This window comes from Perca fluviatilis, chromosome 11 (genome assembly GCF_010015445.1).
Source record: "Perca fluviatilis chromosome 11, GENO_Pfluv_1.0, whole genome shotgun sequence".
In the NCBI taxonomy this organism is placed as follows: domain Eukaryota; kingdom Metazoa; phylum Chordata; class Actinopteri; order Perciformes; family Percidae; genus Perca; species Perca fluviatilis.
In genome coordinates, this window is record NC_053122.1 from 11453219 (window position 1) to 11714463 (window position 261245).

At 41.5% G+C, this 261245-nt stretch overlaps 6 protein-coding genes and 1 long non-coding RNA gene across 8 annotated transcripts in view; 3 read left to right on the top strand and 4 right to left on the bottom strand.

The window, feature by feature from the left end:
• The window catches only part of zswim5 (zinc finger, SWIM-type containing 5), a 71729-nt gene extending 62335 nt beyond the window's left edge, over positions 1–9394 (bottom strand). Inside the window, exon 1 of one of the 2 annotated variants that reach the window (XM_039815056.1) lies at positions 8794–9394. In XM_039815056.1, the coding sequence (XP_039670990.1) occupies positions 8794–9319 (526 nt within the window). In that variant the 5' untranslated portion in view covers positions 9320–9394. The remainder of the gene's footprint in view (positions 1–8793) is intronic. The other variant, XM_039815055.1, reaches the window with a different exon arrangement.
• Positions 9395–47145: 37751 nt separating this feature from the next.
• On the bottom strand, positions 47146–48520 carry LOC120568667 (gastrotropin-like). The gene is made up of 4 exons (XM_039816321.1): positions 48369–48520; positions 48061–48236; positions 47799–47888; positions 47146–47281 (listed from the first exon to the last, which is right to left on the bottom strand). Exons 1-4 carry the CDS (start codon positions 48433–48435, stop codon positions 47231–47233), a joined length of 384 nt encoding a protein of 127 aa, XP_039672255.1. The 5' UTR covers positions 48436–48520; the 3' UTR covers positions 47146–47230.
• Positions 48521–66250: 17730 nt separating this feature from the next.
• Positions 66251–71619, bottom strand: selenop2 (selenoprotein P2). The gene is made up of 5 exons (XM_039815499.1): positions 71536–71619; positions 70366–70621; positions 68757–68969; positions 67707–67815; positions 66251–67453 (listed from the first exon to the last, which is right to left on the bottom strand). Exons 1-5 carry the CDS (start codon positions 71564–71566, stop codon positions 67148–67150), a joined length of 915 nt encoding a protein of 304 aa, XP_039671433.1. The 5' UTR covers positions 71567–71619; the 3' UTR covers positions 66251–67147.
• Positions 71620–74624: 3005 nt separating this feature from the next.
• si:ch73-382f3.1 (uncharacterized protein LOC100151273 homolog) lies at positions 74625–77587 on the bottom strand. Its single transcript, XM_039815501.1, has 4 exons — positions 77187–77587; positions 76690–76849; positions 76330–76493; positions 74625–75140 (listed from the first exon to the last, which is right to left on the bottom strand). The coding sequence occupies exons 1-4, from the start codon at positions 77334–77336 to the stop codon at positions 74754–74756; spliced, it is 861 nt and encodes a 286-aa protein (XP_039671435.1). The 5' UTR covers positions 77337–77587; the 3' UTR covers positions 74625–74753.
• A 32-nt stretch (positions 77588–77619) lies between these two features.
• toe1 (target of EGR1, exonuclease) lies at positions 77620–83969 on the top strand. The gene is made up of 8 exons (XM_039815500.1): positions 77620–78269; positions 79395–79435; positions 79631–79727; positions 79916–80074; positions 80897–81010; positions 81780–81928; positions 82355–82517; positions 82762–83969. Exons 1-8 carry the CDS (start codon positions 78156–78158, stop codon positions 83533–83535), a joined length of 1611 nt encoding a protein of 536 aa, XP_039671434.1. The 5' UTR covers positions 77620–78155; the 3' UTR covers positions 83536–83969.
• An 866-nt stretch (positions 83970–84835) lies between these two features.
• Positions 84836–87044, top strand: tmem53 (transmembrane protein 53). The gene is made up of 3 exons (XM_039817009.1): positions 84836–85101; positions 85302–85405; positions 85539–87044. The coding sequence occupies exons 1-3, from the start codon at positions 85047–85049 to the stop codon at positions 86238–86240; spliced, it is 861 nt and encodes a 286-aa protein (XP_039672943.1). The 5' UTR covers positions 84836–85046; the 3' UTR covers positions 86241–87044.
• A 42641-nt stretch (positions 87045–129685) lies between these two features.
• Positions 129686–241032, top strand: LOC120568871. The gene is made up of 3 exons (XR_005640798.1): positions 129686–129716; positions 129954–130184; positions 240772–241032. It is a non-coding gene; the product is annotated as an uncharacterized LOC120568871 (long non-coding RNA).
• Positions 241033–261245: the final 20213 nt, after the last annotated feature.

Genomic DNA, 261245 nt, shown 5'->3' on the forward strand with positions numbered 1-261245 from the left:
GTTGAAGAGCAAAGCATAAAGGCTGTTTTATGCTTCTGTGTCAACTCCACGCCGTCGCTCCTACCCTTTCAGACACTTTTCCTCCAAGGCAATCATCTGAACGCGCACACAAAAACTGATACAAGTACAAGAATGAAAAAAATGCAGCTTGAGAGAGGTTCAAACCCTGCTTTATTTCTCACATCCACACACCTGGCTAATGACTACATTGCCAAGAAATCGTCAGACGTCAAACTCTTGTCACACGCTAAAGTTTTGCTGACAGCGAACGCAGCTACTTGGAGATGCCGCACAGACCATGCTGCTTCAAACAGTCATTTCTATTATAACGTGGCAGTTTTGATGTGCTGTGTCGACGACAGATCATGTGTGAACAGCAGGAGCGCATGGACGCTCGAAACACATCCGAAGATCACAGCTCTGGTTTAATTAACGAGGCTAGAGCAACAAGACTGAGACAATGGAAAAGTCTATGGATTAGGCGCTTTACGATTCCTCTTTTTGTGTCTCATGTGTAACATCCAAATGGTCGCTTTGCTGTCTGGTGGAGGAAGCCGTCAAACAACAACCTCTGATTAATGATTTTAGATAATCAGCCCTCATGCCCTCTCACACATGCGTGCGTACAGGTGCCTCTTCCTTTGATGAATACAACAACAGAGCATCTTCCTAATGGCCTCATCTTCCACGAGCCTCTCCAAGAGCTAAAAAGAGTGCGGGGACAATTTGTTTTACCGATTTTCTCTTCTCGAGTGTGGCTGGCATGGAATTAATTACACTGATTAAATATTGTCTGTCTGTATTGTGCACTGGGAAAGGGTTGAAGACGGACTGTGTGTGTGTGTGTGTGTTTGTGTGTGTGTGTGTGTGTGCGCTAAGTGGCTTAAGTTGTGGCTCAGACGTGGCTCTGCTGTGAATATACATGGATAAATAGATACAAAAAGAAATGCACTTACCACCGCGCTGAAGGTTAAAGCACTTACAAGTTGAAAATGTACCATTTCTTAAAATCAAAGTGATGATGAGCGTTTAAATAATATAAAGCACTTTTCTAGTTACAAAGGGCTTTACAACAAAAACAGCAAGACACAAGTATTAAATTACAATGAAATACATCAACAGGATCATAGATCATGTAAAGCATACAGGAAAAGGCAAATATTTGGCAATTTCACTTGATAAATGACTCAAAAGCTTTAATCGACTATCAAAATTACTGCGGTTTCATTTTACGTAATTTTCAAGATCATCCATTATTTTATATCAAAAAATTGATGACAACTGCTTTAGAATTAAATATGAACACGAGCAACCCTTAAATTTGAATAAAAATGCCAGATATGGAAAAGTACACATTTTGTTTCCAGTCTATAGACTAGATCAAAGAGCAAACAGTAAACAGGACCAATCAAACCGATCAACACATACGTATATTAGGCCTACCTCCTCCTGTATACACATACACCATCAGCTAATGCCGACCTTACACCTAAGGACTGTCGCAGACTCATTTCCAAAATCGGAATGAAATCATGAGTCATGCTAGAGTTGGATCATTTGGTGTAAGGTGGACATGAAACTCTGTCCAATTCAGTCTTTTTCCCGTCTTGACAAAATCGAACGGGTTTGATATTCTCATAAGTTTTAAGTCGTTGTAGTGAAGTTAAAATACAGCTTCCAAACAGGAAGCAGCAAACGGCTAGAGCTAGTGTTGTTTATATATGCTATGGCGCTAAGCTGAATGCTTAAGTTGCTGATTTTCAACCAATGGGAGTTTTAAGGCCCTGACACACCAACCCGATTATCTGCCGTCGGACAGTCTGGTGAGGTCGGTGACTCGAGTCTGTTCGGTGTGTTCTGTGCCGTCGTCAGTCGGAGTAGCCGTCAGCGTTCATTTGGGGCGATTTGACAGGTTGAATCAGAAGAGGCGGGCAGTCGGACTCAATGACCACTCCGATTGGTGGAGCGCTAACCCGGAAATGACGAGCGGGATGAGTGTGACTAGTCTCTCAAAATCTGACCTTTGTCGATCTGAAATGAAGACAGATTCAGCAACTGCGCGGCCTATTTATCACTTAAAATGTTTTCAGAAACACGTTTCGGTGAACTACTTCATAAACTATGAGATCGTATTCCAAACGAGCCGCCATGATGGTCTGGCTTTGAAATTCCTGAAAAGCCAGACCCACAAGACACGTTCGTCCAATCAGCTGCCAGTTTTAATTTTTTGGGCGACCATACAGATTAGCGCCACCTGCTGTTATGGAGACGTATTACGTCACGCGCAGAGTGTACGCTCAAGTCGGCGTCACTTCGGTGTGTTCCGAGGCACTTTTTTGACCAACTCGGGGAGGCAGTCAGTCCCACTGCCTTTTCTGCCGACGGCCAGCCGTCGGGTTGGTGTGTCGGAGCCTTTGCGCTGACCTCCAGGTAATGCCGCCATTCATCCAGATGTACGGCAGAACAGAAAATCGCAAAAGCAAACTTTACCTTAAGTTACCAGCCAATGCCAGCGGTAGCTAGCTAGCTAGCTTGGTTAATTAATTCAAAATGAATCTAGCCGTAGGCATGCAATTTGAGACCCTGCAAGATCCCAAGTCTTTAACGTCAGATGTGAGATGGCGGTCTTTAAGGCCGGGACACATCAGGCCGATTATCGGCCGTGGGACAGTCTGGCGAGGTCAGTGACTCAAATCTGTTCGGTGTGTCCCGTGCCGTCGTCCGTCTGGGGGGCTGTCGGCGTTCATTTTGGCCGACCTGACATGTTCGATCAGATGCAGCAACTGCATGGCCTATTTCTCGCTTAAAATGTTTTCAGAAACACGTTTTGGTGAACTATTTTAGTACAATATGAGATCGGCCGCCATGACAGTCTGGCTCTGAATTTCCGGAGAAAACAAACCCATGTGACGCGTTCGTCCAATCAGCTGCCGGTTTTCATTTCTTGGGCAACATTACAGATTAGCGCCGCCTGCTGTTATAGAGATGTATTACGTCTCGTCTCCTCTCGTCTTTTTGGTCTGTTCTGTGGCACTTTTTTGGACCTCGGGGACGCGACTGATCATACATCGACGGGGTTTTCTGTCAACGGTCGCCCGTCGGCTATATGTGTCTACACCATTAGACATGAGATGGTGTCAGACTTGAGTCTTTTTAAAGTCTGTATAAAGTCTTCTAGTGTATGGCAGCCACAAGTCATATGGGGGTCTGACCTCTGCTAAGGTACTCATGGTTTCTCAGAAGAACATGAGCCAACATCCCGACAGTGTGGAAACACTGCAAAGGCGCATGTCCAGACTGTTCTTGTCAACTCTCTGACCTCTTTCTCACTCAACAGAGTCATGACCGACTCTTTCCAGCTTCCCCCAGTCGTCCTGTCAAAACCACCAACACTTCCTCAAGCAGCAGCAGCCAAAACAGTTGAGGAGACGGAAGGAATAAAGCAAAGAAGAAAAAAAAAACCTTTAAGATCTGGCCGACTAACAGCCCTTTACTATGCAGGAGCCAACAGACAGAATATGATTAAAGCGCGAGTCATCTTTTCCTGATGCAAGTTACAGAAACGAAGAGGGAGGGTGTGTGAAGAACATAAAAGAGCATGAAAGACAAGAGCTGAGTGAAACGCACATCAAGAAATTTGAAAAGAAAACAGAAAGATTAAAAAACGGAGCTGCGTCAGTGGACTCGGTCCTGAGAGTCGAGTCAGGAAGAAAGATTGGAGATGAGGTAAGCGAGGATGAGCTCACGCCTCCTTCTGTCTTTAATCGCAACACTCTTGAGCAACCAATGAGCGGCTTTACACCAGAGGCTCACGAGCTTTCCCACAACAAGGAGCCCCGCAGCCGTTTTGCAAGGGAGTTACATCTGAGGAAATACTGGCAAGAACCAACCCCCGACACCTCACTCCACACACACATTCAGCAAACTCAAATCTAAAAATCATACATGAACTGACACTAACTAAAGACAGAGATAACAAGTAGGAACTCCACACTAAAAAAGTAACTTACTTTCTAAGTGATGTGGAATTAAAAAAAACTAAATAGCTGCTCTTTTACATACTTCAATGTGGAGTTTATCATAGTGGTGTTTTCCCAGGCTATCTCGATTGCTCACGTTACCAATCACTTAATTCAATCGCATTCCTCAAAATGTGCAATATGTGGCATGTAGTAGTGCTAACATAAATCATCGCTAACAATTTTTGCTACTTGATTCATCATTTAATTGATATATAAAGCACAGTGCCAAACATTAATAGTTTCCAGCCTCTAGAATTTGAGGATGTGCTGCTTTCCCGTTTTGAAAAGTGAATTTTTTTTATTTTATTTTTTTTAACTGTCGTTTGGTCAAACCAGCAATTTAGAGACGTCATCTTGGACTCCGGGAGGCAACTGCTTTCCCATCAAAGTATGAAACTGATATTTCATATGGCAACTTTTGGTACCTGACTCAGTCGGTACCAAAGTAATGCTGCTGTTTTGATACCCAGTCCTATTTAAAAAGGACCGGTTTTAGGAGCTTTTAGACATTTCAGGACCTGAAACGTGTGGAGTTAAGAAGCCCCCACGGTGTTTTCAGCCCACTGACTGACTCTCCCATACAGTTTAATCCTGTTTCAACTTTGCTGCCTTGCCTTGTCAGAGTCACCGGTGCTTCAAAAGGCGTCAGGGACCCATTACAGCTTTATGTAACGTTGCAGAGACAGGGAGGTGCGCACACACATATACCCCCCCCACCCCTTCTGTGAACAAGGGGCTTTTCTACAGCTGGGTAACAAAGCATGACCCAATAATCCCAAAGCTTGACTCAAAGCTTAAGAACCCCCCCCCTCCTTCCCTCCCTCCTTTTATATCCCTTCCTCCCGCTCTCTGAGGACTTTATAAGGCTCTGGTAAGGGGGTTTCTGGGCGCACATGTGTGTGTTTGTGTCGTGAATGATGGGGGTTTTACAAATACAAGCACGCTTAGCTTTGATTATTCTAATTATGACTTGGAGCGAGGAGTAGATTATTATGAACACATGGGCCGATGAGTTGTTGATGAGCTCACGTCTCTTCAATCAGTTGGTATTACGGTTAAAAGAAGCCGACAGACAAAGACCTTTCCACGTAATGTATGGGGGTGGAGGGCATCCGAAGGGACATACCAGTCATCTCATTGTTTAACGGTAAACACAATTCCTGCTCAAAATGATTCTTTTCCAAAACCATGCCATTATTACTCAGCTTGCTGGAGAAGCCGTTACGCAAACTTTTAGGGGGAAAAGATCAGTAGCCAGATTCACACAAGCAGTAAGACACCATGATGGATATAAAAATCTAAATTGTGAAAAATAATACGATACCACTCACACAGCTCCCCGTCTCATTACGAAAATGAGATTTGGTGCTGCTTTCAATGTTTCATTGTGGTAACAGCAAGCAACAGTTGTCCTCTTTTCACACATTCCTAGTCTGGTCTTAAACTTTCCGTGACCCGGACAGTAGAAAAGCAAATCACAGATTTCCCCCCCCCCTCCCTAGCACCAGAACCCATTAGTAATTAACTGAAAAAACACGAGCAATTCCAGATCTGGCTTTAGGCACACCGATTCTGAGAAACCGGGAGATAAACAAGTCTAAAGACGAGAATGAGTTTATAGGACCAGGAGCTCTTGCTGTGCTTGTGATAGCTGTGAGGAATAACCAAGAAAATGAATAAATCTCATGATAGCCTAGCTTGTGAGCTTATCACTTCAGTGTTCCTGGTTGTGTACTACTTGGTGGATGTCTTAAAACCTTTAAGACGCCAGTGGTAAACAGCTCCCCTTAAGTCACAAACACAGCATCATCCACCTCAGCTTGGGATTGTTGCAGACGGCACAGGAGTTTCCCCAGTGTGGGGATTAATAAAGTTTAGCTTATCTTATTTATGACTTTGTCTTGATATAAAGCATACTAAACTAGGGCTGGGCAATATGGAGAAAATCAAATATCACTATTTTTTGACCAAATACCTCGATATCAATATTGTAGTTTGACTATTGGTGCTTTCATAAAATATTTACACAATGAGATTTTTGATAAATAATCATCAGTAATGTGGATATAATGACTAAGTGGGTAAAGTCAAATAATAGAACAGTTACAACAGTCTGGTAAGTTCAGAAAATGACATCACTATACTGTAATGCACCCTTTAAAACCAGGAAAAGACAACACTTACTATGACATATTACGATATCCAAAATATATGACGATATTTAGTCTCATATCACGATATCGATATAATATCGATATATTGCCCAGCACTATACTAAACTCAATAAAAAGGTAAAAAGTATTTTGTTTTGGTGTATGAATGTAGCTTGCAGCCCAATCTAAACAATTAATATGCATAACTTGTGATTCCAAAGTTGAATACCACTTTTCCATGCTGCAAGTCCCGGAGATGCCATTTGTTTTAAACCATACACCAACGTGCATGTGTCTGCATGCAGCCTTGTCTCATTCCTAATCACTCCCCGGTGTTCCCATTACAAAGTGCATGGCACGTCCATCTCACTTTCTCAAAAAACAAGTACTGCCACTGTTTTAAGTGGCGATTATATTATGCCATGTCAGGTGAAAGCAATCTTAAGACTGTCATTTACAGGTGTGTTACATGATCCTTAATGAGGGCATTGTGTGCGTAAGCGTGCTAGGTTGTCCAACCTATCTTAATCCAGCTGTGAACAAAACAATTGTTCGACTGTTAAGTCAGTCAGTAAACCTTCCACAATGACTGGTTCCCATGGTCTACAAAGTGAAGAACAAGCCACATCTTATCTTGATGTCACACAGCTATTTAGCCCGTCTTGTGTTTTGTTGACAGAAAGACAAAACCATGTGCCGGCCTGCTATGACTGACCTTGGATGGGATTGGAAAAGATTTGCCGTTTAAGCCGGTAAGACTGGAAGTGTTTGCTTACGGCTGTATGCTTTGTTTTGATCATGTACATTCCAACTGAAGTTCATAACCAATGGGATAAAGTTTACATTTTGGCCTTAAGTGCTACAAACTTTATAAATATTGTTAATGGAATTCTGTACACACACACACACACACACACACACCAGAATTATCAGGTGAAGCACCTAGTTCTGCTCTCACACACATGGCTTCACCTGTGTGGGTGTACCAGGTTGATGTCTGTAATGACAGGAAGTGTTAAAAGTAGGTCAACACTTCTAACTTGCTCAAGCAGCCTTTCACTAAAGTTAGGGTTTACAAACAATCCATGCGTATAGTACACGCCTTGAGGCTTTCAACAGAACTAAAAGCCAGAACAAATCTGACTTCAATCACTATATATGAACTTTCTCAGGCAGACTCAGGCTTGCAAAAACTTATCAAGCCAGACGGCAACAAATCTTACTTTCATATTCATGTCTCAGATTTCATTTAATTATAGGTTGGAATCGATGAGCATATATAAAATGCAATTAGATACAGCAGTCACAGAGAAACGCAGCAGGGCACAGTTTGCAGCTCCCCCCCACCCCCTCCAGATACCTTGGAGCAACATGAAACCCCAGACAAGCTCCAGTGGCTCTCATGCCATATGGCCTTAGAAAAATCCTACCGGTAACCATAAAACGCTGTTTTTTCTTGTTGTTGTTATTATTATTATTATTTTTTTTAAATGTGTCGGCTTCATCTCGTCAATTTCCCTGATGTCTGAGCTCATTTGGTGTCTGTGTAGAGCCGGGGGTATGAAGCTAATGAGAGGAGATGCAGCTTTGCGGAATGGCCCTTTGTTTGGACTCAGTCTCTCTGCAGCGCTGGAAATGCGAGACGCTTATCGATCATTTCAACTGGAAGCCTTTTGTGTTGCAAGCGACTGAAAGGCTTCGGGCAAACGCACTAATAAAGGCAGTTTAACGTTATACACTGCTACCAAGGGGTTCACTTTAATAATAAGAAACAACACAAACACTCCCAGCATGTATTTTTCCACGTTGGTGGCGACTGCGCTCTTTGTCCGGTCCGACCAGCAGCGGCAAATAAACAAAAAGCTGTGGGGGGATTTTTTCGGATTACCGTTGGATTAATCATACTAAGAAACCCAATAACCGCCTTTGTTCCTTGCCTAATCTCCCCCCCCCCTCAACGATGGTGAGTTGAGGGGGAAAAAAACGACTTTTGCAACGAAGAAATCGCACAAACAAAAATAAAGCCCCGACGCTATAACGTTTTTGTATCCGCGACTGTCAGCCCTCCTCCTCCGCGCCTCCCCCTGCCTCCCTGCCGGGGTTTCGGCTCCAGCCAGCTCCAACTGTCGACGAGGAGCCCCAGAGAGGAAGAAAAAGTGCTGATAGTTGCCGAAACACGGCTTCTCTTGTTCGAAAAGACATATATACAGCGAGACTATGCTTCAACGCGAAGTCAAAGCTGGGCAAAGACGCAGTAGCCAGCGGTAGAGCTACAGAGTAGTGAAAAGCCACAATAGGAAGCCCTTTAATTTTTTAACAGCTCTGGTCGGCTAAGCTAAGCTAGCAAGCGACCGTACCTTCGCTTCCCTTTTCACGGAGAGGCTGATGAAAGCTAAAAATTTAACAAATGTTTTCTTGTAAGCCTAATAAACTAAACACGCCGAGACCAATGTGGGGTCATAAATGCGAGGAAAAGAGACACTCATACTTTCCACGATAGCAGGGGAAAACTTCCATCAATCATCTCCAGTAAAGATCCAGCAGCAGAGACTTGGAAACGGTCCACAATGTTTGTGCCAAAAAGCTTCGCCTCGGTTATACTGAAATATTCCACTTACCAACTTGCAAAACGTTTTCCACACAGCCGGTCTCTAGCAGCCTGATACCCCGGCGGAAAGGCAGTCCGTCTCCCGTTCCCACTGGTCCGGCTGCCCCCACGGTAGCCGTCGTACCGGTAGATCCTCCGCCGCCACCGGCGGTGGTAGCTCCGGACCCAGAACCCCCAGTCCCGCCGGTTGCCGCCGACGGACCCTCCTCGCCGGCGACTCGGCACTGAAACGAAGAGTACATGCATATTTCCTTTTCGTTGCGAGGAAAAGACCAGTAGACGATGCGGCGCTGGACGGGCTCCGGGATCCGCTCGAAGCGCTCCTCTACTCTCTCGAAGGCCCACTTTTCCGCTACTGCCTTGGCGGCGCAGTCCAGAAGGGACTCCGGGGAACGATACCGGGAGCTGGGCAACCCGCTGCCGTGGCCGGGCCCCGGGCCGGGACCTCGGGGAGCAGGGCGCAGGCAGGGTCGCTTGCTGGCCGGTGGCAAGGAGAGGAGAGGATGGGGCGGCTGTTCTCTACGTCGTTCCGCCATGGCGAGCCGATCAACACTGACGAGACGGAGGGTGTGTGGACACCGAGCAGCAGCAGGAAGCCGAGTACACACAAACTCTCAAACACACACACACTGAGCAGAGTGTCAAACCAGACAGGATCTCAGACAACACTTCCGACCACAACTTTCAAAATAAAATAATCTATTTACAAATTGGCACAGAAAAAAAGTGTGCTAGTTGTGAAAGGGATAAATCAGGTTCAAACTTCTAGCGAGGGTCGTTTGTATGGTGTAGTTTATTGTTTCATTGCACGCACAGTACTGCTCTAGTTTATATTGTTCTACACCCTTAAAAGTACACTTAGCATATCTGCGACTGATGCATTAAACATTGGTTATGTTGCTTTAATGTTACTTCAGATATCAACTTACTTTGCTATACGCTACTTTAAGGTATATTCTCAATATCTTTTTTTCAATGTCACTTAGACCAATCTATAAACCTTCACCGTCACTTTTACTGCACTTCTAAATATCTGATTTGTGATCCATTTTTTTTATGTTTTGAACCCATTCTATCACCCCCTCTATATTTCAGAATGTAATTGGCCCGTAGATCAAATTAGTATTCCAACATAAAGCAAGTGAATATTGTTACTTAGTTATCTTATTGCATGCATTTAGCAGCTGTTACATTGTTGGCTTTGAATTTTTTTTTTCTTCATAGGATCCTAATCAGAATAGGCTGGAGCAGAGGGGAGTTGTCCAGCTGCAAACAGAGGTCTTCCTGAAGTTCCCTTCTAGCCTAATATAAACACACGTGGGAAGACCACTTTATTAAATGACAATATTTCCTTAAATATAAATGTAGGTGATGATGCTGGAAATTAATTCAAGCCACAATTAGTAACTAAATGAGTAGAACAGAAATATCAAAAAGTCTGCAAAACAAGTATATAAATGGCATGGAACACTTTCCTGCTTCTTTATAGGATATTTACAACTATAGAAATGTGACTATTCTCTATATTTTTTATTTGTTATACTCTCTTATCTGACCCTATCTCAACATCCACTCATTAGATGATTACAATATCAGCAAGTCATTAAAGGAGAACAACAGTTGTTCAGACCTATATAATTATTATTATTATTTTAACCTTTATTCATCCATGACAGGCTTACTGTGTTTATCCTGTGATTTTTCCAGGTTGTGAAGTCAACAATTTCCAGCCACTTTAGGTCATGAACACTTCAATCAATTATTTCAGATACATTCATTGTAATTATGTAAGTAGTCAGTATTAACCCTTGTCTTCCCGTCGACCATGCAAGTTTTAGTTTTTCTGGGTCAAAATTAAAAACTTTATGGTCGTCTTTTTCAACGCTTTTGTCGCTTTTCCCCAATGTTTTTGAAGCTTTTTCCGACATTTTTGTCACTTTTATCCACGTTTTATTGTCACTTTTTTCTGTTGTTCTTGACGATTTTTTTTTCTGCGCCATTGACGTCTTTGTGGGGGTTTTCCAACGTTTTTGAAGCATTTTTTACGAATTTTTTGTCAATTTTTCAACGTTCTTTTATCATTTTTTTTTTTAAAATGCTATATAGTATTTTTTCCATCATTCATTTTTAACTTTAAGTCAATTGGTTGCCTTTCCATTTTGGGTTTTCTCTATTCTTCTGTTGCAGAAATGTGTTCTAAATGCTAACAAATTAGAAAATCAGGTTTTGGAAATGATGTGGGTTGAAAAGCCAACAACAAGGTCTGACTCAGGTGCGTCTTTTGATCCTTTTCAGCTTCTGTGGCTACTTTGGGCCTTAAGGATATAGGCTAAAAATTGTTCTACCGAGGCCTGTAAGCTCACCACTGGTGCAGCCATTTCCTCATCCTATATAGTGTAGAGTGCTCTGGCTCGTGATCTTCTGGCTTCATCTTCTTGCGTCCCCACAGCTGCAGACACTACAGTGTAGCTGCCATTATGTCATGCAATTTCTTTGTTGAATATAAGTCCTTTGATAATATTGAGTCTTTTATTTTAAAAACCCAATCTCTTAATTTCCTGTCTCTTAAGCTATATGTCTGTGTGACTTGATGCAGTTGAGCAGGCAGAAGGTGTAAGTAGATGATGGGGGTGGAGAATGTTACATGCCACTAACCAACACAATAACAAAACACTCCAGTTTCCTATGTTGCATGCCAGCTACAGCTCACAGAGCTACTCTCTTATATTCAAATGTACTTTATTATTTATATGAATGGGTGTAAGCCATTTATGCAAAAGCAAGCATCTGACACAATGTAAACAACATACCTTAAACTAAACACCAGTTAACCAAATAAATAATCAATTCAAAATAAATAACATACACATACATACCATATCCAAATTGATTTAAATGATCACTAATTTCACTTATCACACCTGCACTCTTCCGCTGACATGACAGTCAAGTGCCTGACATGGGAGCAGATAACGATCCCAACTTCTCCTCATGAATGACAAAGTCACTGTTTTGCAAATTAAATTCACACTATTATGTGTCCTATACATATCAATGACCTCATGCCAGCGGATACACATTCATTTGAATGGGTGCAGCACGCAGTTCTGTTGCTGTTTCCCCACATGCGGGACACAGAAGGTTTGGTGCCATCTTTAAGACTTTCAAAGCAATGAGGCAATATTGTGCCTACAAAAAGGCATACAATACAGTGTTATTTGCACACAGTCAACAGTAACGTTAACAATCTTTATGATATTTTTTTGTAACTACCACAATATTGTGAAAATATGGCAAAGGGTTGCGTATACTCAAAAGTGACCTCATTTTATTATAATTTGTTAGGTAAATTTGGATGTGTATTGTGAGAATGTTTAGCTGTTTAGGGCTAACTAAGTACCTTTGTGGAGCTCAGAGTTGTGTTTGTGGGTTTGCCTGTGTATGTATGTATCTATGTACTGTATGTATGTGAATGTGGCTGTCTGCTGGTGATAATAGACAGAACAGTGACGGGCTGACAAACGGTTGTGAAGCAGACAACACCTGCCAGTGTGTCTTTATTGGTGCGTGTGTTTATACAGACCAAATTCTTCTTTGCTAACCCTCTGTACCCACTGTAAATTAGCCTACATTCGCTCAACTAAATACAAATGTTCTTTGCCTCTAACTTAAAGGTCCCATGGCATGAAAATTTCACTTTACAAGTTTTTTTTAACATTAATATGCGTTCCCCCAGCCTGCCTATGGTCCCCCAGTGGCTAGAAATGGTGATAGGTGTAAACCGAGCCCTGGGTATCCTGCTCTGCCTTTGAGAAAATGAAAGCTCAGATGGGCCGATCTGGAATCTTCTCCTTATGAGGTCATAAGGAGCAAGGTTACCTCCCCTTTCTCTGCTTTGCCCGCCAGAGAATTTGGCCCACCCATGAGAGAGAGACATCATGGCTTCAAACGAGCAAAGTGGCAGTTGGTCAAGGCCACACCCCCACTCTCCACCTCCCCCCTCAATAGCTACAGGCACAGAAATGGCACATCCTCAGGAAAGCTCATTGTGGGACTGGCTCTAGTGGCTGTAATTCTGCACCAAGGCTGAATTTCGGGAAAGAGACTTCAGATACAATATTAGGGGACCACTAAGGTCTATATAAAAGAGACTTCAGATACAGCATTAGGGGACGACTGAGGTCTATATAAAAGCATCCCAAGAGCACCATGTCATGGGAACTTTAAAGAATACATTTTTTGTAAGACTACCAAATTGGTCAACGTTTAGCTAAACACATTACACACATTATGTATGAACGAAAATGAACAAATCTGATAATAATTGGCCCTGAGCTTAAAATATTTTTTTTTTTAGACAGATTCAGAAGGCGGGCTAATTTACAGTTTAACTTTTTTTTAACAGACTCTGTACTACTCTGCCAGCCCATGGGCTGCAGATCATTGTAAACAATGGTCTGCAGAGTGTTTCAGTGTTCGTACGGACACCTGATTATAGTTTTTACAGACTTGAGAAAGTGTGAACCTATTCTTTAATTTTGATACCAAAAGATCAGTACTTTGGACTATACTCTTTTGATCATTTGGCATATGATCAAGTGTTCACATTAAGAGAAAAAAAACTCAGTAATCTACTTGGAAAGCCTAATTATATTACCTCAGAGGCTGGGTGGGGTTTGAGCTAAAAAAAAGGGTTCTTTGGTAATTATGTGAAACAACGGAGAGACTCGAGGCACTCTAAAAATGTGTGTTTATTGACTTGCAATTCCGACTGACCAAATAAAATAGAACCACCTTAATAGATGTTTGAAGAGCGTTGGTTCCCATTCATATTCATAACAAATGCATATCGTTTTGTTCTTCACCGACCTTTTATGGGCTGCTATAGTTTCTTGTTTTCACAATAATTGACAGCTGTGCGGGCAAGGAAGCTGTTTCATCAGCCTGGGATGCAGCCAATCTTCACATTATGGCTAATAAAAATGTCTAATGAATGGACGGCATGGTTGAAATTAAGCAGACTATCTCCTCTGAAGTGAACTCTTTGGAGACGTGGGAGAGACATTTAGTCGCTGAACACACAGACGCGGCCCAGTTCGGTGTCTCTGTGTATCGCTTTCCCTCTTCTAAAGACTGCTTTTTGGCCTGCAATTATATTGAACAATAGGCCAAAGCCAACGGAGGACGCAACCTGTTACCATGGCAATGATTATGATGGATTTGTGGATAGACACAGCAGGTAATTGGAAAAAGATTGATGGGTGACAGGGCGAAAGAGAGAGATAGCAAAGGATGGAAAGAGAGGGATAAATTACCAAAGCAGCTGTGGGAGGAGGGTTAAGCCCTATTACACCCTATCTTTCTTGGATTTACAATTACAGTCTCTCTCATCAAGTCAATAGGCAATCACTCTTTCTGGCTCTTACAGTCACACCCTGTTCTCCCTTTCCTACCTCTGTATTCGACCTTCTTGTTCCCCATATCCTGTTTTCTCCCTGTCTCCCTTTCTCTCTCCTGCCTCCAAAGAGAAAAGTGGTTCCATTGTGTATATTTCCTCTCATTATCACTCAGTGCAGGGAGGGTAAAGGGTAGAGAGACCCCTGTGTGAAGCACACATACATTTACGCATGCAGGCAGTGTCCAGGGGATGTAAACATGTGTGGTGTCTGTATTGTCATGTTCTCCGGTTGTGGAGGAGCCTTGAGGGTAGAGAGGCTGGTTTATGATTGGAAGGTCACTGGTGGGGATCCACAGACCAGATTACAAATTCTTGGTGAGGAGGCAAAAAAAAAATAATGTGATTCTCTTCTTCAACTGCTGCTATCAACCTGCCCTTGAGCAGCGCAATGGACTCCCAGGTGCAGCAGTGAGTCAGCCCAGTGGGCAAAAATTGTACACTGTGTTTTTTGTTGAGCAGCTCACAGAGGAAACGAGGAGAAACAATTGAATGTGAAAAACATGGCAGTGCTGCTCTAAATGTCAATTTTAGATGAGCCTATTTGTATACTCAACCAATATTCCTGTTAACAAGAAGCATCTTGCATTCAGTGACATTCCGTCTCTGTCAGTAATGATACCTGACGTCACCGGTTCTTGGAAGAAACTGATTTATGGACTAAGTTCATCTACAACCCAATGAGAATTAGACAAGAAGCGGCAACAAAATGGCAGAGATAAACTACGAAAACATGCAGGCAGCTAGGCAGTTAGGTCAGTTAGGCTAACGTGACTTTATCAAGTGATGTGGATGTAATGTTAAAGCAACACTATGTAACTTTTAGCCCTACAGGTTGTCTCATTGGAACTACAACTCGCGCCACCCGACGCGAGTTGTAGTTCCAATGAGACAACCTGTAGGGGGACGGTCCCCCTACAGGTTGTCTCATTGGAACTACAACTGCAGCTAAAAGTTACATAGTGTTGCTTTAACGCTACTTTCAGTCAGCTATCTTTTATGTTGCTTTTGGAAGGAGTGAGTAAATTCCTGGATTAACGTTGACGGTTAACCACCTAAATTTTCCTCTAGATGTTCACTAAAGAATCACGTTTCACCTTCTCCTCTCAAGCTAAGCTCAGACAGTGGACAGTATTTTAGCAAACAGAGGAATGTATTATCTTCTGAATGATTTGCAGCGTTTGAGGCGGAGCCCCGTTCATCCTATGAGAGTGGCTCAGTGGCGCATGAAGCCGTCATGTAGCCTAAAATTACCCAAATGATCGGCACTGCTTGCGCACTTTGCGGCCCATAGAGCAGGCGCACTAGAGACCCCCGTCCAGCCAAGTCAGTGGTATCTTTGATTAGTATATTGTTAAGAGTATGATATGTAGGGTGTTTCTAAACACACAGCATTCAAAGTTGGCTCATCCTTCCTGGCTCAAAGACCCAGAGACACAGAGATAGCAGCGGTTGCCGAACGAGCTAGAGAGTGAATGAAGAGAGGGAGCGCCGATCAATACAGTGAATCAGAGAAATAAAATGTCATTTTCTTATTGTTTCAAGGCGGTTACGTTCTAAAGCACAAATAAACACCCACCTGTCTGTGGGAAGGTGCCACCTTGTTTGGTTTTGTTTGAATGCAAAGCTTAATCTTGTCTGGGTGTGTGTCGGTATACTTTGGTGCGTCGGTATGAGATGCCGAGGGGAGTGACAATGGGGGGACTTGGGACTGAGAACGGGCTGCACAACATGCACGCTGTTATTGGCTGGGGGTTACACACCCACGTGGGGCCCAACGACTCTTTGCTGATGCCCATAAAAGTAACATGACACACACAGAAAAATAAGCAGGAAAGAGAAAATACAGGCAGAGGGCAGAGTCTCTGCAAATACAGACACGGCTACACACTTCTAGTGGGTCGGAAGTGATGAATAGGAGGGATTCTTTTTGAATTGGTCTATACCATTGTCTAAATCTAGTATGTTGGAGAATGTAAAGCACAAAAATGGGTCCATGTTCCATTACAGAAGATGGTTATTGTCTGGCTGAGTCTACTGTGTGCGACCAGAGCTGGGTGTTGTGTGATTTCTTTTTTTTCTTTTTTTTGGGATAGATTTGACAGTGTGTTAAACAGATGTTTAAAAAAATGTACATATCCAAGCACCACTCACACACATTCCCACCCACATTCCATGCACACACACATTCAGCAATCCAACCACCCACACAGATATGCAGACATGTTCTCAATTATATCATAGTCTCAAATAGCATGCAGGCATGCTGTTGATTTTATACACAATTCCAACAGTTGTCAGCTGCTCTGAGGCCAACGTAGCTTACTATGAGACCAAACACACACACACACACACACACACACACACACACACACTCATGTCATGTTGTCCTGAAGAGTGAGAGAAAAATAGAAATAGATGTCTGTGTAGCGGTGACAGTAGTGAGGAAAACAGCTTCACCACAGTGTGAAGACATTCAACAGACATACAGTGTTTGTATGTGTTTGTTGGCCTTGAAAACACAACCCCATGTGCACAAATCTTTTGTCTCCCAAAATCTTGCTAACCAACGGGCTGACAGCTATGGAACACGCTTTCCCAACCATAAACACTCCACTTGAGCACTTCATCACTGGGGGACAATAGAGCAAAAATATCCACCTTTCTCTTTCTCCCTCTGTCCCTCTTTTCTCTTTCTTTTTCTCTCTGCATTGGTCGTTTCAGTGTATTTCCTACTGCAGTTTTGTCCGTCTGCGCTCCACTGTTTATTGTTCACTGACATAGAGGCTGCGACTGAAGAGGCAGGAGGGAGAATGGATCTGTGTCTGCATGTTACTGTGTTTGGTCACATGCAAGGTCTCATAAACTATTTACCTCATTTAAAATTAAAGCTCAGTGAATGGCAGACCACACTATTGAAGGCTGGATTTAGACCTGCATCAAAACAATTACCAGAGATTGTGAACAATGCCATTATTACTCTTTTTTTTTTTTTAGTATGAATCACATTATGCACACTGTATAGACCAATTATCACATGCACTGCAAACAGTCTTTATCCTGCCAGCTCCCTAGTACAAAGTCTGTGTAACTCGGATTGGGCCTGACGTGGGAGAATTGACAGCAAGCGAATGGGCATGTTGATGGTGTTTCTATCGACTCACGCAAAACCGGAAGAAAACAAACGTCAAAAAGGCACTGGCAAAAGAAGAACTAGAGTTGGGCCCAGGACGCTTCGGCTGCCCACTGCAATTGTATAGGATGGGTTAAATGCAGAGGACATATTTCATTTCTATGTATGTAATTATAAATGGCAAAAAGGCACTTTTAGGGGCTGACGCCGAAATTTTTCAAGGAATCTGTTGTTTATGACAAAATTACAAACTGGCTCAGTGGCGCGGTGTAATCCACGCCATGTCCTGCGTCGCTCTACCCAGCGCCACCCATCGCCTAAACCAAACAGAGTATTTCCAGTAAGTGAGAACCCGTCGGAGACATCTCTTGTTGTCGGCTTCATGTGTGACAGGGCAACTTGATTCCGTGGACATTGTCCCGGAGTTCATATGACAAAACGGCTTATATTAAGGTTCAGATGAGAGAGATCCTTGATGGCAGTGCAGAAAATCCAGTCAAGTTTCCAAGAGTAGACAGTTCTTACAGGTAGGTAGGTATAAGCCCAGCTCATAAAAGTAGCAAATTCTGCATTCCATTAAAATCCCTTTTCGTCTCTCTTGTAGGAAATGAATTCTGCTTCAAGACACTCAAATTGGAGCCAAACTGACCTTGGGATTGTCAATATGCTGACAAGACTGTGACTGTGTGTACATGCACACAAGAAACCAGATTACTGGTACACTCTGGAATTTAGTTATTTTGGACACAAGGATAGGGCCACAACAACTGTTCATTCCTGTCTTCCTGCACCGCTGCCACATTCCCTCAGGTGAATCCTTGAAATGGAGCCTGACAGCTATCACAGGTAAACACTGACCAATTCTTACTGTAAAATGACTTCACTTGTTCCATTGCAGTAGGACCTTATATGCAAGAACCATAACCGAATCAATCTGTCAGATATGTACAAGTATAAAGGATATCTAAAGGATAACACAAACGTTGTTCCTTACAGCCAAATTCCAAACTATTTCCTCATACCTCAGTCTAAAAGCAAAACAAAACAAATAAGTTCCCAGAGCCCAAGATATAATCTTCCAGTTTCTTGTTTTGTCTGAACTGAACTGAACTCAAAGCTGTAAAAAGCTCACATCAGACAATTTTGGAGCAAATGTTGCAGTTTCTGTTTGATATAAAGGGACCAAAATCCACGTTCTGATATTAACAATGGGTCAAAGGACATGATGATGTGTTAATTGGGGTTTGAAGTGATTTAAGTAGATTTGAGTAGACAACATGGGCAAATAACCTGGTTTCTCCAGCAGAAATCTGTTAATCAGGGTTTTCTTAATCCCTCCCTTAACCTTGTTAAGGAAACCAGGTTTCTAATTTACACATCTCAGGAATGAGGCGACTGCCGAAACCTGAGAATAATCTGATCTCCTAAGTGCATGTAAACGCAGCGAGTGTGTGACAGATCCGAGCAGAACATTTTGTCAGCCTGACACAGAGGTGATGATTAAGTCTGAGGTGTCAGGCTGTGGATTGGCCAGACTCTCTCTCTGTGTGTGTGTGTGTGTGTGTGTGTGTGTGTGTGTGTGTGTGTGTGTGTGTGTGTGTGTGTGTGTGTGTGTGTGTGTGTGTGTGTGTGTGTATGTGTGTGTGTGTGTGTGTGTGTGTGTGTGTGTGTGTGTGTGTGTGTGTGTGTGTCCAAGCGTGCGTGCGTGCGCCAAGGATGAGGGGAAGTGTGCAATCACCTAACTTATGGCGAACTCATGAGTGCGCTGTTTACACCTGAAGACACTTCCTCTCCAAATTGCACCACACACACACACACACACACACACACACACACACACACACACACACACACACACATTAAGCTGATGAGATGTTTTCTAAAGGGCTCCTCCTCAGCAGAGGTGGCATAAGCCTTTTAGCAGCTACTTATGACCCTCCATCTCCTACAATACACACTCACACACAGGCTCCAGGCAACCAACTCTCCCTCCCTCTTCATTCAAAGCTTGATTTCTTTCATCAACTCTGTCTTTTTCCCTTTTCTCATCTCCACCTTTCTACTCTGTTGGATACTCTTGTTTGTGTCAAACCCAATCCCTCCGTCCCTCCCGGCCTCTCTCTCTCTCTCTCTCTCCCTCTCTCTCTCTCTCTCTCTCTCTCTGCTCCTATTTGCATCTTTGTCTTCTTTCCATTATCCTCTCTCCTGCCTCTTTTCTCCTCCTCTTGTTCTACCTCTTTCACCACTGACTATCTTCCTCTCCCGCTTTTATTTGCCTTCTTTTCTCGCTATCCTTCTCCTTAAGTCTTCCCCTTGCTCTTTCTCTGTGCTCTATTCTCTGCTCTCTTTGCAGCTCTCTTCTGTGCTCGCTCTCTTCTTCTTTTTTCGTCTTCTTCTCTTTTCCTCTACGACCTCTCACCCTCTATTTTCCCCCTCGCCTTTCTCACTCCCCTTTTCTCTTTTTGCTGCCCTTTTCTCCTTCACTCTGGGTGTCGGGCCTTTGTGGAGGCTCTCAGCCCCCAGTGGGACATCCAGCGGGAGAAAGAGCTGAAAAGCAAACTGTGGGGGCATGGGAGGGAGGGGAGAAGAAGGGAAGGAAAGAAATAAAGGAGGAAAAGTGAGAAGGATGGTGGAAGAAAAGACGGATGGGAGAGCTATGTGAAGGAGATAGATCAAATGCCCGTGTTCTCATGTTAAGCAATAAAGTTGGCCCCGCAGGCTGTTGCTGGGCCCTCACTTACAGTTTTTGCTGATTGTTTAGACACTGAAATCAGAATCAGAATAAGCTTTATTGGCCAGGTTTGCGTAGACAAACAAGGAATTTGACTCCGGTAATCTTTGCTCTCAAAGTACAACACTTAACATAAAATCAAAAGTATTACACAATTATCAAAACCTTACACTCAAGGAGAAAAACATTGGCCCAGATGTGCACCACCATAAGCACAATGTCAGCCTCAAACACAAACACAAACACAGTGATTTGCAAAATACTAAACACACTTGTATACATTAGACACAGAAGTATATCATAATTATTATTATTATTATTATTATTATTATTATTATTATTATTATTATTATTATTATTATTATTATTGTTATTATTATAGTGATGGTTCGGAGTAATTTCACCCTAGGGTCCTTTGCACCATGACTTCGAGCCAAACACCCCCCCAGAAGCTTTTTTCACCTGGGTCTAACATTGGGAGAGTTAGCGTAGAGTAGCGTTATCAGCTGAATAGCTTAGCGCAGGGGCTAATGGATCCAGTGATGTATCTCGTAAATGACCCCACTAATAATGCCCGAAATGATACAAAACTTCTACACTAGTACATATAGGTTATGTACTCATAAAATGATGGATTGGAAAGTTTGTAAGTACACCAGAAGTGTATGTAAATAACACTTGCCTGCTGGCTTCTGCTCTCTGTTGTTGTTGTTGTTGTTGTTGCTGTTGCCGGCAGTAAGACGAGTGCTTAGGGCCGTCTACAAATTACTACACCGAAAAGAGATGCAACAAAAACATGTATTAATTTAATGATTAAATAAGGTAATGTCTCCAAACTTACCTCAATAATAACTTGTATCCTGCTAGTTATACTACAGCACTTACTTAAAAAATAAAGTTAAATTAATAAAGTGTTTTTAGCAGTGTGGAACTGAATTAAGTCATATGGAATGTGTGTGTTTCATATGGTAACAAAATATGTTTTTTTTTTTATAAATTAGTGTATAGTTTTTGCAAAAGTGTTTTATTTTGCAAAGGGTCTGAGGTGTGTGGTTGTGCTGACTGTGTTTAGTGTTTTGAAAAACCGGTCCCTGTTTTTAAAATGGTGCTTAAGCAATCGAAAAAAAACTGTTATCTCTTTTGAGCATTGTCGTGAAAGAAATGTGATTATTTCTTTTTTTATTATTGACTTCAGGGCATCATTTAGTTTCAGTACCCCCTCATTGCATTTTGCCTGATTATTTGCTTGACAATTGGCCTCATTTATAAACTTGATTAGTTTCCAATAAGCTATTGGTGATTAGCCCAATTTAATGCAGCGGACCCTTTGGCTGAAATTTCCTTTGCCCACAAGAAACCCATTAGAGGCCCATATAGTCAGCATACATCTATATGCCATGTGGGACCCATTGGGCCCATATGGACACCACACTGTGAATCCAGTTTAAGCCCGTTCCTAGCCTCATTTACCCCTTATAGGGCCCAACATGTTACCAGAAAATGTGCCAAGTGTGAACACAATTGGTTTGGTTTTTACGCCTGCAACAGCAATTTCTTTCTTTCCAGCAGTGACTAATCAAGTGATATCATAGATAGAAGAGGCCAAAATGCTTGTTGCTAAGATGATGAGAAGACAGAAAGCGGCAGGTAATTATTTAATGATTGACACACTAAAGCCTGTATCGTGGTGTCAACTCACTAGATAATATCGTGGAGACTTAAGTTCCAAAACAGAATAAGAAATAAAACACCAAGCATGTTTTTACCTCAGATTTCAGCCCTCCACTCGGCTCCTTTCACTCCAACTGAATGGACGCCCATCAAATGAGTAATATTTAAAATTGCGGCCATTACTTCAAAGCCAAAGAAATCAGTGTGTCTTATATCCTGTCTTCCTTTCTCCCAACCCCCCAATTCTCTCTTTTCTGGCCATTTCTCTCTCTGTATGGGCTCACTGGGCCCTGATTGGAGTGTGTGTGTGTGTGTGTGTTTCTGTGATGTCTCTAATGGTGATAGGGAATGAATTGAAGTGTGTGTGTGTGTGTGTGTGTGTGTGTGTGTGTGTGTGTGTGTGTGTGTGTGTGTGTGTGTGTGTGTGTGTGTGTGTGTGTGTGTGTGTGTGTGTGTGTGTGTGTGGGGTGTGTTTTACGGTCTCATCAGCCATATCAGCCAAATGGCTTGTGTGAGTCAGAGAAATTGCTCGCCTGGTGTGTTGTGTGTGTGTGTGTGTGTGTGTGTGTGTGTGTGTGTGTGTGTGTGTGTGTTTGCTAGGGTGCTTACATTAGCTGACGCGGTACTTGCTTGAATGCATCCTTCTGTTTGTGTTTGTGATTGTTTGTAGATGTGTGTGTGTTCCTCAGTCCCTCATTTGCATGTTCAAACAGGATTAAGTGTATTGAGAGAATCAGCAATAAACAGTTCTTTGACAGGAGACAAATACGGCAGATTAGCATTGCAGATCAGATAACGCCAATAGGGGAAGCTAGCTCTCACTCTGTTGATGTCTTTGTTGTGTGTCTGTGTGTGTGTGTGTGTGTGTGTGTGTGTGTGTGTGTTTGTGTGTGTGTGTGTGTGTGTGTGTGTGTGTGTGTGTGTGTGTGTGTGTGTGTGTGTGTGTGTGTGTGTGTGTGTGTGTGTGGGGCTATGAAGAGGACCGGAGGTGAATCACCTCCAAAATGTGTCTACAGTTTGCAACTAAAGTACCAGAAACCACCTGAACTGTGATTGGCCAGCATGAGCTTCCACAGTTTTCACTTGATAGTGAAGACAACAATGAGAAAGTTGAAGAGATGCTTAAAGCTTTAGTGCGAAACTTTTTGATAATAATAAATGTAAGCAAGTCCAAGTTGTCTTCGCGGTGCGTCGTGCACCTTCGCTACTCGTCGGCTTCTTTTCCGGCAGACTCTTTGAATCGGCGTGGGAGACATCGGTGAAAGGAATCCTTCTGATTGGCTATTCAGCTTAAGCGAATCAGTGCACAAGAAGATAATCGGTAGTGAGGAAAGCAAGCAAACCGATTTCGAGAGGGCACACACACTGAAGGCTCTTCGAATCTTCATCTCATTTGATCAAATACTAAGTCTAAAATGCTGGTATTGGTATCGGTGGATTAGCTTTTAAAATATACTTTTAAGCACGTAGTTTATTTATGTTCCTTTTCCTTTTTGACTGACTGTCAAAGTAGATAATGAAAGAAAGTGCTATGGCATTCATTCTGTATTTGTTCATGTTTTACAACGGGTTTAACCATCGGCGTCGCCAGTTCATTTTTCCGGGGCATCAGCCCCGAATGAACACACTGCACAACTGCTTTCACAGGCTGAGTGGCACCCCTACATGACACGTAAAATCGGTTGAGTGCTTCTTTTTTTTAAAATCATTCTTAGCCATGACTATGAAAGTAGCAGAAGACATTGTGGCATCTTATTGCTGGCCAGTCTATAAACCACTCTGCCACAAGATAATGGGGGCTTTCTCAAGACAGACAAATGACCATATACAAACAAAGAGTAATTAACCAATCTGAGCTGTGAAAGAATTTTTCTCCATTTGCTCATCTGGAAAATTAAATCTGACAAGCAGTGAATTTGTGCGTGTGTGCTTCCGTGTGTACCGTATATACTCGGATACATGGCTAGTTGCCTCTGCTTGCATGAGAGGACATCCACGTGTGTGTGTATGCAAATGTCTCAAGTGTTTGAGTGCTTACATTTGGGAGTTCTCTCAGGTCCACCTGAGCTGGTGTTTCATCATCCTGGAGCCCTGCTTTAAATAATTAAATATTAATACTCATCATTTATTAACACAACAGGCTATTATGATTCTGTTGTGGTCTCTTTGTGTTTGTTTTAACTGTGGACTTTATAGTGCCTGGAGCACTAGACCAAACACATTTCCCTGTGTGGGATAATACATTTGATCTGAACCGGAGGTTCATACACCTTATAACTTTCTCTTTACTTGCTTTAATACAACCCCCCACCACCCCCCTCCCTCCATGTTCTTACAAAAAAATAAGTTTCAATATTGAATGGTTGACAGAACACTAGTGAACACTTCCTCTCCCATGACTTCATTCCCTATTAAAACCATTTAGATAATAATTCCATTAAACCTACAGCCAAAATGCAGGCATGTTTTCTTCATAATGATTAAAGCATGGCCTGTATAGCATTTTAAAGCAACACAAGAAGTTGAAATATCTGTAATCCACACTCAAAAAAAAAGAAAAGAAAAGCCAAACCAATTTTAATATAAAACCATTTGTACACATTTTTTCATACACTTTTGTAACCTTTTGCATGGATGTAACATTTACCTCATCAAATTCAAACTAAGCATTTTCAATAATGATCCATGACACACGTACGGACTCAAAAACTGGGAATGCGACCGAGCGTGGTAGCCCAGCGCCTCCCGTTGAGCTACAGAGAATTAAAAGGCGCTCAGTGGCACTACACGGGGAAAAAAGCTCAACTTTATGCAAAATTCCTCTGATGTAAAGCGAGCGATAACCAGGCGAGAACCAATCAAGCTCCTTGTGATTGCCACAGAAACGGAAGGATGTTGTTCACTACTCGAATGGGATTGCTTCCAGCGCGGATGCAATCTATTGTGTGCTCGGGACACAAACTGTGCAAGGGTGCCTTTAGCGTCGTATCTGACGCTGAGAGCCGGACTGCGCAAGCGTCCGTTCTTTACAAGCGTCCGTTCTTTACAAGCGTCCGTTCTTTACAAGCGTCCGTTCTTTACAAGTTGGGAGTGACAGCGGGTTGGCAGTGGGCGGGACCAACAAACAGTTGTTATTAAAAGTTATGTTATCTCAACCGTTGAGTTTTCATTTTTTATGTTGATTACGTAACTTAATTTACGTAACTAACATCCTTACTTTAACCCAAAGCACAATGTTTTTCCTAAACTTAACTACCTCGTTTTGTTGCCTAAACCCTTGTATTGTCCTTTGTGTCATGGGGACTTGGTTAGTTTATTTACATTTTGTATTAGCCTGTCCAAACGCGTTCGATTGCAGCACGCCCCTCCGTGCCAGTTCACGTGAAATGATATCACATAGTACGCAAGGGTCACCGGGGGAAAAAATTGACGTCAAGAGGTCTTGAAAGTGTTAAACCACCTGTTAATAGGCTCCAGGATACAGGAAATTACATCTGCTCTACACCCAGACCTCCACACCTCCCTCTGAAAAGAGAGAGCCTGTTAGCTTAGCTTCAAGATGGCTGACACTCGACTCGCATCGGGTAGTGACAGTCCCACCCCCTATGGGCGGGGATGAAAACATGCAGAACTAGCTGTCTGTAGTCCATAGTCTCTGGGCAAAAATGCCTACGATGACGCAAAACGACGATTTTTGCGTCATCAGAGTTTTTTTTTCCAGACACGCAGATACAGACAACTCTTGTCTCAGGGGACATGAAGGAGGGAAGCACGGTCATTCGAAAATACTATCTGGTTTCTACTGATACAAAGCTTAATGCTAATCGCTGAAGTATGTCTTTAACGCTATGTTCACCATCTAATCGATAAATTGTCTGTCTGCCAACTGCGGCTGGGCAGGTGTACAGGCGTATAAGAGTTTTTTCACTGAAAAACAGCTGCCCAGTGCAGCTGGAAAACAAGGCTGAGAGTTGAGAGTGGAGTTTGCGAGCTGGAAAAGCAAAAGAATGAGCTGAAAGATAATACAAAACTTTGTAGATCTGAGGAGACCAGTCCATTAGTCCATTAATGACGATTTTCTGTGGGTTCGTGACAACAAGTGACGCCATTCACATTCCACGAAGTCATTTGATCCATCGTTGATAAAAATATATTGATCAGTGCAGCTTTTAATACACCATTGGAAATATCCCTGGGGTAGGTTGTCCTGTTCTGCTGGATTGTTGTTTGTGTCCACAGCTGTCACTTACAGGATTTTTCAGATTGATTTTTATTTTCTCTTTTCACATAGATGGGTCCACTTGCGTACCCCGAAAGAAGATTATTATAGGTTTAAGGATTCAAAGCCTAAAATGTCCTCCAAAAATAAAAAGCTTTGTTTATTTTACTGGTGAAAACCAGCGCCAACATCTTTTTACTGTTATAATGCTCTGTATGAGCCTGACATTAGACTGTGACTTTTTACGAATAGGAAACTAAACGTCAGCCGTACACAAATCACATATCTAATGAGAATGCACCCCATATGAAATGTGAAATAATGTTGGCAAGAAACAAACTGTAGCACTACATTCAAAAATCTGTTTACTACTTTCCGTGTTCCCACGTTTAGGAGTTTTTCAGTGAGTAAGTCATCACGAGCAACAGGAAGCAATAAAATGAAATGATTTTAGCTGGTGGAACGCAGCTCACGTTTTTGAGGTTACCAAGCATATCATTAGGGGGGGGTGAACTGAAGAAAATCCAGCTTTTAACTCCGTATTGTCGCCTTGTCGCACTCTTCGACTCAGCAACCACTTTCTTCTTTATTGCCCTGAGCCATCATTTTACCCTGAGTCAATCTCCTCTCCCTGCTCCATCTCACCACTGCACTCTATCATCTCCACCCATCGTCCTCCCATCCACCTCCCACTCCCCTCACCATCCTCTTAACGCAGCTAACCATAACACACTCCAAAAGGGATCTTGAGTTGTTGTCCCAGGAGAGAGTTTGTGTGTGTGTGTGTGTGTGTGTGTGTGTGTGTGTGTGTGTGTGTGTGTGTGTGTGTGTGTGTGTGTGTGTGTGTGTGTGTGTGTGTGTGTGTCTGTAGGTGTTTTGTGTGCACGTGCCTGCGTGCGTTGTGTGCGTGCGTGGACATACAGCAGTGTCACCACACAAAAAATGAGTGGTGTGCTGCAAAGCATAGCTTTCGGGTGTTACTGTGTTAGCTGGCAATGATTGGAACGCACAAAGAAATGTTGGATGTTTCTTTGGGTTGAAAGGTAGCATCGAAAGACAAAAAATGCTTTTAGTGAGGGACACAATGGGTGCGTTCAAAAGGAAAATGCCACCAGACTGAAATATCTTAACAACTATTGGATGGATTGCCATGAACTTCTGTACAGGCGCTGCGTCTGATTTCTGTCTTCTGTCTTTCTGTCAGTGGCTTTAAATAGCAGGCTACTTATGTTTTGGTACAGATGGTTTTTACACCTGACGCAAACCATGCCAGAGTACACATGAACAGTGTTCACACTAATCAGACAAACTGGTCTTTGGTGTCAAGTGTACTTGAATTGGGTATGTCATGGCATTGATGTTAAGTTATTTTCAATGTAAACAAATATTATATTCTCTATATAATAGTAAAGAAAGCATTGCATGTTATTAAATCAATGGATCTGTATCCTCTGCCCACACTGGTGTTCTTCCACATGAGCTGGGCTCCAGACTGGTTGGTTTGGACCTGTTTTGTTGTTGTTGTGTACAGCTCAGGGCTCAGGTCGAGTTCAGGGATGGGTATTTTTAAATGTCATTTATTCCGAAATTGCTCTCTTTCTCTCTCAATCATATTTTTTCACCAACTCAAATTCAATTTCCAAACCTAATTTGAAAAGCTAAAATTACAGAAAATAAATATGTTATCTCTTATGTACCCTTTCTTCCAGTGTTATGTTCATAACAAGAAAATCCGGTCTGATTGTATAAACACACTGATGTCACGATCTCCATTAATGCTTTTTACATTACAATACTGTATTACAGTATATGTTCCACTTGAGGAAATTAGATGTAGGATGACCATTTGTCATCTGTCTGTTTTGCCAACAACCTCTTTCAATCCCCAGTTTATTCTGAAGACTTGGCTTTCATTGATAGTTTTAATTGTGACATGTTATACCAGTTGGAATGCTCTGAGGGACACTTGATGTTGTAATACCTGTTCTGCTTAAAATATCATTGCTTTTACATTTTGCAAGTCTATATCCACGATGTTCCACTCCTGGGATTGCTCCGGTGCTGCTGGAAATTCCCCCAGATGTCCCTCTTTTCGGCCGGATGTTTCTTACCTTCCACTTTCTTTGAGTTGTAATTTTAAACTCCGGTGGATTTCTGAGGACTATGGTTAACTGCTCCTCAGATCTCTGCAGGGTAAATCCAGACAGCTAGCTAGACTATCTGTCCATTCTGAGTTTTCTGTTGCACGACTAAAACAACCTTTGAACGTACACAAGTTTTCACCTAAACAAGTTCCTTCCCGAGGCTATTTCGCGGCGCCACCGTGGCTCTATCTGGTCGCTTAGCGCCGCCCATGAAGATTGTGATTGGTTTAAAGACATGCCAAAATTACAGAAAATAAATATCTTATCTCTTATGTACCCTTTCTTCCAGTGTTATGTTCATTTGTGCAGTGTGCTGCACTTATATAAATGATATAGTGTTTTGCAGGTGGTGGAGTATGAATGAGAAAAAGAGTTCATGGATTTTGGTGAATGTGGTCATTGAATGCATTTTGTGTGAAAGCAACGAAAAGTGATTCACAGTTTGGTCCACGTAGATTTATGTTCTGCTGACTGTGGGAAGAGTTTTGACAATGTGACTCCAGTTTTACCATCGCAATAACTGAAAATGCTGTGTCAACTCTTTCCTGCACTATGGAGATCATGTGTGATGCTGTGAGAAAGCAGCTGATGGGGGAACCTACCAGCAGGTCTTACATGCCTTTATGGTGGCCCTGGGTAGGTGGAGTTGAGGGGTAGATAGGGGTTGTCTGTGGTGATGAATTCCATCCTATGTGAAGTGTATGATCTGTCACCCTCTACCACCATAACGATTGCTTATTGTTCTCCAGCACACTCATTTGTCCTACCATAGTGAGAGACATTTTATATTTTCAAAGTGTATCTCTGTGTTTTGGTGCTCAAAGAGCATATTAGAAGAAGAAAAGGTGTTTTGCTGTGACCTGATAGATGTACCTCTTTTATACCAATATAAAGTCAAATTATGCCCAAATAATGGTTCCCCAATACATCATAATTACACATTTTCTTTGTAATGTGTTTTTAATAGCATACTATCAACTCACAGCCTCACAAGTTGTGATTCAAATTTTAAGCAAATCTCAAACATTTGTCAATCGTGAATCAGAGCATTTTTCCATCAACCACTGTACCTTTATATATTCAAAAGGGGATGGAGATTACACAAGTCTGATACATCATGACATTTGAATTGCTGCTTCCCACCCAAGATAGCATGTTTTTGAATGAATGAATTTGTCCCTTTTGATCACTGATTTTAACAGTTACTATGGTGATGGAAAGGATAGTGGCATGCAATCCGAGCCCCATGTACAAAGCATCGCAAATGATTCCATGAGCCTTTATTTCAAGTTCAGATTTTCAAGAAGCCAGCTTTTCCATCTCAAACGCGGCAAAAGCACGTTCAACGTCACAAACGCGCCAGGAGTCTGGTGGCATTTTCCTTTTGAACACACCCATTTGTGTGTTCCAATCATTCCCAGCTAACACAGTAACACACGAAAGCTATGCTTTGCTGCACACCACTCATTTTGTGTGTGGTGACACTGCTGTACTGTATGTCCACGCACGCACACAACGCACGCAGGCACGCGCACACAAAAACACCTATAGACAGACACACACACACACACACACACACACACAAACACTAGAAAGCAGCATGGAAGCCAGTGAAAATGTGACGTCTGTAACTTTTTTTATCTGTTAATTATTCCACGAAGACGGACGGAATTTGTGGTTGAGATGACAAATAGTCGCAGAAGTTACCGATGGAGGCAACGTCACCTCATGACTTCTGCTGGAAAAAGGGAGAAAATCTGCGTTCCCACCTGTGTGGTTATCAGCTGGAGCCGATACATACCTGTGACTGCAGAGTCATTTGTCCCCGGAATGAATGTGGATTGTAACCTTTCCCACTAAAGACAAAAGCCAGATGTTAGTAGGTGTGAGTGGGGTTTTTGTCCAGTGGGAAAGGGGCTTAATAGGCAGATTGCTCCAAAAAAGGAAGGAACTAGGGAACAAATATATTATATATAACTACCGTATATGTGCAGATACACTTTAGTTTAAGCTTGACTCTGTGTTTACAGCCATGATATGCAAAACCAAACTAATAAACAAACAATATCCAATCAGGCCCAGCTGTGAAATTGGGTTTAAATGTGACCCTTTCTCTTGTCAACAATGGATGAATGAATTAAATTGACAGGCATGAATGATTTTTGTGTGTGTGTGTGTGTGTGTGTGTGTGTGTGTGTGTGTGTGTGTGTGTGGTGTGTGTGTATTTGTGCAACTCATAATGCTCTATACTCTCACTGATAACATGAAAAGTGCAAGGTGTCAGCTCCAATCGCTCAATGCAATTATCGGATTGGTTCACACACGCGCGCAGACGTGTGCATGTGCATCGATAGTATTGACATATGATCACATCATTATGTATGTACATGCGTAATTGCACATATACAGTGGCATGTTTTATATTATCGTCGCTGTCGGCAGAAACCTTGTATCTCCATATTTCTAGCCTGACAAGCCAGACCCACATCAAGATGTTGGGTCTGGGAACTCCCCATTGGCAGGGCTCAATCCGAGGGGCGGGATAAACGGTTGTCTTTTAAATTCCCTCTTCACTCATAGCCAACCAGAGCAGCGCTAGTTGATAGATTAAACTTTTGCCATATCCGGTCTGCAAAACTCCAAACACATCTTCCTTTTTTAAGAATGACTTCAGTGCTTAACTCCAAGACTTCCAGAGTCGCGGCCAAAGCCGATTGGAAAGACCGCTGTTCGCCAGCAGCAGCAGCCATCTTCTTTGTTTTCAAGTAGCAGGGAATTCACGCGGAACCGTCGCAACTCTGCCGTCCTTATGTTAAGCCCGCCCACCGACTCTATACACGATGTGATTGGCCTGACCAGAATTTGTTTTTTACAGCTCGCAAGCCAACAGACAGTTGCTAGACGACCTTGGCTGCAAATTACATTTGCTGCTGTTAGGGTGCGTCTAGATTTCTAGGCTACCATATTTCGCCATTTAAATTTTTATTTCATGAATTAATGGTATAGGTCACCCTTTACGTCTGTTGGTTTAACAAATATTTAAATAATGACGAGATGATTTAGTCTGACTTCTTCCATGGCCAGACTCTGTGTATGTGTGTGCATTTTTGTATTTCTGTCTATATATTGAAAATGTCATATCTATAGGAACATTTTAATGAGGTATTTGTGATCTATTGTGCACGGGTTGCACCTTCAAAGGCCAGAGCCGGTGTCCACTGACCCAGTAGCAAATATTTGTTGTTTGTGTTGTCTCCTCATGTCCTCCTCCACTGCACCTCGCTATAACCTTGGCTCTTTTATTCTGCTGAGGATCTCTGCTGTTGCAATAATTTGATCACTCATTCAACAGGACTTAATCAGGACCCGTGCAGGTATTTATTATTATTTGGACAAGTTAGGTAAGTCAACAAGTGAGAGAGGATAATTACAGAGCCAAGGCAAGTTCAACAATAAAAAGAAGAAAAACAGCAGGATGATAGGCTAACAATGTATGTGTGTTGCTGTGCTATTTCATAGATGAGATCAGCTGATGAGATCAGCTGATGTGACCAGCTGATGAGAACAGCTGCTATCATGATTGACAGCCCCAAAATGGAATGCAAAGAAATAGCAAGCGAGCATGCGGGAGGAGAGAATGGCAGGATGGCGGACCAATGGCGCTGTTTTACTGAAAGTGTGATGCGTTACAACAGCTTTGAAAGTGTCTCAGCCAATCAAAATCGAGGACGGTGACTATCCATTTCATAAGAATGCATTTACTGGCTCTATTGACTCAGTTGTCAGCCCACACAAACAACACTTTTATTTGGAACTCTCTGATACACACACTCTTAATAGAACATGATCATGCTGCTGGTTTCCAACCTTATTTTATTACTCTTTCTATATTCTATCATTCCCTTTTCCCTAATCCCTCTACATTATTAGGTGTGTGGGTGACAGACAGATGTGTGTATAGTATAGATCCATGTTCATATGTGGAAATGTATAGTGTTTATAGGTTCATGTGCTTGCGTGTGTTTGCCCACTTTCGAATATTACTGATACTGTGTGTGTGTGTGTGTGTGTGTGTGTGTGTGTGTGTGTGTGTGTGTGTGTGTGTGTGTGTGTGTGTGTGTGTGTGTGTGTGTGATTTCCCATGCTGTTGTTCTAGGTATTAGAATGAAATGAAGTGTGAAATAAGCTTTTCTTTCTCTGGAGTGTAGCTGTGGGTAGTCTCCCCCTCATCACATCACACATGTTTACCACCTATCCCTCCATCTGTACACCCTCCCACCTTGCCCATTAGGCCTCCACTAAAGCTAACATTTGATAGTGACAAGGTGGGCAAACTGCTGCTAAATAGGCACACTAAAGTGGACGAGGGGGTATTATAGAGTTCATAACCCCTCTCATTTTTGATGGTAATCTGCTTTTAAGGCAAAACAGTAGGAGGACTAACTTGGATTGAATACTATAAAAAAAAAAAAGCAGTGTGGATGTGGACTCCTGGTATACTGAAGTGCTGCAGGGCTGATGAGAGAATGAGATGCAGGTGGGTGAGGAAGGCCAGGTAACTGCAGGGCTGATGAGGGAAGTGGGAACAGGTGTGTAGATGGCCAGGGCAATCAGTTGATGGGGAAAGGAAGGAAAGTCCGAGGGCATCTCGTGGATGGATGGACAATGCCAATTCAATCAGGAGAGACTTGTTTGCAGATATGCAAAAGGTTTTAATGTACAATAGCATTTAATGTACAGTGTATTGGAGATTGAACTCCATCGTTATTAATACATTTCATATATTAATAAATTTAATGTAGGGGTAGGGAACCAAGATGTAACCCCCCGATGGAATCCAGACACCGGTGGTTGCGGAGAAAGCCAGAAAGCCAGACCGAGAAGGCATCGGAGCGACAGCCGGAGAAACCCCTAGGACGGGAGGCGGAAGGGGAGGAGGAGGGATGACGTCTTCCTGAAATGACAGCTGATAGCACAGGGAGAGAAGCAGCTTTTTAAAACAGGGATGTAACGCTGTGATTGGCCTATGGGATCCATGGCCGTTCCTGATTGGATTATCAGAAGGTGAACGCCTCCAGCGCTGATTCGCTTTAGGAGGGACTGATCACTTGTTAGGTCTTCCTGAAAGAATTTGCGCTGAGCTACATTAGGCTTGTTCGAGATGAGCCAGGCCTGCGCAGAACCGATCACCGGGGAGTGCCACCCAATGCGTGCCGGTTAGATTTATGTCCGACTTGATCCCGACTTGCTCTGACGTGACAGGCAGACGTAGGCAACGTTAACCTCACGAGATCAAGGCGGCCGCAGTTTCACGAGGCAGGCGGCGCAGTTGCTCTGCACCGACTGCAAGACCCAGGCAGGACCCAGGGCATGACGGGAAACGCCGGGCTCTCAGCTGATCTAACAGCTGATTGGTTCAGAATTGCCTCAACATGATGACGTTTTATATAAACTTTTTATCGTTTTTGAATTGCAATGATTTTAATTGCTATTTGTTAGATTTAAAAGGCTTATTTTGTACAGAACACATGTTGTGTGGCTGATAGCGACATTTAGAAGTCAGATTACGGATTATGGATCATCTGCAGTCTGTTTTTTGTTAGTCTATATCCTTGATGTTGCACTTCCGGGATTGCTCTGGTGTCACAGGAAATTCTGCCAGATGCATGTATTTTCGCCGATGTCCGTTTCCTTTCGCTTTCCTTGTGTTGGAATTTTAAACTCCTGTGGATTTATGAGGACTATGTGTGACTGCTCCTCAGATCTCTGCAGGGTAAAATGAGACAGCTATAGACTGTCCATTCTGTCCAATCTGAGTTCTCTCTCGCACCACTGTTTTGCAGCGGCTCCCTGGCGGAGCTTAGCGCCGCCCATGACGATTGTGATTGGTTTAAAGAAATGCCAATAAACCAGAGCACTTTTTGCTCCCATCCTGGAATGCTGTGTGGACTAGCCAGACCCTCCTCCGCGCCGCAGCGCGTTGACGGTCTGGCAATGCGAGACTAGTTGTTTATTAACATCAGCAACACATTGCATGTAGAGCATTTTGACAGCTACTCTGTCATAATAAAAACTGGAGACTGTGTACAAGCTGATATATGGGTCTGATAACATTTTATTAAATTGGAATCAAACCTAACAGGATATGACTGTTTCTGTGACTTCCTGTTTAGACTGAAAGCAGCTGGAAAAGGCTGGAAAATCACTGACTTGACCGCGGCTTTTTGTCACCGCTCCTGGCTGCCGCCGCCTGCTCTCGTCCACTTTACAGGCGAGGCGCAGTTTATCTCGAACGAGCCTATTGATGGTGCCTGGGGAGTAGGGAATGTGAAAATGGAGAGGAGGGACAGAGAGACAATGCAGGGGGCTGGGCAACAGAGTGTGTGGCTGAAGGGAGGGACAGAAGCAGACTTTGTGACAGCCATCATTTTATAAGGTCCAGCTTGTTGTAAAGTTCTGCCCCAGATCCTTAGTTCCCACTGCAGGACTTTAGCCCAAGTTTTTCCAAACACTGATCTGGGGCTTTTGTCGAGGAGATCGGCAGAAAATCAGCGTTCAAGCACGATTCAAAAACTCAAGATGCAAGACAGAGTCCAGATATCTAGCAGTCTAAATATCTGGACCTGTAGGGAAGTCCTAGAGCCAATGAGAGCGCAAGACACAGACTGAGGAGAGACCTGGGGAAGGGTTCACCTGTAACAATAGGAACTCCACTGTATGTGTTGCATTTGCAACAGGGACCAAAGTTGTTCTTGCACCTAGAGAAATAAATAGTAAAAGTGTGCATGGAAACAGGCTATTTTCTGAACATGTGTGCGAAGAACAACATCAACATTCAACAAGCATACTATACCCATCTTCTTTTCTTTTTCTTGTGTGTTTTATTGCTGCAAATCAGCACACAAACAGCTTGGAGCGATTGTTTCTGGGCGGACATCCATTTTTGGAAAACAAAATCCCGTCTGGCACACGGTATTCAGTCATGTCACGTGTCACTTCTCGCGTGTGTTTTTGTGACAAAACGTATAGTTTGGAGGCCAGACATATGCATCGGGGATTCCTTCTGGTGAAAGATCTTGTAGTGTGAACCCCTGTCGCTGGTCAGTCATGTAGTGTGAAATCCACAACAACTTCAGACTACAACTACAAGACAGCAAGTAGTGTAGTGTGAACAGTACAGCCATCTGACGACTTTGAAAGTCTTGTAGTGGAAACTTCAAGTAGTAAAAAAAAGATGAACATTCCTTTGAGTTGTTATTGTCATTTATTTTCTTTATTGTGAGTTGTGTTAAACAGAAGTGAACACTGACTACAATCCCTCAACATTTTAGAGGAGATTGTAGGTTTTGTCTATAGCATGACTCACCTGGAAAATGACATGCTGCTTTTTGGATGCTTTTATATAGGCCTTAGTGGTCCCCTAATGCTGTATCTGAAGTCTCTTTCCCGAAATTCAGCCTTGGTGCAGAATTACAGCCACTAGAGCCAGTTCCATAATGAGCTTTACTTAGGATGTGCCATTTCTGTGTTTGTAGCTTTAAATGCTATTGAGGAGGAGAGAGGTGGAGGGTGGGGGTGTGGCCTTGACCAACTGCCATGCTTTGCTTGTTTGCAAGCCATGATTTCTCTTTCTTTCTCATGGGTGGGCCAAATTCTCTGGGCGGGCAAAGCAGAGAAAGGGGAGGTAACCTTTCCCCTTATGACATCATAAAGGGGAAAAAAAGATTTCAGATCGGCCCATCTGAGCTTTCATTTTCTCAAAGGCAGAGCAGGATACCCAGGGCTCGGTTTACACCTATCACCATTTCTAGCCACTGGGGGGACCATAGGCAGGCTGGGGGAACTCATATTAATGTTAACCTCATAAAGTGAAATTTTCATGCCATGGGACCTTTAAACTCTGCCTGTAATGCCAAATTGAGTTGACTGTCTATTGCTTGCTTTGCATTTGCCACTTGCGCTGAATAAGATCTGCTGTAACTCTGATTTATTTTCAAGTAGCTACAGAGCCTGTTGTGATACTTAGGGGTTTAGTGACTGTGTGTGTTTAGTCACACCAGAGATGTAAAAGTGTACTAAAATGTGGCACTCCAATGAAAGTAGATGAGATGGAGAATAAGATAGCAAAATGAAGGGGTAGTAAAAGTACAGAACTAATAATACTAATAATAATACATTTAATTTATATAGCGCTTTAAAGGGTACTCAAAGGCACTTTACAAGGTAAAGACAAAGAAAAACAATAACAAGATCAGTTTAACAACAACAATAACAACTAGAGATTAAAGCTGCAAGCAGCGTTGGACAGGCCTTCGCGCCTCTGTGCGCATCAGGGTTACTGGCGGACGCCGCTCCTTGCGACCGTGCATTTGCGCGGCACTCAGACGCTGCAAATTGTCAGCAATGAAAAGGGAACTCTCTGCTGAGGTCAATGATACCTCACACAAGACTCTACGTCATACAGTCCATTAGCTGTGAAAGGGGGCGTGGCCAAAGCATAGGGGTCGGGGCAAACCTTTACCAATAAAAAAGGAAGTCTCTGCTGAGTTCTTTGATACCTCACATAACACTCTACCTTAAACGTCACCAGTTATGAAAGGGGGCGTGGCTTAAGCATAGGGGGCGGGCCAAAAGGGAAGTCTCTGCTGAGTTCTTTGATACCTCACATAAGACTCTACCTTAAACGGGTAACCAGTTATGAAAGGGGGCGTGGCTTAAGCATAGGGGGCGGGCCAAACCATCAACAATGAAGAAGGAACTCTCTGCTGAGTTCAATGACACCTCACACAAGACTCTACCTTAAACGGTTAAAATGTTATAAAAGGGGCGTAGCCTGAGTAAGTGGGCGTGGTTAAAGTATAGGGGGCGGCTCAGTATCACAAGTAGACCACACATTCTAAGTTTCATGTAAATTGGATGATGTTTGTCATATAAGGCTGATTTCCTGTTGCCAGCGGGGGGCGCTATGACCAAAAGTCAATATTGGCCTGTAGGTGTCCTCAGGCCCGGACCCTTGATAATTGTGGGAAATGTCAAGCAGATATGACACTGTACACTGTAGTTACAGTCACTTTCTCGTTCATCGCTTAACACTCAAAATGGCCGCCATGCCACGGCCACACCGTTTGACAAAAAGTTTTTCTTTTAATAACTTTTCATCGTTAAGGTGTTGGGATGTTACAGACCAAATTTGAAGTCCATCGGATGAAATCTCTAGGAGGAGTTCGTTAAAGTATAGCACCTTGACTTTTAGGCCTACTTCCTGGACTTCCTGTTGGGTATAGGATAAGGCTCCGATGAACTTTTTTGTACATCTTGACATGTTACATATGTGTACCAAGTTTCATGAGTCTACGTTAAACGTACTGCAGGGGCTCAATTCTTTTGTAGGGGGCGCTAGCGAGCCATTTTTGTGCGCCTATTCCCAAAACCCTTAAAATACGTAAATTTTCACCAGACTTGATGCGGCCGCCAATTTTGGTGAGTTTTTGAATATGTAAAGCCACTCAAAAAGGCAATTAATTTGCCGTAATAATAATAATTCCTTCAGTTTCAACAGGGTCTTGGGCCCTAATAAATATTAAAAAAGGTGCAGTAAAACAGCATAGAAACAGGATAAAAAAAACTACAAAAAACAAATGGAAAACAGCTCATTTGGTTACAAATTGAAAGTAGCTTTAAAGAAATGGGTTTTGAGTGTGGTTTTGAAGTGAGCAAGTGTTGTGAAAAGTCTGAGGTGTTGGGGGAGAGAGTTCCAGAGGGAGGGGGCGGCAACGGAGATGGCCCTGTCCCCCCTCCTCCCCCCCCCCAGGTTCGGTGGGGTTATGACGGTGCAGGAGGTCAGCGAGGTAGGAGGGGGCGAGGTTATTGAGAGCTTTGTAGGTGATAAGGAGTAAATATTTTGAACTGGATTCTGTGTTGGATGGGGAGCCAGTGGAGGACTGGAGCGATGTGGTCTCTGCTTGGAGTGAGTGAGTAGACGGGCCACTTACACCCCAGATTGCAATTTGCAGGCTGCACGTGGTAATGTGCGCAGTGGATTACATTTTAATCCCCAACCGTGCCCCCGAGGGCCGGCCCTCCAACCCAACAGTGGATCTCCATTAGTTAAAACCTCCAGAGGAACGTCATGGCCTCACCTTGCCCCAAGGCTTTGCTCCAGTTTTCATTTATTGGCAGAGGACAGACAAAGACACTTGTCAGCATCCGCATTCACCCACGTTACAGAGCCATTCAAGACACACACACACACACACACACACACACACACACACACACACACACACACACACACACACACACACACACACACACACACACACACACACAGCCTGACAAATGGATGGTGGATGTTGTTTTTAAGATTATATTTTGGGCTTTTCCACCTTTATTTGATAGGACAGCTAGGTGAGAAAGAGGGGGAAGACATGCAGGAAACCGTCACAGGTCAGATTCGAAACCCTGGCCCTCTGCGTTGAGGCATAAACCTCTTAGTATACGTGCACCTGCTCTACCCACTGATCCAACCCGGCCACTTACTGTATGTTTTTAAAAACCCTGAAACAAAAAAAGCACTGCCTTTCACTTATTCTCTGTGTATTTGTTTTTTAAATAATAATAATATCAATGATGCCGCAGGGAGAATGTTACCTTCCAACAATTTGGATGGTTACCAACACAGTGTGCCGATGGGAGGTGACAGGCTCGAAAATCATTAATTTCTACTGTAATGCACAATATCTGCCGCTGATAAATTTATCAACATCAGACACAACAAATTTAAATTCCCGGTGACTCACACTTTTCTTCCATGTCTTTGTTTCCTCTCCTCCATTGGACCCCCCTCCCTCCTCCTCCTCCTCCTCTCCAGCTGTTAAACCAATTAAATGTTCACAGAGGGTAGACTGCCCACTCTCCTGTTGAGAAAAATACATGCAATAAAAGCCTTCTCTGTGCAGAACCATTGTGTGACGACAAGGACGCCATCTTTAATTATGGCCTACGCCCCCACCCGTCTCCTCACTGAATAGAAGTGGGCTGTAGGTACAGACAGCCACTGGCGCTGGATCAGGTTTTTTTGTGTTTTGTGTTGAGCGAGCGAGGAAAATAAGGTGAGCTGGATGGTGCTGAGGTTGCATTACAGCACTGTTTGGAAAGCTGACTTCAGGTTGAAAACTTTTTGTTAGGTATTAGAATGTTTTAGAGCAAGAGAAAAAGTTTAACGGGTCAGAGAGAATTAGGGGATTTATATATTTATAACTATAGGTATGATATCTATGTATATTTTTGATACTGTACATAGGCATTCTGATTATAGCAAACCAACAAAACTGAATAAGGGAGGAGAGGATTTTGAGAAAAGAAGAGTGATACAGAGTGTGTGGGAGTGGAGGAGAGAGAAGGGGATGTAAGGGATTCACAGAGGAGAGACAAGGTTGTTAACTGTCAGATTTATGGCTTAGTGAAAAAAAGGCGAGCAAGAAAGGGCATCAGTAAAAGCTTAGGGCTGGAGAGAGAAAGCCTTCAGAAAAAGAGAGATGTGGTCGTGGTGGTTGTGTAAAGGGATGTGGGGGGGGGGGGTTGTTTCCAAGAGCGATAATATCAGATAGAGAATGGAAAATGGGGGCGTAGAGAGGCCCGTGGCCCTCCCAGGGCCCTGTGCCTTGAGGGGGGACCCAGGGCAGGGCTGGGGAATGTGAGGCATGAGGGGGGCAACAAAGCCGACTACTGTCCCCCAGAGAGAGGCCTTGTTCTGGGCCAGGGGGGTACAAGAAGTCAGCCGCTCAAATGTATGAATGGCTGGATGGCTGACCGGCTGTCTGGATGGATGCTGGTTCCCCGGCTGGCAGGCTGGCTGGCCTGCTTGCCCACAGAGCAGGCATGTAAGGGAACCAGGGCAGGTCTGGGGAATGTGAGGCCTGATAGGGGAACAAAGCCGGCTACTGTCCCCCTGGAGAGAGGCCCTCTCCTGGGCTACAGGGCACGAGGAGTCAGCCTCTCTGGATGGATGGACAGATGAATGAATAGATGATCGGCTAGCTTGCTGTCTGACAAGAAATAAGACCAGCAGTTTGAGGGAATACCATGTGCACACCAGGGTCTCTTCTACTCAAATCTTGCAGAATCTTATTCATAAATGAATCCATATTTTTAATGAATCTGCACAGAACGATACATGTGCTCAAATCAGAAACAGGGTTTGATCCAGAGTCGTCACTGCAACAGTGACCCCTTTAAAAACCAAAACTGTTCTGTCTATGGGACCTCTTTGTACCCAAATGTCCCCATAAATCAATGGTGTTTTGGATTTTATTAGCGTTAATTACATAAGTTAGCTACAAAATAAAACTGTTAAAGTCAGTGTCATGGCCAAAGATGAACTGTTACGGAACACATCATCTTCATAATAAAAAGGATTGTTGATTGATTTTTTTTAATCGATACTCTACTAGACTACTGTTTCAAAAGAACTGTCAAATGCATTTTATAACATTCAATAAAGAAATGTATTGTGCATACCCAACTAAACAGAAATGTCGAAGTGTCGAAAGTTCCAACACTGTTTACTGCGACTGCTCCCTCCTTGTCTCTAACTCCCCCCTGTCCACGCTGTGTGACGGACTGAATGCAGGACTGTAAGCAAGGACTGACTGTAGGAGTGACTGTAGGAATGAAAGCCTGAGTGGATGTAAAACTCAATGTATGGTTGAATAATGTAGAAGTGAATGAAGGACTGAATTGTACATCTTTGACAGTACACTTCTTTATTCCAGAAGCACCCTCCACGTCTTCTGCCAACCCAATGTTCTTGACCACAGGTCGTAATCCATTTGTCCGTTCATTCACTAAAATGCTTAACCCTTGTATTGTCCTTCGTGTCACGGGGACTTGTTTAGTTCATTTACATTTTGTGTTAGCCTGGCGTTGTGCTTCGGGGTCCCCGGGGCCTTTTTCATTTCATGTCAACTGCCGAGAGACCCCGGAGGAAGAGATGAGGCGATTGGTCACCGGGGACCCGAAGCTCAACGCCAGACCAATACAAAACTGAACAGGTCCCTGTGACCCGAAGGACAACACTGTTCAGGGTTGCAGTGAGCTAGCTGGATCTTATCTAATGCACTGGGTTAAAGGCGGGCTACAGTCTGCACAGGTCATCAAATCCATCATTAGACTAAGTCACATGAAGCCATTTTATTTATATGCTATCGCATCACTTTTTATTTAGGAAAAGTAACGTTTCGGTCCCTCCGGACATCCATCAAGAGTATTTCAAATAAGTCCAGTGACACGTGTTGATTGAGAGACACTGCCATTGATAAGTGATTATCTATTGTCCCACATCTGGGGGGACACAGAATGGGAGGGGCGAAATGTATTTAAGCCCGGTTGTGTTTGTTATTTGAAATACTGTTGATGAAGGTCCGGATGGGCGAAACTTAAGTTTTTCTAAATAAAAGGTGATGCTATAGCAAGAGCAGAATGCGGGATTTGTTCCTTTGTTTCTAAGCTGATGTTATCATCCAACGCACATGGACAGAAGAATTTTTGGATTGGCAAATTGTTTCTTCAAAAACTTAAAATGCAATTAAAAGCAAACACAAGCAGACTAAAGTGCTTTACCAATTACCAAGGAAAGGTTAGATTACGTTGAGCAAGAGCAGGCATCAAAGATATAGAAGACACAATGGGACATATAGGAGGAAATTGTAGAGCTCCAAAAGCTAAGATTTAAAAAAACTAAATGACTTTGAGTAGGCATTATTGGGGGGGAGGGGGAGGGGGGTCCAGGGGCCAAGATAGCAAAGGCTCCTTGCTGCCAACAGCTTAGGGTCAGATCACCTCAGACATGTGGAGAAGCCTTGGAGTTAAATGCAGTGGTGTAGAGGTTGGGAGGCTTGTACTGACCCATGTTCATCATAATGTCTAAACTTTCAAAAAGGCATATTTTTTCCACTTTGGCCTTCCTTCTACACCAGCTGAAATGGATCTTTTTTTTTAAATACTCTCCGATGTGGGTATACTTGAAATGAGGTTTGTGCAAATTCCTTTGACGAGCAGGTGATGATTCAAGTTACGATTCTCTCTGACGCCCTCATATACGTACATTTGCAAACGTAGCGTTATCAGCGCCATGGCCAACGCGCAGAGAGCGCACGCTGTGATACTTCAGCTTACGTCGTATTTACCAAACCTGCAGTTCATCGGGTAATCAGCGCCTTTCTCCGCCCACTATACCGTAAATTGCGCTGTAGCAAAGCGTTAAGTACTGGTGCTACGATACGGCTGAGTGCAGACTGCGATATTCCCACTGCTGATCCTATGACTGTTTAAGAAATGATCCTGATGCCAATATTTGTAATGTAACGAGGAGTGAATGCTGAGTCGGAGATTCAATGTCATCTTTGATTTCTTCCAGTAACTGTAATATTGCATGGATGGCTGCTTAATCTGTAACGCTTAATGAGTTCGTGTTCACTCAACTGAAAAAGTGTGATCCTTGTGGCAAAAATCTTTTCAGCTCGTCTCCTTGGCCTATGTCTCCGTCTTGTCTCGGATTACTGCTGCCATTTCACCAGGAGGCATATGCGAGGAAACCCGCTTGCGGCTGGTTTACACCTGCTTTTAAGAGGCGGACAATTTTCACCACAAAATAGAGGCGCGCTAGCTGTCACGGGAGGTTTTTGTACATACCGCGGAATACATAATTAGGCGCACTTTACTCTTCCCCTCCCATCTCTATATGGGAAACTCCCACTTTCCCCTTGACCTTCCCGTGAATGCATATGCATGACACGGAAAAGCGCAATTTGCCATTTTCAGTTCCCGCGACAGGCAGTCTGCGCTTTTACCTCAGTGCGGCCTGTTTGTACATACCTCTCCATGCTTTTACGCGCACGTTGCTTAACAAATACGCCTGAAGTGGGCGCAAAAGCGTTAATACAGCTGGCCCTGAGTGTTTTAACTCCATGTTTTAGTATCGGCTCAGTCCCCTTGGAACATTGGACCGAGCTGATACCAAAATAACACTGCAGAACAGAAAACAGACAGATAATCATTTACTGTTGCAATCCCACCTGTGGGCAATTTAGTCTCCAATTAACCGTTGGGAGGAAAGCGGACATCCTGAGGAAACCCAGCAAGCAGAGACAGACGCTCGATGGATTTGACCCAGCTAAGGTGCTGTGAGTGACAGCACTAACTACTACACCCTTAACACCCTTAAATTAGAGAGTAGTGTTTGACAATTGGCAGGTTTACTCAGGTTTACTTTCAGTGAAATTACTGACAAATATGCTGGTGCTTTTGTACACTAAGTTGTCAAAGTAGCTGGACTATAAAAACATACTGTAACTTAAAGGTCCCATGGCATGAAAATTTCACTTTATGAGGTTTTTTAACATCAATATGCGTTCCCCCAGCCTGCCTATGGTCCCCCAGTGGCTAGAAATGGCGATAGGTGTAAACCGAGCCCTGGGTATCCTGCTCTGCCTTTGAGAAAATGAAAGCTCAGATGGGCCGATCTGGAATCTTGTTACCTCTGAATCTGGTTACCTCCCCCTTTCTCTGCTTTGCCCGCCCAGAGAATTTGGCCAACCCATGAGAGAGAGACATCATGGCTTTCAAATGAGCAAAGTGGCAGTTGGTCAAGGCCACACCCCCACCCTCCACCCCCCCCCCCTCCTCCTCAATAACTACAGACACAAGCTTTTTCCATACTAAGGAAAGCTCATTGTGGGACTGGCTCTAGTGGCTGTAATTCTGCACCAAGGCTGAATATCGGGAAAGAGACTTCAGATACAGTATTAGGGGACCACTAAGGTCTATATAAAAGCATCCAAAGAGCACCATGTCATGGGACCTTTAACTTGTTTCTGGGGAATTCAAGTTCATATTGTGGCTTGGCTCCAAGCGTGCTTGACGGTACAAAAACAAAAACCGAAAGAGAAACGCAACATGGAGATGTTAACAAGCCAATTTCCTCCACTTCTGGTTGCCTAGATGGAGGCCAATCAGAAAGAGGCAGAATGGCCAATCAGAAACAGTAGCCTTGAAAATAGCCAATTAGGCCTGTTTGTCTGTGAGGACAAAGGAAGTGATATTGCAGAGTGATTGCACCAGCATCGAGCTACACAAACATACTCACATGACACCTTGCTTGTTGCCTTCCAACCCTAATTTTCAAGACGTGTAAGATCTTGATTACATCGGTGCTGGCAAGAGGGGCCTTCTCATTATTGCACCAAAACAATCGCCACCTTAGAGGCAAAAAACAGAGATTTTGTTTTCATTAGGGAGCTATTGAGTCACCAGCTCTTCAGTCAAGGCCAGCACACACACATACACACTCATGCACTGAGGCTCTAGTCTGGCAATTTTATTAGAAAGATTTGTACCTTACTCCAGTCCACTCAATGAAGCTGTAAATTTAGAGACATGAGAGCCTTTGCAGTGCTCCTCTGAGAGCTGCTACAAAGATCCTGGGACTGAGCTGGTTAATTAACTGATTATTTGCTTGGCTGGAAGCCACAGAGAAATAGGGTAGACGTGGAGAGAGACAAGAAGGAGAGGACATGAGGGGAGAGGACAGAAGAGAATTGGAGAATAGAAGCAAGAAAAGGAAAATAGACCATAGATGAGGAACATTGGGTAGGGAAATGAAAAGCAGATGAGAGACAGGGGAGAGGAGGATGAGGACATGAATAGAAAGGATAACCGAAAAATGACGAAGAGTAGGAGAATAGATGAGTGGAAATAGAGAAGTTATATGACTGTCAAGAGGAGAAGATTAGTTAGAACGACTTGGCAAAGATCAGGAATCAACATGTCTCAGTAATCTCTGGTATTGGTGTAATATATCTTCCATCCACCAGCGGCAGCACTGAGTGAACTGCAGCAGAGCAGCTCTCCGATTGACGAATACATCATGTGCATGTTTTACATCAGTGTTTCTCAAATGGGGGTACGTGTACCCCTAGGGGTACTTTGGATTACTGCATGGAGTACGTGAATTCTTTGCAAAAATGCTAATTTAAAAATATGCCATGAATAATTCCTAAAATAATTATACTATAATAATGAATGAATTAAGTGATGGATTCTACACAATTGAAATGTAGCATTTAAATTTTTGTTTAAATAAGGTTGTAGTTCAGTGAATCTATCACTGCCGGCGCTGTATTGTACCTCTTCATAGAGACTTTCTTTTCTATCAAAAATGTTTTGCGCTGGTTAGGGGGTACCTGGCTTAAAAAAGCTATTCAAAGGGGGTACAATATTCAAAAAAGTTTGAGAAACACTGTTTTACATAGTTTCTTTTGACTTTGATGGGAGTAAATCATGAGTGAATCACCCATATGGCAACACTTCCCCCACCTGAAAGAAACTATATTCCAGAGGTACAGATAAATACAGTGCAATTAATTAATAATTTGGTCTTACATTGAACAATGTGTAGTATGTGTATAATTATTGTTTATAGGTAAATATATGAATTTCCATTAATTACAATTTTCTTATCTCTGTTGACTTATTATTATAACATTATTATTATATTATATTAGTAGTATAACACATTTAATAGGAAAGAAAGGGTATAAAGGGGTAGGAGTACATAAGTTTTATTTTTTTAACTGTTCTTTTTTTACATTACTATTTTCTTTGGATGTTGTATTGTATTTACATGTTCAAAATTTAAAAGCTATAAATAAATAAATAAACCTGTAAAGTTGCTAAGAAGAACGAGTTTGTATTTTTCAACTTTCTTCCTGTAACCGTATTAAATAAAATCCCATAGTCTCTGAGATGTCCGGGGTCTTTGAGAAGGCCGTTCTGCATTGACACAGAAAGCAGAGGTGTTGAGAAGGCTGCAGCACCCCCTAAAATCCGGTATTTTAAAAACCATCAGTTGATTCAAAAGTTGGAACATATAATGCTTTCCCTCTTTTTTACTGGGATCTATGTGTGTAGAACTGAGAGTGTGGCGTGGAAGAGGTTTATCTGTTAATTATCAAACTGTGTAGCTAAACGCATCCTGTGTCGACACAGACGGAGCACTGGAGCTGCTGCTGCTGCTCTTCTGACGCGCTGTAATACTTCCTGCAAAGTTTATGTGACTCGCAGCAGGTCGGGGCTTTTCTATTGAACACAGTGAGGTTGTTTTAGAAGGTTTTTAGAGTGTTGTACTGAATCAAATTAAGGAATGATGTTTGAGCACCGATCACCCTGTCAGACAGACCCCTGAAGATAGTTCAACCCAGGCAGCTATTGTACAATATGTTACTGCCGCTGAGAAGTGACACAGTACAATATGTGATTTTTATGAGAGAGAGAGAGAGAGAGAGAGAGAGAGAACAAGAGAGAGAGAGACTTTCTGCGATCATGAAGCCGGATGTAACTTTATAATTGCCAGGTTTAAAAGTGTATGAACTAAACTGCAGGCTGGAGTCTTCGTTAACAGTGACAAACAGTGTCCCGTATGAATGTGTCCAATGCAGGTTGCGTGACCATCGATATGTTATGTATATATGTATATATGTATGTATATGTATGTAGCGTTAGGACAGTTAGCAAAAACGTTGAAGTTTACTGAAGCAGCTGATTACAGCACAGCCCAATCGTCACTAAACGGCCGTTGCTATTTCTAATTTGTGAACAGAGACCGTGTACATTTTGGTGCAAATGAGGCCTAAATAGTGTCCAGGGAACCGTTGCGACCCTATTCACTGGGCTCACATGCTAACTCATTTGAGTTAAGCATATTCCTAAGAGTCAAAACCATTTTAAGTCTAATGATGCTACTTCTGTTGCCAATCCCTGCAAAGCTGGATCCATTGACTCCCTTTAAGCTGTAGCATTAATCAAAAGCCTTTCACTGACTCTTGCATCAACCCTTATATTTCAAAAGAAGAAGTGGCTGAACCTTTTCATGTCTATAAAATCACACGTTATGTTATAAAAGTATGATACTATACGATAGAATGCACACACTCTGGAAAGTATAGACGGAAACACAGGTCATATTTTTGATTTATTATTCGCAGTAGTAGCTGAGGTCTCCATTGTAACTGTTTAAGAGGTCAAAGGCCAGTCAGCAGTTAGATCTTCTTGCTGGTTCTCTTCAGCACTACAGAGCCGGCTTTGGAGGTCTTGAGAGAGACAGAAAAAGTGGAAAATTATTAAAACAAGGGGTTTGTTATTGCATTGTCTCGTTATACTTCAACATATGTCATCAGAAGAGATTGATTTTTTTTTTTTTTTAGATTGATGCTCCAAAATGGGAATGGTGACTGTGATAGTTCCCAGAACAATTTCACTTGTAATAACTATATGCATTTTAGTTTGCGTCATATTGTTCCCATTTTTGAAAAGTTCTTGGAAAAGCAGAAATTGGAATGGAAACGCATGGAGCTGCAAATAGGTAGCATTCGGAAACAAATTGGAGAGTTATCTCCCGCTGACTCAGGTTCTACATGTTAAATGTGGGACAGAATCGCTTGTTAAGATGCACTCATTTGCACGACACAGCGTTAGCAAATGCCTATCCCCGGCTGCAGAAATATAACATTAATGACTCTAATGATCCCTGCGGGGTGTTGAGTATAATAACTGCTGTCACCACCACGCTAGGTTCTCAGCACTAAAAGCCTCAGCAAATGTGTTTACCTCGATGAGCTTGCCTCCACTGATCTCAGAGGTGTGGTGGTAGTTGGGGAAGGTCACGCTCAGCTTGCCTCCCTCCATGTGCACTGTGGCCTGGAAACACAGAGGTTATAATCAGTCAGGGGACCAGCGTACAGTCATCCTCCCCTTCCCTTTCTGCTGGGCTTAGAATCACCTCCATGCTTGCATACGTCTATCCCTGCACAGCTGGAACTTTAAGACTGAATAAGATTAAAGAAAAAGCTCTGGATTCTTCGCCTCCTACCTTGAATTTCTTTCCTCCGATGGTCTCCATGTCGCACTCCTTGCCAGTGGTGAACGTGTTGGTGACCTTGGCGTTTGTGGGGTAGATCTGGGTCCAGGAGAAGTTATCGCCGTCCTGGGTGACTTCTGTGATCAGCTTGTAGTCGCGGCCCTTCTCAATGACATCATCCGGGATACCTAGAGTGGGGAAACAAGTGTGAGGTGTGAGGTTATAGCCCAAGTTAGTCCAGACGATCGGAGAGGACAGAAGTGGGGAAGTAAAGTGAAGGTGATGTTTGGCCGAGGAGTTTTAGATTCGGTCTATCTCACCAAGCAGCTTGCAGAAAGCGTCATATCCCTCCTGGGCCTCAGTTTCCCATTTTCCAGCGAAGGCCATTTTGGTGGTGTTGGTGTGTGGAGGCGTGAGAGCAGAGATGCTGAGGCAAGCTGAGGGAAAAGCAAGGTACTGAGACCAGGACTGTTCCCTGTTTTATATACTGTACACCTCTCGCCACCTCCCTCATCTGCATGTGATGACACAGGCTGAATATGATGACTACAATAGGCTACGAGGGAGAGGGCAATAACCTGCATAAAATGGGCGTTTATGGAGTTCCCAAGCAGTGAGTAAAATGCTGACTGCTCATCAGCGTGAGCTTGTAGCTCACCTCCAGGTCAATGAACTCTCCTGCAATGGCTTTATGATCACCCCCCCCTCCACTTTTACTGCTGCAGACAGTCTAAAATCAAATAAAAATCTTTGTTTGAAAATATAATCCCTTTATTTCAAGTAGTTTATTATCTTACATTACTTACTTACGTCTGATCTGTAAAAAGATCATCATGTACTCCTTCAAGGTCTTTATTTATAGGCTGGCATTGATAAAACTCCAGAATATAATGAAACGTGATATGAGTCATTTCAGTACTTTATAATGCACTTTTGTTTAATGAGAAAAAATTATTTTGTTGCTATAAAGAGTGAATCCAAGGCTGTTTTCTTTTTTTTTTTTTTTACTTTATCAATTGCAAATCTCAAGTCCAAATTTGCACCATTAAAGCGCAATATCAACTTCTGCATTATAATTTAATCTTGTTGCCCTGTGTGTCAGAGGGGCCTGCTGATACAATCTAGTTTCAAAAACTTAATTATTTAAGTGTGTTGTGCTCAGATGGTATGTAATCCTAAATAAAATTGTGTTTAAAGGATAAGGCTGGTTATATTCTATATTTCTATATTTTAATTTTCACCAAATACCACAACAAAGACCAAAACCACCAATGCCTTTTTTACACTCACTCTAAATTCTGTCTGACTTATCCTGTCTGTGGCACTCAGCCCCTTGCCCATTTGTTCCTACCAAAGACATAAATCTTTAAATATATACTTTCATTTTGCTGTCCCAAAACAGCTGGGCATTGCAGCTTTTAGTCAACGTTTCTCAAACAGGAATAAGTAGTGCATTTGTTGAGGACTATTTGTAGCACATTCGACTCACTTATAAGTATTTAGGGCACCAAGACGCCGTATGTGGAATAGACTTAGAATGAACTACAGTGCCCACGTTCATCACGGTAAAGGAACATGTCGCCTAGTGCAACGATGTGGCCTCTAACTGTGTTTTTAGCTCTTGGGCACAGAGGAATAAGATAAATCAGGCTTTGGCTATACAGTCGATATGTGTTATAGGATCCATTTATTGTTGGTTTTGGTCTTTTCATGGGATTTATTAACACGTATAATGAAGCTGCCTTTTATACTGCACTGTGTACTCGGTATTAGGGATGGATACAAATAACATATTAGGCAGTGGTGGCATGATGGTTAGAGACGCGAGCTTGTGACCGGGCGGTCGTCAGTTCAATCCCCAGACCGACAGGATAGAATCTGGGTGGGGAAAGTGAAAGAACAGCGCTTGTCCCTCCCTCATTACCACCACTGAGGTGCCCTTGAGCAAGGCCCTTAACCCCAACTGCTCCAGTGGAGCTGCTCGATGGCCAGCAGATCAGACTGTGGTTGTACTGGGCATCTTCCAGGTATGAATGTGGAACTGTGTGAATATGATCAGAAGCTGCCTCTCAGTGAACCTTCCCTAAATAAATAAAGGTTAAAAAATAGATACTATCATTCTTTTTTCCTATTCAATGTTTTTTCCTATGAATTGTGAGCACACACGTGCATATGGAAAATTGTGGGGTGCCACACGGCCAAGACAGCCTTCTAAAGATAGCACATTGGCCCAAATATAAGACAACATTTTATTCTGGAAATGACATCTAAAAAAAGGAAGTTGTTGAAGACTTGACAATTATGTTTTATTTACAACATCACACATTTGTTCTGAATAGAGTGTCTCCTACAGAGTGTTGCATTATGGGTTGTTTGTAGCCTGTAATGTTGCTAGGCTAGCGAGTGTCTTCAAGTCTGTGTTTAGTGTGTCTTGTAGAGTTAGTCTGCTCCTAAAAGTGTTTAGTTAGTCCAGTTCAACCTGCAGGAGCCTCTGAAGGCTCACGTGATATATTTTACTGCTACAGAGTGACAAATGAAATTAAGATTGATTGATTTTTTTGTTTTTTTGTTTAATGCATGAGTGAAGCAGCTAATGCCAATCAACTAATGCAAATGCAGCCTCAGTGCTCTGCTGTAACAAATATGGTATACCAGCCATGATTAGTGAATGTGTTTATATACTACAACATTTATGTTAATTTTGTGATATTAAACTGATATTTATGTTTTTGATTTCATATTTTGATTCCCTTTATCTAATAGCCATATTTTTAATTTACATTCAAATTTGTGCCAGTCTGTGTGAACAATACAAGATGTCATAACAGGTGTATTGCTCGGAACCCAAGGAAGCGCAGTGTTGAATGTAAAGATGCTTCCATAAGCGGTTCTGGAGAAAGCCGCAAGCAACAATACCACGGGCCAAGCAATCTGCCTGTTCAGAACAGGCATGTTTTGAACAGACACTGTACTAGTTGAATAATAACAGCAAACTAGAGACAAAAAGCAAGCCCTTTTTTAATCTTCCTTTAAAGAAAAACACAGCACATGGTGGTCTGTGAAAATAGCTGTTTTGTGTGAGATCGAAGTTAAGTGCAGCATCAATAGCTTTTACCTATTTACACTTTGTCACACAGAATTCAAAGCCAGACGTGTTTCAGTCAAGTAGACACCTTAATGGACAGTTTTCTGCCGCTATTGTGTTCAAGCAACATTATCCTGTATTTCTGTTAACAGTGTCTCTAAACCATGGAAAGTCAACATGGCCTTGGAGCTCTTTATGGATACATAAAACATCATACTGGCCAACATCCTATAAAAGACACCCACTATCTCTCTTTTTACTGTCTCATTCTCACTTACACAAGAGGTCAGTGTGCTGAAGTGCACAAATGCAGTTTAAAAATCCCACTTCTCATCACATTTAATATGCTATCTCCCCCCCAACTGCAGCATCTTTATATTTTTTAAAGCTGGCTGAACTGTGTTCTGCAACATGACATGACATTGGGCTCAGGTTGGCCTTTAACATGCTTTGACCTTCCAGAATATTCTTCATGATGCGACATTTTCAGCATAATTCATTTTTCAAGCTGCTGTATGAATTTTTAAGGCACATTTCTTCTTTGTTGGCGCTTCCACGGTTGATGTTCTATTACATTTTCCTTTCGCTTGTCCCTGGTTGAAAAATAATAGTTGAATCAACTTTCATAACAATAAACACAGCATCTACAGTATGTTGACTCTGAAGTATAGTAGGAAGTGGTGGAATGTGAACTAAGTGCAGTTAATCAAGTACTGTACTTAAGTCAAATCTTGACTTACTTGTATTTTACTTTTCTGCTTCTTTTTACTTCTATTCCACTACACTTTAGAGGCAAGAATATAGTGTGCTTTTTGCTTAAATACATTTATTTGAGATCTTCAGTTACTTTGCAGATTAATTTAATACAAAATATAATCAACTTATACATTCTGATGTATTATTGTAGATTAAACTTCCTGACAGTACATAAAGTAGTCAACATTAGTCCCTTTACCCACTGCAACATTAATGATGCTTACACACTAATAATAACAATAATAATAATAATACATTTTATTTATATAGCGCTTTACATGGTACTCAAAGACATCAGCACATATAGCACATTAAAAAACACATAAGCAATAAAACCAACACATAAAACAAGCATATTAAAAGCAATTAAAAACAATAAAACCAGTAACTATCAGGTGAGAAATGTAAGACTATTGTACTATACAGTGCTGCTCATGAGTATAGGAACCCCTGCTAAAGTTGACTAAAAAGAGGAATAAAAAAATCATCTTTTGGAAATTGATCTTAATGCCTTAATTGAAAAGATTAGGAAAAATCCTTTGAGAACACCAATTTTCTTTGTGAATGAATAATGTATCGTTAATAAATAAATGTTCTTCCTTAAAATACAGGGGGCATAAGTAAGTACACCCCTATGTTAAATTCCCATTAAGGCAGGCAGATTTTTATTTTTAAAGGCCAGTTATTTCATGGATCCAGAATACTATGCATCCTGATAAAGTTACCTTGGCCTTTGGAATTAAAATAGCCCCCCCCCCACATCATCACATACCCTTCACCATACCTAGAGATTGGCATGGGGTACTTTACATAAAATCATCTCTCAATGCAAATCAAACCAGCTATTAGGCTAACTGAAATAAAACCATGCCAATCTCTCTATTGCACGACTAAAACAACTTTTAAACTTATTCATGTTCCACCAAAACAAGTTCCTTCCTTCTTAGCACCGCCCAAGACGATTGTGATTGGTTTAAAGAAATGCCAATAAGTCAGAGGACGTTTTCCTCCCATCCCCGAAATGCTATGTGGAGTAGCCAGACCCTCCTCCAGCGCGTTTTGGAGGAGGGTCTGGCAAAGCGACACTACTTACACACTAATGCATATAATAATATGGTATATATTATTCTGGCCATTCTGCATAATGTGTACTATGTTTTGATGCTAATACTGTATTGTACTGTACTTTTACATGACTCGTGTGTTGAGTATGCATGACTATTTTTGCTCATTTTAATTAAGTAAATTTTGCCTATTTTTGGATTAGCCGACGCCAGGCATTGCCAAGATGGCGACGGCCAGAGCCACTGAGAGCTGCCCACTTTGAGCTTTATTTTGTCAAGGTAAATAGAAAGGTTAAGTGTGATCAGATCTAGTGATAGGCTATGTCTTAGCATTAACCAAACGTCAAAAATAATGATGCAATTGTTGAGGAACTTGTTTCTCCTGCCACCAGAATTAGATTTTACGCAGAATGTCCTGGACTAAAGAAATTATTATTTTTTTGTGTCTCAAGGTCAAACCAAGGTATAACCATTCACAGCAGTGAAATGTGAGCAAAGTACAGTTGTTGAAGTTTATTGCCAATGTTGTAACGTTGTGGTTACACTTTAATTGTAGGCTGTAATTGACTCTTTTGATGAAACATTCTCTATTTTTCTGATCTCCTAGTTCCGTGGGTGTGAATCCTACTGGACAATAAGTAACCAGAATTGCTGGCCATTACCTGTTAGCCAATCACACCTCAATGAAGTCATGCTTTACTCTTGCCTCTCTTCTTGTTTTATGATCGGCATTTTTCGATATATGTTAAGAAGGAAAGACATAAAGACGACTAAGCAGGGCTGACGATGACTGTAAAAAAAAAGACAAGAAAAAAACAAGAATATGAACAAATGGACAAGGAGTTTATGAAGAACAAAAAAGGGGAAGAGGGGGAAGGAAGAAAAGATTCTAAAGAAAGATACATATAGATAGATTCCTTTTATCTACAGCTATAAAGAGGGGATTTGCGATGGAGGAATTAAAAGAGGGGAGGCCTTGATATGCAAATGAAGCTGCTGCTAATCAAAGCAATAAGATTAGCCTTCCAAATTGAGATGAAGAAAGGCTCCATTATCTGGGCCGAGTGTCATGTTTAATAACGCGGAACGGCATGGTAATTCACTAGTTGTGTGTGTGTGTGTGTGTGTGTGTGTGTGTGTGTGTGTGTGTGTGTGTGTGTGTGTGTGTGTGTGTGTGTGTGTGTGTGTGTGTGTGTGTGTGTGTGTGTGTGTGGTAAACAAAATTATAGAGAATTATAAATGTGAAAGACAAATTGTAACCCTTTTTTTTTTTTTTTTGTGTGGTGTGTGTGTGTAAAGAGAGATGTGAAAGGCGGCACAAAAAGCAGGTTCCCATGGGAAAGTTGTGTGTTTTTTTTTTGTGTGTGTGTGTGTGTGTGTGTGTGTGTGTGTGTGTGTGTGTGTGTGTGTGTGTGTGTGTGTGTGTGTGTGTGTGTGTGTGTGTTGGCTTTGATAAAGTTGTGTGCTATGTATAACATACATATACAATTCAGCCTCACCCGGTTTGATTAGGTATCAAATGAGCTACTTAAAGAGTGAGATAGAGATGGAAAGGGGTGTAGGTGACACAAGGACTGCAACACATACAGGTGCTTTAACAAGCACACATTCCAACACATGATAGAGAGAGTTAATTAACCAAACTGTGCAAGTATGATGAAATGCAATTTGATGTGGTGTGATTTTCAGTTTTTTAGTTGTCTTGAACAAGTTTTTAAAAATGTTGCCGTTGTTCAACTAGCTACTTTTTGCTGCTTTTGGTAAACTGAAGCATTTCTTTTTGTTTTAGCAGCTAAAGAGCCAGATATTTGTACCCAGTTGTTGGAGGCTAAAGGAGATAAAAGAAAATATTGGACTTACCATGTGTCAGGTTGTCAGAAATATGACTCAAAATGAATGCTAATGTTGCTCTGGGTCTGCTGGATAATGGGCTGTGGTTTGCTAATATCTTCACCACAACAACCTTTTAAGGTAAATGCCAATATTGTGTTTAGAGAAGTCAAAGTTGACCTTTTTTTCTTTTTTTTACTAAACTAACCCTAAGTGAAAATACATCATGTACTTAACTTGCGTATGTGACTTTCTTATTTGTCACCTAGTAGACCACTGTGTGTGTCCCGTTTGAAACCAAAAGTCAATGTTGACTTGTTTTTAACTTACGTACCACCACGCAATGCGGTCTTAAGAGTTTGTTGTTATGTTACGCATTTCTGTGAGATCAGGTTGGTTTAGTATATAAAATGTGTATGTGCTCAGTAACAAGTAATATATCTCTCAAATGTAAAGGAGTAAAAAGTTAAAATACTTCCTTCTGAAATGTAGTGGTGTGGAAATATGTAGCATTAAATTGACATATTGAAGTTCTTCAAAGTAATACTTGAGTACAGTCCAGTACTACATGTACTTTTAGTTACTTTGCCTTTGGATTTTTGTGCTCACTTATAACAGACCTGTGTGATGATTAAAAAAAAAAATGAATGAAAACTTTAGCACATGCAGTAGTAGTACATTGTCTTTGCAGCAAAGTGGTTAATGGCAAATATGATACAGCTAACTAGAAGAAGCACTGGTGTGCAAGAGAGGCTACCAATTGTTTATGGTAATTATACCAGTCTATCACAACTAATTTGAGCATGACTGTTGATGGTTGAAAAATGCTTCACATAAGCAACTTTAACTTTGAAGAGCCTGACAGGGAGAGCTGCCTCAGTAACTCTGGCAATGAGCCAATATAACCATTAAACACAGAGACAGAAATAGGCCACGGTAGCCACCAACAGTAAGCATTCTGTTGTTGTTATCTTTACTGTTTCTCAATCCATCCTGACAGCCTTACCATCCTTTGGGGAAGGAAATGGCAGTCACTGGTGATTAGAAAGCCCCCACCTCATCCAGGGAGCCAAATTATGCCTTCATTAATATTTCATATTACACAGGACTTGCAGAGAAACCACATGTGTACTCAGCCCTTTGTCTTCATGTCAAATGAAATGTGCTCGGCAATCATCAGAGGGTGCAGGGTTGGTGAGAGGAGGGGCGATGTCAGGAGGGGAGGAGGAGAAAAGAAGGGGTGGAGGGAGATGAGAGGAAATGATGGCGGGAAGGAGGCGAGGGAGGGAAAAGGAGGATAAGAAGTAAAGCCAGGAAAAGAGTTGAGAGTTGAGGGGGGGAAGAAGAAGAAGAAGAAGAAGAAGAAGAAGAAGAAGAAGAAGAAGAAGAAGAAGAAGAAGAAGAAAGACCAGGTGGGATGAATAAAGGGACGTAAGAGAATATACGAGTGAAAGGAGAGATGAGGCAAGAAGAGGAGAGGAGATATGAAAGCTGAGGAAAGTAAAGTGATAACATATCAGCAGAGTAGATGAATGCAACTAGATCAAAGGAAAAACTAAAGGGGAAGAGGAGAAGGGAGGAGAAGAAAGGGGAGTGGAGAAATACCTTGGTGCTTTAAATAATGTAAAGAGGTGAAGGCGTACGCTGGGCTGAACAGAGGACAAAGAGGTTTGTAATACACGTGAGAGCAAGCCAGTGAACAGAAGTTGTAATATTTTTAGTTAGCTTTGAATTATCAGCTTATCTACATAATATATCATCAAGAGACGATGTATTACCGCCAGATAGAAACACAGTTTCAGGTGCTCAGTGTACAAGAGTAAAAGAGCTCCCACTAAATAAAGAAGAAAGACAACCACAATATCGTAGCTTTAGAAAGACCAACGACAACATCCTATGAGAAAACCCATGAGTTAACGAAACAGAGACTAGCTAGCTAGAAGAGCAAGTGGGACTTTGGCTTTCCATAGCTCTGATGCATAGGCTAACTCTGTGCTAATATGACGACTTTTAAATTGTTAAAGGACAATTTCAATTTAGCTAGGCTAGCTGTTTTCCCCTTCTGCCAATGTTTGTTCTAAGCTAGGCTAAACACATGTTGAATTTATGCCTCATGATATTGATGTTAAACATTTTTTCTTCATTTCTCTCCCTTTGTCTGCATGGAAGTCTAAACTAGCAGTGCATTATAACTGGAATCGACTAACACACTAAATGTTCCTATGGAATAGGGGGAATGCAAACATTTTGGAGGGAAACACGAAAAATATAGAAAACGGACATTCCTATTCAATATATTTTATGTGCACCGTTGCCATTGCAAAGAACTGTGACCGCTGACTAATTTTTGCATAAACTACCATATAAACCAACTTGCGGAAAGTTGTGTACTTGCAAGATGAGCTTTTGCGACAAACGAGCAGTGGAATAGTAGCACGAACCATGGCGAGGTGTCTTTTGTGCACTGTTCATTGCCTTGCTGCTAGAGAGGAATTGAGGATTGCTACAACAATGATCATCAACATAAGACAGAAAAATTTGTTTTAATGGAAGGCCTCAAACTAGTGTGTGAGACACTTTACTTTATGCCCCACTGATGTGTGTTGTCACCATTACAACTATTAACAATCACCATTTTCTCTTGAACTAGTCAAATGACCACAGAAATTGTATTTCAGTTTCATGTGAGGTGAAGCAAAATGTATTGTAAGGGAACACAGAAGTGGTTCAGAAAAATAAATTTCCACCGTGATCCTACAGGGGTTCCATATTCTCCTTCCTCGCGTCCTTGTCCTTGACAAGTCTAATGTCCCTTCCAGTCTGTCTGGGACAATTTCTGTATTTTGGACTTGGTCAATGTGACCTGCCAAGTCTCACTAAAGACTGAGGACAAGATGGTCTGCGAATACCACTGTTGCACCAGAGACAAGGGGAAAAGGGGTCATGCAGTTGTCATACTGACCTAAAAGGGGCCTTAATGTCTTTAAAGCTCACACTTAAGGCTAAGTTTGTTGTGGCACATTATGTGTGACTCTCATCTCCTGTAGCCTTAAATATGTGCTCAAAATTGAGAGAAAATCATGTACTTTTTAGTTGTGAATGTGAATAGATGTGAGAAGGGGATCACAGTTTAGGCACACTGATTGGTTAAGTGATTGGTTAAAGGCTTTAAAGTGTGCTGTAATGTTGCGTTTATGGTGCCAAAGATAACAATTTTCATTTAAAAGTCTGTTATTTGACCTGCCTTATATGCTGGAAATACACAGACAAAGAAAGTGTTAATAATGATGAAGACAGAGGTTTCATTCTGGCTACTGGTGTATAGAAAAATCTAATTCTGGAACAATAAAATACATTTTTTACTAGTAAATAATGGTAACTACATCACCAAACCACAAGTACCAGTGAGAGATTTGTGTGAATTGTCATGTAACAGAAATCACACCTCTGTCCAAAATGTCCTGGGAGTGACAAAGAGAACTGACCATCATACATAATTGTATCCTTGACTTCAAGGAGCACACACTTAGTGATTATTATTGGCAATCCATCCAACTGTGTTTGAGTTATTGCAGTCTGGACCAAAGTGGTTGGCGGACCCACCGACCAGCATTGCGATTCACGGAGCGTAGCCGCTAGCATGGCTAAAAAGTGACAACCATACCAGAAATACATTTTGGGCTAACAGGGCAAATTTACAGAATCAGGTTCATGCAAATAGGAATCAAATCAAAAGTAAATACCCTGTGGGCCTGAGCCCCGCTGAAAGAAATCTCTTTATGTCCGAGATTGTCTGACCCACAGCAAACAATAAAAGCCATAAATCAAGCCTGTCAAGACAAATGGCCCGTCCCCCATATAACTGTGATAACACAGATACAGGTGGCATTGGGTTCATCCCATTGTCCATAAATGGGGACGATGTCGCTAGCAGATGGGGCTTCTCTTGTTGAAAACAAAGAAACACATGGACATGCGCATACGCACAGACACAAGTGATGACAAAGTGACTGACAGATGTTAAATGTGATCTATACTTGAGGTTCTAAAATGTAGCGAGAGGGGATAAAGACCGTCTCTTCTCCAAGGGTCTGTATTGCTGACTACTTAGAGCTCCATGCTTGTTAATTACACAGACACACACACACACACACTTGACAGGGAGCTACAAGATGGTTGGTCGGCTGATTAACACTAGCTTTCCTGCTGGTTGAGTGTGCTCCCATCACGGTGAGATTGCTGCAACCTCTTGTTAACCCTCATTGTATGAAACAACCCAGTGGCTCACCTTCAAGCACACTTACCAGCCTCTTATTCCCAAACCTCTCTCACTTTCAACAATTATGTCCGTGTGTGTGCATGTGTCCTTGTGAGCGTGTATCCCTGTCCCTCTCACTAGCTAGGAAGTTAGTAGCAGCAGCTCCGAGAGCACTTTAATATGCTCTCTCTCTAACCTGATTATTAATTACAGTCTGCCTCTAGCTGACCGCAGCCCAAACACTATCTAACACTGTTACCAAGGAGACCGACACAAAGTCATTTTACAAACAACAATCAGGACATCCGCATTTAGGCAGATTTACAGCACAGCCGGCTATTCATGTCTGTATGAACCGTTGCGCTTTAAGCATTTTAATCAACATGCAATGCCGATCAAACCTTATTCATGTCAAATACAAGGGAAAGTGCTCATATTTAGGTTACACCTGTAACTAGCTTGGCATCATCTCAAAAGCGACATAACTCACTAAACACTCAAGATGAAACCCATCATCTGGTTGCAAAATCATAAGTTGATCAAAGCGACTGCATGCCAGAAAGTCAGTCATGCCTGAGCTGTACGGCACTCAGCAGTAATCAACCTGGAGCTGTGCCTGAAGCGAGGCTGTGGGCCATCACTCTTTAAATGGGCTGTGTGTGTGTGTGTGTGTGTGTGTGTGTGTGGTGTGTTTGTATCACACTTGTGTTGAAATGGAGAGCAGATTAAGTACTTGCCAGCAGCAAAATATGGCTTTTAATGTTACACAAGTGTGTCCTGTGTTATTTTAGTACTGACCATACGGTGCTGTATTGCACTCAGTGACACACACACATACACACACACACACACACACACACACATATGCATCTGCAAAATGCTTTTTTTCTAAAAACTGTTTTTCATTCAGTTTTTCCTCACCAAAGTGCATTGTGTTGAACTTGAGGCCTGACAAATGTGTTGAACCCACTTCCTTATTTTAAAACCTGCGTTATTTAAATCCTTGTTTGCTAGCCTGTAGTCTGAATGTCACGCATGTGCATCTTTGTGTTTGTGCATGGGATATAAAGAAAGATGGGGCCACTGGGGGCGCTTATTCTGCTGTAACATTTAAAAATGTCCACAAAAAAGGTCTGTGTACCCTTTTCAAGTGTACATTAAAAGACTGAAAAAGAAAAAGAAAACTTGCTTTATGTTGACTTGAAAAGCTCACATGTTGCCACATTGTGCTGACTGGTATTAAAATGACTCGCCTGAGTAGCTGCCTCTGGAACTTTGATTTAGTCACTTCAAAGTATTTTTTTTATGTAGTGTTCTTTTTTTTTTGTCCGCCCCCCTGTTGAATTTGGAAGCGAGCACAGTCAAAAGCAATATGCTGCTGCAGCTAAAAGTATAGATATATTGATAGTGAACAAGAGGGGCGTCATGGAAGTCCAAATTTCTGGGAGGGGGGATGTGGGGGCTTTATATTAGGGTAAATACTATATAGGTCTATTTATTTAGAGATGTGTATATCAATTATTTTTCCTGTTGTGGTTTTTGAAGATGATACTCACTTATTCTTTCACTTCTACACTGCTAAATTGTGTCAGCTTCATCCAAAAATATGAAGGGGCATAAATTCAGATAAAAAGACAATATCCACAATGCAAATTCATTTAGACAACATAGATAATAAAGCCACAGTTGAAATGAAGCTGCCTATATGAGGCTGTGCTGATCACATAGCAGTGTGTGCTCCATTGCCAATAAAAGCTTAGACAGATGTTCAGCCTCCTTGAAAGATCCATCGTCACCACTAGCCTAAGTGCATGTAACCTGTAACCACACCTACACACACTACTTTAGCTGGTGGCCAACTATCCTGCAAACCACCTACGCCTATATTTCCTAAATGCAATTTTGTATAACAAATTGCATTTCATCTTCACACGATTGAAAGAGGGATTAAGCTCTACTAACCACTTCAGCAACATAGGCTATTGTTAAGCTGTAGACTACATCTCCTCCAGCATTAATGTCCAACCGAGTGCTGTGTGTGTGTGTGTGTACGCGTACCATTGATGTTTAATAGAACTTGATGGCAGAACCCCATTCATTCCTATGAGAGTTGCTCAGTGGCACATGAAGCCATCATGGAGCATAAAAAAATACCTGGATGATCGCCACTGCAGGCACACTGGAGACCTTCACCGGCCGAGCCGGCTACTTCCAGTTTAGCGCTCCGCTAACTTCAATGGGGATTAAATGATTTCATCGTGTGGCTCTTCTAGACTTTCCAAATGTTATCGGACAGAATGGATCAAATTCTTATGGTGAAACAGGTCATTTTGCAGACGTTGTGACATACAAACAAAATGATCCACTGATTTACAGATGTCTCTTTAGCCATGTTAATCTATGGGGGAAAGTAGGTTTTTCGGCCAGAGAACATCACGTGACCAGCCATCTATGTTTAATTTGCTTTAAAGCCTGGCAAACGTCCTAGGGGCCTGGTGTATACCTGCTGTTGCAAACATATTTCATACTGTATTGTTTTGGAAGAAATCAATATCATAAGGAAAAATGGAAAGAAGGGGTGATGGCAGGTGAAATATAATGTAAGAGAAGCAGATATGGTCAATTCCGTTACTCCTCTAATAGCTCTTTCATTTCTGTCCACAAGGGGGAGGGGATGGGATATCTGGACTCAGGCAATTATACTTCTATGACAGATGGAGCCCGGGGGGGTTGTGGGCTGTGGTTTCCTCATTGGTAAGAGGGATTACATGCTAGAAACTGTGGAGGGGAACCCTGATCTAAAAGGGGGAGGAATAGATGGATACAGAGCTAATGGCAGCCAACAGTTGATTGGCTGTGACTGCCAGCCAATGGGTGTAAGAGAAGAATAAAGCGACTCGACTGGTGATTAGAAAGTCTCATCTATTAGCAGTTGGGGGAAGGGAGTGAGGAAACAAGGGTTAATGTGCGTTGAGTGTGTTTGTGGTTTTGTACTGGATGAATGACACATAACACACGGGAATGGTTTTCATATATCAACATGAAGTCAACATTGCATGCAAGCAGAAATTGTTTTTAATATCCCCTCTGTCATCTCTCCTTTGGCCTGAAAACATGTTTTCCAACTTGTTTTTGTGGTAGTAGAAGTTACTAAAGAAAGAGAGTGATAAGGCTGAGAGAGTAGGCAAACACAACCGTGTTCATGGAGTCAGGGATGTCAGCAAACAGATTGTAGGTGGTGTGGATGGTTGCCATGACAAACTGGAGCTGGGATGGAGACAGGTGGGAGAAGAAGAGAGAATGAGACAACACCAATACCACTTTGAGGGACCAAAAACTAAAAAAGACAAAACAAAATTCAATATTTGCTTGGTGGAAAAAAAACTGACATTTCCATGGAAGCAGCAAACTATGTCAGAGCAGGTCACCGCTGAAAACCAGTCAAACAACACATGAAACTGTACTGAGCTCCCCAAAAATTTGACTTTATGATTTTGTGATCTCTTTTCTTTTCACCATTACATTCAATTATTAAACCGCAGTGGTTCTCATCTTATCATTTTTAAATTCTTATTCTTAATTGTTTTCATTATTTGTAACATTTTTATTACATTCTTCATAGTATACTACAGTATGTAGACATGCAGATGCATGTGTTGTAAAGTGCATATAGTACATCTGTGCAAACCTTTTATGACCCTTTTTTGAAATTCAGAATATTCAAATTGACATCCAAAACCTTGTGAAACTTGCTTCAGCTGTACTAAACTACAGTCATGCCTGTAAAGCAAGTTCCATTTTGAGACATTACATGTCATTTAGCTGACGCTTTTATCCAAAGCGACCTATAATTGCTATGTATCAGAGGTTGTACGCCGCTGGAGAAACTAGGGGTTAAGTGTCTTGCTCAGGGACACATTGGTTGATGTATCACAGTGGGAATTGAACCCAGATCTCCCACGCCAAATGAATGTGTCATAGCCACTGCGCCATCACCACACCCTAGACAGAGGAGGAACCTACAAGGCAATGGTCACGTCAAAGATAGAGGTAGTCGCAGCAGTGTTGCCAACTTTTCAGACCCTCTTAGTGACTTTTCATAAGAAGAAGAAGACATACTTTATTGATCCCCAGGGAGGGGGAATTCATTTTTACACTATGTTGTTGTTACACACAGGCCCGGAATACATGCATATGCACAAACAGAACCCCAAAAATGCGCTAATGGAGAGATGGCAGAGTGAGGGGGCTGGCCACTACAGGCGCCTCGAGCAGTTGGGGGGGTTGGTGCCTTGCTCAAGGGCACCTCAGCAGTGCCAAGGAGGTGAACTGACACCTCTCCAGCCTCCAGTCCACACTCAGTACTTGGTCTCTACGGGGACTTGCCAATTACCTACAGACTGAGAAAAAAGGACTTGGGACAAATTTAGAGACTTATTCAGATAATCAGAGAGAAAGCAAGTAATATGTATTATTGTATTTTTTCCCCATGCATGCCGCTCAGAGTAATTCACGGCTCTTCTGCCAACAGCACGGGAGGGATCTCTCCCTCTGTTTGAGCAGGCAATCAGTCAAAACAAACCACTTAGCTTTATGCAAATGGTGCAAAGTTACCAGCTAACGCTATAAGTTTAAAGACAAAGACACGGACAACATCCGAAAGAAGTTCACAGCTGTTTGAATGTACACGGGCCGTGTTTAACATTGCTAAGCCTCTGTCCTCAATCAATAGGTCGGTGTGTAGCCAAAACCCTAAAGCATTCCTTGCTTTATCGTCTATTTTAAAATAAATGTGACCATAATATACAAAATGAAGATCATGCTGTATTGAAGAAGACTTAAAGGTCCCATGACATGGTGCTCTTTGGATGCTTTTATATAGACCTTAGTGGTTCCCTAATACTGTATCTGAAGTCTCTTTCCCAAAATTCAGCCTTGACCAACTGCTACTTTGCTCATTTGAAAGCCATGATGTCTCTCTCTCTCATGGGTGATTTCTCTGGGCAGGAAAAAGCAGAGAAAGGGGAGGTAACCTTGCTCCTTATGAGGTCATAAGGAGCAAGGTTACCTCCCCTTTCTCTGCTTTTCCAGATCGGCCCATCTGAGCTTTCATTTTCTCAAAGTCAGAGCAGGATACCCAGGGCTCGGTTTACACCTATCGCCATTTCTAGCCACTGGGGGACCATAGGCAGGCTGGGGGAATGCATATTAATGTTAAAAATCCTCATAAAGGGAAATTTTCATGCCATGGGACCTTTAAAACTAGTGGTCAAGACCATAATATCATTAGGAAAATGTTTACTGAGTTAATAAATCAAGTGAGAAGTAGGATCATTTCCCCATAGACTTCTAAACAATCAGACTTCTTTTTGGAGCTCATGGAGTCGCACCCTGTTGGAAATTAGAAAGAGTGCAGTTTTAAGGCACTTCTGCATTGGCTTCACCTTTAAACCCAGAGGTTGCCACTTGCTAAAAAGGCAAATGTCATTGTTTAGCTGTCATTGTCATAGTGTAGACTACTCTATATCCATAGGGCCAGACTTTCTATGTTTTAAACCGATGTAAATTCTGCTTTTTATTCAGTTGTTTAACTGTGAGCATGATTTCAATAAACTCAAACTCATATCTTTAATAGGACCGCTATAGTGATTCTGGGCCCAGGCAGGAATAACGTGTATGAATGGACATTATTGACGTTGCACATCTATCCACCCTACTCCACACACACCTCCCTTTCCAATGTAATTAATAATTACCTCTCAAAAACACAAAAGAAAAAACAACCACAGAAATATAATCGCCCCAATCAACACAACTATCTCAGCTTCAGTTCGCCAAATTGTGAAGCCAACTGTTAATGAAGGCTTTGGGGTCACCTCTAAGGTCAGTACAATTATTGTTACATAATGGCGGTCAGCCACCATACTGACCTATATATGCTGCAGCCATATAGAAGGGGGAAAAAACTATAGGAAGCATCGCTCTTTATTAACGCTTTAAGTAGAAAACAGATGGTCCAGTTAGTTAAAACAGTTAGCTGAGGAGCATCAGTGCTGCTAATCTGTCTAGTTGCATCAACAGTCAATCAGAACAATGACAAACCAAACAGGTTAGGCTCGTCAAAGTTGAATACTTTTAGAACATGCTTAGATATCTTTGTTTTTTTACATACCTGAACAGATATGTGTGTGTGTGTGTGTGTGTGTGTGTGTGTGTGTGTGTGTGTGTGTGTGTGTGTGTGTGTGTGTGTGTGTGTGTATATATATATATATATATATATATATATATATATATATATATAAACATATTATATTATCTAAAGAGGTGATCCAAAATGTATTTGGCTACATTAACATATTAAAAGTGGTTCATTTATAGAGAACGATCGGAATGCCAGTAATTAGCCAGTATAAGTTAGAAAGTGCAAAAAAGTAATTTTGAAGTAGTTATACAAATTACAACAATTTCTAATGGAATGCTATTGGTATATACTGCATTGGATATATGCAATAAAAAAAAGTATTATTTCGAAACAATTTACTTTTAATGCTCATAAACATGCTCCTTTAAAAGGTCTTACATATAGAATAGCACCCTCTGCAAAGTTGATTAAATGACCCAAAGATGATCTGGATTATAATTGAAGGATTATGTTCACTAATCCAAACGTATCTCTTGATAATGCATAATAACTAATAATCCCCTTGATGAATGGCTGCCTAATGTGGACGGCAGGGTGAGGAAGTGCCTAACATATGGCAGTGCTGCCATCTAGTGTTTACAGATGTAAGATCTGCACACAACAGGTCAGTTACTTCCTTTCCATCTTTCTTTACAGTATATTTCAGATGATAGTTGAGTTTGTTTGGTGTCTTTTGTCTGGATTTGAGCTCCTCCTTGTGGTGTTGGTACATTAATTAAAACATGTCGAGACTTCAGTTTAATTTCAGTTAAACATTATTTAAATGAATGTCTAGCCAAAGAAAATGTTATTAAATGCATTTTTTTTTCATCTGCAAAACAGCAAATGAAAATTACAAAGAAAATAATTCTCACCTGGAAAAAAACACGATTGTTTTTAGTCCCATTTAGAACATGAGGTAGTGGTGTATTCCAGCCCCTTGTGGCCAAAATGAGTATTACAACACCAAACACTAGAAAAATGATTCTGAGACTCTTCGCAAGAAAGCAAATGAGACTTTTCCCAAATTTCCCAAAACATGGATCTATTGCTTTAATATCTCTCTACTGTAAAAAGGGTTATTCTCTTTATTGTGAAAGAGGACAAAATAACTTTCCATATTCAATTACACAAACTGTACAGGCTAAACACTTTATAAATGTATTTTCTTTTTAATGGAGAACAACAATCCAAACGTTCATTCTACATTCAGGTAATTAATCAGAGGTCAAGTAACAACGCTTTTAAATCCACAGCAAATATGCAAAATGTATTAACCGGAGCAATGTACAGTATGTTAATCCAGTAATACTGCATATAATATAAGTGAAAAATACTGTTTGCTGGTGTGATTTATAATATCTAATGATTTAATTGGATTAAGTATACTAATTAAATTGATTACACCACTTTCCATATGCTTGTACGCATGCAAATGAATAAAAGACCGCATTTGAACCTCTTGTTATATGTAAATAGTAATGAAACAGCACAGCATATCACTTCCAGATCCTGCACGAGACATGACTTACAGAAGCAGAAACTGGAACCAGAAGGAGAATGTTTGAACAGTAATCTGACTGAGGTTGGCTCACTAGCAGCGTACCACATCCTCTGACTCTGTCTGGGTGGCAATAACCATCAGCACATCCGAATCTCTCCACACACATCCATCTACAGCGTCCTGCAGGCAGGTTTTACTTCATAGACTTCATTAGTGGGAGAAGACAGCGAAGCACTGGCTATACGTTTTCCACACAGAGGACTGAGGTGTGGCGATGCTAGCAGAGGAAAAACACAATCCGATTACAGCTGAAACAGATTCAACGGCTCAGTTTACCTGTATGTTCTGTCATCAAAGTAAAAAAAAAACACGTCACCAAAAGTAAAATACTAAGAAGAAAAAGACAGCAAAAACACTTAATTTAACTGGCATCCTGATTATCCACTTCCATCCCAGCAGGATGACTGTGGTTGCCAGGCTGCTGCTTCTGCTGCTGCTGCTGCTGCTGCTGCTGCTGCTGCTGCTGCTGCTGCTGCTGCTGCTGCTGCTGCTGATGATGATGATGAGGATGAGGATGAGGATGAGGATGAGGATGGTGATGATGAGTCGCCCCAGGAGCTGTGTCTTGATCATCTGCGTCCAGTTGCGATATGGGTGTTGTAGTTGTCTGGCTGACATTTAACTGCATCGTCTCGTTCTTCTGGTCACTTGATAAAGTAGAATTAACCTGGGAAAGATAGAATGCATGTTATCATAATGTTCTATCTGCATTTGTTGCATTTATTTGGCCACTCGGGGCAGCAGAACAAGCTGTAAAACATATAGTAGAGATGAGGTGAAGGGCAGAGCTGGGTGATCATTCTGTGGGTTTGCCACTTTCACATTACGCATAGCTATTTGATCCACATAGCTATTTGATCCACAATATAAAACTATTGTGTATGTGTGTGTGTGTGTGTGTGTGTGTTTTGATTACTCACAGTGCAATTGCAGATGTTTTTATCATAGGTGGCTCTGATTGCAGCCTCTACGTAGACGTAATGCAGGAAACTGTAAGGTAGCACTATGTGGAAGGTGAGCAGACCACACCTGGAGAAAAGGGAGAAAGAGATAGAATCCAAATGTAGATGGGAATCACTGCAATTTTATTGGTTCCTGCCTTGGTTCCTTTTACAGAATATAATGCAAACAAAAGACATAGACATGTTATGTTTTTTTTATCTCGAAAATAATTTTTTAATACCATGCCAGGCCCTTTCAAAGCACATAGTTTTTTTTGTATTCTGTATGTGCTCACATAGTGAGATAGTTTTACTTTTAAAACCTTTCACGGTTAACTGAATATTATAATCCAAAAATTGGGCGAATGTAAATATGTATTAGTAAAGCAGAGAACGATCCAAACCAGACCGTATAAACTGGCAAGTCAAGGGTGCTGGGACTTATATTTTAAAGGACAAATTCGGCGCAAAATGAACCTAAGGGTTAATAACATATGTGTACCGAGTCGACCGTTCTCTTATGTTTTCATGCTAATCGAATGTGACCAGTTTCATCGCAAACCGCTAATTAGCTTATAACACTAGCTGTCGGGGCACGGGTAAAGTAAAAAGAAATCTCTACTTCTACACCACTAACAAGGCTCAAAATAGCACCACACTTCCACGGTAGCATAATGAGGGTCCCTACATGGAAACCGAAGCACTGAGAACTTTGTAAGTTTACGTTACAGTTTATTAAAAAGATAGTTCAGAAAGACAGTACCGTTTACGTATACATGCGGGCGCCATCTTGGGAAAACAGTCATGACCAGTCGAACGCCGAACGCCGTGCAACCAGTCACCAGTAACATAGCTCAAGCACGGCGTCCGTCGTTCGACTGGTGACTCGGTACACGTGTTATTAACCCCTAGGTTCATTTTGCGCCGGATTTGTCCTTTAACCATTTTATGTTCGCACTCATTAAAGAGTTAAACTACTGGGGGTTGTGGCATTAACAAAAAGAGCTCCATGTCTTGAAGAGGCCTGACCTATCATAGACCAGGAAGTCATCTTTGTCACCGTCCAGAGCCTCCCACACGTCATTTTGAAAGGGATCCTGCTGGTAGACAGGAACACCAGGGGGCGCTCTTCTCTCCAGCTCCCAGAACATGGCTCTGGACAGAGCCTCCCGCTCATTTACTATCATAAAAGACACCTCCGTCAGGTTGCTGCGGTTCAGCTTGTCACGCAGGCCTCCAATTCTACAGAGGGACGGATAGAGAACGAGAGAAAGCTGTAAATAATTTCCCTTAACGGCTAATCAAGACCGTTTGAAAGGAACTGAACTATCTCTGAACTGCGGGGCACTTCAGACATTTTCTCTGTTGAGCTCACACTCAACCCTTTAACATTCAAACAAGGTCACGATTTACTACATGCGCTTATTCTGGATGATGGCAGGACATTGTATTATCAAGTTCTGTACTTTAGTTGGGTATTCATTAACAAAGAATCAGAAGTTTGCAAGTAAGAAAAAGTCTGATGAAGTGACAGAACACACTATGTTGCTGACTCAATCCAGAGTGTGTGAGCTGCAGCCACTTAATCATTTGTGTGCCACAAGGTTATTAGCCATGAAGATGAAAGATTTTTAATTTTGCGGTTAAAAAAGTGACTGTATTCTTGTTCTTTTGAAACTGAAACAGCTTCCAAACAAGACTATCTTTGACACTTTTTAAACTTTTCCCACTTTCTTTTTTTGAAGAACTCACATGTCCAGTATAGTATATGTATTAGCTAGACAGTAAATAATTATTATTACAAACTTTAATCACCTCTACCAACAATTTTGGAAACACGCAAATGAAACTCGTAAAAATTTCATCAATTCATTTATTTACATTTTTTTTCCATCATAGTAGGGGAAGTACATGTGTTAGTAATAACAGTAACCCTTGTGTTGTCCTCGGGTCAACCCATTTTCAAAGTTTTTTTTTTATCATAAATATGGGTTTCTTTCAACCAAATTGGCCCAAAATTAACATGGATGCACGGATGTGAAAAGTAATCATTAATTTACATGTGAAGAACGTTGTATACGTTCCATACAACGTTCTTGACATGTAAAAATAATGATTACTTTCATGGAATTTTGGGTGTTTCATTCAAATTTATAGCATTTGAAAAAAAACTGTTGAAATGGTCTCAAAACAGTATCCTGACTAAACTTTGACATTAACCAGTCTGGGATTCAGTCAACATCCTGTGATCTTAACTATTAGTAAAACAAAAAAATCCTAATTTCTGCTTTTTTTTTAAGTATAATGTCAGATGAATTAGGTTTATTGACCATGAATAAAAAAAAAAGCTTTAAAAAATTGAGAAAAACGTTTAAAAGGCGACAAAAAAAAAGGAGTTCATTTTCAATTTTGATCCGGAAGGACAAGTTAATAGTCGACGGGAAGACAACACAAGGGTTAACAATGACTATTCACTGCAAGTGTCCCAGTAAGCCTGACAGTGTGTCAGTGTGAGCCAGCATGCACAATACCAGGACCCTGAAACTGAGAACTTCACCTTAAAAACCTTAACCTTAAAAGATGTTATAAAATAAAAAAAACGGCATTTTTTACACTGTCTACAAGTACGTATTCTTACTTGGAGGCCTGAGTGAGACAGAACTGTCAGCTGGCCTTCAGTAGCGCCACCACAACCACGTTTCCGTGCAGCTCTTGCATGGGTGAATGTCCCTTTATCGCCCAGTCAGGGGCGGGTTTGCAGATCCTGGAGGGGTCATTGTCGCCCTCCACTGTGAGACTGACATGCGAGGCCCACAGCAGACCTGGCAGGGCCGCGTACAGCCACAGCAATGAGAGAGGGTTCATTGTCCCTCCCTGGCTGGCTGGGACTGAATCTACCTGACCAGAAAGACATGCAATACTCCATGTCACTTTGACCAAAAGGCACTTTGTACACTGTCACACAGGTGCTACATGTAGCCATTAAAATATCCATAAACCATATTTTAAGACATGCATATAATTAAACAAAAATCCAATGAAAGATAAGTTTTGTAATTGGTGAAGGTGAGTCGTCATCAAGCTAAGATCTTCACAAAATCTGTGCTAAAGTTTTTATACACTGTATATAATTGTGTGCAGGGCAGCACGTGCACTGTCTGGACATTTGGTTCAGGGCGGGGGAAACCTGCCAAAGAATCTTCTTTTAGCCCGGTCAGTCTGATCCCCCAATAATTAAAAGAGTAAACCCTTATTGTCTCTCTCATCACATGTGGAGATAATCTGCAAAAAGAGTTTATTACGGGGTAAACAGCCAACAGACAGAAGAATGCCAGGGGCTAATGGGTTAGACAGGCTGGCATTTAGAAAGACAAAGAGAGGCTGGGACAGAGAGAGTTTACAGCCACAGTGCCATCCAAATTTAAGTTTAAGTTAAGTCATTTACTTGCAAATTTGATCTTACAGCTCCAGTTTTACCAGCATGAAGGAATTGCATTTGTGTGACGCATACGCATTAGCTGCCTGCTGAATTCACATTATATTTAGAGACGTTTACATACACAACATTTCACTGGAATTGGAACTTGTACGATTGTATGTGACAAATGATATTAAGTGGCTAACGGTGCATTAACAAAACAAAAGTGAATATAGTATTTTGAAAGGAGTTGTTGTAGAAAATAAGATAAAAACTACCCCTCTATTGAAAAAACGTCAAACAAAATACAATTGGTTAGCATATTGCATAATGTACCTCTCAAAATAAAAGACTAATTTGAGCCCAAAAAGAAACACTGTCTAAACTTACCTCTGTCCACTCCCTGTCCTCTGACCCACATGAACACAGGCAGTAAAGCCCTGTTGTTTTTAAAGCCTCTGGGGTTGACAGCACTTCCCCCAAATCAAAACAGAGAGAGAGAGAGAGAGAGAGAGAGAGAGAGATCCAGTATCTCTACCCTATATGGTACTTATAGTGTGTAATCTTAATATCTACTTGAACTGGCACAAATCTATGTACAGAACTTCATGGTTCCCAAAAAAAATGATCCCTAATTACTTTGGTGATCCCCTCACCCTGATTCTCTAACGCCATTACCACCAGATTCAAATTCTACTTGGCCCAATATTTGTGAGAAATACCTGCAAAGCTGATCACATTCCCATCCCTCAGATGGACTAACTGTTTTTAGTGTTAATTAGCATACAGTATGTTAACAAGCTAACACAAGATGTGAACATTGTAAACATTGTCATTAGCATGTCGAGCATTTAGCTCAAAGCACCGCCATCCCTCACAGAGCCCCCAGCATTATTGCCGACTCTTGTTTACCATCACAGAAACTTCTGACTAACAAAAACTTTTCCTGGATATTGATCTCATTACTGAGTATATTTACTTTACTATGCATGGCTCAGGCTTTTGACTGTGTAGAGGTGAATGGCACCATGCGACAAACAAAAACCTCGGTTCCACTTTTGTAACAGGCGAGAGCTAGGCCACAATCAATGACAAATCAGCACTACTAACTCAGTTAGGGACTCGCCGCAGTGTTGTCTTGTCGGTCAAATAAGCGGATGTAAACTGTCCTGTAAAGCCTTTACAACCCTGTGTACATTATTTGTCACTCGTTTGAGTCTTACTACCGAAACGTCGTCTTTATGTTGCAGTTCAGCTCAGGTAACGAGCTAACTGCAAAACAAATATCTTATCTCTCGTGTGAGTGATTTTCTCAAAGTCCAACTTAAGTAAAACAGGTTATTCTTTGCTTTCGGCATGAGTGACGATAGCTTGGACAGAAGCTACACTCATGACCTAATAGGCTAGTGTGGCTATTTAGTTACTTCAGTGTCATTTAAGGACACTTGTGGTTAGTTTTTTTTTTTTTACTAGTGGAGTTGTGAGTTTTCTTGTCAGTTCTAACAAGTGTAATTATGGCAACAATACTGTTTATCTGTTACTAATATGCAGTTCAGACCTACAGTACATGCACTAATGTATACAGTATGTCTCTCTCTCACACATTCAAATGCAATGTAAAGTACAGGTAATTCTTTACAATCACTTTATTTTCTCAGTGTCAGTGATGTTTTGGATATTGAATGTGAGCATTTATTTATACCCATTGTGGTTACAAGTTGTGGTACAACTGCAATGCCAGTCTGAATACTTCCAGGCAGAAATATACAATCTAGTGTAGAATCGCACTTCCTATAGCTATTTACCAATTGAGGGTTTACTTTCATTTCCTTGTTGACTATACACAGCTCTTAAGGGTGTCCTACAGAATAAATTCTATTATTTGTTACCGAAAAAAGGTTTCCGTTTTGCAAATGTGATCAAAATAGGCTACATGAATTAAGGACATCAACCCTAATTTTGCTGACAGCATTTGAATGATTTGTAGAAGAGGATATTTCAAACAGCATAGTTTGAGACCAAACCCCACTGATTACGTTTAAATGCAGTTCCCATCGACAGTACACGCAAATAACTTTGGTCTTGTCAAGAGAACACGCTGGAAGGGCTTTGAAACTCAACTTGTCGTTCAAAAGACCCTTTTCTTCATCCGCTTCTGCTAAAGGAGCTTTGTTTCTTTGCGTCTTGAGCAGCTTTTTGATTTAGCATTGATTTAGTTAAACTGTACGTAATAAAGCCTGTAACTCAGAAACGGGAAGTCTCTCTTTAGATTAGGTGTGTGGCTCTTACGATATTCTTTTATTTGTGTGTGGGTTTAAAGCTATAGGGCGTAGTTTCTGTCTCCCCCATGAGGAATTGTAATGACAACTGTCGGCGCGTCCACACGATACAAGCCTTCTGTGATCGTGCGTTGAATGTAACAGACGTTCATTAATATCAAAAAGTTACGCACCAAAGCTTTAACCTCCGAAGCCATACTGGGTGCGGCGTACACCACATTAATTGCAATCACCGTCTTCTTAATGACGTGCTCGCTTTTAGGTGACGGCATCACGGCTCACGCTCTCCCTTCAGCCCGCTGCGGCTCAGACCGGAGATGCGCTTCACTTCCGCCCGCAGCAAGCCACATGTCCTGTGATCCCCTGGATGTTATCACGGCGCACTTTTACGTTTCTGCTAGCCATCCACAAAGCACGGAAGTACAATGTCACTGCTGCATCGCATCCTGATTTCCCAAACATCGGTCCGGCCCGATGCCCAAATCACAGACCGTTTGTGCGTTAATCGTGCTTTAAAAAAAAAGTGTGGCGTTAAAAGTCATTTGTCAACTTGTTATTAACATGTTCATTTTGACAGCCCTAATAAATATATAATTTCTTATTTTTATTCTAATTACATTATTTTTAAGTAGAGCTAGGCAATATATTGATATTATATCGATATTGGGATATGAGACTAGATATCATCTTAGATTTTGGATATTGTAATATTGTGATATGACATAAGTGTTGTCTTTTCCTGGTTTTAAAGGCTGCATTACAGTAAAGTGATGTACTTTTCTGAACTTACCAGACTGTTGTAACTGTTCTATTATTTGCCTTTACCCACTTAGTCATTATATCCACTTTACTGATGATTATTTTTTTTAAATCTCATTGTGTAAATATTTTGTGAAAGCACCAATAGTCAACACTACAATATCGTTGCGGTATCGATATCGAGGTATTTGGTAAAAAATATCGTGATATTTGATTTTCTCCATATCGCCCAGCCCTATTTTGAAGTTTTACAGTTGGGAAAGGCTCTGTTCAATTGTATTTTCTGTATTGTTTTTACACACGTTTATATATGGGACAACAAAATGTACTTTTAGACTAACTGCAAGCCCCAGCACTTCCCATCAGTTGAGCAAAGCCATGTCTTAATGGTGCAGCTCACAAGCACAACCCGCAGGCAATTCAAACGAGTCTCACAATCTCTGTCAAGCGAAGCATACATTTTATATTGACGCTTTAAGTCTTTCGTAGATAAGAGTCATATCTGCATACACAGCAAATTTTGCACATTCTTCCCCTGGTTAGAGTCAGTAAGTCATGCAAACTGAACGATCAGGACAAAACACCCATGAGTTCCTCCTCATCATCGTTGACCCCAACACCTTCTGTGGGACTGTCACAGGTGGCCATGAGCCCCAGGCCCAGCTCCGCCAGCTCCTCGCGGCTCATGTCGGTCGTCACCATTATCTTAGTCTCCAGGCGGTTACATAAAGTCCTGTAGGAGGGCAAAGGGTATCCCAGCTCTCTCATGTACTCGTAGCCTTTTGTGCCGATCTCACGGCGGATCTTACGGGCCTTCAGGATGGTCTCTGGAGACCAGACGGCCCGTCGGGAGCGTTTGGTGAGGGACAGGGCGCGGATCTGGTCCTCGTACAGAAAGTTCCGGAGACCCTTCTCGATCCTGTCGAGCCGATACAGGCGCTTCTTCATCTCCTCTGCCTGACAGAGAAGAAAAATTGTTTATTAGGGCTAGTTATAAAACACTCACACTCATGATTCCCTAACTGATTTCCTTTTTTTAAATTTAAAAATGGCAGCTGCCCGCATCAAAGTCAATGATCAAATAACTAGGGGATGTAAGATGAAGATAAGTTAGAAAGTAGAACCGGCATAAACATTTTGTAGTACATTTTTCGTAACACCTGACTGAACTATTTTTTTCCAGGTAACGAGCGTCTCGCAATATCAGTACATGAGTGCAGGGCAGCAGCCAACACGACGCATGAGTCTGGCTTTGCCCTCGAAATCAGCATAGAAGATCCTCCGCCCGTTCTCCAAAGTTGACCCGAGTTAACTTTTGCAGAGCGATAATGGAGTTGCAGCTGGAAGAAGCTGCCTGTAAAACCCAGCGTTAGAACCCGTTTGAGGGTACCGCCGCAGCCTGCAGTTCAGCCTGGCGCTGACTCGCTCGCTTTTTTTTTTTTAAATGAGTCGGATCAAAGTGAAATGTTCTCCCCTCGTGGTCATAAATCGATACTAGAGCAGCCTACTTCCTTGTATTTGGTGCATTGAATTAAATCTAAACGAGGAGAAAAGAGCATCTGCCTCAACAAAAATCATCTGTTGAGTGTTTGATGGTCATTTATTTGTGCTTTAGAACGTAATCACGGTGAAACAATTGTAAATTCAGCTTTATGTCTCTCGCGCTCCCCTCCCCTCTCCCTCTCTCTCTCTCTCTCTCTCTCTCTCTCTCTCTCTCTCTCTCTCTCTCTCTCGCACAACTGGTCTCAAGAAAACGCTTGGTTACGTTGGAACCTGGGTTTTAAGTGAAGAGACTCTCTCTCCACCGGACATATGGAACAGTTTATACAGGAGAGAAGCCAGTCAGTTTGTGGCAAAACCTTTCACAGTGTTGGTTTTTCATTTCACGACTTTCAATGGAATAAAATAATTTTTCCAGTCATATTTCGTCATTGAAGTTTTCTTTAAAATAGTGTTAAAATCTCGTCTTGTGAACCTAATCTCATGTATCGCCTCGTCTTGTGAGCTAAGCGTCTTGTCACACCCCTACATCTGACCCACGGTTGACAATTTCAACTCCGGTAATGATTTATTGGTGTTAAAATACAGCACATTGCCCCTTCAAAGAAAAAAAAAACGAGTAATTTGTTGACAGCAGCAATCCTACCTCCTTCTGTAGCCTTGCAGTGTGCTGCATCTCCTGCTCCAGCTGCTTCTTGAGGAGATGACACTGTGTGCAGGGCTGCCGGTCCTCTGCATCCTCCTCCACTGGGCCGGGCAGACGGGTGCGTCTGGCATACCCATGGTCCCCGAAATTCAGCTCCTTCTCCACTACAGACACACAGCAACATCTAACTAGTATTGTATTTCCCATCTGGAATCTGGTGCATATTACATGTACCTCAACGTACAGGCATACATACTTGCCAAAAAAACACTGCATGGAAATGCCTGGAAATGCAATATGTTTCTGACTTATTAGATGCATACTTGTTTGAACATAATCAAAGTAACTGAAATTCATTACCTGGTTCAGGTTTAATGGGCAGCAAGTTGTATGGATAAGGGAGTACTCTGTAAGCAGGTTGTCCCAAACTGAACAGAGTGGGGATGGCATTGGGCTTCAGCTTCTTTCCCCCAGCTGAAGATCTCGCTATCTCCTCAAACTGGCTCTGCTCAAAATGGTCCTTGGGGGGGAACAAGACAGGAATACACATACATATTTATCCAACTAATAATACACCCAAACACAACAAAACAAGAACATGCATACAGTGAGTGCGATCTAACGTTATGTGGCAGAACGAAAAGCAGAGTGGCAATCAACTGAACCCAGAAGAAAAGGTAACGTTACCGTTATAAATAAATGAATCTCTAGTCTACACTCTTTTGACGCATTGTCCTATCCAATTCAACTTTGGGTCTTCTTTAGAAATGATTCATCGTCTATTAACAGTGCTTTAATAAACTAGTGCTAGTTTCACAGATTTCAGTCTCTGTGTAAACTTAGCTAGCTAACGTTACCTGGCAGAGTCTGGAGTGAGGAGTTGGTTCGAAGTCACGTCGACAGTTCACCACCCATTTCTTCATACGGACAGGGTCTTTGGGGAACCTAAACAGCTGTTTGCCTATGCTGGTTGAATTGGAGCAATTTGGAGCGGAGCAGCCACCCATCGCGGAGGTTAAAGCAAACGGCAAAGCTAAATTTATCAAACGTCAAGGTAGCTTGGCTGGCAGTGAAGCTCAGCTGGGGATTTTAATCATTACTTTAAGCTAACTAGCTACTTACGCGGTGTAAAAACAAGAACAAAAAATACATTAGCATTACATGTTAACTCGTGGAAACCAGAGTCTCGCCCTGCAGACTTTTACAACGTATTGTATAGATACAATTGAATAGACTTTATCAAGGATAAAAAAAATTCTGACTTTGTTTGAGCCAAAATGGCGCACTTCACCTCGACAGTTAGCTAAATAAAGTGACGTTTTGTTTATTTGTGTCTATCGTAAACGCCTGCCTGAAATTTATATTGAAAAGCAAAACGTCAAACAGAGAATTAAAATTTAAAATGTAATTACAGAATTTCCGATCAAAGATTTATATTAATTCATTTTGCAAATATTGTGCTTACATTAAGGGGAAAACGTTTATTATTTCCGCTCAGGCAATAGTCCAACTACTATGGATTTTTTGTTACAAGACCCCGAGAAGCACGTTGAAATGTTTACGGTGGAAGCGCCGTTAGCTGTTGCCCCGAACAAGTGCTAATGAATTTACAACTGCTAAAATAATTACCGAATGTATGAAGATAATATATCAAGTAAGCAACAAATAAGTAAAGGGGTCCGCATAGAGCTGCTATAATGAAAACCTTTGCCAGGTAGTTAGCTAGCTAAGTTTAGCTAATATTCCAGGTAACGTTAGCCGTCGTAAACTGCTGACAACGTTTCAAGAATAAGAGCTGCTTGCTTTTTACACAAGTTGAGACAAACATGGTGTCATCACTGGTCGTTCCAGTTATTGATGTCCAGAATGATAACTTCAAAGAGCTTTGGCCTGCTATGGTAGTGGCCATGAAAACGTCTTCCTTCGTTGCACTGGACACGGTAAGTGTAGTTGTGTGTGAGTGTCTTCAGTCTTAACAGCGTGCACCACTTGCAATTTAATCTTAAGTCAAAAATCATAATTTTTAAAAGTAATAGATTAGTCCCTCTTATTTACTCTGTTACAAGTGTGAGTATTACTAGAAACGATGAGCGGAGATGAGAGCCAATATGTGAACAAACTGTACGTGGAAGGCCAACACACACACACACACACACACACACACACACACACACACACTTTCCCATGGGAACCTGCTTTTTGTGCCCTGTCTTTCACCATCTCTCTCTTACACACACACACACACACACACACACACGGTCACAATTTGTCTTTCACATTTATAATTCTCTATAATGTTGTACACACACACACACACACACACACACACAACTAGTGAATTACCATGCCGTTCCGCGTTATTAAACATGACACTCGGCCCAGATAATGGAGCCTTTCCAAGTTCTGTCAACTCCTTAGTTAACCATTTTTATCGTGGGGAAAAAGAAGCACAATTCATGGTGGATTAGAAGCAGCACACTTCCTTCATTCTTACCTGGCAAACCAATACCATACCTAATAATAAAATGACCACAATGTGCCTATAATTTCACTTTCAGAGAATAACTATTTCTCAAAACAACCATTATGCCTGTTCCAAAAACCAAGTAATCTCCACAATAGTGAGGGGCCGGCCAACTCTTTTTACGTAATCGATTCCTTCAAATTGATACACGTCAATGTATCGAACCTTTCGAGTTTTGATGCTTTTTGCTAAATATGGCGTCAGTTTCTCAATGACACAGTCTGTTATAGTACATGCATGTCAGCTTAGCTACTACAACACAGCTGCTGCCAGCACCACAAATGCTCTCTTCAATTCATTTACCAGTCATCATAAGTTCATATTAATAAAGATATAATAGGCCTAAAGCTCATGAATACACTGTAGTCGAAAGAACAACCATCCGAGGAGCATGTGAATGCAACAGTTACCTGCTGTTGGTGGTGCTGTGTGTCTCTTTGGAAAAGTCTGTATGTTTGTTATTGTTTGTCACTCTTTGTTTTGTCACATGCTATCACCAATTTAAATCTAAAAGTAGTAAGTGCTCCCTGTGTTGTTTTAGGAGCTGAGTGGTCTTGGAAACAGAAAATCCTTGCTGGCTGAGTGAGTAAAAACATTAGTCGTCTTTTCTTCACTACTTCCTAACACACACTCCCCTGAAAGAGTATCAACAGGTTGTTGTGCAAGAAGCCACAGTTGCAAAATATGCTGGTTAGAGGACGTGCCATCCCATCTCTTACTGCTTATTAGTGTTTGCATTTCTGTAAGTTCACCCTGACCCTCACCGTCATCTTTCAGATCTATAGAGGACAGGTATAAAGCCGTATGCCATGCAGCTCGCTCTCGCTCCATCCTCTCTCTGGGAATCGCCTGTTACAAGAAACTGGACGACAAGGTACAATAAGATGAACCCTTCTCAGATTGCGTTAAACTTGTGGACATTGCTGTCTACAGAGTCCGTAGTCCACGGTCTCCCACACCATTGTGTGTCATGTATCTTGTGCTTGTCAGATATGACAATTTGCCACTGCAGGCTTCTGTGTTACGTCTGTGAAGTTTATCTTCTGCCTTCTCCTTCCCTAGGCTGCAGACACATACCTGGTCCAGGTGTATAACCTCACCCTGCTGTGTTCAGAGGAGTACATCATAGAGCCCCAGTCAGTCCAGTTCCTGGTTCAGCACGGATTTGACTTTAACAAGCAGTACGCCCACGGAATCCCTTACTGTAAGGGCAATAATAAGGTGATGATACTGTTCTGTATTGTGCTGTGTGTTCTGAATCTTGTCCTGAGCCAACTCTGGTCTCTATTGTACCTGTACTGTGCAGTATATCTCCCCAAAAACCCAAAAAAGCCCTTTTTGTTAAAAAAAATACCCCCCCCAAGAAATGGGGGGCTTAAAAAAAAAAAAAACCCCCCAATAGATCATGTCTAAATTGGGGCTTATCCATTATTGGACTGCCTCATGCATGCCAAGATGCAAGCATCATGATAGTACTAAAGCATCTAACGCACACGTGTCAAACTCAAGGACGGTGGACCAAATCCGGCCCCCCACAAATTTTGAACCAGCCCCTCTATATATTTTGGTTCACAATAAATTTTGGCCCGCCCAGATTTTGTCACTTTTTACAAAGTTTTGTATTTCTGTCGCTTTATTTGAAATATTTTACGCTCTTTTGCATTTTCTTTGACATTTTTGTCAACTAAACAGTGAGAAGACTATAGGAGACATGTATTAATACAGTCAAAGATATTTGACTTTTTTGATGACATAAAGGCAATAAACTCTACATGTCTGGCCCTTGATGTGATTCTACTTTTCCAGTGTGGCCCTTAGTGAAACTGAGTTTGACATCACTGATCTAACGTGTGTGTGTGTGTGTGTGTGTGTGTGTGTGTGTGTGTGTGTGTGTGTGTGTGTGTGTGTGTGTGTGTGTGTGTGTGTGTGTGTGTGTGTGTGTGTGTGTGTTTTTGTGTGTGTGTGTGTGTGTGTGTGTGTGTGTGTGTGTGTGTGTGTGTGTGTGTGTGTGTGTGTGTGGTTTCTCTATACCTTCTTTTTTAGGGAGCATCAGACGATCAGGGTGTCCACATCCGAGCCTTATTCACTGAACTGCTGCGTGCCAGGAAACCTCTGGTGCTCCACAACGGCCTCATCGACATGGTCTTCCTTTACCAGGTACAATCAAGTTATTGTGGTTGCTGTTCACTTTCATTCCTTTTGTCTTTTTGATGTTAATTTCACTTGTGTATCCTTACAAAAAGAAAGTACCACAGTTTTTTTCAAATATTAGGTAACGGAATACTGACTGGATCATTAAAATCTTTAATTTTGTATAAATTGTTGCTCTCAACATACAGCAAAATGTTTTGCACTTGTTACATCATCTTACTTAGTCGTTGGTATTAGAACTGTAAAGTCCATTATTCTATTAGGTAATTGCCTGAAATGAATCAACAACTATTTTGATAATTGATATATTGCTGGAGTATTGTTAAGTATTTTATTTAAGCACACACACCAAAGGTTCTCTGGTTCCAGCTTCTCCAGATTGATTTGCTGCTTAATATATTGTAAACTGAATATCTTTGGGTTTTGGACTGTTGGTGTCACCAAGGTCTGGAGAAAAATGTAATGGACAATATTTTTATTTCTTAAATAACAATTAAGAAACACATTTTCAGATTAATCACTGATTAAATCAATTGTAGTTGCAGACCTAGTTGGTATCTCGTTATTTAGCAAGTTAATAATCAAACATTACAGATTAAAATGGTCTTTGTCAAGGGTTACCATTAGCTGTGGTAAAAACTAGAGAGTGCACACCGTGTCAAAACTCCTCATAATATAATTCTTAATTTTATATTGGCTTGTAAAGCCCATTCCTTTCTCACAGCACACTGCACTTATTAATGAATGATGTGTTTTTTTTGTTTTTTTTTACCAGAGTTTTTATGCACATCTGCCTGACCGCTTGGCCAACTTCACATCCGACCTGTCTGAGATGTTTCCTGCTGGCATCTATGACACCAAATATGTCACTGAATTTGAGCTCCGGCTCACTGCCTCCTATTTGGAGTATGCCTATAAGAAATGGTGAGTATTGGTTTATAGTAAACTATCGACACAGTAGAAACACAAAAGTATATAATACAGTATATATAGAATACCAGTGTTTGCGCTATATACATTTCCTAGAGCTAAATATGTGAATTTGTGTGCGTGTGTGCATCAGAATTGCCCTGGAGGGACAAGTTAAGTGTTTTGAATTGAATTAAATTGAATTGTATCTACATCAACCATAATGCACAGGTGTGGCTGAAGTGAAAAGCAGAAAAGTAAGGTGTTTCCTCTGCTGTGTCCAGTTTTTATTTATTTTTCGTCAATATCAAGAAACCTCAGAGTGCATTATTGTGCTAGTATCATTGCCGTAAATAAGGGAGTTGTGCCGGTGTTTTAAAGTGTCTGTTTTAATCATTCATAATACCCCTCTCCATCCCCTCTTTTATCTCCTCCTTTCAGTAAGCTGGATAACAGTCGCAGTGTGACCTCTGGAGGGAGCGGGCCTCACTTTCATGTAGAGTTCTGTCAGTATCCCGGTCACATGTCCAGCTATGTGGACTACAGAGTGTGTCCAGCTGTGGCCTCTGCTGAGGGACGGACTGAAATCTGCGAGCACTTCTCTGTAAGTTTGAACCTTTTTGAACCCAGAGGAAAATGTCAGTTTTGCAGAAATTCTCAAGCTAAAGTGAAATGAAACAAATTTAAGTTGTTCAAGTTTCAAACTAAATGTAAATTCCCTTCCCCTCTCCCTCTGTTTGTGTTATTTCTGTGTGGCAATCACAACCTAGGAGACAAGTAGACGGTATGAATTTGTGTAAACGTTTTTAACTACCCTGTCTTTCGGTTTGTACGTGTTTGTCTGACAGGGGTTCGGCTGGTGTACGAATGGCAACCAGTGTCCGCTATCCCATGACACTGACCTGATCATCCTCCAGGACGAGAAAGGCACGGGGGAAAAGAGAAAAAAGAGGAAGAGACATAGAGAGAAGAAGAAAGGTGGAGGCAAAGCAGCGGAGGGCTCTTCCGTCTTCGACGGTGCCCCTGAAAGCAAAATACCCCACATGGAGGTGGATCCCGAAGAAACGCCAGAGGACCAGCAAGGGGCTGAGCGGGCCCCAGAAAGAAGGCCTCTAACGGACAGTGACGGGAACACCCAACCGAACGAAGGAGAGGCCATGAACACAGGCAGCGAGGGGAACCGAGTGTGTGAAGACAACACAGACTTCCGAAACCTCGCACCAGCGTCCTCAAACGATGACGACACAAACACAAAAATCAACACAAACGATGGTGTAGAAGGCCAAGCAGAAGATGCAGGGGGAGAAAAGTGTAGCGACCCCACACCTAAGAATGGCGTTCAGACGAAGAAGGCTGACTCAGGAACGCACCGGGCCGGGTTTGATGCCTTTATGACGGGATACATTTTCGCCCACTCGTGTACCGTCATCAAGAAGGAAGGAGTGGGAGCTGGAGAGAAGGAGCCGCAGAAGGAAGAGGAGCAGTCGTGGCTTCCTACATGTGTTAATAAGGTTTACCTCAGCCGCAAGACAGCGCCTCTCAATGTGGTTAAAAGCACCTTCTCCAAATCGTCCAAGAGCCACGTGCAGAAGATGGAGATCGTATGGGGACGGAGAGTGTAGTGTGCACACAGCATTATAGCGTATACTGTACATGTGCTGGTTCACAATTAGATTATTTTAGCCATGCTAGCAGCTAGTTTCTGGATTTCTGTTGAGTTTTTAGGAATAGGGGGATAAAATGTCAAATTTTTCATCCATTTGGGTCTGTTTCTTATGCTCCCATATTATTTGTATTTCTTTAGCAGATTTAACTAAACATACTGTAAATACTATTGAAAAAAAGATAAAAATGGATTTAGAGATTTGTGATTGTAAAACCAGCAATATATACAATGGAGAGGCACCTGTTTTAATTTAGTCAGCTAGTATCTCTATGGTTTCTATGGAAACAGCCAAAGTGAGCTGATGATTGATATGCATTTATACCACATTTCAGATTTTGTATCATTATTGTTTCTGAAGTTACCTGTGGAAAATAAACTAATGCTCTTTAACAATGTTTCTTGTATCTTTATTCTGTCGTCCAGGTTTACAGGTTACAGTACCAGTCAAACGTTTGGACACACTTTCACCTTTGACTGCTACTATATCTGGAGGGATGATATAGAATAAACTGGTCTGAACTAAAATCCCTTTTATGTAGCCAGTACGATAAATAAATATAACTCCGTACACGCAGTGTGAATGAACGGCCCAAGGTACGGTACTAACTGCAAATAATTCTGTAGAATCATGTGTATTCAGGCTGAATAGGTTACAGTTTAAAAGAAATCCAAATAGGGAATACGTGATTCAAACTATAGCAATACCCCTTAAGGGGTTCCTCCTGTGCATTGTGTAACCCCATGACTTTGCTCAAATACAATGAGAATATTCCTGACGTGAAATGCAATAAGATAAAGGTACACTGTATGTAGGAATGTGAACACATTAAGACATTTTGGAAAGCTATGAATTGTATAATAATAATAAAAAATGTATCACCAGCCATGTCATTCGATTGAAAAGACAGGAATATACATTTACACGTGCATCTTACAAGCAAAAATGTCTACAATGGAAGAAAATAAACCATAAAGTATGTGTGGTTGGTTGAAATAAATGGCGAGAAATATGCCATTGGAGAAGCTAACATATGGGATAGGTTTTAGGAATTTCGGAGTCCCTTCATATCTTTTCTTAAACATGTTTGAGTTGGTGATGTGCTAGTCTCGAATTGCCAGATTATTTTTTTTTTTTTTCATAATTTTAAATATAGTTTTGTGGAATATTATGCAGAATTTCACCAATTTGTCCGACATAACACTCTTATACAGAGGGGGGGCGGTATTGCAGCATTAGCTGGATGCTACCCGCTGTTCAACCACATAAGAAGAAGAAGCGGGAGTATGTGTATGTAATAGTGCAGTGACCTGACAGCCCATCGACCTGTCTGCAGTGTGTAACGTATTTGCCACAATCTGGCGTTGCTAATTAAAGCGCTCTAGCTTCTCTATAACCCTTTTTTCCAACAGCCAAATGAACCGAACGTTAACGTTGGAGAACGACAGTTGATACTCTCGCGCACAGAAATGGCAGACGATGAAATAGACTACAATATCGTGTTTCCAGATGCGGGGACATCGGGTGAGCATCATTTCATTGTACTGTATGTCAATACCTCAGTTAGCTTAGCGTACACGCTAACATTTATCTTACGAAGAAGCCGTAACCATGTAATTCTGCCGGCTGTGTAAGCTTAGCTAGCTCGCTATAGCTTCGTTTTATCTTAGCTTGCTGTGACAGCTTTGGTAGCGTGCTGTTTTTATCGTCTGTCTTGTTCTCAGAGAGACACTGGCAGGGGACAAAGGAGCCAGTTGTGATTCTGTTGGGCTGGGCTGGTTGCAAAGACAAACACCTCTCCAAATACAGCTCCATCTACAATGAACAGGTGAAAACTAAATACGCATGCAATAAGGCATTTTGCTAATGTATACTATCAATTTAGCAGCATTATGGCATTATAGAAGCATTAACATAAACTAATTTTTTTTCTTTCTTTTTTCTTCTTTCCTCACTTTTAGGGATGTGTCACCATCCGCTACACCGCTCCCTTGAAGACAGTCTTCATCTCAGAGTCGTTTGGCTACAAGGAGCTGAGCAGTACGGCCCTTAAGTTGCTGGAGATTCTCTATGACTATGAGGTGGAGAACAGTCCTATTTTCTTTCACATATTCAGCAATGGTGGCTTCATGCTGTACCGTTACATTGCAGATTTGTTGCACAATGATAAACAGTTCAGTTCCTTGTGTGTGATTGGGGCCTTAGTGGACAGTGCCCCAGGTAGTGGGAACGTCCGCGGGGCCCTGCGTGCACTGGCGGCCACCCTGGGGCCCAAAATAACTCCTGTTTTAAGGTACGTCCTCTTGGCGCTATTCGCAGTGACTGTTTTCCTGTTGCGAGTCGTGCTGTACCCCTTGACCAAGTACATCCACAAGAACCACTATGACGCCGTGCAGGAGCGTCCGCCCGCCTGGCCTCATTTCTACCTGTACTCCCGAGCTGACCAGGTGATCAGGCACACAGACATCAAGGTCTTTGTGGAGACCCTGAAGCAGAAAGGCGTCCCGGTGGACAGTTTTGATTTTGTTTCCAGTCCCCACGTTGGTCATTTCCGGGACTTTCCTGAGCAGTATGCTCTGAAGTGCCGCAGTTTCCTGGTTGCTTGCATGAAGGACTTGGAAGGGAACGAGACAAAGAAGAGACAGAGGGTTCCGAATCAATGAAACGCGGAGAGAAGCTCACACGATTTTGCTAACCCTCTGTTAAGCTGTCTTGCGAAGAAAATCAGACCAAATCAGACCAACTTGGTTTTTCTCAGTGGTCTGAAAAATCAGTTAGAAAATGAGGCTGACATTTTTTTGCAGGACTGCTGGAATTTGAGCTGAACTAGTACAAGATCTCAATGCTTTTCTGTCCCAGTGCACATAATGGCAAAGTTCCACACATGTGGTCTAGGTGTACTAATCCATGTCTAGAAAACCAGCCATATGAAATACTGTAATTCATATACCCCTGAAGTGTGTGGCCTAACCCTGCCAACTCCAATGTTTTTGCAACAGTCATATACTATATGTAAAAATAACAATACAAACAACATTGGAAAATAAATCCTTTAGGATAATTTAAATATTTAATATTGATGTGAAATGTGATGCATTGTACATTAGTAGTAGTGATTCTAAATCTGAGGCTGTATTGGATAATCATTTATATCTTCTATTTATTACATTTACAATGTATAGTTTTAATCTAACAATTTGTCATTAATATTAGATCACAAGGGCACTTAAAATAAAGGCGACAAAATTCAAAAAGGAATTAAAAAAGAAATCTCAATTGTTGCCTTAATCAGACTTTTTTTTTTTTGGGGGGGGGGGGTCCATAAATTGTAGAACACCCAGCCCTAATATGTGATACACAATTGATTTAGTTCAAGGAAAATGTGATTGACAATGAATGTATATGTCCAGAACAACTATTGTGTTCTTTTTTTACTGATGTGCCTTCAATAAAGTAGAATGCTCATAGAAAAGTGTGTCAACCTCTTTATTTTTGAATGATTCTAAACTCTTTGGATTTGCCACATACATTATTTCAAACCGTTTCGATGGCTTCCTTAGAAAACCAAAACATTGAGTGTCACTCCAGATGCAGTAGGAAAGGTGTTCAGACCTCTGGTAACACTGTAGTGAGTTCAACTTTTCAGTAGTAATGTAGTATAGGTCTGGCAATGCGAGACTAGTATGTGATGACTTTTGCTTCATTACAGGTGCAGTAGGTAAGACGTCTAAAACTAACTGTCACATTTGCTGAAACTGCCCCTATGTTCCAGTAGAACTACATGAAGCGGGTCATTTAGTAAAATTAAAACTAGCTACTCTGGCACCACCTACAACCTGTAGTGTGATTTTCAAAAATCCACAGCTCCCTGTTCAGATGCACCAATCAGGGCCGGGGGGGTGTCTAACTGCGTGTCAATCACTGCTCATGCACATGCATTCATTCTCCCTTGTGGGGGGAGTAACTTAGTTTTGGGCTTTACCAGGAAGGGGGGAGGGACTGAGAAGTTGGTTAAGTCCTGGGTCTTTGCAATACTACCTACAGCACCTTTAAGTAAATAGGTGTGCTTGTCTTCAAGTTTATGGAAATACAGTTGCTGAAGAGTGGTTCCAAAGTCAGATGAAAATGAATTTTGAAAGCCTTTCAGCCTCTGATTAACAACAGGCCAGTGAGTCAGTTGACTTATTGGGAATCTCTAAAATGAAAGATGGCTTCCATGCAGTGAAGTAAAGTTCAAGTTGCAGTAATATTCTCAGAAATGCTCGGTGCAGCAACCTTATTACAAAATGATGCAATTAATAAGCTGATACTGGTCTGTCATTTGTGATAGTAAAATCCTTTTGTAAAGCCGTTTAGCAATATCAATACCTTTGTCGTAATGCTGCTTTTCTCCCTTGCAGCAGGCGTGCAAAAAGCTTGTTCCAGCATGAAGTTTATCCTACACGAAATGCTGTGATACTGGTCTACAAATTTTAGTTTAAAATGTAAAGTGAAAGTTAGTGAGTCCTGCTTTTATTGTTCATTTACACAATGGACAGGCTGTAGTGAAAACCCAGGCCTAAAGCATTTCTAACATTTTAATAAGTAACGTTTATGGCAACTCTTTTCTTTTATTGGTTATGAGGGCTGTTTTCCTTCAACTTGAGTTGAACTCTTGATTGTGCTCCTTTGCTGGAGGGCTCACTGGAAAGAAGACATCAAGACAAGATGTTTGTGTGATGTCATACCCAGAGGCAGATAAAAACATCCAGCCGTTTCCCCTCTACTCTCGTCATGAGACATCAGGGACCGTTTGAAGAGCGTGGCTCTGAATTGGTCCAGCACGCATAGCTATCGAATGTCTACGACATGTCAGATTTGACATTTGGAAGAGCGAGTGGTTGGCATTTGTCTCTGCGCCAGGCCTCGCGCTGGCACTTCATGTATCATGTAGAGCTGCTTGGAGGAAAGGGAGAAAGAGGAAAGTTTACATATCGGCACAGACAGATGAACATCGCTTGGAATGCCTATTGAGACAGGCTGATCAGATCTTGCTGGTGGTCTCTTGCATTGTTTCAATGATATAAGAAGGGCTCTGTTTATTCTGAAGTGTTACACGAATACTGTTATCTTTGGAAACACATGTCACAGACTGTATCTGCAGGATTGGAAATGTAATGTTTTGCGTATGAGAAAAATGGAATCCCATTTAGGGACATTCTGATCTTTTACTTGAGCGAAAGTAAAGCGAAATACTACAATGTAAAAATAATCCATTACAATTAAATGTTGAAAATTCCACATAAGCAAAAGTACAGATGAATAAGCAGCAAAGCAATTATTCAAAATCATGCCTTTATTATAAACATATATGTATTATATCATTGGATTATTATGTAAACTTCATTTAAGTGTAATAGTTGGAGCAAATTTTCAAATTAAAATTTAATTTATTGGTGGCCGGGTTGGTTCAGTGGGTAGAGCAGGCGCACATATGCTTGGAGGTTTATGCCTCGACGCAGAGGTCCAGGGTTTGAATCTGACCTGTGACGATTTCCTGCATGTCTTCCCCCTCTCTTTCTCACCTAGCTGTCCTGTCAAAATAAAGGTGGAAAAGCCCCAAAAATAATCTTAAAATTATTTATTTTTTTATTGGCATGACCATATTAGGTAAAGTATTGCCAAATTTTGAGATTTGCACATCAGCATGTAAGAAAAAAAGACAAAACAATGTTTTCACATACTACACTAATAGTCTACACAACATACACTATACTACACGATACAACTACATAGTATAATGTAATGATCATTACAAACAAATAGGTTTCACACATAAAGGCGGAATCTGCAAAGTATAGTTAGTAAGTTAAGTTGTAAGAAAGTTGCATCAGTTATAGCATGAAACGTGCAGTATTTCCCTCTGCAATTTAGTGGAGTTTGTATAAATTGGCATTAAATGGTAGTATTTAAGCGAGGTACAAGTGTCTCAAAAATTGTACAGTTTATTAAAAAGATAGTTTCACATACTGTCTTTCTAAACTATCTTTTTAATAAACTGTCTGTACACTTAGAAAGTTCTCAATGCTTCAGTTTCCATGTAGGGACCCTCATTATGCTACCGTGGAAGTGTGGTGCTATTTTGAGCCTTGTTAGTGGTATAGAAATAGCGATTTCTTTTTACTTTCCCTTCTCCCCCGACGACTAACGTTATAAGCTAATTAGCGGTTTGGGCTAACACTGGTCACAATTCGATTACCATGAAAACAGATCCCAGAGAACGGTCGACTCGGAACACGTGCTATCAACCTCTAGGATCATTTTGCGCCGGATTTGTCCTTAAAGTAAAATTGTGGATGCATGACTTGTAGTATATCTGCACTGTGGTATGTGTGCTACTTTTACTTCTTACTTCTACTCTGAGTACTTCTTCCACCACTGCAATTGGGTAAAACATGCCTAAACCCACATAGGTATAATTTACAATAAAATACCCATGCAACCTAGCAAAGTACCACCATATCATAGCAACTATCACATTACATGCACAGGGATTTAATCAAATCAATAAACACAGTTTGGTCGATTGTATACCTGACACTGAACCCCAGAACATCCATATAAATGTCTGAATGACATTTCATAAATTCAGTGGCATTAATAATCCTGAAGAGGGCAGCATTGGCTCACAGTTCCCATCATGCAACGTGTCACTGAGGCCTGAACTGAGCATTAAGCGGACTACGATCAGGTTCAGCAGTGGGTGTTTTATTCTGGGCTTCTGAGGGATAAAGGCTGTGAAATGTTACCTTCAGAAGCTATTCCTGTGCACGTTTGCACTGCTGTGAATTTGTAAAAAAAAATGAAGGGATTATTTGTGCACTAACAAATAACACTTCACATTTAAAATATCGGGGTTATTCAGGTGAATAGCGACATTACTTTCCTACGGTCCTGCCTTTCCTTTTCTTGTCATTTGTCTGACATTACAGATGATACACAAGAGAATGAAGCATGAGTAAGTAAAGACAGAATGAGTCTTTTCATGTAAGGATGGGAGATAAAGGCAAGAAAGGAGAATGGATGGCAAGAAAGCGTCATAACTCCCCCTCTCAGAAACGCAGTGAGAGACGAAATTACCCCATGGAAGTTAATGAAGTCTCACAAGTTGATGAGGGGAAAATTGCGGCGAAGAGGGGTCAGTGCTTTCTCTTTAGCCTTTCCCTCTTCCACGGAAAATGACTGCGGTCAAGATCCATACTTTTAGAGGACGCCAAGCACTCCAGTGCAGAGATGGAGTGAGAGAGATGGGGGAGGGGTAGATTAATGGTATTAAGTGGTGGCACTTGGCAATGCGGTAACATATCGTCTATGTTCTCTATTCCACACTGATAGTTTCATAGACCTTGGCTTTACACATTGACTTTTAGCTGTGATTTACAGGATTCAAATAATCTGGGTGGCTTTTCATCATCGCAAGACCTGCGAGCATCTTTAGTACGGAGTCACATCAGCGCCAGTTTTATCGGGGGAAAAAAAAAATACAATTGATACCTTCAAACATGGCAGTGTTTCCCTTCTGCACTTTGGATTGCTGGTTATCATGCAAAGCCCAAAAACAAACTTTCTTTCAGAGATCAGTTTATTCCCGGCAACAATTTTCCCTTGGTTTAATGTCACTCCAAATCGAAGAGAAATGTTTGTATTTATGTAGGCTACATGTTGACATTTTGGATGCTTCCCCGCAAACCCCCTTTCTAGATCATTGCTTGAGGAAATGCAGAATTTTATCTGACAGGCACACACAGTAACAGATAGGATCTAATGGCAAATCTCTGTGCCTCTTTTTCTAGTGATTTGAAGTGATTATGTACAATGTTTGACATTTTGATTTTAAGTCTGACATACTGTGATTTTTATGGCCAGTGATAACTATGATTCTTTTCTCAGAATTTCCCTTTACACGCAGGTCTGCACTAACGCAATAAAAAGCTCTGGTACTTGCAATAATGCTTATGTATTCAAATTTAGTTTTTTTATACTAGGATTTGTATCAATTTTAAAGATTTTTTTCATTACTGCGTCCCTCCTTGTAATCTTTATAGACTTCCTATTCTTATCTGTCTTCTTCCACACACATACCCAGGTGCGTCACGCTGTATTTTTCAGGCGACACACACGGCGTCGAAAACCTTGACTTTCTCTCTTTCTCCACGGCACCGGCCTTGTGATCAAGTTGAGCGGGGAGCCGGCGAGAAGTCACTCAAGTCACCCTCGCCTCCCTCTAATGAGCAAAGTGTCTCGTGGAAGCCGAGTCCGAGACAGCATGGGAGCTCCCACACACACAAGTACACACGCACAAAGAGGAACAAATGCGTCACACATGCACACAAACACAAATCTTTGTGGGATGAAATCCAGAGGATCAGGACCAAAGTCCTATCCGCCTTTGAGTAACTTTAAAAGGTCTCCTGGCGTTTTGGATTGAAGAACGAAGAGAAAATTGATGTGTGTGTGTGTGTGTGTGTGTGCGTGTGCGTCTGTATGTGGTGTGTGTGCAGTTTGAGAAGGGAATCGGCTTGTCGGACCAGACAGGGAGCCGTCATCAAAATCTCCCCTGGTCTATCTCAGCCCCTCAGACCTCTACTTAAGACCAAAAGAGGCAAAAAAAAAAAAAAGCGATGGAATGTTAGATAAAGGGGAAAAAAGACAGAGAGACATAAGAAGATGGAAAGTGAGAGGAACAGTAGTGTAGAAACCCCTCAGCGTGTGTGCAGCCTCTCTCCCATCGTGTGGTGCAGCAGGCTGCTTCTCTCAGCCTATTCAAAGCGAGTGTGTGTGAGTGTAGGAGTGTGTGTGTTTCTTCACAGATGTCCTTGAACAGAACCCCCTCGGCTCTGCGGATCCCTGCTGCCACTGGAGAACATTTGACAAGCAGCAGGCTCTTGTTAGAGCGCTGTCAAATTAAAGGTGTGTGTGTGTGTGTGGGTGTGTGTAGGTCTGAGAAAGTGTGTGTGTGTGTGTGTGTGTGCGAATGTGTGTGTGTTTCAGAAGCTCTATTCAGAGCCCTGTCAAATTAAAACTACCAAACAAACTGTGTGTGTCACACAGACAGGCCAAGTCGCATGTATGATGGCAGTGGTAGGCCTTGGGCTGCTTTGTCTGTGTTTGTTTGTTTGTGTTCTCTCTGTGTGTGTGTGTGTGTGTGTGTGTGTGTGTGTGTGTGTGTGTGTGTGTGTGTGTGTGTGTGTGTGTGTGTGTGTGTGTGTGTGTGTGTGTGTGTGTGTGTGTGTGTGTGTGTGTGTGTGTGTGTGTGAGAGAGAGAAAACGAGACTTGGATTTTGTGGCATGCACCTTTTTTACATGCATCTTTTACTTGGTTGTAATAAACACACACACATTGGTGTTGAGAAAGAATCTAATGAGGTGTGTATAGTGTCACTCTCACACACACATATACACGCACGCACACAAACACACAGACCAGCCTGAGCACACTGCAAACTTATATTTCCATTCAGATGATGTTACATGATTATACAGGAGTTTGAAGGTCTACAAATCCAGCAGCTCTTGAAAAATAAGCTATTCAGTTTTTTCACCATTTAAAACGAATACTTAACAATCAGTGATTATTATTATAGTTTACATATATGTTTTTTATGTTAGCCAGGAATTAATACAACATCAATTTGTACCTGTATTCACAAAAAATGGTATCAAAGCAACAAAATGACAAATCATTTCCTGGTAAAACACTGAGGTGGGTGAGATAATATAATGACATCAGATGATATATGATCATTAAAACAGAAAAAGAAAGCTGTAGGTCTCCTGCAGGGAATGTGGACAGAAACAGATGTAAATACAGGCAACCTTTATGTCAGGACTGTATCATTTACAGGATGTCCTACTGTGTGTGTGTGTGTGTGTGTGTGTGTTTGTGTGTGTGTGTGTGTGTGTGTGTGTGTGTGTGTGTGTGTGTGTGTGTGTGTGTGTGTGTGTGTGTGTGTGTGTGTGTGTGTGTGTGTGTGTGTGTGTGTGTGTTATCACTGTTTGTACACTCACAAGGACTAAATATACTTACGATACTGAAACAAAATTAGAAAAATCCTTAAGTGAGTACAATTTGCAGGTAATCTGTTAATTAAGAATTTAGGTTTAGCATTTAAATTGGAATTATTAGGCAGGCAGAGTAGAGCAGTGCTAATCCAAGCAATGGTGTTCCGAGCTAATCAAGAGGTGATTATGTTTTTATTTTGTTTAGATCTGACTCTAATCTTTGCCTTTTTTATTTCTTGTGGTTTAGTGGTTAACTTGACCTCTAAGTAAAAAATATTAACATAAAGCAAGTGGGGGAAAATCACTCTTTCGTTGGACGTACAGAAAGCGGGCAGATGCAGATACAGACAAAAGTCAATCTTGGAGAACATAGAAAATTGAAAGCATTCAGCTCCCACCTTGACAAACACAGTGAGCCTATTAGCTTAGCATCAACTGGAAGCACGGGAAAACAGCTAGCCTGGCCCCAGCCAAGAAGGCTCGTAGCTCCCCGTAAAAGCCACAGCTTGTAGTTTTTACATTTCGGTTTTTGTACTGATTAAACAAACAAGATAGGCCTATGTTGTGTTCATGTGCTTTAGAGGTACAGAGTTTTTGTCACCTTTGGACAGCAGGCTAGCTGTTTCCCAGTGTTGCTGTCTTTATGGTAAACTAAGATAAGTACCTGCGGGGCGGCCTCTAGCTCACCCAGTAAGAGCGTTCGCCCCATGTTGGCTGAGTCCTGCAGCGGCGCAGGTTCGAAGCCGACCTGCTGTCCTTTGCTGCATGTCATCCCCCATCTCTCTTCCCCTTTCCTGTCTATCCACTGTGCCTCTATAATAAAGGGAAAAGCCCCAAAAAAATCTTAAAAAGATAAGTGCCTGCTAGCTCTAGTGTCATATTTAGTGTACAGATATAAGACTGGTATTGGTATTTTCATCTAACTTCTGTCAAGGAAATAATGTATTTCCCAAAATGTCAAACTATTCTTTTTATGGTTCCAAGCCAAACCGGTTGGAAGGGTGAGGGGGCTAGAATTAGGATTAGGCAACACGGTCTCATGGCAGTTCGTGAAATGGTCACGTTATTTTAATTACTGATTCTTGTTCATGCTGAAGTTTTTCTCGTTTTTTTTCGTGGTGGCCAGCACAAAATGGTCTATATGGAGATTGCGGGGGAGGACGCCTCACACGCTGGGAGACAGCCACGGGGGACGTGCAGCGATTACGGGATGGCGGAAGTTGGGTTAAGGAAAAAAACAACGGGGAAAGGAGGCCGGGAGACGGCCACAGGTAACGCGCGACAATAACGGGACGGTTAATGGGGAAACAAAACGCCACACGAGGGACGCGATCCCCGGTCTCCGGGGTGAAAGTCCTGAATTGTTTGACCCATCCACCACCCCAACCGACCTCCTTACGCGGATTTTCGGCATTTCATACTACTCGCTACCGTAGTCCTGCTGTGACCACGGCATATGCTTCCCATTTAAATACATTAGTTTACATTTTCGTGCTGGCCACCACGAAAAAAACGACAAAAACGTCCCCGTGAACACGTATCAATAGATTAAATAATGTGACCATTTCACGAACTGCCATGAGACTGGGTTGGATTAGGAGTAAGGTTGAACCTACCAATGTAATGGAGGGTTAAATTTAAGAAAAAGGATACTCATTTGAAATAGTATTACCAGTATGTGTGTGTATGTGAGCTTACCCAAGTGTGTATGTGTGTATATTGTAGTGTCCGTGCACTACAGAGGCTGTGTTGGTGTTTTAACTTTGCCTCCATTAGCAAAATGTTATGATTTATGCAGTGGCTGGCAGAGTAATATCTTTAGAAGTTTTTTTTTTTTCCTTTATCTTGTAGCTGGGAAGCCGATTCATCTTAAAGAGTGATGAGGGGAGGTTGCTCTCTATGCAAAACGCATTAAAGCTAAATGAGGAGTATATTACTCAAATCTGGCTGATAATCCGTTAGCTAAAGACCCCTGGCCGCTAACTAAGCAGATTAAGATATGTCATTGCCACTGCGACCAGGATGACAATAGTACACTACTTATGTTCACACCCACACACACACACACACACACACACACACACACACACACACACACACAGTAACACATCACTCTATTGTATATATCCACACTTCTGCTTGGCATTCTGCGCACACAGTCTCACATATGCACATAATGTTGGTCAGTTCATCCCATACTTTCTCACACTCTTAGCAAACACACACACACACACACACACACATACACACACACCACTTATCTACATACAGTGTCTTCTTGCCAACTCACTTCATAGAATTAATTCTCTCCTCTCCGCCCACTCTGTTGTGCTGTTTGCGTGCGTGCGTGCATGTGTAAGTGTGCGTATGAGAGGAATGCACAGGGGACTCATGAGGAGGCAGTGTTTGTATGAACATGGACAATTCATCATGGCTTGATTAACATACAAGAGTTTTCTTTTTTTTCTCTCCCTATCTCCCCCCCCCCTCTCTCTTTTTTTTTCTCCTCTCTCTCTTTCTCTGTGCTTTCGTCCTGTGGTGATAATTACAAATAATTTATTCCTACTGCTAAATTAACAGAAATGCTTTGCACAGAGTCCTGAAAATACAGGAAATATTTTGAATAGGTAAGAGTGAAACTCAGTCAGTTGATCTTGCTGTAATTACGCAACAAAAAAAACAACAAGTAATCATCATCACACATGTGAAGTGAACATGATATTGACATTTTTTTAAATGTACTAAACTTCCGATGCTCACACAAATATTAGCAGTTAAAACAACACTGACTACATCAAACAAGGCCTTAATTGTCATTTATTTTAAGTTTTAATCCTTAACATTTCAGTCCTAGTTGATTTGGCATTAGTACTACAGCAAACACTCTTTGAGTCGCTACTTTGTCAGAAATACAACAGAGGAGCAACTGCTTACTGTTAATGCAAATCTTCTGTTGGCCTTAGCGGTAACTTAATACAGCTCTGATACGGAGCAGTACACAGTGAGGCTAATCTCAATGAGATACAATTGTGCTGGATTACATGCATGCATTGTTTCCTGTGAATCTCTTGTACCCAGGTAGGCGATCTGAATCCAGTGCAGACTCCGCCACTACCAATAAAAACTACTATAGAGGTAATTACTGAATGTAAACATTAAATTGCTGTTGAAGAAAAAATGCAGGTCCATAAATAATATTTCAAGAATGTCTTAATGGTTATTGAAGCCGGAAAACCCTGATATTAGGTGTAAGCGTGTCCTGGTGGCCTCAGGATTTAGGATGCTGACCACGTAATTGCAGCACGCCTGGTTCAACTCTAGCCAGTGACATATCATCCCCCCCTTCTCATCTAATGTCCATGTTCCATAAAAATGATATTATTTTAACTCAATGTATACTGAATCTTTTGGAGTCTTTTAGAATGTGACTGTGCCAATCAGTATGCCCTTTTCTTTTTGAATGCTTATGCTTATGCATGCACCAGCAGCCACCGGTGTTGGCATCCCAGATAAGTAATTCAGGGCAGAATGTGCCCAGTGTTGTACACATTGTGACTCAGTTAAGAGGCGGTGTGGAGGCCAGCTGCAGACTGTAGATGGCCCAGGGCAGACATCAGTGTCCACATCACTCCAGACCTTGGAAGCTGGTTGACCTGTGCCGGGCCTGTCTTGTTTCCAACGACCGTTTGTTACTAATTAATGGACTGGAGCCCATTCTCCAGCACTGAGTGCAACACAAACCACATGCATTAAACATGACCATGCCTCCCTCTGCTGCCAGAGCTGGGAAGACAGAAAGATGGAGGGAGAGAGGGAGAGAGAGAGAGAGAGAGAGAGAGAGAGAGAGAGAGAGAGAGAGAGAGAGATGCGACAACAGAGAACAACATGCACCTGTAACACTTCAGATGACTTAAAAAAAATACACATATAAGAACAAACGTACCTACATTGCATAATCTGAAATATGTTAGCACTGTACAACACTTCAATTGAAGTGTCAGGAGAATTGTAATATGTTTGGAACTAATATCAGGAAGATATTTAGGTCACAATTTCAACATAAATGCAACCTTTTCTTTCAAGTTGTCGGTTATTTGCCTTGTGGAGACGACTTCTCGCCTTTATAAAACAACTATAGTATTCAGATTAGCTAGCATGTAGACATCTAGGGTTGAGGCCATTCAGAAGATTGGATTTGCCCTTTAAGACTGTAAGCGTCCTCGGTGGCCATCATCACACACGCACAAAGACACACAAAACGAAACACAGACACACACACCCACACATACACACACACGCCCACAAACTGTAACACACGTTAATGCATAAATTGCCATTATTTGAGCTGCCGCCGGTGACAGAAGCGCCCCCACCAAGATCACCTCAGCTGACAAAAGTTAATTTGCACTAATGATGTTTTACTCCTCTCATTACCTTAAATCATCTCCTTCCCTTCCCTTCCCCTCCCCTCCCTCCCTTCACTGCAGAGAGGGAGGGAGGGATGCAAATAGAAAGGTGCAGAAAGAGAACCAAAGAGCCAAAGTGGAATAAGTGAGACACAGTGAGATACTCAGCGGCCGAGAGAGCAGTAAGCAGTTTGTAATTGTTATTGTTCTGGATGAATTACTGTTCGTTGGTGCTGCTCTAAACAGCTCTCTCTCCACTCGCTGTTAAATATTTAACACCATCGTATAATTATCAAAGCTACTCAAGTTAATTTTTGATGGAAGGCATGTGCACTTTCAAGTGTTTTTACTGTACAGCCCGCCGCAGCCTTGTATTTATGTTGTAGCCTTAAGTGGTGGACTTTGTAATGATAACAGAGTCTTAGCCTAACAAGTGTAGAGTGTTTAATGTGTAAATTAGTTTTTTTTTATAATGCAAGTTTGTGTATTATAGTTTTATGACTTAGGTTAATGAGCATTTTGTTGGGTTTTTGTCAAATTTTTTCAGCCTCACAGCTTCCATTCATGCTTTAGCTGTGCGTGTGTCTATGGACTACTTGTTTGCCATCTCCGTTATTTGTTCTGTTGTTCTTTTAGGGTGCAACTTACACCTTTATCATGTTTATTCGTAGAGTTTGGTGACCTGTCACAGTTTCCAGCATCACTTTGTCCAATTCATACCTAAGAAGAGGCCTAATCAGCCAGAATAATTGAAAATACCGGTAAAGGTCTGCAAGGTGCAAGGCCTTTAAAGGTCCCATGGCATGAAAATTTCACTTTATGAGTTTTTTTAACATTAATATGCGTTCCCCCAGCCTGCCTATGGTCCCCAATTGGCTTGAAATGGTGATAGGTGTAAACCGAGCCCTGGGTATCCTGCTCTGCCTTTGAGAAAATGAAAGCTCAGATGGGCCGTTCTGGAATCTTGCTTGTTATTAGGTCAATATTTGCAGCATGGTGGCCCAATGGTTAGCACTGTGGCCTCACAGCAAGAAGGTTCTGGGTTCGAATCCAGGTCGTTCCGGGCCTTTCTGTGTGGAGTTTGCATGTTCTCCCCATGTTTGCGTGGGTTTTCTCCAGGTGCTCCGGTTTCCCCCACCATCAAAAACATGTACTAGGTTACTAGGTTCTCCAGTCAGTGCCCTTGATCAAGGTACTGGCTCAGATCTGGAGTTGGTCCCCGGGCACTGTGATTGGCTGCTCACTGCAGTGACAAATAAAATAAAATTCTTTACAACTGAGTTGTAAAGAATCATATAACAAGCAAGGTTACCTCCCCTTTCTCTGCTTTGCCCGCCCAGAGAATTTGGCCCACCATGAGAGAGAGACATCATGGCTTTCAAACGAGCAAAGTAGCAGTTGGTCAAGGTGGTCAAGGCCACCCTCCACCTTGCCCCTCCCTCTCTCCTCCTCAATAGCTACAGACACAGAAATGGCACATACTAAGGAAAGCTCATTGTGGGACTGGCTCTAGTGGCTGTAATTCTGCACCAAGGCTGAATTTCGGGAAAGAGACTTCAGATACAGTATTAGGGGACCACTAAGGTCTATATAAAAGCATCCAAATAGCACCATGTCGTGGGACCTTTAAGGGATTTTTCCCACCTGAAAGTCAGAAACCAAGGTTCATGTTTTTGTTCAATTTTATTCATTTGATCCGGGTAGTTTTGGTTTCATATTGCAATTATGCATGTGCATTAAAGAACTGCACATGACATAGTTTGTACTTACGTCCTGTCCTCATCGCCTACGTGAGCCGTGTCTCCCGATACTTGTAGTTGATTGGTTTATAGATGGGCTCTCCCGTCCTCTCGTATCCACTCTCTCTTATCCTCTCAGAAAATAATTCAAAAGTGTCTGAGATTTTGTGAGTTTTTAATCCAACTGACTCTTTATAAAGCCGTCAGACCAAATGTAAAAATGTCTTCTCCTCTCCCTGTGTGCTACCGCAGCGCATTCTGTCGTGTTGTTTTTCCTTTTTGCCACTTGTCACTGTTAACCACTCCTGAGGAAGGGAGCCATACATTATGGCGCCATCGTTAATGTTATTAGCTGCACTTGTGCTTTTCCTGCTATGACAAGTCCAAACTTAGGTGAAAAAGGTCTGTTGTGTTTGTTACTAAATATGACTAAGTACTGTATTTACACAGGAAAAAATTACATTTTTCACTGCAGACATTTCGACTTGTCAAAGCAACAAAAGCACTGGTGGAACTAATAACATAATGATGGCTCAGTTCCAATAAGAACTGAAAAAGTTCTATTATTATGCTTCATCAATGAGTCTAGACATTTGTATCCCACAATGCAAAGCTGAACAGAAAGAGGAGCCCATGTATGAAAAAAAGTGTTGTAATAGTCCTTTTCCACAGAAGACATTTTGACATGCCACAAAAGGAAAAAGGCACAGTGTGAATAAGTTTCGGTGTCCTGGTTAATGCTGGCTCACTATCACACTGTCTTGGCTTACTGGGACACTTGAATGGAACAGAACCATTGTTAATGTTATTAGTAATACCTGTGCTTTTCCTACTATGACAAGTCAAAATGTCTGCTGTGAAAACTGGTAGAGTTGACCGTTTTAAGCATAAGATTAGGTACACTCTCAATTACATGTTTCTCCTTTTCACACAAAAGTTGCAAAAACAGCCGTAGGTTCACAAAGTCCAATGCAATTTATTATAAATGTGTCTCCGCCACTAGATAACATCACAAATGACAATCTTGGCTCTTTCTAGTCACGTGCTCAGATAGAAAGTTAGTCGATATTGATAAAAGAGTCCCGGATCACAGGAATCACATACGTAAACTGTGTGGACTTCACCTTTACTGTAAAGCATCGCTCCCCAGAGTTTGCAGACAATGTTCTCCAGACAAAGTTATGTGCCAGCGACCCTTCCCTCACATCAACTCTGAAACCTCGCAGTCATTAGCAGCCGATTGATGAGGGAAATGGTATTAGTCTGAAAACATTTGCAGCTCATCCAGAGAAGGGGCCATTTTTACAATTGGTTTAGGGGTTATGAATGTGTGCATGTTCTGTTTGAAATAGGCAATGTTCATTTTTTATCTGTAATTGTTTCTGGAGGAGGCTTTTAGTGAGAGATGAGTTAAGATTCTATTAGAATCCACTGCTCGCCTTCTTTCTTTCTTTCTTTCTTTCTTTCTTTCTTTCTTTCTTTCTTTCTTTCTTTCTTTCTTTCTTCCTTTCTTTCTTTCTTTCTTCATTTTAGAGATACAAAACTCATTATTGCTGAAATTATGAACGGTAAAGTGGATGAAGTTTGGGGGTGACCACAATGCCACACATTGCCACAATGTATACCAAGGGTGAGAATGTTGCTTTTACAGCCACAGTTAAATGAGCGATTGGGCACGAGGGTAACGATTTAAAGGATAACGGTCGTCTTTGGTAACGTCCGCCGCCATCTGCAGCCTTTGATGATACCCACAGTGCGTAAAAAGGCCTTGAAGACGTTTTCTCTTTGTTGTCTGCACATATCAGTTTCATCTCCATCATCATTCGGTTAGTAGCCAGGAGCACGTCTGATGTCAACCTGAATACGGCAGCCTTTCTGTCCGTTAGTGACACAAACATGTATTCAGTAGCACGCGCGCACACATACACACACACACACACACACACACACACACACACACACACACACACACACACGTAGGGAGCGTGTCATGTGAGTGATGATCATTCGGTATGAAGGGGTGAGGGATCAGGAAGTGGCTTGCGTGATGGATCAAAGGGTTACATGACAACCAGGTGAGGACTTCCTGGTTGACGGGAACATTCCTCAAATGGACAGCACGACGTATCAAAGATGGTGTACGTGTTTGTGTGTGTGTGTGTGTGTGTGTGTGTGTGAGAGAGAGAGAGAGAGAGAGAGAGAGAGGAAGAGAGAAATAGAAAGAGATCAGGCCCTGAAATAGACAGCATCCAGTATCCGGGATGATGTGTTTTCTTCATCTCCGGTCATTCTGTCTGTCTCTGTCTTTATCTTCATCACTCGTCTCTGATCTCTCCCTGTGTCTTTCTTGCATACACATGCATGCAAGTACAAACACTCGTGTCAAAGTGAATGTGGGACTTTCTTCTCTCCATGAATGTAATATCTTTATGGTTTAGCTAGAATATTATACCTGAAGTCAAATGCAGTTTGTTGTTAATGTTTGAGAATTACTCTAAGAATCAGTTGCAAAAAGCTGGAACAAAAAAAAAAACAGAGATAAACAATCACATTGATTTGGATTATGATCCAAGGCTTACCTTAATGGTTTATGAGTTGTCACATTTATTAATATTCAATAATGCACTTATTAATACTTTAATGCTGTATAGAGCACATAGAAGACATTATTAAAGACACATTTTGGACAGACTTTGGCACTTAATTAATGACTTGGTGAGCGTTCAGATAAATAAAAATAAAAAAGAAAGGAAAGCAATGAAATAAAATATTATTAAATATATTATATTAATATTGACCCCGTTCATTAGAAAGGTTATCAGAAGCCAAAACACTGCACAGGGTTTTATTATATTATGGTGAAGGACTTTACTGCGTTTAAAGATTTTTAAAGTGGCAATCCTTCTATGTTTTGAAGCAACAATAGCAAGATAAACATGAGAAACACATTGTTCACATTACAAAATAATCTACCAGGAATGTGTGCTTGCACGAATTTGATTGGCCAACGCAGTGCCATGCCACATTACGTCACATTGCGTTCTTGTTTTTGCCAGAGCCCATTCAAATGAATAAGGGGGCTGCATTCTTTCACACAGGGCTAATGTCGGTCTGAACATGAACTTAAAGGGATTTTTCACAACCTGCCAACCCAAAATTTGTTACTACAAATGGCTTAGTGATAATCTATAAAGCCTTAATAAATGATTCATTAACCATTAAAAAGCCATTAGTTACAAAGTCTAATCCCTTTTAAAAGTGTGCCTGGTGTGTTCAGACAGAGAATGAAGTGTATTTTAGATGTGTTGCGATTGTATATCAAATCAATGGAAAGAGGTCTGCACGGGGTTGCAAATATTTCAAGTTCAGCGGGAAATTTGCGTTAAAATTCCAAACCTTATGAATCTATTTCCTAAACGTACAGGGGCAAAAGAGGGTGGACCACAAAGATGATTTTGTGGAGAGTTTTTATTTACTTTTTCATTAAATTTCACCTGTAAGGAACATCAGGGAAATGATGTTTGAGACTAAACGAAGATGGTGCACAACAGTAATACAACAATAACAGAAATTATTTGGCTGAAACAAGTGTCATGCTTTGGTTCTCCTCTCACCTAATAAATGTTTTCCCTGTCAGGTTTGCTTCCATCAGATGTTCTTGATAACGTAAAAAAAAAAAAAATGGCACCTATGATTGATCTGTTATACTCTACACAGAGACGAGTGAAAGAATGCCGGGACACGCAACAGAAAGCAAGAGGTGAAAGAAAGCTCACTGGGTTGCAAATGCACTATTTATATAACATAATGCAACCCCCCAGTTGTTATTCATAGTGAAGACTTTCTTTCTCCTTTTGAGGGAGAGCGCGGCCTGGTAGCCCATCTCCATGTATCACCATGGCCAGAGCCCCGCGGCCTTTGGGAGGGTATAGAATCACACGGACCAAACATAATAAAGGTAATTTACTGCCAAGGCAAATTCCATAGCTCTGGGCCTCCACCCCATGTTAAACAGCCTGCTGACCTTTAGCGTCTGATTTCATAAAGAGGGACACAATCCGATTAGGCCTGGACAGGAAAGGTCAAATGCACTGGCAGTTGTGGCGGGAATGTCGCCGCTAGCTGGCTGGAGACATCCAGAATGGACGCACGGATGTGTGGACTGCAGCCCTGTGTGTGACATGCGCGTGAGTGCGCATGTGAGAAGAGGGTAGAGGCTGGCTGTCTGTGAGGGTGGGTGGCAGAGGTGGGGGTAGCAGCAGCAGTTAGCCTCTGTGGCCTCTGGAGCCGTTAGCAGAAAGGGCAGCATATCTGACATGGGTGGCGTGCTCCCTCTTTATGTCCCAGTAACCACACACACACACACACACACACACACACACACACACACACACACACACACACACACAAACACAAAAACACATACACAGCAGGTGCTTTACCTGATAGCATCTTCAACTCTTTTGAGCCTTGAAGTGCAACACTGTTTTGGGTGAAGTGCGTGTTGATTTCTGTCCTTTTTTGTCCTGTTTTCTTTTGGATAGTGGGTTGATGTGAATGTCATGTCACATTGTGAAAGTGCAGTGTTCACTGATTGCTTGAACCTCTTTCTGACAAGCTTTGTTGCTTATCTCTAAAGCTGATCAGGCCTTTGTTGTCCATTTTAACCTGAATCTACCTGAAATGTTAGTCCCGTTTTCATTTTGAATTTAAAAATGAAGCTTCAAAATGTCTTCAATTAAAGGATAATACCCCTTTTTTTCCCCAATAGACACTCTTCTCTTCTCATCATTTCTATCAGTTATGATAAGACTGTATCTGGGAACACAGCGCCATTGCAGTAACAAAGTCAGATGGGCAAGATGAGATGAGAAGAACGTTCGCACAGGTTGTAAACAAGCCAACAGTTTAGCCAGATTATGAAAACCACTTTAGTTTAAGGTGAAACCTAAAAGTGAGCACACCCACAATGTTGATAATAATCCCCCATTGTGACATTACAAAAACTGTGTGAAAACAAGTACAAAACGTTAAAGTCAAATCAGGAAGACAAACTGTTGTTGATTTTGTTTTCCAATTAAATTTGGCTCACACCTGTCTGATCATCCGTCTGCTTGTGTTTCTTGCTACATCTGACTTCTATTTAACAATTTAGTTGCCAGATCTAACCAGTTCACAGTACAAAGTTATCATAACCAGTGTTGTGCAGTAACAGATTACTTTACTTTGTGTTACAATTATGTGATTACTTTTTCCCCCAGTAACGATTAGTGTAAGGATTTTGTGATAACATTACAATGACCAATTCCAGTGACTTTTGAAAGTTGGATTCTTCGATGTCTTACCAGGAGTTAGATGGGAGGATAATATGGGTTTCATGTCTATGTGTTTAGTGGTCTATAGCCACGACCTTCCACTTCCGGGTTGCTCCGTTGCCGCTGGAAATTCCGCCGTTTGTCCTTCTTTTCGGCCAGATGTCCATTACCTTACGCTGTATTTGTGTTGGAATTTTAAGCTCCGGTGGATTTATGAGGAGTTTTCTGTTGCACGACTAAAACACCAAACAAGTTCCTTCCCGATGCTATTTTGCAGCGCCACCGTGGCTCCATCCGGCGCTTGGCGCCGCCCATAACAATTGTGATTGGTTTAAAGACATGCCAATAAACCCGAGCACATTTCTCTCCCACCCAGGAATGCTGTGTGGACTAGCAAGACCCTCCTCCACAGCGCTGTGGAGGAAGGTCTGGTAATGCGAGTCTGTGCTTGGTAAAGACACTTGGACACGTTAGCTTGGCACAGTGGCTGAAAAGTGGAGGTAGCTGGCTTGCTAACATTAGCCACCAATAAGTCGACATTCAGATTTTGTTCAGAGTTTGTGGGTGTTTGAACCACACTGCGAGGACATGACTTTTGTGCCGTGTGCAGTCACCGTGGTTAACGTTTGTTGGTTAGGCTTCCAGATTTAATGAATTTGCAAATATTTGCACTGAATGTTTAAATGTTCCATATCACACTTGCATACTGGACCATGATTGGCTTATAGTTGTGATGTCACAAATCCCACTAGCACATAGATGTCTTAAACTGAGATTTAAGGTGAGCTCAGAGACAGTAATATTGTTTCGTAACTTAAATTACGTACGTAAGTTAAGTATGCTACTACCTAAGTTAACTTAAACGACTGAAATACTTTTTGTGTTCACACGGGACCCCAACTAGCGCTCTCCTGGGTGAGAGTCCTGTGTTTGTTTGACCCATCCATCCACATCGACCTCCTCTCTACACAGACTTTGTCTAATTTATACTACGTTGCCTCCTTTGCTCCAGTCATAATTACTACGCCCACTAGAGGTCGCCGCCTAACTGTCAAACGTAAATATGGGTATTAATCTGCTTGCACAGACGACCTATACAGCCGTTTTCTTTGGTCTGAATAAAAAGCCTTGATAAAAAGATTGGGCCTCATTCATGAAACATTTGTATTTGTATTTACAGCTCTGGATGGTCAGTGAATACTCCACACCGTAGGCTGGCTGCCTGTTATAAACCACGATGCCCCGTGCTTCAGTAATCCAAAAATCTCAGCTTTGTCCAATTATCTGGCAATGAAGAAACAGAGGGCTGGTATATTTCTTTATTTCAAGTAATGCAGGAAGACAACATAAAAGAAGACAACTGAACTAGATATCAGTCTCATACTTGTAATGTGCAATATGGATGTGAATTTTCATGGATGATACTGTGCTCACATTCCTGTATATTTTTAATGATAAGTGTGTGTGTGTGTGTGTGTGTGTGTGTGTGTGTGTGTGTGTGTGTGTGTGTGTGTGTGTGTGTGTGTGTGTGTGTGTGTGTGTGTGTGTGTGTGTGTGTGTGTGTGTGTGTGTCAGCACAGGTAGTTTGTCTCCCCTGTGGATGTTCTTGGTAGCAGAGCTGTCGTCTGTTTTATGAGGTGCCCATTAAGGAGCTCACATGGATAATGCTGATTGCATGGGGTGCTGCCAGGATGTCTGTAGTGTGTGTGTGTGTGTGTGCTGTATGCATGTGCGTGCTCAGCAGGCCGAGGTTAAATGTGTTTGTGTCTGTGCATGCATACACTATACAGTAGCTATATTTGTGTATAAATCTAAGTGTGTGTTTGCATATTTGTGTGTAAATGTATCGCAGGATACGTGAACAAATTTGCTAGTGTATGTGTGTGCTGTATGTGAATGTACATAGTCGGTGTGTCTTGCAAGTGTGTGTGTGTGTGTGTGTATGTGTGTGTGCGTGCGTGTGTGTGTGTGTGCGTGTGTGTTTGTGTGTGTCATGGTTAATGTTGATTGTGTCGGGGCACAGCGAGGTGCTGACAGTGCCGCGTCTGCTGAATGACGGAGATGATGTTAACAAGCACAGGGAGGCGGTCACCACCCCCCTGTTTACAATATGGGGGTGCTAAAGCTGTCGAGACCATAACTACCGCACACTGCTCAGTGTGTGTGTGTGTGTGTGTGTGTGTCTGCACTAATACCTCCTTGTCCTCCACCTCTTTGTTGTCACACTCCTCATATCCAGATCGCTGCAGAGCGGCTTGCCTGGCACTCCAGCTGAGAGAGACGGAGAAAGAGAAAGACAGAGAGAGAGACCTTTCAGTAAAGAAGCCTATACGCCTACATCCTGGAGGAATAGACCAATAACAAGACACAGAGGAACACAGATGAGTGCACAGTAGCATTGATAATTAGAGCTAAGATTGGTTGTGTGTGTGTGTGTGTGTGTGTGTGTGTGTCAGGGAAGCCACAGAGTATCTCAGATATAGGGCTGCAAATTATGATTATTCTCATTATTTGATTAACTACACTTACTTACTACTACTTATTTGAACAACTAATCAATTATCTTTAAAAAAACTAGTGAAAAAAAAACAGTGAAACAATACTAATACAGTTTCCCAGAACCGAAGTTGATATCTCCAAATTAATTGGTTTTGTCTGACCAGTAGATTAATTTTACTTTAAAAATCCAGGTTTAGTAACAATAAGTCATTATTTATTGGGAAGGGGGGCTTAAAGCACATAAAGGAAATACAGATGGTTTGGTTCTAGTTACTTTGATTTTAACATCTGCATGCAGTGCACATGTGGCTTCAGCATTGAACACGGTGTAATCCATCCATCCATCCATCCATCCATCCATCCATCCAATTGAGCATGCATCAAATTTTACTCAACATAACTAAAAAAAGAAAGAAATATTTGAGAATGAGGCCCACCCTCTCTGTGTTTAATCCCTCTGCAAACTGAACCAGCAGTGACAAATCTACAGGGAGAGATTTGTTCTGACACCTAGCACACAGTTAAAATATCAGACAGCTCTGAATTGTTGGAGCCCTGATCCAAAATGTATGCAGCTGTGACATATTTCTCACAGCCCATTATGGCATAAAATATGTGTTTACGTCAGTGTTCAAAGACTTATGGATGGAAACAAATCTTTGTCTGTTTGCACGGAAAACTTATGCCATCCGTCAAGAATGCCCACATCCAGCAGCCACAAGACCTTATGTTAATATGGAGGCTAAGAGACTTTTGCTACAGAGGTTCCATTGCTTTGGTTGCATTTCAGCATCCTGTAACACACAATAATATTACTAGATTCAAGTGAAGAAACTATGAGATGGGATACAAAATGTTTGGACATACCTGTTTGCATACGGGTTGTTTTCAGTACAGAAAGTAGATACTTTTTCATCAAAGTCTGGCTTACTCAACTCCCCCACTTCCATTTATCAAAATATTAGCATAATGGCCTGCATCTCCAGTCACTTGTTATTCTAGCTCATCTCTCAGCTTTTTGGAATTCAATAGTTGTTACTTGGTGTGAAAAAGCAAGATACAAGGCCCTTAATGGGTACAAGTTAAAAGCTTGGCTCTTGTAGAGCACCAGAAGTTAAAAGCTTACACAGAGTTATCATAATAGGCCACCCTCAACGTCAGCCAAGTCGTCTTTTTGAAGCGAGCCTAATTTCCCATGATGATGATGATGATCAGCCGGACAACATGCTCAGAAACAATTAGCGCTGGCCGCTGAAGTGGACACTTTCCCCCAGCAAGGCATCGAGGGCCAGGGCATAAATAAGTCCCCTTGTCAGCCATTGCCAAGCGACAGCTAATGACTCTCATTAATATGCAAAATAGCAGCCATTTTTCTCTCCTTCTGTGTGTGTGTGTGGTTCCTCATTTTGTGCACTTGGTCGATCCAGTGCAAAGTGACCAGCTCAAGAATATTTCTAATTGCAAGTCAATTATGTCATTGAGCCCGTTTAGATGTTCATTTGTATGCAAATTTAGAGGCTGCTGGGAGAGGAGAGGGGAGCTGGCATCAGACAACATGGAGGGCAGAAATACTCACTGAACCATGACCCACACAGAGAGCGGCATGACATGATTCATCATTATTTTGGGTGTGCAAATACTGTCAGGTTAGAGATTTGGGTTGCAGAGAGAAATATGCTTATTTTTTTATTCTTGCCTACAAATAGATGAGAAGACCAACACCAATATCATGTCTGTATGCTAAATATGAAGCTACAGCTAGCAGCATATTAGCTTAGCTCTACATAAAGATGGGAAGCAGAAGGAAACAGCTTAGCCTGGCTCTGTCCATATGCGTGGACAGTATGAACAGAACCACATGTGTAAATCAAGGGCCTTTGGAACACAATAGGAGATAAGAATATGAGCATATAGCTGCTTTAGTTTCAGGGTCCTGGTATTGTGCATGCTTGCTCACTTTCACACTGGCATGGCTTACTGGGACGCTTGAAAGGAACAGAGACAATGTCGATATTATTAGTAACACTTGTGATTTTTCTGCTATGACAAGTCAAAATGTATACTGTGAAAAAGGCCCGAATTGTGATGATAAGATGTTTTTTTTTTTTTGCTTGTAGTGTTGCTGGTGTGGATCATTGCAGCTGGAGAGTATTAGTGGACTACAGGTGGACTAAACAGTGACATTCTATTAGGTTCAAATAGAGCTTCAGTTTTTGTGTTGAGCTTATGTATGCTCACGCGTATAGATGGCAACGAACAAAATGTTGCCTAATGATCTTTTTGTTGTTTGTTGTTTGTTGTTGTTATTGTAATGTGACGTTGGAATCTTATCATAATCAAATTAAGAACTTAAACATTAAATATTGAGCATTAAATTAGTACCTGATTAATTAATCATAGTATTGACCTGGTGAATATCGGTTTGTTATTATGCAAATAGTGATGAATAAGAAGCATTTTTCCTCAGCAATGAAGCTCAGAAAGAGGGTAAATTCCCAAGATGAAGTTTCTCCATCTCTTATTTAGCAGTGGACTCGCGGTGTGGAACGGTGAGCTCATCATTTCATCAAGCGATCATCCTGCAGATACGTACCCGTGGTTTAGCAGAGTGGGCCAGTCCCAGTAAATGATTCCCAGATCCATCATCCTGCTGTGATCTGATCTGATCCCCTCTGCTGTTGATTAGATGCTTATTGGAGTGAGGAGCTAAGACATCAATATGAAGAGGGGGAGTAGAGGGTGAGAGGAAGAAAGAAGGAAAGAAGTATGGGAAAAGGGGGAGGGGGGAGGAAAATATCATGACGTTAAGATTGAGGAGGGGGATCTCTATCTACTTGTTTGTCTGCATCTGTAACTGTATCTCTCTCTATGCAAACATGCCACCATATGTATGCACATCTGTGTGTGTGTGTGTGTGTGTGTGTGTGTGTGTGTGTGTGTGTGTGTGTGTGTGTGTGTGTGTGTGTGTGTGCCCACCGTCTCCGCTTCATCAATAGCAGTAGAATATCCTGATGACATTGAGCAGTCACTACAGCAGCCATCAGCAGTTAATGAACGGATGGAGTCCACAGCATTCTCACTAAATTAATTATCACTGTATTGGACTTGACGGTGCAGATTAATAATTGGTTTGTCACACAGATATTTTGAATGATTAATATGGGTATTGATTAAGAAGAGGAGGCAGTGGTGTGTGTGTGTGTGTGTGTGTGTGTGTGTGTGTGTGTGTGTGTGTGTGTGTGTGTGTGTGTGTGTGTGTGTGTGTGTGTGTGTGTGTGTGCGCGCGCACACGTGGGTGGTAGGAAAAGTGCGCACACCAGCAGCGGGCTTCAGGAAGTCAATAGGCGGTCATTGAAGAGACTGATCAGAGCAGTGGTGAGAAAATCACTGCAGCCCAACTTAATCAAAGCTGCGGTTTGTGTCCTGGCACAGATTCCCCCTTCTCTCCATTAGTCTCTTTCTGTTAGTTTGTATAGCATAGATAAAAATGCCATTTTGCATAAGACTTATAGGGCCTTATAGGTGCGTTTAGGGCGTGTCCAAAGCCACTTTTGCTAGTTTGACGGCGGAAAAAAGGGTTCTAAAGGGTTGTCCTTAGTGTCTTCATTAAGTCATAGGTGTGTTTTGGGCGTAACATGCAATAAACCAATCAGAGTGTCATCTCCCATTCTCTTTAAAAGCCAGGCGCGTTTGTAACTGCACCGTTATATTTTTATTTGTAATCTTTTGATTTTTGACACTGCGCTTCCCTGTGTGTGTGTAACAAGCATAGTGTGCGAGCCTAGACACATTTGACTAATTTGCTGTTAAAATAACAATGACATGCTGCGCTATTGACTTTAGAACAGGTTTTTGTTGGTCAATGGCGCGATCACATTCCCACTGCCTCAAGATAGCAACAGGCCAAGAATTCACCTGAACACACCTCCCTGTAAGACCAGCACGCCCATGGGCGCAAAGATGGGCGCAGGTGCATTTGCTATTTAAACGATGTGGGTGCTGGACGGGAAATTGACAACTGCGTCGGTCTTAAACTAGCAAAGACACTTGCGTTGGGCTTTGCGCTGCGCCAGGTGCAAGATAGGGCCCCTAGACTCGTTTTAGTGTTATCTATGTGACGTCTTGGCATGTCTTTCTCTTTCTTTGTGGTGAACATCACTGCTGTATATTTAAAAGGTTGGAATTTTTTTTACTTGGTTAGGTTTAGAAAAGATCGTGGTTTGGGTTAAAAAAAAATTATGTAAGGTTACTTATGTACATAATATGTGTCTCTACGTAAAGATAACAAAAGTAATTTAAAGTAAGTCAAAATAAGTCAATGCTGACTTTTGCTTTTACACGGGACACAAACAGCGGTCTCCTGGGTGAGTCCACCCCGACCTCTTTCCTACACAGAATTTGTTACTCTTTGTAGTATGTCGCCTGACTTCCACCTAGAGGCAGCCCTGCAAGTCCTGGCTCACTATTGCATGGGTTATATACAAAATAAATAGTGCCTTACTTTTCGTAGTACAAACTGTAAATGAGAACATCCTGTCTTGTTGCAAAATGTCGTTAAAACACCATTGCCAATTGTGTGAGAAGCAGCAATTTCATGACATTTGCTCCCTGCATCAACACCGCAACTTTGTGTACTTCTTCTGATTGTATAGCATGTGTGTGTGTGTGTGTGTGTGTGTGTGTGCGTGCGTGCGTGCGTGCATGTTTTGGCCCCATACTGACTCTCAGAGGAGACATCTTGTTGTCTATCCACTGAGCTCAGATTCATTGCTATCGATCAGCCATGTACTGGATATATAGATCCACCAAGTGTATAGATAAGCCATTTATTATGGGAGATCTCGGTCCACATGTATAGATTCGCCATGTAAGTGTATGGATCGACCGCAGGCAGGTTTTCTGCACATTATCTGCATCTGTACTGAACGGCTGATTTATAGAAATTGTTAGTGAAATTTACATTTCCTTCTTTTTTTCTGCCCTCAGGTGTTAGACTATGAACAGAGAGCAGGGAACTTGCACCCATTATATCTATTTGTTGTTAAAGGTGCAAAATGTAATATTGTATGTAATACTGGCAGCTAGCGGTTAAAATAGTTACTGCACTATCAATTCAAAATACTGGAGAGTCATTTCCCCCGCCCCCTCCTGCCCAGACTCGAAGTTCACGGGGGTTGCCAGGCTGAGACCGCAACATTCACAACAATGTTGCTAGACGCTTTTCTCACATAGCCAGACATTACTTCACAGCACAGCAGATGGTAAGCTAAATGCGACTAGTCTCACATAGCCAGACATTACTCCACAGCACAGCAGAGTAGCTAACGTTAGATGCTTGTCTCACATAGCCAGACATTACTTCACAGCACAGCAGAGTAGCTAACGTTAGATGCTAGTCTCACATAGCCAGACATTACTCCACAGCACAGCAGAGTAGCTAACGTTAGATGCTAGTCTCACATAGCCAGACATTACTCCACAGTCTTTTATATATGTCAATGAGCGGAGTAGCTAACGTTAGATGCTGGCTATATTGACAGTCATAAAGCCCGTTACGCGGAGCTCTGTAACCAACTGACAGACACACTTTGTCGGCTTAAAATTACAGTATGAACCGCTAGAAACAACAACAACCTCGCCGTCCTCTCCACACGCCAGTCAGGCACACTTCCTCGGCTTAGAATTACAATACGAAACACTAAAAATACCACTAGCTACCTTGCCGACGGAACACACTTCATTGGCTTAGAATTACGGCAACAATCGCTAAACACACTGCAAACTCACAGTCCTCTCTTCCCGATTTACAGCCCCCTATCGTGGCTTAAAATAACTCACCGTTTGTCGGCTCCAGCCGCTGAACTATACGTTGTAAACAGCCATGGGCTGCTTGCCTGTTCCTCCCGGTAACGTTAGCAGTTAACAGGGTTAGCATGGCGCGTTAGCCAGGACCAGTCGGGATCACTTTACTGGCTGTGTCTCAATTGTTTTTCGCGATAACCAACTCGGGTACTCTAGCTATATAATTCAATGTGAGTACACAAATGTTGAAATGACATAAAATGCCCGTCCCTAGTGGCTGTGCTGCGATAATTAGCCTGAAGCTATGCTGAAATAAGCCAATTCTGCGTCCTTTTGGGATCTAAGCTGTCTCCATCTTTCAAATACATCTCCAATATTTACCAGGGGGTTGTTACGTCTCTGGTCACGCAACTGTTAGAAACATGCTGTTTTCTTTTTTTTAGGTCGGGTAGAATCTATCTCCGTTGATCCTGTTCGTTTGTGTGCTGCTTTCATGGCTGTACTAACGTTACAGCTGTAGCGCGCCGGGTTTACGTTTTTACAGGTATATCTGGCAACCCGGCCTGGCTGTCAAACTGGGCCGTTGATAACAACACACAGATCAAAACATAAACAGAAATTCCGTCACGGAATGTAAATTTCAAAAAGAAAAAATACTGACATTAGCATTGTTGTCAGAAAAGATAGTATTTCAGTTTAACATTCCTTAATATCTGATGAGGCATTGATGTCATTTTTGGATTTATTACAGTACAAATATTACATATTGGACCTTTAACATATCTGTTGGAGGGGACAAAAGCTTGTTAAGTTGTGGATTTCAGATTTAAGGGTTGAATTGATGGAAGGTTTAAAAGATGAGGCTTTTATTCAGATTTTGATAAAACACTATGATAAAGTTTTAAGTAAAGAGTTTTTTTCCTCCCCAAAATCTCAATTTGAACAAATATGACACTTTGAAACGTACAAGCGCCACAAAAAAGATAACAAAATAAAAAGGCATAATGCATTCATATAATCCCAGATGTTTGAATGGATGGATTTACAAGTGTAAAACCAAAATACTTTTATCACAGATGATTGCTATCTCAGAATTGGACTTCAGGAGTTGAAATTATCAGCGCTAAATGCTTCTTAGTCACACACGGATTGAAGTTATCTTTCCTTTTTCTGGGAGGGAGGGGGATTAAAATAATGTCCATTATAGAGTTATCATTATATATCACCATGCCTCCTCCCCCAAAAACACCCTTTAACATTATCCATCAACATTGCTCCCACCTCTTCTCCGTTTTGATTTACACACACACACACACACACAAAACATGTTACTGTGATACATCCATCCAGACGTCACCGGCAACCCGCCGTCGTCATCATCAGCATCTGTGGAGATGATAAAGTGGCGCTGGGCTTCGTTTCAACAGAGAGAGTGAGAGGAGGCCTCCCTCTCAGATTAAAGAAAGCCTCGGTTTCCGCAGGGACAATAGTGAGGAATTACCATATGAATATGACCACGGCACCCCGGCCTCTTAAGACCATCAATCTCCCCACGCTGAGCGCTGCGATGCCAGATAACCCCCTGGATATCCCCTCTTAACCTCAATTTCTCAGGATGTATTAAGAGATGGTCGCCACAGAGAGGAGGGGAGAGTAGAGGGAGTCGGGAAGGAGGAAGGGGCTTGGGGTAGGACCGGCAGGCGCTGCCATTTTTCTCTGCACTCCCTCCACCCCAACCTGAAACAAGTTATAATGCAATTAATCTTGTCCCGGAGGAAAAAAATATGGCCGCTAAGTGAATTTTACATGAAGATCCTCCCTCTGCTTACCCGCTTTTCTCCTGTATCACAGCATCTATCAGTGGGGAGAGTTGGGTGATGAAGGGGGTGGAAGTGTCAACTGTATGTGTGTATTAGGATGTGAAACTTATGGAGGTATGGAGAAGACAGTGATTCATGTCAGTATTACTTCTGCTGTACATTAAAAGGGGAACGTGTTTACTTTATTCAAAAGAATTTTGCATATGACTCAAAAGCATTATTTTATTGTATTTATTTATTTATTTATTTGTCACTTGTGGGCAGGGGAATAAACTGTAACTCAACACTGACACCTTATGATGTTTTTAGGGCTAACGCTATTTAAACATCCAGCAGACACTGACAAACTTTAGCATTTTTTTGGGGACATGTTTCTGGCCACCTAACAATGTAAGTCCAATATTATCTCTTGTGTGTGGCTCTGTTTTGGTCTCCACCAGCTCCTGAAGGAAATATCTGCCTCTTAAGCAGCTAGCTTAAGCTCCGCTACGTTCATCAGCTAACCGCTAACTTTTTTTGTCGGCTGTTTGGTATGGGGCAGGCAGCGTACAGCGGATCTATCAAGGGTTTTCTGCTGCTGGACACAAAGGTGATGAGAGTGGTGAGACCAGAGTCGTCGCAGAGGGGTGCGAGGCCCTGTGCGAACTAAACGTGCGAGGACCTGCTCATTGACATACTCCGTGATGCACGCAGTCAACCCTCGGGGACAGCTATGTAGTCATGTCCTGCGTGTGCGTGTGTGTGTTTGTTTGCATGTTCTCGTGTGCCTTGCTGTGTGTGCATGTGTTAAATGTAGACATATACAGCCTCTGTCCATGTTGCTGAAATACATGCCAAAATAGAGATACTTGTATTTGTATTTTGGTATTAAGAGAGATAACGGACTATTTAGCTGTCAGAATAATAGGCCGCCTGACCTAAGGCATGGCAGCTTAGCTGCTTGTCACTTTATATTCTTTCTATAGCTTTATATAGCGTCCGACTTACCATGCTGAATGAAGTGAAAGTCACTTTCCTTGCCTTCCTGCCCGCAAACTCGCAATAAAGTCTTTGTAGTCCAGTTTGCAAAATCGGTCGCGCTCTCGCGCAGCTGACATTGTTTCTCCCGTCTCCTTCTTCCTCGCTCGCACTCTCGCAGGGCGCGCTATCATAACCATGGCAACAATGTAACATCATGAATGAAAACAAATTTTTTTTTTTTTTTTTTGACACACCAGAATTTCATTATAGAGCACAATGAGTCAAGAACAGGCATACTAAATATTAAATGTAAAGAAGAAAAAAAAGAAAGAGAAAAAAAACAAAAAAAAACTGCATGATTGCAAACCAGGCAGGCGTGAGGCCCCCAGTGGCGCGAGGCCCTGTGCGGTCACAGTTGGCACAACCCATGCAACGGTTCTGGGTGAGACTAAACCAAAACAGTAAAGTGGAAGGGGATGTTAACAGTGAGCTGAAAAAAAAAAAGATGTAGTGCAGCTTTAAAAATGTATCTTTATGAATTGGATAATTTCTAAATGTAAAATGTTCACCTACCAGCTTGAGACTGAAAAATATCTGCTTTCAAAAGCCAGAACCGTTAGGTCTAAACGACAACCAGGGATTGTGGGTTATAGACTAGCAAATCATTATGAAAGACTGCATTGAGCATGGGTAGAATGTTTTATCTTTGTTCCTGACAAACACATTACCCAACAAAAGTCCTGAAATTTTTACAGCCTGCACCACCATAAAAAACCATAGTAAATATTGTGCCAAAATATACGTATAGCTGCTCCCTGTGTTATCACTGTGAAATCCTGTTTCTGGTAACAGTTTTGTGTTATATATCTATAAATAGATATACTGTATATATGTATGTATATATTGTATATATAAATTATATTGACTTTGAATTCACCAAACATGTTCTGTAAATTACCTGCAAAACACAGAACTTTCAATCTGTGTGCGTGTGTGTGCGTGCGTGCGTACGTGCGTGCGTGCGTGCATGTGTGTGCGTGCATGTGTGTGTGTGTGTGTGTGTGTGTGTGTGTGAGTGGGTGTTCCAGGATGTGCGGTGACTAAGCACATCCTGCTGTCCAGGTGTCAGCTGTTTGACTTGTATTTGTTCATACTGCACTGACAGTGACCACCCATTAACAGGTCAGACTGTAACAACACCTCACTGACATCATGGAGTTCAAGCTCTCTGAACAATGGATGTGTGATATCAGCAACATTTTTTTACTTTATCGTATCTAATTTCCTTATTTTGTCAGGTGTGGTGTTCAAAGGGCCCAGTGAATTAAAAATATTTCAGCGTTTTTTAATTTTCTTTTTTTTTTGCAGTTTAGTTGAGGGGATTTCTAAGGTCTATGGGCACTAAATGTGAGGTCCTGTTGTATCAAGATCAGTGATGGAAGAAGTATTTAGATCATTTACTTAAGTAAAAGTACTAATACCACACAGTAAAAAAAATAGGAAATGTACTGCAAAATGTAAGTATTAAAAGTAAAAGTATTGGATGCAAAAAAATCCTCACATTTTAGAAACTGGAAACGATCCAAACTGCTTAATCGGCTAATTATTTCAGCTGTACTCGTGGGCCTGTATATTGTTGGGTAGTTTAATTTATAATAGAAACCTTTTATTTAATAACATGTGTTTTGTGTTCAATAATCTTTATTTGTGAAGTAACTAGTATTAGACTAAAGCTGTCATACTAATGTAGTGGAGTAAAAAGTACAATATTTCTCTAGAAGTAGAAAGTAGCATGAAAAGAAGAGAATTAAAATACAGTTACCTCCAATTTGTACTTAAGTACAGTACTCGAGTAAATGTCCTTAGTTACATTCCACCACTGATTAAGATGCTGCTGTTTCTGGGATGTGGTGATACTTTGGCATTTTGCATTCACGACAGTTCGTGAAATGGTCACGTTATTTAATCTATTGATTCGTCTACACGGACACGTTTATGTCGGGTTTTTTCCGTGGTGGTCAGCACATTTTTTAAACTAATGTATTTCAATGGGAAGCAGCACGACTACGATAGCGAGTAGTATGAAATGCCGAAAATCCGCGCAGGGAGGTCGCTTGGGGTGGTGGATGGGTCAAACAACACAGGACTTTCACCCCGGAGACCGGGGATCATCTCCCGCGTGTGGCCTTTCCTTTCCCCGTTCTTCTTTTCCTAAACCCAACCTCCGTATAGATGCTTCCCATTACGTGCCGACCACCACGAAAAAAAACTAGATCAACGTGTACACGAATCAATAGATTAAAAATGACGTGACCACTTCACGAACTGCCGTGAGACTGTTGTTATTTGACATAACAGTGTACATGGATGCAGACACAAAACATGGAGCGATCAGAGCTGGGTATGAGATAATATATAATATATAACATATATATATATATATATATATATATATATATATATATATATATATATATATGTTATATATATATATATATATATATATATATATACACATATATTCCTGGCCCGGAATCATTGCGGTGGAATGATGGCCTGCATCTTAACGGATGCCCCTGCATGTGGTGTTTTTGGACGTGATAAATAAAGTCAAACCAGTGGTTTTCGACATCATTTGAACCTGTGTCCACTAAAAATCATCTCATTCATCACTAGAAATAATGGTAGCACTTTACTTTGTCCCCCATTTAGCATTTATAAGCAGTAAACAAAACTAATAAAGTAAGATACAAGCATCTATTAATGTATTTGTCAACAATATAACTCTGGTGTGGCTTCTGGTCACTAAACAGATGATATAAAAAAAAACACAGTTGTAATTATATACAGTATCTTCAAAGGAGAAGTTGTAATTTCTGACAAATACTGTACATTAATAAACTTTACCTTATATTGTGTATATGTTCTAATTGGGGGATTAAAGTAAAGTGTTCCTGAAATAACTTGCTAGAAATAATTATGTCGTCTCGAAAAAGAAAGAACAAAGCCGGTTGCTGCACTCCAATAAATAAAAATAAAACTTAATTTGAGAAATGAATGAAACAAGTGAGTTTTGCATCATAAACAAGTTGAGATATTTAGAATCGTTTTACCTGTTTGGAGCTAATAATTATTTAAAGACTCAAATTTTTCAGGCAAAACAATATCTGCAGGTTATTAATCTTCACTGTATTCAAGGGAAATTGTTGTTCTGTTCATCTTTCTAAGACGAATGACTCCAAACTTGCATATGTGCATATCTACAGTTTAAGGGGAATGAATGTCTAAACCCCCACCCCCACATTTACCTATACTGTAATATACTTTCAGTTTTCCATTTATCAAAACTGACTTTTTTCCCAATACCTCCAAGAAAACAGTGCATCTTAAAATACAGATCATCAAATCAAAGTCAAACGATCTTGGAGATTGCTACACTTTGTTCTGAAGCCAGAAAAATAATAAAGTGATCATCACGTTGTATGCACTTAAAGAAAACTTCCACCTTTAAGTCTTCTTAACGTCACCGCACTAGAAGAAGCGACAGAAATACAACAAAGGGAAAAGGTCAGATAATTATTGAATATGATCGACTTCTCCATTTGTCAAGCGGATGTACCGACAGATAACATAATGTACATGTCAGAGAGAGACAGTGGGAGATCCATAGCCTGGGAGGAAGAGAGGAAGAGAGGAAGAGAGACGCAGGGGTAGACAGAGAGAGGAGAGGAGACAGTGATGTAGATGCATCAACCTTTGTGAGAAAGAGCGACACAGAGCTGCATCTGGGAGAGAGAACACAGGTGTAATAGATTTCTGGTGTCTATATTTCATGTTGAAAATTGGCTGGTACATCCAAGCGGTTTGATCTATGAGGGCCGTCGTCTTAAGATAAAACCTTAGTAAATGTGTAATTTCTCCCTTGATGGAACACAGGCGAAAGGCTATTCTTCTTATTCCCCTCTCTCCCTCCCTCTCTTTCTCCCTCTTTTTTGGGTTGTTTCAACGCGCCCTCCCTCCCTCCCCTTCTCTTCATGCTCCTTGATGTCTCCATTTCATTACCAGCCCTCCATCTATCAACCTTTCCCATTTTTTTTTTTTTTTTAAGGAGTGACTTTCCTCGCACACAGTTTTGGACAGGGGTGCTGTAATTGTGGGTGTATATCTGCCCCATGGTCACTACAACTGTGTGTGTGTGTGTGTGTGTGTGTGTGTGTGTGTGTGTGTGTGTGTGTGTGTGTGTGTGTGTGTGTGTGTGTGTGTGTGTGTGTGTGTGTGTGTGTGTGTGTGTGTGTGTGTGTGTGCCAGACAAGTGCAGTCTTGCACGAGTTTATACTTGCGTGTGTTTTTACTTGTTCCTGCTTTGCTGTAACAACTATTGGAATGAAATCTATGGCAGACATCCACATATGTCTTTACTTACATGCACATACACATGCATGCATACACCGACTGTCCTCATATATGTGCATGAAGGCCTATTTTTATGTCTGTGACCCTCTGTGACCTCTGCTCATACCAGCTGCTCTCTGTGCTCAGGTGTCAGTCAGATGAGCAGGTTTGTCTCGAGCAGACTTGATGTGAACAGTGAATAAAGACTGAGCAGCAGCATTATCTGAGGTCTAGATGTAAAAAAAAAGAGAAGAAAAAAAGGTGTTGAGAATAAATGGGCCGGAGGGCTGAACGGCGCCGCACTACTGATGTGTAAAAGATAAAGAAGGTCTCAGCATTGATCTACGAGCATGACAACAACTGAGAAGAAGGGAGTGAGAAAAAGAAGAAAGAAAGAAAGAAAATAGAGGAAGACAAGCAGATGAAAAATAGAGTACATCCTATTGAATCGGTGGAAGAGTTGAAAAGCCACAGACCCATCTCGAATATTTTCACTAGTACAGGTTTCAGAAAAAAAGACTTTCTTCTAATTCTGGGGGAAAACTGACATTTAAAAATCTAATATGACATAATATGAAATACAAAAAAAGGATAAACAACCCCTAGTGAAACAAATAAAGACCCATTTCTGGTTACCAACTGCGATGCATAATTCCAAAATCTTTTCTATACTAGTCCTACGAAAAAACTCAATCGTTTTCTCTCCTGGTTTGTTTATATTAAATGTCTATCAGGTATATTTTTAATGCTGTAATATATGCATAACATTTTAAGATTTAAAATACAATACAAATGCTTATAGATATAGACTGATTTGTAAAAATGTAGACGTTTCCGATATTTGTCATTTTATTTCCAGGATTTGGGTCGGGAAATCACCTAAAACATCGGACATTCCAGTAATCCCATTTGGAGGGCACAGTAGACAGCCGAAACCCTGATATATTTATATATGAATTTACAAGTAAAGCATTCAAAAAAACAAAACACAGAATCAAGAACACAACAAATATGCCAATCAAGAACAAAATTCTTTCAGTATAGCGAATGATAAATGAACAAAAGGCGTCACTGATCACATTAGAATGAAGCTGCTGCTGCTGCTGGTTGGTGGTGATCGTACTACTAATAATGTGAGATCAGTTGTCTCTATCAGCGGTGGGCTGGGCAGGCCTTTTAATCATGGTCTAAAGGGTGCCGAGCCTCTCTATCATCATTGAACTGTGTCCAGGGCTAATTGTGGCTATATTTCACTGTCCCTGTGGCCTGCACACCACAACGATCTGCTGGTCTGCTGCAGAGCCACACAGACACGCACACACACACACATGCACACGCACACACACACACACACACACACACACACACACACACACACACTAATAGTACTGATGGGGTTGGGGACAGGAAAACAGATATACACATGTTCAGTTCAATCGTAGAATCACGGTTCGAGGCCAGATGAAGAAAGAGTGTTAACAGAAATATTGGATTGCTTATAAATGTGAAAAAATGTATTGTAGCTTTAGAAATTCTCAAAAGTCTCTCTGATAACAAAAAACTTTCCCACTTACTGTAACGTCTCAGATAAAGATCTGCTTTAAAATAAATTCGGCATAGTGTACATTTCCACAGCAGTAAAGGGATAGTTTGGAAACAAACTATCCCTTTGGAAACAAACTGTCCCTTTAATTTCATCAGTAGACGATAGAGTCATGTCATACCAATCTACTGATCTGCTGTTTCTTTTTTTTTAGCAGTAATACTTTGCAGTTTGCAGCATAATAAATAATGAAGATAAGAAAGCACGGAGACATTTTACTAAAATATGATAGTAATATACTTTGGAAAAGAGGCTCTGTCTGTAATATAAGCCCATCTCAAATACAGGCCTAGTTCTCTTAGTATTTGAAAAGTTACGGTATACTTTTCAGCAGTGAACCTTGTCAAGACACGATGTGAGTCCCCTCCACGAACGGTCGCCTTCTTTGACAGCTAGCTAAGGCAACGCCACTTGGACGAAGTGAGAAAACTAAATACTTTCACCTAGGAAATGCGTGTTCGTTCCTCGGGAGTGTTTAAATCCAAACCTTGATCTTTTTTTCTAAACTTAACTTGTCGTTTCGGTGCCTAACCTTATAACTGTCGTGGCCGAATGACGCTGACTTTTTCTGGCCTAAACTGAACTGCCACAGACCCTGAAAGGACTTGTCTGGCGTGCCTGTACCGGGCTCACAGTCACCTATTGGTGGCTGAACACAACTACCAACTGCCGCTTATGTGACCGAGCTCTGTAACCAGGGTCGTGGAGCTCTGTAGCGGCTTAAAACAACTACCAACTGCCCATAAAAAGTAGTAGAAAATAATATATATATATATGTATATATTGCGTTTTGTATCACTTTGGTCGGTAACTATGGTTTGTCCAAGTGGTGTTGCCGTAGCTAGCTGTCAAAGTTGGCGGCCGTTCTGCACATGCGCGGCTCACATTGTGTGTTGACAAACCTGCTGTTAATAAACACGTCCTGCAGATGTTTCACAATAAAAGCCCTCCAGGGAAGTGTAGTCCCATAAAAACCTGGAAAGCTTTTAATGTGAAACAGATTGAGGAACAGCAGCAACAGCAGATTAACAGAGCAAATGGGAGCCGAGATACAGAGGCTTCTAGCTAAAATATGAATAGATTTACAGGTGACACAGGCTTTTAACAAGAGCCTGTCTCAAACAAAGGCTCTCTCTTAATTTGTTACCTCACAAGGCATCACTTATCCAGACAATTGATGCTAATTCACTCTGTAGCGGCTGGATTAACACATATATAGGCTACTGATTCATACACACACATGCATGCACGCGCCCACGCACACACAAACACACACACACACACACACACACACACATACACATATAAACAGAGATGATATTTTACTTGCTCTCCTCCCTTTCCCTAATCACTCTCCTTCTTTCTCCTCTTTGCCTTCCCCTCACCTCGCCACCGACAGGTCACCTCTGCTGTAGAAACTTTTAATTAAAGTTAGAGCCTTGACAACTGGACAACTGAAAGAGGGGGGGATGGAGGAGTGGATGGATGCTGCTGTGCTTCTACCTCCCTTCTACCTCTGAGCCAATCTTTTCCTTTATCTTTATCTATTCATCTCTTAACTCATCCCCCCCCCCATCTCTCTCCCTCCCTCCATCTGTAGTGGAAGGGTAAAAAAAAGCAATTTCCATGAATTTGACTTAATGGACAGGGTTGTGTCCCTAATATGAAAGTGCTTCCCTCTGCCCCAAACTCTGGTTCATGGACAAATGTGTCCCAATCATCAGCCCCACAGAGTGTTTAGACTTGTTTGTAGAAAACCAAACCATTTTTGTGGTAAGTTACAGTAATAACCCTCTCAGTCAGGAGACATTTCCTACAGTCATTAAACAACAATTTGGCCAGTGTGAAAGCCTAACACCTTCGAACCATGTTAGCTTAACCTACTTCATAGAGGACCAGGAGTTTTTGTTTTCACTGGTGCTCTAAAACCACATTTTAGGATTGTACTCTACTTGTGCAAGCAAAAGTTACATGTAGGACATTTTACTTTGCTCGGTCAAAATGCTCTAATATAGGAAAGCACTTAAAAGCAAGAATCGGATTCAGGAAAAACAATATGATTTGGCATCTGTGAAAACTGTGAATTTAGTAGTAAAGCAGTTAGGAGAGGCCAGTGAAAACAAAGCCAGGGCATCAATGTCGTTACTGCAGTGTGTGTGTGTGTGTGTGTGTGTGTGTGTGTGTGTGTGTGTGTGTGTGTATATCTGATAGCACTTACAGGTCTCTCTATCATCACACATGGCTGTCTGTGGTTTCCAAAGAAGTTGTGGTTATTGTACAGATGTGCACTTGTGTCTATATAAGTGTGTACATGCATGTGAACATACTGTATGTGCGGGCATTTGAGAGTGCATTTAGACCGCCGTGCTTCCCTGCTGTGGGTCTAATTTCAAAAACACCCTCTAACACATTTACACAATAGAGAAGCAAACACTTAACGGAGGCACCTGATGCCAAAAACACTGAACCAACATTAGCAGCCAAAGTAAAATATATAATCTAAAAAGCCACATAACAGTGTTAGTAAAGGAACTGTACTCAACAGCTCTAAGTGTAGAGGGACATTAGCTTGTTAGAGGGAGAGATAGAGAGAGGAGGGAGGGTTCCATCATGGAAATTAAAGGATGAGTTCACACAGTTTGACTAAGCAAACAACATGTTTTATAGTTACATAACTGTTGGCTGCAAAAAATAAAGATTGCTTGATATTTGGCCACAAAGTGAATATTTGGGTCGTTTTACTCGCGTGAGCTGGATTGCTGGATCATATTGGGATCATTTGTGTTTAATCGCGTTACTCAGGGAGGTGCAGAGCTGTAGGCACCAACAATGTTTCTTTTGTCATCAACCATGGCCGAAACAACCACCACTGCTGCTTTGTACCCGATGTGGAAGTCGGAAATCCAAACAGCGTTGTGTCTGAGTTCCTAACATCATCCGGTAGAACACACAGTTTTGTGAATTTTAATTTGCGTCTGGATGACTGCCGCTTTCAGCGCTGAGGTACAGATTTTAATTCATTTCATTGCAATAAACGGATAAAAAGTAAGCAAAAATAACTACATCATGATGACAATATGTAAAAAGTCTGAATTCATACTTTGTCTGGTCTGTCCGCAAGACGACAAGCAAATTACTTTTAAAATACTTGTTTTCTGAATGGAATTCTGGTCGATCAGGGCTATGCTAACGGTAGCATAAAGGTAACCCTTTAGTTTCCCAGTTTTTTTTGTTCTTCTGACTCATGAGAATGGACGGATGACTTCTTTTGTGATGTTTGAACTGTTCCTTTAACGCAGGGATCTTCAACAGGGGGTCCGGGACCCCTAGGGGGTACTCAGAGTCAATGCAGGAGGGCCGCCAAATTATTGTTGATTCTTAAAAAGTTTTTTTCAAATCTAAATCCCCACTGATAATAGGCTTTCTGGCCTATTATAGGTAAGGTAGTCACTAAGGCCATCCATAGATCCAGTTCATGTTTAAAGGCTTAAGCCGCCCTACACATTATTGTAGGCCCAGTTTAACATGCAACCTAATTTTATGCAATATCTGTAGAAGGGGGTGCCTACTCCGTCTTTCAGTTAAGGGATCCTTGGCTTAAAAAACGTTAAAGACCCCTGCTTTAACGGGTCATTTAATCATGTATTGAGTTTTAAAATCATGTTTCTATTGGTTTTAAGAGAAAAAACTTTTGAAATAAAAAACGAGTCCTGTATGGCGCGTCACAGACGACAGCCAGTGAGAATCTGCCCCTCAGTCCCTCGCAGGAACTATTCAGCGGAGAGATGGATGGAGGCAATCCTTCCTTCCCATCAACCACCTCATTAGTCCCCCTCAGCCATAAAGCCGTCCCATCAGGCCACGCTGTCATAACTCACTTTACAGCATTGATTTTAATCACGGCAAATGTAAACATACGTATTATCAATATCAATGCACAAAATAACGCTGTAATATGCAATTACCGAGTGGCATTGATTTTTTTTTTTCCTCTCCCCCTTTCGCCTCTTTTTGCCCTTCCTTCCTCTCCTCTCCTCCCCACTTCAATGTAATCATGGGATCGTCCTACTTTGAACTGATTTAATAAGGTTGTTATATAAAAATATATGTAGCAGGCAGGCAGGCACTGGCTGAATATTACAGAGATGATTTTAATAAATTTCAATGCAGGGATGGGAGTGTGAGTGTTTAGCCTGGAGGGGGGTGAAACCAGGACAAAGCAGGAGGACTTTATTGTGGTGAACAGGAGGACACCACACTCACTGCACACAATGACCCTTCTTTTTAATGCAGTTTCCCCTTTTGACAATTTTGTAGTTGGCATTAGTTTGTGGGAAAAAGGGTAAAATGAGGTATATCACTTAATGTTATGAAGAGGATTTTCTATGTTTCCTTTATAATTTGATACAAATAATTGTAGGTCTTTCCTTTCACCTGGTGGCATTACACAGAAATAATAACGGAAACAAAAAGCTCTCTCTCACACACAACACACACGCACGCACGCACGCACGCACGCACGCACACACACACACACCTCATACATGGTTTCAATTGGCACCGACTGGACTCTCACTGGATCAATCTGTTATCATTTGTCACTGACCGCTCTGCACTCTACAGTGCATGTGTGAATCTGTTCTTTGAGTGTGTATGGGTGTGTGTTTGTCTCCAACACTGTATAATAACCTTTGACAGGTGTATTGAGGATGCGGTCCCCATTCTGCATGACTGCTTCTAGTAAAAGCCTGATTGTTACCTGTCTGTACATGAAACAACTTGGAAAAGACGGAGAGACAAAGGAGTGTGACGGCAAAAGAGAGGGGAAAGCTGTGCAGTGAAGAGAGGAGGAGAGAAAATGGAGTAAAATCAAATCGAATAAAACAAAGACGCGAGAAAGACAAACTGATAGATGTGGAAAAAGGAGAGGATAAAAAGGGAGATGGTGCACACAGATACTGAAGAGGAAGTGGAAAAATACGGTCCTGCATAGGTGGTTGGTGTTAAAGGAATGAAGAAGCTAGCTGAATAAATGATTAACTACATCACAGATTCAGTTTTTATTTGGTCGATACATCTCTGCCTCACTCACAGCACAATCCCGCACTTATGGAATGTGCCTAATCCATAACCATAACGCCGGCGTGACAGCGTGGACTTATATATCAAGACATTTGCTCCGTATGATAATGCTCATTGTAGCTCACATATCATCAGGTCTACTGATTTCATACACATAAACAGATGCTCGTGTCACATCTTTTGTACTTTACAAAGTAAGAACCACATGGAAACTAGTCAAATGATTTCTTTATTGGCATCCTTATCCTCTCATCATAAATCACATTCTTGTTAATTTTTAATTTGTGCATATGGCATGTGTATTAAAAACGTAAACACCAATTCACTATAAAATGATAAATGACAAGTCAAATTTCTTCTCTTCTCTTCTCTCCTCTCCTCTTCTCTCCTCTTCTCTCCTCTTCTCTTCTCTTCTCTTCTCTTCTATTCTCTTCTCTCCTCTTGTTTTGTCTTCTCTTCTTTTCTCTTCTCAGCTGTTATACAACATCAAAATGTATACCCACCATGCTTTGTTCTATGGTTCCATTCAGAACAGTTCTAATGAGGACAAACTGCTCCCTGGTTGAGCCACAATGGCTCCACCGACTCTGAAAAGAACTAAAATGGCTGAATGGAAATGAGAGGGGCAGAGGAGGTCAGCCCTCTGCATCAATTCTCATATTACCACACACACACACACACACACACACACACACACACACACGCGCGCGACCACTCACGCACAAATGACTATTGCACATTGAGGTGTCATAGACGCATAACGGTGACAGCAGCCATCTCTCTAACCATCCCTCTCCTCTAATATCATCATTTGAATCTCCCTCTCCCTCTCTCTCTTTCTCTCTCTCATCTCTTAATATTATCATCTGAATTGCTAGCAGGTGATGGGATGTTGGACCAGGGATCAAATTGAGAAAATGTATTAGGAAAAGTGGAATAACTGACCGGTAACCTTGTTAGCATATCCCTGGCAAAGGCAGGCAAATGGTAATTTATTTATTCATTATTTTATTTATTTAGCTGTTACACAAGATTGATAAGACATATTTCACATTTTAATTTACAGCCTATATAATATAGGCTACAACAATGAGCTATTTCAAGTAGGCTATATAAACTTAGCACAAAAAGTAAGGAAATATGTGTTTGGTAGATTATTTCTCTGTGGTAACAATGCTTTTTGGCAATAAATCTTATACCGTTGGAAAGCCTGTTTAGTTCCCTTTCAAATGAAAATTTCAAAATTTGACAAATCTTCTCTGCCAATGTCAAACAGCTTATTCTGCCATTGACTCATTTGGTTGATTGGATGATTGAAGTGTGAAGAAACAAGACATATTGGCAATTTAACAATTTATTCATTTCACAAATATACACATAATAAATGTAGCATTATGTCATTATCAAGTTGCTAATTACCAATTCGGTCCAATTTAAACAACAATTGAGAGCATTGTAAAGAGTTTTAGTGGCCTGTGTTTTGAACCAGTAGCTATTAACTATTGCTCATGTTTCTAAATATTTCCCATGAACTGCATTTCCTCATTGTTTTTCCTGAAGAGAGAGCCCTTTACGTCATAAGGGAGGGATGGTAGAGACGGGAAAGATTTCCTGTCACCTTGTTGCTAGATTTACCGGCATTGACTCTTCCTGTATATGTTGTAAACAAAATACTGAAACGATATCTCACCTTTTTCTTGATTGTGAAATTTCCAAAAGATTTTGGACAGATTTGGAGTCTTACTTTTTTGAACCCACCAACTTTATCTACTCCTTTAACCTTAAAGATATCATCTTTCTATGATAATTCAGGTAATGGTGCTCTTGAGTATCTAATTAATTCTGTATGCAAAATTCTATATTCACAAGCAGAAATTTTCTAACTCATCTCCTAAACTTTTCTCATATAATTTCAATATCTACCGAAGTCACTTAGAACGTTGGATAACACAAAAAGTATTAAAATTGTGGAAACTGTAGAGCTTTTTTCCACTGAAACCTCTAACTGTAAATGTATGTCTTCTTGTACTTTTTGTTTTGTTTGTAATGTCTGTTATTTCTCATTTGTAGTGCCTTGTATGTTTTTATTTTTTATTTTATTTGTATCTTCATAAGTTGTGCACTTGATGTTCACGTTCTATTATTGCTTACCTGATTCTCTGTAAACTGCATTTTGTCAATAAAAAAAGGAAAGATTTCCTATGTTTATGACTTGCCATTCCCATCATTAAAACTAGTGCCCTATATTTAGAAATAATAATAAAAAAAATAAAAAAATAAAATATATATATATATATATATATATTTGAATTAGTTTATATATATATATATATATATATATATATATATATATATATATATATATATATATATATATATATACTAATTCAAACAGCGCCCCACTCGAGTGGTAAAAGGTGGGATTGCAGGGCTCCCTAAAATACCAAGTCTACCGTTGCCAAAGGAAACCAAGGCCCCAGGTAAAGATGGCGTCCCATGATTAGGAGTTTTATGCTATATACTGTCTATGATTTTTGTGCAGCTGTGACACTGTGAACCGTTCTAACTGTAAAGCAAAGTGTGAAGGGAGCTGTGTTCTCACACAAATAAAACCTTAGTGAGCTACTTTAAAAAAAAAAAAAAAAAATAGCCTGTTAACTTAGCAAGGTTCCCAGTGTTGCTAATTATATCAGCTAACGCTACTGTGTTTTCGCTAGGCCACTAAGCTAGCAGCAATGGAGGAAGGACTTCTGGAACTTCCCTAAGAACCAGCTGCTCAAAATGACTGACTGAGCATATAACTGATGTAAGAAGAAGAAGAGGACGGAGTTAGGACACCTGTGGACAGGAGAGACTTGACACTTCAGCTAGTCTAGATGCAGTTGTCAGATATGACGTTCTTCCTGAAAACGTTGCCACCATGAAGGACAGTGGACTTCAAATACATGGTAGGTGAATCAAACGCACCCCTCCTCTCTTTTCTGGCAGTTTATGTGGTTGTATTTCAGCTAAAGTTTGTCATTGTGTATATAAACACTCAGCACCATAGACAGGGCATGCTCCCATATAATTTAGAATTCTGCAATTTGACATTATGATATAAAGTAGGCTAGTAGTCACCTATTTGAAAGTGTGATTTGTGATAGGCTTTAGCCCTTGAAGAGGTCTGGTGCTTTTTCATCCTTGCATGGTTTTAAGTAGTGTTGTATAGTGAGTTATTAGCTTTAAAATGTAGGTTTACTTCAATAAGGGATACTGTGTGTAGGCTGTTTTTGCATTTGATGTGCTTTGGTTTGCATTGGTTGGCTAAATGTCCTCCTGTGGTTAAAAATAGCCTTTGGGGTTTGTAATCTATCTTAAAAACATTTTGCATTTCATTGTGCTTGTAGTTTTATACCATCTCAGATACACTGTGCCTTTTACACAATATCATATAAATTAAGTCATTCTCCTGGCATTCCGTTCATTTCACAAACCTTTTTATATAAAAGCCTTCTATGTGAAAGCATCCTTTCTTGGATTCTTGCTTTCTTGTTATGATTAGCCGAAATGTTACTGAACCTCTTAATTAATTGCCTGTGGTAAACTTGTATTCAAATCCATGTTGTATTGTAGAATAAGGGTGTTATGACAACTCTGCCATGGACTGCATACTATTCATGTTGAGCATGTGTTGGGTCACTGTTTAATGCCCAGTCCATCCCTTTATTGTAATCTGTGCTGCCCAAAAGTCAAGCCATTGGCCCTCCATGTGCCGCTATTGAAACAGCCGTGTCTAGATTACTTTAGCTGCAGCTACTGCTGCCGAGTTGGTGACGTTTTACCCACAGAGGTTTGTGGAAAATGGTGTTCGATAAAGGCCACTAAAGAACAGAAATATTGATACTACATAGGTTTTGTGTTTTTATAGAGAAAATTACCATCCATGTCAGACAGCATGCTATTGTGCAAGGATACGTTGTATGGCTGACTGTAGGGCTAGGCGATATGGAGAAAATCAAATATCACAATATTTTTGAACAAATACCTCGATATCGATACCGCAACGATATTGTAGTGTTGACTATTGGTGCTTTCACAAAATATTTACACAATGAGATTTTTGATAAATAATCATCAGTAATGTGGATATAATGACTAAGTGGGTAAAGGCAAATAATAGAACAGCTACAACAGTCTGGTAAGTTCAGAAAATGACATCACTTTACTGTAATGCACCCTTTAAAACCAGGAAAAGACAACACTTATGCCATGTTACAATATTACGATATCCAAAATCTAAGATGATGTATAGTCTCATATCATGATATTGATATAATATCAATATATTTCCTAGCTGACTGTATTATTATTATTATTATTTTTTTTTTAAGTTTAGTAGGTCATTGTCATTTTGAATAAAGTTTTCTGACATCTGCAACAGAATGGAGCGTAGATATTACGGTCTCACAAGTGATATTTCCATAAAAATTTAACTTCTTACAATATTGACCAATTCCATTAGCTTTTAAACTAATCTTTGTTTGAGTTGATATAACAGTGACCTCTTCCCATTTCGTGCCATAAAGCTGATTTCAGTATGTCAAATCTGTCCGGGCAGATTACGAATGTAAAATACTGCATAGAGACCAGTAAGACAACTAGTCTTCTCACCAACTGTCGGATTTGTTTATATCACTTTGGATAATGTCTCAAAAATAATGCAGTAATGATTGAATATTTAGCATAGTACAGATAGTACTTTTAAACCAAAGACACCCTTTACTGTATGTTTCATAGCTGCTATCTACCATACTTGAGGCTTAGAGACTTTGTGTCTTTCTTTGGCTCACCATGTCTCTTCTCTCTATTTAGTCACTGTTTCTCCTCTCTCTTACATCTTTTGTTTCCTCTGAGGAGTGCTAGTGAGCGGCAGAGGAATCATAGAGCCATCAAAGGTTGCCAGCTGTAGGAAATGTCTTCATTTGCAGCGTGCTAGCCTGACACCTGAGCTCCAGGCTTCTGTGTGTGTGTGTGTGTGTGTGTGTGTGTGTGTGTGTGTGTGTGTGTGTGTGTGTGTGTGTGTGTTTGTGTGTGTGTGTGTGTGTGTGTGTGTGTGTGTGTGTGTGTGTGTGTGTGTGTGTGTGTGTGTGTGTGTTTTGTGGGATGTTGTGTGTGTGTGTGTGTGTGTGTGTGTGTGTGTGTGTGTGACTGACTGATAGTCAGCCATCCCAGCTCCCCAGCAGGTCCGTCTTTAAATTGTCTCTGTGTGTTTTATAGCTGTGTGCGAGTGTGTGGCTGTGGTCCTGTGCCCCATCCATCAGCGTTAAGATGGCACATTACTGTTAATGAATGATATTTGTGTTCAGCGTGTATGTCAGGAGGGAGGACCAGGGAAGCAAAACAAGCCCTCCCCAATCACCTCACCTCTAGCCTCCTCATTTTCTTTGCCTGCTTTGCGTTTTTAGGAATTTATTTAGCTCTTGAGCCAACTTATTTGAGCTGTTGCATATAAACCGCAATTTTGGTGTTTTTCCAACCAGAGTTACAAGTTAACATTGTCCGTTTTGCTGATTAGATTTTCAAAACCATTGGAACCTTAAGACTTTTATAGGACCATACTATTGGTTTTATATGATTTAGCACTTAACTTTCACAGTCACATAGTTCACATTATTTTTGAATATATATTCTGAAGCATGCTATACTTACATATACCAACAAGGAACGACTCTCAACCTCAGCACTAGACAACAATAATGTGATTTTGAAAATATATATTTGAATGACCAACCAGCTTGAAAAAGGTTTGGTTTAGAGAAATATTGAGGTCAATGGCTACATGGAAGGTAAACGATATATGTTAAAAACAATGGAATGAACTGTTACATATCAAATCAAGTTTATATATAACCAGAGTTGACCAAAGTACTCTACAGGGTAATGTGAACGGTAACAATAGCAAGAAAAATAACAACAAAAACACCAATAAATGGCAATGGATAAATACGAGGCAATATCATAACGTGCACAAAACTAAAGCAGAGCTTAAATGCCAAACTATTAGTAAAATCCTGCTAGTAAAGTTGTGTTGATAAGCACTAAACATTAGTTCAATCCTAAGAGCAATAAATAGTTTCTTCCCCCTTTTAAGAACACAGTCCTTTACCAGGAGGATCAGACACACTTAGGCTAAACTTTGCATGCATTTTAAGTGACATTGGTGCTGGATAATTATTTATCAAGGGTCACTGTGTGTAGATGATTCATATCTCTTCCAACTCACTGGATCTTTCCATGCCTTCTCACTCTACTCTACCTCTAGTTTTCTTCCATAGTTCCTTCCCCTCCTCCCTCTAACTTTCCTCTCCTCGACCTTTTCATCTTCCACCTCTGCCTCTCCTCTTATATACTCCCCCCCCTCACCACCTCGCCTTCCCCTCACAGCTCTCATCATGCTACAGAGTGACGTTTAACAGAGCCAAGTGAGGTGTGAAACTTCAAGTATGGAATGAGATTAGCGCCAGCAGACACGTTTGAATTGCAGAACGCGGCCTGATGTTAGTGAATCTCGTCGTCTTAGATTTAACAGTGTTGTTTTAGATGAGTCCAGTGATTGTGCTCTATAAGTGTCAATCATAGCAACGAGTGGTATGTCAGGATTAAATCATAACAATGTGATATATTTCGCTGGGAAAATTGTCACCGTTTCCACAGTGAGGTCAGAGGTCAGGGTCAGCTATAGAACATCAGCTGTGGAGCTGCTGTGAATTCAGTGTCTTGCTCAAGGACACTTAAACAGGGCAAGGGGTTGCTGAAATAGGACCGGTGTTATTGCCTTAGAGGTAACGTAGATGATTTTGTTCTGACTTTTCACTTACCTTGAAAATAACTGATTAAATAATAATACAAAATGGAAATGGGTTGCTCACGAAAAGAGATTTTTTTTTTCTTCTTTTCAATTATTTGATCTGGAGTTTTAATTATTTATTACGACTCAGTGTACAAACTACATTTGAGAATATAGGTTACACAGTGTTGTCAATTGTTTAGAGCTTTTTGACATTTTATTTAGAAACTCTGACTATGTAGCTGTGAGGTAAAGGGGACGTTAATGTCCATCAGGCACCATGTATCGGTACGATAAACTGTTGCAAATATGTACCATTTTACAGTAAATTATCAAAATTTTCCGCCCACTGGACACATGGAGTGTCACCCATCAATCGGTGTCTTCCATCAATTGGCGTGAAAGAATGGGAAAGGGAAAATATCAGGTGGCAAGACACCAGTGGGAGTCTTACTGTGTGGAAGAAGCTCATAATCCACTGCTCACAAATTGTTATGAGGTTGAGTGCTGATGCAAGCAGAAGCACTGAGACTTTATGAGTGGGACGGGTAAGGGAGATATCTCACACCAGGTGTCAGTAATATGCAGAACAAGCTATGTTAAAATCTCCTATTGTCCAACCCAAATGAAAAATGTTAAGGAAATGTGTTTATAATATTAGCAATTATTACTATAACTTTGAATTATTATATGTAATTATACATAACTCACGAATACATTACCTAAAAGAAGAATTTTCTGATTTGACTTACCGACCTTTACATTTTACAACATGCCTGCTGCAGCAGTAGGATAGAGGCAAGATAGATGGATGGATGGATAGATGAATAGACATGTTTTCCCAGTGTCAGGCAGGGTGACAGCGCTCTGTCACACAGGCCTCCAGCAGATGTCACTCACTCATTAGTGAATGATGTGTGAGACCGGCCAGGGACAAGCCACAGTCGGCGGGCCTCAACAGAAGAGTGAGAACGTGTAGGGGACACATTACCTCCCACCTCACTGATGGTATTAACTAGGCCACTGCAAATGAAGACATTTTCCCTCATCTTATAAGAAAATGGTTTAATGATATTTCTACTTTACTGGCTAACGGAGGAAAACAACTGACAGGGTGAGGAAATGAAAGGTGGTCGATGCCGTCAACTAAACCCGCGTCATTGTCTGGAATTAATACATGGGACACAACCTCTAGTTAACCCCTGATGTTCGTGTCCTGCTCTGTCTGCCCGTGTTTACGGGTTTCACCTTGACCAGCGTCAAAACATTGTATGAATGTGTCAAACAGGAAGCTGACATTAGCTCACTGTCATGCTATTTCCTATGACTGTAGTGAGCTGTTAACAAGCTGAATAACGGTCTGGGAAAGTAGGGAAAGAGAAGGGGAGTAAAGCTGAGCAGAGGGAGAATGTGAAGAGATGGAAGCTGAGGTGGCAGGGAGTTGAGTGGAGAGAGTGGGTAATGGGTGAGGTGAAGGATACAGGTGTCGTAAACATCCTGTGGTGCTCTCTTTGTTTGTCTTTGTCAGCATCAAGCGACTGGACGGCAGAGCAGCAGCAGCAACAAGAGAACAATGTTGATTCACTGTTTGGGATGACGCTGTCTGGCAAACTGTCTGGTGTGTGTGTGTGTGTGCGCAGTTGGGTGTTTTGTGTGTGTATCATGTGAACTTGAATAACTTGTAGCTAAAACTCAGTATACAAACCTTTTTATAAAGGCTTAAATATTTGGGAACAAACATTAATCTGTCGGCAGATAAAGTCGTAGTGTTTGGTCTGAAGGGATGTTGATGTTGTTCTGATCCAGTCGCCACTTGTCATTCCCATTACTGACAGCTTATTTAAAACAGTTTTTCAACTGGAATCTGGACCAATGGGAGGAATTACAAAAGAAATCTGGTTAGAAAATGGTAAAAAAAAAAAAAATAGGTAAAATAAGCTGGTGTGCCATAACTGAAAATGATTTTATAATCCAGTTATTCAAGTCTTAGTGCAGAGCCACAGCTCACCTGAAGTTCAGCTCACTGTGATGACGTTCACTACCCTCCAGTTTCCTGAGAGAACAGACCTGGTTGCTCCTGATCTAGCATCTTATCCAATTTAACATTTTTCCTTTATTTATTTTTTTCCAAATAAATTGCATCATAACTTTGAAAGCCAAATAGTTTTTGATGGATATCTATTTCTGTTTCGTGCTTTTTGGTTTTTGGTTTTCCAGGGTTGCCTAGTGGTCTGCAATCTTAACAAAAGCCTACCTGTCATTGGTGTATGCTGGGGAAAATATTCATTATGTGTGGGATGTCTGGTTTTGTCGGTTTCAATCATCTTAAAATCTGTTCCTGTAGTTCAAGCGATAATACATGACAAGGTGTCCTGATAGACAGACAGTAATAATGGACCAGACAGTGGTCACTCCCCTTTAGGATTGCAAGTAATTATTATTTTAACTATCAATTCGTATGCTGATTTTTTTCTTCTTTCGTTTAACAGATTGTTTTGTCTACAAAATGTCATAATTTACTGAAAATGCCCATTGTAGTTACCCATATCCCAAGTACACATATTCAAAATGCTTGTTTTGTTCAGTCAACAGTTACACCCAAAGATAATGAGCAAATCCATGATGTGTTTTTATTTAGTGCGATTGATGTTTCCTTTGGCAGTCTTGATAAGAGTCTACTTTACCGATAGAAGTTAAGGTGTTTTTTTTTTTTTTTTTAACAGTTTCTCATTTGGAAAGTTAGACTCTAACTACAAAAGTACACAGAGCTTGTGGTCTTTAGTAATAAGATGTACCGTCTTCAGTTTAATGGACTTTCAGGATCTTTTTCTGTCTATAATTCAATTACAACAACAGGAGGATGTGCGTTCGGTGCGGATATGAAGATGAAAGGTCACAGGTGTATTGTGGGGATTGCACATTCATTTGAGAGAGTGTGACATATCAGTTGTGTGTTCTCTGGGACTGAATCCACGTGGTTCAGTGGGCAGGAAGTAGCAGAGTCAGGAACAGGAAACAGGAAGTTATTAGCCAGGATGATCTGAACAAACTGGGCTGTGGAGTACATCAAGAGAACAACAACAGATGCAAGCGCGTGCGACGGCATAAGAACCAGAGACCAGCCTGTGCTGTCCTGAAACCAAAGACTCCCAACACTTGCACGTGTTTGTGAAACCAGGCTGAACTTTTAGTTCATTGTGACTGTTCCGACACCTGCAGTATCACAGTCAGCCATCACAACACAGCACTTCCCGAAAACATCACAACACTCAGGTAAACTTCCAAAATGAAGGAAATACAGGAAGCACCTGAATAAATGACAGAATCCGAGTGTGTTGACAGTGTGTGGAGCATTTTCCTGCTATCACTCTGGTAGACTAAACTCTCCTAGAAGAATAAGGTAAAACCAATAAATAGGAAAATACAAACCCAAACAGAAACCCTTTTCTGCGCGGTACGGCAGGACAAAAGAATGTCAAATTTCTGACGATCATATTACATTAGCTTGATGTAACAAGCTTTTTTTTTTAAATCACGAAATCATAACATAATACGCTTTGTTTTCTCATGATGATTGGGTAATTTTGAATGGGAGCAAACTGAGCTTGTCAGGTTCCAACATAACATTTTTTGCCCCTTGTATATTTTTACTGGCCTGGAAAAAAAGAGGGGAAAAACCACTGTTCCAAATTGTTAACTTATTAATCAAATATACATTGTAATGATTCATCCAAACAAGAAACAAAATTCGGCATCTACAAATATGAGTTCAGTCAATTTAGTTGGATTTGGACTCTAATAATTCATAGTTATACAGTACATATACATAATACATACAGTAATGCTTGTTTTAATTTAGGTTGAAAAGCCAGAGTGAGGCTATAGTTTCACTGCTGCCTCTTTGTAAACTCCCAATATGGATTATTATTATCATGAGTCAATATTGTGCATTTTAGTTAAAAAAAAGAGCAATCATTGATAACTTTTGTGATATGGTTTTTGTAGGCTATATATTAATTATTGTTCTTAAATTATGCAACATAGCACCTAATTTGCTACAATATTATAAAGAGAAGACATGCTGATCAGGCAAATGTCAGATATCCATCTAGATATCTTTTTGAATGTAGATTTGATTACACTGCTAATGTTTTCTTAAGTGCTGATTATTAGAGATTGATTGGTCTAGGGCTGAAACTACTCATTAACATCTATCAATTAACCTGTTGATTCATTTTTTGTAAAGCAGTTTAATTGTTCAGTCTATAAAATAAAAACAGTAAAAACCCAGAGGCATTTATTTTTCAATATTATAGAAAAATAATGAAAATAGCAAATGGTTGGCATTTCCACTTTAATCAGGTAATCTATTAAAGGACTAATCATGTCAGCGCTATATTGCCCTTTTCCCCCTCTGGCTCTATGACATCCTGGGTGAGCAAGGTGACTTCATCCCTGTGATGTGTAACGTAATCAGAAACAATGTCCTTAGTCAGTACACCGGGAGTGAGACCCTCAACTAAAACCAAGCTCTCAGACCGACAGAAATAAAGTAGATTACCTTATTGGGGGGGGGGAGTTCAGGACGTGCTGTCCAGGATGTTAAGTAAACTCATGTGACATCATACTACAGTCTCAGTATGGAGTGTGTAACACAAACAAACTGTAATGTGTGTTTTGATTGGCTGAGAGTTTGGCAGGCGGAATGGCTGATTGGCTGAGTCGTCTATTCTGACACTATTGTTGCACCACTAGTTTTCCACCAAAAAATAAAAAAAAAAAAAAAATAATACAATAATAAACATAACACAGAATGACAAGACACACACACACACACTTTTTACACAGCAACATACTGGCTCAATGGGCTCCTGGATGTTCCTACTTTCCTTACATAGAGTAGCTCCACCAAGCAGATGTTTCCCTTGACTGAGAGATGGGAAAGCAGGTGTGTGTGTGTGTGTGTGTGTGTGTGTGTGTGTGTGTGTGTGTGTGTGTGTGTGTGTGTGTGTGTGTGTGTGTGTGTGTGTGTGCTTGCTAGCGTGTTGTTTATCTGCATGTTAGCTGGCTCTAGCTTCCTGTGGACACGCGTCTGTTTGCCTGGACAGCCTGACCAGAGAAACCAAGGGGCGGGGGGCATACCTGCCAAGTTTTGGATTTGAAAATAAGGGAAATTTTCCGGCGCCCACTGCGAGCAGTCCCACCACCCCAACCAAGCTCCAGTATCCCTTACATTTTAAGACAGGTGTACAAGAAAGCTAAACTCACCACTTGATGCAGAATGCTGAAAACATTTACAATTTATAACATTGCTTGTCTTTACATTTACATTTTATTTTCATTCCACACATTCTTTTCATTTCATATTGCTTTTCTTTTACAGTTTTTCTTTTCATTTCACATAACTTGTCTTTACTCTTTTAGTGAGTTATTGTACAAATTTGTTGCAGACTTTGCATTCTTTAAGACTGTTTTGGAAGGAGTGTATTTGTGGGCTGGGCCAGAATGGTTCATTTTACATGAGAGTAGAGCGCAGACAGTTCTGTTGTCTAACGTCATCCTATTCTCTGTAACAATCTTTCGTACCATGCTAAACACCCTTTCTCAACTTGCATTGCTATGGGGAATTAGTAAAGCCTTCATAAGTTTTGGCAGCGCACCGTCTCTGTCGTAGCGTCCATCATCCGTCTCTGTTTTTTTTCTTCTTTTTTTTCCCCGCGTTGTCACTCATCATCTGACCTCACACACTAACCTTGCAACAACTGCCATCTACAGTACCTGTAGTAGGCTACTGCAGGTGGCAGTTATCGCGAGCCTAGTGACAGAGCTCAGATTGGGAATGTTTTTTTTTATTTTATTTTTTTTTACTCCGCCCGGGCTATTATTATTTTTTAATAACGCAGGTTAAAATACGGGAGATTTACGGAAAAAAACTAATACGAGAGGACGGCGGGAAAGAAAGGTAAAATACGGGACTTTCCCGGCCAAAACGGGATACTTGACAGGTATGGCGGGGGGTCCTGGTTTTGAAGTAAAAAAAAGGTTAAAAAGGTTGCTTAAGGTGAACACTGGCTAATGTGGGGAAACTCTTAACTGAGTAACTGAAATCCCAAGTACGTCATGTCTTCATATCGCTGAGCAATTTACCGTTTCTTCTCACTTAGTTCTTCTATCTCTGTCCTTGGCTCTCCCTCTATTCTCCAAATATTGTTAAAATTGTTCTGAAAAGCTTGACCACCGGCTCTAGAGGAGTTGCCCGTTTTTAACTCCGAAACATGATGAGAGAACGCCGAAACGATCGAAACCCAAACCTTGAGCGTGAGTGTCATGGATAGTCCTTCTCTCTCCTCTATCTCTTCTCTCTCCCCTTTTTCTCTTTCTGCCCCTCCCTCCGTCCGTTCCTTCTAATCCTGGTGGTGTTAATTGAAAGTCAGGAGAGGGCACTCTTGCGGTTTCATTATTAATTTAACACTCAGGGTAACTTAAAGTGCAATTTTCACCCACATGTGCAACAGAAAAATCAATGGCCACAACAGCAGTGAGCATCAAGGTTGATTACTGATGCATGGGGAGAGACAGGAGAGACACCAGCTACTTGAAGCAAAATGTGACGTGTGTGTGTGTGTGTGTGTGTGTGTGGTGTCCGGTTGGTTTTTGCTAAGTGTTCCTGAAGCGTAGACCCTGTTTTGACACCTCTTTCTGTAATACAAAACAGTGGGTAAACACAAAGACGTTATCCGCTGATTAAAAATGACACCCGATGGTGGTGTGGTTGTATGCCTGTGTGTGTATACACAGTTTGTGTGTTCTTTCATTCATCGTCATGTGCGCGGGCCATGCATTTATATCGTATCGGCACGCTTGTGTGTATATTTCTCCATGCTTAATTGTGCACGTACATGACTCTGTGTCTTATCACCTCTAGCTGTGCACTGGTCGGCCCTGGGCTGAGGATTAAATGGGGGAAATAAAGGTATATCGCTCAGTAATGCAATCTGTCCTACGAGTTGAGAGATGAGCAGCCTGCCCTTTGCGCTGAGCGGACTCGCAGATGATTTAGAGCAAGCAGATGGAAAATTCTAATATGTTAGCCTAACCCCGAATGGCTAAGAGCTAATTTATTTCAAACCCTGCGCAAGAATTACAGATCCTTCCTCGGATGGCTCTTTTTTTTTTTTCCCCTTCTTGCTCTGTGCTCTCCTTATTCTCTTAACTCTCAAACACAAGAGAGAAAAGTAGCCAAGACATGCAGAGAGGGAGTGTAAAACTAAAGTGTGTTTAACCCACTTACAAAGCACCAGGTTGTAGAATTTATTCCTTTGTTAAAGTCAAAATTGAACTCCATTTAGGGTGCAGCAGTTAATTGAAAATATGCTACTCTGAGGCGAGGTAAAAACACAGTAGAAAAGGGATAAACTGACAATTTATAGTGAGTAGGTTCTCTGCCAGGAACATTACTCTCCTCATCCTCCCATGATGTATGCCTGTACTTTATTTTAGGCAATTTCAAGTGCTTTGCACGTTAATTTGGTTATTCTAATTTATGACCAAGACATTATGCAGTTGATACTGAATTACTTCTTGATTGAGGACCACTAATAGCCCCCCTTCCCGCTTCCTCTGCCTTTACCTTTAAATCCTGCTGCATACAAACTTCTTACTTACCTACAGTAGGAAAATGCCAATGTAATGTGCGCTTATTGCCAGGAAATACTCAGGCACATGGAAGAACACATTCAAACACACAATCATCCTGTTAATTAAGACAAGACGCACTCATGAATAGATGTGCATGTATACCCAACTTTGTCCCCTCCCCCCGTTTGCATCTAGCTGGATGAGGTATTTCAGCGTGATCACCCCTAAGTGGACATGTCCGTCTTGATAAACACTTTATGCAGATCAGCTTCCACTTGTTTTCCCTTTCTTGAGAGAGGGAGCGAGGGAGAGCGAAAGAGAGAAATAATACCTCTCTAATTGACCCATTTGGCTGCCTCTCTGCCCACAGGAGGGGGCCTCGGCTTTTAATGTTTGATCGGCCTAATTTCCCCAACACATCATTAGTGGCCATCTTCAGCCTCGACTCTTAATAACCTCTTTATGAGGCGAGTGGATGCCGTTAAAAGTCTTTGTCTCTCTCATCCCTCTCTCCGGGTCCTGGACCCTCCTCGTCCTCCTAATTAAGTCAGATGTTTCAAAATATGGTAATGGCGCCTGGACCTGTTTTTGAATTGAATAAGCAAGCATCTTCTGGACTCTTCCACTATTTACATAATTTCATTATCAGGTGAAACACACTAATTGTTGAGTGTGGGGTGTTTGTGTGAGGGAGTGTATGGACAGGGTGAGCCAGCGGTTCCTTGGCAAAAATGCAGCACTAATTACAAAGTGAGTGGCAGCGCTCCAGAGCCAGGGTGTGTAAAAGCAACAAGCCATTTACACAGAGGCTAATGGATTCCTGAGCGCCGGCCTGGCCATTCCAACAGTGTAGGGCAACGTTTTCCCAGCAAAGCTGATCTTTTATTACACATTGTATCCTAATAATAGGTCAGTGCTTACAATCTAATGCGCAAAGCAACAAGCCACTTATTCCCATTCATTTAGCATTAGCAGCAGCGTCATATGCTGTTTGGGAAGCAATTGCAAAAGAAACAAACCCATCAGCTGCAGATTCAGCTGCTTCTCTCCCCATGTCAGAGTCAAAGAAACACAGAAGAAAGTCACATCAAATCTATCACTATACAATAAATGTACAATACTGAAAAGGCCAGTTGGCAGCATTTGCTTGTACAATCCCTCAAGCCTCATTGTTTAGTTGACCGTCATAGCAAGCCTTTAAATAGCATACTTCATAGTTTGCTGCATCCTGTCCTGCCTAGAAGCTCTTATTGAGTGCACACTCCAAAAATGGTCTTGATCACAAGTCTATGTAAAGACAAAATATAAAATAACTTTTGGCAGGACCATTTCCTATATCTGCTTAGGAAACCGAAAGAGCTGTAGTCTACATCCGTGTTTCTAAAGCTACATAAACTAGAAATGGTCGTGGTCCTACATAAAAAGACTGATTTGTTTATGTTAGTCAGACTTTATTTCTTGAAGTTGAAAAAAGAAGGAACTTCCAACACTGTACATCTAATAGTGTTTGCATGGTGTCTGGTGAGTTGCCAACTAATGACAACATGTTGACATCCTGCTGTGTGTGTGTGTGTGTGTGTGCGTGCGCGTGTGTGTGCGCGCGCGCGTGTGTGTGTGTGTGTTTCCTTTGTCGTGTCTCCTGCAGTGTTTTTGTCCAGACATCACAAACAGCTGTGGCCGTCTCTGCCTGTATCACGCTACCAAACTTCCCCTACATGACAAACAACATCATCTTGCTTGTTTTACACTCAGCTGTTGATTGCTGACACAGACTTACCAGGACACAGCTGTGTGGAGGACGCACGACTACACAAGCAACTTTCTAGACAGAACAATAATACTAGTTGTTTCTGGGTAGGGATGCAAATTTAGATTTTCTTTTCTGACCGATAGCTGGCCCTCGTTAACCGATCATTGACTGAACCTACAAGCAGGCAACTGAGTCCCACTTCACCTGTCCTCCAGCGCTGTGGAGAACGGTCTAGCATTGGGAGACTGCAGTTGATTGTCCAGGAGGCTTGGACATACTTTCAGCGTCTCATGGACAGCTAGGGTTGGGTACCGAACCTGGTACTTTTACCGGTACCGGTAACGATTTAAAAGTCGCTGAAGTTGCTGCCGTTTCAATCCTGGCTGTCAGCTCCCTGCAGCGGGTGAGGCTGCTGCTCCGTTTCCCCCACGACTGACACTTGCACGCACACACACACACAAACACACACATGGTGGATGCAGGAAAAAAAGGGGATGAGTCGACACAATGACCTAAATTGAGGACAGCTGCACTCGTTATTGTAAGTGCAATGATAACTTAAAGTCCACTAAGTACTTTATCAAACCGTATGAATGTGTGTCCCAGGCCAGGATAGGAAATTAACTAACAATGTAATGATCAACAAGCCACTGACACATATATATGTTCACATTTGATTCATTCAATAAATTATTGTTTTTTGTCTTAAATCCACCAGCCATTTTCATATTATACCAACATTTGCAGCATTCTGAGCCTTTTTGGTAAGGTTACTAGGAAATCTCAGCCCAGAGTAGTTTTATTCTCCCCAAAACAAGTTTCCTTTTTATTTTTAAAGAATTATAAAATAAAAAATGCAAAAAATGCAACTTTCACTGTCTCCCACAACTTCATTGCAACAAACTTACAAAAGACATTGCAAATTTTATCGCAATTTTTTACAAAAGCTCCCGCGAAATCGGGCATTTTGGGCCGCAACAATCTCAAAAAGGCCGCAAAATCCTGGAGGGACTGTGTCACTACCTGATGTGAGTCGAGTGCAGATGTGAGTTGCGCATGCGTCACTTTGCGACAAGCAGGTGTTGGAGCTTCGCTAAGGAAGACTTGTGAGGCTTGTTCAAGTTATACAGATGTAACGCCCACATCTGCATCATACTGAAATTTGTGAAATCCATAAAATAATAAACTTTTCCCATTACAAACAATAACAGAAGATGGAAATCATTTCAAAAAGTTTTAGCTATCTATGATTGTTTGATTGCTAACGCTCGAAACGCCATTCAAGTGACAGCCTTTGTTGTGTTTGATTGCTAACTTGTAGCCAGTAGTGAATGAACTTCGTTGTGCAGGTCCATTTTTATTGTATTGACATTACAGAAGTCTCTCGTTTGCAGTTTGCAGCCGGATCCGGGTCCCTTGGAGTTATGCCGTAAACCGTTTAAATCTGAGCATGCGCAACTCACATCTGCACTCAACTCACATCGGTTAGTGACAGACTGACTAAAGCACTTTTCCCGCTTCAATCCCCCTACAGGTTGGAAGCGGAATTGTCCATTACATTACATTATGCCAGTTTGCCAGATCGGGTAGCGGATCTGTAGTTCGAAATAGACATAATGAGACATTACGACAGCGGTAATGGACAATTCTGCTTCCAACCTGTAGGGGGACCGAACACAGGGGTCTCAAACTCAACTTACCTGGGGGCTGCTGGAGGTGGAGTCTGGGTCAGCCTGGGCTGCATCAAGTATTCCACAAAAAAAGTGCTTCAAGTATTCCAAAAAAAGGAGCACAACTGATCCAATCTTCTCAGTCTTTATTATTAACAGTTCTTCAACATGATTTCTTCTTCTGAACATGAACTGTTCCTCTGAAGTTGAACATTCCTTTCTGAACATGAACGGTTCTTCAGAACATAGGCTTCTCTTGCCTAATCCTTGCTGCCAGAGACCTGGCAGCGCTTCCTCTCACACAGCTGAGACACATTTGGCTTGAAGGAGGAAACCGTTGAAACCCTCAGTATGGCTTAAAGATGTTCATCAGTACGTCTGGACATGTACTTTGACCTGTTGAAGTTCATGGTGGAGAAGAGCTTTTCACATAGATATGTGCTCCCAAAAAAGGCACATGGTCCGCTTGAACATCCTGGAGAGCTCAGGGAAGGTGGGTGGCAATTCTCTCAAAATTGTCCAAGCTTGTCTGCGTTTCCACTCCCCTCCCTGAACTTGGCTTTGAGTTCAGAATTGCACTGCAGGTCAATGAGTCTCCCACTTTCCCTCAAATTGCCTGTGCTCGTCGCCAACCTTTCTCTTCGCGGCACGTTTTGAGAGAGACATGACTGGAACTGGGTGATGGCATATATTTTCCGTCACTCCGGAACACGTTTCAACCAAGTGACTAACGTTGATACTTCCCCAGGTACTTCGCGGTTGGCTAGCTTGACAACCGTTGACAACAAACGCCGCCGGAAGCTGTCACAAGACTATCTATGGTAGCCTATAAGTGATAAAAAAATGTTTTTAATAAAAGCGTGGCAAGCGCGGCACATGCAACGACTCGGCAAAAAGGTGCATTTCAGAACAACGCGCAGGCCGCACTAACGCTAAACTTTGATGTCAAGTAGGGAGCCACAAAATATCATCCCGGGGGCCTCACTTGGCCCCTGGGTCGCGAGTTTGAGACCCATGCTTTAACATGTATGATATAAACAATTATGTAAATAGAAAGTAAAATCATGCCAATCCTGTTATATATTTTCTAAAACAAGTCAGATGCCCGTATGAACACTGAAACAGGATTGGTTTGCTGTAACCTTTTTAATGTGCTTGAAATGGAAGGGAGGAGGGACAAAATCCACAGTCCTTGTTATGTGCAAAAATGCATTCCAAAGTTTATTAGAATTTTAAGCAGTCTGAGTGAATCAAATTAAGTGAAGTCTCTTTTGTTTCCCTAGACAGTGTTTCCTTACTGAGCTGCAGTAAAAAAAGAGTGGAAGTTCAAACATTTTTTTTTAAGACAAATGGTGAACCTATTCTTTAAATTTGACTTTAAACATCCCAGTATTGTAGGCTTCTTGCTGAAGTAAACTAGACATGATGTACAGTGCAGTGCCATCATGATATACAGTGTAGCGCCATTGTTTGTTTAAAGACGTTTTTTTGCGTGTACTGTAACATAATTATGACTTTTTTTTCAAATTCCATCAATCAAGTAAATTAAAAACTTTTGATCATTGTATTTCCCTCTGAGTGTATGCATGTGTGTGCATATTTACAAGTTAATGAGAAATATATGAATCCCCCTCGTTAAGTCATTTTTCACCCAGCCCGTCCATGTCTCCACCTTTGATGAGATAAACAAACCCCCTCCCGAAGTGTCTGCGCCTTATTCCACTCCCTGACAACCAGGAATGGGTAGCTGTGTGTGTGTGTGTGTGTGTGTGTGTGCGTGCGTGTATGTGTAGATGGCCATCAGAGGCCAACTTCTATTTGCCATTTACACCAAATGGTTATTAATTACCAGACGGGATGAGACCGGGAGGAGCCAGCTTGTCCAGCGCTGGCATCAAGTCTGTAATTTTTTAAAGATCTAAAGGTCACTAATTCTTCTATATTTAATCAATACATAAACAAATTGGCAATTTCCTCTCCTCAGAAAGTGTCAAGAGGGTTCAATACTGAGGGATTTTAAAGTTATTTAGTTAATATTCGGTCATGTGCACTTAAGCTTACTTGTCCACAATGGAGCTGAAACAAGTATCACTGCTGTTGGAATAAGGTAGACTACTTCTATCAAGAAATTGACTCTTGGTTTTGATAAAGAAGTTGATTTGCATTGGAAACAAGTGGAATTACTTTACCCCCTCGGCAGCTTTTCTCACTTTATATGAAATAAGAAGGATACCTTGTAAAGTGTATAGCACATACACACTCTCTCCCTTTTTTGCTCCTTTTTCTGTTTCTCTCTTTCACACAGTAGCCTGACACCACATAGCTCTTCATCAGGTGCTGGTCGTCAGGGCCTCTTGCACGTGCAGGCGATTACCTTGTCCCCTGATTGCCACCACACAGCGATGGGGAGGTTTTTTTTTTTTCTTACAGATTAGTGGATAAATAGATACCCCACCACCATCGCCACCATTCACCCCCCTCTCTTCTACCAACTCCACCCAACCACCCTGTGCCTAATGACGGGGGCTGGGGAGCGGTAATGAAAAACTATACATCACAATCAGCCGGACAGTCCTATTCATGGCTATGCATTATGCTCACTAGTCATAATCATCGCTGCGGTGACAGAAGGAGAGATGTGGAGAGAGGAGACCAGAGGAGAAGAGAGAAAGAAACAAGAGAAAGAGAAGAGATGGAAAAAGGAGAAGAGAGTTTTGATAGAAAAAGAGATGGTGTGAAATGGTCTGATGAGGAAAAAAAAAAAAGGTAGGGAAATGAGGAAATGGAAGGAGAGAGTGTAAAGGAGCTATGGCAGAGAGGAGAAGTAGAAGGAATGAAACTCGATCAGGGCGGAACAGGTGCTGGTCTTTTTTTATCTGCTGTTTTTTAGCATTACCTCTGTAATGAATGCACTGCACGCCAGCACACTACTGCTGCATTGTTACCTGGCTGAGAGAGTGTTTTTTTCTTGTGATTAGTGGTGAAATAGTTGTTATAAGCTTCTTAGGACTACAGTAGGCCGCATCAAAACATGACTGATATGACACTAGCTATTGTACAATGGTTAAAGATGTCCTCTCCAGTCTAGTACATTGATATTTTGTCGCACATGATATTGGCATCCAATGGCACCATTCAGTGCCAGTGCAGGAGGTGTCCTTTATAAAATGAGGGGAAAAGTCTGAAGGTCGGGGTGGTGAATGGGCGTGCAGTAAGGCTGCACAATCGAAATATTAATCGCCATCACGATTTGGCTTTCCACAATCAAATGAACATGACCCACTGTGATATCGATGTTTTAAAATGCGTGCTCAAAACGCCACAACCCAAGTTGTGATAGTTTACGGGTAAGATTTTGTTCACCAATAGACATCCAAACATGCAGGGGGTGCTTGGGAAGCTACAAGGCGTAGTTCACCCACCTTTCTTTTGTCTACAAGAGAGTAGAGATTAAAAAGCAAGAACAGAAGAGGAGGAAAAACACAATGACACAGAGACATGTCCTTACTTTCTTCTCTCAAGCATATATATATATATATATATATATATATATATATATATATATATATATATTACACATACACACCATGTAGACACTAGGTGCGAACTGTATTTCTGCAGCTCATTAACCGGCATATCTACTCTACATTGGCTTATTTGGCAGCCTCTGCCTGCTGAGCCCGTTCTGCCATCCACCATCCTCGGGACAGTAAATTGTAGAAGGTGTGTATGCGTTAGAATACGCAGTCGCAGTGTGTAGGTACGCTTTTATGGGTTTGCATGTGTTTGTTGGCAGAAGTTAGGCAGCAAGCAAGCAGGGGAAGAGAGAAAAGGAGATTGGCAGAGAAAAAAGAAGAGTGACAGATACAAAGTGAGAAAATGACAGAGGTATGGTTGGCACAGGCACACATACACACATTTTCACCCAGAATCCTTTGGGGGAGCTTTGTATTAGGACAAAGCTGAATAATAAAAGTTGGATCACATAATCACTTTGACTACTGCGGAAAACTAGACTGGCTAAAATACCCAGGGGACAAATAATAAGGTTCTCCTATCAAACGCGTTTGGCCCATCTGTTGCCAGGTGTATGTGTACAAGTGTGTGTGTGTGTGTGTTTGTGTTTGCAAATGAGAATGAGAGAAAAAAAAAAAATGGAAATGTAGAAACATTTATTTCCCCCCCCCCCACCCACTCCTAGGCACAGACACACACACACACACCTTTCCTCGGTCTGTTTTTATAGACTGGTCGCTTACAAGCCACCAAATGTCACCGCTGTTGTTAATCCCATACAGCCTGCCTAATGAGACCATACTTCACACACACTCCTTCAAGTGTGTGTGTGTGTGTGTGTGTGTGTGTGTGTGTGTGTGTGTGTGTGTGTGTGTGTGTGTGTGTGTGTGTGTGTGTTCACTTAGTATGTATATGTTAACATGTCTATGAGTGGCTATGCATGTTTGAAGTGTGTGTCACCCCTGACCTTGCCCTCACCCACATCTCATTCTGTCTCATTAAATATGTATATCTTATCGCACAACCGCTCTCTCTCTCTCTCTCTCTCTCTCTCTCTCTCTCTTCCTCTCTCTCACACACACACACACACAAACACACACACACAGACAGACACACACACACACACACACACACACACACACACACACACACACACACACAGACACACACACTGAAGCCTATTTGCATGCAATAAATTTCAGCAAGTGATGGCGACAGGGTTGTAGAGAGAAACAGAGAGAGGTAAGACTAGCTTACTAATGGGTGAGATGTTGATAGAGGAAGGGACATACAGAGTGAAGCAAGGACTGTTTCAGTTAGACAGTTAGGTCAGGTTGTTCTTTTTTTTTTGCCATTCCTGTCCCCACTTTGCTTCACTCTCTCCGGTCTTCCATGTATCTCACTGTGTCTCTCTTTGTGTCTTTGTGAACAGTGAATCTTGATCGAATCTGGCCTAATGAGAATGATGTGCTACAGTGATAAAACACGGCTGTGGCCTCCTGTAAAACACTGAGCATCCCTAGCATTAATTATTGACAAGGCTGGGGTGCCGCTGAAGGGGTTTACAAGGGGAGAAAAAACATTACACTGACCACCAGCATAGTTAATCACCATTGGACACTGGTTGGTGCTCGAAGTGGAGCGCATGAACAAAACACATGGAGTTTTTGGTAAACATAGCTGTATTTTGATGAGAACATTGACACCAAAATGATCAAGATTTCAGAATATCATGAGCTCTATGCTTATACTTTGGCATGGTTGCGAAACATCCCACTAAATGTATTTTTTTTGTTTTTTTTCTAAGATAATTTTTTTGAGGAAAGGGGGGAGAGAGCGTCGGTCTTAAACTAGCAAAGACACAAAGACAAGACATAGGGCTCCTTTAGTGGAAGCTACTTTTTCCCCCTTTACGTGCAACCTATTTGTGAAAAAGACCATCGCTTTGAGCAGACTGGATTGGCTGTAGTGATACATTCTCTCTCTCTCTCCCTTTCAGTTGTAGCTCGCTCTACCTTCTAGTAACGTTGGACACAGCGTTCTCGAGTGAGAGAGAAAAAAGCGTTAATGTGGAACGCTATAACACTTTCCTTTCTCCCCTCATTGGACTAAGTTTGTCGACACTACTCTGTGCGTGCATCAATAAGTAGCCTAAGTCTGAGGTCCTGTATGTACGGGACGATGTTATTCAGGATTTATGAATGTACGTTAGCAACAGTAGGCTAATTCACGAGGGTGCTATTTTATGTGTGAGCTAATATTGCGCATCTGTTCATGTGCACTGCAAGAGTTATGTTTCTGTTTATTGAATGCGTTATTCAGTGCGAACATAACCGAGAATGTAGTTTAAACTAAGTAATGATGGTGTATTAGGTTATTAGCGCTGTACTGTCGTTATGCAGATCACGGACATCTCATTGACTTTACTGCGCCGTAGTTAAGTGAAAGTAGGTCAAGTTGTAAAAAACTGCCCCTACCAGCAGGGCACCATTTACAGAGGGCATTTAAATGTATGTCTAATCGTTTCTATGTGAACTGTTAGCCCATGGTAGTAGAAAAAAATATTTATGTAAAGAGATATGAGCCGCCTTTTTATGCTTTGTGGCTTGGGTTGGGTACCGAAAACCCGGTGCTAATACTGCACAGGTGCCTAAACAACTGGTATCTACCGGACCGAATAGCAACGCAGATTTCGGTGCCCCTAAAATGCCTGCGCTTCTCTCAGATGCTCCAAAACGGACATTACAGGCAACAGACGCGTCTCTGATGACGGGGGCCCCGGGCTTCCTCCAGGCAGGGTAACTCTACCTCTTCCTCGTTGAATCGTAGGGTTTTTGAACCATTCTTTGTCTGGCCCCTCACCTGAGACCACCCTACCAGGAGCACCAGGCTCCAGACAACACGGCCCTCAGGTTCATAGGGACACACAAACCTATCCACCACAATAAGGTGATGGTTCCAGGTTAACAGAGACATTCAGTGACGAAATGCAACATCACAGACAAGACGTTTGATTTCATCATTGTGAAAATCTCATCCCAGAAGTAAAAGCGTTGAGTTTGTTTAGGTAGCAATTATTGCTGTATTAGAGCATTTCAAGCTCTGAGAAATTTAGCCCAACTTCACCCATGTTAAAAATAATTATTTTATCCAGTTAATCGAGTTGGAAGTGAAGTTGATCAGATTTGACACACACACACACACACACACACACACACACACACACACACACACACACACACACACACACACACACGTACGTACGTACGTACGTACGTATGCAAACACACATACACTAAGGTGACAAGCAGGAGGGGCAAAGCTACTGTGTGTGTGTGTGTGTGTGTGTGTGTGTGAGAGAGAGAGAGAGAGAGAGAGAGAGAGAGAGAGAGAGAGAGAGAGAGAGAGAGAGAGAGAGAAGCCAAAACAATGGCCCATCAGATTGAAACTGACTTCACCTTGTATCTTTTGGCCCCGGCCTGCGACAATAGATTGGACAGGAAATCCAATGGCAAGCTGAGACAAGGAGAGGGGGATGGAGGAGCAGAAGAGGAAAACAGATTGCTAATATGCTGCTGTTGTAGAGGTGTGTGTGTGTGTGAGAGAACTGCATGTGAACTTATAAATTACTCTATGTTTAGATCATGCATTCATGTGTGAGGATGTGTATTTTAGTATTATTTGATCAAAATGTGTGTATTTATTTTACATTGTTGTGGTTATTCAGGTGTTTCCACGTGTTTGTGAGTGAACATGAAAGTGTGTGTCTGTGTGTGTGTGGTAGGTGACCTGGCCCGTTTTAATCTGTGGCAGAGAGAAGATGTGGTGAAAACCATTATCACTGTCTCCCTGTCGCTGATAACAGCCCGCTAATCTGTTTGCTGGAGGTATTGAACGAATGCATTTGTGCCACAGACGGACAGGGAGAGAGGAGAGGGAGGGGATGAATGGGGAGATGGGAGCGGTGTGTGTGTGTGTGGATGGGGGGTGTCGGAGAGGGGCTGATGAAAAATGAGAGGATGAGGAGGTTGGGAAAACTTCCCCGACAGCGGTGGCCTCCCTGTGACAACAAAGAAGGAGGGAGAGATGAGGAAAGAGAATGAGAGAGAGGTAAAGACAACGCGGCGAGGTGAAGGAAACAAATTGAGGTAATGACAGAGACAGATGAAAAGAAATGAGAAGGAGAAAGACTGGATGAAAAAAGAAAATGGGAAAGAAAGATGGAAGATGGGGGGAAAAAAAAAACCCAGACGGTAAAGGTAGCGAGGGAGTCATGAGACTGAAAGTGTTGGATCCAGAGGGTGACTGATCCAGTCAAGTATTGTAGATCAATGGTTGTGTGAATCGACCTTGACCTGTGATGGAAGTTTGATCCGACTAAAGTCGATCTAGGAAACTGTATGTTTGGAGGATCTTTTACGTTCTCAAATACAGTATTCTCTTGCGTAGTCCTTTATTTTAGCGTGTTTTATTAGGCCTGGTCAGAAAGCTTTGAAGTGAAATGACTTCAGTCCAATAAATCACAAGAAAAATGAAGTCCGAAGTTGGGTCGCCGCTGTTGAAAAAGGTGCCAGTAGGCAGGGCCGGAGTGGGGCTAATTTTATGCCTTAGACCGGCCCACTTTACTTCAACACTGACTATACTAAAATAATGTAATTAAAACCTTAGTATATGATACTGCAATAGCGCACTGTTCTCTACAGCCTTGCAATTCCGCGTGTTTTTGTAAAATATAATTTTCAATTCCGTGCAAATACAGTAAGTGTATGATTTAGAAAGTGGTTATACTAATCTGATCATGTTTGCTTGTTCACACACTGTGGTAGCCTAGATGTGCCTTCGTCACTGACAGCAACTATCCCTTGCACGCTACTGGCTCTGCTTCTGACACTAAATCAAATGTTAAAAATTGTCAAAATTATCAGCACAAATCTTCCCTTTTTACAAAGCTTTCTGATCAAGTCAAGTCAGATTCATTACTATAGTGCCGAATCATCTGGCATCATTAATTATCTCAAGACATTTTTCATAACAGGTCTACACCATACTCCTAATTAATATTAATTGTAGTTCTTATAATATTCACTCAGTGAGCGATCCTACCTGCCCACTCTGGAGTTATGGGCTCATGGCTCTTCATTGTGACTGTTAGCAGCAAACTGGACTAGTGGCTGCTGCGGAAGAGCTACAAGAAATGAACGGTGGTCTGCAGGCAACGTTGTATAATGTTTTGAACGACTGCTAGAATCTTGCACTACTCATAGCTCAGTCTCATGGTCTTCATTTGGCGTTTCACTCTCAAACTGTGAGCTGGTTTTAATGAAAAAGTTGCTCAGGTTAGCAAATCTGGACTTTCTAGAGCTTTCCTTTTTTTATTGTCGCCTTTTCAGCACCGTTTTGCGCATATTATCTATTTTTATAGCTTCTTTTTACTCGCGGATCTCATCCTGTAATAAAAACACTGACTGAAGTAGGGCTGTCCTCGACTAAAGAAATTCTTAGTCGACTAACACTTATACGATTTTGTCGACTAATCGATTAGTTGATTTAATTGACAGAGCTGTGCGCTTTGAGAGGTGGTAAAGACTAGAAAAGCACAATATAAATGTAGTTAATTAACCATCTGTAAAACTGAGTTTCTCCACAATTAATCCTGCAAAAGCACCACTTTAAATCTTGTGTTTACCATAAATGTGCTCAGAAGTTTCTTGGAAATAAGTAATTAAGCATGAATAAGCATACAAAATGACTAATCGACTAAAGAAATCTTAGTCGACTAAGACCAAAACGACCGATTAGTCGACTAATCGACTAAGAGGTGGCAGCCCTAGACTGAAGTGTTTGTTGAACAAGGTGGCGCCGTCAGAGGAGTCTAAACATGATTATGTCATAATAACCAGACTGCACTCTGTGGGTGGGCTGCTTGAACGTAGAGAACGATGAGCTGCAAGAAAAAATAAATAAATAAAAAGAGTGGGCAGCCTAGGGATAGCATCCATGGTATATTTTAACTATGATTTCAACCCAGTGCCATGAATGAACACAGCCGCCCCCTCGTGTCCACCGGGCGCAATTTTGCTCACAACGATCACAAAAACATTGTAATCGAGTTTGATTATTTTGCACATTACATTTTGCAAGTAAACTCTTTATTTTGTCTTGTGTTCAAAAAGTTCAACAGGAAAAATATTACGGGAAATTTCAGAGTTCAAGGACGTTTTCACTGTTTCACTGTTTTTTCAATAAAAAAGTTCAATAAATGCAACATCTTTCCAAATGGCAATAAGTAATCGTGTTAAATACCAAATATTGTATTGACCAAAATAATTGTGATCATGTTTTTTTTTTTCTTAATCGAGCAGCCCTAGGAGCCAGCACATGTGACCTCACACCTGTCCTTTTTCTACTCACCATCAGTCCTGTTTTTAAGGGTTTAGCCTGGTCCCTGTCCCCTGTCCCCTGTCCCTTGTCCTTAGGAGAGTTTTAATTGCACTATGACACTGAAGAATGAACTGCTGACAAAACTACAGCAAGTCCACCAGAAAGCCACCCAGAAGGTTGATGCAAAACCAGGTTAACACGCCCGGAGCCAATCATTAGTAAAGAGCCATGCACAATTGGTACGACCACAACCAAGAGGCATGACAGCAGCAAATCCATAACTGTGGACCTTTACTACTGCACTTACAAGAGCACATAGACGGGTGCAAAAAGCATGCTGAGACCCTTACTCCTCCTAACTCCATCTCTTCATTGCTCCTTCTTCCATCCCTCATAAATGAACCCAATATACTGAAACTCTCATCAATGCTAAAGGCCATGTAGCCTACCTGACGGTGTTCAACCTTAATTACTAAATTTCCAAGAATTAATAAAACTAAGACTGATGACAGAGATACTTGAGAAAAACAAATTTAAAAGATATTTGTGCTTTTTATTTCACCATACCCATGTGACTAATTCCACGGTGCCGTTGACTGGGCTGTTTGTCAGTTGAGGCTGTCGGTGGTGGTTGGGAGGAGGGGGAGTTTGGTTTTACTGCAAGCCCCGGGCTAGCAGTTAACCTGAGCTCAGAGACCCTCTCCTATGAAATGCTGAAGATTGCAGAGATGTTAAAGAAAAGAATGGGTGGGCTGGAGTGGGGTTGTAACACCCTAAGCAGTATGTCAAACACAAGGAAGGACATACTTATGCACCTGTTTTATCTTCCTTCTTTCTCACCATCTCCATTTCATTCAGCCTGTAACGTCTCTTCCTTCTTCTCTTTTACATCATATTCCTACTCTTCATTTCCATATCTTTTTGTATCCTGTCTTACTCTCTCTCTGTATCTTTCACTCTCTTGTGTCATCTCTTCACCCCCCACTATCTCTTCTCTCCCTCCCCTCCCTTCCTCCCGCTCTGCTGAGGCCCTGGGGCACCATCCCACTGCACCGGCTAACCCTTGTATAAGTTTTCCAATTCCAATTCCTGCTGGATTATGGCATGGTGGTGATGAGGGGACATTTCCTCTCTGATTGTATATTTGATTCAATGGTGTGATTATTGGAGTGTGTGTGTGTGTGTGTGTGTGTGTGTGGATGGAGAAGGTGATGATGTTGAGTGGGGACAGAGACCTTGACCTCACCCAGGGGACAATGGACATTCTTGTGCTTTCTCTCTCATACACAAACAAAATCCATGCTCTCTCACACACACACACACACACACACACACACACACACACACACACACACACACAGAGAGAGAGCCCTCTCCACCCTCCAGCCCTGAGGTTAGGGGCTGTAGATGGCAGACATGGAGATTGGTTTTTAGTTAAATGTCAGTGGAGGTGAGAGTACTGCCCAAAGGCACCTCGATCTCTCTCCCTTTCTGTGTCTCTTGCTAGCTTTCTGTCTCTCGATCACTCGCTCTATTCCTTGTGCTGTTTCTTATGACAACGTCTGTCTTTCTTTCACCTTGTCTTTCTTAATTCTGTCAATATGGATCCCTTCCATCTCATATCTACCTTGTGGTCTTTCTTAAGATTATTTTTGGGCTTTTCCGCCTTTAATTGATAGGACAGTTAGGTGAGAAAGGGGAGAGAGAGAGAGGGGGAAGACATGCAGGAAATCGTTACAGGTCGGACCCGAACCCTGGACCTCTGCATCGAGGCGCGCCTGCTCCACCCACCGAGCCAATCCGGCCACCCTTTGTTTAATCAATCAGTTTGCTCCCAAATATCAGAGAACTAGATGGAAAAGAATCTCCATCTTAAGAAACCTATAACTGAGTCATTTTCTTCAAACAAGGGAAAATAGAATTAAGAAAACTGAAACCTGTTTTTATATAATACCTGAAACAAAGGAATTTGCATCGACAAAATCTGAAATATTCTTATTGCATTGTTTTACAAAATTGGGACTTTAAGTTGGCTAATCTATTTTTCATAATGTATCACATGATGATGTGAAAGCAAAGTGACAATGTTAAAGGGATCGCTTGTCGTAAGAATTATCACCTGAATCTGCCGCTGCAGCACGACTCAGGGCGTTTTCACACATACCTCGTTTGGTCCGGACTTTCGGACTTTTTAGTTTGATCCGAACCAAAATTAAAGGTGTGAAACCTCCCCCGGACCACGGTCCGGATCAAAAGACCAAATTTTGGTCCGACAAAAAGAGGTGGTCTCGGTCCGGACCAAACTGAACCATGGTTGATAGTGTGAAAGCATTTTTTGGATGGTTCGGACTTTCGGACCAAATACAGGAAGCTCTGGCAGACTCTCCTCGTGTTACAAGACCGGGGAAGCTCCTTTAAGGAATAGCTCAGAGAGAGAGAGCGAGAGCGAGGGTAAATGCGCTCAGAGCAGACAGCTGTCGGCTATCAGAGCAGAGAATACATCAGCAGTTTATTTGTTAAGTGGTAGTAAATGTACAGTGTAGGTTTCAGTTTGTCTCTGAATAAATGCTCCAGAAAGAAAGTTCCCGTGTCTTGCTTCTCTACATCACAACAAAACAAAAAGAGCCGCGGCAGTAGGGGAGAGCAGCGGTCAGTTGAATAGCCTAAACTCTCGGACCCAGAGAGGATACGAGGACGGGAAAGCGAGTCAACAAACCAATCAGTTATAAGTATCTGGAGACGCAGCTCACGTATGTGATGACGGCAGGACGTAGTTTTGTCACGTATAGATCTTTAGTGCGCTTGCAAAACTGCAGTGTGAAACCAAAACTTACCGGATCAAATGTATACAATGTAACAAAAACATGAACCTTGGTACGGACCTTGGTTCGGACTTTCATGTGTGAAAACGCCCTCAGTCACAGCTCAGGCAGTTCTCCTGCCCACAAGTTTACTGTGCTGGTTCATTCTCACCGCTCTCATAGCCTCGTTTCCGGCCGCAGCAGGCAGATGTTTTCAGCCAAAAAGCTCTAAAAACCCACTGTACACTACCTGCTCAGCACCAAATAGCAGACAAACACAGTTAGAGACTAGCCGGTGGACATAGTGGAGCATTTTCCCCTCAAGAATTGGTGAAGACCAACAAAACTAAAAGAGAGTGAATATTGGATATTCACCAGGTAGCCAGAAACATCACTCCAAATGGTTAATAATGATGCTCCGTAACTGCTGGATGTGTAAATAAGCAACTTTTTGTTTGCTATTTCCCCATATCTAACTAAAATGTAAGGCGTGTCTGTCTGTCTGCAGGGTTTCCGCAGGGTCTTAAAAAGTCTTAAAAAGTCTAAAATTTCTAAATCAAAATTTTAGGCCGTAAAAAGTCTTAAATTCACTGAAGTATTGTGTTCTAGGTCTTAAATAATTTTAAACCGGTATTACTTTTCCTACGTCCATGCAACGCTACCTCTAATGCTCTTTTTTAAATTTATTCTGTGGCGTTGTAGTTCTTTCTTTCACTAGTCCAAATATAATTTTGCTGTATTAGGACTACAAATGATACCAACATGCAACTTATATTGCAGCCACTCAGCTTTCATGTTATTGGCGCGAGTCTTTTTCGGATTGTACCACAGACATAAAACAGATTTTATTCTTCAGTTATGGGGAAGTGCAAGTTCAGTGAATTTAGGGCTTGGTTGGTGTTGTAATAAAGGTCTTAAATTGAATTCGTAATGGTCTTAAAAAGTCTTAAATTTGACTTGGTGAAACATGTAGAAACTGATCTGTCCGTCTTTAGTTTTTCCTAACAGCTGTTCATCCAACCAACTTAACACTTGGAGGGTGTTTTGCTGAGGACCCAGGTGCCAGCTCTTGAGATCAATGGAACAGATAGGGTGAGTTATGTACAGTAGACACTGTTTATGCATTGAGATTTGTCCCTTATTTGCTGCCGAATGGCATGCTGTGTACAGCTCGTTCTCCGTCGCTCGCTACAATACATTGAAGAACTGATGAAGGAAAAGAGAGACTTGAGATGTTCTATTGTATCAAACATTTCAAGCATCAGTGATGTGTGGTGTGAACGCTTAGGTTCCCAGAAATACCCAGGAAATAGCTAGCTGTTAGCAAATGACACATATACTCCAGCTTTGCTAGGGGACGCAACTATGTCATGGCAGGTGTATTGCTCAGGACTCGTGGAAGCGCAGTGTTGAGTGTGGAGTTGTTTGGATGAGCAGTTCTTGAGAAAGCTGCAAGCAGCAATACCGGAGGCAAGGCAGTCGTCCCTTTCCGAACAGGGACGTTTTGAGCGGGCACTGCATAGTCGTCTTAAAAGGTGATGATTCTGCAATGTTGTGTTACTAGCTTGTTTCCACTGCCCCCAGATACTGCAGGTTTTAGGACTCAAATTATGTCAGAGATGACTTAATATGGAGAATTTCACAGTGAATAAATGCATCTGTTATGTGCCAGTAAGTCACAATCTGAGATAGCTTCAGACCCAGTCAGGCATAGCCTTGAGTTAATGTGCTACTTTGCATTAATGTTAGAAATTGAGTCATAAATAGTACGATTTAACCCAGTATGGTGTCATAGTGAGCCTATGTTAGAAGTGATGGGCCATTAAACAAGAGTACTCTGCATGTTATAAAATGACGTTCACTTATAATGCATTTGAAAGTCAGTGAGTCCATTCACAAGAGTGCAGCATTGGGCTAACTGTGCCTTGTTTGATCAGAGAAGAAGAAACTGCGGTGGTGTTAGTTGTTTGGATATCTATTTTAACTGGGTGTTCAGTCAGTGGATATTAATATATTTATCAGACGGCAGGCTGAGTGGGGTTTAGATTGTGGCTTACGATGTCTGATCGTTGTAAGCTACAAAACAAAGCATTGTCACTAGCATGGAGATACTAACATTACTTAAAATATTTTTTTAATAATGGGACAGGTTAAAGTTCTCCAACCAGGGGCAGAAGAAGTAAGAAGAAATCATCAAACCAACCCCTACATGTTGTCCGTATTGTCAGTACAAGTTGTCAGTTGTGCAGATCTCCCAGAAATGTAATGCCATGAGTTGTGTCAACTATGGCTGTGACGATAACCACTCCCATAATGCGGTGTCCTACTGCGTCATTTTGGATAAACTCCAAAATATAATGGGTTCTTCCTTGGAGGGCCAAAAACATGACCTCCTTGGCGGAGGTAATTATCATACAATTCTGCAGTTCCTTTTAGCTTCAGAGCATTTTAGCCTCTTAAAACTCAATATTTAGATTTTACATCTTGCAACCTTGTGGGTTCAGTCTCCCACTTTCATCAGCATAATTTCCAGCTGCAGCAGTCAACAGCAGCAGCAGTAAGCAATTTCAGCAAAACGACTCTGATAAACCCACTGTAACTACTAGCCCAACACCAAAGGGATTAAATTAGCGACTAGCTGGCAAATGCAATGGAGCATTTAGCTGCTGAAGCACTGGATAGTAAATATTGGATGTCTAAATAGGCGATAGGGTTATACATCTAAGAGCTGGTTCTCATATGATCATTATGTGTCTGCATTACTATCAGTAAAGAACATTGGGAACTTGCAGAATCGACCAGGTAGTTACTGTGGCTTTGCAGGCTACCAAAAGGACAGCTGGCTGCAAGTGTGTGGCACAGATTGCATTCTGCCGTGGGTGTCAACATCCCAGCTGCTGCTCCTTGTGAACACCCAACCAAAAGAAGAAAGCTGCTGTGCATCTGTTGCAGCCTGTGGCTTTAACAATGTTGTTACCTTTTTTAAAGTCAAAAATAGTCGAACTGACTGCCTTGGCCTTTTCATTGGTAGTGTAGATAAAGCAAAAATGAAGCACGTATATTTGACTCATGTCATCATCGGTTTGTTCCCACCAGCAGAGATTTGACAGCTGGATCATGCCAAAGACTCGGCATGAAAAAGTGCTTCAGAAAACTGGCATCCTGTCCACAGTGAATATTTGAATACTTATGTATGTTTGTGTAAATGTGTGTGTGGCCTGTCCTGTTCGACCCCAGATGTGTCAATCAGCTCAGCTCAGAGTGGCAGTTGTCAAACTGGTATTCACAGCACCAGAGCCAGAGGGGTCTCACACACACACACACACACACACACACACACACACACACACACACACACACACACACACTGGTACTCGGAGATCATGTCCTAAAGGGTTGTTATTGTCCTAACATGGGCCGTACGTTGTCTGTCCACCAATCTGATCACACGGACCAATAAACCTCTACACTGCCCCTAACTCTACGTGTGTGTGTGTGTGTGTGTGTGTGTATGTATATGTGTGTGTGTGTGGGTGTGGGTGTGTGTGTATGTGTTTACTGCATGAGTGCTGACTGACAGCTGTCACAAAGCCTGAGAAGCAACAGACCGTATGCACTGTGTTTTTGTGTTACTTTATGATGGATTAAGTGTGTGCGTGTGTGTGCCTCTGGATGTAAGAAAAGGTCAGTGTCTGCTAGCTATTTGAATGTTTTTACACTGGGCCAAAACACACACACACACACACACACACACACACACACACACACACACACACACACACACACACACACACGCTTTGATTGCAGCAGATGGTGGTTGTTAAAGTGGGATCATACACACACATGCTCACACCTGCTGGCCTGGATTTCCGTTATCTGGTTATTGCCGTTTTTTGACCGGGAAATCCTGTCGAAGTCGGACAACTTTAAATTAGTGCTGAGCGTTATGAACAAAAATTAGTATGATGGTATTTTTTAAGATTCTGACGGTTTCACGCTATATCACAGTATTTTGTTTTGGATGACGGCCTTATAATAGGTTTATAGTGGATTTTTCTACTGCCAGTAGTACATAGAACATAAAATTTAAATGTTTTAAATGTAAAATTATTAGTATTACAAATTATTTGTGTCACAAACCGTTTACATTGTTAGTTAATTTCCTATCCTGGCCTGGGTCATACGGTTTGATAAAGTACTTATTGGACTTATCATTGCCTTTACAATAACGAGCGTAGCTGTCAGGTCCTCCTGTACGTTTAATCTCCATTTTTTCCTGCATCCACTGTGTGTGTTTGTGTGTGTGTTTGTGTGTCAGTCGCGAGGAGAACTGAGCAGCCCCGCCCGCTGCAGAGAGCCGACAGAGAAACTGCAGCCGCTTCAGCGACTTTAGAGTGAAAAAAACGTTACAGCGTACATTGATGTTAAAATGTAGGGATGCCCCGAATATTCGGCCACCGGAAATTTTCAACCGAAAATGGCCCAAAAGGGCATTTTCGGTTTTCGGCCGAAATACATTTATCACCGAAACAATACGGCCAAAATGTTGTGATGACGCAAACAGAAACCGCGACCTGCACGTGTGTCAGTACCCGTTCCACCTGCAAAGCGTCTCCTAAGCAAAGAGGTTGAGACGGACCACGGAGTGAAAACAATGAAAAGTGCTCTTAGAGTCTGTCAGCACACGCTTCAGTGAGATCTATTCGGATCCTCTGCACTTAATCGCAACTGTATTTGATCCGCGTTATAAAGACCATTACTTGGATGCGGAAATAAAGCGGGGCGCACGAGAAATGATCCAGGCCGCGATGGATGCGGAGAACCCGCACGGAGCAGCGCACGGAGCAGCGCCCAGCGCAGGAGGAGATCAGAGCGCAGAAAAAAAGACTCTCCTCTCTGCACCAGATGAGGGACATGCACCCTCGTTGTCTGATATGTTCAGTGAAATCCTGCAAGAAAGTGCCTCAAATAATAATAATAATAATAATAATAATAATAATAATAATAGGTAAGCTATTCTGTTCTTAGGCTACAATATACTGTATGTGACTATCAGATTGTAGCCATATTTCTGCTAGATATTTTTTTTAATATTAATTTATACAATTGCAATGCCTTGATTTTAGTAAAGTTAGTACACAGTCATAGCCATAAATGCAATGGTACTAATAATTGGCATAATGGTGTTTCAGTTTTCGGTTTTCGGGCTTGGTTTCCTCTTTCGGTTTTCGGTTTTGGCCAAGAATTTTCACTTCGGTGCATCCCTATTAAAATGTATACAGGTTGGCAGGACGGCCTGAAATGTTTTGCACGGTCTTTCTGTGTAGGTTTTGTTGGTAACTCGTCCACACTTCTTTTTTCGCGCGAAAGGGAAACACAGCTGTCTGAGGTCCCATACGGGCACGAGGCTACATTGCGCATGCGTCGAACCGTGCGGCACACACACTCTCCGAACCGAGACAAGCGGACCGAACAGTTTGGATGTTTTTTCATGAACCGTACCACCCCTAGTAAGAAGGTATGCAGTTACAGTAATAGGGGTGCCCTCTCAATACACACGATGTTTGTGCATACACTGATTGCATTTCTTGCCCACCGCCCTGACTATCATTTTGCTTTTTTATAGAAATAAAACAAATTTAGTTAATTTTTGCGTAGAAGTGAAAAGCAAAAGTGCAGAATCAGACACAATTATATGATTTGATACAATTTCTTACCAGATTTACTCATGGCTCACAAAGAAAATAGACCAGAAACTAGACTGATCCACATCGCTATGTCTGAACAGCCTGAAAAATAACAGATTTGGGGGGGAAAACATTAGGTTTTACAAGCTTTGTATGCTGGTAAAAATACCTAAAATTTATTTAAAACTAAGAATTTAAGCAATCTTTTTTACTATATTGTATTCATAATTATTATGCCTTTTAAAATTTTTATTTCAATTAATTTGTTAAAAGAAAATAGGTCAGGTCGATGAGTATGTTGCTGGCATCGGCTGTTAGGTGCAAAAAAACAGACTGAATAAACTTAGCGGTCAAATTTGCGTGAATAACGCAAGAAAAATTCACATTTAAAGGAACACGCCGACTTATTGGGAATTTAGCTTATTCACCGTAACCCCCAGAGTTAGACAAGTCGATACATACCCTTCTCATCTCAGTACGTGCTGTAAAGCTGTCTGACGGCTCCAGCAGCATCAGCCCATAACAGAACAGGCAGGTGAATGGTTCCAGTAATCCTACTGCTCCGAATAAGTGACAAAATAACGCCAACATGATCCTATTTACATGTTGTGATTTGATACGTCAGGCGTGTACAAAAACAACGGTCATGAGACGCAGCCATCTTCTAACCATAAACAAACCGGGAACTATATTCTCAGGCGGAAGAATATAGTACTTGGGCGGAGTGATATGCTCGCAGCAAGCCTGTCTGAGAATATAGTTCCCGGTTTGTTTACGGATAGAAGATGGCTGTGTCATGTTACGTTGTTTTTTGTACACGCTGTGACTCTACAAATCACAACATGTAAACAGGAACATGTTGGCGTTATTTTGTCACTTTTGTCACAATTCGGAGCAGTAGGCTAGTTGGAACCAGTTACCTGCAGGATCTGTGCTGGGCTAAGCTAATGCTGGAGCCGTCAGACAGCGTTACAGCACGCACGGAGATGAGAAGGGTATGTATCGACTCGGGGTTACGGTCAATAAGCTAAATTCCCAATAAGTCGCCGTGTTCCTTTAAGCTGAACGCCCCTTAACATAGTAACTATCCATTCAAATTCCCACACAGATTGTACAGATCTACAGAACACTAAGAATGTAAAACATTTCTTTTTTTCCCTCGGTCATGTTTATATTCCATCATATTAGGAATATGCAAGCTTCAGTCTTTTGGCACAAAGCACTAAACTACTTCACACAGCATTATTGTTATTTCACACTCTCAACTTTGTTACACTTGCCTCGCTCAAGTGCAGTGTCCATTTGAACTGAAGCACCACGGGAGCTGAATAGCAGGGGAGAGCAGCCAAGGCAACAAACGAGCCAATTTGGAGACACAAATAGTGTGGCATAACACTTTCCCATAGTTAAACCCTAAAACAATGCACAGAGGCAGAGAGCGAATGTGAAATGAGTGGCTTTGAGTGCATCCCAGTAGGCCAATATGCTGTCTGTGTGTGTGTGTGTGTGTGTGTGTGTGTGTGTGTGTGTGTGTGTGTGTGTGTGTGTGTGTGTGTGTGTGTGTGTGTGTGTGTGTTGTCGCTGTAAGTAAGACAGGAAATGCACAAGAAAAATGTCCATAACACTGGGAAATCCTCACAAACTGGGGTTGCTGCACATGAAGACTAGCATAAATAAGTAATGAATTACTCATTAGCTGTCAATCGTTGGAGAAGTAGAGTCATTAATGGCAGCACTGATTCATGACACTGCTTATATCCTCACTACTAAGACTGTTTCTACTTATTTCTGACTCACTCTAAATTGAAATACTAATTGATAACACCAGTTGTTTCTCGTTAAAAAAACAAGAATACGATTACCGTCTTCTGCCTCCCTTCACACACACAATTTAGTTTATTAGTTTATTTTAGTTCATTACGACGTAGGCCTTAATTTTGTGCTTTAAAAGTTTTTCTATTGTTATGGTAACATTGTACATCTGTAACCTGCGATGAATGTTTGCAACATATGGTTTGGGTAATAATTTAACTGTGACTTCTTTTTGTCTTAAAAAAGGTTTGGCTAACCCTACGGTTTGTTTAAAGGCCATGCACACCCATGGTGCATCCACACAGGTGATTTCATTTATTGTGGCTGTAGACCTCAAATGACTTTTCAAGCAGTTCCACTGTCGCAGACACATTTTCAATATCTGAATGAAATCATGAGAGTCATGCTAGAGTTGGGGCGCGCTCCTGTCGCCTCAATCGTTTGGTGTAAGGTGGTCATAAAACTCAGATTCAGTCTTTTTCCCATCTTGACATTCCGACAAAATCAAAGGTGTTTGATATTATCGTAAGTTTTAAGTCTTGATAGTTAATTTAAATCCCATAAACATTGTCAACAACCAATGGGTGTGCTCCCTCCAGCACCAAACAGGAAGCAGCAAACTCGGTAGAGCCAATGTTGTTTATGATTGCTATGGCGCCTCGCTAAGCTAATCGCTAAAGATGGGAAGTTGCCGATTTTCAACCCTTCTGAAGCTAGTCATCCAGGGGAGATTTACTGGCGGGTAAACCCAAACCTCCGGGTACTGGTGCCGTTCATCTGCATGTACGGCAGGACAGAAAATCGTCAAACTTTCCCTCAAAGCTAGCGCTAGCTAGCTAGCTTGGTTACATCTTTCAAAACATATCTAGTTGTAGTCTTGCAAATTGTGACCCTGCAAGATCCCCAGTCTTTACATATTATGACAGTCTTTAGATATGAGATAGTTTCAGACTTTAGTCTTTTCAGAGTCGTTTCAGCGTCTGCTAGTGTATGGTAGACATGACAGTAAACATCAAATACCGAAGAAATTCCCCATTGATGAATGAAGTCGACTGTTTTCACAATACAGTAACGTGAGCAATATAAATGAGCTGGATACATGGTTTAATGTAATTTGCTCTTACCAGTGTAACGCTGTGTGTTTGTCCATAGCAAATCCCCACCAATAGGTCCCAAAATACGTCCCAGTTAGAGAGTAAATGCCTTAAACCTGTTCTTTGTAAATCTTTACAATCATTACCTGAAAAACTTGCTCTGTTTTTAGCTGTAGCTTGCTAGCTCGGAGGTTCTGGTTGTTGTTTCCCAAAGTGACCAGAGTTTAGCACGGCAACACTAAGAAAGCAGAAGAGGACATCCGGCGGAATTTCTGGTGGCGCCAGAACTATCCGGTAAATGAGCCGTCGTCGATCCAGACTAGTTATAACCAAATAATGGCCAACACTTTGAAACCAAGACAAAACTGAAATTTCCCTTTTTTCAATGCCCCGTAGTCCAAACCCAGCAACCCTCACACCTCTGCCAACATGGGGACTTCCTGATAAATGGTAGTCCCATGTGCCTATAAACAGCAATCTCTTTTTCACACACACACACACACACACACACACACACACACACACACACACACACACACACACACACACACACACACACAGAGGAGGCTATGCACTGCATTCTATCCCACTAATTCCTATTCATTTAAAACAGCCACCAGGGCACGGCGTAGCCTAGCCTGGCCCCAGACACCAGCCATTCATTATTCAGCTGCTTGCTTTATGAATGGCTTACAGGGGGATGCTACAACAGCAACCAAGCAACACTGCTCGTAAATCACAATACGCATACATACTTTCTTTTATTTATTTTTTTTACCTTTTTTGAGGATACAGAGCCTTGTGCATATGTGTTTGCCCGTGAATGGGTTTGCACTTTGTCATCAATTTCTCTCTGTGCACTCTCTCTGCTGCTGTTTAATTAGTAATGAGGACAAATATTTGTTTGTTCCAACACTGAGGGAGAGAGAGGAAGTGAGACACAGAGAGAGCGCGAGGCAGACAGACAGACAGACAGACAGACAGACAGAGAGAGAGAGAGAGAGAGAGAGAGAGAGAGAGAGAGAGAGAGAGAGAGAGAGAGAACCTACAGGACTAAATTAGTTTCCCCTTGTTTCTTGTCAGAAGCAAGCTGTCTGACTGTTGTCTCTCTACAGGCAACCAATGATAGAGATGGCCACTACTCTGTGTGTGTGTGTGTGTGTGTGTGTGTGTGTGTGTGTGTGTGTGTGTGTGTGTGTGTGTGTGTGTGTGTGTGTGTGTGTGTGTGTGTGTGTGTGTGTGTGTGTGTGTGTGTGTGTGTGTGTGTGTGTGTGTGTGTGGCAATACCAAAGCACAGGGAAGCTCAAAGCACAGGGCAGCTGTTTAACATAGTCTGTGGTATAACTAATAGATCACACTGTGTTACATTTGTCAATGTGACACTTTCTCCTATATTGAGTTACACTCGGGGGGGTTTCTGCCTTTCTTCTCCTCCCTCTCTGTGTTCTTCTTTATACTTCTCCACTCTTGCGCTCTTTCTGTCCGTCTCTACTCTTTCTAACCTCTGCAGTCTTTCTCTGTTTCGCTCCGCAAATCACGACTCAGGCTACAGACAGCGAGGGAGATCAGCCTACCAGAACAATGCACTGGTCTGGTCAAGGTGTAGACATCCCTCTCATCCACCAATGATGATGGATGACATGATGGACTGTGTGTTTTCAGTTTTGTCATGATATACATCAGGGGTTCTCTGTCTGTCCGTGCTCATATTCAGTCACAAGTCATGAGGAGACTGACTTTTTAGGAACTTTTAACAAAATTATTTTGCATAGTGATGGATAGTAAAGATGTCAGAAAATTCTGTGAAACTGAAGTGCTAGGATGCCTTTAAGTTCACCTGTACATCTGTGAATAGAAACGAATTGGACCTCATTTACTGGAGCAATTTCTCACTTATTGTTCACTGTTATGCTATTATGTGTGTTTTATGTACAGTGTATGTATGAGAGTGGTGGCATTGCAGTAATGATTGATGGGCCCTTCTCTTTCTTCCAGATGCTTCCACTCAGCTCGTCTTTCCCTGCCAGGCCTCTGATTCTGCTTCCACTCTGTCACTCACTCACAGAGAACGTGTGCGCGTGCACACACACACACACACACACACACACACACACACACACACACACACACACACACACACACACACACACACACACACACACACACACTCTCTCTCTATGATTCTGTTTCCAGTTCGTTAGTCACGCAGCAACACACTGAGATATGAAGGCAGTATGTGACAGCGCATCTACCAGTGCTCTCAGCCGCCACACACATGCACATACACACAAACACACACACACTCAATGCTGCTCAGTGTTGTGTTTTGTTTTCCCCAACTGACCTCTTGAAGAAAATGTCTTGTTTCAGGCTATGTTGTCTTTGCAGTTGTCAGGTAGGCAGCTATATAAAGATTGTGATGCTGTGTGTGTGTATGTTTGTGGTTGGCTTGGGGTGAACACATTTGACTAGACTGTTCACAACAACATTTATAGATTTTTGAGGAATCACTCTGTAGGCATTTTTAACAATTGATGTTTTGACTTAAATAAAAGGAAATCAGCCATTATTCATTGTATAATTTACACCTATGCCCTTCCTACTCTGACAGGGCTGGGTACTATCCCATCTAACATACATAGACATACAACTACATATACACGGTTTGTGGGCTCCAAACTAACTTTTTACCACTGCCCCGAAAAAACAATTATAACCATCCCAAAGTGAATGTAAACGGTCCTAAAATCAATATGTTGTTTCTTTACTTTGTTATTATCATCTATAGTTGTTAGTGGCATAATAAAAACACCATTAAATTGTTGAGTAAATAAATAATTATAGTTTGCTCCATTCAAAGAAATAGGTTTAAAACAAAATGAAAAGTTATCATTAAACTGTGAAAACCTGAATTAAACCAAAGTAAATAAGACATAATTTAGTAACACAGAACTTGGGAAAATCTGTGTTTAGCACGGCTGGCACTATTAGGACTCTGCTGGCCACCGGCTGCTAACAGCTAACTAGCTCTCCTGCCGACTTCAACACAGACTTGTTGTTCACAATGTAGCATTATCAGGAAAAAATAGCATATTTATGAGGTCCTGCTACTTGAATGACAAAAACGGGTCATTGGTCAGTGCGTTTCAAAATTCCTGATGTGGTGCTTCTGTCTGAGTACTTAAAATGTAGGTAATACAACTACATAAGCTTTGGGAATGGCCATGGTTAAAACCCACCAGTGCTGATGTGAACATCTTACTCCAGTGTTGAAGTCAAAACACTGAATGCTCATCCAGCAGAAGACTTTTCACTTACAGTGACCCATACTTTCTGCCATGCTTTCTGCTTTGCTACTGAATGTAAAGTCATGGTCACTTTGAGCTTTTTTTTCTTCTTTTTTTTTAAACAACCGACATGCTGTTGATAAACTGCTCTTAATGGAAGCTTTACTGTGAACCTGTTTTTACTTTAGTATTATATACAGCGTAGCTAGAGTGCTCCTTTGCTAAGGTTGTTGTGTAGCAGTTACAGACTAACCAACCCCTCTGAAACGCAACCAGCTGTGAGGTTTGGATAACACACAGGACTAACTACCTGCATGCACACACACCTCGCACACACACACCTCGCACACACACACACACACACACACACACACACACACACACACACACACACACACACACACACACACACACACACACACTTGCATGCACCATGATTCATAACCCAGTGTGCTGCCTTTTGACACAAAGGCAATAGGAGCAGCAGCCTGTACAAGCCTGGACTTTTATTTCTTTCAATTTGTCTTGCTTAAAAAACAAACCGGCCGTGAGCCAGTGAATAAATAAATAAAGTGGTAGGCACTGAGGGAGGGAGAGAGGATGGATGAATGGCCCCGTCTCAGGAGTGAGGGAAGGCACCGGGGGGTAGACCTACCTTGGAGAAGAAAGTATTGTGTGTGCTGGCAATTCTTTGTCTGCATGTCTGCAAATAGGTGCACACATGCCATTTTATGTTGGCATGTCTATATGTGCACATATATGTGTGAATGTGTTCCATAATCTAGTGCAATATGTGAATATGTATTTTTGTGTGTGTGTGTGTGTGTGTGTGTGTCATTTTATGCCTATTTTTGTTTTTGTGAGTATGTGAGCTCTGAAAAAAGTCTGTTTACAGGCACATGTGCACACATAGCTGTCTGCATGTGTGTGTCTGAGCAGCTGTCTCCCGGCCTGCTGTTGATCACAGAGTGTGTATGCGGCCACGTTGTTTCATCTTTCAGAGCCCGTCCCAGACAGACAGAAGCGGGCGGGACCGTTCCCTTTCTCATCATCTCGGCTTATGACTGTAAGCTTCCATTGTGGAAACATACAATATGGTATTTTCTTGTACTGCTTTAGAGTACTTTATGATGGAGGTTTTTTAATAGATTGGCAGCATAAGAACTATAACTTTAAGTAAAACTATAAATAAATCATACGTGTCCGCCACATTTTTCAGGAAATGTATAACCTACATAAATTACTACATAACTCACAATTCTATTGGCGACATACTGTTATATGTTAAACCAGAAAATTGTTCTTTGTTTGTACCTAATCGAATCCTTTTTCTTACACTATTAATCCCTCCAAAAAGGTTTTTATACAGATGTTAAGGTCCCATGTTTAAATATCTCTCTCTACAGGCTTGTTGGTGTTGGAAATAAATTTTTATTTGGTGGGGAAATCCTTGCTGGGAAAGTTGTCATTAAAATGTGCACAATTCTCTCCTGGAACAACTGTTTCCACTTATTTATGGTTCATTTTAGCATCTTGAAACAAGAACATCAAAACGGTACTTAATTCAAGGATACTGGGAGAATAAGAACATTTACTGTGAAAACATATTCTGCTTTTTAGTTTTTACTTTAAGCCTCAATGTGAGACTTCTTCATGATGGCTACAGTTTAATGTCAAGCACTCTGGAATGAGTTCCAAAGCAGTCAACGTAAGCCCTTCAAACACATCTGTTGATTTTGGGCACTTTTTTAAACATGCCACAGATTCTAATTGCAATGCACTTAAAGCAGTGAAACATGCTATGTCAGCAAACCCCTGAAGCAATTAAAATAGCTGACATGACAGATAGTTGCAATATATCCACACAATGAGGGGGTTATTCTTTCAATACATTCAAATTCAAACCCTGTCTCTGTCTGTCTGTATAGTAACTGTGTCCCTGAGGCAACCATCTTTTTTTCCCCTCCATGTTGTTCTACTTACTACTAGGACTCTTTTTTTTTTTTTTTTTTTTGTCTCCTTTTGTAAACTCAGCATCCATCCATCACTCCCCTCTCTCTCTTCATGTATTGGTGTGTGTAGAGTTTATGTCTTCAGGTTACTGATAAACCCCTTTCCTTCTCTTTAGCTACCCTGGTGCTTGTCTCTTTCAGTTTTTACACAGGAAAGTAGCCCTCCCACTTCTGTTTTCTTGCTCCCTTTTAGCTGATAATGGCCTATTGCCTTGTTATGGATACTGGAATAATTCCTAATATTAACTTGACCATATTCTTCATTAAATAATTCTGAATGTTGATTTTGAACAGACATCACTTGACATTTTTCTGAAGAGTTGAGCCTTTTTTCTTTAGTTTTTTTTGTAAGTGCTTTTCTTTATCGAAAATACACCTTTTGAAGAGCTGCTGCTGTCGGAGCACCTTGTTACTGCTTCAATATACTTTTTGTGTATTGATGAAATCCCATTACTCATGTTCCAACTAGGACACAGGCGATAAGTAATGTGTAGCGCACTGTATATATTTTGAAGAAATGCTAAAAGCAAAAAGATATGGTAAAAGGAGTTCTGCACGTGTTTTTCTCTGGGACACTTCAGTCTTGATTTGTGAACATGAACAACTTTCCCCTCTAGGGGGTTTGGTAGATATGGGAATCATTACTTAACAGCAAGTAGAGCAAACACATTAAATATCTCAAACCCCTCCCCTCCCCACCTCCTCCCATCCCCTCTCCATCTTCTTGCTCCCTGGACTGCCTTGTAGTTTAAATACACACTTTCCTGACAACAACACGCCATTGATCCTGGTCAGCACACGCAGCTGTACAAGTCCAAACCCAGGAGATTGTTCTGTTAGAAGTGGATTAAGGGGGACATGGCACTAAGTGTGTGTGTGTGTGTGTGTGTGTGTGTGTGTGTGTGTGTGTCCGTGTGTCCGTGTGTCCAGGCCAATAAAGGGAGCATGTTTTATGACAAGTGAAACGAGCCCAGTGAGAAGCTGCCCAGTTCAATACCTCATCACACACGCCAAATTGTGCTGTGTGGACGACACACACACACACACACAGAAAGTGATGTGTGTGCACCAAAACTCATTTCATGGCAAATTGTCCATTCCTGATGACAGTCACACTGAGGAACAGTACGCACATACGTACAGTATACACAGTAATAACAGTAATCACATAGAACTTGTAATAATAAATTGAAATCTGAAAAAGATGATATCGATCTGACTAATAAAATGATTCAAGACAAAGGCGGTGAACATGGAAATGTAAAGCTGTGAAGGTCAGATGAGTCCCTCTGGTACAGTACATTGATACATTGTGAGGTGGAATCGTTTTTGCACAATAATATCTCACTTTCAACTCAAACACTTACAGCAGTTACACCTTGTACAGATTCTTTGTGGCTTAATATTGTCTATAGCTTAATATTATCGTTGCCTTTTAATGTTAGCCCTGTAATATCTTCTTAGCCCAGTAAACTTTTGGCTTCTGTGGTTTGCAGATATCCAAAGCTTCTTGGCTTAGGAGCAGATCAGACATTCTTCCTCATTCATGATGCTGGTATTGCTCCACCAAATTACACCATGGCTTTCGGGGGAGCCCTATTTTTTCGGGTTGGGAGAGCACTGTACACATGCACGAGCATATCTGAATTTGGCCCGCTATGTGCAAAAACATACTATCAATACATTTCAATTCATACAAGCAAGACACAAGAACTTTATTCTTATACAAACAAATCTACACCGTACATTTTCTACCACTTTTCAACCTTACTGTTAATTTCTCCTCTGCTCCGATCGCACCTGAACACCTGTTCACCGGTCTGCTTTGAGCACATCCACTGTCACTCTCGTTGTACCACACACTCACTATGCAATAAGCTATTCCTTCCTTCGAAATGTATACGTGAGTTAGGGAAGTTAATACAGTAACGAGTGGGCTTGTATGTGTGTGCGCCTTTTTATTGATAGTTATTGGTTAGAATTTGGTAAACTTCGACTGTCAATCAAAACGAAGAAGATTCTATGCCATTGCTTTTATATAGCAGTTGTGAGTTCCTATTAAATGTGTAGCTCTATCCAATCATGCTCTATCCTTACTAAACGTGTCATTCTGTTGTGCATTTTCCCCGTCTGCCAAAGTGGCGAATGGCCCGTCAATGCTAATTTAAGACCCTGCCTGTGATGGTCGCTTTTTGGGGCGGAGAGGATCCTATAGGACACTGATGAGAGCTTTGCCATTTATTTTGGGTCTAGGGGAGAAGGAGAGCGAGAGCAAGTCCTGCAGACATGTATTCGCTGCTGTTCAAGCTCCATGACAAATGTCCCCTCAGGAACAATCGAGGTTATCTCCTCGTGACATTGTGCACAAAAACAGACATAAACATAACAATATAATAATGCATGCCAAATTAGCACAGATGCAATCGCTCACTGTACACACACCAACCTGCAGGAATACACACACACACACACACACACACACACACAGACATCCCTGCCTGGTCCAGACAACATGCTCCAATTAACACCTTAAGCGGCGATCAGCAGACCCCCCACAACCTGAGGAGAACCCCGTCAACCTTTGGAATCAGCGAATCAAAGAGCAGACATATCTCAACAAGGAAGTAATTGGCCTGACCCTGCGACCTCTGGTGCCTTACATCAGGAACACATTGAATCAAAACTGGCTACTAAAAGACACACCCACACTGCTAACTAGCGCCTTGGTCGCTTAAAACACACACTCTCAATGTATACAGCAACATGCACACACAAAGATGCGTCATTAGTGGCTGGGCTGCGCTCATCGCTCATTAAACACAAACTAGGCAGAGATGTTCAGTTGATGGGGAGGTGAAGTGGCTTCCACTGCACATACACACAAAACACACATGTACGGACAAACATGAAAATGACTGGTCTTCAACTAGTGAGGACAAGAAGCTGCAGGGCTAATAAGGTAGTCTTGCAAATAGAGAAGAAAAAGGAGGAGAGGGAAGAAGGAAACGATGGAGAGACTGCCATTGCTCCCCACTGTTTAGAGGAGAGTTAATTGATGCTGGGACAGAAAGATTGAGACTTTTTTAATTGACCTCCAAGGAAGGACGGGATGCCTCTATGCTTTATATAGTAAAAAGATGCCATCATTAAGGTTTTGTGAATACATGCATCCATCCATCAAAGCTATTAAATAGTCAGGAATTAAGCAAAAAGTATGTTCCTCAGAAAACAGGCAATTTTTGGAGTGAATCCATGGAAAGCTTTTCATGTTGTTGTAAAATTTGCTGAACTAGAAGAAAATCTGTGGTGTGGAATAATAGCAGGCTCTTAACGCTGCAGATCTCTGTACGGGAAGTCATACTTCTAAATCTGAAGAAGCAGTTTTTTTGGAGCTAATGCTGTTGAATGCAGTACTTAGCTTGTAGTAGAAAAGGCTGCAATTGTGTTATTTCCCCCAAATTTCACTGCTGGGGCATTTGGTTATTCTGTGTTTATTCGTCCCAAACAGCTGATGTAGTGACTGTCCACCAACTCCTGTAAGCTTAACAGCTGACCAAAAAGCAGAGAGAACGTAATATAGGAAACACTTTGATTCATTGGTATTACACATGGGGGGAGGGGGGGGATTAATCAAAGAGGGCCTGAGAAACATTGCAATTCATTATTGGTGCATTACTGGACTCAAACACACACACACAAGCACAACAATCACAATGAACACAGCCTATACATGTATATATCTTTAAATATCACACATGATAACGCAACATAATGAAGGTGTTTGGCAGCCATTGCAAGGTGTTGTAAATGATGACACCCAACGCAGGAGTTAAGTGTTATTCATTCCATATACACTACATGTTGTATGCTAATGGGGTGATTTTTTTTTTCACTGGACTTAATAATGATTTTTTTCCTCCAGTGATTTATAATGTAAACCAGGTGTGGTTTGCATTGTTATTGGTGATAAAGATGTTTCCTCTTCCCGTTGAGGGGACAAGCAGACTTAATACCATATCAACATGCATTTAAGTGGCACTCGGTTTCTGTGCAGGGGGGGCTTATTCATAGAGTGGAGACTTCTCCTTGCCCTGCATATATTTACACAATAATGTACAGGAGCCCACGTATAAACATTTGCATAGAAACATACACATACATACAAATGTGAATGTTACATACACTCAAACTTGGCCCCTTAGGCCGGTTACACACTGGATGTGTCGCGCGAGCGTGTCAGCTGCGTGGTGTGTCCGTTTATGTTTCGGCTCCCATGTTAACAGGTTAGAGCTTACACACTGCTTGAGCCGCGCCGAAAACGCGTGTCTGCTAGAAATAGAACCGACGCCTATTTTTCACACGACACGCAAGCGTGTTGGAAGCGTTTCCAGGCAAAATAGAATAGGAAAAGATGTTTATATGTCGTTTAGACACAAATACATATTAATAAATGACATGTTGATGTTTGAAAGTCTCTAGGTTTTGATATAAATGCAGATATAAATGTAATAAAAAAAATAAAATCGATTTTCTAATATTGCACCTGTCAATAGGCTACAGAACGAAATATTCTGTAGCCTATTTTGCCTTCAATACTGCCGACGTTGTCTTGGCTGTAATCAAATCAGTATATATTAATCAGTATATATTTATGTTTAACATGGTATTTCACATGTTTCTGCTGTGTAAAGACGTAGAAAAATCCACGCAGCTGACACGCAACCGAAACGCTACGCTCTCGCCACGCAGCCAGTGTGTAACCGGCCTTATAGTCACACAAAAACGTACCCATAACATACAAATACAACGCACTTACATACTATACAAGCACATACTCAAGCCCAAACATACTGTATATACGTAATGCACACATTTAATCCAAACAGACAAAAACACACTTACAAATCAACACACAATTACGATCAATCACACTATCACCCCTTTTAATTTAAACACACAAATACACACATTCACTCGTTCAAAATCACACTTGTACACGAATATCACTGTACACATGCCAAACGTTAAGACCCGTACACACACACACACACACACACGCGCACGCTGTTAGTTAATCACGTATTAGAGAGAGAGCAGACCTATGCTAATGTCTCCGTTAATGCCTGAGTGGCTCTCCTTGAGAAATATATTTATCGCTTTATTATGGGCTCGTTTCTATAATTCATAGGAAGCACGCTGTCCTAGATTACCCCCAGATGAATAGAGCCGGGGAGAGTGGAGAGATGTAAGTGTAATTCACTGAGGTCTACTGCCGTTATGCCCCTCTCCACCTCTCTCCCTCCTTTACTTTTTTTCAGTGTCTGTAGTTATGGATCATAATATTATGATAGCTGTTGGTTGTGCATGCACCATTAATGATGTTGCCTGATGGGTGAGAACAACTGTTTCAGCAAGTACAGACTCCTCTGGGAGCAATCGAAGAGAGAGAGAGATATTATATCAAATGTTCCAACGTTATCGTAACTTGAAGTTTCAGTGTTGCTATGGGGGGCAGGTGGTAGAGCGGTCGTCTACCAATCCGAAGGTCGTTGGTTCAATCCCTGGCCCCGCAGTCTCATGTCAAACTGTCCTTGGGCGAGACTCTAAACCCCAAATTGCTCTTGATGCTGCGCCATCGGTGTGTGAATGTGAGTGAATGTTTCTGATGAGCAGGTGGCACCTTGTATGGCAGCCTTGACCGTGTGTGTGTGTGTGTGTGTGTGTGAGAGAGAGAGAGAATGTTGAATGGTGCCTGCACTATGTAAAAGCGTCGTTAAGACTAGAAAAGTGCTATATAAAATGCTGTCCATTAATGCCAATTGGAATGAAGTATTGCGAAAACAAGACCAAAGCGTAAACTCTCCAGAAAAGAAGCAAATTCGTCAAAGTTGCTCTCGTGATCAGCATGTTCCAGAAACTAACTAGCCTCCTTCTTCTGTCCGTATGACATGTTTGGTGTGTGCTACGGGCATCAGATGATGTGGCTGATGGTTGTTGCAGTACTGCTTAGCGACTGTTGGGCTGCAGGGGCACCTGAGAAAATGACTAAAGTCATTAGCATATATTGTCTGGGAACCACAAATGCCTGAACCATTATGTAAATCCATCTTGTAGATGTGGACATACTTTTACTGGATAAGTTAACATTTTGACCTGTGCTAGAGGAAGGTTGTTTAATTACCGGTAAGACAGTGAAATATGATCCAGAAAGTTCAGTTGGAGTAACAGACGCCAAAACAGCACACAACCTTTAATAATACTCAGACAGGGTTTTACAGCGGTAACTTTAAAAAAAAAAAAATAAATCGTATCTCCGGGGTCCCCGGAGAGGGTTGGTAGATGAATCTGATGACTATGAAGTGAAGCCGAGATGATGACATCATGTTGCTTTGCAGCAAAAGTTGTCTGAACACGGCCGACCTCCAGAGAATTCATTGTAGAGACGGTGAATGTCTGTGCCGATGTCTCAGCCCCTCCTTGCCTTGCTCGCCCTCTCTCTCAAACATATTGACAACCCACCGGTCCGTGAATAGCCCCTCACCTCCGTGCACACTCTGAGCGCTTGACCACCGTACTCTTTGCGGCAATGGCTTTCACAAGTTCACCTGGATCTCCCAAACCACAAGTCTGTTTCTCTCTGCTGTTGTTTTTCCTAACGTTGATAGCGAACATTAGCTAATATTATTGCTTGTTCCAGCGGACCAGTATAACGTCAGTGTGTCAGGTGAACTCATAGAAGATAGGCCCTATTACCGTATGCTAGCTGTGTGGTGATGCCAGGCTTCTGAGCAGCAGGCTCTGGATCCAGAAGACTGAAGCTGTGTTCGAAACCGTTCCCTATCACGGAAATAGTGCACTATATAGTGTGTTCGCCATTTTATCGGTGTTTTCAAATTCTCCGCGGTTGTCGGAGGAGAAGAAGAAGCAAAAGCGCCCGCAAAAACTGAAAAGGAAAAATGGAACGGGCCCTTGTTTCTAAACAGTAGAAATGTAACATGCAACATATATACAACATGTTACTATTCTCCTGAATGCTCGGTTTGTTTCAGTGACTTATTAGAAGTATCTTTGTTTCAGTTTGTTTACATGATCCTGGGCGCGCCCTTCTCCGTCATGCACATCACCGGCGCACCTACTGACGCAACGATACTTTTAGTAAGTGTCCGAAATCTCATTTGGTCATTTTCTATATACACTGAACAAAATTATAAACGCAACACTTTTGAGTTTGCCCCCATTTTTCATGAGCTGAACTCAAAGATCTAAGACTTTTTCTACGTACACAAAAGGCTTATTTCTTTCAAATATTGTTCACAAATCTGTCTAAATCTGTGTTAGTGAGCACTTCTCCTTTGCCTAGAAAATCCATCCACCTCACAGGTGTGGCATATCAAGATGCTGATTAGACAGCATGATTATTGCACAGGTGTTCTTAGACTGGCCACAATAAAAGGTCACTCTAAAATGTGCAGTTTTACTGTATTGGGGGGGTCCGGAAACCAGTCAGTAAACAAAAAAAAAAGTTGCTGGATATTGGCAGGCCACTCTAAAATGTGCAGTTTTACTGTATTCGGAGGTCCGGGGGGGGGTCCGAAAACCAGTGAGTAAAAAAAAAAAAAAAAGAAGTAGAAGTTGCTGGATATTGGCAGGACCTAGAACATGCTGTCGTATACGCCGATCCAGAGCATCCCAAACATGCTCCATGGGTGACATGTCCGGTGAGTAAGAACTGGGATGTTTTCAGCTTCCAGGAATTGTGTACAGGTCCTTGCAACATGGGGCCGTGCATTATCATGCTGCAACATGAGGTGATGGTCGTGGATGAATGGCACAACAATGGGCCTCAGGATCTCGTCACGGTATCTCGGCATTCGAAATGCCATCAATAAAATGCACCTGTGTTCGTTGTCCATAACATACGCCTGCCCATACCACAACCCCACGGCCACCATGGGCCACTCGATCCACAACGTTGACGTCAGCACACCTCTCACCCACATGAAGCCATACACGCCGTCTGCCATCTGCCCTGTACAGTGTAAACCGGGATTCATCCGTGAAGCAAACACCTCTCCAAAGTGCCAGACGCCATCGAATGTGAGCATTTGCCCACTCAAGTCGGTTACGACGACGAACTGCACTCAGGTCGAGACCCCGATGAGGACGACGAGCATGAAGGTGAGCTTCCCTGAGATGGTTTCTTACAGTTTGTGCAGAAATTCTTTGGTTATGCAAACCTATTGTTGCAGCAGCTGTCCTGGTGGCTAGTCTCAGACGATCTCGGAGGTGAAGATGCTGGATATGGAGGTCCTGGGCTGGTGTGGTTACACGTGGTCTGTGGTTGTGAGGCCGGTTGGATGTACTGCCAAATTCTCTGAAACGCCTTTGGAGACGGCTTATGGTAGAGAAATGAACATTCAATTCACAGGCAACAGCTCTGGTGGACGTTCCTGCAGTCAGCATGCCAATTGCACACTCCCTCACAATTTGCTGTGGCATTGTGCTGTGTGATAAAACTGCACATTTTAGAGAGGCCTGCAACTTCTTTTTTTTTGTTTACTGACTGGTTTCCGGACCCTCCCAATACAGTAAAACTGCACATTTTAGAGTGGCCTTTTATTGTGGCCAGTCTAAGGCACACCTGTGCAATAATCATGCTGTCTAATCAGCATCTTGATATGCCACACCTGTGAGGTGGATAGCTTATCTCGGCAAAGGAGAAGTGCTCACTAACACAGATTTAGACAGATTTGCGAACGATATTTGAGAGAAATAAGCCTTTTGCGTACATCGAAAAAGTCTTAGATCTTTGAGTTCAGCTCATGAAAAATGGGGGCAAAAACAAAAATGTTGCGTTTAATTTTGTTCAGTGTAGTTCACAGTTAAAGGTGTTCTAAGCGATGTTGGGTGACGTTACTTCTCGTTCGAAGTATTGTCAAACAAAACTGAGGCTAGCTCGCACCTCCCTCCTCCTCACCCCCAAATCCCTCTTGTCGGTTATTGGCTGGAACGCTGGAACACTGTTTGTTATGGTTCGTGGTGCAGGTTGGCGCGGTTTGTTTGTGTTGCCGTTTGTGGAGCCTGGGCTGTCTTCAGAGACCGCGTTTTTTTTTTTTTTTTTTTTTTACAGTGTGTTCAGGGGACAGGCAGCTAGCGGATAGTGAGGAGATGTTTGCTGTATGTGACAAAAATTGTTGAAGCCTAAAAAACGCGTGACATCGCTTAGACCAACTTTTAATAAACACTTTATAGGGAGGTGAATTAGGGAATGGTTTCGAACACATTCGCTTCACATTCTCTCCAGGTTACATGTCAATCACGCTTTCCTTGCCCCCTCCCCTCAAACATCTCAAACCCCTCCACGGTGAAACAGTGAAGGAAAGTTGAAACTGGAAAAGATTGGATAAAAAAACTGACAATAAAAAAAAACGGGCAAAAGAGTGACGTCTTTTTATTAATGTAATTTTCCATATTTATGTCCTTCAGTGTACAAAGCACATGCAGTATTACTGTACTCTGTATGCTGCAGTGGTACCTTTTTATTTGGGACTATTTCTGACAGTGTGAACTGGGGGAATATTAGAATTATAAATAATAAAAAGAAAAAAAGAAAAGGATTCCTCTTCTCTCCCTCCCGAGGGAGAGACCATTTGCTCTGACATTTGCTTTGCCTACCTGAGTGTTTTCCCTTAATAACCACAACTGCTCTAAGCCCAGAGATGGGGGGGGGAATGGAAAGAAAGGAGGGAAAATCCAAAGATAGAGGATGTTGATGTAGAGAGAGGAATAAAGGTAGAGAAAGTGGTACAGGAATGGAGAAAGAAATGGATGTTTGAAGGAAAAGAAATATTTATGAAAGGAATAGGAGTGTGGGGAGATAGAGAATCGTGAAAAAAGGAAGGAAAAAGAAGGGATCAGAACTGGGGACGAAAGAGGGAATGGTAGGATGATAAGCAAAGGAAGGTGAAAGAGGGAAGCGAGGTATGGAAAAAAATAATGGAAAGGACTCAAGTGGAGAAATTAAGCAATGTAATGGCTTGTAGGCCACTGTGATGGTAATGATTTATGTTAAAATACCACATATAGAGTCAACGTATGTACTATAAGTGCTCTGGTAACATTTCTCAAAACCCACCATGTCAATCCACATACCCAATACCACATTTGAGTTTGACACAGGATGGAGGAGGAATGAGTGTAAAAAAGGAGAAGGCATCACGCTCACACTGCCCTCAGTCATTCTTTGCACACATGTGTCACACACCGTGTATGGACATGCACACACACACTCACCATCCATCCACCTGGCAAAGAACTTCCAGGCATGAATATCCAGCGGTTCCTGTATTGGCCTGACAGAGGCCTAGGTCACAGCACATTTACTCACTGACATGACTCTAATCACACGCACACACACACAAACACACACACACATACACCAAATTCTAATTATGTCATGCACATTGGAAACGAAGGCCACAGAGGCTACAGAGTAAAAATGAGTTCTTCTGTTGGTCTTTTTTGATATATGACCCCTCTTTCTTCTTTCTGTTTTACTTTATTTTTGTCTCCCAAAAGATTCAGGTTCAGGGCAACATTAGACAAAATCTATGTCAAAACATTAGGGCTGAGACAATATGCTTTTGTCCCGATTCGATTCTTTCACGATACATGGGTGCTGATTTGATTTTTATTGTGATTTTTATTTATTGTGATTCTGGAAGTATTGCAATTTGATAGTATTGCAATTTCTTTTCCTTCTTTAACGAAACCAAAAGTTGAATAATACACTCCTAGAGACAATATATCATGAGACATCTCTAAAAATGAATTGTTTTCTAAAGAGAATGCACATCACGTCTGTCAGTCAGTCTGACATTTATTTCATTTGTAAAGAAGAACGTAACGTATTTTCTGCTTTCGCTCTGTTTTGCTGATTTAAAAAATCGTCGCAAACAAAAATCATACATACGTTTTTTGTTATTTTTTCGTGACAGCCTACCTGTACCACATTTAATGACAATCCATCCAGTGTTTTTTTTTTTTTTTTTAAGATTCTTTTTGGCCATTTCTGCCAAGAAGAGCAAATTACAAGATGGGACTAAGTATGCTCAGTGAGGGAGTCCAACTTACTTCAACACACAATGACAACAATAGGGATCACTGGAGGTAATTTTAGTTAGTGTGTGTGTGTGTTTGTGTGTGTGTGTGTCTAGATCAGGTGGGGGGTGTCCAACTTTGCTGACCCTCGTCCTCTGCTGGACACGTTATGGCAATCGCCCTGTCTGGTAACTACATATACACACAGGATAAGTGTATGTGAGGGCATGTCCACTGATGTGAAAGACGAGAGCTGAACAGCTGATTGGTGGGTAGATTGATGGCGGGGTGAAAGGGGAGGAGGATATCTGAGAGCTCGAGGAGATTCAAACATGATGATGATGATGATGATGTCTTGTGCTTGTGTTTAGGGCAGGAGGACAGGTGAGAAGGGAGACACAAATACTTACCAAATATTGATAATAAAAAATTTAGAAATGACTAGATGAGATTTATTACCCATTTACTTTGGAAATGTGATATACATTAGGTCATAATTACTTGCTATCAATTCCTTTTTTCCACTTATCCAGGCCTGAGTCATAGCAGCGTTCGGGGTCCAGAACTGAACCAGAACTCAAGATTTACACAATGCACAAGACAAAACCTAAAATCTAAAAAGCAGCATACATTTTCCATACAAGCTCACTCATGCACATGAGACCGAGTGGCAAAATTTCCCTGATCATGATATTGACAAAGCCTTGATAGAAATGTTAACGAATTAGCATAAATCGTTCCTCCTTGCCCTTTGGTTACGCAGATGATGTATGGAAGAAATTTACATCTGTTCGTTTTGTTTAATACACTCAATCCATGGTGCGATATTTCACCTAGTCAATTCAGTTTAACATGATGAATGGGTGACAGTTTACACTTAAAATAGATTGAAAAGGTTCTTCCTGATACACCTTGAAGCTTATACATCTTACTTTGTATATTTATAAAAGCACCGTTATGCACTTGATGACATTAGATAAAATTAATGATTCTCCATCAGTGATAGAGCATAAAAGCAAAGGTTTAATCTCCAGACTTGCAGCATAAATCTTATGATAAAGCTGGAATAGCAGCGCTTAGCCCTAGTTATTATTATTACCATTATTATTATTATTATTATTTATTAATATTATTATCACCACTGAGGCGCCCTTGAGCAAGCTGGGGTGCACCTTAGGTTTACTTGCCCATATGAAAAAAAAACATGCCTTTCAAAGACCAATGTAAATCATGTATTTCAGTTTGATAATGGCACTGACCATAATCATTTGGAGAAAAAGAATGTTAAGAAGCTGAAAAACAAGAAGGGTTTGGTGCATTGTCCATCATGAAATATTTCAAAGATTATAGGACTACCTGTAGCACACTCCTTTCAAGAAGCTCACAATAACAGTATTCTCAGACTGGCCAGGAATATTTCAAATGACTCCTCACAGGTTTTGCACAGAGAATATCAGCTTCTGCCTTCATGTATGCTTTATTTCCTTACTTGGGTGTTTTATGTCATTTGTGGTAATGTTTCATGTATGTCCTTTGGTGTTATCCATCTTATGTATGTACAGTGCCTTGCGAAAGTATTCGGCCCCCTTGAACGTTTCGACCTTTTGCCACATTTCAGGCCTCAAACATAAAGATATAAAACTGTAATTTTTTGTGAAGAATCAACAACAAGTGGGTCCCATATATGAAGTGGAACGAAATTCATTGGATATTTCAAACTTTTTTAATAAATAAAAAACTGAAAAAGTGGGCGTGCAAAATTATTCAGCCCCTTTACTTTCAGTGCAGCAAACTCTCTCCAGAAGTTCAGTGAGGATCTCTGAATGATCCAATGTTGACCTAAATGACTAATGATGATAAATAGAATCCAGCTGTGTGTAATCAAGTCTCCGTATAAATGCACCTGCTCTGTGATAGTCTCAGAGGTCCGTGTAACAAGCGCAGAGCATCATGAAGAACAAGGAACACACCAGGCAGGTCCGAGATACTGTTGTGGAGAAGTTTAAAGCCGGATTTGGATACAAAAGATTTCCCAAGCTTTAAACATCCCAAGGAGCACTGTGCGGCGATAATATTGAAATGGAAGGAGTATCAGACCACTACAAATCTACGACGACCCGGCCATCCCTCTAAACTTTCAGCTCATATAATGAGAGACTGATCAGAGATGCAGCCAAGAGGCCCATGATCACTCTGGATGAACTGCAGAGATCTACAGCTGAGGTGGGAGACTCTGTCCATAGGACAACAATCAGTCGTATACTGCACAAATCTGGCCTTTCGGAAGAGTGGCAAGAAGAAAGCCATTTCTTAAAGATATCCCATAAAAGTGTCGTTAAAGTTTGCCAAAAGCCACCTGAGAGACAAACCAAACATGTGGAAGAAGGTGCTGTGGTCAGATGAAACCAAAATCGAACTTTTTGGCAACAATGCAAAACGTTATGTTTGGCGTAAAAGCAACACAGCTCATCACCCTGAACACACCATCCCCACTGTCAAACATGGTGGTGGCAGCATCATGGTTTGGGCCTGATTTTCTTCAGCAGGGACAGGGAAGATGGTTAAAATTGATGAGAAGATGGATGGAGCCAAATACAGGACCATTCTGGAAGAAAACCTGATGGAGTCTGCACAAAAGACCTGAGACTGGGACGGGGCATTTGTCTTCCAACAAGACAATGATCCAAAACATAAAGCAAAATCTACAATGGAATGGTTCACAAATAAACATATCCAGGTGTTAGAATGGCCAAGTCAAAGTCCAGACCTGAATCCAATCGAGAATCTGTGGAAAGAACTGAAAACTGCTGTTCACAAACGCTCTCCATCCAACCTCACTGGGCTCGAGCTGTTTTGCAAGGAGGAATGGGCAAAAATGTCAGTCTCTCGATGTGCAAAACTGATAGAGACATACCCCAAGCGACTTACAGCTGTAATCGCAGCAAAAGGTGGCGCTACAAAGTATTAACTTAAGGGGGCTGAATAATTTTGCACGCCCAATATTTCAGTTTTTTATTTGTTTAAAAGGTTTGAAATATCCAATAAATTTCGTTCCACTTCATGATTGTGTCCCACTTGTTGTTGATTCTTCACAAAAAATTACAGTTTTATATCTTTATGTTTGAGGCCTGAAATGTGGCAAAAGGTCGAAAAGTTCAAGGGGGCCGAATACTTTCGCAAGGCACTGTATGTATGTCTATAGACCCTTTTTCATGTTCAGCCCTGGCTGACCATAAAAGTTGTATCGTATGAGTTGCTTTTAGGGGCCTCATTTCTAACCGTTGCGTATGTACTAAATGGGGCCTAAAAGCGGCGTACACCACTTCCCACGCAAAGGTTGGGATCTATAAAAACAAACTTCACGCCGCTGTTGCGGATGATGCAGGAAAGTCTGGCTTGCTTTTCCACAATATTAAGTGTGAATATACTATATAAGCGCGAGTCCTATTCAGCTCAACCATGTTGACCAGGCTAACTGATAAAAGTACCGTCATCGTTTGTAAAATAGCATTAAAGAATTGCATAACATTGCGTCGATAGTACATCTTCTTATACTGTGCATCCTAGGTTATATAAATGAGGCCCCAGGTCACATCAAAGACACTTGTCATTGGTTGCACAACTGAAACTGAGCAGTGCAGAGCATCCAAGGCATGGCTGCTGCAGGGTTTGTCTTCCAGAGGGCCAAAGGGAGATTTGAGAAGTGTTGTGATTTTTGGATTGAAACATAGTTGTGCTCACTTATAACAGTTTTACTCACAGTGGGGTCCAAGATCCCTCCTTCAGAGGTCTCTACAGGAGTCCAGGATGATGCCCTAGCAAAATGAGCAACAAACACGTTACTACATAGACCCATAGGTTTACATGTTATCCAACTGGGATCTGAGGATGAATGTGGATCTATATTTCGGGTCCTTGACGTAAAAGGCAGTTGAGAACCCCTGAAGGTGTAAAGGGTCTGGAAGTTGATTAAGACAAAGGGGAGCACTCCACTACCTGCTTGCCCCTTAAAGAGCTCTTCATCCTGGATATGATTAGTCCCAAGGACCCCTCTCTCCAACCACCCAGGGGTAGACTAGACTTGCATGCACGCAGCCAGCCAGGCCTGCAGACAGAGAGAGACAAATGCAGAGCAGAGAAGTAAAGTGCCTCTTCACACTGCCAGTTAATCGTTCCAGAGTGGGGAGCAGGGAAGAGTGGAACCTCTTGGCTGCCTGACCCCATGAAGAGCTCTCAACCTGGGCTCACTGAGTCCCAGAGCCTTGTTTCTCTCCTAGACCTCAAGCCCTGCAGCCCTGCTGGGTCGGAGCAAACCCCACAACCCTACTCTGGATGCTCGGTAATAGGGCCTGGATGAACTCTTCAAGGGGATTAAAAGCCTCTTCTGTCTCCTGCACTCCGACTTTTTAAACTGGTTACATTTTCACTACCTGACAAAACAGTTTTCGATACAATTTTAGGACTACATAAGATATGTTAGTGTCTTTATTATATATCCCAGGAAAAAGAAGATCTCTAGTTCACATAAATACTAAAATCAAGGCTGCAGTTAACAATTCAACAACAATTCAGCAGGGGACAATTATCATGTACTACTTATTAGGAAATGTAAAGAACGTGGCAGTTTTTAAGCCCCTGTGGAAACCCACCCACGGTGAGGTAGGCGGGAGAGCTGTAGCAAGGAGAACGGAGTGAAGAGGCAGAGTGGCAGTCGAGTGGAGAGATGGAGTGGTAAACTGGAGTCGGGGTGGAGGAAAAGAGCTGCAGAGATCACCACAGGTCAGAAGAGGGTAGATCAGGAAGAGAGAGGAGAGCAGAATACTGAAGTCCCATTCTGAGCTACTGCACGGCATGTTGCTGATGTAACTTAAAAAACTTAAATCCATGCAGTTAACCTCACAAGCTCAATTGTGATGCATAATTCAGCTATTCAGTTTTTCCGTTAAGCCCGCCAAACCCTTCGTCTAAACCAAACAGAGTATTTCCAGTAAGTGAGAACGCATCCGAGACGAATCTCCTGTTGTGTGCCAACGTGTGAAAGGGAATCTCCGGACTACGTTGGGACCTAATTCCTCGGACGTTGCCCAGTGTTTATATGTAAAAACAGCTTTATTGGACATAGTCAAACCGCTGATTACTTTTTGAAAGAAGTTTAGTGTGGAAGAAGGCCTTGACTGGCCTACACAGAGTCCCGACCTGAACCCCATCCAACACGTTTGGGTTTAACTGGAACACCAACTGTGATCTTCGTCATAAAACGGTACAGCCTGACCTCACTGATGCTCTTGTGGCCGAATGGGAGCAAATTCCTGCAGTCAGGGATTTGTTCCCATTCAGGTCCCAATGTGTTTGGATAAGCCTCCCCAGAAGAGTGGAGGCTGTTATATGGAGGCTGGTTTTGGAGTGAGATTCCAGTGTCATACATACTGTTGGCCCCTAGTGTATTTTCCTGATGTTTATCTGAAGGTACTGTATGATGTCCCCTAGTCACATGGACTCATGCATCTTTGCCCACTTTACATCAAGGACCACAATGAAAATAAGACTTTGACTTGGTGTGTGTCATCCTGGAAATCTGTAGATGTGTAGATGGGTTTGATGTGTCCAATGAACTACTACAATCGACCATTTCAATAGAATATACGCTGAGGTGCAACATTATGTACCATCAATATCTACAGTATCGGAGACAACCGAGATGATGCAAACCTATCAAAGCCAGTGAGGGTATCACATTTATCCTTGTTTTAGCTCTCTACTCATCGTAATACCACCTCCCCTGCGGCTTCCCCGGTCTTGTTTGCCTGTGGTAGCATGTCACAGTGGAGGGTGCAGTCACGTCAGGGGCTATGCAGGGTTAAACTCTAGCACTCTCATTCCATGTGGCAATTAGGCAATCGGGCATAGGAGCTACTGGGATTGCTTTAGTCACTCGTGGGAGGTAATTTGCTGCATTTTATGTAAATGTGACCGGGATAAAAACAGAGTGGATGTGTTTGATCCGACTTTCTTCATCTGTTTTTTTTTTTCTTTCTTTCTTTCCCACAGTTTTACATCATCACCTTTTTCCTCTCCATCACTTCATCTGTCTCTCTCTGTCACCACAACGTCAACAAGCTTCCTTCTCCACCCACCACTCCTTCTCTTTCTATCTCTCTTCCCCTTCATCTCTCCTTACCCTTCCATCTCACTCGTCCACATTTTCCAATCTGCCACAATACCACTCTTCCACCATACAAATCCCCCTTTTTTTTCTCTCTCTCTCTCTCTCTCTCTCTCTCTCTCTCTCTCTCCCCAAGTCAGGTGACACCAGCCAGACCACTAATTAGAATTCTGTCACTAAGTAAATGCATTGTGACCGGTGGCTGACAGCTCTGCGTGTGTGTGTGCGTGTCCATGCGTGTGTGAGTGTGTGACAGTTTGGGCAGCTTGTTGGCGGTGACGATGGCAGCCGCCTGGCATTTTTAACGTGGCAAGGTGCTGCTCTCGCCACTGACCTGACAGTCATTTAAATTACACAGTGGATGGCTGCTCTCTGTGTGTGTGTGTGTGTGTGTGTGTGTGTGTGTGTGTGTGTGTGTGTGTGTGTGTGTGTGTGTGTTGAGAGAGGGATTGAGGAAGGACCATTAGTAGCTGTGGGATAATTCACGGACTCTCAGGTTGACTGATTGTGTAGCTGACGGACTCACTGACTCATTGTTGGAAAACAGACAGATAGGCAAGGCTTGTTTACCATGTCAGCTCACCAATATAACTCAAATCTCCCTAGCTCTCATTGACACGCAGACACTCTCACACACATAACATAATGTGAGGAAAACAAGAGATGAGAGGGAAGAAAATAAAATGGTAGGAAAGGAGTGTGAAGGGACTGAAAAACAAAAATGGCTTTTATAGCTTGGCAATCAACCTTTGCAGCTTGATAGAGAGATTGAGGGGGGGTGGGGGGGGGAGAAATGGATCAGGCAGATACATCTGTAAACAGCATTTACCTGTCAAAGGTTTTTTCAGTCACAGCGTTATCAGATTTACATTTTTTTTTTTCTTCAAAAAGTTCACCATCCAAACTACAACATTGGAAAAATAAATCTTTTCTAGGGAGGATACACAGGGCATCTGAGCCACCATTTTTGACAAGCAGCTTTCTGTCTTCATCAAAGTAATGTCTGTCAAGAGCAAATGTGAATTACGGGTTGCAAAGGCAAGTCACGATTGTCAAAAATGAAGCACGTGCCCACTGTGTATCAGCATGTTCACAAATGTTATTTTTCTACACACTCAAGGCCCCTGTTTCCTCTCCACCCATTCTAATTCAGCATTTTTGTAAAGTTTATTTTTTAAATGTATACATTTCAAATTCCCTCAGTATTAAAACAGTCCATGGTACCTTTCTCCTCTAATGATCAATTGAGACACTTTTCTGTTCCTGCAGACTCTAAGTCAACAGGCACAATTAAAGGGACGGCTAGGCGTTTGAGGAAGATTCCAACGGCTACCTGGCGCTGTCTGCTACGGGAGATTGACTGCTTTGCTACGGCAAACGGTTGGAATGTTTCTGGAACGCCGTAGCCGTCCCTTCAACTTCCCTTCGCTCTCACATTCCCTTTAAGAGCAGGCGTGCTTGTTCCATGGCAAATTGCTATTATGACGGCGGATTTGCCTGGCACACGCCAGCGGGAGCTGTCCGAGATGTGGCAAAGTAATAAATGCCCGTCTTGATCGTGTGGCGATGTTGCCGCTCCTCTCGGGCGCATCTCCTCAAGTCTGGAGAGGATTGCTGCAGCCATGGAGTGTGGGCCTCCAAACGCACCACCTGCTCCTGTTGTGCCCCTTCCTCCTCCCCCCCACTCCATCTCCGTCCACCCGCTCCACCAGGAGCGCATCGCGCATTGCCACCCCGGACCAGATCCCGCCAGAGTGTCCAATCCCACCATAGTTCAACATCACGTCTCCTTAAATCCTCTAATATCTCCTCATTTATGTCATCGACACATCCATGATTCATGGAAATGTGTAAAACCCAACAAGCCACAAAGAATGCTGCGACTTTTTGAGGACTGTACTGTAAAGTGCCTCCTGACCTATCCAAACACCTGAAGCGCATTTTCAGTAATATTTTTCTTTGTAATTATGTATGGTTTGCAAAAATGGGAACTGCTGCGTCCGTGTAGATGAGAGAAGCAAAGTGTACGCGCGTTGTGCACACGCTACATTACGGCCAAGCATGCGCCCCTAAAATAGCATCTGAATAACGCGCCACTGACTTTAGACTAGCGCCACTGACTTTAGACCAGGTTTTTCCTGGTCAGTGGTGGAATTGTTTTCTGAAACTGCAAAATAGCACCAGGGAACGTTTGCGCCGGAACACGCCTCCTCTTTTCGCTGAACCGCCCCCGGGAGAGCAAATACATTCCCTAATTTACCGACGTGCGTCTGTGGGGGGAAAAGTCCGCTGTGCGTCGCAAAATAGGAATGATACATGCGTCGGTGTACAAAGGCAATTGCGCTGAGTGCAAGATAGGGCCCTTCATCTTTAAGCTCCCTCGGATTGAAATAACTTGTAGATATTCGATCCAAATCATCTTTTTACTTAAAAAATGCCTTCTATCTCCAAAATGACTTATTATAGGATCAGTTGTACGTCCATGATAGCACCTCTATAATTATGTTTTATAACTCTATGACTTAATGCTCTCACTATTAATACTTTTCTATAATCAATGAGTGAGTGATCCATCATAATGCTCGGCTTGAAGTATCATCTCCTGATCAAAAGTGACAACAAAAAAATCTATTTGATAGATTTTATTGTTGTTGTCACTTTTGATTTTTGTTTAATTATCTTGTTGATTTTCTATTTTGTTAAATGTTTTTAACAGGAAGCATTACAATGGGCAGATATTGTAACCAGATAAAGTATAATGCTGTTATTTCTTTCCACTGCACTAATGTAAGGAAATCGAGCTCAAAAAGCCTTTTCATGTGTAAACACATTACTTAATTTAAAAATGTATTCTCAGTGTCTCACAACAATGTTTGCTGTAAAGTGGAATGATTTTGTCTTACTGAAATAGGTTTCATCTCTTTTGACTTGCAGGAGTAGAAGAAAGCCAAGACACAGCATTTGAAAGACTTAGAACAAATTCTAATAATGGGATCTCTGCTGGGAAAATGCCGACTTTGGAACTTGTTGGGCACACAGCACTGAGAGAGTTTAATGAATCAGATCAGGCTTTTTAGATGTTAAAGAGTGGACCTCCGTGATGGTAGCCTCATCCTTACTGGGATCGGCCTACTCTCCACAAACACAACTGAGGGACACAGATGTGTTCTACAGTATTTTTGAAAGTGGATTTTCTCTCTGTGAGTGTGTGTATCAAGTTAGAAATGGTCTCTGCGTAGAGTAAAGGGGAGAAGGAGGAGAGCCAAACCATCAAGAGACAGATGGTGAATTATTGATTGGAGTTGGCATTCTAACAAATAAACCCACTTTCTGCTCTCTCAGATGCAGAGATTCAGTCTTTCCCTGCAGAGAAGCACTGATCACTCATTATGCCATGTCATCTGAACTTCTCGTTGCGTTTGTCTGCAGAAACAATCCAGATCGGTGGACATTGTGAAGTTGATTCGATTCGATTTGACCCGTGCATAGCGTCGTAATTATTATAATTTCAGTTTACAGCAAATGCACGTGGAGTTCCCAGATTTGACTTTGTCTCTGACTCTATAGCTTGTACAACAGAAACATTCTCAACATCCTTAAAGTCATCAGGGCGTCATGTAGCTCACTCCATCTCTATTTGTTGCAGGGAATATGGTGCTTTTTGTTGCAGCAATGGTAATGTGAGTGCGGCCTTAAGGTCTGTTCAAACCGAAAGTCAAGTCCTGTGTCATTCACACAAAGTTCACATCAGGATGTGAGGATGTATACATGCAACTGGAAATGCCAATCCATTCTGGAAGGAGAGCTAGAGAAAGAAAGATGTGATCTTTAGAAAATTAAGTGTATCAAAGAAAGGGGTTAGAATTGTATTGTGAAAGACACAGGGCAGTACAGAGCAATGAGAGAGAGAGAGAGAGAGAGAGAGAGAGAGAGAGAGAGAGATAGAACCCTTACAGAATAGTCCCTTGAAAGAAAACAGTGCTCTGTGTCACCACCAGCTGACAAGCCACAATGACAGCAGCATGGTAAAACACCTCTAATGCACCTCTATGGGTTTTTACTGCTTCTCGTATAGCAGCAGGGACACACACATGACTGCACACACAAACACACACACACACACACACACACACACACACACACACACACACACACACACACACACACACACACACATTCCAAGGATGAGGACACTTGAGATTCACGTTTTTGTTTTTCACCGGAGCAACATGCTTCAGTACAAACTCACGCACACAATGTGGGTATTTATTATTCACACTTTTGTTTTGCACACAGACAACATGCTTGCTGGAGAGAGGAGGGGATAGGGAGGGAAAAAGAGAGAGATAAATAACAGTGATAAGTCTTGTCTTGTCAGAGGAGAGGAGAAGGGCTGAGTGACATACGATTGGTCTCCCGGTCGTAAAATATGCATGGCTTTTTCAGCAGCCAGAGGAGAGGAGTTAATTTAGGCCTCTCGCTATGCTCGGGGTAATTAAAAGAGATGATCGATAGTTTCCCCCCCATGACTGATAACAACCGCCACACACACGCATAGCACACACATGCATTGCACACACACACACACACACACACATACACGCACACGCACGCAAGCATAGCACACATACAAGCAAGACACTGACAATGCACAGACAACTGCACCAAGTACATGCACATCACACTTGGAGTAGCAGAGAAACAAACAGGGAATAAGGGAGCAATGAACATTAGTCCAGAACAATGAAACCTTATTCAGGCAATGTCAGGTTATTGACAAAATATAGTTTTATATTAAAGAAAAGTTAATTTAGTGTAAAATGCATACACATATGCCCATCCCAGAAGACACCACAAATAAATAAACCCAATCCAGAGTACAGCAGATACATTTACATTACATCAGGCACTACTACAAACCAATAAAGAATGCCAGTTTCCATAACTTACAATCATCACTTAACCAAACTCTCAACCTTCATGTCTACAACACTCATAAATTACTGAAAAAGCATATGTAATTGTGAACGTAATGCTACATCAGGTGAGATTTTCTTTAAAGCCATTGAGCTCTTTAGCAGAAACCATTCGTTATTGTTTGTGTCATTGTTCGCTCGCGCATGGTAATATAAATCATAAAATAAATCATTTGTTCTTTTAACGTGGGGTTGTGCTGTTACTGTAATATGCTAGCTGGCTAACTAGCGTCTTGAATCCGTCCTTTCGGTCTTCTGGTTTCCCTTTTTGAATGATGAATACACTGCCATACGTGCTAGTTGGCTGTAGCCTGTAGTCTTTGCGGTGTGTTCAACCTTTTGGTCCAGGCACAGGCAACGTGAGGCATCGCAACATCCTGCCTTCTTCCACACTAGTTCTTTGAAGTCGGTTTGGTGTGTCTGGGCCTTATTCTAAGTGTGGGTATGTGATTAACGTGACATTTGTTTTTTGGGCCAGTTAGTACAGAAAAACAAAGCCAAGCCAAATGAAACACTTTCATATAATGCAATCCATTGTCACTTGCAAGTGTTTCCCTTCTGCATCATGCCCCCAAAAATTTAAAATCCATTTTGAATTCATTCTGCTATATCAGGATGTCAATTTGTATTCTGTAGTCTCTTATAAGGAGGCTGAGAAGAAGAGAGCTCAGTCCTGCAATCTCTTCCATAAACAGGCACTCTGTCATCAATATTGTAGAGGAATCCATACTGCAGGACTAGAAGACTAATTAGAGTCAGCTCTAAATTATTTAACTCCCTCTGATTTTATTGATTTGTCAGTTCAGAGCTGCGACTCAGAGCTGTAAAATTGACTCTGCTGAAAGAGACATGCTCTTCTGCTGGTTTATGGCTGTCAGCACATAGACAGGGACGGACAGTGATGTACTAATACAGCTGCTGCACACATCACATGCAGACACACGGAGCAAACTGAAGGAGACAGAAAAAAGTCATACATGGGGACAGAAGCACCCATGCTAATGAATAGGCAGGACTCTGTGGATAATATAGTCAAACCATAAAGTTGCGGCATTAACCGGCTTCATTAACAGTACTGCAATTAAACACTCCCATGTACTCAGTGTATACACACACACACACACTCACACACACACACAAACTCGTAAACTAATTACATATCTCTCAATTAACACAGATCTCCATGTGGAGTGCATGGAGCCCCAGGGATCCAGTTAGCCACCTGTTGCTAATATCTCAACTCAAGCATGATAACATCAGTACACACAGACACACAAAACACACACTCCCTCAATACTGGCCTTCAATTAAATGCACAAACAGCAATAAACATCAGTGGACTTCGAACAGGCCCGACTCGCCTGGCTTGTTGGATGTTTGCTGAATTGGATAAATGCCTAATTGTTTAATTGCAGAGGGATTATGTTCAGATGTCTGGGAATCAATTGACCGGGCATGCACATTAGCACATATGATTGACAGAAGAGAGGAATGATCTCATAGCAAATCAGGGATTAACCAATCAGAGCAGATGTCAATTGATCTTGCGGGCCTGGAGGTGAGCTGTAGTTTATGACAGTAATCGTCAAATAAATGTTATTAATTGAACAACTTCATCTGCCCTGGATTGATATTGTGTAATTTTTTTTTATGTTTCCATGTATGCATTGATTTTGAAGTGCTGCTGGGAAATGAGACTCTTAATGTATTCAGAATGAAAAGGAAAGGAAACGGTTTAAAAAACTGACCACTTATTGCAAATGACACACTGTGTTGTCCATTGATGCCCTGTTTAATCCTCATTGAGCAGTTATCGATTCAGCTCGGCTCACGTGTGTTCATAATGTAAGTGCATATGTGTAATGTGTCACATTTCTTCTACACACCTGATGCTCTCGACAGTTGTGGGTGTAGGTGCTCTACGGGGTTTAGGTTCACACGTTTATGGTTCATGGGCCAAACAGGGAGCTAATGGTTGTCTGCCAAACACAGCAGGGTCCATCTGTGGCCAATTGTCATCATGACAGACAGACAGACGGACGACAAAAAGAGAAATAAATATAGATAGAAGCTTTTGTTGTAGTCTAGTGCTAATACATTACGTATAGTCCCCGAGGGGCAGTTCACAAATTTTTATTGAAAATATGTTTTCTAACATTAAGGGCCCTATCTTGCACCCGGCACAGCGCAGCGCAAAACCCGACGCAGGTGTCTTTGCTAGTTTAAGACCGACGCAGTTGTCAATTTCCCGTCCAGCACCCACATCGTTTAAATAGCAAATGCACCTGCGCCCATCTTTGCGCCCATGGGCGTGCTGGTCTTACAGGGAGGTGTGTTCAGGTGCATTCTTGGCGTATTGCTATCTTGAGGCAGTGGGAAATGATCGTGCCATTGACCAACAAAAACCTGGTCTAAAGTCAATAGCGCAGCATGTCATTGTTATTTTAACAGCAAATGAGTAAAATGCGGCTAGGCTTCAGCACAGCGTGCGCACACTACGCTTGTTACACACACACAGGGAAGTGCAGCAGCACACAAACATGCAAAAGATTACAAATAAAAATATAACGGTGCAAATCTGCCATTATAATAGCAATGCACCAAGGTACAACCATGCCTGGGGGAATGGGAGATGACACTCTGATTGGTTTATTGCATGTTACGCCCAAAACACACCTAAGGACAACCCTTTTGAACCCTTTTTTCTTCCGTCAAACTAGCAAAAGTGGATTTTGCACCTGCGCCATGTGCTTCACGCCGTGCGCTTAGATTGTTAAAATAGGGCCCTAAGTGTTTTAGTTGCCTAACCCTAACCATACCTTACTCATAACTTGTTAGCTATAACTTTTACCTTAACCACCTCTGTAGTTGCTAGTGCAGATATTCTAGAAAGCAAGAATTAAAAACTGTTGCCATAGGACATAAAAAAAAAACATTGTTATTGAACTCAACCAGGATTTTTTTCAGAATCCAACATTGACGTTCTTTTCTAGTGATATCAGTTGTACTGTATAGTGTCCTTGGTGGCTCTGGAAGGGCTTTGTCAAGTCAGAAGAAAGTCACATCTGATAATGTCATCTTATCTTGGGCTTGGAGAGTAAAGACTTGAGGTGTAGGCGTTGAACATCAGGCAGGGATGGTCTACTGAGAAGATGGTATTGAGTTGCTTCAAATGAAATGTAGCGTTCAGTGTTTTTGGTACTAGACCCATACTAGAGGCTAAAAGACAAAACATGCACAGCATAAAGAAACACACTGCAACTACAGAAACCACAAGAGAATGTGACAATTTTGTTGTTAAGCATTTCTATGTGGTTGTGCTTGGTAACTAAGCCAATTGGTGGTAATTTAAAATTGTACATAATGTCGTGACATGTTCATTGACACTGATTTGCCTAAATTGTGAACTTTCCAATGCTAATATGTACAGTAGCAGGTGTCAGAAATCCCTAAATGACGGAGAACCATGGCCCCTGACACATTCAGCAGCCAACACAACAGCAGATGCTTCAGATGTAGGAGGATTGCAGTCAATCCATCACTCTCCAATCATTTATCAAGCTCGCTCACTCTCCCTGTTTACTCTCCCCCTCTCTCTCTCTTCATTTATCAAACTCCCCAAACCAAAAGAAAACCAGCAGACCCTGAGGAACACCTGGCCTGCAGTGACATCCACACACACACACACACACACACACACAAAAGAATTGCATTTCCAACTCCTGTTGTGTGACTATTTTTCATGTAGCCGAAAAGTGTGTGTGTGTGTGTGTGTGTGTGTGTGTGTGTGTGTGTGTGTGTGTGTGTGTGTGTGTGTGTGTGTGTGTGTGTGTGTGTGTCGGGGCTGACTGGACACAGATTAGAGGTGGCGTTAGAGGCCACTCCCTCATTGAGCAACAGCCAGAGTGTGACTGCTGTCCCTCTCTATTACTCTTTCTCTCTCTCTCTCTCTATCACCTTGTTTCCTTGTTGTGTCCGTGTACCCATGCCTGTTCTCCCATCCGTCCATCTATCCATCACCTCCATTTTTCCATCTGTCCAAGGCACTAAGATGGCAGAAACAATGGATAGATTAGACCAAGCGGATATTACAGCAGTCAAAGACACTCATTTTATTTAATGCTAAGAAGAGAAGTTGCTGCTCATGAGGTGATATGAAATCAAGGTTCCGGGTACTGTCGTGGACCGCTAACAGTGTTGTTGTTTGTGGTTGGTCAAAGCAAATATGTTGTCAAATCATCAGTGACTGCTAAAACAAATTTCTACTACATTTACTACAGCCAAGGGCCTGGTCTTTTTTAGGAATAATTTCCAGTAAGCTTGTACATATGTTGCCAGAGACACCCAGAGGAAAATGTTTGCAAAGCAATTTGCTCATCCAGATTTGAGTGAGTAAATCAGACTGAAACTGCCAAAGTAGGGAAGGACAGAAAAAAGCATTTGAAACTTGAGGGGTACATGTCCCATCTATCCCTAGAAATTACTGCATCTGCATCTGCGATGACGGCATTTTTAAAAAGCTAGATGAAAATGTTTACCAGGGGACATCACAATGTTTAGGTGAATTGTGGCAAACGACTGCAGCGAAATAGATAGATATTTCATTTATCCCCGCAGGGAAATTCACGTCACAGCAGCAGTATACGAATGAAAAGCACTGATCAAAGAATAGTGCAGGGAATCAATCAAATATCAAACTCTAATACAATCAAATATTCAAGTTCAAAATTCAAGTTCAAAGTACAAAGTGTTTTATTGTCTTATGCACAGTAAGGAAACCCGTTTCCCTGAACAATGAAATTCTTTCTTTGCTGTCCACAGAATGCCAAACAATGTAAAATGTTACAATTTTAAAAGGTATCATGTGAAAAATAAAGCAACAGTGCAAATGTAAACAGTGCAAGTTAGGCAAGTGCAAACTGGAAAAAATTTTAACCGTCAAAAAATATAACACAAGTACTAATAATATAAGCGTTAAATTTAAAATGTAAACAAAAATATGCCCTTTTTAAATGGGCATGCATACAGTGTGCAGATTGGATGTGCAAAACGGAGGTTATTATACAGTACATTTTTGTACAAAAAGATATATACAGTATTGCACTTTACCCAGTTGCAGTGCCAGTAGTGTGCCTGCAGTTACAGTAAGTGAGTGAGCCCAGAGGGACTTCAGCTGCCTCCAAGGCTACTGATGTCCATTCTGCATCAGAGCGGGGATGAATTAATAAGTTTGATGGCCACCAGCAGGAATGGCCTCTCGGTGAAACACCTTGGGGGTATGAGTCTTTGGGGTATTTATTGCGGAAATTATTAAAGCTGCACTCATTATTTTTATATTACCGTCAGACCATATTATTATGTGTAATGTGAACAGTGCAGCTAATAATGACGAACCCAGAGAGACACCCAACTCCAGTTTCCCCTCAACTGTACGGAGCATTTTGGCATCTTTCGTCTCATTTTTTTTTGCTTTTGTCTCTCCACTTTCCTTTTTTGGTTCAGTCTCACCACTCTTACCAACCCAGCAATTTAACAATTTATTAATTTCACAAACAGGAGCCTCAGTAGCGTGTGGAAGAACCATACACAGCCACAACCTCCTCCTCATGCTGGTCACCAGCCTAGACGACACCCCAAGAAGACCATTTCCTCACCCTGTCAGCAATTAGGTGCCGTAGATTTGCAGTCAAGGTTTGCAGAACGATATGGCCGACGGCTCTCTGCCCAGACAACCTGGAACAGACTGTAAGCAGCCTATCTCCGGTCTCATAGGACTGCCCGGAGTCCTGCCATGACTGCCCTTCACCATCAGGCCCGTTTGCGCTGGTGTCGGCAACACGTGCACTGGAACCTGAACATGTGGAGGAACGTTATGTTCAGTGATGAGTCCAGATTCTGCCTACGGCAGTTGGATCATAGGGTCAAAGTGTGGCGAAGACGCGGAGAACGCTATGCTGATTGCTGCACCGATAGAGTAACACCTTTTGATGGAAGCAGTGTGATGGTGTGGGGCGGCATCTCCCCCACAGTCTGGGACCGAACTCTATCCTTCAAGATGACAACGCTCGCCCCCACAGGGACTGGCCTGCCAGCAGTCCTGGCCTCAACCCCACTAAACACTTGTGGGATCAGCTTGGGCGTGCTGTTCGTGCCAGAGTGACCAACACAACCACGTTGGCTGACTTGCGACAAATGCTGGTTGAAGAATGGGATGCCATCCCACAGCAGTGTGTGACCAGGCTGGTGAGCAGCATGAGGAGGAGGTGCCAGGCTGTTGTGGCTGTGTATGGTTCTTCCACACGCTACTGAGGCTCCTGTTTGGGAAATGAATAATTTGTTAAATTGCCAATATGTCTTGTTTCGTCAAACTTCAATCATCCAATCCACCAAACACCAAACGAGTCAATGGCAGAATAAGCTGTTTGGCATTGGCAGAGAAGATTAGGCAAATTTTTCATGGGCGCAACCCACATACTCAGCGTTGCTGCTCATCCCACAAATGCATGTTCCTTACAAATGGGGCACCATTTGAAAGGGAACTAAATAGGCTTTCCAATGGTATAAGATTTATTGCCAAAAAGCATTGTTACCAAAGAGAAATAATCTACCAAACACAAATTTCCTTACTTTTTGTGTGTATACTGTGTGTATATATACAGTAAATGTTTGCTCACATATTACCTTTTATAAGCTTCAACGTGTCCTATGTGGCCCAAAAATTCAAAGACCATAGCATGTGTCGATGCACTGGACAACATTTTGTATTTCCAAACTATGCTGTCTTGAATTATACAATGGAAATGCAAAAGTTGAAATCCTGACAAGTGTTAAAATTCCGGACATAAAAAGTCTCTCAAGTAGGGCTGGATCCGAATATTCAAATATTCGTTCGATGGGTAGGTATTCGACTTACAATTTTGGGATTCAAATATTAGTTTTTATTTTTTTAAACGTGCATGCGGGCTGAAATTCACTGTGGTGTTTTGTCGGGACTAAGCTGCTAGTTAAATGTCTGCTAGCTGCTTGCAAATTTATGCAGCGCTATGATGTCCATCTCAGCCAAGAATGGAGAAATGTTGAGTTACAAGCGAGCAGTCTGATGTTTACAGAGGTCTGTGTGGTTAGACTGTAGCAGCCTGGTGCCGTTTTCAGGCCATTTGATAAAGGTAAAGATAGTAAGCTACATATCAAGCAATATAGCATATTGCTTGATATGCTATAGCAATATATAACAAGCATAATGGCAATGCAGTGAGGCACCGGCCGACTGAGTCATACAATCTGGCAAATAACGCAGGTCTTTCCGTTTGTTTTGAATGCCTGCAGCAAAAATTTGAGTCCCATTCAACTTTTGGAGAAAAGCAACCCGTCGTCTACCTGCTGTGGATAATCGTGTAACGTTAACCAGCTATCAGACTCGTCAGTCCGTATTGAGGTGTGTTAAACATCACTGCCTCTATCACTGTTACTAAAAAGTTTTAAACACTATGTTAAAAAAAAAAAAATGCAAGCCCTGAACTGCCCAGGATTGTGTGTAACAACAGGTGACTGTTTCCTGCAACAACAATCTTCCTCTCTTTTTCTCTCTCTTTCTGTGAAATGAAGCTGCCTAAAGTTGCGGTCAGAAATTTTGGTTTCCGCCACCGCTGCCGCCTCTACCGAAGCTTTGAATATTCGCTGTTGAAAAGCACCAAAGCTGTGGAGCTCGGTACAGCCCTACTGTCATGTTTCTGAGGTAGACAACCAGAATGCCTTTTTTTGTTTACATTTTTTTGTGGCATTTTTAGGCCTTTATTTTTGATATATGTGCTGAGATTGGCTGAACAGAATAACCTGGATAGATGGATTTTCTCGTTGGCTGTTAGTTTTTTGTGCCATGGTTCTTTTTCTGGCTGCGAAGCAAGTTGTGTAAATGGGCACATCATCGAAACTATCTCTCCATGATTGTAAGTGATTACAACATTAGCCATTGGTTAATGAACATGCTCATGAGGGAAAGCAACTCACTGACTCTACCGATCAATTCACACATTCAGATACTCTTGGCGGTCTTTTTAAAGTCTAAATAACATGGAGGCATCAAACTGTGTGTATGGGTCTATGCTGTTAAGATATGCATGTATGCACCCGCAGGCACACTTAAGTTTGCATGTATGACTCAAACATATGTCTCTTCCAGTCTGTGTGTGTGTGTGTGTGTGTGTGTGTGTGTGTGTGTGTGTGTGTGTGTGTGTGTGTGTGTGTGTGTGTGTGTGTGTGTGTGTGTGTGTGTGTGTGTCAGACGTATCTAGTGGCAGTCCCATGAAGAATGAAGTCACCTGGCTTTCCCCTGTCTTTGAAGGTCAAGGAGACCCACTTGCATATTCATGGCCGAGCGCGTGTTTGCACACGTGTGTGTGTGTGTGTGTGTGTGTGTGTGTGTGTGTGTGTTGTGTGTGTGTGTGTGTGTGTGTGTGTGTGTGTGTTCGTGCGCGTTCACGTCTGTGTGTGCGTCGGGATCGATGGCTTTTAATTGTTTTTTCCTGAGCTGTGGAAGGAAGTGCCAGCAGTTATTGATTGGATGGAGGGATGGGCCAAGAGAGGGAGAGAGAGTGGATAGGAAGGCAGAGAGTACAAAAGAGGAAGACAGAAAGAGAGAGACAGTGTGGCAGACAAGAAGGAAATGTGACAAGACAGGGTGGCGACATGGAACATAGAATCACTGTCTAGAGGGTGGACGAGGGGGGAGGTGTGTGTGTGTATGAGAGAAGGGGGGTCTATGGGTGCCATGTGTGCATATGTAAGTGTTTGAATGGTTGTATGCGTGAGCGTGAGCGTGTGTGTGTGTGTGTGTGAGTGTGTGTGTGTGTGTGTGGGGGTGTATGTGCGTAGGGGGCTGGGGGAATGTCACAGGGTGTCTGATCTGGATGCTACACACACATTGTGCACCACCCTCACTAGGTGCATTATTGAGTCGGGCTTAGTGTGCGTGGATATGTGTGACTCTGTCTGCTGGTTCACATTGCTTGCACAGAACAGAAGCCCCTCTGTTTGTTATTCTTTGCTTTCTATTCTACAATTTAAAGTGTTATATCTTACATTTTCAACAACGATATGATTTTAAAATAGGTTGTATCAACATTATCAGAAAATGCATTTATGACTGGTGCACAAGACAAACTAATAGGATATGTATATTCATACTTTATATACAAACAAAATTAATAATATACAGTGTATAATCATAATTATTCACTGTCCTAAAAAGAAACAATTTGTAAACCCTATTGCTAATTTCTTGTGATTTATAAATAGCTAATGAAATAATACTGCTTTGCAGTGTTTTTTAGTAGTTCAAAGATTGGTAAAAAATGTGTTTATCTATGTAACTGTTGTTATTGTGAGCTCATTTTAGCAGTTAACCAATAAAATAAAAGCAGCTGTCCTTTATGGAAGTTTTCAATAATACAATTAACAGCACCACAAACTACACACAAACACCAGTTTTCACAGTTTCAACAATAACTTTCATGATTTATTTATTTGCAGGGCTTTTGAATAAAACTGCATTAGTTTTAGCTAAGTGTACCTAATAAAATGGACACAGAGTGTGTGTAACATATAAGATACTGCATATTACCAGCTGGGTTGTAGCTTGGATTTTAGAAATACTGAGGTCAAGAGACCAATGCACCTCCTTAGACACCCCAAAGAAGGTATCAACATTTTTCAATCATAGAAATTTGTCATACTTTATGTATTTAACTGATGGCCAGGGTTCAGTTTTATAATTCGAAATGGTGGATCATTTATTGATTCATTTATTTTGTTGGCTTAAAACACTGAAATGTTATTATACTGAATCTAAAAAATAAATTAGTTTTATGCTTTTCCTTCAAGTTGCTAAAACTGACCAGAAAGAATACAGATGACACGACCCCAGTGTCCTCAGTGGTCACATGATATACTTCATAAAAACCAAAATATGTTATGTCTCTATAACCTAATTTCTTCTATTAGTTACCTGATGACCTACTTAAAAACAGATCAAATGTTAAATATATTAAACCCACTTTGATATGGATGTATCCTGAAGATTATGGATGTATATTTTATTGCACAAGAACCTGATAATGCATTATGAGAGTTGACAGTCTGAATCAATATGTGGGGGGATCCACGATGTTAATGGCGTTATTACAGGTCCCGCATATTACATATTACATAACTAATGAATACGCCTTCTATTCAAATCAATATTAAGGGGACTTTTGAAAGAAACATTTTTTGTTTTCATGCTGTGTGATTTCCTATGCAGTACTTGGCTGCGCAGCTATTAGTTTCTAGTGTTACGAACGAGAGAAAGAAAACAAGCAGGCCTATGTTTGAGCTACAGGGCAAGATGAAATTGGAGTCAATGGTGTTGCTCGACCCTGACCCAGTGTTAGCTAAGGCTCGTTTGGAGGAAATGTGGGTGTATCTCTATTGTGTGTGTGTGTGTGTGTGTGTGTGGATTTGTGTTTGTTGGCGAGCGTGTTGGGACTAAAAGTAACAAGCTTTATTCCCTAACAATGTTCCACCATGCCCTCATTACACACAGGTTAAAGTGGCACTCGGCCCTGTCTAGACTGCTAAAGAGCGTGTATACGCGCGCACCACACACACACACACACACACACACACACACACACACACACACACACACACACACACACACACACACACACACAGGTGAGAGTGGACTGTGGCCCTGTTTCACTGCTGACCAGGCCACAGGCACTCAATCACAGAACAGTGAGAGGGAGAGATTGAGATGATGTGGGCCAGAAGTGTGTGTGTTGTTTCTTAATTGAATGTAATACGATCCAAACACCATGACTGAGCCGCAGTCAAAAAGGGAAAAAAGTGTTCTGTTGTAGCTTGTGTTGTAGCGATTGCTGTTGTTGTCAATGCTGCCTTTGCTATAGCGGCTATCGATTGCTGTTGATATTGTTGCTTTGGTCTGATTGTTTTTGTTGTTTTCGCTGCTGTTGTTTTTTCTAGTTGTTTGATTTTTATTTTTTTTTAATTGCTGTTACTGTGGTTGTCTTTTGCATTTTCTTCCCGCAGCGACCTCTGTAATGTACGTCGTTGCACCTGCTGTTGCGTTTTGGGTCGTCGTCTTTTGTGGAGTTGCCAATGCTTTGGTTCCTGTGCTTGTTGGGACTGTTATTGTTATGGAGCTGTTGTTTCGGCCTCTGTTGTTGCTGTCAAAGCTGCAGTTAATTCTAATCAAATGCAAAACTCGCTTTTAGTCGGTGCACAGCAGGTAAGCTGACTTTGCAAACATTTGTCTACAGGCAAGCAGACAGTCCAACACATATTATGTAAACAATATAGTTGTAGTTTCCAAAAATGAATGCATTATGAATATTGGTTTTAAACTCAACACAAGGAACAAAGTCTCAGAAGTTTGTCCCTGCTTCCCTTATAATTATTACTAAACAGTTATTTTAAATAGTTCTCTCAGGAAACTTTCAGGAAATTGTTTGGAATTTACGCATCTGAAAAATAAAGAGTTACCAAATGCATACATTGCGTCACGGTAATGTTATGGACATTTTTGGGGGATTGCATATAGTACTTTTCACTCTCCTAAAATGTGCACACTCAAATAAAATGACGAAGGCTAAATGTAGCGCACCAGAAAGCTAACGGGGAGTGATTGCAGACACAGTCCAAGTGATCAAGAGCATGCGAGACATCCCAGGTACACTCACACTCACACACAGGGTCCGATTATAGTATTTTCTCACCCTCCAAGAACCTTCTTATTCTCCCTCCCTTGCAACCATGGTCTATCTATCTCTGTGTCCCTCCCTCTCACCCACTGTCTGTCTCGCTCCTTGCCCAAAAACCGCCATTCCACAAGACGTGATAATCAGCGTCTACTGAAGCACGGCCGAAAAACATTTAAGTGAAGTGAAGATGGTGGAGCGGTGGCGGTGGAAACAGGGATTGGGGGCGGGTGGGGGGGTTGGGGGATGAATTGGTGCTGAGGAGATTGCGGCAACAACACACACAAGGCTTTGCCCTGCTCCGCCACACTGTCAAATCTGCCTTACGCGCGCGCGCGCACACACACACACACACACACACACACACACACACACACACGCACACAGATTCTCTAATAGATTCTCGTCTTGACACTCAATTCCGTGGCGAGACGATCCCGCTTTATCCCTCCTTGCATCAAATATTTAAACACTTGTATTAGTGGCTGTGTCATCCCCTCAAACACCCGCAGCTTAGGGCACCAATCTCCTCTCCTCCTCTCTCTCTCTTCTTCTTCTTATTTCTTTTCTGTCTCTCCTCCACACTCCTCTCGCTCTCTTTCCTCATCTCCCGCAATTCCACTCCTAATATCCACAATGTTATCGCCTGCTTGCCTCCCTCCACCACCCCATCATTTTATATTTTCAATACTTCAACCTTTTTTTTCTTATGAAGGAGTGTGATAGAGGGAGGGCCATAGAGTAGGGGGTATGTTTTTCTATTTTTTTTTTTTTTTTTGCTTCCCTGTTCTTTTCAGGCTTTTTGTCGCGGGCCGAGAGCCCTTTTCAATCTTAAGAGGCGAAGCGCTACAGATTGCAACAAGGAGTGAGGGAGATGGAATGAAGAAAGCGGGATAAAGGAGGGAGGGGAAAGGAGAAGGTGGATGAGGGGAGAGAGACAGAGAGAGGGGAAGGGAGTGGGGATCGGTGGCGGCGGCTGTGCGCTTGAATGATGTCTTTCAAGAGGAGCAGTCTAGCTTGTCAAATCGCCGGCTGCGAAATGAATTGGCATATCTGTTGGGCTCGGCGCGGAGATGTCGCGCCACGCCGTTTCATATTCCTCGATAAGGCCAAATAACGCAATTGTCAGAGAGACAGAGAGAGTTTGACAGAGAATGAGAGAGTAGAGCCAGTTAGAAGAGAGTGGCAGTGGAGGGGGGAAAGAGAGTGAAGCTGGCAACAATGGAGTGTGTATGATAGACAGACAGAGCTTTTCCACCTGATATTCTGCTCGTCTGTCTGTCTGTGGCTGGTGTTACGGCGGCCTAATGTAAACCTTTTAAAACCACTCAACACTTGAATCTGCTGGCTTAAATCTGATTGCTTGCCATTGAAGTTTTCCAGCTTGAGGCTAAAGCGGCTAACACCATGACCTACCTATTTTTGTAAGATTATTATAGGTCATATCAACTTCAGATAGTACACAATGAAAAATACTGTGAATGATGAGAGAAGGAGAAGGCACGTGATAAAGGTCACGGGCTAGACTTGAACTCCACGATGTCAGACAGTACATACATAACATACCTTGGCCTCCTCAGCCATTGTTAGGGCCCCATAGCTCAAATATCATCCACTCTCTATCTCCCACTTAGACGTTGGTTCACTTCCACAGTACAAACAGATGATTTGTCCTGCACGTTTTTGTCAAATCAGGACCAGAATATTATCCAGATATTAATTCAAAACAGTTTCTAAAGCTGCAGAAAGAGACATTTCACCAATACAAATGGAGATCACTGTACTTGGTCTTTAAAAGCGGTTGCATAATGTCCTCTGCAGCTCTGGAATAGCTTTTACAAGTCCGGAAAAAAATAACCCTTGTGATGTCATTGGGGTTCTCTTGACTTGGAGTAGGGATGTAACCGTATGAAAATGTAACCTCACGGTTATAGTGAACAAAATGATCACGGTTTTCGGTATTATGGCGGCATTTTTAATAGTGGTGTTCAATGTGTTCAGAAAGCACTGATAGGCCTACAAAGCTGAAATGGCTTCAAAAAGTGTAACAGTGTATTATATTACAAAAACATAGGCCAAACCTAAACTTTTAACATCAAATGTCCTGATCGCTGTGATCTCCTCCTTCTGCCATGATTCGAATTTCAAGAAACGCATGTTGCAGGCTACGCAGCGTGCCTGCGCTGCAACTTCAGGAGACTCGGATGAAGCCGGGAAGGATTAAACTCACCGTGGTAATCCACCCTGATAATGATATTTTAAAGGAAAAGGTCATTGTTATCGTCAACATTTTTATCGTGGTTTACCGTTACACCGGTAATCGTTACATCCCTAGCTTGGAGAAGCTGCGCTACAAAACGGGGGTGTGGAGTTTTGAGATGTGGGCATTTACCAGGCAGGCGGGGTCTAATGAAGAGAAGCTAGACAAGCGAGCAATTAAATGTACTCCTGTGAACATCCATTACAGGCCGATCTGCTGGTCTTTCCAGGTCCAACTTTGACTTACCACAATTACTGTATTTGTGCTCACTCACGTCGTCTCCAATAAGGGATTTGAAGTGCATTAACTCTAGGTTTTACCTCAAAAAAAAGAAAAAAAGTAAAAGTGAAGTGTAAAATCTGGCTAGTTGCTAACTTGTCCGATCATCCAGCAGCTCGTCTTCTTTTCCCCATGGGACCCTGGTGCAGCAGCGTAGCCTCCATGCAGCCATTTTCTCAGATCTCAGCAATTACAGTACCTTGGTGCGCACAGTGTTTTCATAACAAATACAACTCAGAGAACTGATGTGCAAAATCGACAGAAATAAGATCCAAGTTCTAGGAACCAAGTTGTAACAAACCACTTGTTATTGAGATGTATGTACCTGGTGTGGGGGTGTCACAGATCACAGCTTCCACAGCTTTTTCTTTTCTACCAGACTGTCTACCTATTGTGTCTACACGTGAGCGTGGTGGGGGGAATGCACGATGTGTCACTGGGTGGTTCAGTGTTGTGCTGTCCAACAGTAGACTACAGTTTGGTTTGGGTCTGACAAACTGAGACTTGTTTGTTCAGTAGCACCGAGTCCAACGGGAGAGTATCGTCAAGGGAGACCACTGTCTCCAGAGCTTGTGATGAGGGGTGTGAGGAGACGTATGGTAACACACACACACACACACACACACACACACACACACAAAAACACACACACACACACACACACACACACACACACACACACACACACAGTGCAGTGGTGGGCTAGAGTCTGGTAGTTGTTCAGTATGTGACAAACTGAGGAGGGTTGTTTGAAGCTGTAGTCCAGTTGGAAAGAAGAGAAGAAAGAATGCACAGACTTGTCTTGTTGAGAATTACTACTGTAGCATTTGTGTGTGTGTGTGTGTGTGTGTGTGTGTGTGTGTATGTGTCTTTTGTGTGTGTGTCCTTGTGTGTGTGTTGTGGACCACAAAGGTGATGGCACATAGAGGCTTCTCAGGTTCATGGTTACTAGAAATATGCAGAAGAAACAAGAAATGCTGTCAGAGTCTGGCAGCGTCTTGTACACCTAGAACACACACACACCCACACACACCCCCCCCCCACACACACACACACCCTATGATAATGTATCCTTCCGCTAGTGTGCTGTTTGAATAAGTTTACCGCTAATCTATTCTCATACATCATTCTAACACATTTTTAGATAGAGATTAATGAAAACAAGCAACAAGGTTTTTATTAAGGCAATATGTTATTAACTGAATGCTTTACCAGATAATGAAGTACGTGCATCCTATATTTTATACATTTAAAGAAAATCACATCTCTAAAATAGATGTTTATTTCTAATTGTATAATAATCAATAATAATGATGACTGACTGATATTTGAATTTATTGAAATGTGGGGCAAAAGAATTGGAGCGCTGCAACTAGCAGATGTTTCCATTATTAAAAAAATCTGGCAATTTTTTTTTCTTGAGCAATCCATTAGTTGTGAATGTAGATGGTGTATTAAGAGATATTGTTTTTTAGTACCAATAGCTTAAAACCAAAATAATTTAATTTAAATGCAGCAAAGCCTTACATTAGAGAAGTTGAAACCAGAGGGTGTTTGGCATTTTTGCTTGAAATATGATTGAAATGGTGATTTGATTATCAAAGTATTTGCACATTCATTTTATGTCAAATTGCTAGTCAGTTAATTGACAAATGTTTTCAGCTCTGAAATTTTCATCAAATATTTTTTTAAGTGCAGAAAATGTTTCTGAAGACCACAGTTGCTTTATCATGACATGGGTACATTTTGACTTAATATAAAACACAAAAATCAGCATGATTATCTGTCGTTGCAATGAAATGGTTTCTCTTAATCTATTTTAGATTAGTTAGCGAGATCTGAGTACTGGCTAAAGGCGCCTTCTTTGCTTTTCTGTCCTTAACAACACTTGCCTTTTCCCTCCATCTGTTACGGCCCGTCTTTCTCTCCAGTGGTCGGCCCATTAGCTCGGTGACCAGTGGACTATGACAGGGCGGCCTGGTCATGGCAACACACAGCTGTAACATGGATGGTGCCTTTCACATTAGTGTGGTGAACAAGGGGAACAGGAGCAGGAGCTTTTCCATTAGCACCTCCCACGATCTGCCAAGATCCTGACAGGGGAGAGAGGGAGAGAGGGAGAGAGAGCGCTATATTGACCATGTTTTCAAATGGCTGCTTCCTAACAGTATGGCAATGGCCTGAGCCACGCTTTAGGCAGGACTATCACTCCATATTCATACACTGAGAGAGTGACACTGAGAGAGAAACCGGGAGGATGGTGTACAATATAATGGGGATTGGACCAGTGTACATTGTGTAAAATAAAAAATTAAATAAAGGTAATAATAACTAGGTAAGTGTATAAATTTGTTTGTGCAGTACGTAGAAGATATGAGAAATTGTAGAAGGTTTTGATGTTTTGGATCTTGACATAAATTAGTATGTCAATAGTTTTTCTTTTTCTCATTGAGGCCATTTTTTTCTCATCAGGATTAACAATTAGGATTTTTTTTTTATCCTAGTTCCTAAAGAAGAAGTGTGAATAAAGGTTTTCCAGCAGCAGTTATTTTAACCTGTCATAGCAGCAATAGCACAGTCTCTTGCCCTGTCCTAACTAAATATTTAATCGGTTTACAATAGGATTCATAAAATTGAATACAAGAGAATATTACATAAATATTTTCAATGTTTTCATGGAAACATCCCCATCCATTGAGTTTACATACTGTATCAAAACGACCATTAGAAAATTTGCTTTTTAAAAAACTGCCTTTTTAAAGTGGTTCTCCAGCAGTTCTGTTTTCAACTGCCATGAACAAGGACTTGCGAGAGAAAGATTAAAAGAAAAGGTCAGAATAAAGCAGAAGAAGCTGAGATATCCTGACTTTTACTAAAGCAACTGAACAGTGTCTTTTTGTGACTTCATGTATACCTGATGCCTGATGGCCACTTCCTTTTGTAACAAAGGCTCTTAGTTATAGATAAACTAGTCTGGCTCAACGGATTTACATTGCTGGGATAAAGCCTGACATCATGTCCCTTCCCCTTCCGCTATCTCCGCTATCTATTTTGCAAGGGCACCGTTTCTGCCTCTGGGGCCAGGATGTTGGGATTAGTTTCCCTAACCCAGAATAGATAAGCGACCATGGTCTGACAATGCAAGACTATATATTTATGGTCTATAGTTTTCTCAGACCTGAGAACTTTAGGCTGAAGAAAAGCTGTTAGACTTAAATGCGACTTAAATCCCAATTAACACCCATGATGCCTCATAAATGCACCTCACAAATGAAACATAATTTTTTGCCCCTGATGCCTAATTCCCCCAAAATGTACTTTTTTCCCCCCAATGCCTCGAGGTATAATTACCACAGAGCTATTGAAATGGATTGCATAGGGCCCCTGGGTAGCTCACCTGGTAGAGCACGCACCCATATACAGAGGCTCAGTCCTCGACGCAGCAGCCGCGGGTTCGGTACTGACTTGCGGCCCTTTGCTGCATGTCATTCCCCCTCTCTCCCCCCTTTCAAGTCTAAGCTGTCCTGTCAGATATAAAGGCCTAAAAATGCCAAAAAAACTAACCTTAAAAAAAGAAAAAGAAATGGATTGCATAGCATTTCATCAATGGTTTGCTTTTTAAAATGTCGGTTTCTTCTTCATCTCCAAAGGTAGCAGCAACGTCTCTTTTGATAAAGTGATCAAATGATGAGGGTCTCATTTGCCGTGATCACAGGGCCACACGTTCCCAAGCCCTAAGTCTATCTACTTCTTTATTTATTTTATCTTTTTGTGTTTCAGTGTCTCCTTCTCCTCTGTCTGTTCCCTTGTAATTTGACGTGGAGATGCTTGTTATGGCCGATCAAAGACAGCCATCTGTGGTCTGTCAGCTTCCCTCAGACAAAGTGGGAGGTGAGACGGGATGATCTACAACATGCATATCAGAGAGAGGGAGTCGATGAGAGATGAGATGCATGCATTAACAGGCTACGACAGAGGAGTGTAAGAAAGATAGAAGAGATGATAGAAATGAGGAGCAGTGGAAACATGATGGAGAAAATCAAATATCACGATATTTTTGACCAGATACATCAATGTCGATATTGCGTCGATATTGTAGGGTTGACTATTGGTGCTTTCAAAAATAAAAATGACACAATGAGATTTTTGATAAATAATCATCAGTAATGTGGATATAATGATGCAAATAATAGAGCAGCTAGAACATTCTGGTAAGTTCAGAAATTGACATCACTTTACTGTGATGCAGCCTTTTAAACCACTTGACGATATCTTGTCTCATAGTATATTGATATTATATCGATATATTGCCCAGCCCTAATGCAGCTACTGTACTGTCGACAAAATCCACAGTCCTGCAAAAGGACAGTTCTGTCACAAAATGAAGCTAGGCGTTAATAACACGTGTACCGAGTCGACCGTTCTCTGGGATTAGTTTTCATGGTAATCAAATGTTTCTCTAGCTTGAAACAAGCTAGCACGAACCGCTGATTAGCTTAACGCTAGGCTTTCGTGGCACTGGTAGAGTAAAAATAAATTGCTATTTTATACCACTAACAAGGCTCAAAATAGCACCACACTTCCACAGTAGCATAATGAGGGTCCCTACATGTAAACCGAAGCATTGAGAACTTTGTAAGTGTACAGATAGTTTATTAAAAAGATAGTTTATAAAGACATTACCTTCGGGTATACAGGCAATCGGCATCTTAGGAAAACAGTCATGACCAGTCGAACCACGAACGCCCTGCTTGAGCTATGTTACTGGTTGAACGGTCGACTCGGTACACATGTGTTATTAACCCCTAGGTTCATTTTGCGCTGGAATTGTCCTTTAAGTTTATCTGAAGTAATTACAAGGCTTCAGCTGTAACTAAAATACATGTAACTTATGAAGATACCTACTTGATTTGTCAATCGCAGACTGTCGAAGCCAGTCTGACAACAAGTCGAAAGTATATTTTTATAAAAACGTGATCGTATCAACTATAGTCTCACAAATTTAACTTTGTCACATTTGTCAGACTCAACAGATTAAACTGGCAATTCCACTTCCACTTCACTATCTTGACTTACAGTCACATGAACACATGATATTTTAAATGATAAGTTTAAATTAGTCTATGGCATTTTCAAAGCATATTACGTCAAGTTAGCTAGATTGAATTATTAATGGTGATAAAATACAATACATTTCACAATTTAAGAATGCATGCAAACATTAGCTGTAGGCTATCTATGCTAAATAATCAGTGGCAATGTCTTCCATGTGTGTATAATGCTGACTATCCAATAAGTGCTACTCTGAGAAGTGCGTACATGTACAAGATGTAGCATGACAAGACAATAGCCGCCCTGATGATGAAGGGCACACATTACATGGAACAAGACACAGATATGGACGGGACAGGACACTGTAGGGATGTAATGGTAAAAGACCCTCATTACAGAGGACAAGACACTGCAGAGGACGGGACATAAAGTGATCGAACCCTCTCAAGAGAGATAAAAGAGATGAGAATGGCAGAGCGAGGGACAGGGGATGAGAGAGTTGGGGAGAGGGCGAAAGAATGAGCGAAGGAGGGATGAAATAGGAGGACAACTCCACTCAAAGAGACCCTATCGCTCAAAGTAATGATGATGTCTTAGTTGGTTAAAAAGCAGTGTTAAGTATTGGCCGTGTTGAATATCAGGGAGAGCTGGCTCAGAGAGATGGATGGCATCTTAAGTAACAGCATCCTGATAGATAGGTTGGCACAGGAGCCGAGCATGACGCGTATTGTAAGGAGAGGAGAGCGTGAAATATGACAGGGGGAGGGAAAAGAGAGAGAGAGTTGGAGAAAAAGGGAGGCTAATACCAACATTATTCTGTATATAACATATCTAAAAATTTTGCCTTATTTTACATGGAAAAGTGAGAAATACAGCAAATGAGTGACATATCTCTTAGCTGCTAACAGAAAGTAAATGGCATTATGGTATTACCAAACGTGATTAAGTAAAATTACCAGGGATTAGTTTGGAAACTAATGATTAAGATAAATACATACATACATTTCCTTTTCCCTGTGCATAATAAGCAGTCCTTCCAGGAAAACACAGAAATCTTTTGTGATTGTTGTGGGAAAAAATCCTTGATTATGCGGCACGTTTTCTTAAAAATGCGATGGAATATGCGGGATATTTATGCAATTTTATGCGATGATTGCAAAAATTGCGGGAACTTGCAAAAACTGCGGTTTGATGAAAAAGAGAAGAAAAAGTGATTCCCCCAACACACTGCTTATTTTAAACTTAATTTCCAAAAAATAGTTTACAGATATTCAGTCATTGCAATAAGTAAACAAATTAGATATAAATATATACAAATAATATAATATTAAAGTAAAAATACAAGTAATAGTCTAAACAGAGGGAAATAAAAGATACAAAAGAGACAGACTTTCAAAAATCGTTAATAATATAGACAGCAGGAGCACTTAAACAAAGAAATTTGAGTAGACATCAGATATTAAGATAGCTTTCTTATTGGATACCAACTTAAGAGACTCAAAGTACATGTCAAATTCAACCTCCAACACCTGCTTTTCGATGATGTTCACGTCACTTAATTACATCACTTCATAACGTTCTGAGGGGAAAATGGCTGCTCTCGTGTGAAGTAAACGCAAAAAATTTTCAACTTTCTGCTAAGATATATGTGACTTTTTTTCAACGAAAATGCGGGGATTATGAAATCATGCAAGCACTGCATATTTTGCCCGGAAATTTGCAATTTATGCGGCGAATTGAATTGAATTATGCAATCGCATAATCGCGTTTTTCTGGAGGGACTGAATAAGATTATTATATTATTTTATAACATGTTTAACAAGATTTTTCTGAATGGAATCGGAGCGGATGACGTCACGCAGCAGGACAAACAATTACTTAACAAGACTGAGCATCTGCAGCCATGATCATGGCTATGTAAAGCTGTGTCCAGGCACAGCCAATGGCACCTTAAATGCACATCCTTACTGGGTCTTAAATATATAATATGTAATATTTCTGCATTAAAATGTCACAAAACGACTATACCTTTTTTTTTTTTTTTAAGATTTTTTTATTGAGAAAGGCACAAGATTAACAACATTACACATCACAGTTTTAGCCCTTTCTTTTCTTTCAGCCCCCCTATCCCTTAACACACACACATACAATGTAAGACAATCCGAAACTAAAACCAGAAAGTGACATGAGTTAGTAATCATATATTTGCACCTCCACCGCCGCCTTAAACAAAATTGGGCCAGGGACGTCACAGAACTATCTGTGAACTATACATGTTCTGATCATTGTGTATAAATGGTTAGGAGAATATGTGGAATAATATTAACTGAATCATCCAGTGTGTTGTTATAATCATATAACAGTAATACATAACCCTAAAAGAGTTGAAATTGCTCATTATAAATGGCACTTAATGCATAATTTACTTATTCTAAAATATTGGTAAAGGGAACGTTTATTAGTCATCAAGATAGTATGTTTCTGAGAAAAAAACAACAGACAAATCTGAAGCGTACCTTTGAAAATATGTCCATTTATCATCACCTTTAGACTGCTCTTACCCTCAGAGGGTTATTTTGTCTGATGGGACTGAACCAGCCCTCCTCCCTAACCACTCCAATAAGTGTTTTTCAATTACTGCTGTCAGCTGGTAATCATCTTGTGATGAATAGTGTGATATCCAGCCTTTATATTCATCTGCCTTCTTTGTTAGATTATTTCAAGACAAGGCTTGTGTGTGTGTGTGTGTGTGTGTGTGTGTGTGTGTGTGTGTGTGTGTGTGTGTGTGTGTGTGTGTGTGCGCGCGCGTGCAAAGGTAATATATATTTTTTTTATTTACAAAGTATAGAAGGTGAGATTAAATGAATGGCAAAGTTAATGAATTTTGCCTTGTTTAATTTGTCATAACACAAACGAATATAAATGCTACTTTTCTGAACAATTAAACCATCCACTGTCATTCCTGAGAAGAAGCTGAAGATTTTATTTTGATCAAGTATGAATGATTATTACTCATCATGAATAATTATTGCCATTTATTTCTCTTTTCAAGCTATTTTGGTGCTATTAACAAAAGCACAAGCAAAAGTGGGCTAATATTATCATTAGAAGCATTATGTAAATACAGTATTATGCAGAAAGCATGTAATTGCACCTAACGAATGGCCAGACACAGTAGATATGGAAAACATTTTATTTTTTTATTACTTTGGGGTCATTATAGCAGGAGCAGAGTGGTCAAATATTAACACTGGAAACATTTTGTAAATGCTATATTGGACAGAAAATGGAAATTAAAAATAAATGAAATGCTTATCTAAAGTACATGGAATAAACAAACAAACTATTTAAAAAGCAATTTGACTATATATATCTGGGCTGGAAGTTTAGGGAAACTGGTCTTTTTTAAATTTCTAGGTTGTTTAGCCTGAATTACCAACAAGGCACTGTGGGCTACTACCTGAGGCCCCAGAACACCAGGGGCCCCTGAAAGCTCCAGTCTTGTAGTTTGCCAACTGGTTTGTGTTACTGTAATTGGTATTTTGTTTAGGAATATGCACCATTAAAGCACAAAGTCAACTGACTAATAAGGGCCTTAAGGGTTTTGCTTTAATCATGAGGCCCTGCCTTGTAGAGGTTCCCTCTACCAAAATTGAGTTCTAAGACCTTTGTGTTTTCATGTTTCAATTTCATCAATGAATGTAAGTTTAATCAAACTATCACAGAGCAAATCTGGAGCCAGGTGGTGCTCCCTTTTAGAAAACAATTCAACCCAGTAGCCCTTGGAATTACATACCTATTGGACAATTTTGCAACTCACGATTTTAAGTCCAATGCCAACATAGATTACCTACGTAGGACAACCCAGTCTCTTAGAAATGATGTTTTGACAGAAATGTAATCTAGCCGGTTTATATTAAAGCTATAGTGCGTAGTTTCTGTCTCCCCCATGACCCCAGACTAATTCTAAGGAATGACAACAACACTGTCGCTGCGTCCTCATGATACAAGCCTTCCTTGATCGCACTTCGTGATTGGCTGGTAGCCAAGGAGGACACAGAGGATTAACAAAAAAAAAACATGATGGACTCTTCAGAAGAGGTAATTATCCTCACTCAATTTTTTGCACGCGAAAGTCGCCGGACGACACCATTTCCTGAACATAGCCATACGGAGAAATACAGAGAGAGTTTTGTTGAGCTGAGTCTTTATTTCGCTTTGTATCAACTTATTTGACAATGGCTGGAATGTAACGGCCGTTCATTAATGTAAAAAAGTTACGCTTTGAAGCTTTAACATAATGAGGAAGTTTTGTTAAGTTATGTGGCAAGTTTCAAAATGTTGATATTGAACGTGGCAGTAAAATGTACATTGAGAATGTGTTTTTTTTCCCACCAAAATATCTGATCCAAACTTTTTCACGATCACGTTTTTGTTGGTATGTATAGTTATGTTCATCGTGGTCTGGTTTAAAGGAACACGCCGACTTATTGGGACTTCAGCGTATTCACCGTATCCCCCAGAGTTAGATAAGTCCATACATACCCTTCTCATCTCCGTGCGTGTTGTAACTCTGTCTGACGCTCCCACCGCTAGCCTGGTTAGCCCAGATCCTGGAGGTAACCGGCTCCAACTAGCCTACTGCTCCCAATAAGTGACAAAATAACGCCAACATGTTCCTGTTTACATGTTGTGATTTGTATAGTCACAGCGTGTACAAATAACAACGTCACACAGCCATCTAACCGTATACATACTGGGAACTATATTCTCAGAAAGGCGAAGCACTGCTACTCTCTGCTCCTCACCACGGGGCTTCTCAGGTGCTGCAAGCAAATCACTCCGCCCAAGTAAAAGAGCTTCACCTTTCTAAGAATATAGTTCTCAGTTTGTATACGGTTAGATGGCTGCGTTGTACACGCTGTGACTATACAAATCACAACATGTAAATAGGAAAATGTTGGTGTTATTTTGTCACTTATTGGGAGCTGTAGGGTAGTTGGTATAATACAGAACAACTTTGCAGTGACTTGAATCCAAGGACACAACATGATTGTTAGCATTTAACCAAAACTACAATATTTTCCTCACCTTGACCAAAGTGTATTGTAAAATGGGGTTTTGCAGAATTGTGCTATATTGATTTTATTGTCAGGCAATGGGGTTAAAGACTATCCATATTGCACAGATGGGGAAGAAAATGGAATTCATATATGCCATGGGACATTCCATCAGGTGAATCAGACCATGCCTTAGACCACTCTGTGGCACAACGGACTCCCTACAAGGACCATTAAAGAATTTCTCTTGTAGTGTTGTATGTTAAAGCGTTGAAATAGTTTTTTTTCTTCTTGAATTAAATACTTAGAAATAAACTGAGTGAAGGACACTAGGGCAGAGTATAACACTGTAAAGAAGATATTTCATAACTGAAAGGTTGGATCCAGGACAACAAACATGCAAAGTGGCTCAGGAGAAGTGGATGCATTGTGAAAGCAGTGTAGCAGCAGAAGGAATGGTCAGAGTGCAGGAGGTAGAGGAAAAATAAATATTTTGTCGCTGCATGTGAGCCTGCAATTCCAAAATATTCACTGGATCACATTCATTGGATTTTGTGATGATGTAGGTTTTTGAAGAAAGGTATTCAAACAATTTTGATACTATATTTAGTTGTAATTCTTTATGTATGCCTACTGATACACTGCAACATCCACAAAATGTTACTTTTACGTCAAGTTTAAGGTATTCAAAGTTTTTAAATGGAGAGCACCGTTGGCAATCAGGTACATCCAACATGTAAATACACTCTTCTTCTACCATACTTGCATGGTAGAAATGTTACAAAGACATTTCCCCGAAACAATAAAATATAATACATGTGCAGGCAGAGAAAGGACTCCCTGCCCTCCTCCCTCCCCTCCTCTTCCCTCTCCGCTCTCCATCTATCACATCCAGCAGGTACCACAGGCCACTGACCAAGCCTGTCCTCCCGTCATTAGCCCCACGTTCTCCTCACGCGATCCGTGTGGCTACCCCTGTCTCCTTTCTCCAGCCCGACACCCCATAATAATATCTCTTTCAACCTTCACACTGTGATAAATAGGGGTGCGCAGAACAAAAGGGATGGTGGGGAGGGGGAGACCAGAGGGGTGAAGTGTAAGAGAATTAGGGGTAAAGAAAGAAAAATTGTGTGTGTGTGTGTGTTGTGTGTGGTGGCCTGCTCTGTTAAAGACTGTGCATTGTCAGGATATGAAAAGTTTTCATTGGATATGGACAATTGTGATGTATTGGCTTTTGTACATTTCAAAATTAACTTTAGCTTATTTTACTTTATTGGACATCATGAGAAGCAAGACATTAAATCGCACACAACCACAGTGTAGAGAATGAATAAAGACAGAGTAAATGTGCTGAGTAAATAAAGACATACTGTGGTACTTGATGAGTAAAGATGCAGGAGCCCTGCTGACATCAGTAAAGTCATACAATTCATATGTAAATTATAATCCCTTCAAGTCACACATCAGCCAGAAAATAATAGTTGGTTACTAATCCTATCTATGTTCGAAAGTAATACTGCCACCACAGAACCTAAAAGTACCACGACATCACCTTTAAGTACAGTAATTGGAAAGTTTAATTTTGTTTATTTCTTATTTTTTACGACAGATCCCATGTTGTGGACTTAGCTGAAAGTTGCTCAGGTTGCTTATCTCCTCCACTGGTTGTTGTACTCTCTGCCACTGTCTTTGTCTTGTTGACTCATTTAACAGTGCAAATAGTGATAATAATGAAAATCCCGATCCCTCAGCTCCACCAAGACAAAAAGAGGGGGATGAAATCATTATGCAGATTCCCCTGAGACATGTTTTGAGTTTGATGTTTAAGTCCTAATTAAAAAGTCTCTCTCCGTTCCTCTGTCTCAATCCCTGCTCTCCTAATATCTGTGTGATTTATTAGCACCGCCACAAATTACATCCTTTCCCCCTCCCTCTGATATATGTATTGTAATATTACACTTTAACAGTTAAGCAGATTGTTGTGTATGTGTAGTGTACGTCTGTGTGTGGACCTGTGCTCCTTCTCTATATTGGCTTTAATCAGTCCCGTGCTGTTTTCATATGTGTGTATTTGTTTGCATTATACACTGATATTAACTTTTCTTAATTTTCTTAAATACACACAAAAAAATAAAACTGACATTGCCTAAATAAGGTTTTTCTATTGTTCTGGACTGATGTTTGCTCCTGTATTCCCTGTTTGTTTGTCTGCTACTCCAAGTGTGATGTGCATGTATACTTGGTGCAGTTGTCTGTGCATTGTCTTGCATTGTGTCTTGCTTGTGTGTGTGTGTGGGTGTGTATCGTCTATGGTGTGTATGTGTGGGTTGCAGGGTTACTTTTAATATCAGCTTGAAGTTAGAGTGTAAGTGAAACAATACGTCAAGTCATGTCAGGAGAGGAAAGGTTGTTATTTAATTTCTCCTCTTTTGTATGTAACACTAAACAGTGTAGAACTTGCCTGGACTTCCCCTCCCTCTTTCCATATATCCTCCACTTAAATACCTCCATCTTTCCCCTCTATCCTTCCTTCTGTCTATCTTTCTATCCATCCTTGCCGCCCTCAGTCTCTCCCCAACTTGATTTAAGGCATGGCTTTGACACATCGGTATATCTATCAGAGAGGATTCGGTGTGTGTGTGTGTGTGTGTGTGTGTGTGTGTGTGTGTGTGTGTGTGTGTGTGTGTGTGTGTGTGTGTGTGTGTGTGTGTGTGTGTGAGTTTGTGTGTGTGTGTGTGTGCGTACGTGTGTGCGTGTGTGCGCGTGTGTATGAGAGAGATATTCATGATGATTCAAATATAATAGGTCTGTATTGCTGCCGTCCTGTTCAGTTGCAGAGATTAATAAATGCGTGTGTGTGTTCGTTCGTTCACTGTTGTGTAGCCACACACATTATCGCCCAGACGGTAATATCTGCCATGCATACATTATCCATCCTCCCCATTATCCAGAAATCTCAGGCAGAAGAATTAAAGCGCGGCTCCTCTCAGTCTTGTTGGTCTCTCTGAGCAGACCGGACTGCTGTGCCTCTCCCCCCAGTCAGAGGTTAAGATAGCAATCAGGACAGGACTGCAGATGGAAGCAGACATTTTAATATTATCTTAATATTCACAGCGGCTGGTAATTGTTAAAGGACAGTGCGATCCTCAGCGCTCTCCCTCAATGTCCCAGTAATTGCACAAAGGCTACAAAGCCTACCAGCTACAGAGAGTTCCCCCCTTTTTTTAAATGTAAGCACAGTGCATTTAGTCCACTCATTTCACAAATAAAAAAATTTAAATCCTCTTGTGGCATCTACTCATGCAGACACTTTTGGTTGTATTTGCTCATTTTTAGATAACTGCCCCAAAATCTCTGTTCCCATCCCAGTACAACAGAGGTGAACATACTTCTGTTTGTGGTGTTCATGACAAATCCATAGAAATAACTCAATGGTAGCGCCCCTTTTCAGAGACTATCTTTCTGTCACACTGGATAATCCACAGATTTTATTGTCCGCAGTTTTCATAAGGACCATTTTTTCCACAGAGTAGTCCCAATGGAAACAAAGAGGTATCAGCCATGTTTTCCTGAAAACATGGCATGTGATGTTGCATCACGCCAACCCTTCAGGCTTTAAATGTGTACTTTCTTCTGGAAAGACTGTAGAGATAGCGATTACAGTTTGAAACTTTGCAATTACAGTTACTAATTCTAGTAATGCTTCATTTTGAGCATTTTAGGGTGTCAGCAAATGTACTGTCTGCGGATACAGGGCTTCATGTCCGCGGTGATCCAGGATGTGATCCAGGACATAGATCACGTCTTAAAAAGTAAAAAAATAATAATAAATATGTTCCACATAAAAAATTTTGGGCCTTAAAAAAAGTCTTGTGTTCTAGGTTAAATAATTTTAAACGGGTTTTAATTTTCCTACGTCCATGTAACGCTAATGCTAATTGAAGTGCTCCCACAGCTTTACAATGTTTTTTTTTATCTGTGGTGTGGTAGTTCTTTCTTTCTCTAGTCCAAATATAATTTGCTGTAAATGTACAGATTATTATTACTCCTTGTCGCTTTTATTCAATTTGAATGAATATATTTACTTTTGTGACTCTGCATTACTTTCATGTAGTGATATACAGTAGGTCTTAAATTTCATTCAAAATGGTCTTAAAAATTCTTAAAAAGTTTGACTTGGTGAAAGCTGCAGAAACCCTGGTTAGCTTGATCAGGGGCTGGAGGTATGGGGAGGTAGCAAGCCTCTACCAAAAGAGGACTCCAAAATTGTCTTATTTACATTGTGTATTCCTAGCTAGCTTACCACTGGCAAGCCTATACATTCAGGTTTTGTTTCGAGGTGGAGTGAGTGTGAACCATGTGGCTTCAGAGGAGGATAGAACTTCTGGTACCTGTAAAGGGAAGGAGATTAGTTAGCTTAGTAATGAAACGAGTCATATAAGTCACATATTTCCTGTGCTGTTGTGTAATTAGTATAGTATTGTCATTACCTTTTTTAATGAGAAACTGATGAGGAGCTACATTTCATTCATATTTTGTACATTATTGGGATGGTGGCAGAAATGTGAAGGATCCAATTTTGTAAGATTTTGTGATCAGAAAGGATTTGAGCAGAACACAGAGCTGGGATATATGCAGGGAAACCACACTATTTCCTTTTACCTCAAACAAGCAGAGGTACAAAATAAAATGTCAAACCCCATCGCCTGGCACTTTGAAACGACAGAATACAACTTTGATCAAAGTCATTTCCCAGCCTCAAAGCTCCGTATCACATCTACAACATCTGAAGTGGTCGAACAGAACAGGGCCAGCTGGAAAATAAAGGGAGCTGACACCAAAATAGCCCGCCTGCTCTGCATGCTCGTTGCTGTTATGCATCAATCTATCAGCCAGCCTTATTACTATTCAGATTACACACAGCCCACACACACTATTCAGATGAGAGGCTAAGGTGTACGGGACGTTGAGGGGTGCAGCGGAGACATGAGTGACCTTTTCAATCGTCGCCGGACACTTTGAGTCCGCAGTGAATCCATCTCAGCGAACTGGTGTGATAGGCGATTTCTTGAAACCTGTCTGGTGCTCTTCAGATCTACTACCAGGCTATTGTAATGCATGCACATTACATTTGTTCAGTTGTGTACTGCTGTATGTGTGTTTTCTTTTATTCTCTTCCTTTTCTACATGTGCTGTTGACCGCAGCCTATTTTAGTCTGGCGTGCAATCAGGAAAACCAAAGCTCAAATAATAGTATAACGTTTCATAACGGATAAACCCAAGTTCTCTCTATAGACATGATATGGGCAGTTACTATGATGCATGATTTCATCTGCTGACTGATAGAACGACTGGCTTGATTTTGCCCTCTGATGAGTGCAATCCTTCCACTCACAGTTTTCAGTTTGAGTACTGTCATTTAGTATCATAATGATGCATCTCTGCATTGTGATTATGTGGCAGCATTGGCTAGTCTTGGCATCAGCTGATGCAAAATACTGCAACTGCGCCACTCAAATAGTCAACTGCTTTCGATAATGTTTTTGTTTAGTGGTCAGAGTTTCTGCTTTCTCATCATTTAGGAAGTTAACGAGGGGGAAGTGGGCGGAGGGCACGTCATTGGTTGTGATGTTATGAGTGAGATTTGTACTCTAATGTCGAGCTACATTTGCATGAAAAGGCAGAGTTGGATGTTGAATGAAATACTGGACATGGTCTCGAGAGCAATTAGGATCTGGATTCCTTGAAAATAGACATACGGTCAGACATGTATAAAGTACTAGAGACCCAGACTTGACTAAGAGTACAAGTGCTCTATCAAAAAAGTGACTTGAGTAGAAGTAGAAGTACTCTTCAAGCACCACACTTAAGTGGAAGTACTAAAGTATTCAAATTATTTTGTACTTAAGTATTGCAAGTAGTTTATTTTAAAATGTACTACTCAAGTACTGAAAGTAAAAGTACAAGTATTGTGTCATGTAGTTATTAAAGAAAGCAGTCAAAAGTTTGAATATCATATTGTTTATATTATCAAATGTTTATATTGTCAAATGTTTATCCAAGGCTGTAGCCAAAGGAATTAACAAATATATAGCAAGAGTACAAACTTACATTGTCTCTGACTTCTGAACGGGCGACCGTAATGAAAAGAAACACGAAGCGATCTCAGGATTTCTTATGTAATAACGTAGCCGTAACTACACACACACTGTAACCTACGCAGTCTCCGTAGCGTGAGGAATTCACAACAGTAACGAGTAGCAATGCAGCACATAAGAAATGTATCTGAGTAAAAGTATTAAACTCATCGAAAATATGTACTCAAGTAAAAGTGGAAGTAGGAGAAAAAAATAATAGTCCAGTAGAGTACAGATACAGCCTTTTAGTACAGTACAGTTGTAAAGTAGTTCTACTTCGTTACTATACATCTCTGCATACGGTATACATGATTATTTGCTTTTTAGACACTATTATTTACTGCCATGAAAACCTCTTTGCACTTGGATGGGGTAGTAGTATTTGCAGTAACCTCTGTGACAGTGTGGCATATGTAAGTGTCTTTCTGTGTTTTTATTTTAATTAATTTTTGCTTACCTAAATATTTCTTTTCAAAATCACACAACTAAGTACCATACACACACTCAATTAAATGACACACACACACACACACACACACACACACACACACACACACACACACACACACACACACACACACACACACACACACACACACACACACACACACACACACACACGATCGTGAGTTCCCTAATGGTGGATGGTGCTCTGTCATGCATCTCCAGCCACACTCCTGGTTAATTATCCACACCATTAATTTATTGCTTTGTATATTTGTTGCTTATTAGCTCTCCAGCGAGAGAGAGAACACTCAAGTACACTCACGCTCCAGCTCTCTCTCTCTCTCTCTCTCTCTCTCTCTCTCTCTCTGAGAGAGAGTATAATTACAGTGTAGCCTGCCCCAGCAGAGGGTATTGGGAGCCCATGAAAAGAAGCACACAAACGCACACGTAAGCAATCACACCACCGGTTCGTAAATTGGTTTTTCGGCGTCGGCCCTCACCGACAGAAGTTCCCAAATCTTGTCGTCGCTCCAGTTAGACATTTTCGTTGGCGTCTTTGTGTAAATTACTCTTCTTCTTCACCCACTGATGGGTCAGGTTACAAACAAATCTGTTACCATGTTAAAATAAGATTTTACTCCTGTTTATTTCTTTTTTCTTTTTTTTTTTTTGAATAAAATGTATCTATTTATTTTGAATATCAGTGAAAATGATATTAAAATAAAAGATTGGGTGCCATAATAATAATAAAAAAAAAAGATCAATTGTTTTGAGTAATCCCTTAATTTAATTTAATTTAATTTAATCCCTTAAAGAGTACCTTGTTTACTGTACGACAGTGTCTTGTGCAGCAGGAAACAGAACAACGGATAGACTCACAGGGACATATTATACAGGTAGAAATCAGCCTGCTCATTTAAAAAAATAAAATAATTGCCACTCAGTTTCTTTTTTCTTTTCTGCTGTTTTCTCATCTTTTTATTTCCATGTGGTTCAATGAGCGACAAACGTAGCTCTCCTGTATCAGATCAAGCATAAACCATTTGAAATCCCAGCCCTTGGTACCAAATAATAACCTCCATAAAAAGCCTGCAACAGACACACAGACAGAAAAGTTCAGCAGACACCTACACAAAGACGTGGGGGCGAGCGCGAGCGGCACATAACTTAATAGAGGCATCGGACAAGGGCTAAAAAGGAAGAGTGGAATCATTAGGATGCAAATGAGAGGGAACGATTAGCATGTGTGTGAGAGATTGAAAGAGATACCGTATGAAAGGCAGAGGAAGAGATTGAGTCGTCTCCGCTTTCACCGGGGTTTTCACCCTGAAAGCAACAACTGTCACATGCTCGCTGTCAAAGATCCAGGCGACGGGTGCAATTAATTTTACCCTGATGACTATTTTACCGTCTACAGGAATTTGTTTTACAATGCCGTGACTCATCCTACTGTCCAAACGATTTCATGCAGGATTTTATCAAAGACATGGAGACAAGGACTGGTGTGTATCAAGCTTCTGCAGTCCACTTACTGCAGCAAACTATATGAGTTTACTGAGCTTTTTAAAACCTTCATTCAGTAGGTGGTTTACTATTTAATTTGTGGTTCCACCTGTTTTGGGCCTTCTTAAAATTATCAATTAAGTGTGCATATAAAAAAAAAAAAAATCATGCAGATGCAAAATGCATGTAATCATTATTACCTTGTATCAAAATGTAAGTTGATAAAGCATTGGAGGATTTGGCTTCCCTTGTACAGCTATAGAGAATTCGAGTAAGATGAATAGTCGTATTGCTATTATAATCTAAGGCCATATATTGTTTATGCTAGTTTACGCACATTTATGGTAATATTTGGTGATTAAAGGATACGACTGGTGATATTCTATATTTTGTATTGCCAATAAATCGCATGCATTTGATCCCAAATGTGTATTCAAAGCCTGATATGTCTTGTTCCTCTGTGCCATAGAGCTCCAAAGTTTTCCCAAAACTACTTAAAACACACACGTTCCTTCAATGTGAAAATAGTCCCACATAAATGCCCTGCTGCTGTTTGGGTAATGTTTGTTACTAAAACTACAGTGCCCAGTTGATATAGGAAATTAAACTATGTCACCGTTTCTTGGAAAGATTTACGACGGAAGACACAAATTGGTCTAAGGCTGACTGACGTAGACAGTGTAGGAAAGTGCTGTGAGACGGACCAAAGCATTGTTGCCTACCAGTCTTTTCTCTTTTTCTGCCTCCTTATCTGTAGCTAAAAGCACTTTCTTTCAATCTAAAATTCAATCTTCCTTCTCCAACCCCAAAAAGATTTTTTCCATCTTCTCTATCCTCCTCGATCCCCCCCACTCCCCCACCCCCCTTCTACCATGCTACTTTGATAACAACTTGAATAAATACTTGAACTATCTGAATCAGAATCAGATTTATTGCCAAAGTAAGTTTCCACTTGCAAGAATTTGCCTTGGTGTATTTGGCACCAAGCATGCAGGCTGCGGTAATCCATTTGTCATTCAAAAAGGGAAATAGAAAGGGATATATAAACTGTTGCAAGGATACATGCAACAAAACAGCCTTTGCCCACCTGAATCAGCTAGCGGCAGCGCACATTCTACGGCACCTCTGTTTTTTGTTTTTTTTTAAAGATTGAAGCCTTTATTTTTGACAGGACAGCTGAAGACATGAAAGGGGAGAGAGAAAGGAATGACATGCCGCAAAGGGCCGCAGGTCGGAGTCAGAGTCACAGCCGGGCCCGCTGCGTCGATGGAGTAAACCTCTAAATATGGGCGCCCGCTCTACCAACTGAGCTATCTGGGCGCCCAACAGCAAGCTAGCTTGACCATCACCGAGCTGTTATCCGTTCTGAAATGAAGATGATGAAGATAAAAAAAAAAATTGCAATTCTTTGTGTCCTTCACCTTCTCGTTTGTTTTCATCCTGCTGGACCTTTCAGCAGCCTTTGACGAAGTAAACCACCAGATCCTCCTCTCCACCCTCCAAGAACTGGATGTCTCACCCCCCGATTTTCCACTGGGCTTGCTTTGCTGCGTTCCGGCTGCGTTGCGGTTTTGTTCCGTCTGCCGCGCGCCATACCACACCGGGAGCGTCTCAGAAGCGGAGCGTCTTGCTGCCGGACTCACAGATTATATTGTCTCTACAAGTACTTCTACAGAACAATCACGGGTTTATTAAACTAGTATCTAACTTCCACTCCAAGCACTCCTGCAATTAAACTCCATGGCTTCTCTTTTCTGCTGTTGTCCTTATAAAAAAAATCTGTGATGTCTTATGTTGTTCCCCCTCCAAGATGAATCTCTCGCCCGTGGTGTTAAGGAGACATATATAATATTGGGGGCGGGGTTTTGGTAAATTGACTGGATACGCTGTTTTACTGGTTGCCCGGCTGTCCGAACACCCCACGGCTCGCGTGGAAATCGACCTGGCGAGCGTCTTTAGCGGAGAGGAGAGCCACTTCACGTGGCGCGGCTAGTGGATTATCAAGCATCGACTTGAATGGCCACGATTGTGCCCGGAACGCAACGCAGACACGCCCAGTGGAAAATAAGGGGCGGGCTTGGCACTCTCCCTGGCCTGTTCACACCCTATCTCAATGGCCGCACTTACAGGGTCACTTGGAGAGGATCTACTGGATGTCTGAACCTTGTTATTTCAACTACTGGGGTCCCTCAGGTCCCTCCATGTGTCTGGTTGACATCTCTCAGTGGATGTCGACACGCTGCTCTTCCTTCCAGTGAAGGCGTCTCTGATCCACTGGGACAACCGGTTGTGCAGATTAATGCTCCACTACTGCAGGTCTACTGAGGTCTGAGATCCGGAGGTATTATGGTGTGAACAAAAAGAGGGCTGAGGCCCCGTCAGAGCCGAAGTGGGTACGGACTTTAGGACTTTTCAGTTTGATCCGAAACCAATATCACAGGTGTGAAACCTCCCCCGGACCACGGTCCGGACCAAACAGCCACCCTACAAAAAGAGGTGGTCTCTGTCCAGATCAAATTCAACCATGTTCCAGTTCATTTCTAGTATCGCAGCACTTTTTGGATGGTTTGGCCTTTTGACCGATTACAGGAAGTTCTGTTAGATGATCGTCAATAGCTCAGTGCTTAGTGTGTACATAGTGAGTTTGTGGTTGAGAGAGGGAGAGAGAGAGAGAGAGAGAGAGAGAGAGAGAGAGAGAGAGTGGCGGTGGATGCGCTTAAAACAGACAACAGTTGGCGATTGGAGCAGAGAATAAATAAGTATTTAAGTGGTAATAAATGTACAGTGTAGGTTTCAGTTTGTCCATGAACTGCAACTCCTCAAGACCCAAGTAAAGTTCTTTTTTCTTAAAGGGATACTTCACCGATTTAGCATTCAGCTTTGTATCAGTAGAAACCCGATAGTATTTCTGAATGACCGTGCCTCCCTCCCTCATGTCCCCCTGAGACGAGAGACTTCTGCATTTGGGGCCTGGAAAAAATCTTCCGATGACGTAAAATGACGATTTTTGCGTCATTGGAAGATTTTTGGGCCAGAGGCAAAGGACTACAGCCAGTAGTAGGATCTACTTCCGTATGTTTTCAACACGCCTACAGGGGTTGGACTGCCGAGGCTGGCCGGAGGTATTCCGAATGAAAACGACTGTCAGCCATCTTGAATCTTCGCTAAACAGGCTTTCAGTTTTCAGCAAGAAAACATTTACAACAATTATCTGCATTCAAACTACCGGACGTGTGTACCACCGGGATACATCGGTACAGATCGGAGAATATGGAGGAAACGTTATTACAGACGCAATACTCGGCACACTACGTGAGCTTCGCCTGCACGGAGACCAGCGGTGTCGCTTCAATGCGCTAGCCGGCTAGGGGACATCCTCATCGGCTAGGTGGAAAGCTAACGCTAGCTGTCCACCTGTCCCAGCCATCCTGCTTGCAAGTGTCTGCTCATTAAACAACAAGCTGGACTACATCCTCCTTCAACGAAAATCCCAACGTGAGTTCAGTGACTGCTGTGTTTTTGGTTGTTGTGGAAACATGCCTGAACAACAGTGTACGAAACCCGGGACTATCCAGCTACCAGGCTGCTCCCGCCCGTGGAGGTGGGCTGTGTTAAATGGACTGGTGTAGAAATAAAATCCAACTAGCTACTGCTAACTGCTGGTGGAGCTTGTGACTGTTAAATGCCGACCATTCGACATTCCACGCTAATTCACGGCTGTGTTTATACTCTGTGTTTAGCTACACCAATGCTAGTATGCGTTAGCTGAACTTTACGGATCCTGCTTGCAAGTGTCCGCTCATTTAGACCACAAACTGGACTACATCCAACTTCAACGACACTCCCAACGTGAGTTCAGAGACTGCCGTGTTTTTGTTGTTGTGGAAACCTGCCTGAATAGTGTACCGGACTGTCCAGCTACCAGGCCTGCTAGCCCTCCGAGCTAGAGATGCTCTGTCGCCAGGTAAAAGAGGTGGGCTGTGTTAACACCGAGTGGCGCAGAAATGTGGTGATTTGTATCCATTTAACTGCTAACTGCTGGTGGAGTTTGTGACTGTTAAATACCATTCTACATTACACACTAATTCACGGCTGTGTTTATGCTCGGTGTTTACAGCCCATCAAGCGCTAATGCTAGTATGCGTTAGCTGAACTTTACGGAGCCTATAAAGTGTGTGTACTAAATGTAGCCTGTTTCGTATGTCGTTTTTATATAATGTCGTTTTTATATATGTTAAATGTGTAACACCACTTGAGTCACGATGAAACGTTGTTTCGTGTATATGGTTGAAATGACAATAAAACACGCTTGAGTTAAGTTGAATGCCTCTGTCGGTCTGTCAAGCGGTAGGCGTGGCTTGGGAGTGGACTCAAAGCAACGAAGCAGGTGCATTCTGGGATTTGGTGTTTTTCATCCATATAAGACCAAAACACATTTTCTGTCTTTTCTCGGCCTAGAAGGCACCAATTTCAATTTTTTTTTCTCACATTTCTACTACATAAGTGACCCAATTTAAAGATATATTCAGCTTTCCAGCAGTGAAATATTCCTTTAACTGCTGAAGCTGGTTAACAGTCTGAACCTTAAAATGTAAAGAAAAGAAGTTCCAACAAAACAAAATAAGCTGCAGTAGCATAAGGATAGCAGGAGGCAGTTGGAAAAAAACGGAAATTCAGACACTAGAGGATGTGAGAGGACAGGGGAGTCCGTAGGTGATGTCCTGTATAGTTCTTTAGTGCGCTTGCATAATGAATGTGATCAAAGGGACTAGCCTGTCTAGAGTGTTGTTTTTTTTGTTTTTTTTTACATATTTCCAAACAGCAGACTTTGGTACCTGCTGTACATTTTTGATCCCGCTGTGTTTTTCATGTATCACTTCAATTGTGCCACTCTCTTTTACGCTCGCTTTCTTTTTTCTATCTCTTTCTATTTGTCTTTCACCTGTTCTTTTTCTTTGCCTTCCTCCTGTTTTCTCCGCCAATCTGAATGAGGTGAGAGGGTTCACATCACATCGCTGTTAGCCGCTGTCTTAGCCGTTGAGTCTCTTCATAAAACAGAAATATGTACTGGCTCGGGCCAAAGCCACGACCAAATAAAATCCAGCCAAGTGTCTTCCAGAGAACCCATCCATTCACATCATAAAAATGGCTCTTTATTTGTGTTTTCAGTCCGTCAGTCTGTTGTTGGCCATTGGGCTCGTCTTAGGCACTGGGATACCCCCCCTGTCCATAAATCCCCCTCTCATCTCTCTCTCTCTCATCTCTCTCTCGCTCTCTCTCTCGCTCTCTCTCTCGCTCTCTCTCTCTTCTCAACTCTGCCTCTCTCGTCGTCTCTTTGAGTGTTTCATGGTGTATCATGTGAGATTTATTTCCAAACATACTGTCGCCAAATGTACTGTGCGTCTCCTTGTTTTGAGGAGGGATTTACTCCCCGTTAAGAAGAGTTATGTACACTGAGGCATTTTACATCCTGACTCTTGGAAACACAGTGTTCTCTGACATATTTTACCCAGGCCTTTGCCTAATCCACATATCAATCCACAGGCTGCTTTAGAGACACGTTCACTCACATCATTTACAGGAGAAGAAAGAGATCGCACGGGGTGAGGCATTTGACAACCATGTCTTTAACCGTGAAATTTTACCTTTTTTTTTTTTTTTTTTTACTTGTAAATTTAAGCCTTAGAAATGGGTAATTCACATCCATTTGGAACATTTTACTGAAATGTTTTTGGGAAAATGCACTCTGGACACATTTGATTTGAGTTTTTGTGCTGGTACATATCTGAGCAGTTGTCACACTTTTAAGCCAATGAAGTATAGCAGCACTTGTAGCTATGTAGCAGTAATGTAAACACTGCGGTAGCGTACCTGGAGCAGATGACTTAAAAAAAAAAAAAAAAAAAAAAAACCGGCCTGGGTATGACATGATTCCGTGCTAGTAGAAAAAACTGTTGAAACCAGAACATTGAGAACAGTGTGAAATCTGAGGTTTTGGCTTCAAATATGTTTACCTCGTAATTTGAAGCTTTGGCCACATTTAATATGAACATCCTAAAGTGTAACATTATGGATAAGTGTATAGTATTTTAGATTTCTAAGCATTGGTTAAAGTTCCATTAATGACCATATAACAATAAGTTCTTCATCATAACCCAGGTTCTTAAGCTAATTTCTCACTTCACCCTACATATTTTGTTGTCTATCATATTAGCTCTTGATCTTGTCCTGTCTCGCAGTCTTCACCTTCTCCTCTCTCACAGTTCTCTTTCTGCCCATCTCCTAAATCTCTCCCTATAATATTTCATTGCAAACCTATTAAACCAGAGAAATCTGCCCATGCAGATGATCTGATTCCTGTTAACTTATCTTATGGCCTCAATTTTAGATTAAATGACTTTTGAAGATGGCTCATTTTGGTTGTGTCCCCCTCTGTAGTTTCTGTCTTCTCTCCTTTTCTCTTCCCATTTCTCTCTCCCTCCCTCCCTCCCTCCCTCCCGCTCTCTCCTCAGGCTGTGTATCAGGGCTCTATGTTAATGACAGTTGACAGATAGTTGAAGGGCACGGGCTGCTCCCTGTCAGCCCTGTTTTGGACTCATAATTATTTCACCAGTGTCACGTCACTGTCATCCTCGCCTGCTTAACACTGTCCCACACATACACACACACATACATACAGGAACACACTCTCACACACACACAGAGCCCCCCCCCCATCCGCCCTGCCTGCTGAGCCATGAGGAGAAAGAGAGAGAGAGTGTGTGTGTGTGTGTGTGTGTGTGTGTGTGTGTGTGTGTGTGTGTGTGTTCGTCTGGCTGTCACTCGACCTCAGCGTTGGCCGTTTCCCTGCCAAGACAAGCATCGCTGCCAAACAGCAACCGTCGCTCTACGTGCTTGTCTCCGTGGTAACAAACCAGAACCACAGCCTTGTGGCAGTGTGTCGGCGTGGTGGAAGGTGACTTTCCAACTGGATACCAAAATAATGTCTGGGCGAGATGTTCAACAACTGGCAACAGATGTGCTGAGGTCTGCACGAGAGGACTATGACAATAAAAAGGATTCATGAATGGAGCACGCTGCTAAAGAAAGGGTTTCTCTGAAATGATCAAAACGATAAAAGCAATGGATAGACTCCACTGTCATTTGAAACAACTAGGGCAGTCACGATATCAGATTTCCATTATACAATTATTGTGGGCAAAATAATTCACAAAACTGATAGGGGATATATATATATATATATATATATATATATATATATATATATATATATAGAGAGAGAGAGAGAGAGAGAGAGAGAGAGAGAGAGAATTTGAAAACAAATCAAAATGAATAAATAAATAATGACAGCCGTCGGTGAAATGGACAGCTGGTAAAAGTGCCTTTAGTAAACAGAAATAGATCAGTGCAAACAATGAGGAATTATGTATCGCTTCAGAACCTTTCAATAATAACCATGAGAAAAGAGAGAGACTGAAAACGGGTTGAGAGAGGACATGTGTCAGAAAGACAAAAGGGTGAGGACAAAGACAAGGACACAGTCGGCCTGTGTGACTGTCACAAAAATATCGAGGTGAAGAAGAAAGCGAGAACGATTGAAAAGAGGAAAGAGCACAGAAGAGGACGAGCAAGATAGATACACAGATGGGAGAGAGAGAGAGAGAGAAAGAGAAGCGATCAATGATTTAAACAATAATGCAGCCCTCTGTATTCACTGTCACACTCTCGCTCTCTACCATCAGGGTTGTCTCTCAGACGAGACGCACACACAAGTCGAGACTGTCGCCCAGTTCGTGCTCCATCTTGAGGCTGTCTGTAAGGTGGACTCCCCTGGTTGTGTACCTCTTCCTATGCTTCGCTCTCTCTCTCTCTCTCTCTCTCTCTCTCTCTCTCTCTCTGACTTTGTTACCGACACTATCATGTCAAGATCAAGTCACTACTGCTTAATCTACTGTCTTCTCCTCTCTCCAGCTTCTCTCTGTTTGTTACCAAGTATATGCATTTGTCAATTCTTACATGTTCTCTCCATTCATCTATCTATCGCTATTTCCTATATTTGTGTGTGTGTGTGTGTGTGTGTGTAACCCTCTCTCTCATTTCCTCAGTCGTTGCCTCTCTTCCTCTTTCAGCCTTCTGTTCAAATTAAGGAGGGCTGACGAACAAATTTAATCTGTCACATCCTGTTTGCATGAACCAGACAGGAAGTCAATATCGTCAGCCATGTTGGTTAGCCAGAGTTCTAATCACACTTCAACGCCATGGCAACGGAGATGAGGGTGAGGGGCTGAGGTGGCCACATGGGCCACCTACTCTGTGTTGTGCAGGTTTCTGGTCATTCTAATTACGGCAATGCTCTTCTCTTTTTACCCAGAAACATGTTTTTATATATATATATATATATATATATATATATATATATATATATACACACACCAACTGTTTGGCAGAAGATCTCTAGGAAGTGTGGTGTCTAAAAAACACAGCCAAATAAGGCATGTGGATTTATCACACCACACTGTTCACATGTAATAAATCCATGTATCACACTTATACTGATTTCTCTAGATTTTATGAAATGGGCTCCTGATACAGAAAAGAAATCACACACACACACAGCGCATCACATAGTCATTCTCATGCCCACACACACACACACACACACACACACACACACACACACACACACACACACACACACACACACATTACAGAAGGCCAAAGGTCACCATAGTCTTCTTGTCTTTAGCCTCTTTGTCAAATCAATGCAGACCTTCTCTACCCCTCTCTCTCTCTCTCTGTCTCTCTCTCTCTCTCTCCTTCACACACACTCAAACAGACACGCACCGGCTGTTGTGTTCTGCTCCCTGTGGAGATGAACAGCTAATCTCAACGACATCGAGTCAAATGCTTGAGGCTGTGTGTGTAGGTGTGCATTTTTGCGTATGTGTGCGTTTGTATGTAAAGGTCAAGGGTCAGAGGTCAGGACACCTACAGGGCTGAATTTGACCTCGCTACCCCCTAAATACACATGATCTTTAATGCAGTAAATTTGTACTTATAAAGATTCAACAAGGAGAGAAAAAAAAAATGGATAATGACAAAGGTGGAACAGAAGAGTGTAGACACTGGGACAGATTCTTAGATTTCTTTCTGTGCGTTTGTCTGAACTCACTCTTTTGCAAAAATCACTCCCTTTGTCATGCAGGCTGCAACTAAAAGAAGTTATATAATATATATACTCAGCAAAAAAAGAAATGTCCCTTTTTCAGGACACTGTATTTTAAAGATCAAAATAACTTTACAGATCTTTATTGTGAAGGGTTTAAATAATGTTTTCCATGTTTGTTCAGTGAACCATAAACAATTAATGAACATGCACCTGTTGAACCTACAGGCGGTAGGCAATTAAGGTCACAGTTATAAAAAAATTAGGAAAGTAAATGGACCTTTCTACTGAGTGAAAAACACCAAAATAAATCTGCGTGAATGTGCCTTAGGCATGCTGCAAGGAGGCATGAGGACTGCAGATGTGGCCAGAGCAATAAATTGCAATGTCCGTTGTCCATACTGTGAGACGCCTAAGACAGCGCGACAGGGAGACAGAAAGGACAGCTGATTGTCCTCGCGGTGGCAGACCACGTGTAACATTTTTAAACTCCGGTGGATTTATGAGGACTATGATTAACTGCTCCTCAGATCTGTGCAGGGTAAATCCAGACAGCTAGCTAGACTATCTGTCCATTCTGAGTTTTTTGTTGCACGACTAAAAGATCTTTTGAACGTACACGTTCCATCAAAACAAGTTCCTTCCCGAGGCTGTTTTGCAGCTGCACTGTAGCTCTGTCCTGTGCTTAGCGCCGCCCATGACAATTGTGATTGGTTTAAAGACCAGAGCACGTTTTTCTCCCATCCAGGGAATGTTGTGTGGACCAGCCAGACCCTCCTCCGCAGTGCCGCGGAGGATGGTCTGGCAAAGCGAGACTTCACCTGCACTGGATCGATACATCTGAATATCACACCTGCGGGACAGGTACAGGATGGCAACAGCAACTGCAAGAACTGGCAAATCTGGAGGAGAAGCACTGCAGTACTTAATGCAGCTGGAGAGCTGTTCAGGGAAACATTATTCCATTTCTGTTCGTCACGCCTGTGAAAATTGATCAGTTTATGTCTTAGTTGTAAATATTTGTGTGAACATTAAACGATTGAACATTTTAAGTTTGCTTAAAATATAAAAGCAGTTTAAAGTGAGAGGATGTTGCTGAGTTTATATATAATATCAACATTTGGTTACCATTGTTGCTTTTCCAACAATCTTCAACACTGACATATCCAATTTATCCATCTCTCCTGCACTCATTCCTCCTTTTTTCTTGCCTTCAGGTTAAGTCCTGTTTACTCATTTGACCCCACTGCTCTGCTGTTTAAAAATTCATGAACAATAAATAAGGATGCTCTCTCTCTCTAACTCGCTCTCTCTCCATTCATCCATCCATCTGCTCCTGTTTGTGCAGAGCTCATTCAGGCTCTTAAAGGAAATGGGAATCCTCCGTAGTGACCCTACAGTCACTGTGGTGACTAACTGATATCCTCTCGGTCAACATTTACAATTCTTTGGCCACAAGCTAGGAACCCATCAGGAACTCCATGTCCCATGGGACATTGGAGCTGATGTTTTTTAAAGGGTCTGGCTGGGACCCTGAAGATGAGGCTCTTTAAACATGTAGATACACCGCAGGGTATACCTCATATGTGAAGCACTTACTGGAAGTACATATCCCACAGGGCCATAGTGCTATAGGTTCCTCACTTATGCCAAATTCACAAACGATTAGGAAGTACAGACACATTTTGTTGCAACTACCTGTAGCGTTTGTGTTTTATTTTCCCACATGCATTTCTTTTCATTTTTTATTCATTTTTAGATTCATATACATTTTATTTAAAGTGTAAAAATCACCATTTAACATGGTCTCAGTGCACTTTACAATTAAAGCAACACAGAAATAACAGACAGCAACAAAACAAGTGAACACCAATTAAAGCTGTAATAATAAACACTACAAACCCAGCAACATAAGACAAGTGAAAAAGGTCTGTTTGTGAACGACAGAGAGAGGATGGTGTGTTATAGTTGGCTATGGTATAATGAGTAGAGGTGGGTTTTCAATCTAGATCTAAAAATGTCAACTGGGTGGGCTTTTTTTAACATGTTCTGAGGCCGTTCCAAAGATGAGGGGCGCGGTAGGAGAATGCTCTACAACCAACTGATTTTACTAGGGGAATGACCAGGAGACCAGCATCAAGGGTGCGGAGAGTGCATGCCGGTGTATATGGTGTAATAAGCTCAAATAAATAAGGTGGTGCCAGTCCATGCAGGGTCTTATATGTTAAAAGAAGAACCTTAAAATCAGCTCTAGCTTGCACTGGGAGCCAGTGAAGAAAGACCAGAACGGGTGTTATGTGATCATATTTGTATATTTTGTATATTGGTGTGCATGTAAACCTACTCAATGATGGTTCTTCCCAGTACCTATATTAATGGTACAGCCAACACTTTAAAAAGGCATTTGAGACATCACAGTTTCTACTCATTACTAATAAGTAATAAGTAGAAACTGTGATGGCAATAGCAAATGTGATATTATGCCGAAACACCACACACCTTCTTTCTTTTTCTGTCAACCCTCACACTTTGCAATGACATCCTTTCTTACCTTTAAAAATCACGTAACATCAGGTTTCTTCTCCTGTGGATAATGAGGGCAACTACTGCTGCTGTCCAATGTTCTTGTCATGCTTTAGCTCAACACACTTTATCATGCTGGCAGCACATCCAAAAATCACCTTTCCAGGCTGTGTAACCAGGTACACTCAACGTTGACCTGCAAAGTTAAAATTGTAGGCTAAAGGGAGAAGACCTCAGGGGGAGAAGAGAGAAGATGTCAAGTACAAAAATAACTTTTTTTACAAATATTATTCATAGACACTTTTAATTGGGCAACACAGCCCCTTTCGGCATTAAGTCGTATTACATTCTGGCAAAAGTTGAGCCCCAGTTAAACATTTTAGCCAGATGACCCAGCGTTCTCTTTACAGAATCCTCTGCCTCTGTGCACTTGCTGCTTCGGCGACGTGGCCTCAACAAATGAATGAGGGTGCTTCACCTTTTCCCCACAGTGTTGTTGGATGTCTGAATGCAGCCTTAAGCGTGAATTATACTGGCCGTTCCAAACCTAGCCTGGATTTATAGCGTGTGAGCCGAGGTCGCGCACCACTCTTTTTTATTTATTTTTTTCAGCAGCGCGCAACAAAGCAGAAACAGGAAGCATGAACGAGCTCCTGTGCAACGTGATGCCAGGACTCTCAGAGTGACTTCAAGTCTCTCTGGTAAACTTACTGGGTTAAGATGAGTTCTTTTATGGCGAATGAAAGGCTTGATCTGACCAAGTAGATCATCGAATCAAATCGAAGCATTGACGTCAATGCTGCTGCCAGTTCTGCCGTTGTTTACCTTTTTCTTCTTCTTCTAGTCCGTAGAAAGAGCAAAGTGTTTCCTCATTAGCGCCACCTCTGTTCCGGAGAAGACTGCAACTAGTTTCGCGACCACCAAAAATATCATCTTAAAGAGTGAATATATGTTGCATGAACCAGATCTGTATCAGTCCAATGTTGGATTGTATAAAACATATTCAATTGTGTGTTCAATTCAATTGGCATCGCTGTTACATCGCTTTCCTCCTTAATGCTAATAATCCATGGCAGATCAAAATCCGTTAAACACACTGCATTAAATAGGGGAATTTGATGCAATACATCTTTACAAAATCTCAAATGTACTTTGAGTTTGTTTCAATGTCACATTCAGAGATACATCTGCATCATTAAACAGACGCCTGGAAATGGAACGCCGGTACAATAGAAGACGGAATAGAACAAAACAGACCAGCAAGGACAAACGTTTTAAAAAAGCAGGAGAGCCATCAATCTTTCCCCGGATCAATTTCCTAAAGGCCGGGAGATCAGGAATAGAGCCAGAATGGGGTTAATCTGTGGAAATTATTTTGTTATTAATAATAATTTCTCAAATATCTAACGGCCGAGAAAGACGGACTGTAACACTAATCAAAGCTGATGGCAGAGTCTGTCTTTGCACATCAGAAAATGTCCTCCCCTTGATTGCTTTAAGTGGTGTATGGATTTAGTTCCTATCTATTCACTCCAAGTAAAAGATAAATGTATTAATCCCAATGTATTTCAGTTAAACGGCATGATTATTTGCCTGTGCTAGCTCAACATTTTAACCTCTAATTATTCTAATAGGAGTTTTGCTCATAAACAGTGGCATTCAGTGCCATTTCACTTGCTATCCATGGTAACTCAGCAATTTTCATCATGAAGTAAATGTACTCTAATTCAATTCAATTGCTGTGTTGCTCATAAATAGTCACAATATTATGTTGTTAATAGATTCAATGGTCTATCTGTGTGTGTGTGTGTGTGTGTGTGTGTGTGTGTGTGTGTGTGTGTGTGTGTGTGTGTGTGAGATTTTGGAGAGTTAAAAGAGGCATAATGAAGTAGCAAAAAGCTGCCTTCATCCCCAGACCCCTGAAACAAGCAATTACGGCTAATTTGTTCTTTTAAAAAGACAAGGGGAAGCCATTTGTCCTGGACCACACACTCATACACACGAGCACAATGAGAGAATATTAATGTCTCTACCCCCCCCCCCTTACAAACACTTAGGAGCTAATTATTGTTATTAGCATCATGGTTGAAATCCCTCCACAAGGACATGTCAGCACACTTCAACATCTGTACACTCCTTTTCTTTCATCAAAGAAACGAGAGAGACGGGAGGAGAGGAGGGAAGAAGTGACACATAAAAATGTCCTGAGATCACCTTGAAAAGGCCTTAATCAAAATGTTCTACACTTCCAAATCATTTTGTCTCACACACAATGGCCATTTCAGTACAGCAGTAATTGCCCCTCACAAAATATTGGCCTAATATATACATGAATATTGATTTAGCCATAAGCAGCACCATTCCCATTATAGGCAATGCTGCTCTGATTTTACTATTTGTACCATCACACGGCCATTATGGACACACATGTTTACTACAATGACTATATGGTAACTATAAAATATGGATTAGGCAGTGGCTTGATTCCTATTCAGGATGAATGCTATAAACATGTGTAAAAATCAATAAACTATGGATTAACTTACATATAATGCATGTCAATGGAGCAGCAGGACTAAGTGAAGTGTATTCTGCAACAATGTAACTCAGCGGTATGGTTTTCCACTGCTCTCCAGGTCTGGGCCACGCTGGCAGGAGTCTAAGAAAGGCAGCGCAGATGTCTTTCTCCCCAGCCATGTCCTCCAGCTCTTTTTGGGCAGATGCCAGATGGGACGTATTTAACCCTATCAGTGTGTCTGTCCTGTGGTCTTCTCCCAGTTGGACAAACTCAGACAACCTCCAAAGGTAAGCTTCCGTGAGGCATCCTGATCAGATGCCTAAACCACATTAACTGGCTCTTTTCAACACGTCAGACCTACGGCCGCTACGGTAATGCCACGTAGGGACAAAGGAACATGAAGCAAGTTGAAAATGGGCTCAGTGTAGTCGTCTCCTTTTCACTAACACACACCTAGCATAGACATCTCCACTGCAAACCTTCTGCACACCTCGATCCTCGCTCTTTATTACACTGGCTACGTTTACGTGCACATAATATTCCGTTTTTTGCCCTTATTCCGAAAAAGACGATATTCCGACTAAGCTACTTACATGGGTAATGAAAGTGAATATTCCACTAATATTCACATTTACATGTAGCCGTGCAAAATACGATTTCTTTTCTAAGTGTACCAGCGGTGGTGGACTTGTTGGACCGTGCGAACACAGCGTCCATCTTTCATTCCTTCAACCAGCTTCTAGAAAAGGTCGGCGTAGCGATGTGTGCGCATATCCAAAAACCTGTTGATATCAAGTCTTTGATAATGTTTAAAAGTAGCTGTGTTCCTCCTTTTTATCGGGTCTGCAGCCTTGCAAACTGTTGGCTGGTTGATTTGTGTACAGCAACCATAGCAATGCACAGAGCTGAGCATAAACCTGCGGTAAAAACCCAGATTGAGACGCATATTCTGAATGCGCTATATAGCAGTCCTTCCAGAAAAACGTGGAGTTTTTTTGTGATTGTTGCTTGCAAAAATCTTTGATTATGCGGCACATTTTCTTAAAAAATGCAATGGAATATATGGGATATTTATGCAATTTTATGCGATGAAATTGCGGGAACTTGCAAAAATTGCGGGAACTTGCAAAAAATGCGGTTTGATGAAAAAGAGAAGAAAAAGTGATTTCCCCAACATCCTGCTTTTTTTAAACTTAATTTCCAAAAATAGTTTACAGATATTCAGTCATTGCAATAAGTAAAGTAAAATAAGATACAAAAATATATACAAATAATATAATATTAAAGTAAAAATAAAAGTAATAGCTAGTCTAAACAGAGGGAAATAAAAGATACAAAAGAGACAGACTTTTAAAAATCGTTAATAATATACTTAAATAGCACTTAAACAAAGAAATTTCAGATAATATCAGATATTAAGATAGCTTTCTTATTGGATGCCAACTTAAGAGACTCTAAGTACATGTCAAATTCAACCTCCAACACCTGCTTTTCGATGATGTTCACGTCGCGTAATTACGTCACTTCATAACGTTCCCATGAAAACAAGGGAAAATGGCTGCTCTTGTGTGAAGTAAACGCAACATTTTTTCAACTTTCTGCTAAGATATATGTGACTTTTTTGCAACGAAAATGCGGGGATTATGAAATCATGCAAGCACCCCATATTTTGCGCAGAAATCGGCAATTTATGCGGCAAAAGTGCAGCATATTTGAAAAAATGCGGCCCCCGCATGAATATTTGGACTTTGGCTGATTATGCATTGAATTATGCGATCGCATAATCACGTTTTTCTGGAGGGACTGATATGCATGTCCAAAGAATGCCTCTAAAACCTGAATAATACTGGAATATCCCACGTCTTAATCGGAAAATGCTATATTCGGAATGAGGCCTTATTCGGAATATCCTACCGGAATATGCTATTTACATGACCTGTATCAAATTCGGAATATTGTCATATTCGGAATAATAGTGGAATATTGGTGTGCATCTAAACATACTGTAAGCAGGGGATGGAGGAGTCAGGGTTACCCAGATTACCCAGAATCTGTCCCTTTAGATTTCCTTTCCCAAGAACCCATGGTTGGAGTACATCTATAACGCTGCCCAAGTTAGGGGCTATATTTCTACTACTCTGGCTAACCGGATATACAGTGCTGGGATAAAGCCAGCAATCCTGCGTGTGATGTACCTCCCCTTTCGCTATCTCCGCTATCTGGTTCAGGACGATTGTGATTGTTTTAAAGGAAATACAAACCAGATCAATTTTCACCTTCAACCAAGAATAGATAAGCTGCGTAGCCAAACCATACTCCAGCTGATGTGTGCCGCTACAGGTACAGCTGAGAAAAGGAAATACAATCAGTGAAGGGCGGTTTGAGTAAACGATCCATAAATTGTAAGGATACATCCCTGCACAGTGGTTTGTTATATGAGACAGATTTTTACAAACGTGGAAATCATTTTATCCTCCAATGCGATTGTTGTGACAATTTGTGTAATAAAAGAGGGGCAGGTTCACCTGTTTTTGCCAGACAACCAATATCTGGGTATCACATTCCATTATTATATTTGGCCAGTTTCACGTAGAATAAGGAACATGTGCGACAACAAAACAACAAAAAACAAGACTGTGTCAACACTTACTGACTGGATTTTATCTTCAAACTTAAAGAGACCGTATTGAGCACACCATTTTATCTTTCTTTGTTATTCTAAAACACGATGGACAGGTCTAACCACTTGACTGGTTGACTTTTCAGTGTCTACCACAAAGACACACCGGAGATGCTGCAGAATAAACACACTCGCACTCAGACGCACAAAATTAACTGTCGCTCTCTCGTCTCTAATGCATCTGTCATTTCAGGGGTAAGCCCTTTTGATCTCTCTCTCCGTCTCTCTCTGACAGCTGGCTTGCTGCTCACTGGTCCTAAATGAATTGATATTTCTTCTGGCCACTTGAATTTGTCACTTGACTTCTCTGTGTAATCTTCACTCCTTAGTGACTGCGGTGTCTGCTTGTGTGCATGTGCTTAGAAACCTTGGTAACACAGTTCTGTGTTTTGGATGAAAACACATGGCTAATAGAGTTGCTGACTGTCAGGCCGCCAAGTCAGGCAAAATGCCTCTAGATGAACCTGTCAAAGGTGATATCATTTTTCCTTCAAACACAACAATGAAACGTAATCGCCTGCAGAAGCATGACTAATACAGTGGAGGAGAAATCCAAATGTACTGGCTGTGTGAGTGTTCGCATGGACCTAAAGTATGCAGGCCAAGAGTTGTGTTATTCTTAGCTTAAATAGCAAAGTGCATATATTACAGAGTAAAATATCTTTATTCTAAATCTTTTGCTAGATATTCCGAAACATAAATTTTCTAAATGTGCCGTGTGTCTAGCTTAGAAATGCAAGAACAGAGCTTTGATAAAAACATGCAGACATGTAAACTTGAGCATGCTGTATGCTGTTTACAGAAGCCGCATTACACATGATTTATGGGGATCAAAGTTTAAAATTATGAGTGCCAGAAGATGACATATCCAAAGTGCATATTTAAAGAAAATATCATCCATTTAATAATGCATTATCACTGACTATGGAAGAAAAAAATAAACATAAACCATATTCCTCATTTTCATACCACACATGTAAATACTGGAAGACGTGGTAGCAGAATAATGCTACGGATCAGAGCAGTATGGCTGACCTTGCAAGCGCTCTGCATTAGCGTTGAGTTTGGAGTTTTGGTTCAACTTTGCTTTGTTTCCATGCAGTGTAACAGTTTATGCAGTCAAATCAATCCAAATTCTCTGAATCTAAAGCCCCTTTCACACATTTCACACAAACTGCAAACCTGAAATTATGTAGGGATTACCCCGCGGAGCTGTATGTGAGAATGCACAGGTCTGGATCAGTTGGAGCGAGTGGATCGAGCGAGTGGACGTGTTATTGACGTTTCTATCCGCTTGCGCAAAACTGGAATAAACCACCCGCCCCCATCACCCTGGATGACTCCACAGTCAACACTATGGAGTCCTTCCTCTTCCTGGGCTGGGATGTACTTTCTGCGGCAGCTGAAGAAGTTCAACCTGTCAAAGACAATGATGGGGCACTTCTATACCACCATCACTGCATCCATCCTCACCTGCTCCATCACCATCTGGTACGCTGTTACCACTGCTAAGGACAAGGGCAGAGTCATCCGCTCCGCCGGGAAGGTGATTGGCTGCAATCTGCTGTCTCTCCAGGACCTGTACGCCTCCAGGACGCCGAGGCGGGCAGGAAAGATTGTAGCCAAATCCCTCTCACCCCGGACACAAACTGTTTGAACCTCTCTTCTCTGGCAGGGGCCAAACCGTTTATTCTTTTCCTAAACCCAACCGTTTCTTTTCCTAAACCAAACCGTTTATTCTTTTCCTAAACCAAACCGTTTATTCTTTTCCTAAACCAAAGCGTTTATTCTTTTCCTAAACCAAACCGTTTATTCTTTTCCTAAACCCAACCGTTTCTTTTCCTAAACCCAACCGTTTCTTTTCCTAAACCAAACCGTTTATTCTTTTCCTAAACCAAACCGTTTATTCTTTTCCTAAACCCAACCGTTTCTTTTCCTAAACCCAACCGTTTCTTTTCCTAAACCAAACCGTTTATTCTTTTCCTAAACCCAACCGTTTCTTTTCCTAAACCAAACCGTTTATTCTTTTCCTAAACCAAAGCGTTTATTCTTTTCCTAAACCAAAGCGTTTATTCTTTTCCTAAACCCAACCGTTTCTTTTCCTAAACCCAACCGTTTATTCTTTTCCTAAACCCAACCGTTTCTTTTCCTAAACCCAACCGTTTATTCTTTTCCTAAACCCAACTGTCCCGTTGTTGTCCCGCGTGTCGTGGAAACGTAAGCCCACCCACACCCACGTTCATTTCACTGAATTCTTCCATGGGCCCATCACCGAATTTCGGCGATCCGTGTTCATTTCACGGAATTCTTCCGTGGGCCCATCACAGATTTTTTTGTGATTCCGTGAAACTGCCACAGATTTGTGAGTTAAGGGACCCTGTTCATTTCCCAGAAGTCTGTGGGAGCAGGTTGGTTAAACAGCTATGTGTTTTTTGTCTAAAGTTAAATTATGTTCCCTCTTTAGTCTCTTGACAGATACATACAATAGGTGAGATTTTTGTTTTTATTTGTGTGACGAAAGATTGTATTTTGCAGTTTGAAAATGTCTACTTAATATCAATCACCTTAAACCCAAAAAGAAGAGGCTACAACAGAAGGATAACGTAAATGTGCGTGAAATTTTAACTTGACTTCATTTTACATCATGTGTATGTGTATATCATGTGTAACGTCTGTAGGTGACCTGGCGGTGGACCAAAAGAAGCATTGATGTAAATCAGCTTAGAAAATGTAAATTGTCATTAAAATGTTCTTAAAAAAAACAAATCACAGACTCACTCTCCCATCTGCTTTTCTCCCCCTGGCTTTGCTTCAGACTTTATATATACCTTGCTGTCTTTGTGTGTCTCTGAGTCCAATCACTCCATATCTCTATCAAAAGCACTCTTGAGGAATATGGCACAATAATATTCAGCATAAAATCAATGGCTTGTTTAATTTAAACAGGGAGGAAGTGGGAAGGCTGGGTAATTGCAGAGAAAGGCCCACAAATCAGCCGTCCTTGTTATCCCATTTGACGGACCATTAAACGTCTGCAGGAATAAACATTATTTTTAGCTTAACTACCAGCTTCTGCTGGCTATAGAGTAGATGGACAAATCATTCGGAGAACAAAAAAAGATAAAAGTGGTCTCAAGAGGTACAAAAGTCTGGGCTGTTTGTTTATGCCATCATTCTAGTATTTACAGTTAATGTTTTTTTTCTTCTTTTATTTAAAGTGACAGCTGACACTGTGTAGCAGATGTGAAAAATGTTTCAGCTGTCAAATACTGATTTTACAAAACACTATTTATTGCCAAGCAGTCAGTGCATGTGTTAAGTAAAAACAGGTCATACATACAGTATTTAAAGCAACACTGTTTGACTTTTGAAAGAATACACGTTTCCTCTATTCATAATTCAGTACTCTCGGTGCTTTGTGCTGCTGCATCCTTACTTGGTCTGGTGTGACCAGTCGCTTATGGTGGCCATTGTTAGCTTATGTTTGCAAACTTTTCTGGCTCTCAGCCATGTCACCTTATGATCTAAAGCAATTCACTCAAGAGAATCATTACGGTCACAGTAACCACTGTTCAGCAAACAGTTACATTGTTATCAACTTAGTTAAGTTTTATTACGGTACATCGGCTAAAAACACACATAATTTTTGTATTGTTAGCCCTGTTCCTTCCCCTTACACACCAATGCTAATAATGCAAGCACAATCTTTAACAAAAGTGCTGTAAGCACAAACTAAGGTAGTGCATTCATTTCAAGAAGTGGTGCCAACACTGCAACCTCAAGCTCGATGAGGGACAGCAATGTATTATATAGTGTATAAGGGGTTAGTACGACAATGAAGAACCATTGCGATATCTCCTGTGATTGAACAAAAACACTACAATTCTTATTTTTTGTTCTTTTGATGAAAGGCGTTGCTCCCAATATGTACTGCAGTAATATCTCGAACCTAGTGTTATCCACCATGGTTGAATGTTGAGGCCAATGCAGAGATGATTCACATGTTCTGTGATGGTCACTAGAACTTTATTGAAGTTCAGAGAAAAACCTGCAACTTCTATCTTAAAATACGAATTCTAAACTTTATTTTCAACAAGAGGTTAGGACCTCAGTAGTAACTACCCCCTCTTCTAATGTGTGTCTTGTTTGTGATTTTCAAAACATTTTTCATCAAGGAGCTTCTAAAGACCTCATATTATGCTCATTTTCGGGTTCATAATTGTATTTAGAGGTTGGACCAGAATAGGTTTACATGGTTTACATTTACTCCTCTTTTCACCCTGTGTGTGGGGTTCGTACATGTTCGAGACCAAGTCTGATCTCGAAACACAGGCAGAACAACCCGAACCAGCTTCGCAACCTAGACAGGAGGAAGACGTTTCAGAGTGGTAAGTTATTTAAATGTTAACAAATTAGTCTTTCCTAACGTCTTAATTCCACACCGTCTCCTGGACATGGCGATACAACTATCCTAACTCTTCGGGTCTTTGAGGGCGTGCCACACTAGCAGCTAGGCGAACATTACAACCTCTGTTACAAGGTGACGCAAAATGACGCGCGTTTGTCATGGAAGTAAAGGCTGGACTACAATAGAGCAGTTTGTGAACAGTGTTTTCTGTTGGAGATGGTAAGTCCCTTTTGGGGTAGACTTTGGGCTTTTTCACTTTGCAAACCTATTAAATGCACAAAAAAGATACATAACACAATATGGAAAGGGAAAAAGCCAAAAAGCACAATATGAGCATATGTGCTGCCTTGATAGAAATGGTATGACATTGAATGCTGCTTGTTTGGCCCACCTCCACTACACAAACCCCAAATTTGGATTTATCTTGCTATGGCAAATATGGCTTTCAATGTGAGCAAACAACCAGACAATGATTTCATTCTAGAGAAAAAGAAAATGTATTTCCAATGATCAAAACCATTGGAAATACATCCTATCAGCAGTGTGGACAGTTCCAGTGGAAGCAGTGATATGGAGATTACTTGGACTATAAAATAGGATGGTTTTACTAGATGATGATAGAAGGAGGCCACTTCACCATCTTCACCTGACTGACTGAGGAAATTACTCTTTCTCTATGTGTCACTGTAGTAACCCCCCATATATTTATCTCTGTGAGAGAACAAAGCTGATGTATGTTAGATACTCATGTAACCCCCCCCCCCCCAAGCACCTCTCTTATTTTTCATGGATAAGACATTTTTTATATGTTGCCCCTGGATAAATGTTCCCCTGGGGAGTTGTCAGAAATTAACTTTATCTGGTCTTTAATTACGGTACATGTGCTTTGATGTATCTCTCACCCCCAAAACCGCCACATCACCCTTCCCAGCCCACCCCCAACACTGTCATTTTCAAAGCTATTTTAAGACAATGTGTGATTATCTGTGACATTGCTTGACATGTGCCTCAAGACTGTCTCTCTCTTCACTATCTCTGTTCTCTCCCTCTGTCTCCCGCTCTCTTTCTTTCCGTCTCTCTCTAATCAAAAAGCCAAACCATGCAGACAGCTCAGAGCAAATAACAAGTCACTCCCCGCAGGTGTTTGAAGATGACAGAGCGACCCGAGCGACGAGGGAGGAAATACACTCTTTTGTTTCCCTGGTCTTGAAGCCAACGCGATATTTCACCCCATATTTTTTTTTGCACCATTATTATTTTCAGATTTTTTTTGTCGTTGAGTTATTTGTAATCTAACAATGGACGTGGAATTTCTTCCAAATGCTTTGATTTGTAGAAGCAATCCCCCAAATGCTAGGAATTGTTTAGAAAAAGTAAGGATCAAGCAGGTCAAAAAATCCTGAATTATGGATTTGGCCAATAAGTCCTGAGACTTAAACAACCAAATAGATTTGGTTTCCGTCACGTGTGCCATCATATACAGAATAGCCATGTGTCATTATTTATAAGGTAAATGCGTCATTAATATGATTCAATGGAATAAAGGAGCTTTCATATACCAAGATCATGATCAAAATGCTATCGTAAAGGTTTTTAAGCACTTTTTTTTTTCTTACCACAATTACACATTTTCATATGAATCTTGAGCCAACAATCTGCGTGTAGAAACTAAGGAACATTTCAGCCTTGTTTCTGTTTTCTATACATTTCTAATATTCATCAGCTCCCATATATTTCCCCCACTTTTCTTCATGCAAACCAAATATAAAGACAGAGATTTTTATTTTTTTTTTTTTTTTAAACATACAGCAGCCAAGTCTGTAAGTGACGACTGGGACAAATTCAACATTTATATTGAAGCGGGTTTAGATGGCAAGCGGTGAAACATTGATGAAATTACCCATCTACCTCCCCTCAGATTGTTGCCCATGTATCATAGCCAGAACAAATACCACATAATTACATAATTAATCAGATCATGTATGTTTCCTTTCCCTTTCTTCATTTTTTTTTTTGTTCTTTTGTACAAGAGTCAAATGCATGTAATCACTTGTTCTGTAATGTAATCTGATCACGGCCATGTAATTCTTCATTTTCCAACAGCTCCCTGGAGCAACGGATCTGAGAGCGACATGAATGTGGCGGAGTCTGTTTCCCTCCCCTCTCTTCTCTCTCTCTCTCTCTCTCTCTCTCTCTGTCTCTCTCTCTGTCTCTTTGCTTTGCTTTCTCTAAATGTGGCTCCTTCAGTGTGGTTAACCGCTTGGCCGTGTAGCTGCTGGCAGCTGCGCCTCCCGCCACAAGACAATATCTGTCCTCCTCACTTGTCTCTCCATCTATCTAACCATCCATCCATGCTCTACTTCCTTTTTCTCCTCCCCATCCTCATCTTCTCCAGTCTGCTATCCCCCTCCTCATCATCCTCCTCTCCTCCCTTTCGTCCCTCACTTCTCCTCCCTCCCTCCCTCCAGTGGCGACACCAACCATCAGGTCCCATCTATCTGTGTGTACGTCAGCAATTAGAGCGTCGTGGCAGCCAAATGCCAGCCATGTCCCCAAGCTACACACACACACTCAAAGGCTATGCCCTGACAAACAGCGAGAGAACAAATCACACCATAATTTATAATCTCACTGCGCTTAAATCTCATTATATTACAGACATATGGATTTGGCGGCAAGCACGGCTGGGGAGCCGGTGCTATAAATTCCACCAATCGTAAATTATTAAAGGAAAGATAGAAATGACCGTCGCCTGTCCAGATTAGCTGTAAATCACCCTCAAACATGGTTTGTTTAAGGAATTAAGTCCCACGTGGTGTAAAGGACCTAACAGGGTATTACTTTCTTCACTGGGTGGTAGGGAGGGTCAAGTTTGAGCTGCCTTAAAATATCAAAGGATTACGGGTTCAAGTCATAAAATAGACAAGGGCTTTCTGCTAGGAAACCTTGTCTTTATCTGGGTATACACCAACCAGTACAAAAAAACAAACAGAAAAGGGCTTCAAGACAGCACCTATTTTTCTTCACCCGATTGCTAGGCTTCACCATTTAAAGAAAATGCCTGTTAGCCAAGCCAACGAGCAACATAAACAAAGCAGAAACCCACAGCTTGTCACACCCTCTCCACTCTGCTCGCCTCAGTCCAGCCCTCCTAGCTCAGTTTTGAAAAAGTGGAATTCAATTTAAGGATAAACCCGGCCAAGCAGAGGTGAAAACAGGCAGTGAGAGGGCAGCCCCGGCCCTCTGCTGTCAGCTTGACTTCTTATTATCACTCCGTCATTTCAGAGGAGATGTCAGGGGTTTCATAACACAAGGACATGACTCAGTTCAGGTGGATGCTAAGAAATTCTTCGGAAAACCAGAACGAGCCCTGATGTTAACCTGTGTCTGCTGACACGCAATGTTCTACACTAATGTCATGTTATCAGCAAGGGGACGTGTGGGTGCGGGAGAATGTGAGTTTTCAGCCATTTCTTGCATCTGGGTGCATACAAGTACTTAACATGTTAATGTATTTATTGATACTCAGAATAACAAAAAAAAGATCAGTTTTATATTGATAATATCTCTAAGGCTGCGTTCAGATAGATAACAGCACTGCATGAAAATTGGCGGCCCTTTCATTTGAATGGGACCAGTGTGTTAACTGAACAAATACTTGCGAGCACACATTCCTGGTAGATTACTTGTTGCATGTAAACACTGGATTTCTACTGTTGCAAAATGATTGCAGCAGTGATAACTTTCCAGAGAGTTAAATTTCATGAGGGAAAATCCTTCCTCATACTATAATCCCCTCTGCATTGTTTTTGTGTCTGATAGGTCTCCAAACTCATGGATCTATATCTCCAATCGGACTTCCTGGATCATATTTTATTGTTTTGCCGATAGGTACCTGGCACAACACACTCCCACCAACACCGCTCCTTACAGTTTTAACAGTGCTGTTTTCAGGCTAGTATCTTGCTATTATAATCCATCCAACCTTGGTCTGGTCGTTACCAAATATATATTTTCATTCATCTTTTTAAACTCTGAATTGTGGAGGGAGCATGTCTGCATAAAGAGATGTACTCTTACTGTTGCAATGGGTTGGTTCACCCAAACAACAGAGAAACAATTTCTCATTCTCTCTCTCTCTCTCTCTCTCTCTCTCTCTCTCTCTCTCTCTCTCTCAGAGCAAAAACAGCCCTGTATTAAAACAAAGCAGTTGGGGACATGTTTCAGGTATCTGTGAGACATTAAATATAATCCAGAAAATCCAGTTTGAGTAATAGATACATGACTTTGAAAGCCTGTGAAATGACCAGATGTTGCCAGCCATTTGTAATACTGTAAGGCTGGATTTTACGACTCTGGAAAGTTATTAATGTGGCATCTATTTTACAGTACAAATACTTGTGTGGTGTTCCGGTTCCGGCAACATTTTCACCTTTTTTTGCCAGAACCCGCTGCGTTGGCACCTCCACTGCGTCACTGGACTGGCCTCATTCAAATGACTGAGAGGGCTGTGTCTTTTCTCAGGACTAAAGTCAGTCTGGACAATCCAAAAAAACATGCTGTCAATAGAAACTGTTCTCAGTGAGGTGTACATAGTAGAGTAACAGACCCCTGATTCTGGAAAGAGTTGGGTCTGTAGAACCTTTGGAATATATCCTTTCAAAGCTGTGAGCACAAACAAAATCCCATTCACCTTATGTATTGGTGTGGAGGCAGAGACAGATATCTAAAAACCTAGACAAATATAACTAACCTATCTGCATTGCTAGTTAGGTTAAATCTGCCACTAAAATCCCATGTCTTACACACCTTTAAGCAAATCCATAGTATCCCTTGTGCCTCTGATATCTGCATGGGGAATGCCTTTGCTCGAGAGTGGTGGGGGGGGGGAAGCCGTGCAGATGCCTCAGCAGTGCAACAGGTGCTATCAAAGTGCTTCCTAGTCAATACACACAGAGGCAGCATTTAAAAACATCAGAGGGTGGGACTGAAGAGTGGCATTAGACTTTGAATAGAGAGGGATCTAATACATGGATGGTCCTCTTCCTCAGTCAGCCCATTGACTCCAAACTGAGCCTATTAGCAAGACAACACAGCACTAATGGCACTGCTGCTACTGCCCCTCATGTGTATGGAGACCACACACACACAAACCTCTTCACTTTTCCCACGCTATTGTTACCTAAAACATTGGTATAGCATGGAACCAGATCAAAATTCCATTCGAAAACCATCACACATCTTGTATGATGGACTGTAGGTGGGAGACATCAGATTTAGGGAGAAATTACATAGAATCAGCTTTTTTGGCATTTCCGGCCTACAGAGCAATTTATCTACAATCTGTCATACTTATTTCATGAATTAATGTCATGTGAATCCAAAATAAAATATGCTTTTCCCACTAAGTGCCCTGTCCAATACAGTAAAAATGCCAGCGGACATTTTAACCCATGTACCTGATGATTCCTTTTTACCTCACATTGTTTTGTGTGTGACCCAAGGAATACCAAGTGATTTGTTTATCCTAATCCATATTTGCTTCATTGTAAGAACTTACTGTATTTTGTGTCACAGTTTCCCCTTTCACTGCCCTGTTAGATTCAAACCATGCAAATGTATTTGTGCCACGTAGAGCACTAGTCAGTTGCTTACAGTTACTGACCCAAAGTGAGTTACCACAGAAATAAAAAGTTAAGTGTGAAGCTGTGAGTATTGGTCAGTTCCATATGTGACCAGCAGGGGGGTGTAGTGGAGAGGAAGACAGCTGGACAGGAGGCTTCTCTTCTCCCAGTCTCTCTCACTCTCCCTCAGTCTGACACACACACACACACACACACACACACACACACACACACACACACACACACACACACACACACACGTATACACACTTTATGCTCAAATTACATATTACAATGTCCCCTAAAAAAAATCTGAAATATTGCAGGTGTAATATTCCAGGGCTAATAGTTGGGCGTAAAACTTGTGTTTGTACCATAAATGACCTTTGCCTAGTTATTTTCCCCATGATTAAGTCTGACAGCTTTGTTACAATGGTGGTCAGATGATTGAAGACGAAAGAATAAGTGCGTACAAGGAGCTGTCAGTGCGTTGTCACTTATGGAAGAGTATGTACAGTCAGGAATAATGTGCACATTTCCAATCATTTGAATAGAGAGCAAGAATACCAAAACAAAAATTGATAACTTGATTAAAAACAATCTCAGATGCCAGGGGTCATTTCTATAAAAAAAATAAATACAAATGATCCAAGCCGGATTGCAAAAAAAAAAAAGTTTAAGATGAAGTTTGGGGAATTATAAAATAGCTCATGAGTATTTGGCTCGACTTTTCCCATCAAATGTAGCCCACATGCTTCTTCATTTGTAAATGTCTTGAAAGTTTAGGCTGATCCGTGCTTTGCCACACAGCTGCCGGTTTAGTGAACTTCCCTCGGGCTCACTAACTTCAGTCTCTAGTGCGCACTTTATAAGAGTGTCTGGTCCACCTCTTTTTGTTAAGAGGTGGACTTCATTGGCTTTATGGCAAGCAGTCTCTCCAACGAGAGAGAGAGAGAGAGAGAGAGAGAGAGAGAGAGAGAGAGAGAGAGGATAATTCATTCACTTTGCGCACAAAGCGCACTGGAAATCACCCAGGGGAACGAAACACCAGACAGAGGGGAGAGGCAGAAGGGTGGGGGCGTTGAGAAACAGTGTCCACGCATGCACGCGGACACTAGAAATCCCCAAACTAAAGCTATACTCCGATTCTTACATTTCCTCGTAATCACTCGTAATCACATTTTGTGGAACTATAAAAAAAACACATTTTGGTAAAGTTGACTTTGTCATGGCACAAATGGCACAAAAAGGACTGGCACTGATGTAAGATATGAACACTGTCCGGTTCCCTGATCTCTCGCAGGAGAGGAAACCGAGTGATCCAGATTCTCTGAAGGCGAGAAGAAGAAAAAACGCAGTTTTGGAGCAGTGTGTGGTCAATTTGATGTTCGGGGAGGAAATTAACTCACATCGAAATGATTAAGAAGTAATGATCATTAGATTAAAGTGTATTGTTTTTATCCAAGAAAAAAAAAAAGCAGAGACGTGTTCTGTCTGTCTGTGTGTGTCTGACAGTCAGTCAGTCAGTCAGTCATTGAACGAGCCGAGCGCTGCGCGGCAGCACTGCACCTCGGAGCGCTCTGGACCCTGGACACCCCCTCCCTCCCTCCCTCCCCATCCACCCCCACACTCCCCGCTCAGCCTCGCGCAGCCCTGCTCCAGCCTCACACACGTCGCTGTTGAGCACTGTGAGACCCCCCAGCCCCCTCCCCTTACACCACCACTGCCTGCCACAGTCTCTGCGATTCCTGCGCTCCCTCACCGCCTTCACTCCTCTTTCCTCTCACTGATCGTCCCTCTCGGTGTTTCAGCGGAGGGGCTGCACGCGCGATTGCGCTATTGATACCCACTTTACACTGTGTTTAAGGAAAGTCAGCCTCTCTCTCTCTCTCTCTCTCTCTCCCCTCGCTCTCTCTGTCCTGCTCTTTGGCTGCGCTTTGGTAACCTAACAGGGAGGTGTTAACTACTTTTGCTTCCACAAAGCGCCTCCCGTTATCTCCGGTGCTGCTGCGCAAGAGCCTGAAGGGCTTCAGCTACTGATATTGGCACTCCGCAGAAAAGTTTTCGGTTTGTTGTGAGGATAAAAAAAAAAAAGAAGAAGCCGCGGAAACCGAGGAGTCGTCTGCAGAAAAAGCGGATTCTACCACGGCGAGGTGAGTAACACTGACTGTCTTTTTGTTGTTGTTGTTGTTGATCGGTTTGAAGCTCATACAGTTTGTGTTTCCACGCCTTTTTCGAGTTTGTGTTTTGGAAGCGGATATTGAGTCGATTCAATAAACTTTCTCGAGGATTATGCGCTTTGGTCGCTGTGCGCGGTGGCGTTTCCACGCGTAACAGAAATTAAATAAATAGAAAAGTCACGGCACGGTCTGTCTCCGTTTGGACACGGACTTCCACGCGTGTGCGCGCGAGTGCGTCTACGTTTATATCCGTTAATGTCTCCCTAGGTGTGTGTGTGGACGCGTATGCGTGCATATCCGAGGTTCCCAAACAAGAAAGTGGTTTCTAGAAAAAAAGAACTTGAATACTTAAGTATAATGCGTGTGTGTCAGTGCCATTACGCATACATCACAATCACCATACATTAGCACATTACAAGTAGTGCACGGCCACACACTGCAACCAATATTCAAACTTTTTACAGCTCTACTTATCGCTTGTGTCATTGCGTTTGATGAAAGTGGGTTATGTCCTTTCAGAATTAATGATTAGATAATTGAATTATACTCAAACCTCCCAATACAAGAGTTAAAAATATATAACTTTATTTTTGCTGCAGAGCTCCCGAGATCTTTCCCCGTCATCACCAACTAGATCATCAATAATGAACGTTAGTGAGCAGGCCTGCACTGATTATATTTTTTTTAAAGTTGAGTTTTATTTCTGAAGTCAGCAGTGGTTAGTCGACTGTATCTCATGATGGTGAGGACATGTGGAATCAACTGCCCTACTGTAATAATCATTCATCTTCATAATCGAAATTGCATTTTAATCTCGGCTTTTGAACGTCTATTTTTATTCAACCAAATGTGATCGTAGCAATTAAAACTAAATTACCAAAACATTGTGAAAAATAACAAAACTAGAGAAAATGGAAAACCCTGCCCTATAAGCGTGTGTGATTGCAAGTCCTCAAATGCGCAACAAATTATTCTCAATTTCTCTCAAAGAGAAACAGACGGCTTGAATTAAAAAAGAAAGGCGACTCGCTGCAGCATGGTCGTGCACGTGCACACACACGCACACACATACACACACACACGCGCACACACACACACAGTTGGGAAACACCTGTTAACTAGGGAGCCACTATAATTTACATCCTCCCCCTAAATAAGCTGGGCCCAGCCAGAGGAAGTCCCGGGGGCCTCCCAGCTTCATGGCCGAGCACAGTGAGCCAAAATCGGCTTCACCAAAGCGCCAGGTCCCGCTGCTGCTGCGTCGGTAGTACCGGATACAACATTCACTTTTCATTTACATTTTCGACGTTCTACCGTGTCTCATCAGGCAGAAAGGATTATACTTTAAACAGAAGGTTTTTTTATTTATTTTTAATCATTTTTGGCAAAAACTTCCACACCTTTGTTTTCTCTGTATTTTTGTGTTGTCCCTCGTCAGATTATTTATACTGTAGACATGATGAGTGCAATTTAATTCGTTTTTATTTCCTTTTTATTCAAAAAGTTAAAGTTTGTATTCGAGTGACGGGCGCAGACAATGAAAACCGTGGATGAGCTTGACTTTATTTTGTTAGTCGGACTCACCACTTCTAATCTTTTATAGTCATTTGTGCTCCCTCCTTTATTTCCCTGCTTGTGCGCCCGCCTGGTCTTAATCACATCCATGCCGTTTATAAAAAAAAAAGGGAACGACCTCACTGAAGCAAACAAGTGAGCAGTCACGTATACGCGCCGGAATCAACGCGCACTGCAGCACAAAGCCGCAACCCCTCAGAACAGGGAATAATAAAATTACTAGTGTGGGAAAAATGCAGCAGACCTATTAGTAGTAATTTCCAAGTTGAAAAGTCCTCTTACTGCCAGCAATAAATAGCGCGTAAAAACACACTTTTGGAGCGAAGGTGCGCCCGGTGCGGGTCATTGAACTCACCGCACTGTGAAGACTGAATTATAGTTCCTAAAAATCACAAATTCCGAATCCAGATCCAGTGAAGCCAGCGTGATGAATCCCTTCCAAATTGATTGTATTGATTGTCCGATCAACCAGCCCTGACTTCTAACGACCCGGCCGAGCCTTTTCATTTCCCAAACGCACACATTAGCGAGCAATAATTCTCTTTTTAAAAGTGGAAAATTGGGCAGGAGGAGAGATGTTATAGAAACAAATATTTTCAACATGTTAAATTGCATCATATAAAGTGAATAGAATAGCCTACATGATGGTTTGTTTCCGGTGGGGTGGGCAGTTTCAGTTTAGCATATTTCTTATTGACACAATTTGCTGATAAAGAAAAGTGAGCATTTGTAATTATCGACAGGCTATAATGAGACAGGCCATTCCTCTTCCTATATATTATAGATATAGCCTACCTCTACATGCATTCACTCAATCAGACATTTTGATGATTGATGTAATGCGGAGTTGAGCTTAATATATTTCTCCAGTTAATGTTTACACGCAAAGCAGTTTTATAAAACCTCCAAATCTCAGTTTAATTCTTATGTTTTAAATGACATATTAATGAGACATTCAGAGCGATTTGGCAGATTGGTTTCTGTTCCATTGCTTTGTATTAAGGGTACAAAGTAGGCTATTTAAACGATCGTTTAAATAGGCCGGTGTTTATTATTAATTAAGAGAAATTAAAGCTGCATTTTTTCCACACGCACATGATTGTATCTTTAGTCTATTTAAACGTGTTCTGTGATCTGGCTGTCATCTAGAGTGATGTTTTCAGTGCCTGCATCATTTTTATTATTTTCCGCTTCAGTTTTGAGATCAGTGATTTACAGGCCGGTCGCTTATTTCACGTTCACATTAAAACGCGCTACGAAAGCCTGATATTTTTTTATTGATATGTTTCTGTGGAAGTTGGATTTTGATTGTAACTTTTGGGTGTTTATTTTTTTTTTTTTGATTGTAAGTTTTCGTGCGCGTTCCAGTCTGTTTGGTATTAATTCAGAGACTTTGCCTCGGAGCCTTGGGATTACACCGATACAAATCACATGTAAGGATGCATATGCTCAGCCCAAAATATGAATTTAATTCTTTTTGAATGAAGCAACACAAAACGGGCCTTTTATGAGGAATTCTGCATATTTTGCTTTCTCAGCCAAATTCAACGTGATAGCCTCGATATTTAATTGAAAGTCTCAGCACATCTGTGTTTTTCTTACTTATTCATTGAAAGGCCTCGTCTCCTCCTCTGTCTCCCTCCGCCCCTCCCAAAGGCAAAGGAATAGTCCGTAGGCGCAAAGAAGAGGAAAAAAAAGTGTCGAGGTTGGAGGAAAAGTAGCAAAAGATGATTTATTTGTCAGCGTTTTCGATTGTCCCCCACACACACACACACACACTTCTCTCTCTCTCTCTCTCTCAGCAGTCAGCTGTTATTGCTCGCCATTGATCTCTCGCGCTCCCCTCCTTTGCGCAGCGAGAAGTGAACTAAAATTAATGTCCATTTCACACCTCTCTGCTGGCTCGATGGCCGCAGGGAGAGAAGTTTATTTTAATTTGGCTCAGAAGAAGCGCCACGTCCGAGACACACAAGAAAAAAAGAAAACAAAAATCTTCCCACCTGCTTAATTATAAGGAAACCAGTTAACTCTCACTTTTATCGCGACTTAGGTAATCATTAAACATCTGGTGAGCAGCTTCAAAATCATATTCATCAGATGAGGATGTTTTTTAAGAGAATTAAAAGTAGAATTCTTTTTTTTTTAATGCGAGTGGATTAGAAGTTTATTTACCGCCTCCTCTCTGAGACAGACAGAAAGAAAGAAAGAAAGAAAGAAAGAAAGAAAGAAAGAAAGAAAGAAGCGGATGTAAAGTCTCACCTCCTCCCACCTGTTCTGCCCTTCCTGTAGCTATTTTTTTCTCTCCGTCTGAACATATATATTCTCATCCACTTCTCATATTTGGGAATAATTATGCGTCACGACGCGCGCATTAAACCCCCCCCCCCTCCCTCCCCTTTTTCTTTCTCCCATAACATGACACTGATAGTAAATTAACCGTGGATCGCTCAGTCGCGACTAGTTTGATGACCCCCCTCGGTCTATTAAGTCCTATCAATATGCACTAATTCCTCGTTCTTTATTAAACGCAGAACTCCACTTCTTCGCCCCCATACCCCTCCCCTTTTCTCCATATCCTCTCCCCCTCCCCTGTGTGTGTTTTATTATTTTGTTGTGCTAATAAACCCTACATAGGAGAGCTAATTTGACATGCAGACGGTAATTGAAATAAACGCGTCGCCGGTAAATAACAAGTGTTTGAACACGCAGACCGGAGAGCGGGCCCCCTCGGAGAGAGAACGCGCCCTGCGCGGTCTGCATTTTAAAACTTGGTGTTATTGTTGTCTCGTTATCGCTGTTATAATCGCCGTAATTAAGTGCGTACGGCCGGATGCAATCATTTAACGGATGGATATTGTAGGGCTGTCTCGCTTATCAAACTAACCAAAAGTGTTTGTTTGTTTTTTCCTTCACTGGAAATTGCAGCCTGTCCGCAACGCAGATTGGGTTTTGGGGCGACTCTGATTGATGTGTCCAATATTCCAAAAGTTTTTATTTTTCACATTTTTCAAACACCGTTTATTTCATGTCTAATATTTATAGCGCATTATTCTCATTATCTTTTTCATATTTCTCGAAAAATAGACATTTTAAACTGTTTAAACATTTTTTATTGTTTCATCAAAGTCATTTAAATGTGAATAGTCTAGATTTCTCCCATGTTTACCGACTTTAGAAGCAGTGTTAAATCATATTTAAGAAAATATATGGAAATGCAAAACAAAAACGCTTGGCTTTGATATTAAAGAGATGATTATTTCTAATAAACAGAGCAAAGAAGAATCCTCTCCCTGCAAATGCGCGCGCAGAGCCAATTATTCCTTTTATTGATGACAGGAAAGGGGAGTAGCTCATGTCCAGTCATTTTCTATTGGAAGGAAATCACTCCATGCAGGGGATGTAGCTCTGTGTTTAATGGTTTGATTGCATTGGAGAAGGCAGCCACTGGTAATGCCGTTATAGGGGGAAATATCACTTGGAGACGCTATCGGCAACAAGAGAAAGTCAAAGAATTAGCCTAATGGGGGGGAGAGGAGTTGTGTCGGATGTCAGATACTTTCTATTCTCCATATTGCTCCGTGTCTCTTTCTCTCTGTGTATATCCCCTCCACCCCCACCTTGCCCCCCACCGCCACATCATATCTCTCTCAGGTTTCCCCATTCGTCAATTACACCGTGAGCCAGATCACAAGCCTCCCTGCTTGGAAAATAAGCTAATATTCACCCCCCTCCCTCTCACACCACCCCAGAAGACACTGTGGGTGCATTTGCGTCCATCGATTGCAGACAGGCAGTATTTGTGTAGCCTACTTATCATTTTTCTCCGTGCAGCCAGTCGGGCATCCAGGCAGGAGACTGATACAGGAGGCCTGATGTAAACCAACCGACGCATAAATACACATACCTGCAGGAACGCACGCCACTATGCATCTGCATGACCACACACGAGCAGATTGATATTCATATCGTATGCTTGGCAGCCTTTTGATAAGTTAAAACAAATGTTTGGCCGTTGGTTGAGCATCCTCCCAAATCCCCTTCAGCCGTAAGGTCTGCTGCTCTGTAACGCTGACCTTTGGCCTCCATGCAGAGCAGAGCACACCGCTTCCCGGCAGGCATCAAAGA

Bases quoted from the DNA above. Each gene is read 5' to 3' on its own strand.
- LOC120568667 (XM_039816321.1), bottom strand. From the start codon at position 48,435: ATGGCCTTCGCTGGAAAATGGGAAACTGAGGCCCAGGAGGGATATGAC. The intron at 48,237-48,368 runs GTGAGATAGACC...TCCCCACTCTAG, and splicing joins CGCTTTCTGCAAGCTGCTTG to GTATCCCGGATGATGTCATT. The intron at 47,282-47,798 runs GTAAACACATTT...GTCTCTCTCAAG, and splicing joins GTGGAGGCAAGCTCATCGAG to ACCTCCAAAGCCGGCTCTGT.
- si:ch73-382f3.1 (XM_039815501.1), bottom strand. From the start codon at position 77,336: ATGGGTGGCTGCTCCGCTCCAAATTGCTCCAATTCAACCAGCATAGGC. The intron at 76,850-77,186 runs GTAACGTTAGCT...TTCCCCCCCAAG, and splicing joins CTCACTCCAGACTCTGCCAG to GACCATTTTGAGCAGAGCCA. The intron at 75,141-76,329 runs GTAGGATTGCTG...CTTCTCTGTCAG, and splicing joins CTGCAAGGCTACAGAAGGAG to GCAGAGGAGATGAAGAAGCG.
- toe1 (XM_039815500.1), top strand. From the start codon at position 78,156: ATGGTGTCATCACTGGTCGTTCCAGTTATTGATGTCCAGAATGATAAC. The intron at 78,270-79,394 runs GTAAGTGTAGTT...GTGTTGTTTTAG, and splicing joins CCTTCGTTGCACTGGACACG to GAGCTGAGTGGTCTTGGAAA. The intron at 82,518-82,761 runs GTAAGTTTGAAC...TTTGTCTGACAG, and splicing joins AAATCTGCGAGCACTTCTCT to GGGTTCGGCTGGTGTACGAA.
- tmem53 (XM_039817009.1), top strand. From the start codon at position 85,047: ATGGCAGACGATGAAATAGACTACAATATCGTGTTTCCAGATGCGGGG. The intron at 85,102-85,301 runs GTGAGCATCATT...TCTTGTTCTCAG, and splicing joins TCCAGATGCGGGGACATCGG to AGAGACACTGGCAGGGGACA. The intron at 85,406-85,538 runs GTGAAAACTAAA...CCTCACTTTTAG, and splicing joins GCTCCATCTACAATGAACAG to GGATGTGTCACCATCCGCTA.